The sequence below is a fragment of the Strix aluco genome, chromosome 3, assembly GCF_031877795.1.
Source record: "Strix aluco isolate bStrAlu1 chromosome 3, bStrAlu1.hap1, whole genome shotgun sequence".
Lineage (NCBI taxonomy): Eukaryota > Metazoa > Chordata > Aves > Strigiformes > Strigidae > Strix > Strix aluco.
Window position 1 is genome coordinate 14,931,723 of NC_133933.1, and position 242,365 is coordinate 15,174,087.

At 44.7% G+C, this 242,365-nt stretch overlaps 4 protein-coding genes across 21 annotated transcripts; 2 read left to right on the top strand and 2 right to left on the bottom strand.

Moving 5' to 3' along the window:
• Window positions 1-2,718: 2,718 nt before the first annotated feature.
• On the bottom strand, window positions 2,719-28,577 carry APMAP (adipocyte plasma membrane associated protein). Of its 6 annotated transcripts, none has more exons than XM_074817429.1 (10): window positions 28,450-28,577; window positions 23,754-23,870; window positions 20,298-20,413; window positions 18,409-18,501; window positions 16,309-16,425; window positions 14,862-15,036; window positions 14,284-14,418; window positions 13,719-13,911; window positions 6,428-6,682; window positions 2,719-3,509 (listed from the first exon to the last, which is right to left on the bottom strand). In XM_074817429.1, the coding sequence occupies exons 1-9, from the start codon at window positions 28,539-28,541 to the stop codon at window positions 6,473-6,475; spliced, it is 1,248 nt and encodes a 415-aa protein (XP_074673530.1). In that variant the 5' UTR covers window positions 28,542-28,577; the 3' UTR covers window positions 2,719-3,509; window positions 6,428-6,472. The 6 variants fall into 6 exon arrangements, 5 of the variants coding, with proteins under 5 accessions (XP_074673530.1, XP_074673531.1, XP_074673529.1 ...); XR_012622375.1 differs by lacking the exon at window positions 2,719-3,509 and adding an exon at window positions 7,314-7,491 and having other exon boundaries at window positions 6,542-6,682; XM_074817430.1 differs by lacking the exon at window positions 2,719-3,509 and having other exon boundaries at window positions 5,829-6,682; window positions 14,862-14,961.
• Window positions 28,578-31,086: 2,509 nt separating this feature from the next.
• ACSS1 (acyl-CoA synthetase short chain family member 1) lies at window positions 31,087-69,535 on the bottom strand. Of its 3 annotated transcripts, none has more exons than XM_074817426.1 (14): window positions 69,207-69,535; window positions 65,183-65,279; window positions 54,444-54,643; window positions 52,859-53,034; window positions 50,042-50,194; window positions 48,162-48,309; window positions 47,728-47,865; window positions 47,060-47,152; window positions 42,483-42,595; window positions 41,492-41,618; window positions 39,686-39,813; window positions 38,082-38,145; window positions 37,408-37,526; window positions 31,087-35,613 (listed from the first exon to the last, which is right to left on the bottom strand). In XM_074817426.1, the coding sequence occupies exons 1-14, from the start codon at window positions 69,499-69,501 to the stop codon at window positions 35,440-35,442; spliced, it is 2,025 nt and encodes a 674-aa protein (XP_074673527.1). In that variant the 5' UTR covers window positions 69,502-69,535; the 3' UTR covers window positions 31,087-35,439. The 3 variants fall into 3 exon arrangements, with proteins under 3 accessions (XP_074673527.1, XP_074673526.1, XP_074673528.1); XM_074817425.1 differs by having other exon boundaries at window positions 54,444-54,682; XM_074817427.1 differs by lacking the exon at window positions 47,060-47,152 and having other exon boundaries at window positions 54,444-54,682.
• A 7,769-nt stretch (window positions 69,536-77,304) lies between these two features.
• Window positions 77,305-208,718, top strand: TTBK1 (tau tubulin kinase 1). Of its 9 annotated transcripts, XM_074817435.1 has the most exons (17): window positions 77,819-77,847; window positions 89,725-89,826; window positions 94,417-94,575; window positions 104,524-104,671; window positions 120,040-120,113; window positions 123,532-123,672; window positions 124,900-125,004; window positions 142,553-142,618; window positions 144,163-144,255; window positions 150,927-151,052; window positions 162,542-162,696; window positions 163,634-163,853; window positions 167,470-167,645; window positions 170,342-170,900; window positions 197,665-199,259; window positions 200,365-200,821; window positions 208,430-208,718. In XM_074817435.1, the coding sequence occupies exons 2-16, from the start codon at window positions 89,824-89,826 to the stop codon at window positions 200,789-200,791; spliced, it is 4,047 nt and encodes a 1,348-aa protein (XP_074673536.1). In that variant the 5' UTR covers window positions 77,819-77,847; window positions 89,725-89,823; the 3' UTR covers window positions 200,792-200,821; window positions 208,430-208,718. The 9 variants fall into 9 exon arrangements, with proteins under 9 accessions (XP_074673537.1, XP_074673536.1, XP_074673534.1 ...); XM_074817433.1 differs by having other exon boundaries at window positions 200,365-208,718; XM_074817436.1 differs by lacking the exons at window positions 77,819-77,847; window positions 89,725-89,826 and adding an exon at window positions 77,305-77,429 and having other exon boundaries at window positions 200,365-208,718.
• Window positions 208,719-218,650: 9,932 nt separating this feature from the next.
• Window positions 218,651-237,459, top strand: SLC22A7 (solute carrier family 22 member 7). 3 transcript variants are annotated; one of them, XM_074817443.1, is made up of 10 exons: window positions 218,651-219,205; window positions 221,042-221,145; window positions 225,394-225,548; window positions 226,980-227,148; window positions 230,242-230,359; window positions 234,464-234,573; window positions 234,661-234,875; window positions 235,379-235,487; window positions 236,920-237,126; window positions 237,313-237,459. In XM_074817443.1, the coding sequence occupies exons 1-10, from the start codon at window positions 218,828-218,830 to the stop codon at window positions 237,374-237,376; spliced, it is 1,629 nt and encodes a 542-aa protein (XP_074673544.1). In that variant the 5' UTR covers window positions 218,651-218,827; the 3' UTR covers window positions 237,377-237,459. The 3 variants fall into 3 exon arrangements, with proteins under 3 accessions (XP_074673544.1, XP_074673545.1, XP_074673546.1); XM_074817444.1 differs by having other exon boundaries at window positions 225,478-225,548; XM_074817445.1 differs by lacking the exon at window positions 236,920-237,126.
• The last annotated feature ends 4,906 nt before the right edge of the window (window positions 237,460-242,365 follow it).

Consider the following 242,365-nt stretch of genomic DNA (forward strand, 5'->3'; position numbering starts at 1 on the left):
GTTGGAAGGAGATGGTTCATGGTGGATGGTGCATTGTGGGATTCTTTTGGATGTTATGTAGGGGGATATGTTGTAGGGGAGAACTTTGTAGAGTAGGGCTGATGGTTGGACTTGATGATCCCAAGGGTCTTTTCCAACCTGAATGATTCTTTGATTCTGTTGGATGGTGGTTGGTGTATTATGGGATGGTGGATGGCAGATAGTGGGATGGTGGATGGTGGATTGTAGATTGTGGATTGTGGCATGTTGGATGGTAGATGTTGGATTGTGGATGGTGTGAGAGACTGAAATGTCATATGACTGTCTCAAAACTTGCTTGTATCTGTGCAAACCTCAGGGACAAGCTGCTGTGGCCTGTGGATTGGTCTGGGGAGTGTCGCCCAGGGAAGTGGGAGTTTATTGAAGAACACACTCCCCCCATTCCTTTGCAGTTGCATTGTCAAACTCCTTAGATAAGACTCAAAAGGACCGATGTGTACTGACCTGGCCCCACCGTGTAGCCATTTGTGGCTCTATTGTGTATGCCAGACACCATGCATGCATTGCTAATGAATTGATGAGGCAAACGTTTCTGCCCAGAAGCAGGACAAAACCTGTGGGACCAGAGGAAAAAAAAAAACACTAAAGGTGGGCAGATATGCTAATCAGCGGATACGATGAACTTAAAAACGCAGCAGAAAGTTTTGCTCAGCGTGCATCTACCATCGAAGCTAGATCTGTGTGCACCCACGTCCAAAGAACTGAAGACTGAGGACCAACAGGACGCTGGTAGATCCATGGTGGTGACTATTCTTGCAGCCCTATCCTGCATCCTTGCTTTATTTCTGTCTTTTCCTTCCATTCTGTCCTATCATTACCCCTCTTCACTTTTTTAATAATAAAAACCTGTTTTGGGTATATGGCGTTTGACCTCATTTGTGTCTTAATCTCGCTCTTAGGATCACATTGAAACCTCCCCCGATATTGGATCAGGACAGATGGTGAATGGTGGATGATGGGAAGGTAGGATGGTAAGAAGGTGAATGGTTGATTGTGGGATGGTGGATGTGTGAATGGCCTCCACCCTCTGTGCAGAGCCTGGGCAGGGAGCGGGCAGCACGCCCTCAGGGAGGGATGGGGGTGCGTTTCTACATCCTGCATTCCCTGCTCACCTTTTAGTCCCCAGGAGGAAGGGCAGGAGCATCCCATCTTTCCCAACTCTCCACACTGCTCTAAGTCAATCCAACTCACTGGCAAGGGACAGCGAGGGGATGGGCCTATGCAGGGTTTGGAAATAACACCATGGCAGCTCCCCAGGGGAGCCCTCCTGTGTGGCACAGGGGCACTGTGCACCTCTGCACATGCACAGGTCTCTAAAGGGATAAGGTGCCAGAGCCACCCTGGAGCCAATGACAGTGATAGCTCTCTTCTGGGATATCAACAATTCCTTGTCAACTGTGTTTCCCAAAGAAAAGGGAACCAAGCCATGCCTGTTTCTGCCTTTGTGGCTTTACCAGTGCTTTCTGGCTCTGTCGTTGTAGGTGCTGATTTCCTGTTACTGGCTGAACCCCTGTGACTCCTGGGCTCCTACACTTGATGTCCACAATAAAAGGACATTTTCTCTCTTCTGACTGTGTGTGCCATATGATATTCTGGACTAGGTAGAACTTGTTTTGTGATGCATCCTAGTGGAGGAGTTTGGGATCATCCCTTGTCCCAGAATCCTTTTCAGCAGGCATCAGGGCTGAGTTCAGGTGCTTGAGGAGTCAAACCAAAGCACAGAATCTCACAGAACAGCTCTTATGTCAAATGAAATACCAATGGCCTGGTTAAGCAGCCCATCACCTGGCAGTTTGTGCCTTAGAATGATACTAAGTTGTGCCACCTACCACAGTTCACATTTGGTACTTTACAGACTTCAGTGGTCTTTACTTTTTTAAGGGAACTGCTGACTGACTCAACCTGTACCCAGTGAACTCTCTCTACAAACAGAGGCTGGACAGACAGGCTTTATTAATTCTGAAAAATTAAACTGAGAAGAACTGCACACTCTGTCCAAAGGCTTAACCTTTAGACAAACTCATTTAGGCTGACAGCTATTCAGCCACTTTCCAACAAACCACAGACAAGAACAACGAAAAAATTTCTATTGCCAGGAGTGGACACAGGCAGGGCAAGACATCAGCCTTTTATGGGCACAAATTCCTGCTTGCCTTTGATTAACCATTTCTAATTTTCTTGCACCTGCCCCTGAGATACTTATGCCTAGCCATTGTCTGACAGTTTGAACTAGACTGCTCAAAAGTCACACCAAAGCCACACTCTGTTAGATAGCTCTCATATTTGGCATCCTCTTTTCCCCTTCCTCAAGAAAATCAAGTTATTCGCATGACCTCTGGGTCTGTACTTGCTAGAGAGCTCAGAGAGAACTAAAAAAGACTCAAGAACTTTTTGGTGGGACCACAGGATCACCAATGTACTAAGTCTCCAACAGTGGCTATGAAGGAGTGAGGGGATGGAAGAGTAGAAAAACGATCAGAACTGAAAAACTCCCAAGAGACAACTCTTCATGAGACTTAACCCTCTTGAGCATCAACAGCACTACAACTTATTTTCTTTCCCTCTTCATAACTTCAGGCACAGCGTCTAAAAAGGCAATTAGTCACTGTCACGTCCCGCTCAGACGAGGGGGACAAGTGACTCAGATTCGCAAATCCCCAATGGAGCGGACAACAAGTCTCCAAGTCTAAACATTTATTAACTACTCACAATGTACTAATTGAACACAGGATAGTTGGCTAAGTATATAGCAAGTTGTGGCAAGCAATATAATATGCCTTGCATTTCTTAATAGGAAAGGGAAAAGAGGGAGATAGAGGGAATGGGGAAATACAGATCACCAGTCTGGGTTTCTGCGCTGATCCTGTCAAGGAGGGTTCCGGGAGGCACAGGAGACATCCGTCTTTTTCACTGGCATCCGTCTTCTTCGCTTCACTGCACTCTTTCTCCCCGGGCCACGCGCACCCCCCCCTTCTTGATTTATACCCACTTTCCTTGGGTCCATCCCCTAGGCCGACCCACATACCTACGTATCCCATGTACGGGGAGGGGTGAGGTGTTTCATGGGATGATGTAATTAGCATGATCATGTTAGCCCTCGTTAGCATATTGAGGGGTGTTAACTTTAATATGCATTTCGTGGATAATGAAGCAAAGGTCATTCACCGGACAGATGGCCCTTGAAGTTTTGGCCAGGTGCACCAGAGCAGAGCCGTCCTGTCTTCACAGGGCTCCCTTCTCCAGTCCCATCTTGTGTTATTCGGGCAGCCTTATCAGCTTCGACCTCTGCAGAATGCACCCTGTGACTCACAGTTTTGTCTTGCGATTGTTTGAGGCATTTCTTTGATCAGCCTCAACTTTTGCTTTCTCAGGCTGTTTTTCTTAGTTTCTCGCAGGCCTGGTTTCTCGTCTCTCACAGTCACACAAAAGCCGTCACATTTGGCATGCCAAAAGAGCTGAGGTCTACTTCACTACAAAAGACAGTACAAGTTATTCAGTTAGATACTTTGGCAAATGAATCACTAGAGGTAACAACAGGCAAAGCTTTGCTTGGCCCAAGGCTACCAAAGCATCAGCATGAAACAAGCCCCACAACAGTCTTGCTTTTGCCACCCCAATTTAAGATCCCATCAAGTTCAACTTTCCTATCCCACCAGGATGGGACAAATAGCTTCAAGGGCTGGCAGAGCAATGTTTTAAACAGTCTGCCCTGTGCTGGGTTTTCCCAGAAAGACATTACAAGCATGCCCCATTCTCAGCCCTTCTGAGTTTCCACAGCAACAAGTCTGCCTCTCTCTCTCCCAGGCAGGTCATACCACTCCAGCCTTTCAAACATCACAGTACAACTCCATCTCTGTCCACACACTATTAAGATAGGGCTCAGCTGGACCAAAAGTCAGAACCTGCAGCAACACATCTACTAGGCTTCTTTTGCCTCTTGCTGAGCTCCCTCCCAAATCCAATAACCACCAGGTCAAGCAAAAGAGCTTGAAGCCCCTGGCCTGTAAAGGAACAAGTCAGCCTGATCCAGCAACCATCAGCTACTTGCCACAGGACTGCTGCAGACTGGTAGTAACACAGAACAAGGTGACAGAAAAGAACCACTTTCATTTGCATCCCTCCATTATTAAAGGCAAGTGCAGAAGGCCAGTGAAGGCAGATGACATTTTTAACATCACCTTCCCCTTCTCCGGTGCTTTTCATTACATATTAAGCAAATCTTGATTATTTCCTTTTCAAAGGTGCAAAAATTGTTCAATACCATAAGTTTATGTTTGACTATCACCCAGTGGCAGAAAAAGAGAGAACAGCAGAGTCTTCAATCTCAAAGCACAAATCAATCCACTAAATCACACAGCTGAAGAACTAAAGGCATTCCTGCAGCAAGATGCAAAACATTGTAGTAGTTGACAAAAGCATTCTCTGGATTTACTGAGCAGAGTATCTGTTAATAGAGGAAGTAAACCATTTTCTCTGGAGATGCCAGAAAGCATTCATGAGCTACTACCACATTCCAAGATTTTCCACCAAAGCCTTCCTCATCCACTACTACTTGATTTTACAGGGGCCCTTTGAAGTGCTAAGGCTTGGACAATAGGCCCAAGCCAGAGTTCACCTATAGATGAATCCTGTATATTTTATAACTGATAACCATTGTGCTAACAGGTATTATACTAAGTTGTAACAAACCACCTAGTCTGATGTAAAAGGTGGAAGTGTTGAAGCCTGAGCAACAGGCCCTGAACCGAAACTGTTAACTCAGTATGTAATCCCTAATGAAATATGCATGGAGGATGTAGCTATCTTGAATGTATCTTTCCCTTCCTCTGTATGTGAATAGAACAACAGTCACACAGAGGCAGGTGTCTGTCTCCGAGGCCTGATGTGATGTAGCTATCTTGAATGTATCTTTCCCTCCCTTTGTATATGAATAGAATAACAGAGCCATGGAGGCAGGTGCCTGTCCTCGAGGCCTGATGTAAGACCTTGCGCATAATCTGATCAGATAAGCAGAGAAATTCCCTTAGTTTCTTCCTTGAGCCCTGGCCAGCCTCGGGGGGAACCTAATGTGAGATTTAAACCAGATATTTCCGCTTAAAACAAAGGTGCCAGCTATTCTGGCTTGCTGATTTTTGGGTATATAAGGCTGGACCCGCTCACAGTGACTTTGGAAGCCTCACCTACGGGTGGACGCACCACGTAGGATTTCCCACTTGCCGGGACAGGCTCCCAAATCCTCGCTGTAACCGGGGCTGCCCAGCGACTGCGGGTCTGGATGATGGTGACGTATGCAAGTGGTGATGGATCTTTCTTAATCGCTATTGTCTCTCTGAGGTGGTAATGATTTGATGCATGACCCTGTATTTTCCTATTTGTTTAAGTGCACTATTCTGTCTTTCCTTACTGTATGTTTTCTGATTATTCTGTTATATTATTTAGTTATCTCCAGTAAAATACGCCTGCTCTTTTCACTGTGGTGTCTGAGTTTAATTGATATCCCTTTAAGTCCACATCCATCTTCAGACACCAACCTTCCCCAAAATCCTTACTAGTTCTCCATAAAAAGCATGCTGAAAAGGAGTCCTGCAGCTGGCCCTCTTCCCTCCCATGTCTCTCAGGAATAGACACCTACATAACATACGCGAGACTTACAGGACTGGGTAAACATGGAGGACATTCTACAAGTGACCCTTTCTAAACCTGCTGGAACTAGTCTTTAATAACAGAAAATGTAACTTTTATTCATCAGCTGACTACAATGCTATAAAAAAACCACAGGAGTCCACAGATAATGATCAAATTTGATTCTGCATGTTGATTAACAGTTAATTGTAGTGTGTGATGTTGATTACACAGGCTGCAATTGAAGAAACTCAAATGGTATAACTAGATTTCTAGGCATGTTCTCGATGTTGCTGCCTCTACCACAGCACCATGGTACGACATTAGAACATGCATTGTAATCACTCCTAAAAACAGGGGGTTCTAAAACAGAAATAAACTCATGCAAGACATACTCTTCAATCTAAATCATACACAATTAAATTCCGTACATCATAAATCCTTCCAGTGTAAGAAAACATACAGTTGCTTTAAAGGTGACAGATGACGTCTGTTTAAGATGACTCCAAACATGGCTCGGCATGGAAAAGCAATGGATTTTCTTTAAGGAGCACAACTGTATGAAGATACCCCACCATACTGCTCAGGTATTAATAATCATGCAAGCCAACTCCAAAGCAAGAGCAGTCAAACCAAGGAAAAGGACAGGTACAGCAAGCTGTACATTTTCTTATGGCCACAGAACAGTGCTACTGCACGGTAACAGAATGTCTTTCACTTTTTGTCCTTGGTCACACACTGCCTCAAGCACATGCTTCCTTCATACCTCTGGAGTATTATAGAACAGTGGCACTTTATCATGGATGGACAGTTAAACATGCTGAAGATTAAGTCTGCAAAGAAACGGAGACCGGAAGGAGCCCAGGTAAAGATATCCATTGTGCTCATGTGCCTCACTAACATAAGCTACTATCACTCCATTGGGATCATGAAAGCTTCTTCTGTAGGATCCTGTCTCACTAAGTTCAACAACAAGGCTATATTTGGGCACAAACTTCGTCATGGTTTCCTGACTCAGCAACTAAAAGAAAAAGAAAAGAAAAAACAGAAAATTAACAACAAAAGATTTTGTTCTCCACAATTAGATCTCAGACACTTAGAGTCAAAAGACCATTCCACACTCTTTGGAAGGAGCAGCTAAGAACATAAGCACACATTTTGAGTAAATACCATTACACAGGCTTAATACATTAACATCTGAAAAGCCAACTTTAAAAAAAAAAAAAAAAAGACACCAGCAGCTCCAGCACTAGGCTGAAAGGATGTCCACTCATGAGACATCAGCTTGTTCTGGTGCAGCTGGGGCCAAGCAGCAGACCTCATGCTCTGCTCCCCATAGCATCAGCTTTTTAAGGCTCCTGCACTGCACCAGGAGAGACAACACATTTTACAGCAACAGCACAGAGTTTGTTTAGCTGAAATGGCACTTCCAGCTGAAACACTGCTTGTTGATTTTTTTTTTGGGGGGGGGGGAATGGAAGTATTTTTTTCAAGTCTTGTTTATTGTTTAAAAAGCACCATGCTGTTTATCAGATATCCCTTACAAAATACATTATTCTTGTTCAGCCTCATCCTAAAGGGGGCTGTGATGTAACAACAGACATACTGAATCAGAACAAAGTGTCACCTAGCAGCATACATAACACACACACATTGTCTTCCAGGATGACTAGTGTAGTCATTAGAACTGGTCAGACTTCCCAGATGCTCTCTGGACACCTGGCAATAAGTAGTTTAGGCACTTCGGTTACAAAGGTGAAGTCTTCACATATCCAAATGTCGATTCTGTGTTGCTGCATGGCTAGGGCAGAGATAGTCTCTTTTTCTTTCCTGAAATCAAGATGGAAGGCAACCTAAAAGACGTGTACCTGCTACTCACAGATGCAAATGTTAGTTTTACTACCTATGAATGTATCAGGACTGTTCTACCTGGGGACAACCACAACAGTTTTAACCATTGTGGTGGTTTAGCCCCTGCCGGGGTCTGAGACCACGTGGCCGCTACCCCTCCCCCACAAAGGGAGTGAAAATACAAAGCCCCAAGACTGAAATAAGGAAAGGTTTAATACAACAATGCAATAGCAACACAACCAACCACAACAATAACAATAACAGTAATAGTGATAGCAATGAACAGAGCAAAATAGCTACCAAATACAGCAGTTTGAAACACGATGTACAAAACCACGAGTGCACCGCGCTCCCGCGCCAGGAAAATGTGACCTGCCAGGATGTGACATCCGCATGGTATCTGAATAACCCGGCTAGAGCTCCCCCCGACTGCTGGGGAAACTCAACCCTATCCTGGTTAAACCAGGACATAATCCACCCCTTCATTCTACACCATGTGCGTCACATCCAGCTGCCATTTAGCAATTAGAATTGACAAAGAAAAATTAACAAAAGCACAGTATAACTCACGGTGTGTTTTCACCCACAATCAAGTCCCCTTGTGGCACGCATCGGACCTCTCCATCCTTCTGCATCACCCACTAGGTGCACCCAGGTCCTTGAGCAAAGACAATCCCGTGGATGGGTTTGCCTTTGCCTGGCGCAGGACTAACCCAGACCATTTTTCCCAGCAGGTCCCTCATGCGCACCACAGGGACTCTATCCCCGTCCACAACACGTGGAAGTTTTGACTGAGCCGGGCCAGCTCGATTGGCAGATCCTCTTGTGTTCACTAACCAAGTGGCCTTTGTCAGATGTGTGTCCCAGTGTTTGAAGGTTCCACCCCCCATTGCTCTCAATGTAGTTTTTAACAGTCCATTGTAGCGCTCGATCTTCCCGGAGGCTGGTGTGTGGTAGGGGATGTGGTAGACCCACTCGATGCCGTGTTCTTCTGCCCAGGCATGTATGAGGTTATTTTGGAAGTGAGTCCCGTTGTCCGACTCAATCCTCTCTGGGGTGCCGTGTCGCCACAGGACTCGCTCTTCAAGGCCCAGGATGGTGTTTCGGGCGGTGGCGTGGGACACTGGATAAGTTTCGAGCCATCCAGTGGTTGCTTCCACCATTGTGAGCACGTGGCGCTTGCCTCAGCGGGTCTGTGGCAGTGTGATGTAGTCGATCTGCCAGGCCTCTCCATATTTATATTTCATCCATCGATCTTCATTCCACTGGGGCTTCACCCGTTTGGCTTGTTTGATTGCAGCACACGTCTCACATCCGTGGATGATCTCTGTGATGGTGTCAATGGTGAGGTCCACCCCTCGATCTCGAGCCCACCTATATGTTGCATCTCTGCCTTGGTGGCCCGAGGTCTCCTGAGCCCACCGGGCTATGAACAGTTCACCTTTATGCTGCCAGTCCAAGTCCACCTGAGCCACCTCGATCTTAGCAGCCTGGTCCGCCTGCTGGTTATGCTGATGTTCATCAGTGGCTCGACTCTTGGGTATATGGGTGTCCACATGGCGCACCTTCACAACGAGGTTCTCCACTCGGGCTGCAATGTCCTGCCATACTTCAGCGGCCCAGATGGGTCTGCCCTTGCGTTGCCAGTTGTTCTGTTTCCATTGCTGCAACCACATCCACAGGGCACTTGCCATCACCCACGAGTCAGTGTAGATATAGAGCCTCGGCCACTTTTCTCGCTCAGCAATCTCCAAAGCCAATTGGGTGGCTTTCACCTCTGCGAACTGGCTCGATTCACCTTGTCCCTCAACAGCTTCAGTGGTTTCTCGTGTGGGATGCCACACTGCAGCCTTCCATCGTCGGTGTTTTCCCACAATGCGGCAAGACCCATCAGTGAACAGGGCATATTGTTTTTCTTCCTCTGGCAGCTCGTTATATGGTGGGGCCTCCTCAGCACGTTTCACCTCTTGTTCTGGTGACATCCCAGCATCCTTGCTCTCTGGCCAGTTCATGATCATTTCCACTAATCCTGGGGGGTCGCGGTTCCCTATTCGAGCCCGTTGTGTTATCAACGCAACCCATTTACTCCACGTGGCATCTGTTGCATGATGTGTGGAGGGAGCCTTTCCTTTGAACATCCATCCCAGCACCGGCAGTCGAGGTGCCAGGAGGAGCTGTGTCTCAGTGCCGACCACTTCTGAGGCAGCCCGAATTCCTTCATATGCTGCCAGTATCTCCTTCTCAGTCAGGGTATAGTTAGCTTCAGAGCCTTTGTATCCCCGGCTCCAAAAGCCTAGAGGTCGGCCTCGGGATTCCCCATCTGCTCTCTGCCAAAGGCTCCAGGAAGGGCCATTCTCCCCGGCTGCAGTGTAGAGCACGTTCTTAATCTCCTGCCCTGTCCGGACTGGCCCGAGAGCCACTGCCTGGGTAATCTCCTGCTTAATTTGTTCAAAGGCTTGTTGTTGCTCTGGGCCCCATTTAAAATCGTTCTTCTTGCGGGTTATGTGGTAGAGAGGGCTCACAATCAGGCTGTAGTTTGGGATGTGCATCCTCCAGAACCCCACAGCGCCCAGGAAAGACTGAGTCTCCTTTTTGGTGGTTGGTGGGGCCATGGCTGTTATCTTGTTTATCACCTCCACTGGGATGTGGCGATGCCCATCTTGCCATTTTATTCCTAGGAACTGAATCTCCCTTCCAGGCCCCTTAACTTTCTGTCACTTGATGGCAAAACCAGCCTTCAGGAGGATTTCAATTACCTTCTTTCCTTTCTCAAAGACTTCCTCAGCTGTGTCCCCCCATACAATGATATCATCAATGAACTGCAGGTGTTCTGGAGCCCCACCTTTCTCCAGTGCAGTATGGACCAGTCTATGGCAAATGGTGGAGCTGTGTTTCCACCCCTGGGGCAATCGATTCCAGGTGTACTGGATACCCCTCCAAGTGAACGCAAACTGCGGCCTGCACTCTGGTGCTATTGGAATGGAGAAAAATGCGTTAGCGATGTCAATCATGGCGTACCACTTGGCCGCCTTCGACTCCAGCTCATACTGGAGTGCATGTCTGGCACTGTAGCACTCATTGCTGGCGTAACTTCATTCAGGCCACGGTAGTCCACAGTCAGTCTCCATTCGCCATTAGGTTTTCTCACTGGCCATATAGGGCTGTTGAAAGGTGAGTGAGTCTTGCTGATCACCTTCTGGCTTTCTAGTCGACGGATCAGCTGATGGATGGGGACCAGGGAATCTCGGTTAGTACGGTACTGTCACCGGTGCACCGTCTTGGTAGCAATTGGCACTCGCTGCTCTTCAACCTTAAGCGACCCCACCACCGAGGGGTCCTCTGAGAGGCCGGGTAAGGTGGACAATTGCTCAACCTCCTCCAGGGCAGCTATACCAAAGGCCCACCGGTACCCTTTTGGGTCTTTAAGGTACCCTCTCCTGAGGTAGTCTATACCTAGGATGCACGGGGCATCTGGGCCAGTCACAATGGGGTGCTTATGCCAGTCCTTCCCAGTTAAGCTTACTTCAGCTTCTAATAGGGTCAGCTGTTGGGACCCCCCTGTCACTCCAGAGATGCAGATGGATTCAACCCCACTGTGGCTTGATGGCATCAAGGTGCACTGTGCGCCAGTGTCTACCAAGGCCTTATATTCTTGTGGTTCTGATGTGCCAGGCCATCGGATCCACACCTTCCAGTAAATCCGATTATCCCTTTCCTCCACCTGGCTGGAGGCAGGGCCCCTCTAATCCTGCTCACCATCACTCACTTGATCTAAGAGTGACTCCTGCAGGAATGACTTCCTGGTCCCCTCAAGAGGGTCAAGCATACTGTTGGCCATTCTATTCTGTTTGGGGGATTTCTGACTAGACACTGGAGCTGCATCTCTCTTGGAAGACTCCCCTTTCATGGTGGTCTTCCCTTTCAGTTGCTGTACTCGTGCAGCTAGGGCAGAAGTGGGCTGTCCATGCCACCTTCTCATGTTTTCCCCATTGTCGCGGAGGAAGAACCACAGGGTGCCCCGTGGTGTGTACCTTCTACTGCCCTTCTCTTGGGTGGGGAAACGCCTGCTTCTAATAGCTGAGACATCGGCCCGTGCAGGTGGAACATAGGACATGTCCTGTTCCACTTTCTGGAGCCTCTGAGACAGTTCCTCTACGGCTGAAACCCAGGCATGTTGGGAGGAAGGGAGACTTCCCTCATAGTGCCGGAGCTGCATAGTCACTTCATCCACTGTCTGATTGTCTCGCCACCAGGATGCTGCTGCTAATGCTTTGGAATGTCCCTCTGGTCCACTTTGCAGGAACTTCCGCCACATCAGCTGTGTACAAGGGACCTGATCTGGATCCAATGGTGACTGCTCATCATTCAGATCACCATAGATCATATCAAACACAGCCATTTCCCTGAGGTTTTGGATGCCTTTCTCCATGTCGGTCCACTTGCCTAACCGACATAGAGCATCATCCTTGTAGGGGTACCTCTCCCTCACAGCGAGCAGGAGTCGCTTCCAAAGGCTGAGGGTTTGAGCCTGTTTCCCTATTGCCTTGTCTATACCAGCCTGCTTGGCTAAAGGTCCCACCTGCTTGGCCTCTCTCCCCTCCAATTCCAAACCAGCAGCTCCACTATCCCAGCACCGGAGCAACCAGGTGCAAATTTGCTCGCCTGCAATGCGGCTGTAATCCTTCCGCATATCTCGCAACTCAGTGAGGGATAGAGATCGGATGATTACCTCCGGCTCTTTCTCCTGCTCTCGTGATGGGCCTGGTTCATTATCACCCTGTACATTGCGAGGGGATTTTTTGGTATATTTGGTTTTCCGTATCGGGGCACCTGATATTGGTACTGCTTGTCCCTTCGGCTCAGCTGCTGTGCTGGTGGAGGCGACCGGTACTGGCGCTGCCTGTCCCCCTGGCCCAGCTGCTGTACCAGCAGGCTCACTTTCAGACCCTGCAGCTCTTTCGCCCCCTTGAGGGCAGTGATCAGTGTTAAGGGCGATGCAGTAAGCATGGGCAAGCCCCCAGCACATCGCAGCGAGCTGCATCTCCCGGGGTTTGTCTGATTGGCCGCACACCTTTTCCAAACACTCCACCAGTTTATCAGGACTCTGCACTTGTTCGGGAGTAAAATCCCAGAATGTTGGGGGTGACCACTCACTCAGGTACTTGCCCATCTTCTCCCACATACCTAGCCATTTATAACTATCTGCCCCCGGGGTAGGTTTCCAGGTGGTGCTATTGTTGGAAAAGTACCGCATGGCCCAAAACAAGATCTGGCAGGCATTTAGAAAGCATTGTGCCGCAAACACACTGGCCTGGATGCTCCAGGGATAGCTGAAACTCTCAAAAACTGAGAGAATCTCTTCCCCTGGCTCACCCATAGAGGGGGTGAGACCCCAAACAAAAGACCAGGCAGCAAACAGGTATCGGTTCACCCCCACAAGCAGCGAAACGAGCCCATTATAAGCAGACAGTAACCAGTAGAGCAAAACAAGTCCCTTGATACATTTTCCACCGAGAACAAACACCAGCACTAGGAGCATAGAGTGGATATGAGGATTAATCCAGCCCCACCACGCAAGCAAATTGCCCAGCATTGCAAACATTTCTTATCAAACAATACAAGTAAAAACAGAAAAATTACACCTAACAGATTGCTCTAACACACTTCTCCTTTTGTCCTTATTTCAGTCTTCTCCAGCCTCACGTTGGAGCGCCAAAGTTGTGGTGGTTTAGCCCCTGCCGGGGTCTGAGACCACGCGGCCGCTGCCCCTCCCCCACAAAGGGAATGAAAATACAAAGCCCCAAGACTGAAATAAGGAAAGGTTTAATACAACAATGCAATAGCAACACAACAAACCACAACAATAACAATAACAGTAATAGTGATAGCAATGAACAGAGCAAAATAGCTACCAAATACAGCAGTTTGAAGCACAATGTACAAAACCACGAGTGCACCGCACTCCAGTGCCAGGAAAATGTGACCTGCCAGGATGTGACATCCGCATGGTATCTGAATAACCCGGCTAGAGCTCCCCCCCACTGCTGGGGAAACTTAACCCTATCCTGGTTAAACCAGGACAACCATGGCACTAAAAATTTTTTTAAATCTTCCTGTGAAGAGGAAGAAACAGAACAAATATTTATCACTTCCACTCCTACGCTAAAGGTGATTTTTAAAAAAAAAAAGTAATATTTGTTTTTTACCTTAAATATCATCCTTTTAATCCATGGTTTTTCAGACAAGAAATCCAACAAAGAAAATCCAGGATTGGGCCGGACAGCTGACATAGCTACCCAATATCCACCTGAGCTGCTTAACCTGATATTATCTGGAAGACCAGGCATATTCTCGACAAACATATCTGCTCCACCTTTCATCAGCCCAGACACGTAATACCTGAAAGTTATAGACAGTAGGATTAGGACATCTTAACTCAAGCAGTCTAAGTAGTAAATAAAAAGTCACAAAAGGAACTCACTTAAAAAAATAAAAAAAATTTTCTTTTTCCTTATTTTGGTACAAGGAAATACAGCACAGCCACATTCCTCTCCCCAGAAAAAGTCAGCTTACTCCATTATGTTCAAGGAGCCCATGATGGAAAGATTATGCAGTCCAGATGTTCACAGTGAAAGAAACAATTAAGTATTGAGGAAGGCCACCTTCTCTGCCACTGATAACTAGGTATGACTAGAGTGTAGAGTTTCTTCAACTCATTTATTTACACAATCTCTAAACAGAGAACAGTAATAACTTCAAAGTCATACCCACCTCCTGATTCTAGCCATCGTTGTCTCCTGCACCAGGACAAAGTCTTCTGCAGGAGAAAGCTGGACACCATTGGGAAACCTCAGCCCCACCATTAAGACTTTGACTTCTTTTGTTACCATGTCATATTCAAGCAGGCTAAAAAGAAAACATTATATATGGTTCTGAGTGAAGACAAATATTTATCCATCTTGGTTTCATTCTTCAGGCATTCTATCTTCTCTCACATGCATTTCACCTAACTTAAAAAGGCAGAATAGTCGGGAAGCATTTGTTTATGAACACAGGAGAAATACTAAGCCACTTCAGATTGGCAGCATTCATGAAGGATTTAGGCTGAACATAATGCTAATACCTTTCCTTTTAAAATAGATGTTCCATGCAATTCCTCTTGAAGGAAAAAAGAGGATTCTCACTTATTTCGCTGCAGGTCTCATTAGCAACATCCACACATTCTCTCACTCTCTCCTGGGCAGTGCAGTGTTTGCACAAGTGGTTTATAAAGAGAAAAAACTTGAAGACCACAGAAGTCCTATAGTTGAGCTTACAATAAGTTAATGCCTTGGGGAAGAGATACTTGCCGCCCATCATCTGTGGCTTCCATAATCAAGAATAAATAGTCTCGCCTTTGCCATTTGCTACTGGAGTCAGTGAAGTAAATTTTCCTCCCATCCCGAGTCACTGAAAGATCATTCAAAAATGACAACTTCTGACCTTCAATTAGTGTTTTGGTTGACACAAGCATTTTCGTTTCACCTGGTTACAAAAAGAAGGGGAGAAAAAAACCCAAAAGACACACAAGACAAGCTTCTGTCTTTCGTATGTCCTGCCTTGGAAATGAGCTAAATACTAACATGAAATTAGCAGGCAATTCACACTTTTTCCATTCATGCCTCTGTTAAGTAATAAGGTTTTAGGTTGTAATGGAACAACTCAACACTGAACATGAATGACCAGGAGAAAATACTCTTCAGAAAAACTGAAACAGTAGATGAGGTTCCCTACTGGTAGGTGCCAGACTTCTCATGTTTCTGAAGCTCATATGAAACTGAGTGCCTCAGGTCTCAACCCTGTAGAAGGATGCAGGCAAACCAATCACTACTCCCTCTTTCCCCATAAATCTGTAGGAACAAAGAGTAGTATTTTCTAAACATTAGAACATGAGCATGTTCACTAAACTGCTCTGCCACATATTACCATGCAAATTAAGGTCAAATCTCTAAAAATTAACCAAAATCTATTGACGTCATTTCTGGGCATGGGGTTTGGTTTGTTTGGTTGGTTTTGTCATGACTGAGTTAATATGGCAGCTGTCTGCCATCAAAAGGGGAGACCTTGATCATATCCTCCCAGAGCCACACAGTCTGAGCCCTTCAGTTACATCTCACCTAGCATTTGGCTAGCCTCCCTCTCCCCATCTGAAGCCAGTTTGGAGATGTAAACTGTCAGAAAATCAACCCCACATGAAAGCAACTATTGCTCTCTGACAGCACAGCTCCTAAAACTGAGATCTGGCCCAGGGACATACAAGGAAGGGCATGATGCAACAGTGCCTTTCTCAGCAGGAACAAGTCACTTGACCTTCAGCCACACCACAATACATCTTTCTTCACTTTCTATAGATTGAGGTAACAGGGAAGTTAAGAGCTCTTCACTACCACATAGTGAGATCAAAGCAGAAACAAAAGTACAGCAAACATGACAAAAAGTTTATGTAACAGCAATATTTTTTTTTTTCCTTTATGGAAACTAAAACTACTACACAGAGCTTTATTTATGGATCCTGAGGTAGCAATTTTGACAACCAAAAGCATATGTCACCAGAATATAAGCCACTGGTAACTCTGATCCAGACAGAAATAGAGAGGAAGTGATTGCTGCAAGAAAACAAATATCAAGTTTCATCCAGACAGCTTCAAATCACTTTACAAAGAAGGCAGGCATTGTTTTGCCTATGGTGTCTGGCAAAACTGCAAATTAAGCCCAGATTTATCAGTGGAAGAGAACTTCTGAGCAGAAAAGTCATACCTGTACCAGGATTTACTTCATAGAGTCCATAATAAGCATCTGCCACAAAAAGGGTGTTATTTGGCCCCACTCTGATGCCAAGTGGTCTTCCACACATTGGCTCATCCTCACGGGTTCCTTAGGAAACAATTTTAAAATGGTTTTCCAAATAGAAATAAATACAAGGCATTCAGGCTACCTATATAGGTCAGACTGTAGCTGAACAAAACTCTATGGCCAGCATCACACACATTCATCAAAGAAATGATTCTTACTTTCCTAGGTGTGAGTGAAACAGGTATCCCCATTTTTTCACCAGTCTAGAGATAATCATATAATTTGCCAGGCTGGTAGCTAGCTAACAGCTGCCCCAAGTACGGCTGAATATCAGAAAACTGGATTTAACTAAATGCTACTTCTCAGAAAGAATGAATTTTACTGGGAGGTTTTCTTTTCTTTTTAAAATAAATAAATAAAAATATACACACACATCTAGGAACTTTCTTTTTCTGGAAAGGTCCAATGAAACACGCAGTTTCTCAAGACACAGACACTGAAAACTTCTATATGTGGAGGCATATACAAATCTGAAAAATTTGTTTACTTGAGTCCTGAAGAACTAAGAACTTCAGAACATCTGTAGTTTGAAAGATTAGAAAGAGAAACTTCTGGAGAAGTTAGTCAGCTATAGCCTTTCCACTTCCCTCCCCAACTCAAGGAGGGCAAGACAGAAGTCTAGGCTCCCCACTAACTCTTTGGCCCCGAAGAAATAGGGCAGCATAATCTTTCCACCTCTCCCAAGCTGTACAAGTTCAATGCAAATGAGCAGTGGAAAGGTGATTCTTCACACCCATCCCAATCCACATTCATGCCTAAGCAGCAGATGGAAGTCCAGATTCCTCTCAGCTAGCAGCAAACTTCATTGGCTGTCAGCACCAAGGCTGTCCTCCTACCTGTTAGGCAGCCAAGAGTGCTTCCAAACCAGTCCAGAGCCTAATTGTGTGAACATCCATGTAAAATTACATAGGTAAAATGATGAACGTGTCAATGCAAGCTCCCATAAAGACCACAACAATTCCTGCCCATAAATTCTGTCTAACTGGCAACCAGCACAGGGCTACAGAACCTCTACATTGTTACCGCAAACAAAACCACCCACAATCCCAACAGACACTGGCCAGGCTTCTCAGACTGCCCAAGCAGTACTGAGATGGTAAACGTTAAGCTTCCCCATAGGAATGGTTCTGTTAATAAACAAGCCACTACCAGTTTTTTTCACTCAGTTCAGAAATCTCATTAAATGAAGAAAATAAGTGGTTCAGAAAGAAGTGTGGAATTCAACAAGAAATAACTGCAATCTAGTGGTGAGAAAACAGAAATATTATGACCAATGCTAAAGCAGGTGCAGCCAACACAACTCCCCACAGTACTTACAAATAGAGAAAGGGAAATTAGTACAACAAAATGCAAGGCAAAATTCTGTGGATGGGGAAGGTGATATTTATTTTCAAAAATCTCTAAATAAGTTGATCTTTCCCACTCACACAACTGAGTTCATTCACTCACACTTGTTTAGGAGTCCTCAGATTTTATGGGGTGGCCCTTCACCTCAGAATCTTGCTGACTTCAGCTTCCATAAATATTAGGCCAGGTTGCTGCCCATTTTTACCTTGTTCAGGAAACGTGCTTTTTCTAGATGGACTAACAGGAAAAGGAATGTTATTTGCGATGCACTTCAACCTCATCTTCCTCCCAGTGTTAAGATCTGCAGGATCTTCTACTGACAAGTCATCCATGCTGCAGCCTTATGAGAGCGCAGGCGTTGTAGCCATGACATAAAAAACCTGCATTCCTAAATTTTACTGCTGCGAACAGTGTCCTTTGTTACCGAGAGCACTCATTCCCATCCTTTTGGCCCTCTGTTCTGCTGTTCCTTCCAGTACTTATATACATATTTTCACTCATACTTCATTCATACGAATATATTACCATTTCTGTTACAAATCTCTACAGAGGAAGATAAGCACTTGCAAGAGCAATCCAGACAAAACACCAGTTTAATCAACACAAGCCCTGACCCAGACGTTTTCAGATACACTATGCTCAGGAGCTGTCACTCACCACAAGGACCATGGCCAATTCTGGCTATTGTTTGTATTTCCCCATCTTCAATTTTGATAATCTTCCCATCAGCTGTTCCAGTAAATAGCACATCTGCAAAAACAACTGGTGTGATTAGCTTGATCACAAAACTGTAGTAGCAAACTTCTTTCTGCATGATCCTTCTACTGGCATGAAGTAGCATTTGAGTTTAAGATAGTAACAGTCATCTTCAGTCATAGCAAAAGAATAAAGAGGTAAGGGGAAAGATGAAGGCAATAAGAGTATTTGGTTAGACTTCTTCCAACTCAAAAAGAAGAGGAAGGATTTAAGCCTTAGGAGTTATGAATATGGGACCCACATGTGGTCCAAATCCTTGGTTAAAGGTAGATGTAACAACTTAATGGCTAGCCATTGGATTGATCCCTCTGGGCAAGTTTCTACATCATCATAAAATGTGATCAGGCACTGCATCCATCTTACCACTCTTCAACAAGGGACTGACAAATTAAAACTTCTCATTCTGAGACGGTCCACGCAGGCTGCTGGACACCTGTCAATGCTCATATTGTATCAGTTCTGGAGAAGAATTACAAAAACTATAGCAATTGAACAACCACCCAAAGCATTGCCAAATTACTGTATGCATGCCAAGACATGTGACAGCATAAGACAGTTTCACTGAATACAAACAACACACAAACTTTTCCATACAACCAAATTAAAATGTAAGAACACTTGATTAGTAGGGCCCATTTCCTGGACTTTTCCATTTCCAATTTAACTTTAAGTTTTAAGTTTGCTAATTACACTTTTAAAAGTGAATAAGATGACTTCAACATTTATTCATACAAAACTTATTCCCAGTCAGGTTGATTATTTCACCCATAGGTCAGTTGTTTCTTGCAGGAAGGTTTCCTTAAAGAGTTTCCAATAAGATTGACAAAACTAGGGAACAGAAAAGAATCAGCGGCTTTGGGTAATCACTTTAGTACATTGTTAACAGAGATAGGTAGAAAAAGCATGATCTGAGGAAGGAATTTACAGTAGTTTCTTGCTGGGTAAAATAACTTTAAAAATATTTTACTAAGTTATTAGAAGATACAGCAGAAGAAAAATAAATTATATGCCTACTGAGCACCTCTTGTATTGAAGAAGGTTTCAGTAAGGGCCTTGCTTGCAGCTCCCACACCCTTTCCTTTTCACATTAAAACAGTCAAGGACTCATGTCAAGACTAGTTTCTAGCCTCACTCCTCTTTCAAAGACAAAGAAAACAACCCCTGCACAAAGCTGTTTTCCACATAAGTGGGTGTCATGCCATTACAAGTCTAGCCACCTCATTAAGAAACTGCTCAGTGGTGGCATGTGTTTGTGACCCGGGGAGAACACACATGCCATAAGAGAGAAGTATAGGATGACACCTGTAATGGATGCAAGAGCAGTAAAATGTAAATATGCTATTTATCAATTTGAGATTTTTTTTCTGCCATATAAACAAAAATTAACACCACAAAACTCAGGTCCCTTGGAGGCAATGAGCATTAAAAGAGTAAATAGTACCCTGTAAATATTAATTCCAGTTAAGAGCTAGCCAGATGAAAAATGGGCCCACTTCCTCCAAACATAAGTAGCCCCAACTACATTGCCGATGCTTCCAGTCCTGAAAGACAGATTTTTAACCTGGCAACAAGATTTATTTTATACTAGGGAAAGAGGAGAAAAGCAGTATATAGCAGTCAGGTTTTGCTGCATAACACAATTATTTTTTAAAAAACCTTCACATTCAAAATAAGTTCCAGAGTTTGTTATCTAAGAGCTTTATTTCTGAACAAACCTTTATCAGTGGAGCAATTTAAAGCATTAAACATTTAAAGACCCTTCTTTAAAAGCTTATTTTGTCAGTGCTTACCCCCAATATTGACAATGGACTCTGGTCCAACCAGCTCATTTTCCCATAACCGCTCAGCTTTTCGCAACTTGATATTGGGCTCTAGCACACCCGTCAGGAGGGGAGGTTCCTTCAAACTGCAAAACAGAACACAGGCCTCATGATCTGCACAAATCTGCAAACATTCTTGAGCAACATATTTGATCATTTTCTTCTAGTTTGCCAACTCCTGCAAACCTGACCTATACCTTACATACAGCATATTTCAAAAAAGAAAACACAGCTGACAAGCTGAAAAATCGACTCTGGTTCATCAAGGATCATCATTTTCTGGTTCTGACGACCAGAAAAGTTGCAGTTATGTGTTCCCAAGATGTATATGGAAATCCATACAGCTTCAAGTCCAACAACATGTTCCCAGTTCATCTATCTTACACAAAGGCAAAGGATTTCTGCATTGCCACAACACAAAAGAATAACTGCTTTTGTATTCAGCTGAATGAGTTATTTGTACCAGCATATTTTTTCCTAAGTAGATATATTCAAATTCCTAAGCAAAAAGGTTTTAAAACTTAAAAGCCTGACATTTTACAATACACAGAGATCTGACACTGTATAGCATTTTCATCAGGGAGAAAAAAATAATTTTTAATTACTGATTAGCATACAACTAGGGAAGCAAGTGTTCCCATAGTTTGAGCACTACACATGCTTTTGTACCGTATTGAAACATATATTCTCATTCGTGACTTGAATGCATTCCCATAGAGAAAGACCAACTCAGACATAAACTTAAAGGGTATTGAACTGATACCTAAAAATGACAAAATAAGGTCAAGTCTTGCAAGTTCTTATTCACATAAATAGTCAGGTTCAAGCCAGCCGCAGTTGTGGCTGACAAACTCGAGTATGTTCCAGTCTCTTAGGTTCTTAAAAACACACATAAGCCACCTCAGTCTTCATGAGTTAAGGATTTAAAGTAATTACTAAAAGCTGCATAAAAATGTAATTACTAAAAGCATCCCAGGGTGATAAGCTCATTACATGTTTATTCACAAGAGTATGCTAAAACTCCCCTAGGACAATTTTTGAGAGATTTTTTTTTTTTAATATAACTGCTTATGTGACCAGAAGCAAATGCCTTCCACCTGTAGAATCTTAAAAAGATGAGGTTTGACTTCAAAATTTGCCCAGGTTCACAGGATTCAGGACCTATTTGTCACCAAGCACACTGCAACTCTACTGCTCATATAGTAAAAATCATTACAATTTCTAGAGCTTCAGTGACTGGGGGAAAAAAGTCAACTGAAATTGCAAACGATAAAAGCCATGACAATGGAGGAAAACAGGTTCACAACACAAATAATTCAGGAGAGAAAAATACATACTTTTGTGGCAACTGAGGCACGGACTCCCGATGAAATCCAGAGAGAGAGTTTATTGTTACAACGGTACATACTTATGCTCTCCGATGCTCTTGGTAAAGCTCTTACTTCATAGTTAACAAATCAGCAATTAGACAGTTATCAACCTTTTCTCCTATCAGCCTAAGACCTCTCTAAAACGCCCTGTGCAGACCAATCACCCTCTCGTTCACGCGCTGTTCTCGGGCAGTAACTTCTCACAGTTCAGTACTTTTCCACAGCTTAGTGTTCCAGCTGTCGGTTGTTTTTCCCTGCCACCTTGGCATAGCTCAGCAGCCTCTTATCTTCTTCCAAGGCCTGTTTTCCATCAAAGCCTAGCTATTTCTCAGAGGCTGTGCAAGGCTGACAGGCCAATGCCTCCCACATACTTTTATCTGTCTAGTTACAGACAGCAAACTTCCCTTTAAGTGTGTATTACTGCAGTGGCAAAGCCACCTGAATTACTAGCTCCTGTCCACAAAAGATTTACAACACGGTTGTCTTCACAATGCTAACAAAAATTTGTTTTTCATCCCTTCTTCCAAGCATTAGAGAGTTTCAGATGAGGATAACAGGCTTCAGATAAGGAACTCATTTGCTGGGAACTTTAGACAGTTGTGTTTGCAAGCAGAAAATCCTCCCCGGGATCAATATTATCCAAGACAGGCTCATAAAGAAAGAACTTGAAATAAACCAGAGTTGCAGGAATTTCACATGGGGTTTCACAGACCATATCTGCTTTCTTCTCCCCTCTCTTATTCCTCATTATTCCCAGTGGCTTACAGGAATAACATCACTATCGGCAAACAAGATTTTGCATGTTCTTTCACTGAAGGGATTGATTCAGATAGCATCTACGTCCTTGAGCTTTTTCAAAACATTTCATAAACATCACACAGAATCATCCTATCTACTGTACAAGACTTCTGGCAGTGAAGCTAAGCAACTAATTAAGAATGTACAGCAATATAAGCCAGTGATTTAGGCAGAAAGAATAGCTCTCCCAGTCTTGTAAAAGGGAGTTAAAGACATGTGAGCATGCAGAATACTGTTACCCTGATTTAGACAAGGACTATATATAGGAAAAACATTATAGACATATCCTATTGGTTTTCAGAATTACTGTTTAACTGCAGTGTATTTCAGGCAATTGGGTCTTATTAAATGCAACCACAGTAGAAAGCATGATTTGCAATGAGGCAGCTTATGTCTAATAGCCTATTGGCAAGACTTGTAAGTACTACCCTACCACACTAACAATTTCTTTCAACTCTAGAGATAATTATAGTGTTGTTCCTTTTCATTAAGGAATTATCAAGTTGATCATAAATATTGATAAGACTGAGCATTTTCACTTACTTCAAAATGCCATGAGCACTAAAGAGCCTGACTCCACCCTATGCTAGCAGTCAAAGCATTTCACACACAACTGCTCCCAACACAGGTCACATTTTCTCACCTAGTTGATTCACTGTTACACTACACATTTGATACAGACCTCCATTCAGATGTTTATGAATCCAGACAGGGCAGAATTCACTTAGCTACACTGCTTTATGAGATCTGTATTTAAATATAACATCACCATATGGTTCCGCTGGTACAAAGCACCAAATCAACCCAATCAGGTTATCCATTTCAATTTCCATCCTCAGATAAACAGTCTCTCTTTGACAGAACTATAATAGCAGGGGTACAGCTTGCTCCTTAGTGAAAATGCAGTTCTTGTCTCGCAGTGGGCAAGAGTGCACAGAAGTAATCACAAGCTCCACTGACAGCTTGGACAGCAGAAAATCATTTTCTAGACTAATGATCAAAGAAAGTAATTCAGCTCCTTCAATGATCAGTAGTGACAACTGCACAAGTGGCTCAGAAACAGACTGGGTATGCAAAGCAAGCCATGACAATGGATAATACTGCAATCACTCCCCAATTTCTTAGTCCAGTTAGAACCACTTCACACAGCTGACTCTTGTTTGCTGAAAAAAAAAAAAAGAAAAACAAACAACGAACAGAACACATAGAGGAAGTTATGCTTGAGTAACACTTATTTCAAAACAAAGCAGCAATTTACCTTATAGGCTGTGGGTCTATAGGACAATCCAGTAGAACAGTTACTCCAAGCAGGGGCACAACTACAGACGCAGCCAAAGTCAAGAAGGTAACACGGAACACCTTGCTGCTGTAAGTACTGACAAAACCAGACAAGAAATAGGATGAACATCATAAGCTGGCTTAAGATACAATAGTCTAAAGATTCTTTAACAGCCTATTTTCTTCACAAAAGGAATCAGAAATACTTTTACCCAACCACCATCCTGAACAACCTTTAAGGTCCATGTTGAACTCATTAGGATAAGAGAAAGGGATATTTATCCAGTCTCAGCATACTGGCATCATATAAAGCAGAGTATTCTCATGTATGGGTTTCATGTATGCTACAAGTTACAGCTGACTGAAAAAAAACCCAAACAAACCACCCACCCAAGATTGGGGGTGGAGGTGATGTTGTTTGGTTGAGGCTTTTGTAATCTGATCTTCAGTTTTGGCAATGGTTTCCATCCCAGCGCAAATTTCGGATGAAAAGTTCAATTAAAACAACAAACATTAGAGGAAATTAAATGAATGCTTGCTTAACTTAGTCAACATTGGTTTGAAACTCAAGCTCCAGCACACAGAAGAAAATATCTTCTATTTACCCATCAAAACACACAACAAAAAAATAAAAACCGTTCTTCCACAGGAGAAAAACAGGTTTTGTTCCCAACAAGTTTAGAGGCATCAATCAGGCTTTTACAGAGGAAAGCACAGAGCTACGCTCAACAAATCCTAGCCTTGAACTGGAAAAGCAGCTCTCACAATTTTAGCTACTCTGAACCATTCACTGACACAGCCAGTCAGTCTCCTTGCAGTATCAATTAAATAAAGGCAAACGGTGCCTGACCGTTCTGCATTAACCCTTGGACCACTTCCACTGTTTTGTCCTTCATTAGCCAATCATCCAGACAGTAGAAAATATGAACTACTGCCCAGAGCACAAACATCACAACCGAGGAGCTAATGACATGTACTTGCAGTACTCGTATCAGCATCAAGGTAGCCTTTGGGATTATCAGCTGGAACAGCAAGGACAGAACTAGGTCTGGATTTGGCCACTGCTTGCATGTACAGAAGTTGGAATATTCTTAATCCATCACAGCTCCTTCCTGATGGCACAGCTGCTGCCAGCCCCTCTCTTCTGGCAGCAGACACAGGCGGTTAGGATGGAGACCTGCCCCAGTTTCCCCGGCTCTACATGGTACCCAACAGGCCATCACAAGCCACCATGCAAATCACCAGGCTGTGCCAAGCTGGCTGCTACAAGGATGCTGACAGCCTGACATGACAAGAGCTGCCGCTGCTGCTAGCCCAAAGCCACAGGCAGTTCAGCCTGCTCCAAGAAGTGTTTTTAGCACTGCTGCTGTTGGTCACTGAACTTTCTCCAGCCCCCCCAAGGCACTTGCCACTTGAGCCTACTTCCTTTCCACCAGCATGCTGTGGAAGCCATGTAAGAACTTTGTCCTAAAGAGACTGCTTGCTACAGCAACCCATACCCTGCCCTCAACAACAGGAAACAGCGCTGGCAAAAACTGGCTAAGCAGAACCAAGATATTCTTGTGGCATGCAACTTCCTTAGGAACACTGGGGGCTCCTGCCATCCTACAACCCCGCAGTTTGATTTGTGCATACTCAGGCCTCTTGGAACACCAGCAGAGGGAGTGCGTGATGCAAGACTCAGCGCCTGATTATTTCCACAATGGCAACTCCTCCCTATGCTAACATGAGAGAGAAGATAGGGCAGAGACTTTTATGCTTAAATACTCAGGTTTTGTGTTGCTGTGTATGCAGCCACCACTCTTGGAAGACCCAACTGCGCAAGACATCGCTGGATCCCAGGGTGGTGAACTCTCTCTCCCACCTCTTTTCCTTTCTTTCTCCCTTTCTCTCCTTTCTTTCCTTTTAATAACCTCAGGCACAAAGGGCAATTGCTTTGCTTTATTGCCAGAAAATTAACTCCTCAGGTGATTCAAATGTGTAATCAATAAATTGGTATTAAGTTTGACCATTTGGTGTCATTTCACCTTAATTCACCCCAAGGTATCAGCTAAAGAATCTCTCGTTAGTCCCCTCCTCTGTGGTCAGGGCACAACACATGCCCAAGTATTCCTGCTCTCAGCTATATTAAAAAATAGATTATATTTCTCACACTTAAGAGCACAGCATTCCCACCATGAACTTCAGCACTGTTACAGCACTAAGCCTGTTTCCACCTGAGCTGGACCAGGCTGGGAACCTGCTTTAAACAAGCTTTCTCACCTGCACTGACATCTTTGTACTTCCTAAGAGCCAGACTGACCTTGTAATTAATTAGAAGAATTCAAGACTTGCTGTCTAACAGTAGATGTCTCGAGGAAACAACAACCTCCCAGTCTGTTTCCCCTTGGATTTGGAATCGAGAGCGGGTGGTAGAGATACAAGGCAATCCCTAAATTTACACAAAGACTTCAGCTGTCAGACTTGTCTTTCCACTGTCCTTCAAAAGATGAAGGCTCAATACTATAAGATTAAGAGTACTGTCAGCAGACACCTCAGCATCTTTGTGACAGCTGAGAACAGATCACACAAAAAGAAGCAGATAAAGATGAATGGGAGCTCATCTGCCAAAGCCAACTTAATTAAAGCTCCTGAAAGCATTATTTAAGTAAAGGTCGTATTTCTGATCCTCATTCAAACTTGTAAGGAATTGACAATAAAAGAAAAAGGCAGGAAGAATGACATGACAAGCAAACACTCTTTAAGCCTTCAAACTGCAAGACCTCTTTTAGACATCACTGAAACCACAGGAATTTAAATAAACCCCAAAAACTAAAAAAAGAGAAAATTAAAAAGTCAGCTGCTCAGAATCCTTATAAAGGTAAACAAAACAAAACACACCTAATATAGAATACTGACAACTACAAGTTACTGACTGGCCACTGGAAAGAATCACTGAAGTAATGGTTCACCAACACTGATAAGCAAAACAGAAATCCTTAGCTAATCGTGTCTCTGATAATCCTACATGGACTCCAGCCACAAATCTCAATAATGCAACTTACCAGGACTCGCTCCACAATAACAGCAATTTAGCTGTCACTAAGAACTAAAAAGAGAAGACATTGCACCAGCTCCTGATGACAGTCGGTAGGCTGGCAAGACAATACTATGGGTCACTGTAGGCAGGAGTCCGGGCTGCCTCATCCTCTTGGCAGAGGAACTACTGGGGTGCCAGAGGAGAAACTCAGCAAGAGTTTCTGCCACACCTCCCAGCCATTAAAAGGGCAGCCTCCAGAATTTCTTCCACTGGTTTCACACTGGACAGTCTCATGAGAACAGCACCTGTGGATACTCTAGATCATTGCTGGAGCCCTAGAAATTCAACAGATTTAAGCAAAGTTAAGAGGCTGAAGCCAGGAAGGACAGTCTCTCAAACTAAGAGATGCTGATGCTGTCCTTCAAAAACAGGGGCTACGCATGCAAGCCACCATAGTCTTTCATTCTGATGACCCTGAAGGGTAGAGATAAGAATCTGCAAGGTACTCAAATCTGAAGAGACATAACCGATGGTGAACCAAAGTATTACGAGTCATCAAGTACTTTATTCAGTGGAAGGCAAAGCAAACACCACCACTTTCTTATTGCAGCTATTGCCTTTAGTTACAGTGAACTTTTTTATAAAATTCCTAAACAGAAAACTGTAAATGGAATCTTCTTTAACTTAGCCACAAACAAATGGACTGTTTGTAAGGTTATTCTATCTCAGGCACATATAGACTCATCTTTAAACTGCAAATTACTCTTTAAGCTATTGCCAAATATAAACAGACTAACCAGAGTTATATAGGACTTAATCACACCCATAATAAATCTGTGCAAGCCACAATGGGATAACTGTTATTTCTTGACTAGAAAAAGATAAATAGTACTTAAACAGAACCACTGGGGAAAACAAACAAGCAAACAAACAAACCAACAAAAAAACCCAGCCACAAATTACACCATCTTTGTTAAAAGCTCTTCCTGCATCTCGGCAGAAGCAGATGTGCAGGCCCTGCCTCAAAACCTCCTCCCTCTGTCAGTCACCTGAGCAAAATGAAGAGAAGCACCCCCTGCGGAGCCGGGGTGCTGGGAGGCCGGGGGTACCCACACGCTGACACGCACGGGTGCCCCAGCATCAGCCTGTGCCATCAACTAAGAGAGGGGAACCCAGGCCTCGCTCCCCATGTCCGCGGCAGCCTGCTCAGCCCCGGGGCAGTCAGCCAACCCCTCCCAGCCCCTCTCGCCCAGGACAGCCTCTCCCAGGGCGCTCTGGCCCAGGTCAGGGCCTCCCTCAGCCGGGTCAGGCTGGGCCGGTGGATCCCTCCCCTCCCAGCACACTTCCCAGCCACATTTCCCTCAGGCCGGGCCCGATCATCTCGCTACAGCCTCAGGTCAGGCCGGGCCCCACAACCCCCCAACCGGGCCCCACAACCCCCCAACCAGGACCCCCTCCCCCCGCCTCGGCTCCCCGGCCAGACCAGGCCCTCCCGTCGGGTCGAGCCGAATTCCCGCTCGCACGGGACAGGCCCGGGTCCTCAGCGCCCCCCCTCCCACCTCAGCCCGGCCCTCCTCTCCGCTCGGGCTAGGCCTGCCCCGCGGTCACGGCAGGCCTATCCTCCCTCCCCGCCACGGGGGATCGCGCCGGCTCCCACCTGCCCTCCTTGGCCTCCTGCGCTGAGCTGTCCTCGGTGATGACCTGCGGGCGGACCGGCCGGCGCTGCCGTAGACCCTCCGCCTCATTCATGCTGCCGCTCCCGCCGCCGCGTAGCAGCGGCCCCGGCCCCGCCCTCTCCACACCCCCCCAAGGAGCCACCCCGAGCCCCCGCCCCCATGGGCATCAAGTCCCGCCCCCGCTCTCTCCTCAGGCGGGAGCCGCCTCCCCGCCGTGAGGTTAAGGGCGCTCAGCTGCTTCGGCCGCCGGGAAGGATGTGCTAGGAGCTGTTCTGCCGCCACGGGGGTCTCAGCGAGCTCCACTGCTGCCTCCCGGGCTGCCTGGGGCTCTCCGGGGCAGGGCCAGTGCTGCAACCGTCCGTCCGACGGGCGCGACCTGGGCACGGCGCGCCCATGCCCGCAAGATGGCGCCAGGAAACCGCGAGGGAGGAAGAGGATGATTTTCCCCGGAGAGGCGGGGAAAATGATCTCCCGTGGGACGGGGAGGCCGCCGTGAAGGGCTCTGGGACGCGGAGGCAAATCCCTTGGTGGCTCCCGGAGCCGGCTATGGGGGTGTGAGCTGGCGGAGCTGCCTGTCTCCCTCAACAACTTGTGCGCCCAGGGGATAACTTAACCCAGATGCGAGTGGTGACACCGCCCCCGTCTTTGTCAGCCCGTGGGCTCCCAGAACATCACCTTTGCTCCTCTCTTGGTCTTTTGGGTAACACACTACTGAGATTTTTTTCTGGCTTCTTTGCCTTGCTCAGAAGCAACAGCATTACGTAGGCAGGACCCTGGCTGCTAGTGCCAAAATCAGACCCTCCGCCATGTCAACACTGAAAAATAAGAACATTCAGCAAGTGCAGCTCAACAGGCAAGGGCTGGAGCTGGGGGTTGCTCCAGCTGCGCAATGCCAAGGAATGGGAAAGGCTATTTGACATCATGCCAAATAACAAAACGTGTGGGTTTTCCACTGAGAGGTGCTGTGGCAAGGAAAGGAGGGCGGCAGCGGCACAGGGGGGCTTTTCTCTCTGTTCAGGTTGAATTCAGGCAACAAGCCCAGCAGCTGCATGAGAGCTTAGCAGCACTGTTCCCTAAAGACACCTGCTTTCCTGAACAACCATCTCACCTCTGGACCTTGTGAGTAGTGCTCCAAAACATCTCTTTCCAACTCTGCCATGAAGCTACTGTTGTTCCTGGAGGTGCAGAGGAGTAAAATGGCATCCCCAAGGTCCAGGAGGTAGAAAAAGAAATTTGAGTCTTCTGCGTGCCAGGTGCAGGATGAGCACTAAAAAGCACTGGGTTTCCACTCTCCCAGCTTTAACAGACCAAAATGCTAAAGTAAGCTTTGTCACTGCGGATGCAGGGAGTCCAGGCAGATACACACCAGCTAGAGAGGAATAGAAGCAAGAGTGAAAAAGCTGCTGTGTCAGATCATTAATTACCAATGTTTGTAGGCTGGTAATTTTGCATAGCCATGACCATTGCTACCCCAGAAGGTGGTTATGTCCTCAAATCCTTCTATCCATGACAAAGCAGGGCTAGACTCACTGCCATGAACAAGATGCTGTGTCTCTAGACTCAGCCAGAAGACAATTCCCTGTCCAGAATTGTCTGTTTTCAAGCTGAAGAAGAATCATCTGTTCCTGCTTAGTTTAAAAACAGAAACTTACCAGTTTCTGTGGCTTTAACTGGCCACAGAGACAGCCCCAGAATATAACTGTGTCAGGCTGGAGAACAGTCTCCATTTTAGCAATAAATTCTCAGTAAATAGATCAGAGCAGCTGCAGTAGCAAAAGATAAAGTGAGGAGATGGGCACCTGCCTTTCTGTCTAGCCCTTTCCATGACTTGTCAGACACACTTGCCTGAGGGTTGCAAGAGCTAGGAGTGGCATTGGAAGCTTTCCAGAAGCAGCTGCTGGAGGTAACAGAAGTGGCTAATGAGGAGGTTCAGTGTCTGTTCCTGCATTACAACTACAGTATTATCCATGTGGTACACAGAGGGCGAAACACAGTCTTCCTCACTTCATAATGGGCAAGGTGCCCTGCAGAGGATGTATTCCTGGCACTGACAAACAATCCATGGCACCTGGGAACAAACTTCTCATCTGCTCAGCTCTGGGACAGCTGTACACTTTCCACACAATGCTGTCTCTCATGTTGCCACACACATCTTGTTTTCACTCCTTTTCTACTTGTTGTGCACAAGACAAGATTAGTAGCTGAACCATCCACATTAACTAACAGTAATTAATTGTTCCTACTAATTGTTCTTGGTTAGCATCATGCATGAGTAACTGTAGAGCAGTGGGACCTTGGGATTTACACAAGATGTGCAGCTTACTGACATGCAAATGCTAGTTCTTCAACTTTTTGACTTGTTTTGAAGTGGCAGTTTTCTAGTGGTAATTCATGTCCTGTAAGCTACTGTTTAGAGAAAAGTAACAAAGCAAAACAGCAATTTGGACCACAAGATGACTCGTCCTGATTTCGAACTCCTTTGCCTTTGTTTGGTCTGTGCTGGTAGACTAAGATAATCAGGACAGGCAGAAACAGGTCCAAAGAACTGAAGAAGTCCCAGAACCTTTAGGGGATGGAGGGCCAGACACTTAGGATGCAAAGCCAGCCTATCACACAGAGAAAGTTATTTCCTTTAATGAAAATATGAATACAGAGATCATTGAAGAAACTGGTTTTAGTCAAGGACAATAAATGTATTTAAAGCATGATTATAAGAAAACAGAATGAAATTAAAGGCTTACCATTAGACTGTACAACACACACTTCATCTCTAGGAAGACAGAATTTCCCTTTCTAAAATTAAGAAAATCATGGTCTATGTCTGCAGTGGGGGAAAGGGCACCATGATTGGGTCTCACCGGCAAAAGCAAGTGGGGAAAAAAAAAGCAAGCACATTTGCCCTCTGCAAAAAAACTGCAACAGGTAGAATTGACTCTGGATCTCTTAATGAAGCTACAAAGGCAGTCTGGCAAATAACCCACACATTAGTCATGGACACACAAAGGTTTAGAAGAATTCAAAGGTTCTGCTTTTCTGAAGGAAGCAATTACCCCTGTTTGTCCCACGATCTCACTGTAAAGTATTCCATTTATCATCACCTCCTACACTGAGTAGTGAAGATCAGCTCTTGAGATTGGAGGCCCATGGTCTTTTGCAAGCTACTTCCTTCCCAGCATTTCAAGAACTGAGGACATCGGTGCCGGTTTTGCAGACTGAACCCCTTCCTGAACCACAAGCCTCGGGTGGGGTGAGACTACTGCCTGTGAAGCAGAAAGCACTGTCACCACACACCAGTGCTGATGTTCATGACATCCAGGGAATAACGAAAATGCAAAGCTCGACTCAGGCTTCCACTGAAGATGCAACCGCTGCAGTTAACAGAGATCATGGGGAAAAAGAAGAAAGGGAGACTTCTCTGTCTGGAAAATTTTATGTTTGGCAAAGCTTTCTATGAGAAGCCTACCCATTGAAGCACAATATTCTCCTTTTTCTAAGAAGTACCAGTTCCAAGGCCTGCCTAGTTGTTTCTGCCAGCCTCAGGGTGCTATTAGATGAACTGAGCACAGGGTTTAGCTCCAAGAGCTAATGCTGGTATACTTGCAGAAGTGCAGTTTTACCAGATGAGGTGGGGGCTGAGGCTGCCCAGCAGGAGCTGTGTCCAGTGCAGAAAACCACATGGGAAGCACAACAGCACCACGTGCTCTCTTTGAAAACCCTGTGGGGCCCTCTGAGCGGATGGACATCCCAGGGACCACGGCTCAGCTGTGGAAATGCACAAGGAAGAGAGCTGCCATTGTGGTACCAGATGGCAGGCATGTGGCACTCTAAGCTTGCATATGCTGGTGACGTCATTTTAGCAAAGGTGCTCATAAGGCTTCAGAAGTTCACAGTATGAGGTTTGTTTGTAATTACAGTGTGTCCACACCATGGCTGGCATGGCTGTGAATTTACTGGGGTGCTGCAGCTACCTGATTAGTCTGTAACCTCCCTGAAGCCGTGGTCCTAAGCCCATCCAAGTAGAGCCAACAGGGATACAGGTGAGGGAACACACCCTATCTCCCATTTTCCCTGAGCAGAGGAATTGTATGATGAATGTCTCGATGTACCAAAGTGCACTGCTCCTCACATAGCTAGTCTTCGTGAGACACTTCAGATGAATTACACCATGTGTCTGTGACCACTGGGTCACACCTTAGCATGGAAATTTCAGGTTAACAGGACAAGGAAATCCTATAACCATAATAGAGGAAATGCTTTCCTGACTAAAAAGAAAGTGTGTAATCTTGTTCAAAAGTAATTTTTCTTCCTCCACACTGTATTTCAGATTGTGTGGAGACAACTTGTTTAAACAAGGCAGTCTACTTTTCCTGTAAAAAGCATTAACTCCTGGCTCCTTCTCACTTGAAAATCACTTAAGGAAGTTTGGGGGGTTTTTTGCAATTACAATAAAGGATATATGTACTAGCTGTCTCCTAAAATATTAGCACCCTATGAACTCTATCTAATTTTCTGATCTTCAACTTCCCAAAGTCCATAGGGTGTCTACTTACCTTAAGCAAAAATGGATTGCAGTCAGAAAGGATGGAAATTTTAACAAAGCATGATATTCCCTAGAGTTGAATTTTCATTTTTCATAGAGATGAAATTTCATTTCATCAACATTTCCCATGATATTCCCTAATTCCCTACTACCCAGTCCCTAGAGACATTTAAAATATTTTTTTTAAAAAAAACAAAACAGCAAATACAGCTAGCATTTGAGAACAAATCATACTGCAAGCAGCCTGCTTCCCCATTTGGTACCAGAATCTCTGCTAGCCAAAAAACTCACCGCTCCTCTCCCAGTCCTACAGGATCATCTAGCCATTTCCTTCCTGACTTTCCTGCCTCCAGTTAGGTGGAGAGATTGTCTTTCCAGTGCACAGTCCCACTGGAAAAGGCAGTGCTGCTCCAGTTAAATTCATCAGTAAGTCACCCCTGTACAACTAGGGCAAAATTTGGCAATTCTGCCAATTACTCAGGGGTTTGACAGGCCAAAATATATAGCTCTGTGAAACTAAGCAGACTGTCATCTGAGAAAGACAGAGGGAGGACTGCAAGGCTTGATGGAGTGACCCCAGCTACAGCTGTGGAATGGTGGTTAGCAGTCACTCAGCTTAGGCAGGTTAAGATGGAGCAGCTCTACCCGAGCCCTTGTGGCACACACTCCCAGGATCAGCACTGTGCACGCCACTCTAGTTTATGCCTTGAGTCTTTGCACCCAGGTAGAGGGGAGGAGTCTTCTACCATGCTTTCCTGGCATGCTCTGTGGCCCCTCCAACCACTCTGAACACCTCAGTCAACTGAAACCAAATTTAGCAGTGGCAGAAGTCTCAAAGGCATTTGGCACCTACAGGCCTTTCCATGACCTTCAGTGGCATAGTAGAGGACAGGAGACCTAGTAGCAAATTCTTCTGAACAGCCCAAATACAAGGAGTATTTCAATCAAAATGTATTCATGATAAAGTAAGCCCACAAATAAAACACTGAATATATTAGTTGCAATTTTGAAAGCATATGAAAGAGAAAGGCTCTTGTTCCCTGATATTCTGAGGTTGCTGGTCTGGAATGCTATTGTCGCTTTCCAGAAGGCATCTAAGAGGCACTTCGTCCTTCTTTGTGGATTGTGCAATTTGCGGGTACCCACCTGGCACTTAACTCTTTGGAAAATCAGCACAGCAGCACACAGAAGGGGCAGACGTGGTAGGGCCCAACTTGAAACGATAAGTGTTAAGTCATAACTTCTGAAGGGAGAAACAACCTACCTCCAAACTGGGTGCCTGTCTTTGTTGGAGCAAACAAGATTACAGGCCATTTGGGAGTGGGCTAAAATAAGCACTCCTTGGTCAGAAGTCACACAGCCCGGCAAGTCATAACAAACCCTCCAGCACATCTGTCAGCTGCAGACCTCTTGAGCACTTCTGGATTTTGTTTCCCAATGCTTCTCTGACAGACAGCAAGCACACATCATCCCTTTTCATAGCAACTTCAAGAAACCAAGACACCTACACAAATCACCAACTGGCAACAAAAATCTACCAGTTGGAGACCACCACTCCTAATATGCAGAAGTGAACCACAATGGACAACATTGATCCAGTTGTCATCACCAGTGAGGAAGAGGACAGTTACGTTAAAAGCTCAGTTGGTGATCTCAGTCTCTCAAGGCAGAATAAAAGCCTGTGGGACCAGACCCCTCCTACACAACTGGCAATGCACTGAGGACATGTAAGAAGTCCATCAGTAGGCTCTATGGCTCAGTTTTGCAGCTGGAAGTGCCAGCACTGGGTTGCCTAGGTGGGACATGAAGGGACACAGGCTCACCATCTCTGGCAAGTCCCAGGACATACAGTGGAAGGAACAAATCCTTAGGAGGAAAGCCAAAGGAGGTATTAGAACAACTGGGTAAACACAAGAAAGAATTACCAGAGTAGCCATATCCTTCTCATTTCCCTAATAACACATGTGAAACATCTACTGGGTATTCTACCCAGCATTGCTGAAAAGGCACCACAGTTGCAGTGAAATACTCAGATATCCAAACCGAAGAAAAAATTGAAGTACCTTCCAGGGCTTCTTTTAAACCAGCAAAAGTATTGTATAAAAACATTTCCCTGTACAGTAACATTAAAATAAGAAAACATTAACATCTAAATCTCGCTTCAGCTAGTATTAAGTTTCATCATAGCTAATGAAAACCACCGACGGCTGCTCTACAACAGCCCTAAAAGCAATGAAAGGGAGCTCACTGACTGCAAAACTGCAGATTGCGCCTAGCTCTGTGCATCTCAAAATACATTGTCGAGTGGAAAATCTTGTCCCCCTAGAAGGGAACACAGTCTTTAAAAAAACACCAAGAGAGAATTATGTTGTCTGCCTGGTTATCTGAGACTTCCCACGTTTCCAGAGGAGAGAGATTCCAGAGCTGCCTGTTATAAGGAACTTTTCTCCTTGTACTTCTGGTAAGCATCCAGAATCTCCTTGACAACACTTGGATCATCAAGTGTGGTGACATCTCCCATGTTACTTGATTGTTCAGTGACTACTTTCCTCAGCAGCCTTCTCATGATCTTCCCTGATCGAGTTTTAGGAAGACGTTTTACCACCTGCAGAGAAGGGAAAGACACACCTATAATGGAACCTGGGTCCTGCTGGAAACCACAAGGAAATTTGGCTTAACTGTCCTAAGCCTGGTACACCATCTCATGGCCACAGCTTCTTTGAGGCTCCTGGAACATACTAGACCACTGAGCACACTAGTTTATGTCCAAGGGAAGGAGCATCACTAACATCAGTTCCTTGTGCTATAAATTTTATTCTTATTTAAGTGGACTTTGTTCCCCACTTACTCATTGTTCTGTATGTCCAGGCTGGGTGCTGCAGGACACACAGCTCTTTGGAGAATCAGGTCCTGAATAAGCTGTTAATTATTGAACTAGAAAGCTAGTTACACTCAAAAACCTAGGCACTGATGATGACACAGATCTCAACACATTACCAGAACAGACATATTCCCCTTTACAGGGAAGGAATATAAAGCGCACAATACTGCACGCCAGCTACAGGATCTCCTACTCAAGGGATAACTGCTATCTGCTGATGTTTCTCTTTGCCTGATCATATCTGTCAGCCTACACACCTTCCTTCATAACCAGAAGAAAAATGTCTTGGCTACGCTTTCTGCAAAGGACTTAGCAGCAGATTCAAAGGCTTTAGCATAAACTTGAGCCTGGTAAAGAGTTCTCAGGCCCTGAACAGAGATACTAGCAGGTCTCACATTTTGCTACATGATCAGGTCAGTAGGTTACAAAACTCCAAAGCATGCAAGGAAACAGTTGTCGGACTTCTCCGCAGGACTACCCCCAAACACAGGGAAACAGAGGTGTTTCTTTGCAAACCTGCAAGTTCTGGAAGCTGCTCTAATCCACTGAGGATGTCCTGGGCTGTTCCAAGTTGAATGAGCCACCCTTTCTCCCTGCTCCTCTAGTATTCTGTAACCTGTGTCTTGGTGTCCACCTTCCAAGCATGTGGCTAAACCAGAGCCCCTCAAAGAAGTGGTCTGGTCACTGCCTCCAAGCATGGATGCAGGTGGGTCTTGGGGGGCAGCTTTGTGCACTCTCCCCAAAGACACAAAGGGAGCTGCTGAAAAGCAAGGAGGCTTGAAACAGAGCCTGGAGTTCATCAGTGCTCCCAGGGTCAGGCTGAACAGCTGTCAGTTATGCAACAAACAGCCAGTGCTTTGAAATGTGGGGTTGATGCTAACTATCAATGCAAAATAGGTGGGCAGTGGAAAGTGTCACTCTGCCTCTCAGTGACACTGAAGATTGTGGTATTTCTCTATTTGGTGGGGTTTTATCTGATCCATTGCACAGGGTCATAGAGAGCAGTACTACATTGCTTCAGCAAGGGATTAGCTGAGGGCCAGAGCTGTGTGGAGCAGTAATGCTGCTACACGGTGACAGGGACATCAAGCACATTTTGAGGCACAGGGTGGGCCCAGGGTTCACCTCCGCGAGAGCTCTCACCAAGCATGGTGCTCTTAACACTCTCTGTGCATCCTATTTAGAGGGTTGTTCGGCACTTGGTCCAAATGGAGCAGCCTCAGGGTGGCTCTAAAACATGCTCTGTAACAGTCCCACCGAGAAGCTGTTCCGCAGGCTGGAACAGCTGTAATATCCCAGCCACCCTCTGGGTCACTGTTGATCCTCAGACATGGTGAAGGAGCACATGCAGACCACTGTACCTTCCCTCCCTGACCTAGGGATCCCTCCAGCTAGTTCTGTTTTTCTGTTTCTTTGTCCTGTCAGAAAGGGACAACAGTCAGCACTACAGGTAGAAAGGTGACACTTGCTCAGTGTGACCATTCCCACTCCTGGTACCAGTTACAGTCTCCCACTTACCAGAATGTGGTCAGGCACAGCATATTTTGCTATCTTGGAAGCCACTATGGTTTTGAGCTCTTCTTTGACACGGTCTATATGAGCTGTCTGCTCCTTTAGTACTATGAAAGCAAAGGCACCTGGAAGACAAATGTGCAGAAGCCACATAACTCATATTAGATCCTGGCTGGCAAGACCTGGGATGCTCATTCGAATGCCAAGGCAGGTTTCAAATCATTCCTATGCGCAATCTAGGGACTGCCAAGAAAACCGTTGATCCTGTTCACAAAAGGGAGTCAGACTCCAGCCTTCAAATAATGGCCCAGCCTTGTCTTGAAATCTATGGACCAGACTGATCTCAGTGACAACTCAACATAAATTACCAAAGTGTCATTGGGATCAAAACCTGACCAACGCAAATCAGCTATTCCCATTCTGTTCGAAGGACATGTCTGAGCACAATCCTTTTAAAGGAAGCTCTGCCACACAGAAAACAGTTGAGGGACTAATATCTGCATGCAGCTTAGGAACACACAGTTATTTTCATGGCTGTCTTTGCCTCTTGGGGCTACAACAGCAGTCAACGTAAGGATAACTGCCCTCCCATTCCCTCGGCACCTCCTAACATGCAGCCCAGGTTAGAAATTAACAAAAGTGTATGCAGGTGTCATGTCAGGACACTGCTTTTCACATACCTTCTCCTTTGATCTTGTGCGGATACCCAATCACAGCTGTCTCAGGCACCTCGGGGTGATCGGCCTTCACAAGAAATGAAACAAAAACACACAGAGCCTAACAACTGCTTCAAGCCCTGCAGAGTTTGTGCCAGTTGCTCTAGGAACAAAACACCTTGCCATATCTCACCCTCCCCTTGGTAGATCCTGCTGAAAGTGCAAGAGGAAAGCTGGATGCCACCTTCCTACCGCATGCTCGGCTGGTGGCCATGGCCATGTCTCTAGGAGTAGCATTTACACACTGAATTGGCCCTGCTTTTAAACACACAAATAAGTACTCTTACATACACTGCTAAGCCCAGCTGCACACCCAGGTGAATTTGCACCAGCTGGAAACCTCCTTTCTCTTTCTTTGTCTGTGCTCTCGTGTGTACATGGCTATGGTCCCCAGTGGTGACTGGCCATGACTAAATCACAAACAAAATCAGTCCTGCATTGCTCTGTGCCACAGGGAACTGTTGCCAGCAGAACAAAAGTGAAGCTGCCAACATCACAGTCCACATTAGACTGGCATTTATAAGTGCCCAAAGCAGACCAGAAGGCAGAAAGAATCAGGCTTCTTCATTTTCCCAGAAGAGGGGAAGGGTTGTTTTGCCAAATGCATATTTTTATTGTTATGCTACACAACAGTGGTTTATTCTGTCACACTTCAGAGTTTGATTTAACATTCTTCTGCAGTAAGACGACAATTTGGGTGTACAGACCGGAAGAAATCACATATCTGAATCCCACACCAAAGACTGGATTATGCTATCTTAAATTAGATTAAAATATGAAAGAAAACATCACAGAGCAATCTAAGCATATAAATATATTTGCATATACACATGCATACATAGAGTGGAAGAGGAACTGGATCCTATATCTACAATCAGAAATCCACACAGACAAAAGGAGTACTCACAGAGGAGAAAGTAGGATCCTGTATGCCATCCAAACACGGCTCAGGTTTATCAAATATTACATTTAAGTGCCATTTTCAGGCAAGGCCCAGTTATAGAAATATTCAGGTCAAGCTTTGAAGATAAATGCTCTGAGGAGGTTTTGTTTTCAATTCCCTGAGCTAGTATTATTTTCTCTCAAAATGACAGGCTAGCTGTGCAGCTGACATGAATCAAGGTTGCTTCATATTTAACACTGCTGAATTCTCAGGCATACTCAGCTCATTTGGATGATCAAGAACCACAGATTTGAAGGAGGGCTTAGGTGTTAGCACAAGGGAAGGAACAAACAGGAGAGACAATTCCTTACGGAGACTCGACTGGCATCCAAAATGGCAACTGCAACAGCACAATGTCACTGAGAGGAAACAGCTCTGACAGTTCAACTGCAGGGACTGCCCACAGTGTGACTCCTCTCTCACTTGCCCATTTGTTGTCTCCTTAATAAGGGATCTGTTTCCTTTTGCATATTTGCTATTCATTATGCATCAAGCTGTGTGTATGCAGGGGCAGGGGTTTGAAGGCAAGAGACCCTGTGCTTGTTTAAATTCATAAAACTTCTTTGAAAGGGCCGCCCTGACCCAAAGGTATGCCCTGTCAACCTTGGAACTGCTTGGAACTTACCATTGCATCTTCTATCTCTGCTGTCCCCAGTCTGTGTCCACTGATGTTAATGACATCATCCATGCGCCCCGTTATCTGGTAATAGCCTTTCTTGGTCCTGTAAGCACCATCCCCTGTGAAGTAGTAACCTACAGCAAAGACACGTGGGTGGTCAGCAGCAGGAAGTGTAGCAGCCTATTGCTTTGGGCTCTGATGCAGAACAGATGATGCTCTAGGACAGCAACTAGGGTAGGGTGGATCAGGCAGCTTGCAGGGCCTTATAAGCTTACAGCTGCGTGACCTGCCACACACCATTTCCCCCTTACCCCTGCCATCCCCAACCTTCATCTGCTGTGCCTGGGCTGTGCTGGCTCCTAGCAGGCACCTGAGCAGCATCAAGACAGTGGAGCTCAGATCTCTGCCAAGATGGGCAAAATAATTGCAGGCAATCAGCAGCAATCAGGGGCAGATGTCCCTGTAGTAAAACCAAGTTCAGCAACACAACACAGTGATGCTTTGTTGGATTTACAAAACCAAGGGGGCCTCTCTGATCTCCCTAGGCTTTACACACCTACAGCTGCACAGCAACTGTGTGCTCAGGCCTGGTCCATACAGCACTAAAATAAAACCACTTCAAATGCTATTTGCCATCATGCCATAGGCTATTGGTCAAATTCAGATCTGCTGCTAGCTACACCTCAGCGCTCACAGAAAACTACAACTGTTCAGCCGAAAGGGAGCAGTTCTACTACATTTTGTACATGGGAACACTGCCAATTTTTTTTAATCACTTACACTGGAACGAATGAAAAGCCATTTTCCCTCTTGACTAACAAGATTCAGATCCCAGATAACAGCCCCTCTCCAGAATGAGCATGGCAGAAACACTGTTATCAGATTGGCTGGAAAAAAAAAAACAACCCACGACAAGCATGGTGTTTGGAGGGTCTAAAACATTTGATGAAAGCTGAAAAAGACCCAGTGGTTCCAGAAAACTTCAGTGTCACTAAGATCACTGTTGGCTCTTGAAGTTGGCTCTTCATCAAAGCCATGTCCACATCTGAATTGTTCCTGTGGCACTTCTGAGCAGCAGCAGGCAGCTAGCACTGTGAAATCTGAAGGTGGTTCTTGCCAAGACACATTATTGGCCAATTTATGGACTTTCAGTCATGCCTCCTGCCCTTTCAAATCAATTAAATGACTATCAACTAAATATCAACAAGATTTCAGATGCAAATATGCAGTGAGTAATAAGGGACTATGGGCTCATACAATTTCTTCTACCAGTTTCCCGTTCTTATTTTTGAACCCGTTTTGTACAATTTGCAGGATTGTCTCTCTAATTTTTGTCTACCTTGTAGCTTACAAATCCTTTTCAGTGCCTTCACTCCCTGAGCGAAGACAGTGGTCTTGTCCAATGTCCTACAAAAAATGTTTCCCTGCCACTTCTAATTACTTGCCAGATACAACTTGATCGTATTTTAAAAAGGAAGGATGTAACAAAGCATGTGACAGCAGGGGTGAGATTCAGTGATGCAAGAGGTACTGTCCCATCAAATATGCCTATTTCCAAGTGAGACACAAATGGCCCCAAAGAAAAGGGTTTTGGACTTTAAAATTTGGGCATTAAAATGTTCTAGAAAATACATTCCCTTTTGACAGATAGAAAGGTCAACACTAAGGCCATTAGTGCATGCTTGTAACACGTGACACACAACCCCAAGTAACCAAAATCTTGCTGGTACAGAAATATCACGAAGTGCTGCTGAAAATATTCAGTGTGCTTATACTGCAGTGCAAACTGCCTTCCCTTGGCACTTTCCTTACCTGGGTAGGCTTTGAAATAGGCATCAACAAATCGCTGCTGATCTCCATAGATTGTTCTTGCCATGCCAGGCCATGGCTGGGCAATGCAGAGCGCACCGGACACATCGTTGCCCTCTACAACCTTTCCCTGCAGGTTTAAGCACAGGAAGGATGATCAGGTGAACAAAATAGAAACAGTAAGGGCTTCTGTGTCATTGATCACCAGTGGAGGGCCACAGGTGGAGAAAATGAGCCCATTCATGAAGCTACTGTCTGTATCTTGCCTTCCTCACCCCTTGAGGACAGCAGCACAGCAGAAAAGACTAAAAGCAAAGTGAGTCCTGTGATTCTCTGGAGGGAAATGCCATCAAAGATGACAGCAAAAATGTGCCAAGCAGCCAAAGGATGCCTGGGATGAGGCTAGCAGTGAAATGCCTGAACCCCTGCCTTCCACTTTTGTTAACTGGCACATTCCCTTACCAAACTGTACGCGAAGGAGATTACATGCTTTACTGTTTAACAGAGCACTGGAGCGCAGATGGGGATTGCTCCACACAGCTTTACTGGCCAGCACCAGTTTTCTCAGGGCCTCATGCCTTGCATTTCCCTTGGAAAACCCCACCAGTCCCATTGGCCGCTCCAGTCTTGCCATGACACTAGATGTTGCATGTTCTGCTCCAACTGTTCAGCTCCCTGGTTCTCAGGAGCTGTGTGACTTCTGACTTCTCATAAATCGAGGCAGCAGCTCTTAATCAGAAGCAGTGTAAGACCATAAAAGTGGTGCTGAAAGTGCAAACACTCCTCTAGAGATTTGCAGGCAGCTTGCAATGCCCAGTTGGCAATCTGTATGGACATTTGAGATACGCTCAATACATAAATTGCTCATCTATTCTACCATTTTAATGGAGGAAAAAACATCCTTCCAGATCCTGTTCCTCTGACATTAGAAAGGTGATTAAGGCAGAAACACACATCATCTTCTCTTCTGGGCACCAGAACAGCCTCAACTCACATTCTCATCCATCAGCATGGGCACAATCCCAAAGAAAGGTCTCATAGCCATAGCCGGAACGATCTCAGCTTTCTCCTCTGAAGGCCGTGGGGCAATGCAGATGCCACCAGTTTCTGGAAGAATAATGAAAAACAAAATATGTGGGGGGCCCATCCAATCCTGGACAAAAGCAAATGCCAGCTCTTCTTAGTTAAAGAAGAGAACAGCTAAGCTACCTTGAAAGAAAAAGCCAATGGGAAGGAATTATGCAACACCAAGCAGCACAGATATCTGAAAGCAGCACAGACCTGGTAAACCAAGAGCTCTTTGTGAATATAAGGAAGGCTTAAACATAGAAAAACCATCTGGCAAGCCAGGATGACACCACCAAGGCCTGTTCTCTCTACAAAGGACATTGCAGCGGGTAGAGAGTGCAGAGCTGCAGACAGGTGAGCTCGGATCAAGAGCTACTCCTACTCCCTGTTTGCATGGTGCCTCATTCGGTGCCGCCTGCAAAAATCACTGCTCACTGTGTACACCAGTGACAAACCAGACTGCGGCCAAGCAACCTCCTCAGGGGAAGAGCAGCTTGCCATGCCCCAGAGCATCAGGATCACTGGCATCCAGCTTAGCTCTTCAAAGGCTCAGAGGATGGCAGTATATGGTTCTAGAGCAGCTGGCTTTGCACCAGCAGCCACAGCATGTGTGTTCGACAGCCTTCCCACAGTCCTGTCTGTGGCAAATCAATCGGACACAGTGAAGACCCCATGGATTCAGCCCACATGCTCTGTTCCCTACACCTGGCCCTAAGTCAGTTCACAGATAAACCCACTCCTCCAGCTATCAACCACCAACCAACACAGGCAGGTCTAACACATGCTGACACCCTTGCAGGTCCTTCTCACACTAATAGGGCTGCCTGGTGGCGGGAGCAGTACTCACCAGCCCCACTTCCTAGCCCAGAAGTGATTTTACAGGAGAAGTATAAGCATGTCAGGGGATTTATCTCCTGGTGCTGTTTTTACAGCTGTCTAAGGTTAGCGTGAAAAGCACTTCAGGAGTCTGAATTACTATTATTACAAAACCCACCTCTTACAGGCAGGTTGAGCTTATCTTCTATTCAAAATCGAACCATTTAATCATCCCTTTTCATTCCTGCTGGGATGAACATTAAATCAGATTCCAAACTTAATCAGATCTTTTCTATTCTAAAATTAATTCAGAAACACAAGAGAAACAAAAACAAAGGAGAATTAGGCTTTTAAAAATACAGTCTATAAATAAAGGTATGTTCTGCCACTTTGAGAGTGAATTCCTCTACTGGCTTTGCTGAGGTTGTGAAAACTGAAACCAGGGGTTGGAAAGGCTGAATTTAACCTTGAATTTACATCCACCTGCCCTGACATAGCTATGAGGAAGGGTCTCTTTGCAGAACCTTAAGCTTCAGACCTGCAGAAAATAATTTCACATGTGGCTTACACATGAAATCATTTCAGATTTCATTGATGAGCATGCACCCACTTCACATGTTTCTGTTTATTTTGCAAGGGTCATCTTGAATTTTTTCAGAAAAAGAAAAAAGTATCCCAGACACCTGCTGTTCTCTGCACAAACAAAATCTGCATCAGAGCAGGGAACCTGATTAAACTGATGGTTGCTCTTCCCAAGCCAGTACTCATTCTGAATAGAGCACTGCAAGCTGTGTTTCAACATGGGTTTTGCCACATCCTACACATCCTGCAACCAGCTGCACATAATGCAGTAAAGTCACATTTCAGAGGGAGATGCCTGGTGGCAAGGATGCTTTAAAAATTATTTTCACGGTAAAGACCTATTTTAAACCGGTTTAAAAGTACTAATTTTAGCCACTGACAGATGACAGCTAGCAAGGCTTCTAGGCTCTACCCTGCCTTTATGAAGTCCAACTCTTTAGAGGCAGAGCTGGCAGAAGAAAAACCATGCTTCCATGTTACCTGTGCCCATGCTGTCACCTCAGTGCAAATCCACCCAGACTTTAAGCAAGGACAGCAGAGTCTGAGCAACGAGGGTGATGCATCGAAACAGGCTTCCCTCCGCCTAGGGTAAATCACTTCTGGCAGCAGGGTGGAGCATGTACTCTCTGCCACCATTGTCTTCACCACCACAGATAGATTGGCCTGACTACTTTGGGGGGAATCCATCTCAGAAGCACCAGCCCAGTCATCATGGCTGTAAGATGATGCCAAAACCAAAAGCTTCCAGGGCCTATTCAGAGATGTCTTTCAAAACCAGCTTTTGTTCACAGCTGTGTACAACAGCTGTACTTTTTTTAGAAAAGTAACAACAAAAGTAAAAATACCTAGTATCTCTTCTGCACTGTGAAGAGCTACACCTGAAACTCAAACACAGCTTTGATTCTATTACTGCCAATCACAGCACAGCACTACCTAACAGTAAGAGTCACAAGAATTTTTCATCTCTCTCATCTGCACATACCACACTACTCAAATTGCTTCTTGTAATTGCTATCTCACTCCTTTGCTCATGCAAAGACTTTCAAGTGTATTCTTAAATCACCATTTGCTAACCTTTATGCCTACCAGGCTTTATTAGCTGGCAACACGTTGCTACTTCAGAGAGCAACATACCGTAGAGGACACTGCATACTATAGACCATTAACAAGCTACATTGAAATTGTATATGAGAGGTGACACTGCAGGACCACATCCAGCATCAAACTGTTTTTATGATCTCTTTCCACACTGCCTTTACATTCAAATGGTGTATATAATGTTTCCAAGATTAATTTGGCTTCCTCTTTATTGGAAGTATCAACTGCGGAGAAAGACTGATTCTACTTTCTAACAAAATCAATTTCATGAATATTTATCATTATATTATGTTTTCAGGAGCTGGTAACTATTTACCTGCAAAACTATGCCTGGTTCAAAGTAAGATCAAGCACTCTGCACTTACAGACTGTCCAACCTGACAGTTGTTGCTCCAAAAACCCTGGAGAAATATAAGATTCAACCCTGTACTTCAGAGGAAATAGAAGCCACTGCATGCACCAGTTAATTGAAGATAAACAAACAAAAAATGTTAGAGCAAAAAAAAGATTCTTCTCAATTCTGCCACTGTACAATAATCAACTGCTTCTCCATGGTGTTTTATTTCAGAGCAGTGAGGAGGAAGGCATATAGCACCCAGTCAGTCAGCTTTCCCTCTGCTCAGCATGTGAGAACTCAGATGGTTTAAGAGATCAGTAGTTCAAGTAGATAGTATTTAACATGGCTGCTCTGAATTCTGAGGTTGTTTTATTTCAAATCTGAAAATAAAAAGAGTCTGCAAGTGTGGTCTGGATTAAATAGAACTTGGTTGTGTGCCAGAAACTAATTCATCACATTGAAATGGGCGACAGGGATCCTGAAGAGAGAGCCTGCTAGCAGGAATAAGGATAAAATCAGGAGCAGCTTGACTGAAAAGGGAATGAATATTCTGCCCAGTGGCAGCTGGAAATTTAAGAGTAGGGATGGCTTTTTTTCAGCAGAGGCAGAATGCCAGCAGCTGTGCTGCATCCTTTAAGTCCATGGCTCCATGACAAACTGTGGTTCACAACTTGAGAAGGACATATAGCAAGATACCTTTAGCAGCTCTGGAATGTGGGTGCCCAGAAGAGAGGACCAGGTGCTGAGGAAGGAGCCAGGAAGGAGCTGCAGAACCCCTTCAAGCACAGGGCCCCAGCAGGCAGCACAGCCCCAGCCACAGTGCAGCACTGTGGCCTCTCTCCGCCGCTGGCCAGGGAGGGCAGGAGGCAGGGACCAGCTCTGCTCCAACTGGATAGGGATTTGAGAGTCAGCTCTGTCCAGCAGGTTGTAAATGGAAAACAAGCCTTAACTGATGTACACAGCTGGGCCAAGCATGTTGTCAAAACAGAAGTGCACTCCTTTTTGAGGCATCAAAGGTCCAGGGCCAAAGCAACTACAGCATACTACTTCACTCCTGGGAGAAGCTGCTCCCAGGCAGCCCTGCTGGGTGATAGCCACTGTCCCCTACCCAGCCAATGCACAGCCAGCAAGCTCCACTCACTCCCTTCCAATCCGATGGAGCAGTTGCACTAGGTCCCTTTGGCTACACAGCTTAGTTTTCCATCCTCCTCTGACTGTTCCCAGGAAGGGAAACAAAGCACACTTGAGTACACATTGTGGCTATATGGTGCTATAAACACCTTTTCACAGTAAGACCATATCAAGGTCAGTACAGTTGGATAAATAACTGAAAATGAGGTTTCCAATTCAAGCTGCCTACTCCCAGTTTTGCCCAAAAATTCAATCTCTGCCTCCTGTTTGTAGAACCAAATGAGATTTTCTGGCATGCAAAATATCAAAGAACATTTAGAGGGGAAAAGAAAAAAACCAACATTGCTATTGCTTTCATATGCTGTTACGTTGCTATTATGTGCTGAAACTCCCCAGTGACTTTCAAAAGCTGATCCAAATGCCAGGAGGGTTTTTTTGACAGACTTGTTGGATCAAATTGAAATGTATTAATCTTTCTCTACCCACCAGCACCCTGTACATGGTCAGGGCCCCCCACACTCCCCGAGGACCCCTTTTACCTGTCTGCCACCATGTGTCCACAAGGGTGCAGCGCCCTTCTCCCACCACATGGTAGAACCATTGCCACGCTTCGTTGTTGATGGGCTCTCCCACTAGACCAAAATAAGACAGGAAGCAGCCTGAGGCTCAGGGAGTTGCAGGCAGTTCATTCTCCCTTTTGGTGCACAACATGCTGAATGCATGATCTTTAAGCAGAATGCTTACAGCATTTTTGCTGAGATGTGCAAAGGACTGCAAGGCACTCATTTAACTGAGGACTGACTTTTTCCAGAAAGACCAAAAGGCAAGCAACAAATATCACTGAAGGTAACTAATCAATGCAGGTAATGTATAAGAACCTCTAGAATCCTAAATAACACAGGAAAATGCTGCTTGGGTCATCTATGCCAGCAAAATTCAAAGTGATGTCATTTACCATTGGATAAATCTTTTTAGCAAAGAATGTGATCCTGCAAAATAAGCTAGGAAATGGGCAAGCACACTAAGGTTCGTTAGCCCCAACTTCAGTTTATTTCTCTTTCTGCTGAGAAAATATCTGAAAAGCCAGACAGGAAGCCTGCTTTATTATCTGTTTTTAACCACATCCCATCTGGTCAGCCAAGCTCCTCTGGTACCTTCATTTCACCAGCTAGAACCCCCTTGTCTTTTTCAGATGAATGGCCCTTACCTGATCCCAAGGTCTTCAAGGAAGATCTGTCGTATTTCTTCACCCACTCTTCTCCATAATTCAGCAGCAAGCGTATAGCTGTAGGTGCTCCATAAAACTGATTAATTTTCAACCTTTGTACCACTTCCCAGTAACGACCTGCAAAATCACAAACAGGCTTTTTATCTGTCTAGCACCAACATACCACTGCAAATGCTCACCAGGAGGGTTAACAGCCAAAGCTAAAGCTGTGACTACTGTGAGTACAGAGCAAAACCAATGGCAACTTTTTTTTTTTCACCCTGGATGCACAGATGTTCCTGAATGTCACAGACACATGTTCCAAAGAAATGGAGCTTACCACCCCTGAGCCCGCAGGTCACACTGGACAGATTTCTAAGTCTCTTTTGTCACGCTGCCATATCTAGCCAAACCTTTGCCCACCACTTCCTCACCTGGGTCAGGGTATACTGGAGTGCTTTCAAACAGGACAGAGGTGGCTCCATTGCAGAGTGGTCCATACACAACATAGCTATGTCCCGTGATCCAGCCAATGTCAGCCACACAGCCAAAGACATCGCCTTGCTGGTAGTCAAATACATACTGCAAAGATAAATGTAAGGCCAGCTGACTTTCTGTTCACAAGTGCAAAGAACTTAAAGATAAGGTGCTGGGCTGGACATCCAAGTGGGAGCAAGAGACCGCACAGGGCAAGTGGAGCCAGGCATGTAGGACACAGCAGGCACAGAGGCCAGCCCAAGGTGAGGAAGCAAATCAGAGGGACCAGTATCAGGGTTTCCAGGCTCCTGACTGCTTTTGCAACCATACAGGGAGCATGGCTGGACCAGGAGCTGCTCAGATTGGAGCAACAAAGCTACAATCAAAGCCCAGAGCCCCGGATACCTAAGGTTGCCTACTCCAGACAGTCCACGTGGGAGAGCTGACCCTGAACTGCAGTGAAGCTGCAGGCCTCAGAGGCTCAGACCCCTCACCAATATCTCTAGGTTTCCGTGAGAAAGCTGGAGAAACTGGTAAGTGCTCATGAGACATTTTCTGAGAAATGTTCTTAGCTGCTCAGCTTCTCTGTCAGTGTACTGCTTTCCAGATGCTACCCTCTCCCTGCTCATAAAATTCAAGATAAAAATCCTGGAGAAGTCATTATCTTGTCTTGGTTATGGAAAATGCTTCTCACTGTAAATCTAACTCCTCTACTGCATGGTGAAGCAGTCCTGACTCATAAGGCAGTCAGCTTTATGTTTTAAGTGAAAGCAAGTGGATCAGAACCAAAAAAAAAACCCCATTAGCATGTAACAAGAATGTTACACGTGAGTGTGCAAAGACCACAGAGGCCACACAGGTCAGCTGATCCCTCTACCTAGGAGAGCCAGCTCTCACCTTACTTTTGCAAGTGCCTTTCCCTCTCAGGCTCTGAAGTACCTCTAAAGGGACTGCAGCTGCATACAGTGCCTCCCTGCATGTCTGCACCAGGGTGCAGGATCTACCTTATGGACTAAGAAAGAAAGAGATGCCTTGGAGGTGATGCTGTCACTTAGAAAAGCTGACGTAACAAATACCTTCATGCAGAGAAATCTGACACTTGCACATTCAAATCTTCTAAAAATTCAACTATGTCAGCCTAAAGAAAGAAAACCTCTTCCTGAATTGTGTGTGATTACAGTGTGATACAACTAAAGCCAAAGAGAGATCTTTCACCACAGTCCTCTCCACATTTCACTGTTACCTTTTCATATGCAGAGCTCAGACGTGAAGCTTCAAGCAGCAGTGCCTTGACTTGGTTTTTTTTTTTCCATGAGAAAGAGGGTTAAAATATTTAGCCTAGATCACATAAAGAGCAGCGCAAAAGTGCTACCACAGATCATGAAAGTAATTTTTGATCTTCAGACAAGTGCTATGCAAAGAGGTTGTTTTAAGAGTCCAGACCCTCTCTGGAAAAAAGGCCAGCATCCCACTACAAAATACTACAGTAATATCCACATTACCAATGTCAGTAAGATATTTACTAGAATCAACTCAGCTGCATCACTTTCATGTCCACAAATTCTGGCCTGCAACACTAGCACATTTTAAATGCAAAAGCAGCAGCACTGCAGTTTCCTTCCTCTCATAACTCTAGGCTCTGGTTTGCATAATATTACATTCTGCAGGAACAAATCCTGAAGATTAATTACACGTTCTCATTTCTCAATTTGTTCACACCCAGTAAGCCAGTTGGGCAGCAAACACAGAATATAGCATCCCTCACCAGTTCAAGTCCCTCTCATTAGTACTGTTGGAAGGTAAATGAACCCTTTCCAGAGGATGCACCTGAAGTTACCTTGTGCGTGAGAGCAGCATACAGCAGGTATCCAGCCTGGGTGTGAACGATTCCTTTGGGTTTCCCAGTGCTGCCCGAGGTATACAGCATGAAAAGCATGTCTTCGCTGTCCATGATCTCTGGAGGGCATACAGAAGCTGCCTTGGCCATCTCCTAAGGAAAAAAAGGTGGTAATAACAGAAAGACTTTAGCTATATGGAGCCAACCAATATTCCATTTGTAAGCATGTCAGCAGTGTCCAGAGACACTATTGCTCTTGCCCCCTCACAAACGTCCATGGATAGGTTGTATGTGCTCACCTAGTGGAAAATGTTCCTGGGGATGCATAGCACCTGGGCTTTCCACTAATACCTCTGCTAGGCGCATAAGTCAAGGGGAATTGGCCAGAGAAAATAACATTTCAGGAAAAAAATGGTAGGTCATAGCTTACCTTTCAAGCCTTTGCAAGCTGCCAGTAGAAAACCGAAGTGTGACTGCAAACATGAACCACACTTGATAGCAGCAGCAAGGCTGACTGGATACTGTTTAGGACTTTCCTTTTCCCTTTAAAACTTTAACTACAGTTAAATTGTGCATTCATCTCCCTTCTCTGGCCCCAGTAGTGGATGACTGTCCTGTCCATTTAATCCCAAATTCTAATTGCTTCTACCTATGAGAAGGAGAGTGCTTTACTCTCCTGCCTCTATCACTCTCCTCGTACTCCACTGTTTGGCCAGGTGGGTGAGATCTGCTCCTCATCCCTACAGTCAGAACCACAGGAGGAAAGGATGCAATGTCCTACTAGGCCAGAGCAAACTTTTGCTCCAGCTTGTGTGCCCAGTCCAGGAGAGGAAGGGGAAATAATGTGCTTTGAAAGAGATGCTTGTGGTCACTGAACCTTGCAGCAGCAGAAGGCTTGTCTGCCCAGACTGTAGATTTTTCAGGACAAGGTTGAACATTTTTCTTATCCATGTACAAACTTGCAATAATCACTGTCTGTTCCAGATGCGCAACATATGGCTGTAAAAAAAAGCACAGCTGGCTTGCTTCTCTCAAGCTCTGTACTATCCTAGATGAATAATGATTCCTGCAAGGGTTATTAGGCGGCTCTTTGGAATTTCTAGGTACTGCCTTTTTAAAAGTATACACTGTAAACACGCTGTATTTACAAGTGAACACTACCAATGGCAGGTCCAGTTGTTTAAAAGTGTCTGACAAACAAGCTTAATAAAATATGAAGAGTTGATAGAGTCAGGTATAATTCTTATCCTCTGAGTTACAGCACTCCTGCTCATCTTGGGTACTTATTGTAACATTTCAGCACTGTCAATTCAGGCTGACTTGACAGTCTTAGAAACTGAGATGGAGTTCTCATATGCTCAATTATAACATGAACTTAAATTTTGCAACAATCCATTGCACGAGAGCTAGAAAGCACAACTGCCATAAAGATCAGTAATGACAGAGTTAACAGCACTAATGGTTTAATTCTTGTTATGTTTCAGACCCTACAACTGACAATGGGCTGACCTCAGCTCTTGGATCACCAAAGTGCCTCAGGCTGTTTGCAGACTAAGGAAAATCATCAGAATGTGCTTTGTGGAGTAAGAAGGAGTAACACAGTTTCGAACTAAAACCTGCCTTCTCTGTTTAATCTACCCTAGTAGTTGCTCCTATCTCATGTGACCAGCACAGGGACTCCTGAGTGACTATCTTGGCTGCAGTCAGGTGATTTCCAGGCATTATTACGATGAACAGTTTCTGTTGGCTGCTGCCAGCAAACTGATAAAACTACTTCTGCATCAGGCTGCAGTCCCCTGTATACCAGCTAAACACATTAAAACAACTGCTGTTTTCTTCCCCAGGAAGCACAGATTCTACATATTCCCAAGTCATCGCTGTCCTCCCATCATGGGGTAACCACAATACTGTCCCCTCCAGGAACTTGATTATTTCTGCATTGCCTTTCAACAATGTCCAGTTTGAGAGTGCATATGACAAACCATAACACAGTGTCTGAACGCAGTAAAACAACAACAGCAATTGTATCAGTGCACTCCAGGTCTCAGGAAACATTCCTTAAAGCTCAGCACTGTTTGCAAGACTACTAAAATGGCAGCATACTGCTTGCCCATGCTGAGATGAATCAGATATATATTGAACTGCTTCAACTCCCAATCCTAGCAGACTGTAAATGCAATCCATTTGAGGATGAAGATCAAGGCCGTAAGGGGCATCTCCTTTTCATCTGCAGAACTCAGGTCCAAAAGGTACAGATGGAGAGAAAGATCATCTAGCCAACTCTCAGACTTAAAAGGAGTTATCCAGAGTGCCAGTGGGCATCTGCAGAGCTAGGTGACTGCAGGGACATACAGATGCTCTCACTGCAACGCAGCTGTATCCAGTAGTCCACCAGAGTACTGGGGCAGCACAGGAAGAGCAGTACACACTGAAAACCTGTTCCAGCGGCAGCATAAAGGCCAGTCATCACTGGCAGGTCTGCTGCTACACTAGAGTGCCAAGCTGCAGTGCAGCACCTGCTTCACAGGCTTTTAGCTCAGCACACATATGCAAGAAAAATATGGAGACTTCCTGGTCTTCCCTGGCTCCTGATGCCCAGTGTAGTCTACAGTAGCAGATCAAAGACCAAAGCCAAATACCAGAGTGCATCATCTACACATTCAGTGAGACTCTCACACGTGTTCTGAACAAAGGTGTCTCTGTTAGCTGGTCCCTACATTTATTACTGCACCATATTTCTCTCCCCCAGCACAGTAAACATCACATACTTCAAGAAACATCAGGGAAAACAGGCAAGGTTTACCAACACCAACATACCTTCTCAAGGGGAATATCATGGTCACGCATCTGGACTTTGTTATCTGTCCTCTGAGCCACAAAGACATGTTTGATGCTTGGACAGTTTTTCACAGCTTCATCCACAGTTGTCTTCAGCTCTGTGATTCGGCCTCCCCTGACTCCCTGGTTGTAGGTGATAACTGCTTTGCATCCAGCTAAAAAGAGAACGAATTAGCAGACATACCAACCTGTCTTCCAGGCTAGTATATGCACACTACTCTCATTACTTTTGGGGATGATGTATAGGACATGTGTGACAAATACTCAGAACTTCTATCAATCAAAAACTGTCAGTGTTACTGACAAAAAACACTTTAAAACCTGATACCCACAGAGCTTAGTGGTAGCTAGAACCTCCATAGGTTATCTAGTCCATCTCCACCACCCCAAGGCAGGGTCCACTCCAGCTAAACCATTTCTGTCAGCTGTCAGTCCAATCTTCCTAAAACACCCCAATGGCAGCTATTCTACCCTCTCCCTACCAGTCCACCCCAGTGCCTATCATGAACGTGAGAAAGTCTTGCCCAATATCTAGCCTAAGTATCACTCACTGCAATTTAAATGTCTCCATTACTGCCTATCAAAGCTGACATGAATAACAGTTTCTTCCCAGTTACCTGTGTTATAGTGAATATTGCTGCTTTAGTCTAACAGCTCAGGCACTGAAACCAGTGCAAGACTTCCTACAACCTTAGTGAATAAGCACCTTTGCCCCTTTCTCATCCTCTCTCCGGGGTGACACGTACCTTGAGGGAAGACTTACCCATACCTTGAGAGAAAATCTCTTGGAAGCCACAGCACACAGCAGCACTCTGGCAGAGCACTTCAAGTTGTATCACACTACATTATTACAGAGATGTGGCTGCAGAGAAATGGCTCTTTAGCCCATCACCTCCACACAAATGGCCAAAAGTGAGTGATAACTAAAACATGTACCTGCTCTCTATAGATTAACTCCACTAAAACAGAAAAAAAAGCATGAAAATTGCTGTAAGACTTATTCCCTCACACTAGTCATAAAGGAACTGATGTGACTGCTAGGACATGAGCCACTTGCTATCTTGTTCTTCTGCTGGTATTTTTAGCATTACTTTTTACCTAATCACACTACAAGTGCTTTGGGCTACAAACAGCTCTGTTGAAACAACAGCTAACAGACTGAGGGCAGGCTGCCAACACTTCCAGTGCTATACATAAATCACAGTATCACAATCAAGACTGCAGAATTAGCACTGTGCAGGAGTATCAAAGGAACACTGCAATTATACTGTGCAAGAACAAATCGGGCCCCATTCCTAAACTCTGGGTTTCCCTCCAGCTTCACTGCTGCCTGGCAGCAACCCAGCACAGACTGAATGTTAAGCAATTTATAAAGTATTTTAAGGTCAGAGGATACTGCATCTACCACTAAGGAAAAGGCTCTTCACAGTACTTTCAAAAGGAGTGTGAACTGTCCTGCCAGCTGAGAATGAACGTTTTCTCTTTCTGCCAAGAAAACACAGAACTGGGATATGTCTTGGAGCGCTGTCCTGAGCGGTTTGTTCCCTGGTCTGCATCTACTTACAGTCCATGATCCTCCCAGCTAAGGACTCCGCGCTGAATCCAGCGAAGACCACAGTGTGAACAGCACCAATCCTGGCACAAGCCAGCATGGCTGCCACAGACAAGGGAGACACAGACATATAGATGGCCACTCTGTCCCCCTTCTGTATCCCATATTTCTTCAGGGTGTTGGCAAGACGGCAAGTCATATCCAGAAGTTCCCTGTGGCAGAGAAGCAACGTTGTCATGGGACCACGCAACCTGTTTTACATCGGGGAGCAAAAAAAGGATGAACTTGAACCAAGTGAGGTATCGCAATCACCTCTGTACCCTGTCATCTCAGCAGTATAGAACATGCCAGCTTTTGCATCTTAAAGAAGGGTAGCCTGGGGTGTGGTGAGAGCCAGGCTGCTCTTGCCATTGGGGAGAGAAAAGGGGGGCAGAGAGACACACTTGCTGCAGAAGGACAAGCGAGCAAGAGCTGCAGGTGCTGCCCAGAGCTGCTGGATTCTGGTGCGGATAGAGGAACCAGCAAGCCAGTGGCTGTCCTGCTGCCTCCAGAAGTCGGTGTCCATTTTAGCCATCCTTGATGGCTTTCTTTTACCTGTGAGGCTCAGTCAGAAGCTGCTGGGAACACATGTGCAATAAACACAAGATAAAATGGCAGTGTTGTCCAAAGACTCCCAACACTGGGAGGGAACTTCTGGAAGCACTTCACAACTAGTAGCTTCTCTTTAAATTGCAAGGATAAACAATGCATTTGCATGCATAAGAAAGAAAAGGAGAAGTCCTGAGACACTTGTGTGAGTGGCAGATTTTACATGACTCTCATCAAAGCTGGATCACCCACAGCCCAAATTCCTGTTGTCACTTCACCCTGCCATGCCGCAGAGCTCAACAGCCTCACAGAACAGAGACACTGCTCCGAGTAAAACCTCAGCCACTCTTGCATAGAAAAACTCGGGAACACCGAGAACAGGCACAAAGGCTCTTTTCACAGGGCTCGCTGCTGCGACATGCTGGTTTAATAGCAGAAACGTTTCTCAAAGGAACAGAAAAACAGTTTGTGGGCAAGGACCTGGATGTACACTTATTCTGATGCCTGCATGGGAGACAACATGGTTGCAGGCATGCCTGGGACCAAGATGCTGTCATGCACTGAATAGCTCTGCCTGCCTGCAGTGGAATACAGAAAACTGTGCCAGGTGAGGAGTGGTCTTACACCAAGGAATGAGGTGACCCTCACGAGGGGCAGTAAAGCACCCCTTACTGGTGTCTGTCATTAGCTCAGAAGAGAAGACTCACAGAGTCCACCAGAAATTAAACTTGTCCTCTGGGTTCAGGAACTTGCTATTGAGGCCCAGAGGAGAGGTTTCTTCTGCTCCTAGCACACTCATCTTCAACCTGTCACCTGTGAATCCTTGGGGGTCTGTCAGCTATGCCACCAGGGACTCCAGAAACTGTTAACATGCAAATGAAATTTGGGGGTCTGCATTCCATAGTAAGCTGTAACACATGAATCTACCAATGTAGCCTTATCTCCCAGAACTGGCCATAGCTGTGAAAAAACAAACAAACAAAACCAGTTTTCAGCTGGTGGCTAAGCTGCAAATAAAATGAAACACTGTTTCTGGTCCATCAAAAATTGTTTCTTTTTTTAAACCAATGCAAGTTGGAAATAGGCAAAGCCCAAGTGCTCCATTTTGGAAATGTCATAACAAAACCATAGGCTGAGAATAACTTGGCATCTTACTTCTTTAGGATAAAACTCCATCTGCACTGTGAGGGCAGTGAAGCAACACAGCTGTAGAGAAAGTATGAAGACATACAGGGATGGCTGACGGGATACCACTTCCCTGACACCTTTTGGAAGATAAGGAAAGTGAGCCTTGAATCCCAGCCACAGCACTTTTTGTTATTTATTTTAAGACTATTCCTGTAGCACAAAGTAAATAGACCACTCCCGAAGCACAGGAACTCAGAAAGGTGGCCAGGCATGCTCAGTGCCTGCTCTTTCATAGTTGGCAGGGGCTGCCACCACAGAGAGACCGCAACCCTGCAGAAAGCAAATACAGAGTGGCTTTACTTCAGACTGAATTTCCTCCTAATCCCTTACAGCTAGAGATCAGCCTAAACTCTAAAGCACAACATTCAATACCTCTTCCAAAGTGCTTCATGACCATGCACGTTCCTGCTATCTACATAAGTGCACAGTCTGTTAGATGTATTATTTTGCTTACTTTTACTAAGTTAATGAACTGAGCGACACCACGCATTACTGAATTCCCACCCAATATTTCTTTTTGTGCCTTGTCCTGAAATGCCACATTCTCTGGCCTAGAATTCATCTGACACCGAGAGAAAAATCTCAACGTGGATTAATATTAAAGAGCCAAAACAAAACTAAGCTGCTCAACTGCAGAGCACAGGAAATGAAACAAGGCCCAGAGAGGCAGCTGTGAGAAAGCAAAACAAATCCACTTATCTGCAATGGAAAACACCCAAGTGCTTTCAGAGCTTTCTCCTGAACAGAAATGTCAGAAGAGCTCTGGCTAGGCCACCCCTTCTAAGCAACTCCATGGTTTGCTTGCTTATTCAGGACTCAATGACTGTGATGGCAGAAGCTCTCATTGTTTTTTTATGATTAACCCCAATTTAACATTTGCTTAATAAGAGTGTGTGAGCAAGCTGATAGACAATAAAGACCAAGTCTTCAGCCCAGATCTATTTGCTTTGCCTTTTCCTTTGTGCCCTGAAAGAAGGCAGAGATAGGAAGGCCTTGGAGGTCCCCTGGCTGTGCAGCACATGGGGGAACAGACACAAAGACAAAGAGAAGATGAAGCCAAGAGCTCCAACAAAGAAATCCACAAATCCCTGAGCATCAGGTGTGTCTTCTGGCTCCTGTAGCTGCAACTCAGGCTTCCCCTCCAGTTCAAGAACGGGAGTTGGCAGAAATGCTGTGTCAGGAATCCTTCCTTTGGCTTCCTCACCCTTTCACACATGTTTTGCTATCTAACAGGTAGGCAATTAGTACATGCCAGCAGGTTACACATTTCCAGTACTTAACCTAAACACGTCTCAGGGTGGAACGAGCACCCTGCAGGGTCGCTGCTCCGCTGAACCGGGTGGGACAGACCTAACCGAACTGAATAGAGGGAAACCATGGCCATCACTCTCTCCACCTACTACTGCTGTCAAGCTTGGCATTGCAGTCCCTCCATCACACAAGGTTAGAAGAGCCAAAAGCAATTCTGGCCTCAAGCCCAGCACTGCTCCACCCTTGTTGCCACATTGCCCTATGTTGACAGTGAAGGACAGAAGGTGGCCAGAGGCTCAGAGCAGATGTGCACTGCTTCTGCAAACCACAAGAACAGGAAGAAAGGCAAAATCCCAAGGGATGCTCGCAGCGCTGCCGCCTGCCAGCACTCCAGAGGATTTCAGTGCAGTCACCCAAGCAGACGGTGCAGAGCAGGGCACTATGCTCAGCAGAGGCAGGCAGGACAACCAACGGAGATGGATGAAGCCACAAAGCACACAGACAGGCCCAGGGTGCCCGGCTCCCTGTGCGCAAGCTGGACAGACAACAGGAGGATTTCAGCAGAGCCACTGCAGAAGGAAATGTGCCGCAACGGAAGGAAGCACCCAGCCCCTCTGGACAGAGACAGCTGAGAAACTGCAAAGTCAGTTCATGGCGCAACAGTCTGCAGATCCTCTGCAAAAGCAGATCATAAGAGCTGAGAGCAAATAAGAGAGCAAACCAGGCAGCAGAACGCCACTCCAGTGATTAAAGTATCAGGGTGGAGCTGAAAAACAGGGAAGCAGAAACCAGTTGGACCCAGGAGGCGAGACTGTTTGCACAGGAGGAAGAGCAGTATATAGAGTACGTGCTTTTAAAACAAAGCAAGCCAGGGAGATGGTAGGCACATTAATGAACATAGGGAAGGTGAAAAATTATGACATATGAAGGAGATTCTGGACTTGATTTTGGAAAATGTTATCTTTCAACTGAAAATGCAGACAAGCCCAACCCATTCCTTTTACTGCAGGTGTGAGGGTAGATAGCTGCTGAACATGGATTTCACATGAATTTACCCATCCCAACCCCGCCTCCAAAACCAGAGGGAAGCATTGTCTTACTCCAGTGGCATATCTGCTCACGCTGCAGGTGACACACTGAGAGGCACACCATGCACAAGAGCTCTGCGGAGAGCCAGCTCTCCCCCTGTGCCAGCAGGAAATGTGAGCAGGGACAGGCTGAGTTGCACATAAATCCCCCCCTCCATGTTCACAATGACCACCCCATTGCAGAGCTGCTCTTGGGTTTGCTTTCCTGACCCGCAACCCACTGATTTTCGTCAGCTTTGGAGCAAGCCCTTCACACAGCTGTTTCATGTCACAACCTGCTGGAAAACCACATGCTTTCATGGACAGAGCAGTCTGCTCCTGTTGTTTCCCTGCAGCCCTGTAACACAGTACTGCTGTGGCAAGCAGCATGCCACAGGCTTTGTACTGAGTTTGCAAGGTCTCAGGAACACAGCTTGTGATGCTCGCTCTGTCCGAGCTCTTCTTGGCCTACCTGCAGCCTCGTTTTCACTTGGTTTAGCTGTAACAGCAATTTTGCTAACTGACCAGGTAACCATGGCTAATTTTTTTTTTATGCTTCTTTATCTTTTTATGCTACCATCATGGGTTTACAGCCCTAACATAATGAAGTAGTATTAAGAAATTACAGGCCTGCTATGGTAAAAGGCCTTGAGAAGCGGAGGCACAGCACGTGGCATGAAGGCGAACCAACAAGAGATGGAGCACAGGCTGGCACTGGTGGCCCCACACTGCAAACAACCAGTAAAAGAAATGTGGACCTGATGCTGGACAAAAGTGGTGTCAGTCATAACTAACAGGACATCTTTCTTTCTTTTTCTGTAATAATTAGATCTTACCTAATAAGATTAGCTTGCTAAGGGTTCAGTTATACTAAGAATAAACTCTTGGCTGTCTCTATGTAAGGTGTGCTTCCTTTTTGCCCATAAACAGGACTTTTGAGTGTTAACACTGTTCTCTTCTAAAGGGTGTTCATCACCCTTTATGCAGGTATCTCCTCGGCTATCACAGCATCACTTCTAAGCACAGGACCTTCAAGGCTGCCCCTCCACCAGAGCCAGCAGATCACTGTTCAGGCCAGTACTCTGTTTAATCTAACAGATGCAGCACTTCTCTCCCTATCTTTACATTTCTGTTCAGAAACTACCAGACCATATTTCTCCCAGATCATTCCCCAGATACAGTGGTGCCTCTGTTTCCAAAGCCTATCACTCAATGTCTGGAACAACGACTCCTGTAAAACCCATCACCAACACATGGAATTTCTCTCATGCATTTTAGGGATGCCTGGCAGAAACATTTTTCCAAGAAGACTGATGCTATCTTTCACCACAGCAAGACAGCCTGAAGCTTTCTAAACAAAGAAAGCCAGTTCTTTTTACATCAAAAAAAATAGCATTAAGATCTTCTTTGGGAAGCAGCCTTTAGCAACATGTTTCTAGACATTTTCCTAATATATTCAATGCTGTATATGGGCTTTGACAGTGCCTGTTTAGGAGGCTCAGCACAAGCCATGTTTTCTGCTGTCTCAGCACTACAGCTGGGTTGATTATTTCTGGCAGTGACCAGTTTATTTCCTGGAACCAGTTTGGATCAGGATGAAACTATTTGAAAATTCAGGTCAAATGCCCCAAACAGGTTAGTACAAAAAAAAAAAGAAAACCCAAACAAAAAAAACACCCCCAAAAAACCCAGATCTGCGCATCTCTCACCCCAACACCCTCGTATCTCACCTCCTAGCTGTTGCTCTACATGAATCACTGCGGAGCAGCAGAGTTCAAAGCCAGCCTCCATACCTTGCAATCCCAGCGCTGCAGGTGGGTACTGTTGTTTGAGAGTTGTTGTACTGAGTCCCCTGGGACACAGTAGGTCTTTACACCCATCTCTTCTTCCTGGGTCAACGTTCTGGCCACAAGGATAATGCACAAACCTATTCACACCCCACTGCAGCTTCTGTGGTAGTGCCTCAGTATAACCCTCCATTTCCCCTCACTTTTTGCTAAATAGAGAAAACATGTGTTTCCTTTTTTCACCAAAAGAAAACTCAACATTTTTTTCCACTTTAGTGAGAATAACTGAAAAATACGAAGCTCAACATGAGGATTTTTGGCTGTAGGTTCAATTGCTAAGGTGAGCACAATTGTCCAACCTTCCTGCAGACATCCTGAACTCAGGGCAAGGAAAACCCCCTGTGACCTTTTTCAGGTAAGAAAGTAAAAAGTCCCTGAGCTGCCTTGGATGGGGAAGGCCAAAAGCCTGGGTAAGATGTTCCCAGGAAACGAAAGAGGAGGGAGGCAGGGAGGAAAAGAGTTTGCTGTCAACGAGAAACACCTTCTGCATTGCACAGCCTGGTAAGTACCCACATGGCTTCCGGCTGCAGCTTTCACTGTGATCTCTAATACAAACTTCAACCATTTCAGCTTGGGCTGAGGAACCACCATCTGTTGGCTTGTTAAAGGCATAGATGTGATGCAGCTAATGAAGATGTCCAACCACTTCTCTCCCAGCTACCTAGGACCCTACGAAAAGCTACCCAAGGACCCTAACTTCTGACCCCTCAGCTTCTGCTTTCCTCTCCCTACTTTGTATTTTGCATTTTGAACATTCCGTCTGCCCTCAACATTTTCTGCACCAGAGTGAGCTCCCTCATAAATCAAAACCCTTCCATTGAGAAACAGCCTGCAACCCTTTGCAAAAACAGGTTAGCTAACGCATACTGCTGCCCACTTCTTCACACAGCTCCCTTTGGCAATATCCATAGGATTTCGCAGTACTAGGAAACACTGGCTCACAGATGGCTAAATTGTAGAGACTGTGGTAAACAAGGGAACACCAGAGAGAATAAATAACCCCCTGTAGGACCGGGGGAGGTCTGGCATAACTTTAGCTGCTGTCTTTAACATTCCCTGTTGCTGAGCTTACAGAGCCTGCAACTCAACAGCTCCAGCTACCAACTCCACCTGCTTATATAAGGCACTTGATAATATAGTGCCCTTTAAAACCCGGGCTCAGCAATGCATTGGGGAATTCCTCTGCAAGGTTTCAAAGTTCCTGGGCCCTGACAACATCTACAGAGCAGGACAAAACACTCCCAGCTGGATTGGACCCTTCTGCCAATAAATTCAGCTGGTTGATCACAGCAGCACACTCCTGTGGGTTAACTGCTACTTTGCCACTGCCCCACCAATGAGTTTATGGTGGTTTAGCCTCTGGAGAGCCAGACCTCTTGATCTGCCAGACCTCGCATGATCTGTCCACACTTTGCTGACTGCAGCTGCCAGATCCCAGGAGGGTTGCATGCCCTGTGCTCACAAAGCAGTAAAAAACCCAAGTCTCCTGCCTTCCCATTCAAAACTGGAGATAATTTGAAACTTAGCTGAATTTCTACTTGATAAAAATGAAAGCCAGAGTGGGGGAAAAGCACAAGAGAATACAGGGAACTTTTTTCCTGAAAGGCTGAGTTGCATCAGCTGGAGACAGGACAAAACTCAGCAGTGAAAAAGATCATCACAACTGAGCTCATAAGGTCAGCAACCATCATTCAAGCAAAACTTAAATGTCTCACCCATGGCTTTGTGTATCTTTGCCAATAAGGAGATCTTTGGATTCCTCTCCTAGCACATAGCAATTGAACTCAGCTGCATAAACACAACCCACCTTGCTGACAAGTGCGCATGGGGATGTTGGCTGACTTACAGCATGGCCCCACCAGCTCTTTGCCCCCTGCAAGCTAGGCAGTTAGTGGGGCAGCAGAGGCAAATGGAGGCTGTTATTTCTCCCAGGGATGAGCAAGCTGAGACAGCACTTTCCAATGTAGTTGTGTTTCTTGCCAATGCATGGCGGAAGCCCCACTGATAGAGGCTTTCCCCTTCCTCAGGGATGAGGAAGACTGTTCCAGCCCTCTTCCTGCACACCCACCTGCTTCCTTTGCCGGCTATGATAGGAATGTGGCCAGCGCTCAGCTGTTTTCTTGCCCCTAAAAAGCTCCCCAGAGGAGAAGGGAGAGCACCACACTAGCAACCACGTCTTTCCTTGTGCCACGCAGGGCTTACCTATAAGGAGAAGCAGCTCACAGCAGCAAGCTTTGCAAAATAGATAATGCAAAAAACTGGAGCCTTTTACTTCCCTGAATGTAAGCCCTGGACATGGCCTAGCTGAGATTCCAGGACCTTCCTCAAAGCTGGTCTGTAAGGAAGTGGCCAAATTAAAGTCTCTACCTTCCTAGCGCACAACTTTAAGGCTGCTGTCCCATTAACAGTGCATACAGATCCTAAGGAAAGGGGAACATCTCCTCTGCCACTGACACCAGATTTTGGCTCTTTCTGATACCCATCATCCCTCTCATTCCCTCTTTACATTGGGGCTGTCTTGCACTGAGGCCGACACGCAGAGACCACCTGCTACAGAAGGCTCTCGGAGGATTACTCAACCAGCATCACAGCTTCTGGGCCACCTCTTTTTTTCATACGCTTTCCCTCACAAAACTTCTACCTAAAACAAGGTGCTACTGCAAAAAGTTTTCAACTAAGCTCAGCTTCAAAGGGAGGCCAGTACCAACACACCTTGGAAAACCACGCTGCCCTATTTAAAACCTTTAAAAATGCATCCCAAAGATCACAGAAAAGGCAAAACTTTTGACTCCCTCCTTGTGTACACACCCATATAATATCACTGTTTTCAACAAAGCTTTTCCTGACAATGAGATAAGCAGAGAACTAAGTGACTTGTTTACCATGTTGTAGGACCAAAGTCTCTTGAGAAACTATGTCACTCGAATTCAGTCACATCTCACCAAGAGTATCACGCAGAAACAGGAACGCAGCTCTCAAATACAAGCAGAAGCTCGAAAGCCAACTTGTCTTTCACTTGCATGTTCTTCTTTCTGGTTGCTAGTTACCATGTCTTTGTAAGGCTGTACAAAGAGGGATTCAGTTTTCAGATGCGAGTTACCTGTCTTCAAGCCACAGCAGTCATAAATACACAGACTGAAGATATGCTTTCTTCCAAATACATTTTGGCATGGTCAAGAAAAAAACAGTTCTGTTGCTGTTCAGAAAGGCCTTCTCACATCTCCAGAGATCCTGAGAAGATGGTTTGACGGTCTGGAGCAGCTCAGCACATTTCAAGTAGCACAGTCTAAGGAGGAGGCTAGAGTTGCCTTGAATGAGGCTGTGCTATCTGTTGGACTGCTCACCTTTTCAGGTTAATCAGAGTACAATTCCCACCTCTGACCTACTCCCAGGTTTCATGCCTGGGGCATGAAGAGAGTGGTAAAAGTACATACACCACCCCAAACTTTGGGACAAACCTTTGATTCCATCTCATTTCTAGCACCAGAATGGCAAAAGCAAACCTCAAAGCATTTAGCCAAGTTACCCAGTTGGTTACAACACATTTATATCATAACATGCCTACATAGCCTGTCAAATAACAATACCAAGATTAAAACCAATCCACTTCTTCCACAGCTTTGTATCAGATAGTGTTTATTTCTGTTGCACGGAGCACTAACCACTCAAAGCTATTTGTACACCCACTCCTTCCTGCTGACCAGCTTCCTCACTCCAATGAATAATGTCTTCAGGAGCTTTAATAAATTCTGTAGGTAAACCAGGCCACCAGAACCTATTTAGACTCAAGGAGCTCCAGGAACCCCAACTATCAACAAGGTACAGAAAACATTTTGTAAAAGAGTCAGATGCTAGGCCTTCCTATGTCTCCTCTACTTTCTGATCCAGCAGATCAAACACATGGCTTCCTGAGATCCAGCAGATCAAACATCTGGCTCCCTAAAATATGCACTGAAGAATGCACAAGTCTGTGAAACCTTTAACTCTCACTAGAGAGACAGATGATGTAAAAGGCATCATTGCAGGCAGGCCCGTCTCCTAAATAAGGGCACATAGCAGGCAGAAGAGAAATGTACTTGATAATGGCCATGTTCTAACAAACCCTACAATCTATTGCAGGAATTACAAGTCAGCATCACTCAGAGCAGTCTCAAGGTTGCTCTAAACTGCACTGAGGATGGGGAAGAGGAACACAGGGAGCTTCAAATCCCCTCCAGCCAGGACTCGGTATCATGCTATTGACCATCAGCACAAGATGTTTGCACCAAGATATTTGCTGCTGTGCTGAAACCAAAAGCTGCTACAGAAATTTTCCCATGAAGATTTTTAATGAGCAAAAAGAAAACTGACAGGTGAGAACATAAGCCAGGGAGAAAAAAACAAGCCTTTCTCTTCTAAAAGCCCTCACTTAGAGAGAAGGGAATCTACAGGTAGGCCTGATTAACACCATAACCAGAAGATGATGCCAGATCTCAAACTGAAATTTTCAGTAGCTGTCACTAACTTACATCCACTGTACCTCTCACCCTGTAACATGTTTATTACACAGGTGTCTAAGATCAGGGAGCCCTCTCCATGAAGAACCCAAGGGAAGAATATCATTTCTTGGTGGGAACACACCTCTGTTTTTCAGGAGCTATTTCATCATGACACCACAACCTAGCCACAGTGCCGTGGCTGCGCATCCTATGTGCTCGAGTACCTTGGAAGAAAGTAGAGTTTCACAGAGGTCTGATTTCAGAGCAGCAGCTCTTCTCCCTGCCCCACCACATTTCCAGGCATCACAAAGCATCGTGAGAAGGTGCCATACCTGTACGTGACATGCACTGCAGTGCCGGGCTCATCTCTCTCCCAAATCAAAGCCACTCTGTTTGGAGACTTTTCAACATGTCGATCCAAGCAATTTACTGTAAGAAAACAGAGGTTTAAACAAAGCCTGATCATATGCAAGGTGCTCTGTAAACTTAGCTTGGTCAAGCGTAACAGAAAGATGAAACATGATTTGTTAGCTAGCTAGCCACACGCTCATGTATAACACTGGAAATTATAGCATTTGTAGCACTAGTAAAGCTGTCCTCTGCTATATCTGTAGCATGCAAGTACCACAAATACTATACTTAATTGGTACAGCTGCCTTAGAGATGGCATCCCCACAAGAGGCCTCAGCTGATTCAGCTCATCTTAGCTCCACTGGCTAAGCTTAAACCAGCCCAAATCTCTCTCCCCTGCTCCCAGTAGCACAATGACAAGACACTCTTTTGATGTTTTTGCTCCCCAGAGCAGCATTTCGCTACGTCAATCTGACAAGACTGTCTTCCCCAGCTTGCATTTTTAGCATTGCATCATTTGAATTTTCTAATTAAAGCTCATGTGAAACATTTTTATTCTCGGGTATAACAGAAGAGCTGAATCTTAGCTAACTGAAAATATCTAAAACTTTAGGATCTAGGGTAAACTCACAGAGTACAGACATCTATACATTACCAGATATCTGGGAAAAATTAACATGCCTCAAGCTATGTACTACACCTCCTAAAACTTAAAGGTATAAAATTACCTTCTGAAGGTGCATCTCTTCCCCCAACAACTTGAGGTGGACAAAACCTGAACAACTACGTGAGATGCTCAAGTGGACTTAGGGAAAGCACTCACCCTGAAGAAACTGTAAGAGAATCCACCCAAGAAACCTGACTGCATATTCAGTAGCAACTTGCCTGACGTTTAGAGATTAACCTTGTAAGTATTCATTCCAAGCCTAAACTACGCTTACCTTCCAAAGCCAGTTACTTTATTCCAACAGAAAACTATTAAAAAAGTCAGGCACACTGCTGTGTAACTCAGAGAAAACCCTTAAAAAAATTGCTGAGGTTCAGATCATATTTCTTGGAAACATTAATACTGGTGGGGAAGGATTTCCTTTTTCCAGATAAATTAAGTGCGACAACAGCTGCCTATTGCTGTCACAATTTGTGACGTTTCAGTAAACTGCAGCCCGCAAGTCAGCTTCTGCTGTTCGGTGATCACAGCTGATTTATACCACCACCGGAAGGTGGGAATGAGCCCCTAAAGGTGCAGAGAGAGAGAGAAATCCCTCAGAATTTGGCATATTTCATCAGAAGAACAACTGTCAGTCTCAAAAATACAAAGAACTGCTCTTCAGCTTCTTTAAGTCTCTTATTTTTTAATGTAAATTCCTGCAGCAATACTATAAAAATAAAGGAGATAAAGCCATTTCTTAGGACAAACACTCTAACGAGGAATGCTTTAAGCAGTTATACACTGGCTTTGTCTGCTGTCCGTCCATAGGTAATTGGATCTGCTGCGCCTTGGTCTGCGACCCTTAGCAACTCCCACCTCCAAGCTCACTGCAACAACACCCTCACACATTGCGTCACACTACAGCAAACTACATTAACAGGGATTCATCGCCCAAGCAGTGTTTCTTACTCATGAGCAGCCGTACTAGCCTTCAGAGGGAATTTCTGCTGCACCAAGCTCCAGCTGAGCCAGCTCAGTAAGAACTGGCAGGTGAACCAGGGCCAAATGCTATTATTTCCTTCCTGAGCTTAGGCTTACAAGAGCCTTTTGCTCATTTTACAATTTAGTGGCCTCCCCCTTACTACTATACCCTAATGGTTTCTCCACATATTTTCTTGTCTCCTCAACAGCACTTCAAAATGATTCATTTCAGTAAGACACACTCCTGAGAACTCAGTGCCCTGGTTGGAAGTGCAGTACTTGGTCAGCTTATTCTCCTGGCCAGGAGTAACTGTGCAATAAACCCAGAAGCACTGAAGCTCACAGGTCCCCCAAATCCTGCCACAAGGTCTCCCCAAGCAAAAAGCAGCAGATGATTCAGTTGCCTGGTGTCCAGCTGTATTGGGAGACAGGCACACAGGATGCTCTGGATCAGGGACCTGAACTGCTGCCACATTTCTGTAACCAGTGTCAAATCAAGAAATAAAGGGACAAAACCACAGCCTCCTAGCAGAAAACCAGCCACTCGGCTTCATCGTGCTTTAAAAGAAGAAAAACAGCAATATCAAAACTGTTTAATACTGTGCATCTATGTTTCAGAAGCCTACAAGGCATCCTGGCTTGTATCAGCAATAGCATGGCCAGCAGGGACAGGGAAGTGATCTTACCCCTGTACTCAGCACTGGTGAGGCCACACCTCGATTACTGGGTTCAGTTTTGGGCCCCTCACTACAAAAAGGACATTGAATGACTCGAGCGTGTCCAGAGAAGGGCAACGAAGCTGGTGAAGGGTCTGGAGGACATGTCGTTCAAGGAGCAGCTGAGGGAACTGGGGGGGTTTAGTCTGGAGAAGAGGAGGCTGAGGGGAGACCTCATCACCCTCTACAACTACCTGAAAGGAGGTTGCAGAGAGCTGGGGATGAGTCTCTTTAACCAAGTAATGAGTGATAGGACAAGAGGGAATGGCCTCAAGTTGAGCCAGGGAAGGTTTAGACTAGATATTAGGAAGTATTTCTTTACAGAACGGGTTGTTAGGCGTTGGAATGGGCTGCCCAGGGAGGTGGTGGAGTCCCCATCCCTGGATGTGTTGGTGTTCAAGAGACAGGTTGACATAGCACTTAAGGATATGGTATAGTTGGGAACTGTCAGTGCTAGGTTAACGGTTGGACTAGATGATCTCCAAGGTCCTTTCCAACCTAGGTGATTCTGTGGTTCTGTGATTTCTTTTTACACATGCAAAGAAAACAAAAGTGGCATTTAGTGCCTTTTGAAGAACTAGACACAACACATGATCTAAAATCAGGGCCAGCAACATCTGCATTTCAGACACCTGACCCAAGAGGGATCCAGAAGAAGGTGCCGATCCCACTCTACAGAGGAAATAAACAGATCCCTGAAAGTCTCTATGCTCAGCCAAGATCTTCCTTTCAACAGGAACCAATGAAAACAGAAGTCTGGCTTCCCTCTGCTTGCTGGGTGCTGGAAGCAGGACTGTACATATGCCTCCATCAACTTGGGATCCACTGCTGGGAATCATCCCCTGGGAGGAGACGCTCCCCTTGCGTTCTCTGGAAGACCTGAGGAGGGTTTGCTCTCTTGCTGTGAAAAATGGTGGCCAGGGATGTTACCTTCCCGCACTACTGAACGGTGATTCAAGCACTCTCCCAGGAACGGGAAACGAAAGTAAGAAACGTACATCCCTATTAAAAGAGTTCACCAGCGAGGTGCACCCTAGATGGGGCTGGGGCTTACTCCCAATGGATCATCCAGTTCCAGCAGGGCCACAGCACAGAAGAGCCTTTAAGGCAGATACGGCCAGGAAGAAACTCAGGAGGTAGTCAGGACTGTCACAGCAAATTCCACTCTTCGTGGAGAAGTTGGAGAAGGCGATCAAGCTCCTCGTTTAGGATCGAAAAGACGCTGCAGCTACTGGGATTCGCACCGTCCCCCACCTCTGGTCCACCTTTGCGCCGGCGCTGCAGAGCCCACCCCGGGACCAAGCAGTCCCCGGCGGCCGGGGCTGAGGGCGGCAAAGCCGAGCTCAGGGCACCCGGGCCGGCACGGCGCCGGGGGCTGCCCCACGCCGGACCTCGGGACTGCGGCGGGGCTCCCGCAGAGGGTTACCCCCGGCCTCGGATTTTCTCCCCGCTCTCCAGCCATTTCGGAACGCCCGGCAGATTTTCTCCGAGCGCCGCCCAACAGAAATCTTTGGGTTTTTCCCCCAAGGAGGGACGCTGGCGAAAACTACCCCGGCGGGAAGGCGCCCGGCCGGCCCGGAGGCAGACGCGGGAAGCAGCGGCGGGGCCGCCCTAAGGGCGGCGGGGCGCGGGGGCCGCGCGGGCCCGCGGACGCCTTACCCGAGACGTTGAGGCGGCCGCCGAGGAACCAGCGGGCGGCGCCGGCGGCCGGGCCGGCCTGGCAGGCGGTGTGGAAGGGGCTGTCCCAGCGCAGTGCCCACCGCGCCACCTCCGCCCAGAAACCGGCGGGGTCGCGGGCCGCCCGCTCCTGCCAGACCCCGTACCCGCCGGGCGGCAGCGCGGCAGGACCCCCCGCGTCGCTGCAGCGGCGCCGGGCGGCGAGCGGGACCCGTCCCGGCGGGAGTGGGCGGCTGAGGGCGCGCAGCACCCGCGCTCGGGCCACCGCCAGCGCCATGGGGCACAGCCCTACGCCGCCGTCGGGGCCCCGCCGCGCCCGGCCCTGCCGGCCCCGGCACCGCCCCCGGCCGCGGAACAGCCCCCGCCCGCCGGGAGAGACCGCCCTCAGGGAGGGGCTGCCCCCAGCGCGGCGGCTTCGGGAGCGGCCAGGGGTGCCCCGCACCCCTACGGACCCAGGAGCACCCCAAGAGACACCCCTGCACCCACAGGGCCCCGGGAGCGCCCCAAACCCAGAGAGACACGCCTGCACCCCCGGGAGCATCCCCCACCCAAGGACACCCCTGCACCCCCGGGAGCATCCACCACCCAGAGACACCCCTGCACCCACAGGGCCCCGGGAGCACCCTGCACCCAGGGACATGCCTGCACCCTCACAGCCTTGGGAACACCCGTAGCATTCACACGGGTACACTCCACCCAGAGATACACTTACCCAAATGCACCCCTGTGCCCACTCAGCCCTGGGAACAAGCCCACTGCACCACCAGTCACCCACAAAGATACACCCTGCGCTCACACCACCCTGGGAACACCACCTGCACAGTCATGCAGGCAGAGGTGCACCCCTGCACACACCCTCAGATCACCACAGATGTGTGTGCGCAGCCATGCACTTTAACACACATGGCAACACTCAGCGCACACACGCACTGTCCTGTCAACAACTGATGTCCCCCGCCACACGCCTGGACACCGGCCACAAAGTCAGCACATCAGTGGCACAGTCCTCAAACCACGTGCCCAGCCCTCATGCACAGACACTGCTTGTGTGTGTGGGTAGGTAGCAAATGCATTGTGCCCTTGCACACCGCCACGTGTCATACCCCTGTCCTCCCTTTCTCAGAATGGGGTAAGTCTCTCTATGTGGGTACACATCCACTTTTTGCTTGGCAGCCCTGCGAGCATTGTCACTACCACAACGTGGAAATCCTGGCTTTGGTATCACGACACTTCTTCCATCAGATTTAACCCTGACTTTATAGTGCAAACCCTTCTCAACAAGCAGCAAGATTTTACAGCAGGTAACACGACCTTCTTCCCTGTGCAGAGCAGGGACCTCTTTGCTGGCATGAAGAAACTAATTCTTTCAGGTGGTTTGGTCCAGCCTCTCAGCACTGAGTTTGAAAACTTATATTAGAGAGACAAGGTCTGGGCATCCTTAAGAAGTGCCAAACTACCTGAGCGCCAACTCAACTCATTCCCAGAGTTTGGGCAGACAAAGCACATTTCATGTTCACAATTAAAAACTTGAACCTACTCTTCATGCTAAGCTGAAGCTTGTTCTGGCAGCAATAGAGACAAGTAGTGTTTTTTATAAATTTTTCCTGTCCTTGAAATATCACCAGACAGATTTTATCAGGATTTGAATTTCTGACACTTCTGACATTCGCAGCTGTGTTTTATAGTTAACGTACAAGAATAAAAATACTCTTTAACTTCCTTGTAAATTTGGCATTACTGCACGGCTAATACAGTTCGGTATTTCTTCCTTGTATTTTGAATGTCCGTGTTTCTGTTCGCCCAAGTGGTGAGCTACAAACAGCCACACGTCTGCCACCTGGTGCCAGACAGGAGTATGGAGAGCTCTTGGGCTTTCACTTGGTTTGCTGAAGGATTGCTCAAAACTTTTCTATCAAAGAGTACTTGTATGCAAACCACACGCTTCTCCCCGGGATTTCACAGTAATACTTTTCACCAAACAAGCAAATGAGTTGTCAAAAATATTAAGCATGAATTTAAATTCTTTGGCCTGAAACCCTAGCTGCTTAATTTGCAGACCTTGAAATCTTCTGGGAATGGTCCCCTTCTCTGGTTTTCTTCCACATAAGGCTGATTTTCCTTTTCCACCACCAAATTTTATTTTTCTCATGCTTCACCAGACCACCCCCCACCGTCAAGTTTTGACTGTCTTTCTCCTCAAAGAAAGCCATGACTATCATCAATACAACCCAGATGTAGTTCAGTTTGGAGGCCACCCAATCACCCCATCCAGCTGGGCTGCTGGGCAGGACAAGCACAACCCCAAATCTCCTTTCTTGCCTCGGAGAGAGCTGAGGAGAGGGGAGATGAGCCCCTGTGATTTTGCGATGCCTACTTGTTCTAGCTGTGACTTTCTGTCAGTGAAGGCTGGCATCAGGCTGTTGACTTTTGAGAAGTGAGGGGTGTTACAGCAATTCTTATTATGAAGTACAGTGTTTGAGTATGCCAGGAAAGGCTGGTGCTGGATAAAAGATGGGTTATGGAATTGTCTCCTGCATTCACTGTGTCTCCATTTGGAAGACCCTTCTGGCATTATGGAGTCCAAACAGCGATGTTGGTGTTACCAGCTCTGTAGAAGTCTGGATACTGTGATCTGCAAAGCCACCTCTCTGTGGCAGCTCCCAAAGGCTTTTGGCTGCCAGGGCAGAAGAAGTCACTGTCTGCTGCAGTCAAGTCCTCTGACATGGCCTTTCAGTGCAGATAGGCAACCTCACTGCCCTGCAAGAGATTTTAGCAGCTAACAGACTCACCTGCTGAATCGCTGCAACCCTTGGCATATATTAAGGGTCTTCTGTGCCGATATCATGGCAGGCACCGATGAACCAAGCCAGTAGCGGTTTGAGCAGGGCGTGAGTTTGGCTGCACATATCTCTTGATCAGAGCTGTAGCAAATAAAAAAATCAAAAACAAAACCAGAAAACCCAGCCTCTCACATCTTTCTACTCCTATTCTTACTGCTACCAGCAGTTATTTATTGGCCTCATCTTTGATTCCTGCCAACATACACAAGACTTACTCAATGTGGTGTGCAAGGCCTAAAAGTGCCCGCATAAAGCTGAGCACAGGCAGAGGTGTTTGCAGGATGGGGCACAGGATTTTCATCCCTGCTGGGTTAAAGAGCACCAGGCATCCTAGCAAGCCTAGCTGACTTTTCCACATCCATCTCTGACCCCCTGGAGACAGTTTGAAGCCACAGCCTACAGCTGAACCTGTGCTGGTTAGAGCCAGGAGTCCACCAGGCAGGCTAATCCCAGTCACAGCCTCCACGCCACAGTAACTCTCCATGGGCTCATTTTGCATTTACTCCACAGACCACCTCTTGCTCTCTCTGGTGTGATAGCCTGGAGAGCACTAGTCCTGTGCCACTGGGGAGAGAGAGAGTATCAGGGGATTTCTGCTTGTGCCCCTCTCCCAGGCACAGCTACCCTATCGGCACACACACCCATGCCCTCTGACTGCTTTGCTTTGCCTTTCTATCTTTTCTGTCAAAGCAGGTGTCTGACATGAGTTATGTTTCCCAATTGCCCATCCCCCTATTTTTCCCTTAATGGCCTAAAAAGGAGAGTAAGAAGATGATGAAATCCATGACTGCCACTTGGTTACCACTGTTCTGCTCCTAACTGTACTTTCCAGTGGTCTTCCCACATGGCATGCACACAGATGATATTTGGCCGCACAGAGAAATACAGGGCCAGGCAAAAACATAATTATAGAGCCATGTACACACTGGTCTGTGTTAGAAATCTTCCCAAGACACAATTAACCCAGATTTTAATAAAATCTTTTGGTCATTTTCAGCTACATTTGGGCCTGCAGATGAAATTGGACATGTTCCGAGATGTCTGATCCAGTGAGTTTGTGGATCCATTCAGCTCCATCTGCAGAGAAGGAGGCTGAGGGAGGTTTAGAGAAGGGATAAAATAAAACTAAAATGCAGTTGTTCAGGTACCACTTTAACTCAGTGGAACAGATCAGCATAGACCTTGGGTCCAAAGCAACAGGAACTACGGCAGGTTTGAAGGCACAGAGTACTCGAGCTAACTGGGGATGTGAACCTTCGCCAGATCTGCTCACATCTAGCCACACTTGAAATAAAGGTCTAAACAGTGTGAAAAATAAAGATTTGCTGTATTTCCATTTATGAATGTGTAATAAATGTCCAGTAAGTGACAAGGGAGAAAAATAATACTTAGAAATGTCCAGATAACTAAAGTGCTTTTAGACAGATGCAAAGAGACTGAAAACTTCTCTATAGCATTCTCGCAAACCTTTAACTCATGAGATTGCACATATTTCCCTTAAAATGGCTGCAAAGTTTGCATTTGCTGTACACAGTACAAAAAACACTTAAAAGTGTTAAAAAAATCATAAACAAAAATGCCTTTCCCCCCCAAGAATATTTCAAGAGGTGTGATATAAAGTCATGATAAGGCTGTTGAAGACCCAGTGCCCAGCTGAGCACAGAAGTAGATGCAGCACATGGTGCCTGCCCAGGTGGAGCATGCAGCACAGGACCAAGGTGCAGAACCCAGCCCTGCACCAAGAAAGAGGAGAGCATGAACATCTCCCGTGTGAGGTCTGTCTGCGGTGCATGGCACAGGGCATGGCTGCCACATGCACAGTGGCACTGGAGGATGCAGGAGCACCCCACAGGGTGCCAGCACAAGGGCACCTGGTGCTCCTTCAGGCCATCTGTCTGGAGTCCATGGAGGGCATGTCATGTTTGGCATCAGGGAACCAATGCCTCAGTGGCACTGCTCAGCGCCAGTACCTAGCGCAGGGTCGCTTCCTTCACCTCTGGAGACTCCTTGGCAGCACTGGTACGGTATCACACTGGGGCAGTCAGTAGCAAAAGAGATCACTGCTTTTTCTGGGTATCCTTCCCTGCTAGCACCCATACTCTCCATTGCACTTGTCAGTAGCCTGGCCAGGCCATCAGTTGTCCCACCCTCAAGAGTTTCCTGCTCAAGGCTGAATTTCAAAGCAAAGGGATCCAGTGCTGTTGTTGATATTCATTAACACTGAACTTTCCTTACCATTTGGCTCCTCTCCTGCACCAGCACAGTCTGCACTGTTTTTGCTATGTGCTTTGTTCCAGAAAGACCTTGCTGATGAGGATATCCACCCTGAGGGGAGACTGAAGGCTTCAGCACCAAACTCTTCCATCCCCTCCAGCTTGGCACCAATGCTCTGGGCTCAGCATGTGGCAGAGATCCACTCATGGACAGACAGTTGCCCGATAGAAACAACTGAGGAAGTTAGGAAGCCACCAGCTCTCGCTTGACTTCTGCTTCAGCTCATTGGGTGGTATTGCCTTCTCCTTTCAATTAAGGTCAAAGAGACACAAGTTGCAACATAAATGTGATTGCATGAAGAACTGCTTTCCCGGGAGAGAGGAGGAGGGACCTAGAGAGGCTGTGGTCTCTCCATCCCTGGAGAATTTCCAAACTGGCCTGGACAAGTCCTTGTTCTAATTCTGAAGCTAGCCCTGCCAGCAAGGCAAGGCTGTCCCTAGTCAGGGCCCAGTATTGGAGTACCCAGACAAGGTGGATGCAGCATTGGTAGCCAGGTTCAACCAAGAGCTCAAGTCACCAGGCAAGTTTGTGGTGATGAGGCAGGTGTGAGGTCAAGCCAGATAGTCGATCTACAGACCAGGATCAGGTGCAGTGATGGTAGCTTGGCTCAGACACTGTCCAGTGATTCCTGGGCAGGCCCATACTGTCAAGACAGCTTCAAGCTCAAGCCAGGAAGTCCATCCACAGGTCAGGGTCCATGGACAGGTCCAGCTGTGGCTGAGTTGAAGATCAGCACAGGGACTGAAGACTAAGCTGAAATGGAGCCCATGGGCAGGGTGTGGGTAGAGCCCCTGGTGAGGCTGGTAAGGGCCATTTGGTCTTATTACTGCACTCTTCCAATCCAACTCTGCTGCTGGGTCTGTGCTTGATGCTTCACCAGCCCTCTGAAAAAGGGGTCTGAAGGGCACCAAGAAGCATGTGAAAGGGCCTTTGGAGGGGAAGACAGCTCCCCCACTTTATCTTTTTGTTTTGCTCGCTTCCCTTGAGCCCTCTAGAACCTAGCACCAGGAGCCAGTGCTTGGTGATATGAATGATGGGAACTTGACTTGCAGCACAGAGAGATCATGTGGCAACTGTCAATCATCTGTGAATCATAGACCTAGAGTGACAAGGGCCAGGGCGTGAGGATGCCACTGCCTGTGAAGGGTTGTGTTACACCCTGGGACCTGTTGGATGGGCTGCTGCAGGGCGGGAGAATCCCTGAAGTCTCTGCAGGATGCTTCCACTGAGCAAGCCCTTGATGCAGGAGGCACAGGGCCATTTCAGCTAGTGGAAGAACATCATGGGGGCCTGGTAGCCCTGTTCTCCCTAGTCTGAGTGGCTGGGGGTGGCCGCAGTTGTGGTGGATCTGCCTTTGAGCAGGCACGTCTGCAGGGATGTCAATCTTCATAACAGATCTCCCTCATTACCATGCTGGTCCCCAGGGACTGCCTTGGGAGGGGGAAGAGTCCTGGCTAGAAGATACGTCCTACAAGGGATTGGGGAGAACTGCAGACCTGTGGAAGCTGGTGTGATATCCCACATATGAGATCAGATGGGAACCTCCAGGTAGGGACTGACAACGGGTTGGGTCACTCTGGTGGGGACAGGGAGAAGACATGGGTGTGTCACAAGTCTGTGGAGAGGGCTTGGGAGTAGCGCCCCTTGCAGTGTGTTGCATGAACATCTGCAGAGCACAGGACAGTGCACATCCACAGTTCGGGACACAGGTACAAGGTACAGCTGGGGATACCAGGGATTTGCAGTGCACATCTGGGATGAAAGTGCACAACTGTGTGCACTGCACAGCACATCTGTAGGAGACGCATGCTTATCTGCGCTCCAAGTATAAGGTGAGGAGCAGTGAGCTGGAGCATGGAAAATGGCACGTCCCTGGAGCAGGGGCACAGCTGTGTACCTCGGGGTGGGGGAACAGATAACTGCCCGGGGACAGGCACACTGTTCAGCTGCGAGCAGGGAAAGGCTCACTTTTGTGAGCCATTTCTCTGTGTGGCACAGTTTTGGTAGCACTGGTGCTGCACCCAGCTGTGGGCTGTGGGGCCTGTTCCCGGCCCTGGCAGGGCAGGACCCAGAGCTGTGCAGATGGGGATGGTTCTGGTCCCAGTGGTGCAGTGTCCTGCCCAATGCTGGTGGTGCTGGTCCCGGTTCCAGCGTGGTGTCCAGCCCAGACTACGCTGGTGCTGGCACGGGCAGTGCAGTGTAGCGCACCAGTCCCTTGCTGGTGGTGGGTGCTAGAGCTGCTCCTGGCCCCAGAGCACTGGAGTAAAAAATCCCAGGCCAGCACTGCTGGGGCTGGCTCTACCGCCAGATTTGGGCAGTGCCAGCCCCACGCTGGTGACGCTGCCAGTCCCAGTGCAACGCAACGCCCAGCCCCAGGCAGATGCTCTGACTCTGCTCTCGGTTCCAGCAGTTCAGCGCCCAGCGCCACGCTGAAGGTGCTGGTGACAGTCCCAGGCCCGGTGGGACAGTCCTGGTGAGACAGTCCCGGGACCGCGGTGCTGGTCCCGGTCAAAGCGCAGCACCTGGCCCTCTGCACACAGTGCCAGTGCTGGTCCCAGTCCCCGGGCTGGGCAGTGCCCAGCCGCATTCTGGTGATGCCAGTGCCGGTCCCAGAAGCGCAGAGACGAGCCTTGCAGCAGCCCCGTCCTGGCAATGCCGTTATCGTGCCTGCGGTGCCGATGCCGTTCCCGACCCCACGCCGGTGCGGTGCCCAGCGTCCCGTGTCCTGGCGCGCTGAAGTGCCCAGTCCCGTGTGCCGGCAGCGCGGTGCCCGGTGGCAGTGCCCAGCCTCACACGGGGGCCGGTTGCCGGTGGCGGCGGGGCGGGCCCAGGGCGGGCCCGTCCGGGCGGGGGCGGCCCGCGGGTGATGTCAGGCTGATGCTGTCGGTGCGGCGCGCGGTGCATTGTGGGTGAATCCCGCCGCCCGCCGCGGCTCCGAGGGGGAGGATGCGCCCGGGGCCGGCCCGCCCCACAGCCGCAGCCGCAGCGCGCCGGGCCGGCGGCCCCGAGCTCGGCGAGCCGCACTGAGGGGCGCGGGGCATGCACTGCCCACGCCGGCCGCAGCGGGAGGCGCCGGCGGCGGCGGGGCCAGGTGAGCCGGGCCGGGCCGCGGCGGCCGTTGCGGTCATTGGTGTGGGAGGGGGCGTCCCGCGGGCGGCTGGGGAGGCGCGGGGTCGCGGGCCGGGCCGGGCCGGGCCGGGCCGGGCCGGGCCGCGCCGCGCCGGGGCTGCGCGCGGGGCACTCTGGGAGCTGTAGTTCGTCCCTCCGCCCGGCGCCGGCTGCGGAAGGGGAAGGGTCCCGCGCGGAGGACTCGGGGTCCCAGCATGCTCGCGGGGTTGGGCGAGCCCGAAGCGGAGCGACGGGCGGGCTTCGCCAATGAGAAGGCGGGCCGGGGTGGGGCGAACCATCTGCCGAGAGGGGCGGTGGGGGGAGGCGGCGGCGTGCCGGCAGCTGCAGTGCAGGGGCGGACGCGGCCACCTCCTCGACGGGGGGAGGCGGGGCGGCCCGAGGTGAGGGGCAGGGTGGGGGGAGGCCCGGGTCGGCGGCGGCAGCGGCAGCTCCCCGTCCCCGCCGCCTCCTGCCCGGGCCGGCTGTGGGCCGGCGGGTGCCAGGGCTCAGGGCGAGGCGCGGGGGTTGCCCGCCGGGGGAGGGGCGGGCGGTGGCCTCGCAGGGGCGCGGGCGACGGCCGCGTCGTGGGCGGCGTGAGCCGGGGTACCCCGTCCCCCGCGCCCCGAAAGGCTCCGCGGCGGAGGGAATGGCCCCGCCGGGTGGTGCCAGGTGGCTCCGCCGCCCGCCCGGCAGCCGGTGTCGTGGTGGGGGCTGAGGTGCGAAGGCAGCCGGTGGCCTTGTGTGGGCAGCCGGGCCGGGCCGGGCCCTGCGGGTACCTGTGGGGTGAACCTGCGGAGGGTGTCAGCTCTTTCCGCGAGGCCAGGCTGCCGCCCGAGGTGAGGGGACAAGCAACCTTCCAGGTGTCACTAGGTGCCTGGTTAACCGAATGCTGGAAAGCCAGTCCCGTCTGTGGGGGCTTTTGGGGAGGGAACATTTTCATTGTGTTATTTTGGGATAACTCTTTGGCGCTTGTGGTTGAGGCAGGAGGGTGATAGTTTCTCCTCGTTACCTTTCGTGGGGTGGGAGATTTTATTCCTGTGTGCGTTGCCATGTCTTCTGCAGCTTTTATCTTGAAGTCTTCTGCCATTGTGTCTTTTATTGCTCGTGGTGCCCAAGTTTGCATTGTGACTGTCGTCATTATGCTTTCCCTGTATACCAGGAGAGGAGGTATCCAGTAACCTGGGTCTGACCCACTGAGAACTTTCAAGATGATCACCATGACCTTGAAGTGCATCTTGTATTTAGTGAGGAACCAGTATGCTATATGAAGTGCTGGAGTGACAGTGCCGCTCCATTGGTGTTGCTGAACTACTTGCATGCCAAGTTCAAGACCCCCTGTATTTTTGGGGGGATGGGGATTTCAGTACCTGTCAGTATCATGTTTCTGAGCAGTTGAAACCAGCTGTATATTAAAATCTTTCTTCTATATTATTGAATTTACTTAGGCTTTCAAGCAGGAAGTATAGATAATTTGATAGAAGGAAAGGTTTCCTAATTTTACTGTTGCACATGAATTCCTTTCTATTCCTTGTCCTGTCACTGAAAAGGCTGCCTTTCAGCAAAAAACTCAGTGAGTAACAACAGAGATTTTCAGCCTGAGAATTTTTAACTTCATGTTGTTTGTGGGATAGAGTGTGCTAATGCGCCTTCAACACTAATGCTTATAGGTGCTGTGCCTATACAGGTTCTATGACTAAAGAACAGTGTGCATTAGTACTGTCTCACTAGTAGTTATTCACCACATTTCAGTGTATCAGCTTCTTTTGAGACTGTCTGTCAGTATAAGAAGGGCAGGTTAGGAATTATGTGTTAATGTTTTGGCTTTTTTTGCTTCTGTGTGCCAGTGATCATCCAGCTCGTAACAAGCATTCTCATGCTCATGTATGTAGGATCAGAAACTTTTGAGATGTGATGCTCACAAATGATGTATGTGGTGTCCGCTGCTGTTACTGTTGTGTTCTGTGTGCTTTTGCGTGCTTTATGGTAATCTCATTCCTTCGGGAATGGGCAAAGTTCCTCTTCTCTGACTGGCAAAGAAAAACACTGGAATTATCATTCCTTTGTAGGACAGCTTTATCAGGATCAGTCTTGGGGATACCTGCCTAACCTTTTTTTGTTGGAACAGTTGGCAAGAGGAAAGTCAGATCCCCATCAATGCTCTTGGTCCTCCAGAAGGGAGTGTCGCTGGTGTTAGGAAATCTATTTCACCAGCTCCCAGGGTTGATGCTCATGAAGTGGCGCTCGTGGCCCATGTGTGGATTTCCTTCCGCTTCCCTCTCCATCCCAACCCCAATGTTTGGTGGCGAAGGCAAGTGTATCTCTACACTGCAACAGGCAGCATGGAGCTCTCCTCTAATGGAAGCAGTTGGTACTTGACATTGTTTTCCAAAGCAGGAGTGCCCTGTCTGATCCAGGAAGAGCCGAATCCCTATTTCTTCTTTATTTTTAGTGCTGGAATCCCTTCATGCTGTTTTCTTGCCCTCTCTTACAGAAAGTTTCCCACATCACTTTATAGCTTATTAGGTAGCCCACTAGTCTGTTGTGGGTCTTGCTGTGGGCTCACCTCTTCAATTGTGTACTGTCGGTTTTCTGCCTGGGTCTTCTTTATGTATGTACCAATGTGCTGGGTGCAGATAAACTCTGCGGGAATGACCCCCCATCCTGGGAAGGTACTAGATTAGATTCATTTGCCAGGGCTCCATAATGACCTTCCAGTAACATTGTTTCACTTTGAAAACAGAGCAGAAGACAGAAAATAGGGCCTTATAGAGGAATATGTCTCTATAAAGTCCTCAAGGGCTTTGTAAACTGTTCCCTCATTTTTAAGAGTTTGTTGGCTTTGTTAGTATCTTCTCCTTTGAACATTGCAAGGCACAGCCCAATACTTGGTGGAGTGGTTTTGGAAGCATTTGCTAAAAGGATGTTTAAGCTCTGCTAGTTTACTGAATAAGACACACAATGGGCACAACTAGTGTTTCCCTCCCCTTCTTCCATCAAAAATAACCAGAAAGTGGGTATTCCTGTGAAACATCCTGAAATCCCCTTAAATGTCATTGTGGGACCCCATCCAATTGGAATAAATGCTAAGATTGCTTTGGGAGAGAGGAATAAAGAAGGCCATCTATGAGGCCTCCACCCCCTAGGGCAGAGGAGGAATGGGAGAATGTGTTGGATGTTTATTGAAGCGTTAGGAAGGAGTGGTTGAGGTGAGGGAGATGATGTGATTTTCACACTGTATGTCTGAACCTGAATTGTGAGTCCCTTGCCTGTAAGAGTCTCACCAGCTACAAACTGGACAATGGCAGTCCTCCATGTCATGCAGGACCAACTCTTGGTCTCTTGTTGAGATCCACGACAATTATCCCAGAAAATACGGGAAATAATCTAGTAATAGCAATGTGACTTGGAACTCAATGTATCAAGTGTTTTTTCACATGAACTTTTCTGTTTATTGGAAACCAGCAGATACATCAATATATTAGATTTGATGGAGGGAAAAGAACAAAATTGCCATAGTAGCTTTTTCTGTCAGAGTCGCAATCCCTTTTGGTCTTACCCAGTTCCACACTGTTTTCCATTAAGTCTTCTTCACTACTCAGCTGTTTACATGGGAAAGGGTCTTTTTTGTAGTTGAGAAGGAAGATGTTGACATTGTGATGGACTGTAGATGTAATCAAATAAGATGTGCTTGGAAACCCTTTCCTTTTGGTGTCAAACCATGTCATCTTTAATTTGCTGAACAATATGAAAGGAACAAACTGCAGATCGTGGGCAGACTCCAGCCGTATAGGCGCAACAAGGAGCAGAGAGAATGCTTGTGGGTGCAGATTTCCATTTCTCTGAAGAAATAGGGCAGCCTAGCCTTAAGAAAGAGATTTAAGTGGAAGTGGATGCTTCGCTGGCCCTGCAACAGTAAATGTTAGGAGGCTCACCATCAGCCCAGAGGCTATATGTGTAGAAAGCTTTGGTAGCCTACCAATCAGATATGAAGAGATTGCAAAAGGGATAAGGAGAAGTTGATGTCTAGTGAAAAGGTTTTGATTATAGGATTATAAACCCAACTGCTCAGGCCAAAACCCCGTATTGCTCCAGTCCTTTTTCTACCAGTGACCGAGAGATGATGCTTAAGGAAAGACTAAGAGGACACGTATGCCATGCTTGCCCTAGTTATACCCTTCTTGGTGTTGCAGTCTGCAGTTTTTTCAGTCTTTTTATTTGTTAGCCTGAATCATTTTGTATGTACACAAGGTGTGACATTGCACTTATAACAGCGCTCTGTTCTGAAACCTAGCAATGCATTCCCGTGTATCTTCCTCTCTTTTAGCCAGTCATTAGTTTTAGAGAAACTTGAGTTTTGTCTTGAGACATCTTAATTTTTAAGGCCTTTGGTCTGATACCACACTGGAAGGTTTTGGCTATCCAGAGACATTGTTATTAGAGAGCTGGCCCTATTTGTGTGCTTGTTGAGGCTTCCTAAAAGCACCTAGCCTTTCCTAATAGGTCTATCAATCATGACTTCTTCCCCCTGCCTGCCAGTTAGTTTTATTTTTCATTTTCAGTTTTCTGAACATGTCTGGTGCAGAAGTAAGACTGTGATTTTCCAGATCCTCTGCAGAGCTCTTTAAAACAGACACAACCAAAAATCCTTGGCATTTCTTATCTTTTCTCTATTCAGTCTTTCTACTTCTTGTCTGTCTGTCATCCAGCAGACTGACTGGCTGGCCTCTGGTCAGGTATGTGTGGAAAACACATAGTTTTTATCTGTAGAAATTTGCTTCATCTCTTTAAAATCATAAAGAAACAAATATTTAACTTGGAAGAATTTGTGCTGTTTTCTTCTTTTGCACACATTTTCTGGTTTTAGAAGATTTTTTGTTTGTACAATAAGTCAGGATTAAAATCAAGCCATTTAAAGGACCAAGCAGAAGTTGCACTGGCCAAAGACTTTTTTTTAAAGGTGATATATTTCTGTTCTTACTCAACAAAGTTGAGTTACTGTTCAGTTATAAAGTTACTATTTAAAGTTTCATGCTGGTGACATGTCCTAATCCCCATGAGGAAACTGAAGTTCCCCATTGCTGCCTGTTTCCTAAAGGCACAGCCCATCTGTTCTCCCAAAGCAAATCACCATTCCTGCTTTATTCTGGTCCGGTGGAGTAGTTTTACTACTAGATTTTTTCTATTCTGGGTTGATACAATTCATTTATCTATCTCCTTTGAGTCTTTTTTTTTTTTCTTTAGTATGTAGTACTATTCCTGGCCTTTTTCTGTGTGCCTTGTTCCCTGGAGCACTGGGTGGGGGGGGAGAGGGTCTGTTCTGAATTTCTGCTCATTTTTTCCCTACCCTTCATCAGAAGTTACAGAACTTGGGATTTCATCCAGACTATCATTCTTGGGCTTTATACCACTGAAAGTCATACAGATCATGCTTGCCAGCTTCTCCCTGGGGTGATACAGAAATGGCTGTTCTGGATTAGACCACCCAGTGTCTTACCTGTGACCATGACCAATGCTAAATGCTCAGGGGCAAGCTGGAGTTTGGAGATGGTGGGCAGTGCCATTTTCCTGGAGTGCTCTCTCAGCACTCAGTCACTTTCAGTTCAGTGATTTTTTTTGGTCAGAGATTTTTGTCATCATATTCAGTTGTCCTCCACTGGCTGGTGGGGTTTTTTTGCTTCTGTTTTTTTTTAGATTTTTTTTCTATGAATTTGTCCAGTTCTTTGGACTCAGTGTAAATCCTAACCTCCACTGTGTCTTGCAACAGGACCTTACACAACTCCTCTGTGCTTTGCATTTATTTCAAACATGCCACCTGTGAGAGTTGCCTGCTGCTGTTTCCTTAACAGATTGGAAAAAGTGGTGAACAGTTATTTTTTGTTCGGCTTCTCCATGCGGAACTTGGTTGTATAGGCCTCAATCATACTGCACTTCAGCTTGTTCTGCATAAGAATCTGCCTCCCAGCACCTGGTGTGCCACTCTTGCACCTGACTGTCAGGTCGCCGAGCTGTTCTTTCACCTCACAAATTCCGGGGTCTGCCTGTCAGCTCTCTGAGTTGACTCTGCAGCCTTCCTTTTCCTCTGCCTAGTGGGTGGGTATTCCTGGTGCAAGAGGATGGGATACCACCATCCAGTGAGGAGACAGGATCATTGCTAGCCACAAGGTTTTTTCCCCTCCTTGGTAGGAGCGCAGTCTGAAGGTAGGAACATATCTGAAGTTCTTCTCTTCCCCTTCCCCAAACCCGGATTTGTGCAGTTCATCCATGCCTACCGTGGGAAAGCAATACATTGCTTCTGAGGACCATGAGGTGCGTGTACATCTGTTCAGAGGTAGGTAGCTGTACATGCTACACTTGAAGCAAACTGTAGCCATCTCACCATTCTGCTGTGCTGCTGCCTCCTACTCAGCGTCCAGACTTTTTAGAGGTAGTGGAGAGCAGTCAGTGGGTAGGTAGTCTGTTGTTTCTCTCTTCTTTTAGCATAACTTTTATTTCACTTCTACGGGTAGGGACTAGGGACTTCATAGTCTTCTTGACATATAGCTTAAATTCTTGATACGTGTTCTGCTCACTCGAGGGAATGGTGTAGCTGTCTTTTACCTTCATATAGTCATCAGTGCAATGTTCATTTTGAGTGGACACTCCATTAAATTATGTGGTTTGTTTCCCTCATTTCAAGAAGAAGAGAAAGTTGTTTGTTGCTTGCTTGCTGAAGTACCTCAGTCAGAGAACAGAAGTCACCTTTGTGGTGATATTGTGTTAGGAGACTTAGAGCTTTGTGGTTTAATTACATCTTGAATTATTTAAACAGAATCTAGATGCATTAGACTCTTAAATTTACTAGTTTAGGGGTTATGCAAGTAAGTTATTGAAACTAACTGGTTTCTTTAAACTTTGCTTTCCTTGAAAATAAAAAGTTGGCCTCAGGCAGAGTTACTCCACTGCTTTTAGGCAGAAGTGGCTGAATCCTGTGATCTCATGGAAGGCCGAGGGCTTCCTACTGTGGAAACAAACACAGAGTGCAGCTTGACTGAAGCTGAAATGGATCTGAGGTACCGCTCCTTCATTGTGCTGGCACTTGCATTTGACTGACTCTACAATGAACCAGTTCAAGGAGCTCTAAGCCAAGGAAATAATCTTATTTATTAGGAAGAGGAATAGTTTTTCTGATGGTACAAGTCACTGAACTGACCCATGGTGAAATCCTGTGCAGGAGTTCAGAGCTGGCAGGAGAGAGGGCAACTATTTCTCTTCATTGCAGGTAGGTTTTTAGGTTGGCTAACCAGGAACTTGAAGCTGTGGATCCAGGATCAGCGTCTGTCTGTAAGCTTTGGAGGAGGGAATGTAGGTAATGTGATGTAACAATGCTTCTGTTGAATCTCACCTTTCATTTGTTAGCACCTAAAATGTGATTTTTTTTTTTGTTTTTTTGTCATTTTTTTTGGTTTTAATAAAATCTGAAATAGCTAAAGCATGTCTTTTTAAAGGTTCCAAACCTTGATCAGAAAAGAGCAAGAGGTGCCCAGCCTTGATCTGAAAAGAGCAAGAAATCTAGAATCCACCATCTCCCTTGTTCTCCTGTCCTTAAGGAAAACTCCCATGAAAAACTCATTTGCAGTTGTCAGGCTTTGGCTTCTAGCCGAAGATGAGCTAGAATGGAAGAACCCTTCAGTTTCTTACATTTTCATTATAGGGAGGTACTTGTGCACTACATTCATTTGCTTTTCAGTGTGTCTTTTGGATAAGATACATGTATTTTAAAGAGTTTAGTTTTCAGGTGGCTGGAAGGCATCTTTCAGTCTTTTTTCAGCTCCAGCTTTTTCAGTGACTATGAGGCATGGATGCTGGCCCTTTACCGGACTCTCTCCCCAGTTCTAGGCAAGAACAGAATCGCCTCCCTTTTTTTTGGCTTCTTTGTGTAGCAATGCTGTGCTCTGTATGCATGAGTTATTCATAGATGTCTGAGCATGAGTTTGTTTGTATTAAGAAGCGTTTTGTGGAAGATGCACACTTTCTTTCTGCTGTTCTCCATGTCTAGAAAGAATCAGGAGCGGTTGCTTATGAAGCAGAGATGAGGCTTAATGGGCTTTGTCCATTGAGCTAATAGGAAAAAAAAAAAGAAAATGTGAAAGGTGCAAAGGGCAGGTAGTCAAGTATTTTCTCACTCTTGCGACAGTTGATGTGATGGAAATGGCAGGAGGCATTTGGGTTCTAGGACTCAGGGCTACCTGGTCACATAGGTCTCTGCAGCCTATTTTCAAGTTTGATGGCAACTTGAAACTGGTATTTTTAGTGTGGTTGTTGCTGCTTTTGCGCAATAAATTTTCTTTAACTTTGCTACCTGTGTTTCTGATTGTGATGAAATGATACATATTTTTTTTCTCCCTTCCAAACATCCTAGGCTGGACTTGAACCAGTAATTGTTCTATCTATGGAGTATTATTTAAAGCGTTTGCTGGTAGCCAGCTTACTCTGGCAAGTTGAGCACAGAATGCACAATTACTTATTTCAGGTTGAGATCAGTTTGAAAAATTGTTACGAGCGTTCGCCAGCTCACATACAAAATTTAGGTTTCCATTACTTTATTACACCTATGAATAGAATTAAAATTATTTTTACATTCAAATATGACATAAGGTTTATGATGCCTTTTTATAGAAACACATTCTGACCATCTGTGTTCTCTAATAGGAAATTCTCAGGATCCAGTTACCTGGCACAGCACTGGCAAATTAAGGATCAAAGTACAAATATGGTTTATTACAATGAATCTGCCCTGAATATCACATTTTGAAGATTTTTTTTTTTCCTAATAATGATATTCAAGGGATTTTTCTGTCAAGCCCAACAAGCTTGTGTAAGATCTGATAGCAGAATGAAAAGACCCATGCCTAAGTCATAGAACTGCTTAACTCAACAGATAGGAAAACTTATGGATGGGAAATGATTATTTGCATGGGCTGGGAGAATGCAAGCAGATACTGACAGTTGTGGACTAGATGGCATTGTTGACACATGTGGAAATGGCTTATGTAGAAGCAGTCCAAACCAGGTTGTAAAACTCATCCATAATCTTAGTAACACCATTTCTCGTTGGAAACTGACTCAAACAGCAGTGCAGAAAGAAATTAAACAGGCTGTGCTTGCATATACAAGAGTCTTCATATATCTTTCTAGGATGTTCAGGCATAGAGAGATACAGGTGCAGGCCACAGCCATTATCCGCCTTGATGTTAATGTTTTCTTTGTTAATATTATCTTTAGATATTAACTACAAAGCAAACAAATTCCTCTAGAACTGTAGATCCTTCAAATAACAATGAAATTTGAGCTTCCAATCTAAACTCAAGTTTTACACCTCTGGGGAGTTTTGTCTTTGAGAAAAAAAGCTCAGGGAACCATTGAATATGGTTGAGAATGCACTGGGATTTCCCAAGGGTGGAAGAAAAAGTGGGTCAGCCATGAGGATATCACCTTCGGGCAAGTCACCAACTGTCTGCAAACTAAAAAATGGTGAGGCTGCAGATCAGAGAATGACACTGTAGATCTGCAGGGGGCAGAGGAAGGTTGAACATGTTCCCCTGAGCATACTCTAACCAGTGGGGAGAGTTCGTTACAAAAATGGGAAAAATGGTTACAAAAGGGCTGTATAGAGATGATTTGAGTGACTAACAGTTGGCATGATAAAACATTTTTGTCAGTCCCAGGAAATCTCTTCTGTGTAATTACAAACAGAATCTCTACTGTGATCAGCGGTGGGCTTGAGGACTGCAAAAATTTGTCTTAGTCTCATTTAGTCTGATATAACGTATCAGTGCAGCAAGTGGCAGTTGCCCCATTCATGCTAATTTTTATTCAATTTCAGAAAGCGCTTGGCAACATGAAGTCCATGTGGCAAATCTATAAATATGTGGTTTTTTTACCTGCAAAATACCCCATCTTGCAGAATTTGAATCAAAATACCAAATCTCTAATCAGGACCTTACTGTTACGTTCCTAACCTCTGAATATTTTTTGACAAGTTTATTTAATCCTTGATAAATATGGTTACTGCATCTATCATAAAATTATTTGAATGGGTAAGATGAGCCCTGTTTTCCCTGGCATGGAGGTTTAAAATTATTGATCTCAGGCTGTGTGCCCTGTATGTAACCTATTATATTAGGTTATTAAAAGACCATTGAGCAACATATGTTATCAGTTTGCTGTATGGTTGAGTTGGTTATTCAAGGTAAAATACTGTTCTCCAAGAATAAGGATTTGAGGAAGATACTGTTGATGATAATTATGAAAAGCAACTTGGAGTGGCCATGTATTGAAGGAAGATGAGTAACAGGCTCCCCACAAAAGCACTCTGCAGGGAGAAAGGAAAGGACTTGCCTAAGAGGGACACTTCACATTACCTAAAGATCAATTAAACAAACTGGTCCAGGATTGGGTGATGAAAACATACCTCTGTGTGGTGTTTCTGGTGGTGTCATGTGTAGATTGAGTCTGATACCATAAGTATAATCTCTGTTTAGTTCTTGCTTTTATTCAGATATATTTGTTTTGGCTACCAGCAGGCTTCTCAAGCTTTACAAGTAGTGATCTATATTGACTTTGCAGGTAGATACACTTAAGCTGCAGTTAAATGTTTGTTGTAAGCAGACCATAATGTTTGCCTGTTAAATTAGTAGAGGTTAAGCTGGTTATGCTATTAGAGGGATTTCCTGGTGTTAGATTTAATTTTCTGCTTGGATCAGAAATTGGAGCAACTCTGTCAGAGAGATTGGTGGAAGGTAATAGACTTTCCTCTCAAACTCTCCTGCTCCCTAGTTTTTAGCTTTGCTGCTGAGATGTAGTTGGAGAGGATTAGAATTGCATAAACTGCCAGTAGTGCAGGCGTGCTTATCTGGTGTGTGTTCCTAATGATTTGTTGTCATAATTAACTGTGCTGATTCTCCCTGTAGATAGGTGGTTTTGGCACAGAAATCACTGGTGCGTCTGACTGCTCTGTAATGTATGTGAGTACAGTCTCTGGCAGTATGAAATTATGTGTTTGGGGGTTTTGTTTGTTTTGCTTAGGTCGTATGGTGTTACTTGTAAGTCACTGTGCAGGCAATAATACATTCAGTTGGCTGTGCAACCAGGTAGCCATAATAATGCTGTCAAGGTGCATCTGTTATCGTATTAATATATTTATGTATGTTCTGTTCAGTGTAGCCTCATGTTAGCAGAGAATCCAGACCTGTCTGTCTTGATTGCAGCTTTTTTTGGGGGTGTTTTTTGTTTTGTTTTTTTCCCCAGTCATAGCTACATCACTCCTTAACGGTCATAAACCTTTCAGAGGTGAAAAACAGTCCCAGTATCTTGCAACCTCACCTTCAGATGTTTTGTTTTTTACAGAAATGAAATGCTGTGCATAGCAAATCCAGAATTTCTAAGGCTGATGCCATTGCATGCCTATGAGAAGAGTATGTCACAGAGGAGACTTTAAGCTGCAGCTGCTAGGAGTTGAGCCTACTCTCTAAGCAGGGTTTGCCACAGCAGGGGCAGGCGATGAAGGAAGATATGTGTCTTCAAGGAACTATTCAGAACCTTTCGAGCTCCTGCTGTCAGACCTACCCTAACAGCATATGACTTGTTTTTAATTGCTGTTTCAAGTTCAGCAGGAGGTATGATGTATTTCAGGACTGAGGGGCTGTTAGTCCAGTGCACTGTGTTTTTTTAATCAACTTGTTTCCTATACTGTCATATGCATTTCTACCTTAATAACAGAATGCTAGTGCATGGTACAACTTATACAAAGATTTAAGTGGGTTTTTGGTAGTTTTGATGTGAGGGATTTCTTTTTTATAATTGGTATTGTGTGTTGGAAGCAGGTGATATCTGTAAAACAGTGGGGTGCTCAGTGCTGCCTTTAACTGAGCCCCAGTTTTGCTACATGGTTGCACTTGGAAACTCCACTGGTTTTCTTTCTTACTTCCAAGCAGTCTCAATCCTACTTGTTATATTCTCCTCTTATTCCCCACCGCATCTGTTTCATTTTGGCTTAATGGACAGGGAGATTGATCTGATTTCTAGACTGCGGTTTGCTGGGCTTACTTCTTTTGTTTTTGCAGATGTCCAGCTTTGTCTCACCTAAAAAGCTGTACTTTGCAACAGCTCTCTAAAACACTGTTGGAATCTGCTCTTAAAGTGAATCCCGTGTTCATGGTGGGGAATTTGATCAAGTAAAGAGGGTCATGGGTACTCCAGTCTAAATAAACTTCACTTGTTCTAATTGTTCTAATTTGTAGGCTTCCAGAGGTGAGGATGTGCCCTGAAATAAAGTGGGATATTGCAATTCCTCCACAGTGAGATTAAGACACTTAAGATTATCCAGGACCTTTAGTAAGATGGTGAGAGACAGACCTCCATAGCTTTGTTCTGCTGTTTAATAACCACCCTGTGTCTGAGTTTTCAACCTGATGTTTGTTTGAGTTTGGCTGTATTTTGAGCACTGCTACCACAGTATATTGAGACCGAGGTAAGCTAACGTAGGAAAGATCTCAACATATATGTTAGGAATTTCCACAGGGAGTGCTCCATATTTACAAGTTTAATTTTAAGAGTGCTATGATCCTGTAAAATTAGGAAATAATTTTTCTAGTAAAGCTGTTTAAAATGTTGCTTGCATGAAAGAGGATATTGTAAGATAAGTAAATGAGTGGTGTATATGAGACTTTTTGATTGTTTCTTTATTTTTTGGTCTCTGGCCTCCTTGAAGGGATAAAGGAGACATATTATATACACACTACTACTTCATCTGAAAGTAACTGATAAAAACGCAAGTCTGGCCGTACTGAGTCATACATATCACAGGTCCATTTAGGCCAGTCTATCTAGGGTAGGGAATAAGAGTAGGGAAAACATGTAAAATGACTCTGCAGAATGCTCTTGCCACCTGCAGTGATTTGTGAATTGAAGGCTTCCTAAGCTAAAGATGGAATATTTGTATGTAACTGTTTAATGGATTTTTTTATTATTCTTTTCAGTGAATTTGTCAAGTCACTTTTTGAATTTATGTAAGCTTTTAGCATTTGCAGTGAAGATTTCTTCAGTTTAACAACTTCTATGAAGTTACTTTTGCTTGGTCTAGTTTGTCTCCTGATGAGCGCTGGTGTGAATGAGGCAGATGTGTTTGATGTAAGACTCTGCCACACTTTGCAACATCAGGCCTCACACTGGAATTCTTGCAGACTTTCCCCCTAAGTTACTGTTGCCTATCCCAGTCATGCTTCTCTGCTGGTTCTTGATTTTTATGTCAGCTAAATAATTGCTGCTATAGTGCATCAGATTTTTGTAAGCTGCCTTAAAAATAAGGAGACAATTTACTCACGAGTGCTATTGACTGGAATTGTCTTGATGCCAGACAGAAGGAACAGCTAGCAGAGCAGCGTGTCAGAATATGTAGTGGGGCTTATTAGCCTGCTTAAGCATGGGTTTGGGGTTTGTTTTTTTTTTTTAAAGGCCAAGGCTAAACTTATAAAACTATAAAGATTCTCCAGTATGGGCTGGAAGACAGCAGTATGCAAGAGCTGATTTCACACTTCTTCATGCTGAGTTTGACTAAGAGATGGGATTTGGTCCAGTTGTTGTCACTTTCTTTCTCACAGCTGCTTTCATTTCTGCTTCACTTGCTATTTCTAGGAAGCCAGTTTTGCAGTATCTTAGGATTGCTCAGCTCTCTTGCCTGTCTTCATGGGAGAGGGGTACAATCATTTCTTGACATCCTGTACATTTCCTGCAGGAAAAGACAGTCTGAAAGTTCTTGTCAGTCACTATCTTCAAAATTATATATCTTTACATTCTACGGTCTATACATTTTAAAGCTAAAAGTGATACAGATATGTCAAAGTTCATATGCTTGGTCACCCTTTGAATCAGGAACAGCTTTACTGGAGTTCAAGAGAGATATAATCCTTCCATCTCTCCTCCAGATCCCCTTAACACCACTTAACATTTAACGTGCAGAAATGATGCTCTCTGCTGTGTGTTGGGGAAGAGATGGTAGTGCCTTACCTCTCCCACACTGACCATTCTTTACCACCTCCCTTTTGTAGCTACATTAGCAAATTCAGCTCTAGCAGAGGGCTGGCTGCAGGCTTTGATGCTAGTCAAACAATATTTACACTATATTTTATTGATGTAGAAGGAATTACAATAATGCACAAGTTAAAAGCATCATTTAAATGTGCTTATGTTTTTCTGCACAAAGGTAATTTCATCACTTCTTTTGTCCTTTTCTTTGTGACACTTCTGGACATCTAGGTTAACGTGTTACATCTTGCCATGGGTGTAGGCAATGCTTCAGTGTTACTCTGGTAAACCCTTGGTCCATAGTCCTGAGCATGTTTCTGCAGTATTAGTACTGCTTCAGGAACAAATTTTGGTATGTTAACACTGCTTTGTGCTGCTACTGTGATCTAAAACAGCTTGAAATTTGTCTTGGTCTGTAATTAAATTGGCTTTTGGTTTGGCTGCATCACTCTGGCTATACGGTTCTGTAATTCCATATTGCCAAATGGCTGCTATTCATGGTAGTGCCCAGGAGGATTTTGTTCTGATTCAAAGCCAGTGAAGATTTATGTGACTCCTTTAAATAACAAACATGTTATCTCTGTACACATGTATTATAACATGGATAAAGGAAAGTGGAATAGTGCCCCAGGGAAAGCAGTTCTACCTTGCCTGGCTTTGAGTACTCATTGACTTTCATGCTTTGTCTCTCCTCTAAAATTATTCCTTGGGATTACTTTTCACCAGTAGTCACCAGACTGAAATCTTATTATGCATTTTCATCGCTAATGCATACATCATGTACCATACTTTTTAGGTGTTTTGCTTCAAAGTGAAAAACAGCTCATGGCTGACTTTCTCTGGAAAAATCCTAAACTCCTTTCTATCTGTTTTTGTTGCTACTACCACCCCATGTCCTGGATCTCTAGCTGCCTTTGTATCCCCTGCAATCCAGAGTCTGTATTGAGCTGTACTTGTCTTCATGAAGTGATGCCAAGAGACCTTCAAGAGTAGAGAGGGGATACCTGCCTCTGTACCTGTGTGTTAATGTTGGTTTTTTTATATTTTTGTAATGTTGAGTGTTTGGGACAGTCTGAAATTAAATTACTTTTATTTAAATAACAAAAGAAAAGCCAGCCTTAGAAAAGATTTTTACGGGGATTCTCTCTCCTGTGCAGCCTGTGGTGATGTGCAGGGAGGCTGGGTGCGCAGCATATGGAGAGCTCACTGGTAGCTTAGGGGTGGTCAGTTCAGATGTTCTGGTGAGCATAAAGGAGCATGGGAATGGCATTCGACTTGCTCATTAGGAAGAAGAAGCACAAATGTTGTGCTGCCAAACATAGCATGTACTTTCTTACTGGAGAGCTTTCCAGTTTCTTGCTTCAGTACCTTGGTGACTGAAAGGGCTACTACCCCGTACAGGTGCAGGACTCTTTCTATGAGAATTTGGAGCATTTTGCAGCACCTTTCTTCTGAATTTCTTTAATATTCAGTTTCTTCTTATTTCTCTTCTATCATTTTGATTGTACTTTAGCAGATGTTGGATTGTATGAATATTTCTCAGCAGCCCTCTTACTGCATTAGTCTACCACTCCTGTTTTCCATGTAGTTATCTTCTACAGCTAGAATGAAATGTTTTATGAAGATCTTTTGAGGAGATCTCTTTGAGATCCTTTGTTCATGTTTTGTTTGATCATCCTCTATGTCTTGCACTTTTGACATACTTCTGTCTGTTCCTTCCTTGTGCACACTACATGCTGGTCACTTCTTGTCCTTCCTTCTCAGTCCTCTTATTGCTAGGGAATGAGCTCTTTTCTCTACTTGAGCTCATAATTCACTAGTGACTTTGTTCCTTTTTTTGGGCCTGAAGAAGTGTGATGGTTGAATGACCAGCTCTAGTCTTTTTTTCTAATTTGGTATTTATGTTGTTAATATTACTATTAGTAATGCTACAGTAACACTCATTTTTAGAAAGGAAAATATTTCATATTTTGGGGGAAGGACGATAGAACTGCCAAGAAAGCTAAATAAAAGATCCATGCTTAATAAAAGATCTGGCCTACTACTAAAGCCAGCAAAATATCTTACAGGAAGAGACAAAATGCATTAGGAAGATCTTTTATTAGTCCTGTTACAATTCATTTTCTTCCAGGAAAGGGGAGTTAATGTGTATCTGAAAGTTATTTTTGTAGAAGAATTATACCTAAAAAGCCTCTAAATAAAATTAATTTCAGCATAGGCTATCTGGAGCTCCCTATAAAAGCAGGAAAAAGGGACATGAGGTAGAACGCAAACACTAGGAACAAGATATCTCTCTGTATTTTAATTTGATCATTTTTAGCACTGTGTGTATGCAATGAGGAGGGATAATTTATACATTGCTGAAGCCCTTTCTAACCATCCCCATCTTCTTTGCTTGGCTGTTCATCACAGTGATAGTGTCTGTAATCCTGGCTCTGTAAAGGCCCTTCTACCCTGTTCAGATGCTTTTAGGCTTATTGAATGCAATACCTGGCAAACCTTTCTGATTTGTGTTGGATGTCGTCCAATGAAAACCATAAAAACTGCCTATGTAGCAACTGCTCTGTTAAAGCAAGACCTTTTTGCCTGGTAACAATAACAGCTCTTGCAGCTTTTGGCATTAGATTCTCTTTGTCTTGTTGGCTGTCAGGCCCAAGAGCACTAGATTCCTGCATGGTATAGCCGGTAATTGTCACCCTTTTAGTTTGTGCTGCTGACTTGAAGCATGGTTGCATCTGCCATGTTTATGCATGGAGTGAGCTCAGATGTTCGCAAGGTGAGTTTGCCTTATTTCCTAAGAGACTGGTTCTGATTTAGTCATAACGAAAACCTGTGGAAATGTAACATATACTTCGGCCGTAACCTGTACTAATTTGGTCATTCCTTCCCCCTGCCCCTTTTTTCCCCAGATAAATGGCTCATTTAAATTGGGAGCTACTAAAATACTCTCTGGCTGGCAAATGCAGTGCCTAGCAGCAGTCATCAAGGACGAACCAAACATGAGTGGAGGAGGGGAACAGGTCGACATTCTTCCGGCCAATTATGTGGTCAAAGATCGCTGGAAAGTGGTGAGTAGCTTCGGCTTTGTGATTCCTTTGGTGGCCGAAACAGATCTCCTCCTCCTGTAGTAGTATAGAATCTTGTCTAGTTAATCCCAGGCTTTGTCAAGCAAGTGAAGTGATATGGTTTGACATGTTAGTAAGATACTTCAGGAAGATGGTTAATATTGCTCTAGTGTTTTTTAGACTGTCTGGTATTTTTAGAAAGCTAAACCTGCCAAGGATTTTTAGGTAGCACTGAACTGTTGCAGCAGGCTGAGTCATCTTTTAGTAAGAAACTTAGATTTCAAGTTACTGTGGCAAAGAATACTACAGACGTGCCTGTAAATAAATTGAATTACAATAAAATAATTTAAAAGCAAATGTTTAAGGTTGGAATGTCAGCTACCTCGAAAGTCAGAAATTCCATAATTAGCTTGGTGGTACGACTTCTGTGTAAATTTATTAGGATACTTCTTAAAATTACATCATCACATGTTAAGAGTTTTAGTTCTTCGTGGGACAACTGTCTCATCTGTTGTGCAAGCTGGATGGAGTACACTGAATTAGTAGCCATTTCATCTTTTATGTATTCATTGTGTGGCTGCAGATCGCGCTACCCATTTAAATTTATGGCATGAGTTTGCCATTTAAACTCAGCTCTTTGTGTTTCTTATTGCTGTAGCATCTGTGTCAGATATATATATCAATATTTGGTTTTATTATTCATGCTTTTACCAGGTGTTACGAGAACTATTAGCTTGCTTTTACAGACAGGGTTTCAAATTTAGTTATATCTTGATTTTTATTATTTTTTACAGACTACTTAATATTTATGACCAAAGCACGACTCTGGTAGACATTGTGGGCATCTAGGCATGCTCATCACTTCTATAGATTGGACCTGGCTGTCTTGCCTTAGGCAGCCAGCAGATGAGCATGTGATCAATGATGGCTTGTGAGTGGAGACTTCAGCAGCTTGACCACAATCAGGCAAGAATGCTGTGGTAGAGACATGGGGAGAATCTCATCCTCTAGACGTGTTTCATTGCCACCAGATTTGTTCAGAGGGTGCAGTTCCTCTTATGTTATAAGGCTTTCTCTTTAGTCATAAAGTGAGGTCTCTCTGGTGGTGGGGAAAGTACCATTATATTATCACCTCAGTTAAAGAAACTAGAATATAACACATGAAAGGATCATCTACCTTTATACTTCCTGAAATTCTGTATGTGTTTTCTGAGAGTTTTTGTTTTCTGGCTTTAAAAGCTTTGTTTTTAAAAAGCTGAAAAAAAAAATTTAAATCCCATGTGTGCCACTGTGTCCATTTTTAACTTGGTTTACCAGCAGTGTCTGAATCATTAAACTCACAGCAGGTGTTGCTAGTTTGAACTACAGGTGATTTGTAGTAGTAGCACTGTCATTTCTCTGTGCTAACTAGCTCTGGTACAGCTGCCCTGTGGGTTCTGCAGTGGGCTGTGAAGAACAGAGGACTAAAGAGACTCAGGACTCTGAACTCACTTCAGTTTCAGGCTGTGGATAGGTTGTTTTCAACAGCCTACTTCAGACAACATACTACCCTTTCATTAGGCTTGCCTCATGCTTCTATCTCTTTGTTGCCCTGGACAGTTACACCTTGCTGTGTTCTTGTTACTCCCCCATTGCCTGCCTCTCTTCATCCTAGCACTTTGCTCATGCTTTCTCCACAGCCTTCACTTTTCTGTCTGGCCTATCCTCGAACAGCCTATTTATATTTAAGCAATTCAAACTGCTCTTCATTCTCCATGTTTCCTGAGAGCAGATGGAGAATCTCAATTTTCTTTGTGATTAGATACCAAAATGGAGGGAACCCCTATGCCCCTCCCAGAGCTTTCTGGCACAGCTGAAGGAAAGTCTTGCTGTGTTCTTGCAGCTCTGGGCTGGAGCATATATACTTGTTTTGGCAGGATGATACATTTGCAGGTTAACCGATGTATAGGACTTGAAACATGCTCTGTTCTTATAGACCTCTCAGAAAATACTGCTTGCAGCTTTTATCTGACCTCCCTGCACAAATAGAAATTTCCTCAGAACCTACAATTTGGTCACATCGGTGTGTGTTTTTTGCAAAGCTGAATTTAGAGGCTCTCCTGATACTAAGCCATTGCTTCAGGTGCATGGTTGCAAATACTCATTCTTCTCCATTCTCCTTTACCCTAGCTAGCTTTGGCTTGTATCATTCCTACTGTTACCAAACTCTGAGTTTCTGCTTCATAGTCAGGAATGCTAAAGCTTCTGTAAATGATGGGAGTATTTTTTAACACAGTCTAAACAAAGTAACTTTGTTCTTGGAAACTCTTAAGAGTTCTTAAAAGCACCAAAATCTCCAAATAAAGCCTGAAATATGCTCAGTTATGCTCATAGGGGAACATTTCAAACTAATTTTAAATTTGGTAGAGGCACTAAATGTGGGATTCAGTGACTTCGTTGTTGCATGAAACTGTGACTAGGGACTGCTAGAAGCTCTGCCCACTAACTTTGCCTTAGAAAATATAGAAATGCGTAGCTATATTGTCAACAACAACTACCTCTAACTAGCGGAATAGCCTTTTATGTTTTATAATGTTGGCTCACAGTAGTCTTCACTACTGCATTGAGATATTACCCCACTTGAAGGCCCTGAAAAATTACATGACTTGCTAAAGGGTGTAAATAGCAATGAGAAATTCTATTTCTCTGAGTAGAACTGAGAATTTGGCCTTGTGCTAGCTAAGTTGTGTGTTGTGGCCCTTCACTGAACAGTCATTTCTGTCCCCCCCCCCAAGAAGCGCATATCTTTTAGGCAGGCCTTCTGTGCTGTCCCCTTGCTGTGCTTGATGTTAGTGTGGGACCAGTCAGAACTGCAAGCTGTATGGGGCTCAAACTAATCTGGAAAAAATATAAAATACCTCTGTTGACCCAAGGAAATGGATAGCATAGGATCAACTGACAAATGAAAAAGGGAGTGTACCTTAAAGTCAGCATACAGCTGTAGCATCAGTAGTAGCATTTTTTTCTTTATCATAGACCTTTCTGAATCTAACTCATAGCATGCAAGTCAGACAGCCCAAGCTTTGCTGTGGGTGATGGATCCTTCTCAAGCAGATGTGTGGCATATTTATGTGATGCTGGGCTTCAGCTGCCAGTAGGTTTTTTGTGTAATTTATCCTCCCATTGTGACTGTCTCTGACTGGGCATCTGCTTGAACCTTGTAGTTCTTTAGTGCTGGCATACTTCCAGTATTGAGACAATTTCTAATTTTAGATCATTGTAATGTATTCCTTGAATTCCTTTCCTCCTCCCCTCCTATATGCTGGCTGACAAAGTTTTGACAAATGAAGATGTTAGTTCTCTGCAGTTAGGCTGTTGGTAGTTTGTTTTCCTGTTGCTCCAAGTCAGTAAAGTTTGGCTGTCTGACAGCAATGATATTTTTGTTGTTATTTTTGGAGAAAGGCATGGACAGGGACTGCTTATGCTTTTTATCAAAACTTTTGGACTCGAAGAAGTATTCTTTTGAGTCATCATTCTTTACTTGCAGATATTTTTGATGCTTTGACTGGATGAAATTTGTACAGTACTGGAACCATGTGACTTTTGCTCAGACCCCAGAGGGTGACTTGATTCACATGTGCTCTGAATGATGCGAACTGCGTTGTTCAGGGGAGGGAATAAAGTCAAACTTGTACTTGTTTTGAACTAGGTATAGCTGTTAAGGCTGAATGGATGTATCTTTTTATTTCACCTAAACCCTTTGTGTTGGGAATTCACAACTGAGACTTATTAGTAAGACAGAGTTGGCAGCTCCTGCACTGAGCTTTGAATACAAGTGGTGACTCTTGGACACACGTATGCTCTTTGGTCGGGTGCAATCTAAGCTTTGGTTTCTTCCAGGTTTCTGAGGTTCTTGAACTGAAGTTTTGGTTACACTTGTCCTTCTCCTGTTTATTTTGGAAAGCTTGCCAGAAGCCCCACAAACTTTTGTGGAATCTTTACCTTGTCTTGGTCGCAAAGGCCGTTTATGTTTCCAAGAAGGAACTTGGGACAAGGATGATGCTTTGTCAGTCTTGGGGCCTGTTTTGCTCTCACTCTGTGCAGAATTGCTTTAAGTGGGCTTTGACAGGTCTTCAGGTGATTTAGAATGTATCTTGTTGACTTTACAGAATTTACAGAATCATCTAGGTTGGAAAGGACCTTGAAGATCATCTAGTCCAACTGTTAACCTAGCACTGACAGTTCCCAACTATACCATATCCTTAAGTGCTATGTCAACCTGTCTCTTGAACACCAACACATCCAGGGATGGGGACTCCACCACCTCCCTGGGCAGCCCATTCCAACACCTAACAACCTGTTCTGTAAAGAAATACTTCCTAATATCTAGTCTAAACCTTCCCTGGCTCAACTTGAGGCCATTCCCTCTTGTCCTATCACTCATTACTTGGTTAAAGAGACTCATCCCCAGCTCTCTGCAACCTCCTTTCAGGTAGTTGTAGAGGGCGATGAGGTCTCCCCTCAGCCTCCTCTTCTCCAGACTAAACCCCCCCAGTTCCCTCAGCCGCTCCTCGTACAACATGTCCTCCAGACCCTTCACCAGCTTCGTTGCCCTTCTCTGGACACGCTCGAGTCATTCAATGTCCTTTTTGTAGTGAGGGGCCCAAAACTGAACCCAGTAATCGAGGTGTGGCCTCACCAGTGCCAAGTACAGGGGTAAGATCACTTCCCTGTCCCTGCTGGCCACGCTATTGCTGATACAAGCCAGGATGCCATTGGCCTTCTTGGCCACCTGGGCACACTGCTGGCTCCTGTTCAGCCAGCTGTTAATCAACACCCCCAGGTCCCTTTCTGACTTCTACTAGATTGACTTCTCAGTTCATGCCTGTTTTATATAAGTTAGTTTTCCCTTGCGATCAGGATAACTCCAGTCCTCCTAAGCAAGTTGAGTGGACTCTGAGAGTTTGGTGAATGTAAGTCCACTCTTCCTCACCTGTTGTTAAGTCAGATGAGGCCTCCTAGCCATTTCTGGATAAAGTAGCCAATTGAGTTAGGCTGCAGGAGTTGCAGGCTTGACTATACAGGTGTTCCTAAAAGGTGGTCACAGTAGTCACCCTTCGACCTTGTCAACATTTAAAGCCTGTGTTTTGCTGATTAGGGATACCAATTAAACTCAGACACCAGATTGAAAAGAGCAGGCGTATTTTACTAGAAATAACTAAATAATGTAACAGAATAATACAGAAAGCATACAGTAAGAAAAGACAGAATAGTGCACTTAAAGCAAACAGGAAAATGCAGGGTAATGCGTCAAATCATTACTACCAGAGAGAGAGAATAGTGATTAAGAAACATACATCACCACTTGCATACATTACCATCATCCAGATCCGCAGATGCTGGGGAGCCCCAGTTACAGCGAGGATTTGGAGAGCCTTTCCCAGCAAGTGGGAAATCCTACACGGTGCGTCCACCCGTAGGTGAGACACCCAAAGTCGCTGTAAGCGGGTCCAGTCTTGTATACCCAAAAATCAGCAAGCCAGAATAGCTGGCACCTTTGTTTTAACCGGAAATATCTGGTTTCGATCTCACATTAGATTCGCCCAGAGCCTGGCCAGGGCTCAAGGGAGAAGCTAAGGGAGTTTCTCTGCTTATCTAATTGGATTATGTGCAAGGTCTCACATCAGGCCACAGTGCCAGACAACTGTCTCCATGACCCTGTTATTTTATCCACACAGAAAGAAAGATAAATATGCATTCAAGATAGCTACATCTTTCATATGTATTTCACTAATGATTACATACTGAGTTAGCAGCTTCAGCTCAGGGCCTGTTGTTCATGCTTCAATACACATCAAAATAAGTGGTTTGTTATAACTTAGTATAATACCTATTAGGACAATGGTTATCAGTTATAAAATATACAGGATTCATCTATAGGTCAACTCTGGCTTGAGCCAGTTGTCCAAGCCTTAGCACTTCAGCCTGTGGGTCAGCTTTGACCCTGCCTGAGTTCACCATAGGTTGCTGGCTCTCAGTTTGGTTCTTCACTCTGGATTCAGAGCACATGTTCTTGTTCCTGACCTTGGCACCAATCCTGAGACTCAACCACTAGTGCCTTAGTCCTGGAGCATTTTCCTGGGAAGGTCTAGTCTTTATATTATACCCTTGAAAGGCAGACTTTGTTTAGAGCACCAGTGTCTTATACACTTACTGAATAAAAGATGAAATTTGCAATTGAAGTATATTTGGGGGAGGGGGGTGTTCCCTTGATTTTTTTTGAACTGTCCCTCTGTGAGTACTGATTTCTGCTTAGTGGGAGGGTTTGGGGTTTTTTTTAATAGATTCTGGAGGATTGTGCTGCAAAACTCTTTTCAGGGTAAATCCGAAATATTTCAGGATATTTAAAGGAGTCTTCAAAGGGAGCCATCTGTGTCCTGTGTAACTTCTGATACATTCAGGGGGGCTTTTGGGTGTGACTTCCCCCATCAGGACATGGCTGTTTTGTGTCGGTAGTCCTGAGGGACAGTCCAGTTTGGGGAATTCCTGGAACCCCCTAGTTGGAGACTACCACACTGAGGGATCAAGTAGAGTGGCTTTTCAGTAACACTTTACTCCAAGGGCCTCATGTGTCATGAAACCTCTTAGAATATGGAAGAAGCACTGCAAGGAGCTGTATGGTTGTGTGGCCATTAGTGGGATGCTGAAAGAACTGAAATCATGTCTGAGGTGCGGCTTACGTAGTTTTAGCTGTCTGTGTGCAAGTCCAGATACTTGTGTTTGATTGGATGAATTGTTCACTTGGCTTCACAGGCTGTAATGGAAACCTGGACACCCAGCTCACTTACAGGCTTGTGCATTTAGGTAGAATGAATCCTGCTGGTGTTGTCAGCCTGTATCCCAGTCTTAACAGTAAATGGACTGGTGGAAGGTAGGAAACAGGATGAGAAGAGAGTATTCCCAGAGCAGTGAGGCTTAGCAGACTGGTGATTCATGAGTTACCACTTAGGTGATTCTTGTTAGATGTTCCCTTCTCTTTTTTGACTTTGTGTTTAATGGTTTCATTATTTGTTTATTTTCTTGAGTGGTGTATGCCCGTCTCTCCTTTGTGTCCAGCAGAAGGCTGTGCTGAGTTCTTCCACAGTCAACTTTCACAGAGTACCCAAGCAATGAAGAAATGCCTGTGTAAGTAAGCCCCTGACCTCAGCCAAGACCTTGAGTTGCAAGATAACAACTTGCTCTGCAACGAAGAGAAGGAAACGGCTGCTGATGGCCTCTGGATGTTACTGAAAAATCGAGGATGGTAGTGCTGCTAATGATGAATAGGACCATCTGGTGTGCTGGAAAAGTATGCCAGAGAGTAATTTTCATAAGAGGGTGAGAAAGGATGTGAGGAAGCAGAGGCAGCTTGAGGGCTCTTGGACAGTGAGTGCATCCATGGGCTGGAATGTGTATATAAAATCAGTTTTCTGATTCAGCAGAAGCTCTGATCTTGATCTCATGTCATCTCGCATTTGTTGGTCTGTAGACTTATATGGGTCCTCTAATTTGGCTGTTTTCCCAGGTAAGCAGTCTCAATACCTGTACCTTTCTTCCTGAACCTGCTTCTCTGATGCACACGTTCTTTAGCTTTTCTTGAGGTAGCAGTCCTAGTCTGTCCTTAGTTTTTCCAGACTCCTGATTATTCTCTTCATTCTGAAATGAACCACTCCTAACTCAATGAAAGCCTCTAGCAGCAAGTTGATCAATATTCAACATTGTACACAACTAGACCTCCCTACAGATCCTTATAGTGCTGCTATCCTAATCATATTACTGTGGTTTTCCATTTACATTGTAGTAGCTTTGCATTTTATCAGCTGTGTTGGATGTGAGAACTGTCCCTGTTAAGGCCAGTGAATGGAAAAGGATTGCTGTATGCATCTGTGCTAGCTCAGCAATATTTCTCCCCAGATCTAACTCTTGAATTTGCAACCCAGCAAGATGTTTGGGTAGCCTATGTTTCTTCTCCATCCCATTTATATTGTGTTATATTTATTGCTGTTGACTTTTGCTTGTTATGTAATCCAATTTCCCACTGAGACTTTTTAATCTTCCTCAAAGTCTTTCCAGATCCCGACTAAACTTTTTGCCTTCTGCGGCTTTTTACTGTCCCTTTCTGTTTCCTTTCTGTGTCATTAATACATCAAACAACAGAAGGGCTTGTGGTCAGACAACAGCAGGTCTTGTGTACCGAAACCTGAAGTATTAGTTGGCATGTTGTTGCCATACTGAACGTAACATTGTTTTGATAGAAAGATTTTAATAGCCAGCTCACTTAGTGTGAATTTCCAAGTAGAAGTAGGGATGCACTGTAATAATTTATGAATATGTGATGACCTAGTTATTGGGCTGTTTACCGTATGAATATGCCTGCTTAGCCCAGTGGAAGATTGTGAGGAAAAATAACAAGTAGAAGAAGAATGGCTCCGGACAGCAGCTCTCAAAGGGTTATCAAGAAATAGCTTCATGCAGAGCTATTTTTCTTGACCTTGGAGCCAGGAAAACAAATAGTTTGGGTCGCCGTAAGAAGAAAAAAATCCTGCTCTTGAGAGGCAGGGCCCTTTGTTCAGCAAACTGGACAGATGCACAGGACAGGCCTTCTGTGGTGCAGAAGACATCTAAACCTCATTAAACATTGTGTAAGATAGATGTTTGATGATCTGCCTGATCTAAATTTCTTTTTCTCTTCAAGTGTTATTGCTGCCATTGGAAAGAAGTAGTGCTCAGGGCTTCCTGAGCCAGTTGTGAACAGAGAGAGCACAAAATGCTGAAGGGAAGGGCTGCAGCTAGGTTCAATGAACAAGTCCTAAGCAGATCAAAGGAGCCCTGATCTAGCTCTGCTGTAAAGCTGAATTTGTTCCTGGGCATCATAGTATGCTTTAAATATATCTAAGAGAAACAAATATAAAAGAACTTTCCTGGCATAGACATTGACACTTGCAACACGTTAGGAGTCTGTCTTATACATGCATATGTATAACTATATGTGCATATGCTGTCAAGTCTCAGCAGAAGGAGAATCAAGGAATCACCTTCCAGGAAAGGCAGAGGATTCCAGCTTGCTCTCTGAGTGGGTGGCTACTCTAGAAGAGGCAGATGATTTATCAGATGGTAGGTGCATATCAAATATGCTGAAACTTAGACACCTTTAGCTTTGAGTTTATGTCATTTGAATTGAATTGAGTTTATGTCAATTGATTTCCAAGTAGTAATATCCTTCAGTCTTTAATTTTGCTCAGAGACATGAAAAGCATCATTTGGTGTGGTTTAAAATTAAAGACAAAAAAAAAAAAAAAAGAGAGAGAATGAGAAAAACAATGGAGCTGTATTTGTGGCTTGTATGTAACTGTTTTGAGGTAATGCAGTTTGCAGTTCTCTGAAATGTGACACTGAAGTAACCTCACTAGCAGAATGGGTCAACAATCTCGTAAAATATTCTAGTGGATGTTTTGTTCTGTATTTAAAATCCTGTGAATGAGATGTAAACTTTATTTAATGTTTCTTGAAAGTATTAGTTCCAACTACTCTGGTTGTGTTTTACTGCAGAGATGTATTTATTAAGAGGGAATGACAGTTTTTATATACCATGGTCTGGATAGTGGTTCTACTATCTCCTTGAAGGGTCTTTCCTTGAATTTTGCAAGAACATTATTGATGTAGTAGGCATTATCAGTTGCTTTTAAATGTATCACATGACATCATTTGCTAGGCTCGTTCTTTGTTGTTACAGCAAAGAATTTATATGTAGCACAGTCAAGTGGGCAGCTGGACTTTTGCCTAGCTGTGCAGTGAAGGGATTCAGGCACAGCACAGATTGGGAGCTGAGTTTGTTCTCCCTGTGCAGTAAAGAAGCTAGTGCCTGGCTCTGTGAGAGCAAATTTGATGTTGCCTCTCTTGTACATTGTACCAAATCTCTTTGTACTTTTCTAGTTGAAGAAGATTGGTGGTGGTGGCTTTGGGGAGATCTATGAAGCAATGGATCTGTTGACCCGTGAGAATGTGGCCTTGAAGGTGGAATCAGCCCAGCAGCCCAAGCAAGTTCTCAAGATGGAAGTGGCTGTCCTGAAAAAGCTGCAGGGTAAGGCAGAAAGCTCTTTGGAAGAGCTTTTTGGTCACTGTGCATGTAAACAATTAGAATCCGAAGTTGAAAATGTTTTTTATCATTTTCACTTCAGCTTCTATCTGTATGTGGTGTTACATTAAGCCATTCAGCTCAGAAAATTACTACATTCTGCCAAGTGTCCTACTCAAGTGAGTTCCATCTACAGGGACTATTTTTTTTCACCAGGCTATAAGAACAATGAGGAGACTTAAACTGAACTATTGGTACACTGGTCTGTGCAGTCTAGTGATTAGATAATAAGGAATAGAGCAAGCAATGTCTGACTAATAAATGAGGTTAGCTCATTGCCTTACAGAGGACTGGAACAATGTTTGTGACTATAGTGCTGTGAGCATGAAGGAGTCTCCAGGTAAAATGTAGATGAGTGCAAAAAGTGGATAACGTGCAGTATAGGGAAACTGGCAGTTAGTAATTAGTTAATGTATCCAACTGTCCTGAAGGCAAAGTGTGAAGTGATTTTAGGTCTTTTAGTTTTGGGAGTTGTGGTTTTGAATTACGTTAATTTGAATGATATGCCTATTCTTAATTTTCCTTAACACAGTTTTATATTGTTTTGGATGGAAGTCAGACCTGGGACCATTGATTTCTATAGTAGAACATGGCAAAGCTTGTAAGCAGGTTTCAAACTGACTGGGAACCAGCAAAATGGGAGCCTCCCTTGATTCATGTCCAACCCTGCTTCCACTTAGAAAATTACACTGAAGGGTATTGTCTTATGTCAGGATGCTGTTTTCTGTTTGCTCAGATGAAACTATAGATAAGGCTAAAAGTTAAAACTTCCTGTGCTGATCTTTAAAGTCTTTAAAGTCACAGTCATTCTCAGGAGTAAATAGGGTGAAAGAAGCCAGCCAGTATCCCAAAGACTTTTGCAATGCTCATGAGGTACAGTTTAACACCAAAGGGTGCAAGGGAGCAGTCTTGCTACAGTTGTTCTTGACTGAAGGAACAGTGAGGGTTCTTCTACTGAAAACTGGTTGCTAGGGGAGGATGTGAACAAGGAATGTCCAAATCTGCCTTTGAGGCAGTGAGTAATATCCTTATCACCAGGGCTCATGCTTCAGAGATAGCGTTGTGGCCCTGTGTCCGTGTCTGTACCTCTGCCCTTGCACAAAATCTCCAGAGATATGGTTGAATTAGAGGGTGAGACCATTGCAGGTCTTGTGAAACAGGGGTTACCCAATGTTTGTGACAGATTGCCTCTAGGTAAAAGTCAGTGAATTATTTTTGAAGGTCACGTAGTTTCCCACAGTTCAGCTCTTCTAAGAGGAGGACTGATAAGACCTTTTTCCAATAGACTGTATTGTAATAGATGGAGTTGAGCTGTGCCAAGAGAATCAAAACAAAGGAGAAATCAGCTCAGGTCATTAGAAGGAAGCTTGCTGTTGATCTGTGAAAAGCCTAGATACACAGAGCTTCCAGAGAACAGTAAAGCAGGTGGCTGAGGTCTGAAAGCAATGTAGTGAGGGCAAGCAAGGCAGAGATTTAGATTTTTGTATTTGGTTGTACACTTGGAACTGTTCTGAATTAAGTGAGGGTGTGACTGTGTAGAACAGTAGATTATTAGAATACCAATAGATGATGCTATCATGCTGGCTAGCATCAATATGTGTTATATCCAGGGCAGGGAATGCTTGAAAAGCATGACCTGGAGTCACTAAATCAGAACTAGCATTAGAAAATGTGCAATCATTTTGCTTTGCCATCCTTGTTTATTTCTGGAAAATGGTTGAGAATACCAATGCTTGAAAAAACAGCCACAGGTGTACACAGCATGATCCTGGTAACTGGGGAAAGGGATCGGTGGTGTGTGGAACTAGGAAAGTTCCTTTGCAAAGCAGTTAGCAAATATTAAGAGACAGAAAAGACAGAAGCAGCAGAACTGGCTATTAATCAGCTATCCTGCATTTAAGAATGACAAATTACTTGAGCCATATTTTTAAAATCAAGCTGTTCTGTGAAGAGTTTAGCTTTTTTGGTTCAAGGTTAATTCCCAAATGCCTTACTGAAAGAAATTATAAAGTTAAACAAGGTTGGGAGAGTTGGGAATCATGTGTTGTGTATGTTTTGACTGTGAGCTGTTGCAAAGAGGTGAGAAACACTTCAGAAAGGGAGATGCTGACTTCATCCAAACAGTTGGTGGATGGAGGAAGTTGGTGGTATTACCATAGGTAGTCAGTTCATGGTTTTCCAGGTGAAAAGCAAGTGTTGTCTAAAATTCCTTTGTACTTTTCTGGTAGAATTAAACACTGCAGTACCTCGTAAATAGTACAGCTTTATTGTTTTCTATCTAAGTATCACACCAACATTAAAGGACCAATGAGCTGCTGCTCTTTTCAGACCTTGTGATCAGGGTCTTGCAAGTTGCTAGAGCTTCAGACTTGGGGATGGAGAAGGCTGGCCATTAGCCCATACTGCAGACTTACTTCAGGACCTGATTTGTGTGCAGCCCGACCTCTCAGTGCAGTAGCTCCTGATCAGTTTGGACTGCAGGCTGTTGCCAACAATCAGACTTGCTGGGACACTTTCTGGAATAGCCACATAAGGCACACAGCTGCAGGTCCCTCACAATGTCCTTTCTGCACTGGCAGTCCACATAGAACAACTGGGGAACTAGTCAGTTGATGACTCTTCTAGATAGTCTCTATACCTTCTAATAAACACTCTGTAGTTTTCTGTGAGGGTGGTCACTTTTTTTTACTGTGAGTGTGGTCAAACACTGGCATGGGTGCCCAGGGAGGTTGTAGAGTCTCCATCCTTGGAGATACTCAAAACCCAACTGGATGTGGCCCTGGACACACTGCTCTAGCTGTCTCTCCTTGGACAGTGAGGTGGACTAGATGGTCTCAAGAGGTCCCTTCCAACGTAAATGATTCTGTAATACTTGTGCTTGGCTGTGTGAGATCACTGCCACTTCAGTATCTCTCAACTGCCCTGTAGAGTTCATTCTGTTCTGCTCTTACTTGATTTGATTTTTCTAGCTGTGTAGTGCTCTTTCTTTATCTGTTTAGATATTAATGTCTTTGCCAAGGTCAAAGTTCTTTCTGACTCGTATTGTTATTTGCAAGGATTGTAGAACATCTTCTGACCAACCTTCCAAATCTTTATACTGTCTTGGGGCTGGGGAGCACCAGCAATGGTGCCTTTTTAGGCTTTGGGTGAAACATGATTGAGAAGTCAGCTTCTCAAGCAGATGATGAGCTGAAGCTCTCAGTTGTCCTGTTGTTGCACATTTACCCAGAATCTTTCCAGCAAAATTTCTGTCTTTTTCTTGTCTTCCATGAACAATTTTAGTGAAAATCAAAACCTCTCAATCCCACAGAGTTCCTGTAGAGTATTTCCTTGTTCAGGCTAGGCTTGCAGGGCTCAGGACATTCTGTCTGGTGCTTATCCATCTGGCCAATTCCAATCAGAGCACCACAAGATAACTTTTTTTTTTTCATCTTTGTCAAGCACTGTTACATTGTCCTGTTGCTCCCCTCTTCTGACAGGGCCTTGGCACTGTCAAACCAAAGCCATTTTCTCAGTGTGTGTTGGTAAGTTTGCTTAAGGAACAGGGAAATTGCATTCTCCTTTTGGTACCATTAGGAATGTTGACCTCAAGTATCACAATGTGTATTACTGTCCTTGCTGCTCAAGAGGCCTGCACCCTCCACAGTGCCTGATTTTACCTGTATTATCATTGCAGCACGAGCAGGTGGGATCCTCCATGATTCCAGGCCTCTTCCATGAGGAGTCACCATTTGAAAACAAGTCATTCTTTCCAAATTCTTACAATGTGGTAGCATTCAGGCAACCATACGTTGTTGTAGAACCAGAGGCCACTACAAACTACAACCTTGGACCTCTCTTACTTGAGATCACACCATGTGTTTATCCACTGTCAGCTGTAGGTAAAGTCCTCTGCTGTTTATCAACACCAGCCTGAGCAACTCTTTTGGCCTGACTGCAGGAGTTGTTCACCATTTCTGTCAGGCTTGACTATCTCTGGCTTATTTGTCCATTCCATGGATGAAGGAGTAAGCAGGTCTAAGTTTACCTGGAGGATCAGAAAATTTTCCTTCCTTGAAGAAGGCTGCTGTGCAGTTCCCAGCTACTGAGTGTCATGGTGAGTCCAAGGAGCCACATCAGAGAGTAGACTTTTGCAGTAATAGATTCTTATATACATATTTATCTCTAAATTGTGCAATAAGTAACAAGCAATATGGAAATTATATGAAAAATTCATGGTGTAAAGCAATAAGAAATGTGTGTATGTAGTTGGCAAGTATAGGGATAATAAAGTAATAGTATGAAAAAAGATAATAAGAAAAATTATTTTATAGACAGCTAATAGAGAATTACCCTACCAGGGAAAAAAATCTTACCTATAACAAATTCAGAAACTGTTTCAGGGATAGTTTGGCACATCTGCACAGGAAACTTCTGCATGGATACAGCTTCTCTGTCAGAATACTACTTTAGTGCCAAGCCCTCATTTTATTACCTTAATCACTACTGTAAAATTATCTTTAAGTGAGGTAATTGTATATGGTTGTACCATTTGCACATAATTTTAACCTGTTGGCCTTTTCTACTTTGCAGTCAAACACTTTGAAACCAACCCTAAGCCGCACTGGCAAAATACTCCTTGCGGATATAACTTGTCTCCAGCAGAGAAGGTTGCTGGTTTAGTTGTATTTGCATATGTTTTGCTGTGTAGACAAGTCTTTTGATCATGGTACATTAAAAAGCAAATAGAAATAAAATCTATATGGCTAAATGAATTAGCACCTTGCTTATCCAGAGGGCAAGAAGGGCCTTTGCTGGATTTTCTCTGTTTTACCCTCTTAAGCTATGTCTACATTAGAGAGCAGTATAGTACCAGCAGATCAGTGGATAGAAGCAGTTGCTCAGGCCTATACATCTCCAGCATATATGGCTTGGGGATTTTACACTATAAACAGCATGTGTTTTGAGGATTTTGCTTTGTGTGAGTTTTAATCTGGTTCCCCTGTCTGAGGGACGAGTTGTTGGTTTGGACTGTCTCATTTTTGGGGACTATTTGGTGCGCATCTGGAATGGAGCTTCTGGGTCTGTTTGCTCAGAAAAGTTTACATGACTGAAAGCTGCTCTGTGAACAACACATGGTAGTTGTGATGATTTAAGGCAGTAGAAGGGCTTGCTATAAAACCTCATTGCTGTTATAAACCAGGACTCAGAGACTCTTGTTCTTTGGAATCATGGGGAGAAAAAATGGGATGGTTTCCTGTCATTGAATACATGAAAGGAAGAGTCCAGTCACTTCTAAAAGAGCAGGTGTTTTTCCATGTCTTCAATGCTTTTCTAACTCTTTGGAATACAGACAGACAGAAACCTGCCTGATCTCTCTGTGACTTTTCTTCCCACCCTGGATTTGCTGTGAAGCAACATCAGGTGGCAAAGGAGCATCTGTGGAATACCACCTGGACTCTGTTTTTCATCTCTGAGGTCTTTGAGGTTAATCAAAACACAATGGCTCTGTTAGAACAACTCTTGCACAGCCTTTGAGGTGCTTGGCTTGGGTTGTCTCAGTGTCAGTCTGCCTTTCCAACAGAAGCCTTAATTGCAGAAATAGTAAAGCAGTATCCCTGATTAAATCCAGTGGATTATTTTCTCTAGCTTTCAGGTTGCTGTAGAGAGGGGTGTGGAAACCATCTTTACGTGCCAAACCAGGCACTGTGTCTGTTCTAGATGCTCAGCTGGGGCTGTGTGAGGCCCAGCAGCAGATGCTTTGAATTCAAAAGTATTCTTCCTGTCCTCACCCACTTCTTGATAGGTCTCTCTGGGAGCAAGCACTGTGAGAGTTTGTGAGATAGGATGGTGCAAAAGGATCTCTCATGAGGCTTGCACTTCAGATGCCTTCACAGGGTCCCCAAAATATGCACGTGGCCACAGCATTCGGCTTCCTTTGCTGGTATTCTCCTTGGAACAGCCTAACAGTCAGATTGTTAATTAAAATGGCCAGATTATTCTGGTGCTGAGCACTGTTTTCTTTCCATCTGTGGTGGCAGTTTTGCCCTGGTATGAGGCTATGAGTCCCGGTGTCCTTGCCTTTGACCTCACTTGGCAGCCAGGTATTCCTAACCTCTCTTCAGCATGTCATTTTCTTTGTAAATGCCTTCTTTTCAGTGTAACCAATCTCATTGCGTAGGACTCTCATTAATTTTATTCTGCAGTGCAGAGATCTTCTGCATATTGAGTAGTTGTGCAAGATGCAGTCTGGCCACAGGCACTGTAGTTTCTGAGTACCTGATTTTATTACAGCAGATAGTGAAGCAGATCTGTGTTGCTTGTTCCCCATTTACTGCCAGGGCTTGGACAGGTAAGGGTTTCCTAACAAAATAAGGGAAGAAAAGGGATCTTGCTTGGTTTTTCTCATTTGCCAGTCTTTTCTTTTTGCATATGTGAGGTTTTTCATGTTAAAGTGGTGCCTTAACTCTCTGTGATTCAGTTTGTTACTTTTGTAGACGTTTTATATGTTTCTGCAGTATTTTGCTAGGTTGATGTAACCAAACTATCAGTAAAGGCTGGAAAGCAGGGTAAATGACCCTTGGCAGGTTTTTGGGCTATCACAGGGTGGCAGATTCAGACAGTTGATTGCATTTTTCCATATGGAAGAGTCCTACGGGTGTTTGAATGAACTGGCGTTTGGGCCACATGTTTTCTGTGTCAACCATGGTGTCATGGGATGGGGGAAGGACATGGGATGGATGAAAGAGGATTTAAAACACACTTTTTTTGAGGCTGTGTTGAATTCTTGCTCCTTTGCTATTTTGCCTTGCCCTGTGTGGGATTTATTATCAGTTGCTCATCTTAAAAGTTTTTAGTGGTCTTGGGAAACAAGTAGAGGAAATTATGCCATGCAAGGTCAGGCAGTTTTACCTTTTGCTGTTTGATTAGAAAATGATGACCAGCCTTTTGTTTTTATGTCCATTAGTTCATTCATCTCTTACAGAAACACTAGCAAGGTTAACTCAGTTGATTAAATCCTAGTTGATTACTACTGGATAATGTAGTTATTTAAGCCTTACTTCCAGCATAGAATTTGTTTCCTTTCATATTCAAAACTCCTTGTCTCCAGCTGAGTTGACAAGTCCCTGAAGTCAGCTGGTTTGTCTCTGGCCAGAGAAGAAACTTGCTAACTGCAAAGGAAAGAAACCTGTATGCTAGTCAGCTTTGCCAAGCTACAGACACCATTTCCAAGTAAAGTTAGAAGATGATGAAAATAACTCTCATTTCATTTTATAGTCCTGATGGATCCTCCATTTCTTTAGATTATTTGTACAGAAGTGAATTCAGTATCCCCACAATACAAAATCCGTGGTAAGCTGATAAACCTGATACTGATGTTGACAGGTGAATAGAAAACAGCATAGCTGTAAAATGTGTGTTATATCTACAGTGTAGAGCATGAGGAATAGCTGCAGCTTTCTAAATGCCAGTGAGAGCAATTGTATAGCTGGATGTCCACAACTGTGCATATAATGGAGACCCTGGCAGTGCTGAGTGCTCAGGCAAGTTATGTCACCGAGTGCTTGGGCTTTTCCTATGCAGTTGTCTTTAGGGTTGACCTGCTGGATGGCTAGATGGTTATTTTTGGCCAGCAGTATACCATTGGTTTTGATACTTCAAGTACTACCTGAATAAAAAGAAACTTGACTGATGATTCTGAATTTAAGCCCAGTTTGTGATTACAGAGGGCAGAGGTCACTGCTGATGCAAGATGCAGGCCTTAAATAAAAATTAGTGTTTGACACTGATAGATCAGAGGGTAATTTAGGCTGGCAGGGGCCACCTCTGGAGGTCTCTAGTATAACCTCCCACTCCCAAGCAGAAGGGAATAGATCAGGTTGCTCTGGGCCTTTCCCAGTTAAATCTTGAATGATCTCCAAAGATGGAGATCCCACAGCCTCTCTGGGCCCCTGTTCCAGGGTTTGACCACCCTCGTGGTGAAAAAGAAATGGCACCTAATGGGGATTTCCCCTGTTGCAGCTCATGTCCAATGCCTTTCTGTGGGCCTCTGAGAAAAGTCAGACGCCATCATCTTGGCACTCTTCTGTTAGGTGGCTCCGAACAGCAGTTGGATTCCCCTCTGCTGCCTTCCTAAGGTTGAATAAACCCAGTTCTGACACTTTCTTTGAGTGTCACGTTCTTTTCCTGCAACCATCCTGGTGGTCACTGCTGGACTTGTGCTGTTATGTCAGTGGGGACTTGTACTGCAGAGGAAATGCAAGAATTGGTAAAATAACAGTTATAAGAGTAACAATAATTGTCATGAGATTTATGATAATCTATGCAGTAGAAGTTTCTTCAGTGTTTTGGGTGGACTGTTAGCAATGAGAGACCTCATCTATGGAGATGAATCACAAAATAATTTTGGCATAAATTTAAAAGATTAAATTCTTGAACTCCTTTGGGAAGAAAAGTGGTTACTTTTTTTCTGCAGGTGAAAATGCAGGAAACATGTAGTCTTTTACTAAAAAAAAAAAAAGGTACTTCCAATTGCAACAATAATGTCACGGGGGTTTTTTTAGTATTTATTTGATTAGCTTCATTGCTGTATTGAAAATACATTAGGAATATTTAAGAACTTAAACAAGTAGAAGATTGGAAGGAATATTGGTTTCCAGCAGTTTGAAATTGATTCGTGTGGAAAAATACATTCAAAAAAGGATCCTAATTTAATTTTTTAAGTGCTAATGAAAGTTTTTCATGTAATACAAGTTTTTAATTATTACCATAGGTTTTTAATCATATCTCTACAAGGTGATGAATACTTGAAGTTATTTTTATACATGAGGACATGGTTATCGACTGTCATTTTTAAGTTCCTTCAGAACAAGGATGAAGACCATTTCAGTAACTGAAATATTTGTATTTCTTACCCAGTATTATATGGGAGATTATTATGTTCATTTTAGTTTAAAGGCAGCAGTAGAAAGAATATTTTTCTGTGGGTGAACATTAAAACATTGCTTTAACTAAATGCTTGGAAAAAATGAATGCATGTGCAACAAAGTAAAACACATATTCTCCGAACCTTTTCTCAGGTCAGCGTTCATGAACATCAGGCTGACTTATTCTGCCAACCTATGTTAGTTAACAGGCCAAAATTCTTTATAATCTCTTGCTCTGTTCTTTACTTTGTTGGAAGATAACTGCTTTGTTTTAGTAATAAACAAATACAGATATAGGACTTATTTTCTGAAGTATGAGCTTGTGATCTTCCGTAATATCAGAGTGGCTGTTCAGGGGAACAGTCTAGCAAAGGAGCAAGTATGATCTGGCAGTTAGTGCGGTAAAATGCTTTTGAGGCTCCCCATAGTAAGTATACCTTGAAAAAACTTTTTTTCCTTTTCTTACCCTTCTGGGTTAAAATATGCTTTGCTGATCTCTGTGCTATGATCTTCATGCTTGAGGAGGCCATGTGTGAGGAAGGAGAGATAGTTCCTTCTGCCTTAAAGGAAAGTATGACAGTCTCATCATCCTGGCTGCACAAGAGGTTAACAACATGATTGTTCTTGTGGGCTTCATAATTCTGATCAGCCTCAGGACTGATCTTCAGGAATCCCAAAGTCACACCTGACTGTCAGCCTCCATCTGCTACTTCAGCATGGCATGGACTCCTCCAAGAGAGCAAACAGTTGTAACCTTGTGCCTCCTTTAGTTGAAAAATGAGTAAAAGCCTTGGAAACCCAGAGGGGTTGATGCTGCAAGCATTTATCCCATCTATATGATGAGCAGGCTGTACATATACCAACTCTAAATGTGGCCTGCTTTCTCTACACTCTGTTATATTCCTTTTGTTTCATGCAGGAATTGGCACAGTCTTCCCTCCCCCCCTTTCTTCTTCTTTTCCTGGTGTTGCTTGTTGCAGAGTAGTGCATGGAAGAGCTGTTCCAGGGAGAGCCTAAATTCCCAAGACCAACAGGTCAGGTAGGAGCCCAGTTTAGGCTGGAAAGGAGGATTCAGTATAAAATCAAGTCAGTCTGGGGATGTGGGTCGTCAAGAACTGTCATTCAGTTCATCATTTTCAAAAATTTTAGTAAGTAGAAACATGCTATCAGCCTTAACGTACCTACAAATCTCAAAGACAATAAATTAAAAATTTAAATGCTTTTTTTTCCGTAAAATTTTGTGTTCCAGAAAACAGTAATGTTATAGAGGAAATGGATTTAAAAAAAAAAAAGTCTCAGGATTATACTCAAAATCAGAAGACGCAGTACAAAATTAGCAGGGATGTGTCTTAAGTCACAATCAAGCGTACTGGACACGACCACTCCTGTTTTGCTGAAATGATTGATTTAGGTGGCCAGGTTCCCCCTGTCAGAGGATTGGTTTTTAGTGTTCTTGTCTGTAGTTTTACAACAATAAAAAGCACATGGTGTCCTGCCTATCAGTGCTTTGCAATTATTTAAAAGAATAAAAGCAAGTAAAAATTGGAGTAATTGACCCTTTTTAACACATAGTAACTCTTATTGCCAGTAGAAACAGTCATTGTTTTGGCTGTTGCCTCAATATCCATCTCCTGGTGCTCTGAAAGGCAAAACAAAGCAAAGTGGGACTCACAGTGTGTCTGTAAGCAAGCCAGGCTGGTCTGTGTGAGTCTGTATGGACTTAAAGGAGTCAGGTCTGGAACAAGTGTGGATCTGTGCTGGCCTGTCCATCCTGTCTGAGACCTGTGTATATTGCCAGTTTGCTGAAGCACACAGGTATCATAAGCTCCTAAAAAACCCCTAAGTGGTTCTTTCTGAGGTTATCCAGATATGTTGACTTTGTAGCCACAAATCTGGCTTTGAGGCTGCCTTCACATCAGCAGGCAGCATAGCAATCCATACTGGGACCCATGACAAGAAGACATGTAGGACAGTTGAGGCTTGCTGGCAGTCCCTTCTTGGTAATGCTCAGGCCAGGACATGTGCTACAGCCAGACAGTGCCTCGGGGAGTTCCATCAGAAAACCAAAAACTTTTATGTAAAAATATGAGCCCTGGTCCTCATGGGGGACTGCAACCACCCTGTTGGAGTGAACAACACAGTGGACAATCTGTTGGAGGGACAACACGGCAGTGCATAAGCAATCCAGGGGGTTCCTGGAATGCCTTGATGATAACTTCCTTCTCCAAGTGATAGAGGAGCCAACGAGGAGAAGTGCTATGCTGGACCTTGTTCTCACCAACAAGGAGGGGCTGGTGGGGAGTGTGAAGCTCAAGGGCAGCCTTGGCTGCAGTGACCATGAAATGGTGGAGTTCAAGATCCTTAGGGCAGCGAGGAGGGCGCACAGCAAGCTCTCTACCCTGGATTCAGGAGAGCAGACTTTGGGCTCTTCAGGGATCTGCTTGGCAGAGTAACACGAGATAAAGCCCTGGAGGTAAGAAGAGCCCAAGATAGCTGGTTAATATTCAAGAATCACCTCCTCTAAGCTCAGGAGCAATGTATCCTGACAGAGCAAGTCACATAAGAATGCCAGGAGGCCTGCATGGATGAACAAGGAGCTCCTGGACAAGCTCAAGCATAAAAAGGAAGCCTACAGAGGGTGGAAGCAAGGACAGGTAGCCTGGGAGGAATACAGAGAAACTGTCTGTGTAGCCAGGGATCAGGTTAGGAAGGCCAAAGCCCTGATAGAATGAAATCTGCCAGGGACATCAAGGGCAACAAGAAAAGCCTCTATAAGTACATTGGTGATAAAAGGAAGACCAGAGACAATGTGGGCCCTCTCCAGAAGGAAACGGGAGACTTGGTTACCTGGGTGGAGAAGGTTGAGGTATTCAATGACTTTTTTACCTCAGTCTTCACTGTCAAGTGCTCCAGCCACACCGTCCAAGATGCAGAAGGCAAAGGCAGGGACTGGGAGAATGAAGAACCGCTGACTATAGAAGATCCGGTTTGAGACCATCTGAGGAACCTGAGCGTGCACAAGTCCATGGGACCTGATGAGATGCATCCGTGGGACCTGAGGGAGCTGGCAGATTGAGTGTCTAAGCCACTATCCATCATATTTCAGAAGTCATGGTAGTCCAGCTAAGTTCCCACTGACTGGAAGAGGGGAAACATAACCCGCATTTTGAAAGAGGGAAATAAAGAGGACCCATGGAACAACATGCCAGTCAGTCTCACCTCTGTGTCCAGCAAGATCATGGAGCAGATCCTCTTGGAAACTCTGCTAGGGCACATGGAAAATAAGGAGGTGATTGTTGACAGCCAGCATGGCTTCACTAAGGACAAATCATGACTGATGAATTTGGTGGCCTTCTACAGTGGGGTTACAGCATTGGTGGATAAGGGACAGTTGACGTCATCTACCTGGACTTGTGCAAAGCATTTGACACTGTCCCACATGACATCCTTGTCTCTAAATTGGAGAGACATGGATTTGACAGATGGACCACTCAGTGGATAAGGAATTGGCTGGATGGTCACACTCAAAGAGTTGTGCTCAACAGCTCGATGTCCAAGTGGAGGGCGGTGACGAGTGGCATTCCTCAGGGGTCGGTGTTGGAACCGGCGCTGTTTAACATCTTTGTTGGTGACATGGACAGTGGGATTGTGCGCACCCTCAGTAAGTTTCCTGATGACACCAAGCTGTGTGGAGTGATTGACATGCTGGAGGGAAGGGATCCATCCAGGGGGACCTCAACAGGCTTGAGAGGTGAGCCCGTGCAAACCTCACGAAGTTCAACAAGGTCAAGTGCAAGGTCCTGCACATGGGTCGAGGCAATCCCAAGCGCAAATGCAGGCTGGGTGAGGAGTGGATTGAGAACAGCCCTGCAGGGAAGGACTTGGGAGTAGTAGTGGATGGAAAATTCATTATGAGCCAGCAATGTGCGCTCATAGCCCAGAAAGCCAACTGTATCCTGGAATGCATCAAGAGAAGTGTGGCCAGCAGGTTGAGGGAGGTGATTCTCCCCCTCTACTCCTCTCTCATGAGTCTCCACCTGCGGTACTATGTTCACCTCTGGGGCCCCCAGTTTAAGAAGGACATAGACATGTTGGAGCAAGTCCAGAGGAGGCAACAAAGATGACTGGGGAGCCAGAGCACCTTCCTCAGCCTTCCACAGGTGGAGAAAGTTGGGGTTGTTCAGTCTGGAGAAGAGAAGGCTCCGGGGACACTTTATAGCAGCCTTCCAGTACTTAAAGGGGGCCTACAGGAAAGATGGGGAGGGACTCTTTATCAGGAAGTGTGGGGATAGGACAAGGGGTAACGGTTTTAAACTGACAGAGGGTAGATTTAGATTAGATGTAAGGAAGAAATTCTTTACTGGGAGGGAGTTGAGGCACTGGAACAGGCTGCCCAGAGAAGCTGTGGCTGCCCCCTCCCTGGAAGTGTTCAAGGCCAGGTTGGACGGGGCTTTGAGCAACCTGGTCTAGTGGAAGGTGTTCCTGCCCATGGCAGGGAGTTTGGAACTAGATAATCTTTAAGGTCCCTCCTGTCTAAAATCATTCTATGATTCTGTGAAAATCATCACTGAATTTGCAAGGAATGTGCAGATAGTAGGAAACAAGTGGCACCCACAGGTGGGTACTCATGGGCACACACAGGACATGGGATTCGTATGTGAGAAAAAGGATTAATGAAGAGTGTGCAGGCTGCCATGATGCATACTGAAGAGAGTAATTTCCTGATCTCTGAATACTTTTTCCTGAAATATGGTGGCTTGTGACATTCCTTGATGGTTTGAGCATGGTCTTGCACACTCAGTCCTGAAACCGGGCAATGTGCTTAAGTCTGTGCCAGAGACGTAAAGGATCTGCAGCCACATAACCGTCATGCTTATCTATCCAGATATAGGTGGATACTAGGGTGGGTTGGTTGGTTGGTTTGTTTGTTTAAAGCCTGTTCTTCCAAAGGAGTAAGGGGTAAACATGGCCTCTGTCCCTCCAGTTCTGGCTGCCAGCAGCTGTTATTTCCTTGTGGTAGGAGAGAGAGAGTGGGGGTGTTTTGCTGGGGGATGCTGCTGGGTCCTGAAGGGCAGGCTCTTGATGCTTTTACTGAGAGCCTGGGATGGAGCTCCATATTCCACAGCTGTATGTATTGCTCTGGTTAAAGCTCTGGTTCTTCAGTGAGAAAACTGCTTCTTTGTCTCCTGCTGCCCTCCAGGTCCCTGTTCTATCACATCTTTCTGTCCTTACGGTTTTTGATGCCCCAGGCCTATGCTACACACAATGGGAGGAATAGCAGCGTCCTGAGGGTGTTACAGGCAGTGCAATTACTGATTAATGTGTATGTTCATGTTCTTCCTTTTTTTATTTTAAAACTGGGAAGTATCAAATTATAAACTTTGGTTTAAAAACTAATTAAAATCACCATTGCTCAAGTGCTACAAAGAAATATAGGGCAAAGCTGTGCAATGATACTCACCCTCTTCCCTGCTTAGAAACCCCACCAGGAACCAAATGTTCACCATTATCAGTAGTCTGCTATTAGAGGAATGCATGCATCATACTTCCCCTTCTGCTAATTCAGAGAGCACATCATCACAAATCCATTATAGGTCAGGATCTGAAATCACAGCCTCTTCTCCCTCTGCAATTTTTTATTTTTTTTAAGGTAGGTCCTGCCTGGTGCCATGTGATGAAATGTAGACATTGCAGCAGCACTTTTAGTATCACAGAGAATGAACCTAGAGGACTAGCTGAGTGTTGTGGGGTGGCTGGTTAGTTTGATTTTGTGTGAATAGATGTAGTTTGTACTTCTAACACCATGCCAGGATTTGACGTGAAATTGCCTAGGTTTATTTCCTTTTATTATGAAACTGCTTTAACATTTCAATGGAATTTTTCTGTAAGCATCTTTCTTTTCCAGATGTTTCTGACTATTAAAATCAGTGTTTGCCCATGTTGAAGTAGCATTGGTTTAGCTGTTTCAGGGTAAGCAATGCTAATAGGCAAGTGTAGTAGCAGTGTGTAAAAGTCAGCATTTACTGTGTAAAATTGATGTGATGAGCTTAAGCGTGCTGCCAGTGAACCCGTGAAACTGATCGTGGGTGTGGTGGTGTTGCATGCACATGGTGGTGGTATAAACTGCAGTTTTTCACACTCTCACTTGTGTCCTGTGTCAGTTCGAGGATTCAAGGATCCCTGGACACTGATTTCCACTCATGGTTATTTCACAGGCAGTTTTCTTGTTGAATGTCAGTACTCTCCTGAGCTACGAGACTGGCAAGTAGAAACAAAATCAGTCTGTTCTGCCAAGCTCCCTGCCTAATGCCACTTACAGTTACAAGTCCTTGATCAGAAACCATTATTCTAAAGATTGAGATCACAGGGTTTTTGTGTTCCATTCTGTACGTTTCTGTTTCTTTTCAGGGAAGGATCATGTTTGCAGATTTATTGGCTGTGGAAGGAATGAAAAATTTAATTACGTGGTCATGCAGCTTCAGGTGAGTTCTGTGCTTCCCCTCTCCCTCCTGTCCCATGGAGATGGCAACACAGGGAAGGATTTACAGTGAGAGAATAAGGCCAAGCACTGGTGTAAAGACTTTGTTATACATAGAAAGTGGGTGGAATGGAAGACAGTGAGAAGGGGTGGTGTTGCTGCGATATCCCTTGGGATAGCTCCAGTTGTCAAGATGTGCTAAGATATTTCATAGCTCTGCTTTTCTGTTTAAGATGGCTCTCTGTCAATTTTCTGGGGAAAGCATTCATTTCAGAACACTCGCAGGAGCTACCCACAGTATCATGCAGCAGTGGCAGCTGTTTGAAATATCTCCTGCTGAGCTCTGTGATGCAGCATTCAAAATATGTGTCTTGTATCAGAGCTCAGAGTGCGGTGGGAGCCAGTGGTGTCCCACCAGCAGCACAGTCTTCTGCATGAAAGGGAGTGGTCTCTGGCTCCCCTGTCTCTCCCAAGCTCAGCAGTAGCTTAGCTTCTGCTGTGAAAGTGTTTTATCCTGTTTGAACACTGCTGATATTAAGTCAATACTTGGGTAGCTAGCACATGGTGACTGTACTGCTAGACAGCCAGCTACTCCTATCAGAGTTAGCCAGCCACAATAACCACAGGACCTCTGCATGGTTCAGCATGAAACTTCACCAAGAAGACATATATATTTAGATCTTCAGAGCCCAAGTATGGTGGTACTGTCATGAAAACAGCTTTCTCTTTCACAAAAGCAGCTTTCTTTTACAGCAGTCAGAGGAGAAAGAGTTGGAGGGGAACAAGTAGGAAGAGATGGCCAAGTCAAAAACACATGAAAGAAAGATGTTTAAAGAGAGAGAGATTGTCCCTGGCTCGAGGGGAATACTTTCAAACTCAAGGTGCCTCTTTCTGACACAGTTGCCTTGGAAGCTGGCTTGTTTCAGCACCTGACATAAGAGTTGACAGGGAACTTGTTCCATCTCTCATTCAGCTTGTATGATCAGGGCTTTGCTGTGCAAAGCACTATATGATTATACAATACAAGCCTACCCTTTCCCTGAAGAGCTTACAGCCCATGTCATGTTTCTTTATGTGTAATTTGGGTGATAGAACATGCTGAAGGAAAGTGAGGTTGAAGCACTAAGTAATGAGAAGTAAGCTGTTGCATAAACAGTAAGGTTATTTTTAATTAGTGAATGGTGAATGAAGTAAAATAGACACCAGCAGACCCCAGTACTTCTTTACAACCAGTAAATTCCTGGTGCTTGGTTTTGCCTTTTACACACCGTTGGCATCCCAACTGCTGTTACGGATAGAAAAAACCTTTTGCTCTCTAACCATCCCTGGGTATTGCTGCTACTGCAGTGTGAGTGTGACTGATTCTTGAAAGGGCTAATCTGGAGCTCATGAAACAACAAGGCTTCTAACCCCCCAATCCTGTCCTTAACAAGCCTGATGAAGAAGGCTATACCTTGGAAAAAAACTTCTCTAGACAGAATCTCTTACTTTCTAGCCTGTTCTTGATTCGTAGAGTAGGCAGAGCTAAAAATAATTTAATTATTTGCAAATGAAGACTTTGATACTTAAAGCATTAACTAGTTTTGTATTATCACTCTTCAATCTAAAATACTTCAAGATCTGAGACATGGTTTATTGTGTGTCTCTCTGACTGTTGTGTACTGCAATTCTCCCTTTCTCTTCAGTCACTGGGACTGAGGCTGCCACCGTAAGCTTTGCAACTCAATTGCATCTATTGTTTCTTAGCCAGTCTGATGGTGTTTATTTGGAAAATAATGCTCATTTTCTGCCTTTTCCTGGGAGCAGTATTAGATATTCACATGCCTTGGATTGTTTCTGGAAAGCTGGTGTCTGAGACCGTCTCCCAAACCAGCTGGGGAAAATTATGGCACATTTCAGTGTGCAGCTCTGAAAAAATCTGCCTTTCCCTGTTACCATTGGATAAGAGAGTTGGTGTCCAAGGAACCACTTTACAGTGGAAAGAGAGATCTACTGTCAATTCAGTAACTCGGATCTTTCAGGATAGCAATGACAAATCCGTGCTGCCTCTAGTAAACTGTCACAGAAATTAAAAAAAGATAAGCACTAGAGAAGTAGCTTAGTCTTATTGTGTTCATGCTAAGGAGCAAACCTGGGATGGTTGCTGTGGCTTGGCTGTATCTATATTAGCTGACCTGTGTGAAGTGTGGTTGTTCAAGGGACCAGAGCCCTGAAGTGAAATGTGGGTCAAACCAATTTGAGACGCTAGTCATATGCTAAAGAGCCGGTTGCTGTTGGCCTCTTAATGTCTGTAAATAACTTGAGAACTGGAAGTGGGTGGATGAATAGATGGCATTTCACTGGTTTGGAGAGCAATTTGTGTTTTCATATAAAATGTTTGGAATCTTTTATATATCTTTTGTTGTGAATTTTGTTTGAATACATCTGGACTTGTATTATAAGCATGTATGTCTTTGCAGAGGCAGAATCAAGAGATTCTATACTATAGTGATAATCAGCATGTCCCTATAACTTTTGTTCTTAATGCATGTTCTCTGAAACGGTGGACTCTGATTCCTAATGGTTTTGATCAGCTGATAAACACGTTAGTTCTGTGGATTAGAAGGGTACTCTGTCATCAAACATACTCATTTTAACACCATCTTTCTCTTTACAAATCTAAAGAGGTATAGACAAAACCAAGACGACAGACATCAAAGAACACTGTGATTCTTCTGGTGTTTAGTCTGTCCTCTTTTTTTTTTTTTTTTTTGCTAAGTTGTCTTTATTTTCAGGCACAGCTGGTAGACTTCTTTTTCCCCAGAAATTTAATTAACTGGAGGTAAATTACCATTTTTTTTAATATAAATTTTTTACATCAGTGGGAAAATCATCCTCTCCTGATTCTGGGTACTATTCTCTTGATAGACTTCTTTCCCCATTGTGGCATTGCCACAACAGTGCTGACTTGAACTTGAGCCAGACAGTTGTGTGCTATGGAGTTTCTGATGAAACTGCTTCTATAAGCTGTAATAGATAGCAGCTTCATGACCTGCTTATCATATTTGTACTGCTTTAATCTTTAGATGGCTCAGAGAACAGACAAAGGTTGTTCTTAAATCAGCTTCTATGTAGTCTGGGTTTAACAGTAAGGAGATGCTGGGCTCATACAGTCTGAGGCACTGCTGTCCATGCCATGCCTATTTCCCAAATAATACATGAGATGGCTTCCTAAGATAACAGTCTGATATCCTCTTATGAGCAAATACATAATTTAAAAGTTAAAATGAAGTATTGGAAGATCATATACAAGAAATAAAGCAGACATAAGGTGAGCACCTGTCTGATTAGCATTTCTGCCTTTTTGGGGATGCATGTTAGATTGCAGCTATGAAATGCTACGGTTTAGTATGATGGTTTAAGTGTTTTATTGATTGTTTCAGGGCCGAAATCTTGCAGATCTCAGGAGGAGTCAGCCTCGAGGGACTTTCACACTGAGCACAACGCTGCGATTAGGCAAACAGATTCTGGAATCAATAGAAGCCATTCACTCTGTGGGATTCCTGCATCGTGACATCAAGCCTGTATGTTGTTTTGGAAATTTTCCTTTTGATTTTATGTCTGTCTGTTCTGCTGGAGTCAATAAAGACAGTCTGAATATGGGCAGATCTCAGTGGAGACATTTAGGCCTCCTTGCACACTCCCACTGTCTGACACATTGGCTATTTTCTATAAGTACAGAATAGTAATATAGTATTGTTATTCCTTTAAGCGCATAGTTTTTATCAGCAGAGGCTGCTCCATGGTGGGTCATGGGCTGTCAGTCATACCTGTACCAGTCAAAATCACATGATGAAGCAATCTAATTTTGAACAATGAAAAAAGATGTCTTGCTCTATGACCCATCACTTGAATAAATGCTATTTCATGTATTTGACTTAGCTAAATAATCTTCTTAATCTTTTCTGAGCAATTGCCAAAAAAAATGGAGCACATTTCACTGTCAGAAACACAGTCACAGTGTTGGTCATTTACACAGCTGAGACATAATAATTCCAAGCCTCACTGTAGGAGCCAGTGTTTTTCCTGCAGCTCTTCACTACTTGACCTGAGCACTTGTTGCTACACCAGCCCTGAGACCATCTTTCTTCCAGCAAAATCATTTGCTGCTTTTAAAAGAAACTGGTTTTGGCTGATCAGATTCAGTGAAAATCGGTCACTAATGTGACTGATCCCAAATCCTTTAGAAGCCATCCATTGTGGTAAAGGATATAACTTTAAGATGGGGGTTAAAAATTTGCTGTTGCATTTGCTTATTGTCAATTTATTTACTAAGAACCAAACACAGTGGTTTTTAGATGTCAGAATGTTCAGATGAATTTAGGTAATGCAATACAGTGGATGGAGATTCTGGAAGTTAGGGCAGAATAATGCATGCTAGCAGCTGAACCACGAACAGAAGCATTTGTCTACAGTAACTCTAGCCTGTTATGTAAGTGATGGAGCTCTCACTGCAGAGCTAGTGGTGTTAAATGTAGCTCTCGTGGCAGCTGAAATTTAGCTAAGCTAATGGGAATTTTAGTTATTTTGAGACTCCACAGCCACTTATCTGCAAAGTGAACTTCTTAACATGGCAGTGATTCTCTAATCATGATATTTAAGATGCATCTTAAAATTCTTCTCTTTGACTTATGTTTCCACCAGAGGCATGTGAGGCTATCTGACAAAGTTTTGTTAACAAATGGCCACTCTTACCCAAGTTGCTGGTAAAAAAAATTTATTTTTTTTTCTTTATTTCTTTCTTTGTCTAGTCCAATTTTGCCATGGGCCGCTTACCTTCAACATACAGGAAGTGCTACATGTTAGACTTTGGTCTGGCCCGTCAGTATACCAACACCACTGGTGAAGTCCGGCCAGTAAGTAAATTTTAAGTATTTTTTTCCACTCCTGCAACTGCTTAGGCATGGAAAGGTTTTGTGATTTTGTTTGTTCTGTGCTTATTATGCTTGGTCATTATATTGGACTGCATTTTCTGCAAGGTGAGAAGCAGCAGGTGACTTCAACTGAGTTGGGAATCTAAGAAGGGATGTTTGCTTTTGTCTTACAAGGTGTGTGGCTTTTTTTTTAATTTTTATTTTCCTTTAAGATAATCATGTTTTCCACGGGCTTGGAATACTTACTGAGTACATTATAGCCAAACAAAGAGGGTGAGCCCAGTGCAGGCCATGTAAATTCTTTAGTCCCAGAGGACCCATCTAGTTCAGTTCTCTGTGGTCTGGTAAACCATGTTGCTGCATTCTTAAAGCTTTTTATGAATAAAATGCTAGAAGTTAGAGGCTGACCTGATCTCTGAGGCTGAGCTTACTGTGAACTGCAACCTGTAATGCTGTTCTCACCTTGCTTGGCTTTGGTTTTGTGTATATTGCCCTGCCTGGATTTCTTTGCAGGACTATTTCAGCGTGCCTGCTTGGAGGGGAGGTAAGGGCAGGGGTCATAACTTGTGCCATGTGACATGTATTATCTTCAGTCCTTTTACCAGCACTGTGTTATCTGGGGTCACTCATAAGAATGTGTTAAGCTTCAGATGCTCTAGGTATCAGTCAGAGCATTCATAGATTTATTTTGGAACACAGCACAAGCAGGGAGGGCTCAGACAATGTCTCTGTTTATCATCCTAGATTTATATCTTTTGGTCTGGAAATCTTTTCCATCTGCAAGATAATTGTTGTTCTGGAAAATATTGACAATGTGAGAGCTAAATTTGGAGACTCTGTAGTGCAGGATATGGTTGGGAGTGGGACAAAAGCAAAGATCAGTGAGCAGATTTTGTGTTTTTAGCAGATGAACACAACTGGGGATTTTTCTTCTGTTTTTTAATAAGTCTTTTCCGTTGGACATAGCAAACCTTTTCTTTTTAGCTGTAGATGGGAGCAGCTCCAAAGGCTGTGCCTGCCTCTTAGTCTTAAAAAGACACACACTATGTACTACTGGTCTTCCTTGTCAGTGCTGTTTAGTTTGGGGATAACCCTTCTCCATATTGCCCTTTTCAAAATGCAGCCCCACTCCTTTCCTCTTTCTGCAATCAGAATTCAAGCCCATTATGGATTGAAACTGGCATTTGGTTTTCTGCAAAATTTCTTCATTGCCTTAGTGAAGCAACTGTGGTTTATATCTGTATTTCAGGTCCCACTGTTTGAACACTGTTCTTTCTTTATAATTAAAGAAACTAATTTTTCCAGATGTCTCTTCTTTTGGATCCTCTCTTTTCTTCCTTTCTCCCACTACTTTAAAATTACTTCTTTATTTTGCTGCATCCTTAGAGAATACTCCCAGGCCCTGTTTTTGGAAACAGCACTACATCCAGCCTTGACGTTTTTCAGAGCAGAAGACTCCTCAGCGGTGTTTCAAAAGCTGTGTCCTGCTTGGATTGGTATGGGTGAGGTGGGGCTTTGTTAGGATGCAAGAGTCTGAGAAGGTCGGTCTTAATTGTGGTCATTCTGGTGGTTGATTGCTTGCTTGCCACAGATGAATCTCACAGAACAACTAACAACACATAATCTTTTCCTGGAAAAAGACGTGGAGATCCCCAGAGGAGTGGGAGTATGCTCTTCGGAAAGTGGTAAAAAGTCTCGGTTTGTCTGGGATGTGGGAAGGTCATATGGGGTAAAATCTCATATACCTAATGTACCTATTCTCTTATGCCACATGTCAGGTGGTGAGGCTTTTTGACAAAAATGATACAATAAAAAATACATAATATTTACTTCAATCCCTTTTAATGTTATGTTATAGTCACCAGGATGTTCACTCATTTTGTGTCCCTGCTGCCTGATAGCACTGTTGAGTCCCACTTAGCAGACTGAGACGTTTGACCCGAGAAGCATGGTGTGATTGCTGTCCAAATAAAGCATTAAGGCTTAGTAAGGAGATGGGGGTGAAGGGTGGTATGAAGACAAGTGAAAGGAGATTTTTTTTCTGTTTGTTTTTTGGGGTTTTTTTATAGAATCATAGAATGATTTTAGTCAGGAGGGACCTTAAAGATCATCTAGTTCCAAACCCCCTGCCATGGGCAGGAACACCTTCCACTAGACCAGGTTGCTCAAAGCCCCGTCCAACCTGGCCTTGAACACTTCCAGGGAGGGGGCAGCCACAGCTTCTCTGGGCAGCCTGTTCCAGTGCCTCAACTCCCTCCCAGTAAAGAATTTCTTCCTTACATCTAATCTAAATCTACCCTCTGTCAGTTTAAAACCGTTACCCCTTGTCCTATCCCCACACTTCCTGATAAAGAGTCCCTCCCCATCTTTCCTGTAGGCCCCCTTTAAGTACTGGAAGGCTGCTATAAAGTGTCCCCGGAGCCTTCTCTTCTCCAGACTGAACAACCCCAACTTTCTCCACCTGTGGAAGGCTGAGGAAGGTGCTCTGGCTCCCCAGTCATCTTTGTTGCCTCCTCTGGACTTGCTCCAACATGTCTATGTCCTTCTTAAACTGGGGGCCCCAGAGGTGAACATAGTACCGCAGGTGGAGACTCATGAGAGAGGAGTAGAGGGGGAGAATCACCTCCCTCAACCTGCTGGCCACACTTCTCTTGATGCATTCCAGGATACAGTTGGCTTTCTGGGCTATGAGCGCACATTGCTGGCTCATAATGAATTTTCCATCCACTACTACTCCCAAGTCCTTCCCTGCAGGGCTGTTCTCAATCCACTCCTCACCCAGCCTGCATTTGCGCTTGGGATTGCCTCGACCCATGTGCAGGACCTTGCACTTGACCTTGTTGAACTTCGTGAGGTTTGCACGGGCTCACCTCTCAAGCCTGTTGAGGTCCCCCTGGATGGATCCCTTCCCTCCAGCATGTCAATCACTCCACACAGCTTGGTGTCATCAGGAAACTTACTGAGGGTGCGCACAATCCCACTGTCCATGTCACCAACAAAGATGTTAAACAGCGCCGGTTCCAACACCGACCCCTGAGGAATGCCACTCGTCACCGCCCTCCACTTGGACATCGAGCTGTTGAGCACAACTCTTTGAGTGTGACCATCCAGCCAATTCCTTATCCACTGAGTGGTCCATCTGTCAAATCCATGTCTCTCCAATTTAGAGACAAGGATGTCATGTGGGACAGTGTCAAATGCTTTGCACAAGTCCAGGTAGATGACGTCAACTGTCCCTTATCCACCAATGCTGTAACCCCACTGTAGAAGGCCACCAAATTCATCAGTCATGATTTGTCCTTAGTGAAGCCATGCTGGCTGTCAACAATCACCTCCTTATTTTCCATGTGCCCTAGCAGAGTTTCCAAGAGGATCTGCTCCATGATCTTGCTGGACACAGAGGTGAGACTGACTGGCATGTTGTTCCATGGGTCCTCTTTATTTCCCTCTTTCAAAATGCGGGTTATGTTTCCCCTCTTCCAGTCAGTGGGAACTTAGCTGGACTACCATGACTTCTGAAATATGATGGATAGTGACTTAGACACTCAATCTGCCAGTTCCCTCAGGACTCTCTGATGCATCTCATCAAGTTCAGTTAAGACTTTATCTTTTATTTCATCAAAGACATTATTTCAAGCTAGTAAGGTAGATTCTTTCTCCATTGTCTTTCATTTCCTTTATCCATGAAGAATACAATTCTCAGATTTACAACATGTTCATCCTGAGCCTACTTTTTTTTTGCAAATTGGTTCTGAGGTACAATACACAAGATAGGCATGAGAAGGAGCTCACTTCCTCTTTTTCAGGAAGCATGACTGAACTTTGCTTTCAGTTGTATTCATTTATTAACAGATTTCTGCTCACATAGGTCCTGTGCAGTTTCCTACAGTTTCAGAAGCATTGTCATATTTTATGAATAATATCCTTAAAATTATTTGCTGTTTTCACATCCTCTGAAATTCATAACCTCAATCTTGCTTGTCAGCTTTTCAGAAAGACTGAATGACTTACTAGTGATACAGATAATGTTCCTGGCCTTTAGGATGTGTGGTTTTGGTTTGGTTTTTTTTAACTTACCTTTGTCTTCTTATTTTTGATCACTTTCCTATTTTGAAAACACCTTTGATTTTGAAAAAGGGAAAAGCCAGTTATTTTGTGGAGTAAAGTCCTCTAGAAAGCTGTGTTGGTACTGATTTTAAATATTTTTTTTTTATGTGGAATTACTGATGCCAAACTGTATGAATTTTTTTTATATGAAAAGGCAAGGAGCTCCTTAGTAGGCAGATAGCATAGGCTGTCACTAAAAAGGTCACATTCTGATTTTCTAGAGATTGATTAAAACTTTGAGGTGGGATCATTTCTACTCTCCGTGATCTTCACTGAGCATTAGTTCCTCCATCCTCAGCTGTTACCACTGTGGCTTTCCAGACCCTCTTTCAAGGGCTACCACAGTAGCTTTTACTTAGGGAGTTGTTACTCTGCTAAGCTTCTGATGAATATTATGTGTTTGGTTTGTATGTTTTTACAGATGATAGCTACTGGACAGTTCAACTTTATTGCTTGGCATTTGTAAAGTTATGGGCTACTTGGCTTAACTAAATCCAAATTTATTCTGAATCTGAATTTATTCTGTGCTTCTAGGAGAACAAAACTGATTACCTCATGTGGGATGCTAATATTAGCACAAATGCTACTCTTCGGAGAAGAGCTGTTGTCACACAGATTTGCTTTCGTGGAAAAAGTCTCACCCCTCTACCACTTGCCCCTTGCCAGATGTTGTAAAAATCTCCTGGAAAACAGTCTGTAGGAGCTCACATTGCACTATAAAGACTATAAAGATGGTTGAAGCCAGAAGGTGTGTAAGGAAGCATTCGCAAGAATTTTTCTCTGAGAGTTGTAGAAGTCAGTCTTTGATAGTTACTCCTTTGGACAGGTAGAGCACATGTGCATCAGTCACGTAGCCATTTTGTGTCTGTTGAGTGTTGAAAACTGCTTAGGGCCTGGCTGAAGGCTGTTACTTTGGCTATCAGATGCATTTCTGGCATTTGGATCAGAGTAAACATCCTGGCTAGCAGGAGGGACTCTGGCTATTATGATAAACAGGACAGACTGCTAGTGCAAAAAAATACAATCTTTCCAGAAGATTTGGTTTCACTTGTGAGGACAGGGAAATGAAGGGAAAGACAGGCAGCTTGACAAAACTGCTAGGGGAGATGCTGAGTTCTTCACTGCTCCTCCCTGCCCCTCCAAGTCCCATTCTCTCCTGTTTGAAAGGTGGCAAATAGTGGTTAAGATCTGTGATCTGTATTCAGCAGGATATGTTTGACCTGGGACTTCCCATTTCTCAAGAGAGCACTGTCAGTGATAATTCACAAAGTATTCCTGTCCATTACCCTTAGTAATATCTTTTGGTGCTCAATACTTACATATTTACTGAAACAGAGAGTGGAAAAACTACTTAGTCACAGTAAACAGGGCCATCTCCAGGGCTGTGAGACTCCTGAGGTCTCCTTTCTAAGGAATATGTCTTAATTTTGTGCAAAGCTGTAAAGCCCCAATGAGAGAGATCACAACACGCCTGCTCCCATTCTACCTGTGGCTTAAATACATGATGCTTGTGGTACTCTGCTGTCAGGTGAGAATGTAGGAACCCCTGTAGGAGAGGAGGTTATTGAACCTGAGACTTCCAAACTTTGGGTGAGTGATCTAATGCTGGAGAGAAGAAACTGTGCTCCTGTTCAGTGTTGACCTTTTTTTTGTGACTCCGAACCTTCATTTCTTGTTCTGTTCAATGCTCACCAGAAAACTCCTGGATTGCCTCACCCTGCTATATTGCCTCTCCAGGCAAACAGAAGAGTTACTCAAGCCCTCTATGAGTACCAGGGCTTGCAATTGCAAGGCTTCCTTCAGTTGTCTAAAGAGCCTTAATCTGTTTCTTCTTCTTGATCAGGCAGTCAGTAGCAGGTGCTTACCATTATGTTACTGCTGATCACTTACCCATCAGTAGTGACTGTCTCATCACCTCATTCAAGGAGAGCTTCATACATTCAAGCTGCTCCTGTGCAAACCCAATCCCTTGCTTTCCCAGCTCTTCTTTCCTTTCATTGCAGCACTCAAGCCATGCAAGCTGTCCCACCACATCTTTGTAAAGCCAGTGAGATCATAGTTTTGCAATGGCACATAGACCACTAACAACTCCTGTTCATTTCACATGTGTAGGTGTTTGTGGACAGGCATTTGAGGTGGGCTACCAGTTGTGTTGCTTTCCCAGGGAATGCATGAGAGCTTCTGTCATCCTCTCCTGGGGCACCTCCTCACACCCTCCATTTTTCCATTTCTTTTCAGGTTATGGTAATCCTCTCTCACTGTACCTGCTTTAAGCCCTCCTCACTAGCTTAGCAAGCCTAGATGCAAAGCCTTCTCAATGATGCTCTTGTCACTCTGTCACATGGGTCCCTTCTTTCACCAACAGTTCTTTTTCCTTAAAGAGTGACCCATGGTCATAGAAGCCAATTCTTTGATAGCTAGGTGTTGACTTGCAGGATGCATCCATTTCTATCTAAGTTCTTCCTACTTACTGGCAGGATTTAGGAGGGCAGCACCCAGGCCCCCATGCCCCCAGATCTGGACTCACTCAGTATACTCAAAGTCACCTCTTGAAAAACAGGTGCTTTTGAATGAACAGCAGGGGTTAATAGTCAGAGGGCCTCACAAACCTTGGCAGTCTGTCCTTATCATCCCATATCCAGGCCCCCAACAAGCCACAAAGCTCTGGAGACATCAAGTCGGGCCAGTAGATTGGGCTTTCATTTCCTGCAGGAAGGAGTCTTCAGTGACCATCACTCACCTTTGCTTCTTGATATGGACATTTGGTTCAGGCTCGGCTGGCTCTCCTGACAGGTCTTGTTCCTTGTCACTAGTTCCCAGGTTACTAAAGCCATTTTGCAACTGCAGATGTACATGTGGAGCAGGAGCCTCTCTTGTGCTGCTAGTTTCCTTCCTCTTGGGAGTCTCCATCTGTTGCTCCTTTGAGCATAACTGCTCAAAGTTTTGTCAGTTTTTCCTTGCATTTCAGGGTTCATGATTTTCACTTTCAGAGGCTCTGTGAAGATTCTGTTGATATCTTGTTCACCCTCCCTGATGCTACACAGTCTGCTCACCTCCTTTCCCACCTCACCACAGCTCCTTCACCTGGCAACTCTGCACCTCAGCCAGAGTACTTCTCTTACACATGAGGCCACTGCAGAGGCACCAGGTGCTCTCTGCAGCCAAATGTGGATGACCACGTCCTTTGTTTGGGGCTTTTTCTGGGTTGAGGTGTCCAATGTGCTAAAAATAGTTGCATCAGCCATGCTGGGCACCAGGCCCTGTGGCCCATCACCACCATCATTGTACCTCAGTCATGCCCACACTGTGCTGAGCAGTTTCTGGGCCCCTGCACAGCCTTGTTTTGCTAACTGCTCTCACAACTGCTACAGCTCTGTTAGTTTGTCTGTTTACTGTGCTACATATAAATACCATAGAGGAAAAAATTAAATCAAAACTTTCATGCTTTTCATGCCAAAGTTTTTGTTAAACATAGAGAATCTCACAGTTAAACTTTGGTCTAAAGGAAATCAGGTTCTGAAGTTGGCTTATCCCAAAACTTTTTTGTTTCATGACATGACCAATAATGTAACAGGAGAGGGGAAGCTGAAAACACAACTTTGACCAGGTTGTATCATAAAGCTCTTGTTGTGTGCAGGTCTTTAAGAGTTTGTTGCCTCTTTAAAGGACAACAGTAATTGCCACCACTCAAATGAGAGAGAAACATCGTCCCTTGCAGTGTAATTTCCTGAAGTGTGGACTTTCTCAGGGGTTGATGTTTTTGAAAATTCAGATGTACTATATGGACTAGGTTATCCTTGTCTATATGCACAAATGCTGCAGGGAACACTGTTGGTGATATGCTACTTTCTGTTACAAAAGCTGTGTAGACTTTTCCTAATTACATCCCAGCTAGCCACATTTCTGCTGATTTTGTTCTTTAGGAGAGTTTCAAGTATTCATTCTGGTGTATGGCATCTGAACCAACATTATACCTTCTAAAAATTAGTATTGTACATGCCAGATAAACAGAATGCAAGGGGACTGCATCTGCCCAGCTACATGTACCCTACCTGTAGGATATCCAGAAGCACCTTCTTTAGGACTGGAGTTGAGTTACTAGGTGAGATGCATCGAGCCAGTGATGCAATTGTTATGGTCCATATGGAATAGGATGATGAAAGCTACAAAACCTTTTTTAGTGCCTTTATACAAATCTAGATGAGGTAACAGTTGATGCATAAGATACCACCCATCCAGTTTCAAAGAAAGTCTTGCAGATCTAAACAATATTCAGAAGACAGTAATGACAAACTCAAATGAAGAGGGATCGAAAAGATTGTGATTATAACCCAAGGAAGAAAATGAATAAAAGGAATTTTATAAAAGTATGTAAAATATTATGAAGTCTTGAGAAGCAAACGAGAGCGCCTCTGTTCTCTTTGGTTACATAGGAACAAGGTATTCAGTGAGATGGGTCATAAATTTAAACCAGTAAAGGGATGCAATTTAAACCAGTAAAGGGATGCACAGGTAGTCAGCGTGCATCGGGAAGAGTAATACAGTACATGCATGCAGGTCTGAGACCAGTCTAAATAGCAGCGATGGGACTGAGTGTGCTGTGGTAAGGCATAGAAAATAGTGGGGGGACTCTATAAACTGGCAGGTGAAATTCTGTGTAGATAAAAGGTGATGCTCATTGTGTGTGTTTGGGGAGGTGGGGGGAGAACAGTTCTAATTTCACGTATATGATTGTGATGTATGAGCTGACAGGTATCACTGATAAGTGAGACCATGATGTTATGGAATAGCTTTGTGAAAACACAGGTTTGATACTCAACAGCTTTCAAGAAGGTGCTCAAACATTAGAAGTCATCGGGAAAGCAATACAGGACAAATCAGAGATCACTGTTGTGACCCTTGATGAGATGGGGGAGGCTTTTCAGAGTTCTCATAGTATACCTGAGAGAAAACTTTAGACTGATCTGAGGTGGACTGAGTATCTATTGGCCTTGTTGTTGCAAAGAGCCTGTGTTGGTCACAGTGTGATGGGTATAGGCCATCTCTGCCATGTACTATTAAAAGAGCTTGCTATAGGGAGAGCTTTTTTAGAGATTTAACTATTATTTCCTCTGTATGCAACCTTCTGCCATGGTTCAGATAGAGACATGAGCACTTTTATTCACTCTGATATCCTGGTTGTACAACCCACCTTTGCCATGCAGCAGCATAAACAGTCAGTGTTGATGCACATCTTAGGACAGCAGAACTAAGCAGCGGGGGAATTAATTGAAAAGTTGTTTTTTTACATTTGTGGAAGTATCTTCTATAGAAGGCGCACAAGTCAAAATTTTCATCTTGCATTATTTTTTACAGCAGAGCTAGAGTAGCAGAACATGTTTGATATGGAGAACTAAGGCTGAGAAGAAAATTTGAACTCAGAGGGGAAAATAGATGTAAACGTTCTTATACAGATAATGTGATGAACAACATATGGTTGTATAGTGGAGGTGTTCTGTGTCCTGAAGGTCTTCTGTGCTAATGTAGTTCAGGTTTTGGACAATAACTCTTTGGTCTTTACTGGTCTTTGTTCAGGTCTGCTAGTTACATCACTAATGTGCAGTACAGAAAGCATTATACTTTTCCTCTGTCAGTGACACCCAGCCTTCAGAAACATATTCCCACAAATATTAATTGAAAGTCATCAAGGGTTTAGCAGCTTGGTCTTAATTATTTATTTGAAAATAGAGAGGCTATGTTTTTCCTAGAGTCTCTCTCCTATTGCAGGATCTGATGCTGGGCTGTTATGCTCAGCAAGCATTTTTTTAGCTTAGTCAGCTGCAGCCCATTGATTACATCTCAATCTCCTCGTGGCTCAGACTGCACTGCAGTAGTTTGCAGTGCCTTGCTGAAGATACTGTATATGTGCAAGGGTGGCTCTGTGAGTCAGTGGGCAGAAAGATGTTGTAGGCAGAACAGTGCATAGCCTGTTTAGACGAGCATGATGAGGGCTGCAGAAATGTGTCAGCTAATTGGGGAAAAGATATTTATTTTCCAAATGTCTAAATGTCTGGTGCTAAAAATAAACTTCGCTGCAGTGAACAAGGTATTAGAAGAGGAGAGTATGGTATGTTTTTCTAGTAAGTAGTTTTCCCCCCAGTGGAAAATGAGCTATAAAATGACACAAAGGATATTAACTCCTACATTCTAGGACCCCAAATATTCAAACATAGAAGCCCAGTAGCTTTCATACTTACTTTGTACTTGAAACATATGTGAAGCTGTAATTTTATGTAGGCCATTAGCACTTTGCAGTAGAATAAACAGATTTGTGGAACTGTAGTATTCAAGAGTACTGCATTAGCTTAGGAAGGGATATAATTTTTTTATTGAACTTTGTATTGTAAAAAGGTGATCAGAGAAAAGGCTGAAAGCACAGCATAGTCACATGGTTCACACAGAGATGGGGAAAAGGGAAAAAAATTGATCTATGTCTTTGAAAATATTGCACATTTCATGTGTTATAGAAATGCCATTTCTGTGCGAATGGATTAGTTACAAAACACATCATCGTTAAAATTATGTAAAGGTTCTCGTTGTTACTTTCCTTGTTGGAGTAGCAAATTTGGTCTTGATAAGGGAGTTCATGTTCTGCTTTAAAACATTACAACTACAGAAAGCCAGTGCAGTTGAAATTAAATGTCTGAAAAGCAGACCAGCTGATGAATTTGAAAATCTGTTAGCAAGCAGGGACTCTTGATTCTTGTTATTACTAGCCTTTTCTCTGCTTTCCCCTCCTGGAAGCCCTGGTTCAGTGAGGGTGACCTCAGATCATCTGTATCAGGTTGTTGGTGGTTTTATTTTTTGTAGCAGCTCTCTGGTTAGAGTTCTTGTGCTATGGGGGTATGGGAAAAGGAAGGACAGCTCAGGCTCAAATCGCATATATGCCTGCAGGGAACTGAGATCCCATTTTCCATTTTCAAGAGCCTTTACTGCCAAGCTGTGGGGCGGGATATGGTACGTCTGAATGTGTCATTCCTTCTGGTTGATGCTGTTCCACTTTGAAGCTCTGATTATTCTTCCACTGGACTACAGACAGAGGAACAGAAAACTATTACTGTGTCCAGTGGTAAGGGAACAGGGGCTTCATTCCATGGGCAAATGAATGTTGAGTTGGATTGCAGGTCAAGTTTCCCCTCTACCAGGTAAGTGCATTTGCTGCCAGGTTACAGAGTGCCTGTCATACACTTTCTCTCTTGGTAATAAATATCCAATTATTCTGTGCAAAAGGGATCCTTTCCAACATGGATGTTCTTAGACTTGCATCTCAAAGCACCCTGTAGTTTAGCGGTGAGGGTGTGCTCTGGAAGGAGGGAGGTGTGGTTTTCATGTCTGTCCAAGACATGGAGAGATTTAAACTTTAGCTCTGCTGCATCTCAGTGATTGCCACGACTGTCTTTTGTCTTCTTCCTTTTGGCAGAAAGGGCCATCTTCTTCATCTGACTCCAGGGAAAAAAAAAAAAAAAAAAAAAAAGCTGTAAATCCCAAATAAGATGCATCTAACACTCTACAGTGCACTTCAGAACAGTTCCAGTTCAGTGGTTCCCCTGCTCTGTGTTACAGTACATGAAAAGCTTATCTTTCTTACTTGGCACTCCCCATGATTTCCTTGGGGATACTCTGTTCTACTTGTTCCCTTATAGGACCATGCATGTGAGAAACAAGTGCAGCTCTGAGGCCAAAATTCTCTTGTTAAAAATCGAATGATAATTGAATAACAGGATTATAGCTGGAATAAGTTTTTTATTAAAAAATGCTCATTTTTAGCCCTGTTTCTAATGTGAGAAAGGCATCCTCATCTCCAGCACAAGTTCTGGCGCAGGAATTGCATGATGGTTGGTGCATGCTATTCAGAAAGACAAAACTATTACCTTGTTTTTTTCTGATGTTAAAATCCACTGAAAATTTTGAATTCTCCTAAAGTAAAGAAGGAAATATGACATTTTAACTCATCTCCTTCAGGTCTTTCGCTTTAGAAAGAATAGTAGGAGACTATTAAGTAACTTTGTCAAAACTAAATTCCATGCAAAATCTATAGAATTCTTGGAACTTGCACGTTTTTAGGGAAGAGGAATACTGAGACTCAAATAAGAAACTCCATTGGGTTGACTGCTTTTGATTAGTTGACTTCTGTTGGAATAAGTATCTCTTGGCTGAGGTCTTTCCTCAGTTTACTGAATTGAGTTTTAAGGTTATATAATACATTATGATATTAGGTCTTGCCTCTGACCAGGATGGCCCTTATGTTTCCATACTGTACAATTCACATCTTAAGATACAGTGACTGCTCACATGGTCTAAAAGCAGCACTGACTTTCATTCTGCTCTCTTTCAAACCACCATGCTGCATTCCACCACGAACAGTGGAGACCCCCTGTTTCTAGGTGGAACACTGCAGCAATCGTCGGGGAAGATGCCTGAAGCTGGGGGCTGTGAAGCCTGTAAAGTTGGCAAGGCAGTGGTTCTATGGAGATTGCTGGTGAGAAAGCAAGGTGGTGGTTGCAGAAAAAGCCAAATATCTTGGGTGGGTACCCATGACAATTCAAATGGGGAAGGGAACATCTCTGTTCATTTTCAGAAACTTATGCGCTAACGTTAGAAATTGCTCTGGGTGAAAAGGGGAAGAGGTGAGAAAGAGCCAATCCCCTTGCTAGTCATTAGATCAGTTTGATTGGGGCAGGAAGAGATAATTGTAGGAAGGAAAATCACGGTAGAACCCTACAACTGACCTGTGGTTAGGCTGTATGCATCTCTGCTCTCAACTTTGTTTTTTATACTATTAGGTGTGATATGTGAGCAGGGGGAAGTTAGTCTCTAGAGGGACCCCTCTCACCACTTTACAGAGCACTCACAAACCACACAGGCTCACTCAACACTGTGTCTAAATGAAACTAAATATGGCATGGACCAACGGCCCTGGGAAGGATGCTGGGAGATGGCAACAGCTGAACAAGAGACCCAGGTTTCTGGAGGGTTACAATATTGAATTGTTTTTTAATTCATTTCTGTTTTTTTCTCATTTTGTTGTTTTTTATCATGTTTTTCTTTGGGTTTCTCTCTGTTTTACAGTTCTTTTGGGCTCTTCTTTTGAGGCTGTGTTTGATGCGTTGGCTTCCCATCCGCTGCTCGTAACCATCTCTGCTATGAGTTGTGAGTGAGCCATCACCATGCTTCTGGGTTTTCATTTTGTTTTGTGCTTTTGTTATATATGGAAGTCCGAATTACACCTGGTTTTCTTTTTTCCCTCATGATATGTTTGTTTTTCAGCAGGATTGTGACAGCTACCTAAATGTGATGCAGAGGCCTAGAACACTTGGGATTCTGCCTGATGGGCTGGCAGACATTTGGGTGGTGCCAGAGACTTGTCACTTCTGTGGTTTCAGAGGCAAGGGGAGGGGAGTTACCTTATATTTTTAGCTCCAGCTTCCTCTTCATTTCTGACTCCCCATTGGGATAAAACATGCTGTTGTCATTAATGATTCCACAAAGTGCTGCTGTTTAAATTAGCAAGTCAAAACACATATAAGAGGTGCAAAATTCATCTCCGCAGAAGAGGTGAGGATGCATATCCCTCCACCTCCCCCATGTGCCTAACTGATGGAAGCAGGAGATTCCTAAAAGTCACAGAGATACTTCCTTTTAGTTTAGTTAAAGCTTCCTTTCACTTTTCCTTCTTATCACAACTTTTCCAACAAGTCATTTCAATCCAAGATATATCTCCAAGTGCTTCCCATGATCTGTGGCATTTCCTCTCTACCCTTACCACCTTTTCTTCAATCTGTGCTAACTTTCTTTTCATTTTCTTACTGCTGGAAATCCTTTTCCTGTTGCCAGGAGAGGTGGGTTAATGATCCTAGATGACAGCAGGGCTGCCAGGGCCAAAGCTGGTGGATTTCATGAGGTGTTTGCACAGGCTTCCAGAAAGTTGGGGAGGAACCAGTGGTTGTGTTCCCTGAGAGTACCACAGGCATAAGAAATGGCAGGAGGAAAGTACTGGCATCCAAATATGTTTTTAGGAAGGAAGCTGGAAACAGAGACATTCAAAATATCAATCCAGAGACCAGTGAGGCAAGAGGAAAAATTTTAATCTCTATGTATGAACATGGTGTAAGGAGCAGGGATTCAGATTAATGAGGAAGTATGAGCACTCCTGAAATAAAGGAAGCATATGCAGGAAAGACAGACTTCATGTGAATCATAAGGGAGGCACTGTTGACACTTGTACAAATGATATGAATGTTTGAAGTGGAGAATGATGAAAAGCTGATGGGTGCGAAAGAGCACAGTTTGGAACAATGCATCCACTTCGTACAGGGTTTTGTTATCTAATTCTGTCTTTATGAGGTAGTGTACGTTGCTAATATATCGAAAGGAACACAGAGTATAATTTTTGCTCTGTGGTAGTGATCTAACACATTCTCCCAAGCTAAAACTCATTTTAAACCAAGCTTCTAACGCAATGCAATCTACTTCATATCTCTCTCATCTCCCTGACAGCTCTGTGTAATAAGTTGCTTTAGCTTTGTGCTAGACACAATCTAAACGCAGGAAGAACTATACTTTACCCTGAGTAACATTTTTGATAGTAAAACTGATGTGGAAAAATTAAAAAGTCAGTCATGTATGGTTTAAAATTGTATTCCAGCTTGCTAGCTTATTACCTTCTTATCATTTTGGGGGATTCAGATTAGTTGGGTTATATGTGATTCCATAGTCTGAAGTTCCTAACTCTTACAATTACAGTTCTGTGTCAAACCTGGACCAGTCTGGACAGCAAGGATGCTTTATTCAGGCTCTTTTCCACTGCTGGGCAATGCAGTGGTGGGTTGAAGTTTATTAACTGGAAGAAAGTGTGTAAAGAAATCATCTGGAAAATTAATGTTGATGAATTCAGAAGAAAAGTCAGTAACAGTTAGGTATACAGCATGTGCTACAATAAACGCTCAAGCAGGAGCTGTTTGTTTGAATGAAGAACAAGGTATCTCCGTAGCCATGGAAATATTTGATTGCAGTGATTAGTGACACTGTCAAAAGGCATGACTAATTGCCTTGTGACTGGCAGGGCAGCCAAATATGGTTAAAAGAGGTGAAACCTTTATGAGAAAAAGATGCTGTTAACACAGTTAGAATCTGCCTATTTTGTTCAAAGGTCTAAACATCCTGTCAAAACAATTGCAAAGTTTTGCTCAGTTGCAGTGCTATCCCTTTGCTGAGGTATCACATGAGAGAGGACTGGAGAGAGACCCCTTTGGGTTCAGCAGCAGGACTGGCTTGGTGAACTGTTTCGTGTCAGCTGTGGGACAAATGCACAGTTAAAAGATGGCTGGGCTTTTGGCTGGCTTCTGAAAGAGGAGGGGAATACATTTGCAAACTGCCTAGAGTTGATTTCAGAATAGATCTAATTAAAGACTGCAAAGATAGCCTGTCTGCCAGAAATAGTAAGTATTGATCTAAAAAGATTTTCAGGGACATTGACAACCGTACTGAAACCAGCGCATGTGGTACTTGGTTTAGTACATACACAGTTGATAACTGAAGACACTGAAGTAGGAAAAGAACATCAAAGGCAAACTCCCATGGACTGAAAACATTGAACAGTATTCGTTCTGAAAACATTACAGGTTACGCACTAGAATTTTTCACAATATGCTTTTACTTTATGGCTCATGAAAAGTATCCAAACACACTAGCTTCCACTCATAATGGAAAAGAGGAATGTTCTTTTGCTTTTGAATATGCAGGGGATGTTTTACAGTGATGGCTGATTCTACCAGATGTATTCCAGTGGCCAGTATTCTGCTTTTCAGGAACTCACATCAGTGAATTCACTGGAATTCTGAAAAACATTTTGCAGTCATTTGTCAGTGAGAATCCTAAATGTATGCTCCAGGAGGAATGAGGTATATGATCATGAATATAATATCTTGACTATTACCTGCTGCTAAATAAGTAGCTTATAGCTCAGGCTGGTGTACTGCAAGATTAAATGCTGCATTAAGTGCATGGGATATGCAAACGGGTCCTCCTTGTGGAGTATTTGATTAACATAAAAGAGATGTAAGATAGACTTGTAGCTTTTTTTGCTTGGAGTCACTATAACTTAAGAGCTGCATTATATAACATTCAGGTGTGTGTTAGTGGCACAGTGTTGGTGAACTTGTTTAAAAAACATTTGAAGTTTTATTCTTTCTGAGAGTATTGAGTCAGAGCAACGTCTCTGTACCCAAAAGGAAGCAACTGAACTGTACATATTTAAACTGACAGAAGGGTGCCCTAGAATAAAAGTCGAGTTTTGGGCTTAGTTCTTAAAGCATAGGCACAGCTGAAAGAACAAACATGAATTAACTGACCTAAGTGGGACAGGTTACCCAATTAGAGTTCTTATTAATGTGCTCAAGTTTCTGCAAGAGTAGGACCTTAATTATGAGTATGTTTAGTTCCTTGCTCCAGCTTAGTCTTATGATGGAAGATGTCTGGGCCTGAACCTGGTTTTGCCACATGAATTTTGAAAGCACTGCTGTTAGCTCTGGTGCTTCTAGCTAAGCCGAAAGGATTTGGTGGATGTCACTATTTAAATGCAATTTTTTCAGAACAATGACATCTTCAGTAAGTGAACTCACATGGTCTAATGTTCTTGTGGAGGCCGCAGTGGAAAGAGTTGGAAGTGTTGCTCATCCCCCAGAACAGAAAAAGCCTCCAGCTCAGAGGAACAGTCACAGGAGGACTGCCTTCTTTCCAAGGCCACAATATCAAGCCTTCGCTTCCTGAGGATGTGAAGAACCAGAGAACCAGAAAAATAGAAAATAAAGATGCATGGTTTAGGACATACTGGGAAGAATCTGGAAAAAAAAAAAAAAAAACCCAAGACAGAACTCTGAAAGTCAGAGGTTCTTAATTTGGTTAAGTCTTGCAGAAGATGTTGACAAGCAGTGTCAGCAAACACGTATGGTCATCTGCTCTATGTCAGAGTAGGGGATCCCTGTTCTTGTCCTGACCAGGCTGCCCTCAGGCTTTGCTTAGCTCATGTGATTCATGACTCAGTTTTGCACTTGTGCTTCTTTACTAGCTTTTCCCTTGACCTAGAGTTTAAAAAGGAAAATATGATCTTGGATAATGTTCTCAGCTCTATGCCTAGACTGTTACTATTCTAACCTATCATCACTGTAACCACCTTGCCATCTCTGTAAAATAAGCTTTCTAGAAATGCAGAATTGGAGAACACTGTCTGTTTAGCTGGCTGCTAGAGCAGATGAAGGCATTAAGAACTTTGTATCCCTTGGGTACATACGGAATAACAGTATAGGTGAGAAGTTCTCAGGAGTTACCTGCACAGCTGATTTAGTAATCTGCTCTGTCTCTGAGATTTTCTGTTGTCTCCCTTCAGCCTCGCAACGTTGCTGGTTTTCGAGGAACGGTCCGCTATGCTTCAGTGAATGCACACAAAAACCGAGTGAGTATTTTTGGCTTATAAGGTGTTAACAGCAAGGTTATTTCTCCTTAGAAACCTGTTCTCAGGAGCAGAGGAGTAAGGTGTGAGTTCTGTTTTGTCACCTACAGAAGTTAGTATATCAGATGAATTCTATTAGGTGGTCAAGGCTCTTAACTGTAAAATCAAAATTCTTATTCATTTACTGGATCCTCTCTAGTTGGCAGCCTTAATAACTGTAATTATTGCATTATCAGGCACTTTTTAAGGGAAAAAAAACCCAACCCACACTAAATTGGAAATCAGGTTAAGTGCCAGGCTGCTTGCTGCTAGTTTTGAGCAGAACTTGCTGTGAATTACCAAGTGCCAGGTCCCCAGATCCATTCTCCACTTAGAATTTTTAATATTAACATCATGCCATCAGGTGAAGAGCCACCTAGTGAAATTGAGGTTTATTTTTCCCTGGAAAGAGACATTATTTACATAGTGTCTGTCCTGTTTCATTCTAAATGCTTCTAGAAGTCCCATCCAACATTATTCTCAAAACACTCATTTTGTTATTTCAGTAATGTTCCTGTGTAGACAGTAAACCTAAGTCATCTGGTTCTACTGCTAAGTGCTTGCCAGATGGAAACTATTGTCCCTCCTGTATTACCTCCAGGTTTCTGGCCTTATTTGGGATGAGTCTCTAGGATGACCTGTGACATATGAAGAAGTATCAAAGGTTTTTTTAGGAAAATAAGTTATTGTCTGCAGAATGTGAAAAGTGTGATGTGGCGAGGGCAGTTGAGTGCCATCATGAATTCATTCTATTTCCTGGGAGACACTGAGAAACCTGAGGTATAATTTTTGGAAGAGCTGAAGAGTGCCAGCTGTAGCTGGCATCAGCTGAAGGTATATTTAGACACAAAAATCGCTGTATAATGCATGCTATTCTGAGAAATTATGTTCTAGACATTGGATGTTGAGCAGCAAAAACAACTTCATGTGCTTTGACAATTTCAGCCTCAATCCCTATGTTTCAATTTCTGATTTGCTAGGCCAGGAGGAGAGCGGTGTGTGGAAATGTTATAAATCTGTAAATCGTTGTGGTGCTTAGTGATGAATGTTTTGCAAAAGCCCTTGAGGAAATGCTGTCTTGTGAAAAGAGTTTGAAAAACATTTAGCTTAAAAATAATAATAAAAAATACTTTCTACACACAGTTTGTTTTTTTTACTTAATCTAGATTATTCCACATCCCATTAAAAACTATTCCACTCCTGTATACTCAGTAAGGGAGGATCCTATGGAAAACTTGTGCTTTGTTGTATAGATAAAAAACTCTTTCCTAATATATTCACAAAAATGAAAACAAATCAGGTTATTCAGGTGACTGTATTGACATTGCCAAGTTTAATAAATGCTTGATTTTGCATCTTTAGTCTCTAATCTGGCTTCTGAATCATTGAATGGGAAGTATGACTTCTCTTCCTGCTTTTTAAAATGAGGTAGCTCATCTGTAGAGCACACCTGGACTACTGAGCAGCATGGAACTTTGCTCCTCAGTCTTCATCTCTCTTTTCTCCAGGAGATGGGTAGACATGATGATCTCTGGTCCCTCTTTTACATGTTGGTGGAGTTTGCAGTTGGTCAACTTCCATGGCGAAAGATCAAAGATAAGGTAGGAAACCTAGTGTCTGCTTAAGATAGGGTAGTACATTTTTATTATTATGACTCTTACTATTCCTCCTGCAGCTTAGTGCAGCTTTTTGCTAATGTAAAGCCAGAGGTTGCTTTTCATCAGATCTTGCTGCAAGATGCTAACCTTGTTTTGTGTGTTCTGACACACAGTGTGGAACTTGCCTTATTTGGAGTAGCTTGACATTTTCTTATGCATGTTGTTAATCATATTTGATCAAGCGACTTTGACTTTTTTCTTGCAAAGCAAACAACAAAATTGGAAAGTCTGACCTGTCCTTTTGACAAATAAACAGAGCCTTTAGAAAGGTGGGGCGGGGGTAATGCTTTGCAATGCCAAACAAGCCAAATGGGAATTGCACCTGGAAAGTTAAACAGAATAAAGGTAACTGTGTTGTCTTGGAAATAACTTGTGCTAGAGAGTAAAATCCCTGGAAAGAAACAGGTCACCTGTTGTCCTGGTTTAACCAGGATAGGGTTAAGTTTCCCCAGCAGTGGGGGGGAGCTCTAGCCGGGTTATTCAGATACCATGCGGATATCACATCCTAGCAGGTCACATTTTCCTGGCGCGGGAGCGCGGTGCACTCGTGGTTTTGTACATCGTGCTTCCCACTGCTGTATTTGGTAGCTATTTTGCTCTGTTCATTGCTATCACTATTACTGTTATTGTTATTGTTGTGGTTTGTTGTGTTGCTATTGCATTGTTGTATTAAACCTTTCCTTATTTCAGTCTTGGGGCTTTGTATTTCACTCCCTTTGTGGGGGAGGGGCAGCGGCCGCGTGGTCTCAGACCCCGGCAGGGGCTAAACCATCACAACTTTGGCGCTCAACGTGGGGCTGGAGAAGACTGAAATAAGGACAAAAGGAGAAGTGTGTTAGAGCAATCTGTTAGGTGTAATTTTTCTGTTTTACTTGTATTGTTTGATAAGAAATGTTTGCAATGCTGGGCAATTTGCTTGCGTGGTGGGGCTGGATTAATCCTCATATCCACTCTATGCTCCTAGTGCTGGTGTTTGTTCTCGGTGGAAAATGTATCAAGGGACTTGTTTTGCTCTACTGGTTACTGTCTGCTTATAATGGGCTCGTTTCGCTGCTTGTGGGGGTGCACCGCTACCTGTTTGCTGCCTGGGCTTTTGTTTGGGGTCTCACCCCCTCTATGGGTGAGCCAGGGGAAGAGATTCTCTCAGTTTTTGAGAGTTGCAGCTATCCCTGGAGCATCCAGGCCAGTGTGTTCGTGGCACAATGCTTTCTAAATGTCTGCCAGATCTTGTTTTGGGCCATGCGGTACTTTTCCAACAATAGCACCACCCGGAAACCTGCCCCGGGGGCAGATAGTTATAAATGGCAAGGTGTGTGGGAGAAGATGGGCAAGTGCCTGAGTCAGTGGTCACCCCCAATGCTTTGGGATCTCACTGTCGAACAAGTGCAGAGTCCTGATACACTGGTGGAGTGTTTGGAAAAGGTGTGCTGCCAATCTGACAAATCCCGGGAGACACAAATCCTTGCCATGTGCTGGGGGCTTGCCCATGCTTACCGTGTCATCTTTAACACTGTTCACTGCCCCCAAGGGGGCGAAAGAGCTGCAGGGTCTGAAAGTGAGCCTGCTGGTACAGCAGCTGGGCCAGGGGGACAGGCAGTGCCAGTACCGGTCGCCTCCACCAGCACAGCAGCTGAGCCGAAGGGACAAGCAGTACCAGTATCAGTTGCCCCGATACGGAAAACCAAATATACCAAAAAATCCCCTCGCAATGTACAGGGTGATAATGAACCAGGCCCATCACGAGAGCAGGAGGAAGAGCTGGAGATAATCATCCGATCTCTATCCCTCAGTGAGTTGCGAGATATGCGGAAGGATTACAGCCGCATTGCAGGCGAGCAAATCTGCACCTGGTTGCTCCGGTGCTGGGATAGTGGAGCTGCTGGTTTGGAATTGGAGGGGAGAGAGGCCAAGCAGGTGGGACATTTAGCCAAGCAGGCTGGTATTGACAAGGCAATAGGGAAACAGGCTCAAACCCTCAGCCTTTGGAGGCGACTCCTGCTCGCTGTGAGGGAGAGGTACCCCTACAAGGATGATTCTCTATGTCGGTTAGGCAAGTGGACCGACATGGAGAAAGGCATCCAAAACCTCAGGGAAATGGCTGTGTTTGACATGATCTATGGTGATCTGAATGATGAGCAGTCACCATTGGATCCAGATCAGGTCCCTTGTACACAGCTGATGTGGCGGAAGTTCCTGCAAAGTGGACCAGAGGGACATTCCAAAGCATTAGCAGCAGCATCCTGGTGGCGAGACAATCAGACAGTGGATGAAGTGACTATGCAGCTCCGGCACTATGAGGGAAGTCTCCCTTCCTCCCAACATGCCTGGGTTTCAGCTGTAGAGGAACTGTCTCAGAGGCTCCAGAAAATGGAACAGGACATGTCCTATGTTCCGCCTGCATGGGCTGATGTCTCAGCTATTAGAAGCAGGCGTTTCCCCACCCAAGAGAAGGGCAGTGCAAGACACACACCACGGGGCACCCTGTGGTTCTTCCTCCGCGACAATGGGGAGAACATGGGAAGGTGGCATGGACAGCCCACTTCTGCCCTAGCTGCACGAGTACAGCAGCTGAAAGGGAAGACCACCATGAAAGGGGAGTCTTCCAAGAGAGATGCAGCTCCAGTGTCTAGTCAGAAATCCCCCAAACAGAATAGAATGGCCAACAGTATGCTTGACCCTCTTGAGGGGACCAGGAAATCATTCCTGCAGGAGTCACTCTTAGATCAAGTGAGTGATGGTGAGCAGGATTAGAGGGGCCCTGCCTCCAGCCAGGTGGAGGAAAGGGATAATCGGATTTACTGGAAGGTGTGGATCCGATGGCCTGGCACATCAGAACCACAAGAATATAAGGCCTTGGTAGACACTGGCGCACAGTGCACCTTGATGCCATCAAGCCACAGTGGGGTTGAATCCATCTGCATCTCTGGAGTGACAGGGGGGTCCCAACAGCTGACCCTATTAGAAGCTGAAGTAAGCTTAACTGGGAAGGACTGGCGTAAGCACCCCATTGTGACTGGCCCAGATGCCCCGTGCATCCTAGGTATAGACTACCTCAGGAGAGGGTACCTTAAAGACCCAAAAGGGTACCGGTGGGCCTTTGGTATAGCTGCCCTGGAGGAGGTTGAGCAATTGTCCACCTTACCCGGCCTCTCAGAGGACCCCTCGGTGGTGGGGTCGCTTAAGGTTGAAGAGCAGCGAGTGCCAATTGCTACCAAGACGGTGCACCGGTGACAGTACCGTACTAACCGAGATTCCCTGGTCCCCATCCATCAGCTGATCCGTCGACTAGAAAGCCAGAAGGTGATCAGCAAGACTCACTCACCTTTCAACAGCCCTATATGGCCAGTGAGAAAACCTAATGGCGAATGGAGACTGACTGTGGACTACCGTGGCTTGAATGAAGTTACGCCAGCAATGAGTGCTGCAGTGCCAGACATGCTAGAGCTCCAGTATGAGCTGGAGTCGAAGGCAGCCAAGTGGTACGCCACGATTGACATCGCTAACGCGTTTTTCTCCATTCCAATAGCACCAGAGTGCAGGCCACAGTTTGCATTCACTTGGAGGGGTATCCAGTACACCTGGAATCGATTGCCCCAGGGGTGGAAACACAGCTCCACCATTTGCCATAGACTGGTCCATACTGCACTGGAGAAAGGTGGGGCTCCAGAACACCTGCAGTTCATTGATGATGTCATTGTATGGGGGGACACAGCTGAGGAAGTCTTTGAGAAAGGAAAGAAGGTAATTGAAATCCTCCTGAAGGCTGGTTTTGCCATCAAGTGACAGAAAGTTAAGGGGCCTGGAAGGGAGATTCAGTTCCTAGGAATAAAATGGCAAGATGGGCATCGCCACATCCCAGTGGAGGTGATAAACAAGATAACAGCCATGGCCCCACCAACCACCAAAAAGGAGACTCAGTCTTTCCTGGGCGCTGTGGGGTTCTGGAGGATGCACATCCCAAACTACAGCCTGATTGTGAGCCCTCTCTACCACATAACCCGCAAGAAGAACGATTTTAAATGGGGCCCAGAGCAACAACAAGCCTTTGAACAAATTAAGCAGGAGATTACCCAGGCAGTGGCTCTCGGGCCAGTCCGGACAGGGCAGGAGATTAAGAACGTGCTCTACACTGCAGCCGGGGAGAATGGCCCTTCCTGGAGCCTTTGGCAGAGAGCAGATGGGGAATCCCGAGGCCGACCTCTAGGCTTTTGGAGCCGGGGATACAAAGGCTCTGAAGCTAACTATACCCTGACTGAGAAGGAGATACTGGCAGCATATGAAGGAATTCGGGCTGCCTCAGAAGTGGTCGGCACTGAGACACAGCTCCTCCTGGCACCTCGACTGCCGGTGCTGGGATGGATGTTCAAAGGAAAGGCTCCCTCCACACATCATGCAACAGATGCCACGTGGAGTAAATGGGTTGCGTTGATAACACAACGGGCTCGAATAGGGAACCGCGACCCCCCAGGATTAGTGGAAATGATCATGAACTGGCCAGAGAGCAAGGATGCTGGGATGTCACCAGAACAAGAGGTGAAACGTGCTGAGGAGGCCCCACCATATAACGAGCTGCCAGAGGAAGAAAAACAATATGCCCTGTTCACTGATGGGTCTTGCCGCATTGTGGGAAAACACCGACGATGGAAGGCTGCAGTGTGGCATCCCACACGAGAAACCACTGAAGCTGTTGAGGGACAAGGTGAATCGAGCCAGTTCGCAGAGGTGAAAGCCACCCAATTGGCTTTGGAGATTGCTGAGCGAGAAAAGTGGCCGAGGCTCTATATCTACACTGACTCGTGGGTGATGGCAAGTGCCCTGTGGATGTGGTTGCAGCAATGGAAACAGAACAACTGGCAACGCAAGGGCAGACCCATCTGGGCCGCTGAAGTATGGCAGGACATTGCAGCCCGAGTGGAGAACCTCGTTGTGAAGGTGCGCCATGTGGACGCCCATATACCCAAGAGTCGAGCCACTGATGAACATCAGCATAACCAGCAGGCAGACCAGGCTGCTAAGATCGAGGTGGCTCAGGTGGACTTGGACTGGCAGCGTAAAGGTGAACTGTTCATAGCCCGGTGGGCCCACGAGACCTCGGGCCACCAAGGCAGAGATGCAACATACAGGTGGGCTCGAGATCGAGGGGTGGACCTCACCATTGACACCATCACAGAGATCATCCACGGATGTGAGACGTGTGCGGCAATCAAACAAGCCAAACGGGTGAAGCCCCAGCGGAATGAAGATCAATGGATGAAATATAAATATGGAGAAGCCTGGCAGATCGACTACATCACACTGCCACAGACCCGCCGAGGCAAGTGCCACGTGCTCACAATGGTGGAAGCAACCACTGGGTGGCTCGAAACTTATCCAGTGTCCCACGCCACCGCCCGAAACACCATCCTGGGCCTTGAAGAGCGAGTCCTGTGGCGACACGGCACCCCAGAGAGGATTGAGTCGGACAACGGGACTCACTTACGAAATAACCTCATAGATGCCTGGGCAGAAGAACACGGCATCGAGTGGATCTACCACATCCCCTACCACGCACCAGCCTCCGGGAAGATCGAGCGCTACAATGGACTGTTAAAAACTACATTGAGAGCAATGGGGGGTGGAACCTTCAAACACTGGGACACACATCTGACAAAGGCCACTTGGTTAGTGAACACAAGAGGATCTGCCAATCGAGCTGGCCCGGCTCAGTCAAAACTTCCACGTGTTGTGGACGGGGATAGAGTCCCTGTGGTGCACATGAGGGACCTGCTGGGAAAAATGGTCAGGGTTAGTCCTGCGCCGGGCAAAGGCAAACCCATCCACGGGATTGTTTTTGCTCAAGGACCTGGGTGCACCTGGTGGGTGATGCAGAAGGATGGAGAGGTCCGATGCGTGCCACAAGGGGACTTGATTGTGGGTGAAAACACACCGTGAGTTATACTGTGCTTTTGTTAATTTTTCTTTGTCAATGCTAATTGCTAAGTGGCAGCTGGATGTGACGCACATGGTATAGAATAAAGGGGTGGATTATGTCCTGGTTTAACCAGGATAGGGTTAAGTTTCCCCAGCAGTCGGGGGGAGCTCTAGCCGGGTTATTCAGATACCATGCGGACGTCACATCCTGGCAGGTCACATTTTCCTGGCGCGGGAGCTCGGTGCACTCGTGGTTTTGTACATCGTGCTTCCCACTGCTGTATTTGGTAGCTATTTTGCTCTGTTCATTGCTATCACTATTACTGTTATTGTTATTGTTGTTGTTGGTTGTGTTGCTATTGCATTGTTGTATTAAACCTTTCCTTATTTCAGTCTTGGGGCTTTGTATTTCACTCCCTTTGTGGGGGAGGGGCAGCGGCCGCGTGGTCTCAGACCCCGGCAGGGGCTAAACCATCACACCTGTACAGAAGGCTCTGCTAAAAGAACAGCTTCTGCTGACTCAGAATTTCCCTTTGACCTTTGCCTACAGTGGTCAACCTTGCTTTGCTAGGGACACTAAACAGAAGAAGTGCATAGACACAGTGCTGGGTCTAAGAAGAGACTGTGTTCCAGGAATGAGAAGACTGTATCAATATGAAGCAATAGAAGAGATTCTTGAATCTGAGATATTTTCTTTTTTACAGGAGCAGGTTGGCATGATAAAAGAAAAGTATGAACACCGAATGCTGCTAAAGCACATGCCTTCAGAGTTCCACCTTTTTCTGGATCATATTGCAAGCCTAGACTACTTCACCAAGCCAGACTATCAGGTAAGAGCCTTTCTTTGTTACCAGTCTGATGCATGGCACTCTGAATAGCCATTTGGGTTTTCTAACATTTCCATGCACGTGTTCATATCTGCCTGAGGAATACCTGTCCTAGGATCAGGAGAAAAAGGTTGTACTGTACAGTTCTTAAACATCTCTAAAGGTTTTTCTTCTCCTTCCACCACCCTGTCCAAAATAATCTTGTATTCCAGACCAGAAAGCTCTTCCCGAGCAAGAGAGTACTTTTGGCTTTCATTAAAACACAGAAGTTTTGAGATATTCCAAATGTGACAGAATTTTAGCACAGCTTCCCAAAGTGCAAAGAGCCTATGCCAACAGCTCAACAGTGCACACCAACCCCTTTGTTTTCTTGCAGACTCACATGGGCTTTAGCAATAGCGATAATATTCATCTTAACTTTTTTTTCTCCCATTCATTGTTTGCTATCAGCATATATGTGATCAGTTACAGTATACTGTATACAGCATACAATATAACTAAGGCAACTTGTTTCTGTGTCCCTTTTTTATCACAGTGGTTTTCTCTGTACATTAAAGCCAGAGTGATGAAAACAACATTTTATTAGCAGATTTTTGCAGTCTTATATGAGTGCCTGCTCCTGTTGATAGTGCATCAAATGAGTGGGAAAATGGTAGGAGGGTGTTCCAGCAAACTCTCTCTTTTGTATTTTAGCCATGTACATGTTGCAGCATAGCAACCACAACTTTTTAAAAAAGAAAAAAGAAAAAAAAGCCAAATACTTTCTGGATAGTACAGTGGAAAAATAATATTTGCCACTAAGACAGAGGGCTATAGAGAGATGGAGGTGGACTGAGGAGATGCTGAGGGAGCTGGATTTGTTTAGCCTGGAAAAGTCAAAGAGGGGATCTGATTGAAGTCTTCTGCTGCTTCAAGGATGATTGTGGGGAGAATCGAGGCAGACTTTTCTCAGAGGCAGCAAGGGAAATTGTGACTAAATCTGGGGGGGAAAAATCATAATGAGGGTTATCAAGTACGGAACAGGTAACGAGAAGCTGTGGAATTTGCATCCTTGGGGGATTTCCAAAAGTCAACTGGATGACGAACCTGATCTGACTTTGCAATTGGTTTGAGCAGATGGCTGGATTAGAAATCTCCGAAGCTCCTTTTGAACCTACATCCTCCTATATTCTATTCCCATCCTTGAGGTAGAAATGGAAGGAGATGTTTCCAGACAATTTTAGTGCAGTTAAAATCACAAACAGCTCTTTCACAGTAGGGGATTTGTCTGAAGCTGTAAATTGCCTCTTTGCCTTCAGTTTCTTGCAGGTGCAGCTCTGGGAAGAAGCCTCCAAAAGGGAACTCCCCACAAAAGTCTGGCACTTCCAGCTTGGCACCAAACACTGATTCTTCTAGCTTGATTTGGAGGCCTATTCCAGAGAGCAAATTCTCTAAACATCTCAGCCCCAGAGATGTCTTTATACTGATTTATCTGGATTTATTACCGTGAAAGATTAAAAAGTATATCAGGTGGCACTCTAATTTGTTACTAGTACCCAGACCCTCAGGAAAATTAAGGAAATTGGAGAAGTATGTCTACTAATATATGGTTTACTTAAAAATTGGAATGACAAGATTAGAAATGAGGAAACAGAATAAAACATATATGAATATAATTTGAAGTAACAGTTCACCATTTCCCTCTTAGCTCTTTAATATATTTCAGTTTAAGATGTATGCTAATCACCAGGTGAAGATTATGACTCTGAATGCTGTCCTTTAGCTGGACAGGTTTGGTGTTTCATATAGCTACCCAGCTCTAGTTGATCTCCAAGTTCTCCTCTTTATGATGAAAGGGCAGCTTCACTGGGCTTGAAAAAAGGTTTGTATGGCCTAGTAGCATGTCTCCAACAGTGTTGGCTGTGGGAAGGTTATAAAAGAATGAGCATTCAGTCACATTTCCCCAGAAGACTCTCAAAGCTCAAGGATCAAGGATCCTCAAGGCTCAAGAATCTCCTAAACCAAAAATATCTCTGTATTTCATAGCCTTAATGAATCTGTCTTCCATGAACTTGTCCAGTCTCCTCCTGAATTTGTGTAGACCATTAGCATCCACCAGGCTTAAGTGCTTGCTGTGAGAAGAACTACTTTCTTCTGTTTTTTCTAAACTTGCCACCTGCCAGCCTTATTTAATGCCCCCTACATCTCAGAGATAACTATGAGCACTGATCCCTAGCCCCTCTCCCACTTCCCAGCCACACAGAATTTTACAGGCCTCCATGGTATTGCTCTTCAGTTACTCTTTTGCCCAGACTGAAGGATCCTGGTCTACTTACTTGCTTTTTGCCCAGAAAGAAACCTTTCCACACCTTTGGTTTGTGTCCTCCTCTGAACCTTGTCTAATTGTATCTTTGTGAGGTGTGGACTTGCCAGCATTGCATGTTCAAGATGTATATAGCCCATGAAGTGATAAACGGCAGTTATGATGTTCTATACCATTCCTAATAGTCTATCTGTTTCATCTAGTGGCAATGCATTTTTGATTGCTCCCATGTCTGTATACCAAGTAAAGCTTTGGCTTCTTTTGCAGTAGCATGAAGTTTTGGTAAAATCCTACCTCTCCCACCTCCATTTTGAAGTGGGGAATGATGCATAAAGTCCGCATGTGAGCATTCAATAATAAGATCATTCTGACTGCTCCCTCCTCCCTCACTGTCTGAATTCTGATGTATTATCTCTCTAACTTCTCCTGATGTATGTCTTCTGGCTTTGCAGGATGCTGGATATCATAGGATGCTTTTGGCTTTAGAAAGAGGCCAGACATGAATGTAAGAAGAGCCATACTGGGTCAGCCCCTCCTTTCTTGCTCCTTTGTTAATGGGCACAGACAACAGGGGTCTGGCCACTGCTGCTGTCCTCCTTGCTCTGAGTGGTGCATGCCCTGAAGTTTGCAATCTTTTTCTTCAGCTCTGCCACCATCAGCATCTGGGATTGTCCATCTAAGCAGATATGCTAGTGTGAAGGATGGGAAAGGGAGAGGGGTGAAAGACACCTATAGCCCCCACAACCATTGTGCAGCACACCTTAACTGTTGCATGAAGGAAAAAGCAACTGCAGCTGCTATCTTCAGACTTGTTTTATCACTGTCACAGGAAGAAAGTTTTAGGGGTAGAAGGTAATGCAGATATTTCATCTCAATGACCCCATGACTTCCCCCTCCTGCATCCTTCCTTCTCTGTATTGTTGTTTAAAAAAAAGCACAAACAAACAACCACCCCAAAAAAACAATGAAACAAAAAAAAAACCCCGGTCCTCTTCCACCAACACAGAACCATATTTCTCTTTCCATCCACCCCCTAGCCTGACTTAAGGCTTTTTCTGTCTTTGTGTGAATTCTCTCCTCTATGTCTCCTAGTTTTGCAATTCTCCTACTCGCACTCTTGCCACTATGTGATTGTTTTTTTCTTTTTTGGACTTGTTAGCCACCATGATTCTCTCTCATTTGCCTCAATTAAGTAATCACACTACTGTATTTTCCCCTACCAGCTCAGACTGGGAAGGTCATAATCCTCCTTGACACATGAAAATAACATTGCTAACACTCAGGACTACAGCTGATGCTCTGCAGCATCCAAGTAGTCACCTGCCTTGGGGGGGAAAAGGGGATCACTCCATTATGTGTCTGCATCAGGTTCACTTTTACTTAGCCAGTGATCTTAACTGAGCCCGGAAGCTGATGGGATGGTAAGCCTGTTCTTCCTGGACCTACTCCCCATGGCAGTGAAGGTTGCCAAGATCATACTTGCTCACAGAGTGTGGCTCTAGATCCATAGGAAGTGTCTAGTTCTTAACATCTGTGGCCAAAGGCCACACCATCAAAAAGTGTTTGTCAGTAGTCATCTGCCTTCTCTTGCCATTATAGATCCTCCTAAGCACACTTCATGCTGAGTGCTGATTTTAGCATAGTTCTGGGCCCCTGAGATCATGTCAGAATAGAGGGATACCAGGCTGTAACTGAAAACTAAGTGTGACTGGAGACCACTAATCTTATGGATAGACAACACAAGCTTTGCCTAGGCATAGTTGAAAAAAATGGTGGTAAAATAAAACAGAGTTGAGCTGTCACATGATGGATCTGACTTACACCTTGTGGTTTTGTACTTCTTGGGCTCATGGCCTCTGACATCAGGCCTGTCCCTTTAATGGATCATTATCAGTATTGGTTCATGGTTAGGATCGAACTTTTAGCACTTTTACAGCAGGAGGATATGGGCATTAGAGCAACATTTTTGGGTTTTCTGATTCATTTGACAGCAAGAGAGACATGTCTTTTCCCTGGTATAGTGAAGATAGGATGTGAGAAAGGTGCATGAAAATCTTTTCTACTACAGTTGCATGCTGTGTCTAACTAGTAGAGGAATAGTTTCAGGTATCGTTGGGGAGGTGGCTGGCTTTTGTCCCCAAAGATCCATGTTTTTGCAATGAGTATTAGAAAAGGAATGGTGACCTTTGGTCCTGGAAGGTTATAGAAACTGGGGCACCTTTGCCTGAGAGACCATCAGATTCTCTCAGCTGGTGGATTGTGAATTGCATTTCACCCAAGAAAAAGTGATCACATCACCTGTGATTGTATAAGAGAATGGCTGTCTTTTACACATCCAGAGCAGATGTGGGAAGGTAAGAGCTTTATGCATGGACCTCTTCCTTTCAGATCCCGTCAATACCAGATATTGTCAGAGCAATTGGGAAAGACTCCCTGTGGGCAACCAGTGCCACTTTGAGCTCCTCATGCTGACCAAATTATTGGAAGTCTTCCATCATAGGTTTAGTGTTTTCTCCTCAGGCATCCCTTTAGGGCTCACAAACATGTATGAGGAGCATTTCTTTGTCAGAACGGGACCCCTGCCACTTAAGAGGTGTGCCTAATATTTATTTTTCAATACTGTGTTGGGGATTACAGTGCAGATTAGAAACTTGAGCAAGAGCAACTTGCCACGCCTGAAGTTTGTGCTGAAAGATTCCATCTTCCTAGATCAGCCCCAAAGAATTCAATGCTGGAGCATCTGGACAGTCCATAACTGGTTTGGGACCTTTTTCACCTGATATTTCAGGACTGACTGTGATTTATTTCCTGAACCTTGGCCAGGAGAGGACATCTGACAAGATGTATCATGACAGTTTAATGGGTAATTTCTGCACAATTGGCTGCTTCTCTCTTTCTATGAGGTGTCAGCCCAAAACCTGGTATGCTACTACAAAGCGTGTAATTAAGCTTTATGTCCTCATGGACATTAACATCTTTAATAGAGAGACATGTTGAGCCTCTTCTTTATCCCACCAGTGGTTTTGATACTCAAAGAGTTGGAATTGCACATTGTCTTGTGGAAGTTGATGTGCTCTGATGTGACGTGGTCTGAAGCTGGCACATGTGTGACAAACCATGCCCTCACTAGCCTGCATCTACTGAGTCATGAATCCTTGTCCAGTGCTAGGGTGGGAAGGATACCTCAAGGGTTCCCTAGTTCCCATTGCTGTGCCACAGTTTGGTTTATCCAATGTATTTTCTTTACTATTTATCCCTTCTGTTGTTAAATCTGGCCCAATAGGAAGCTCAGGAGGCGGGACAGCCTTAAAGGGGCAAAACTGATCCAGTCCATGCTCTGCCCCTGTTTCAAGAACATTCTCTTGTGACTGATAACCTTCCAAGGGAAAATTCTGTATTTCTTCTCACTGGGGTGCTAAGGATCTCTGCTTACCCTGTAGGTGGGGAAGAGGATCTGATCTACCTCTGTAGCCATTGTCTCCCTTCTCTTTCTGGACCCTGGAGAGGTGGAGTGACTGCTGTACAGTGCAACTAGTCTGAATGAAATATCCTGCCTTGTGCCTTTCCTGTTACCTCCCAGGGTTTCAGAATGGCCAACGTTTCCTTTGTATATGAAGAATTCCCAATGAGACCTATCCAAACTGTGGGTCTCCCACCACCACTTCTGTATGACTTGAAAGCTCTTTCCAAGTAAGTCCAACTACAGGCACTGTGATAACAGGTTGTTTCATAGGTCCTTGTCTGCATGTGGTGTAGAGCTGTTGGGGATACTGGAGATTAGTCCTGTCTGGTAGCTTCATCATTTGAGCCTAATTTTTAGGTTACAATTAGGTGTACATAACTTTTTTTACTTCGTGCATGGGTGACAGACATATGCATTATACTCAACCAGTAGAGAGAAATTGGAATATCTTTCTGAATCAAGGAAGTCTTATGAGGTGTTGCTACTTGGTCATCTACTACCTTTTCCTATGTTCCCTCATCACGGAGCTCAGCCTTCCCCGAAGTCTCTTCATCTAGCCTCAAACCCCATCAAATGACTACTCATAAAATTTTTGAAAAAAACTGTAATATTCATGTATGTACATGCTTCATAATCACTTCCCTTGGTTTTGTGGTCTGTCCAGATGTCAAAAGGCTAGGTCTGTTACTGCCAAGAAAATATGGCAAGTCAGCCTCTATCAACCCTTAGGTCCATGGTATATAAAGAAAAAAATTCTTAATGGAGTGGTGTATACAGGCATAGCTATTGTACGCGTTACTGCTGAAGAGGGATGCTGGGCTCTTCATGAAATAACTACTTTTGAAAAACATGTCCAAGTACATGAAAGATTAGAAGGGAACCGAGAAGAGCCAGCATGGATTTATGCAGGACAGAACATACCTGACCAACCTGACCAGCCTTCTGTGAGGAGGGTGACTACTTCTATGGATGCAGAGAGGGCAGTGAATGTTCCCTGCCTTGACTTTACACAGTCTCTCGTAACGTCTTCATAGCCAGATTGGAAAGAGATGGTTTGAATAAGTGGACCACAAGGTTGCTGGCAAATTGTCTGGATTGCTGGGTGTCAGAGGTTTGTGATCAGCAATGCGAAGTTCAGTTGGTGGCTAGCCACTAGTGGTATCTCTCAGGGAACAGTACTGTAGCTAATAGTGTTCAGTGTCTTCATTAAAGACCTGGATGATGGGACAGGGGGACAGAGCACCCTCTCAGCCAGTTCACAGAAGATACCAATTTGGGAGAAGCAGCTGATGCACTGAAGGGTAGTACTAATATCAGAGAGACCTTGATGGGCTTACAGGAACCTGAAGAGGTTCAGAAAAGGCAAGTACAAAGTCTTGCACTTGAGATGGAATAAGTATGTGGAACAGTACAGGCTGGGGATCAGCTAACTGGCTGGGGACACCTCTGTGTCTTAGTGGTGATCATGAAACAGTAGCGCGTCCTTGTGACAAAGAAGCTAGCTGCATGTTGGACTGTATTAGGAAGAGCATAGCCAGCAGTGTAAGGGAAGTACTTGTTAGGCACTTATTAAATCACATCAGAAAAGCTGTGTCCAGTACAAGAAAGAAACTGGGGTGAGCCTAGTGGAAGGCCACCAAGATGACTGGGAGCTAGAGCACATGCCATAAGGGGAGAGGCTGAGAGAAGTGGGTTTCTTTGACCTTAAGAAGGGAAAGATCAAAGGGGTTCCTGATTTTGCCTTCTACCTATAAGGAAGACTGAGCTAGACTCTTCTGAGGTGCACAGTGAGGATGTGATGCAATTGACACAATCCACAACAAAGGAAATTTCAATTAGCTATACAGGAAAAAGTTATCAGCAGGAGGATGTCAAACAATAGTTGAATCTTCATCCTTGGAGATAGACCATAACTTGACAGGGCTGAGCAAATTGAGCAAGCTGATCTGAGTTTGAAACTGCATCTGACTTGAAGGTAAGTCCTGCTTTGAGTAGGGGGTGGACTAGATGATTGCCTGAGTTCCCATGCAACTTAAAGATCTTTTGAGTTCCAGCCCTCTGCATCTGTAGCACCTCCTGCTAAGACTCTTGCTGTGCTCCTTATCAGACGCCCTTTGTAAATGAAGGATCTCTCGTCATCTTCCTCCTGTCTCTGCCAAGTTAGCTGTTCTTGGGCCCAGCAGAAAGAAACTCAGTATGGAAGACTTGCAGTGACTGTGAAAACTCTTCTGGTCCCTAATAATATTGTGTCTGCAGGCAGAGGATCCCTAGACAGGATCCAGTAACTCTTTACATGAGTTCTGGGAGCAGTAGTTGTTGTTGGAACTGTTTTGTGCAGTTTCCCGCTCCACTTTCCTACTTGTAAAGCTTTGACCTTTCATCAGAAATATAAACGGTTCAGAGAAAGCTGAGAAGGCTCAGTAAGACCATGGAATAGCATGAGAATAATGGCAGCTGAGGACACTAGCATCCTTCAGCCTGTGAAAAAAGACCCTATGGGGAATACAGTAGAGGTCTGTAAAATCACGAATGGCCTGCAAAGTCAAACGCAAGTGTTACAGAAGTTATATCAGAAAGTAACAAAAGTTGTTCTGACTGAGTGGGTCCTTGATGGCATGAAGGAATGCTAAGAATAAGACAGCTGAACTTCTAATTTTAGCATGTGGTTTCTTACTCTGGACTGCTTCAGTATCAAAGGAATGGAAGGTGACAGAAGCAGTACCAATTTTTAAATGGCTTCAGAAGATACCAATCCCTGACACTGACATGTACATCACAAAGAATCAGAAACTGTGATAAAGACTGGGATTAATGGACAGATGGGTGAGGATGATCTAATGAGCAGAAGTCAGTATGGCTTTTATAAGGGCATCTGTCTACAAATGTATGGAGTTCTTGGAAGGAGTCTTTGAGGATGTGGGGATATTAATTTCTAAAAGGCATTTGACAGTAATCCCTGCCAAAGTAACAGTCAGAAAGCAAATATAATCCTAAGAATATTTAGAGTAGTATTAGAGGGTAAACAGAAAATATCCTTATACTGTCGCGGATGAAAGTATTGACACGGTAATATTTAGTAAGAAATCTAGGTTTTATTAATAACTAACAGCAATTTGTTATTATAAAATAATTCAGAAATACTAAAAGAAAGAAAAGCGACTTATTCAGATTCTAAAATGACAAGATTCACACTAACTTACTTAACGGTATCTATATATACATATATACACATGCATGCACATAACAAAATGGACAAACATACAGAAACAAAGGTGTTTGGATTCAGTAGAATGAACACAGAACAGACATACACACACAGAAACAAGGGTACGTACCCACACACACACACACACACACACGCAGAGTAAATAGAAGCTAGCTCAAAGAAAATTTCCCTCTCGAGTTTAGAGCAAATACTCCCAATGCCTTGGCATTCCTCAACGGGCGATAATTGAGACTCGAGCGGGGGACTTCGCCCTGGCCTTCCGTCTGGAGCAGACGACACCTTAAGGGTTTGGTACCTGAGAGGCGTCCCAGCTCAGGGGAGATGCTGGTCACAGGCCCACTGCGATCCAGGAGAGCTCAAAGGGTCTCCCTGGTGGTCGCCATTTATAGGGTCCAAGATAATTGACTTTTGTCAAATGCCTTCTGGTGCCTTCCAGCAGTTACACAAGAATTTGATTAATGTGCGACTCTGTTATTGTTCCCATTTGACCACATCCCAGGCACAGGTGTGCCAGGCCCTTAGGAGTTGATGGGCCATTTTAACCATTTCCGAGCAATCGGGAGGAGCAGGAGCCAGGCTCGTTAACATTGTCAGTCCTTATCTCCACAGACTGGTGTATAGCTCGGAGGATGTGGGTGGAATCGCACCTAGCACCAAGCAGCCCAACAAAGAGGGGGGGGGGGGGGGTAAGGATTGCACCACCACATATACTACCATGTAAATTTGTGTGAAGCATACTCTTAAATACTGTGTGTAGTTCCATTCCTGCATCTCAATAAGGATATCTTGAAATTAGAGAAGTTGTAGGGAACAGTAACAAGGAGGTTAGAGATAGTCTTTCTGTATCTGGAAGTGAATCTAATTAGACTAGTACAGTACACTCTGAAAAAGATGACTGACACGTACATGACATCTTCAAAATCAAAGGCGGAATGGCAAGAAGTGAATGGAGTATGATTGTTTTCTGTTGCTTCTGATATGAAAATGAGGAACTGCCAAATGAAATTAGCAGGTGGCAGGTTTGAATGAGCAAAGAAGATAGTTCACATAATTGATACGTTCTTTGCCATAAGATAGGTGTAGTCCAAAAGTTTATGTATTCAATAAGTGACTAGGCAAATTCATGAGAAAGCATCCAAGGTTACTAAATACCAGAAATGCATTTACTAAAAGCAAGACTGTGACCCTTTAGTTACTCACATCAGTTCTGAGTAAGAAATTACCTGCCAACAGCAGCAGCCCAACTCCCATTTCCATCAGTGGTGAAAGGGGGCATCATGACATGAGGCTAACAAGCAGAAACAAAATCTGTCACAACAGTAAAATCCTTTTCAAATCAAAGAAGCTGTTACTGCCGCCATGTCACAACCACTCTGTGGAGAGGTGTTTCTTGGTCTGACCAACAGTCCACTCTGGGAATTCCTTTAATCAAACATAATGCTACCGCAGGACTGGAGCACCTAATTCTAGTATTCTAGGTCACAAAAAGGAGGAAAAAGATGGCTCAACTGAGAGCTGCAAATAGGCATTTTACTGAAGTTTGGGAGGTAGTAGGAAATGACAGGGTTTCCTGGCCTTCTGATCATGCTGATAAACAGAACTGGAGTGTAAATGCAAACAAATAGGGGGTTTGTTCATGGTAATTTTTATTCATAACTTAGTGCTAATTCTATGCCATAAGCCAAATGTATTTCTCACCATATTCTCTCTCTGTATAGACTTTAGACTGAATCCTCTCAGTTCTGCATTATTTAGCTAAATAATTTTATTAGAAATGCAGGACCTCACGTATGGCTGTGTTGGCCTATAGCACCCAGTTTCCCTTTGACAGCAGAACATCAGATTCCCCTGGGTAACACACTGATGCCTGAAGCACTGTTGCCAGTAGTTTCATTCTCTCCTAAAGAATACCTGTTCTTAAAAAGCACCAAACATAAACCATGTCAGCATAAGCATTTGTATCTGCCATCTTACAAAGAAAATTGTATCATCCCTTTTACAGTTTTAATTTTTTCTGCAGCCAAATGTGGCAGGCCACATTGTGCATAAGCTTATCATAGGGCTCCTGACCAAGCTGTATTTGAGCTGCAACAAGTCTACATCCTAGGACTGTGTTTTCCTGTTGTGTTTATGTCTTCTGACAGCCTGTGAACTCTACATATTAAATGTACTATTCTGCATATATCTAATTTACAGGAAAGCTGAGCTGAAGTTAAGGCTTTAGAGTTAGAGTAACAAGGCAACTGCATGATTTCATCACATCAGTGTCAAAATTTTGCATGCACTTCTTTTGTAGATTTAAAGACATTTCCGTTACCAAGCCAAAACGAGCCTGAGAAACAACTGACATAATTTTATTACATTTGGTTTCATTTCTTGGTATCTTTCATAGGCGAGATGGAGATTATAAGATGCACTTGGTCCTCATGCCCATACTTCAGATTTTTTCTGGGAGCCACCTCAGCTACTTAACATAAATTGTTTTTGTAAATTTATTCCAGCTAATCATGTCCGTTTTCGAGAACAGCATGAAAGAAAGAGGCATCACTGAAAATGAAGCTTTTGACTGGGAGAAGGCTGGTACAGATATCTTGTTGTCCACTAGCACCTCTACTCCACCACAGCAAAACACCAGGCAAACAGCAGCCATGTTTGGGTGAGTATTGCAGTTGCACCAGTCAGAGTACGGACATTCTCAATAACAAGCTCAGTAACAAGTTCATTTTTGAAAGATTTCAAGGTCATTATGATCCTGGGAAGTTGGAGCTGCATGGCAGCCACCACTTGATTTGACTTTATATATATTAACATATATCTAAGGTGGTGGAATCCAGTTTCAGACCCTTGCTGTCCTGAAGACACATTTTCTACGAGGGTTGGAGTCACATTAAGGGATGTCTGGAGACCTTTGGCCAGGATTGATGGAGCCCATATGCTTGTGTATTTTGCATATTATATGGCACATGGCTGGAGCTTCTGTGAGAGCGCCTACTGTGCGGCCCTTGTTGCCTTCCTGTGGGCTGGGTTTGTGATTGGTAGTGAGCTGAACATAGCAGAGTGCATGCACTGCTCGCAACTTGAACACCGCTTCTTGACCTTTACAAGGTGTTTCATGTGCTGGTGCAAAAGTACACAGAGCTTGGTGCTCAGAGATGGAAATGAGTCCAAACGAAAGTTGATAAGGCTTAGTTCACTGGTTTGTTTTGGTGCTTTTGAGGAAGCTGACGTTAAGGGATAACAATAATCCTTAGTAATATTATAGAAGATAAAAGCTGTAAGATCTATTAAGCTTCATTTCCTCATGCAATGAGGGGAAGTTTCTTCTAAGCCAAATATTGTGTAATGGACACAAACAACATTTATCAAGGGTCCCAAGATGCTTTCACTGATCCATCCCACTGTCTTTGTGACTGTATGTTGGGCAGAATCCTGCTGTTCTGTTTCAGGTTGTTATATCTGGCATAATGTTGAACTGCCTGTTTTTTCAACCTGGTAATACCCTAAAAACTGCTAAGGAATGTCTGTGGGGCAATGTGATACAGCTCCTCCTTTAAGTACTAATAACTGTACCTTTCTTCTTGTCTCTTGCATAGGGTGGTTAATGTCACTCCGGTACCTGGGGACTTGCTTCGTGAGAACACTGAGGATGTCCTACAGGGTGAACATCTGAGTGATCAAGAGAATGCTCCTCCCATCCTGTCAGGCCGGCCAACGGAAGGTCTTGGTCAGACTCCAAACACTGCTTTCAATGAGGCTGAAGTTTGGGAAGAGACAGATGTGAATCGCAACAAACTCAGGATCAGCATCAGCAAAGTAAAGAACATTTTTTTATCTCCTGTGGCTGTTGGATTTAGGGCAATGGATTCATAGACTGCTAGAAGCTGCCTGGATCCACTGATGTAGCATCCTACAGTGCCCAAAAAGCACTGGAATTTCCCTGTGGAAATGGGAAATTACAAACAATTTTTTCACAGAGTAAAAGCCATTGAGATTAAATTGGATCTTTATGCAAATTACATCTTAGGAGCCGATAATGCTAGAGTGAATCTTTTGTACAATATTTATATCATTATCTAGGATCTTGATACTTCAAGCAATGGGATTCTAGTCCTTTCATAGCTGATGCAATATCAGAAATGTCCCAGGTTTGGAAATTATAAACCAACATTTTATTGTGTCCTAACCTCTTGGGTAAATAAATTTCATCAGAGATGTCCTCATAAGCTGTATTTTTCTACATCATGAATCATAACTGATTTTTTCTTTTCTGACTTTCTAACTTTCTAAGTGTAGAAGAATCTATAAAGGGCAATGATGGTTTCACCCCTGTGAAGAGTGAGAGAAACTATCAAGATTCTCGTATTTCTGAATTCCAAGATCATATTAAACTTTTTGGCTTGCATAAAGTTTATACTTCAGCTGGTTTTCCTCATAATCCCTAAGCTGTTTCTTAGTCCTTTCTTGTAAATGTTACCTAATTTCTTGGAGGCATCCCCATTGAATGATGATTCCATAGTAAACGTTAAGCATGAGAATCTACCAGTTAGTTTATTTATTAGATCAACTTATGTATTATAAGCAAATCAGTATTTGTTGTGTTGATCTCAATTGTTATTTAAAAATTGGAATGTCGCATGACATCGGATACATACAGAATCTATTAGCAGAGAAACCTTCATAAAACAGACTTAAAATACTATCAGGGCATATCGGATTCACTTCACAAACCTGCCTTTAATGGACATTTGTGGACTAGCATGTTAAATCTGCCAGTCTTCTGGGTCTGACCAGGATTCATTTCAGTCTCTACTGGCACAAAGTTAGTCCTTTTTAGCCCTGTAGATATATCCACTCTTCTTAGTCTTATTAGAAAACATTATTCATGGCCAAGAAATAATCTCATCTAACTTGCTTAAAATTCTCCAATGCAAATAATTTGGATCAAGTTATCTGTATGTAACATGACCAGCAGCATTCTCTAATACTGAGAATTATAAACCAAGTTCAAATCACTTCTTCATCTCTCACTGGTAAACTGTGTGTATTCACAGAAGTTCTCATCTGAAGGCACATGAAATAAGAAAAGCCTGGTAGGGTGGGACAGTTCTGTTTCCACAACATACAAAAAAGAGTATTACAGTAAAATCCTGGTAACTCTTACATATTTTTCTGTTCGTTTGAACCACCAGGTGCCATGATACTCTTCAGCCAGACTGAGATGTGCACAAGGGAGTCCTAAATGTATTTTCTGCGTGCTAGTTGTACATCATGTCTTAGGTACCCAGCACTGTCATTCACATGCCCTGTCATAACAGCGGCTAGAGGCAGGAGAGGTTTCTACAAGATCCACAGCATAACCAGGTGACTCTCGTGCCGAGGGATATGCTATTTCTTATCAGTTTACCAGCAAAGGAGCTTAGGGAGTTAGTCAGCATGCCAGTGAGCACTTCAGTTCTGACAAGGTCTGTAGCTACGCAGCAGTCTATGATATAGGGCCCAGGGCACCATGCTCTCCAAAGCTAAAGAAGTCTGTCCTTTCTGTGAGGGTTGTTATCTTTAGTCTAACTCTTGCCTGCCCTTTCGCTCTGCTAGGCTTACTATCTTTAGTCTCACTGTTCTCTGAGAGAGAATCAGTTTTTATTTAAGTCACAGTCACCACATGGAGAAAAAAAGGAGGCTGCAGATTTGATATGTAAGGGAACAGCTTCACCTCTGCTTGTATCCTGTGTATCTTTCAGAACCACAAGGGCAGTTGGTGTGTAAAACACCCTTCTGCTATTCACAGCTTCACCATCCTTCATCTTCCAGTCTTATAGCACTAGAAGTAACTCTGGCTCTCCCTGTTTTGCTCTTTGTATTTAGGTGATGAGTAAATCTTGCCATGTTTTGTCTCCCCAGTACCTCTCTAAGGTATCTTAATTTCTCTGTTGACACAGTTCAGATCTTCTGTCCCACTTTTCCCATTTCTGTGCTAAGGACAGTTTCCTTGCTTACTGTCACTGACCTTTCTAAATCCTCCTTCTGGTTCTCCTTCCTCCACTGGATCAAAGTTCTCATTCTGTGTTTTTTCAGAAGCCTCTTCCTCCTCTCCCACACCCTCCCCTAATTCTCTGCTCTTGGATTTTACCAAGTTGCCTGTCACCCTACAGTTATATCAGCACTTTGCTCCTTTCACAAACACATTTGACCTTCCTTTGTCACTAACCTTCTCCTGGTCTGAATGGATTACAGATTAAATCATTGTAATCTATTCTGCTTTTCCTGTAATGCCTGAAAGTTCTCCTCCACTCTCACTAGCTGCAGAGGCTCCTTAGTTATGCATTCCAAAGCCAGCCTGGATGGTTTAGATCTGCTAATTTACAGACACTGGCTGACTTGCCATATATACTGTACATGCACAAAGGCAACTGTCTTGATCAGCAGCATTTTACTGAGAAGCCTGCTTACATTCAGCGCCTCTGGTGTTAACAGAGGGCAAGTGAATGTAGGGCATGCTGTAGAGAAGGGTAAACACTCTCCATACTAGGAACCTGCACTGGCATCTCAATGCATATCCCACACAATGCACATCCCTACACACTGCAGCTGATGTTGCATGGCTGGCTGGCAGCACAACAGGGTTGAATGCAAATTCTAGACTGCTGTTGTAGCCCTTGGACCATTCTGCCTCTATGCTTTTGCCTAAGCAGGTCTTCTCTTCCAAGGGGAAGCAGCACAGTGGAAGGTAGAAGGCAGCTGTCACCTACTTTTGCTCCTTTGTCTGCTGCTAAATTTAAAAAAAAAAATCAAATTCACTAAGGCTGTATGAAAACAGAAAATATGTACTAGCAGAGTATGAACACTCAATGCTCAATAGCACCCATGAGCATGTTCAGGTCCTTGTGTCACCTTGGGTCTGTGGAAAGCTCTTACAGATGTGTTTGAGTATATGTCCTGGAGGACTTTGTTTAGAGGACCAAGATTTAAAAACCAAAAACCCCCCCAAAAAGCCCCAAACCACCCTGGGAATTAGGAGATGGCTTAGTCATATCAAGTTCATCAGAAGTAAAAGTATGTACATTGCAATATAATGCATGGATCCTGCATACATGAATATTGACAAACAAGGGCTCTTAGACATATTGGATGAGCAATTAGGATTTGTGTATGCAGTAGATAACTCCTGTGGATCAATTATTCAGGGTAACTGAAATGCAAAGACCACCTTGTAAACATGTTTAAATAGTTGAATTGATTTAAAATCCGTACCTTGTTTTAACACTAGATTGCCAGGGCATATGGTCCCTTGCATTCCTTCAAACATTGCTTGCGTAGATTGTGAAAATGCAGCTGAAAATGTATCCCTGAAGAAATCACAGAGCAACAGTGAAGGATGGGAAATCAATGTCTTTGGTCAGATTTTGAGGTTCTTTGTGTTTACCCCCTACAGACTCAGTGCATGGTGGAAGAGGAGCAGAGAAATGGTGTCTGCCCCAGTTCCCCTGTCCGAGTGCCTCCGGAGTCGCCTACTGCACAAGTACGCTCCCTAAGATACCGCCGTGTGAACAGCCCTGAGTCAGAACGCCTCTCCACTGCTGATGGCAAAGCAGATCTACATGAAAGAAGGTTTGCTCACCCTCTGTAGCGTCCTACTGCTTTTAGCAGTGTCTTGAGGATTGATGTTGAGAACAACCTAATCAGTAGGCACTGGATGTTCATTATTGGGTGGAGGTGTTCATGGGCTTTATGATCTTTCTGATGAGACACTCGTGTCTGTTAATAAGGAGAGTTATTGGAAGCGATTCTCATCCTGTTCCTGGATGGGAAGAACTCCACAGATGGAAGGAGGGACTTTTGTCAGAGGGAAGGCAAAGCATCAGATCAGAGATAATGTGAACAGTCACAAAGCTTTTGGCTGGCCTGAGGTGGAAGGGAAGAATGGATCTTGTTAGGATACATACAGGGATGCATGTATTCTGGGAGCTACCTGGCAGATCCCAATCTGGTGGGTTTCATTATTTCATTATTTCTCATTAATAGTAATAATAGTATTAATTTTTCAGCATATGGCATTGCACTTGTTTGCATGTAAAAAGTACACATTACACCCTGATTTTGAGGGTAACAGGAATACCTTCTCTCAGATCCACAGGAAGGAAATAAACAAAAAAACCAAGAATAATAAAAATAATGGAAAGAAGCTTTTTAAAGTATTGTGTGCTGGACAACACATGTGTTGCAAGACATAAGCCCTTAGTGCTGGTAACCCCCTTCACATCCTTTGTTACTTTGTCTTCCTCTTCCCATTGAAAGTCAGGGCACAGACTATGGTTGCAGGACGTGCTGGTGAAATGGCCCCTCTAAAAGAGGTAGGGGAGAGACAGGCCTTCTTCTCAGAGAAAATCTGACAGACTTCAGCCAAGAGGAACAGCCACAAGGAGACGACGGTAGCTGGAAATGAAGGAGGATCAAAAAGAATTCGAGAGATGATGAACCCCTAGCACTACCCCCAGTTTGTTAGGTACTGATTCATTCTGGGTGACTGGGGGAAGCTGTAATGCTTCTCTGTAATTCAAGAAAGATTGTTTGTGTTGCTATTAATAATTTAGGGTTTGAATGACAAATCTTGTGTCTTGCTACCTCTTCTTTTTCTTGCTCAGAAGAAAGGTTCTTTAAAATAGGAAGGGAAAAAAGCCATTTATAAGAGTCAGCAACACTCATCCTGTATATTCACTGAATGCTTTTAACTCCTTCCTTTATTTCTCCCACTCTTCCTTGTCCACTCAACATCATGCTGTCTTAATATAGAACATGTGTATTATCCAAAATGCATCCCTTTCTCCTGTCTTCCTCCCTCAGCTCCTGATTTAAAAATCAAGATCTTTTTTCATCTTCCAAGTAGTCTGCACCAAGTCTGGTGCAAATACAGTCCCACTCTGTCACACAGTCTTCTCTTTACTCTGTTTTTGTCTTTTCACAACACAGACCTGACTTCCAGGACTGGGAAATTCTTCTGACTTTCTGGAGTAAATTCTTCCACTCCAGGAGTCTCTCCTCTGCTGGAGGATGGATGAAGACATTGGCTAAATCTAAAGTTTCTTTTATTTTTTTAGCAACAGCTCTTTATAAAATCCAGTTCTTCTTCACACACATAGGCCATTTTCCATTCTTTCTTTGCATACTTAGTGTTGCCTATTCACAGCAATATATTTTTAAGACTAGCAATTACAGCCTTGCTTCTTTCAGATCCATTAGATGTCTTTTGCTAAGATCTTTGGTTTTGCCCACAATTTTCTCTTCATCAACCTTTGGTTCACCTCCTCTGATTCCCCTTTCTTCATCAGAAATTTTTCAATTTTTCTTGTAATTCTTCTGTCTCAGCTCTGGCTTTCCACTGTGTTAGAGACCCAGTTTTGCTTAGCAACCTTCGCCCGATGGTCAGTCACTTCTTTGTTTGCCCTCATGCTTTCTCACACACAGAAGGCTTTTCCCAGAAGAGTCTGCAAGGCTCCTATATAGTCCTGGTTGAAATCCTTTTGTAAAACACTGCAGCTGTGTCTTTTTCTGGGCAGCAAACACTCTGGTTTTGTCTAGCAAGCTGCCAGCCTCTGTGATAGACGAGAAGTAAAGCAAGCAACAGGAGCAGGCCAAATGGCAAGCACTGTGGAGCAGAAAGACAGAAGTGCCACTGGCTTTTCCAGCTGAGATGCTGGCAGGACCATTGGGGCACAGAGAGCTGCCAGGGCCTCTTTGAAAGGTGTTTCTGCATGGCTGCAGAAGCTGCTGCTATTTAGACTGTGAGCCACTGAACATTATACTACCCTTTGTAACAGGATACTTCCCATATTTCCTTCCTGCTCCTCCAAAGTATTTTGGGGTTATCTATGCCCAGTGGGATCAAAGATTCTTGCTGTCTTCTAAGAACTCATGTGGCCGCCTTAGAGATCTCATTACCACCATAGAGATAGCACAGTGAAGCTGAAGAGGTTATAGAAGCCCAGCAGAGACACTGCTAAGTCAGACAGTAGGTTTAGGGGTGGTTTGGGGTGGTTTTTTTTCACAAACCAATAGAACTTACTAAAGGGGAAAGAGTATATTGGCAGTGTTGGGGGAAACAAGGAAGAGAGATGCTGAATTGTCTGTCATACTGAAGGGGGAACATATTTATGCCATTGCAGGTTCTAAAGAAATATTTTTGCTTAAGCCTGTCTTTCTGAAGAAATGAGTGAGAAGGACTATACAGATTTTCTCTCAACTCTTATAATCCCTAACTTTAACCACAAACCTGATGTATTTTTAATGGCTTCATGTTCTGTCTTTAGATCTCGAATGGATTTACCTGGCTCTCCATCACGGCTTGTGTGCTCCTCCCAGCCAGCCCAGATGCTGTCCATTGATACTGGCCAGGCTGACCGGCAGGCAAGTGGTAGGATGGATGTGTCTGCGTCGGTGGAACATGAAGCCCTCAGCAATGCTTTCCGCTCAGTACCACTTGCAGAGGAGGAGGACTTTGATAGCAAGGAGTGGGTTATCATTGATAAGGAGACGGAGCTGAAGGACTTTCACCCAGGCGCTGAGCCAAGCACCTCTGGAACCACAGATGAGGAGCCTGAGGAACTAAGACCTATTGAAGAGGGTGAGGAGAGAAGGCGCTTGGGGGCAGATGCTGCGGTCAGGCCGAAGACGCATGATGGGCGAAGTCGGGGTATGCAGCCTGTGACTGAGGAGGACAGTTCCCACAGACATGAAGGACCTTCTCAAACAGTATCTGACAGTAAACATGAACAGCAGACAGGAAGTCTGGCCCACTCCCCCCTACATTCAGCACCAGCTATCCGACAAAGGAGACGAGAATCTGAACCTACTGGTCCTCAGAGACAGGTAAGATCCCTGGGTCTGTATCTTGTTGCCTAGCATAGCATCATCTTAGGAAACCTCAGCTGTGCTGGAGAAGTCTGTGTTTCCAAGCAGGGATGCTCTTGTGAAACTCTTTCTGACAGTGCTTGTAAATGTTGTGAACACCTTAGAAGTGCTCCGTATAGCTAGTAAAGTTGTCCCCTACTAAGGACACACTGTTAGCAAGATCTTTCCGCTGTTTTGGCACAGAGACAAGAGGAGAGCACAGTTGTGGTCGTGGGTATCTTTAATCAGTTCTCTTATTGCTCTCCCATGGTGTTGTTAGTAACCGCTTAGTTGTATGGAGGTGTCACTAGCAAATCTCCTCCACGTACTTTTTCAGCAGCAACAGCGGTATATGGCAAGAGAATGCCCTCTAATGTAATCACACATCAGCACTGGGCAGGCCTGCAGCAATGCAAATCATAAAAGAACTCCCTGAAATTAAACTTTCTTCTAAATACCTAAAAAAACCCTCAGGGTAACCAACACACACATCCTGTCAACCTTACTTCAGTGACTGGCATTGTTGGTACCAGGTATTTACTTGCAGAAATGTTCTTTGGCTACTGTGTTTTTTCCAGATAGTTGTAGAGGGCTTTTTTCTTTTGGTTTTGCTTTTTTCTGTGGTCCTCTGAAGATATAAAGAAGTTCAGTTTTTAGTGGGAGGTAATTTATTAGATCACCTGGAAAAACATGATATACTGCTAGGCTCAGAATTCCTCTGTCATATCTAATCTTCATTTTTCAGACATTCAGAAGAAGACTGTCCCAGAGCGTTCACTGTAAGAGACAATAAAATTATTCTCCCGAGGGCTTTTTGTATTTGTATGTTAATGAAGATCTCTCATGCGCATGGGATCCATAAGTGCAGCAAAGAGCAGAGGAGTCTCAGGTCATGCACACAGTGATGCCCTCCTAAGGCAGGCATTCATGCAGTCTGCTTGTTCCCCTCTGGAAGATGGTAACTCCACCTCCCATTCCCTCTTGAGTTTTTTCTGTAAGGGAGTGTTCACTGGACTGGAGCATGTTAAAAGAACATTCTTCCATTCAGGCCTTGCCTGGATTGTTCTCTTCTCTGGATCCTGGAGATGTACAAGGAAAAAAGGACTGTTAGTTTTGGCAGCAAAACATGAATGATGGTACAAGAAACTACATTAAAAAAAACAAACCAAATCTGTGCCCACCAGGCAAGGTGTTCCTTGCTAAGGTGTATGAGGCTGCAGCATTTACAGGAAAGATAGGAATACTGACAGCAGACACTAGTGGGGCTGTCCTGCTGAGCATGGAATAGTAGCAGTACATGCTTCTCATGGAGATTGCATTCAGTTGCAAGGTTTCTAGGTGGAGGTGTTTGCTGTATAAAGCCAATATGTTGAATGCCCCAGATATCTAGAGACTGTATAGGCAAGATTGACAGAGTTGAAAGGATCTGTGTCTGAATGTGCTGTCTGTATGCTTATTAGGCTGGTCAGTGCAAGATGTACAAGGTCTGCAAGATGTGATGATATATGGCAAGAGCCATCTGGAAAGAACCATCTGTAAGAACCAACAGGGACACTTCACTGACATATTTAGCGTAGCTAAAGAAGGCTGGAGGTGCCTTCTTGGCCATAGCACATAATACTGCTGTGTGAAGTGACTGGGGGAGTTGAGTATGATGCAGTATGAAGGATGCTTATCACTGCAGAGTGATACTTAAAAAGCAGGCAAAAATGGTAAATCAACGGGATTGTGGGTGGTCACTGCTAATATATTAGACAGACTTGGTTCTCCAGCAGGCTGCGCATTTTTTTGCTCCAATGTTCTGAAATACCCTCTAGTTACTCCTGGGCCTAGCTTTGTACATAGAGACCAACACTGGACTTTTTTGTCAGGCAGGGATTTAGTTGTGCTTCCTTTGATGTCTGGATCCTTCAGTTGCCTCTATATACACAGCTTTGCAGTGACATTCATAGTTTTCCATTTGCTGTCACAAAAACATCTGCTAACTCTCAAAGGAAAAGTTACTTTGTGCCTAAAGGAAAGCAGAAACCTGTTCTCCTTAGGTACAGCAGAGATAGAGGGACAGTTGGTTGGGACGCTAATAAGAAGTTGACCAAGGACTTAACTAATGAAAATACTGAAGGCCTCACTAGCAATGACAGATGAAACCCAAGCCTGAGCTACAGGAAACCTCTGGGCTTGACTGAAACTGTGATTAGATAGTGTGTGTGTGTGAGTAAATCTTCCTTATCTTTGAATATAAACTGGGCCTTTAAGATAGGTAAAAGTGTCACTAAATGCAGAACTAGCATGATAGGTCATAGGCCTTGTTGTATCGATTTGGGACCTCGTTCTGGTCTCCCAAAAACTGCTGATCATCCATTGGTGTCAGTAGAGCACTAACTGAGAGCAAATGGGTAATCCCTGCTCGATGCTTTCTTCTGTTCCTCCATTCTTTGGCTCCAATATATAAGCCATTACTTGTTACTGGCAAAAAGACTGTAACCTCTGGATTGTCACAGAATCACAGCATGGTTGAGGTTGGAAGGGACCTCTGGAGATCATCTAGTCCCGCCCCCTGCTCCAGGATGGATCAGCTAGAGCAGGTTGCTCAGGACGGTGTCCAATCAGAATATCCCTGAGCATGAAGACTCCACAACCTCTTATGGGCAACCTGTTCCAGTGTTCAACCACCCTTATGGTAAAAAAACTTGTTCTTAATTTAAAATGGAATTTCCTGTATTTCAGTTTCTGCCCATTTCTTCTTGTCCTTTCACTGGGCACCACTAAGAAGAGTCTGGATCCATTTTCTTTTTCCCATCAGGTATTTGTAAATGTTGATAAGAACCCCATAAGCCTTCTTTTCTCCAGACTAAACAGTCCCAGCTCTCTCAGCCTTTCCTAAAATGAGAGATTCTCCAGTCCCTTCATCATCTTTGTGACCCTTCACTGGACTATCTCCAGTATATCTATGTCTCTGTTGTACTGGGCAGCCCAGAACTGGAACATGGCACTCCAGGTGTGGCTGAGTAGAGGGGAAGGACTACTTCCCTCAACCTGCTGGCAACACTCCTCCTAATGCAGCCCAGGATTCTGTTGGCCCTTTTTACCACAAAGGCACCTTGCTGGCTTGTGTTCACCTTGAGGTCCTGATGAACACCAGGACCTCCAGGTTTCTGTCAGACTGCTTTCCAGACAGTTGGCCCTCAGCGTGTACTGTTCCTGCCCAGGTGCAGGACTTTGCACTTCCCTTTGTTGAACTTCATGAAATTCCTTTTTGTCCATTTCACCAGCCTATCCAGGCACCTCTGAATATCAGCACAACCCTTCAGTGTGTCAGCCACTCCTCCCAGTTTTGTATCATCTGTGAACCTGCTGAGGACATGCTCTGTCCCATCATCCAGGTCATTTAAGGAAGTTATTAAACAGTAGTGGCCCCAGTATCAACCCCTGGCTACACCACTACTGACTGTCCTCCAGCTGGACTTTGTTTCCCTAAGCACAATGCTCTGAGCCCAGCAGCTCGGCCAGTTTTCAGTCCAACTCACCATCTACTTATCTAGCCTATATTTCATCATTTTGTCTATGAGGATGTTATGGGAGACAGAGTCAAAAACCTTACTAAAGTCAAGGTAAACAACCTCCTACCCCATCATCTGATCACAGAAAGCTATCAGGTACATCAGGCTTGATTTCCCCTTCATATATCCATGCTGACTGCTCTCCTTCATAGGTTTGGAAATGGCTTCCAGGAGGATTTTCTCCATGCCCTTTCCAGGCTTACCAGCCTGTAGTTCCCCAAGTTATCCTCGTTTAGAGCTCAGATGTTTGTTTGAATGTATGAACCTGTTGGAAGAAAGATACCGTAGTGCAAGTGTGAGGGATGGTGGTGTCCTCGTGAAGCTGTGTGGGTGTAAGAAGGAGCACACTATGAGCAGATGCTGCTGTGGGGAAAGTCAAGTAGAGAGAAGGCTCTGAATAGCCTGGGGGAATTTCTGACCCAAATATTCTCACATATTAGATATCTCCCAGTTTCAGCTGACAAGAAGACAGCTGCAGTGCAGCATAGACCTCATGCGAAGCTGTGGTATAGAGGGAAAAGAGGTTGTGGTGGTTTAGCCCCTGCCGGGGTCTGAGACCACGCAGCCGCTGCCCCTCCCCCACAAAGGGAGTGAAATACAAAGCCCCAAGACTGAAATAAGGAAAGGTTTAATGCAATAATGCAATAGCAACACAACCAACAACAACAATAACAATAACAGTAATAGTGATAGCAATTAACAGAGCAAAATAGCTACCAAATACAGCAGTTTGAAGCACGATGTACAAAACCACTAGTGCACCGAGCTCCCGCGCCAGGAAAATGTGACCTGCCAGCATGTGACAGTCGGCATGGTATCTGAATAACCCGGCTAGAGCTCCCCCCCACTGCTGGGGAAACTTAACCCTATCCTGGTTAAACCGGGACAGAGGTCTGTCATGAAACTATGTCCTGTTCAAGCCCTTCTGTCTGTGCACCACTCAGTGCAGCACTGAGCACCCAGCAAGCTGTTTTAACAGAGCTCTTAGGGTTTACTTTAGTGTATGCATTTCAGGAATATACTAATAAATCTGCTTATTTTTATTCACTAATGTGCAGCTAAAGCTATAAAAATGAGTGGAAAAAAAGATTGAATCTGCACTTCTGTTTACATATTAATCCTGACATAGGATTGCTGTTACTGTTGGAAATCATTTATATCCACACCTAGCAATATAATTTAAAAACCTGTCAAGTTCTTAAATATGCTGAGTAAATTCACTGACACTTGACAGAGATAGCAATTTACTGCTGCCTTCTGCATTGGAAAGAAATACAAATGTTTATACATTTATGAGTTTTAGCAATTACTTCTGACTGTAAGTCTGTGCTCATAGGTATTTCCTGACTCTGAATCTCCCTTGTTGCTAGTGTAATTGGCATTGTACAAAATTTTTTGAGACTTGCCTGCCTAAAACATGCCTGTCCAAATGATATTGCATTTAAAAAATAAAAGAAAAGTGAAGCAATAGTGGGAGATCATATTAACTCATCCTTACCCATTCTTGGATATATTCTGCAGAGTTCAGAGAGCATTTTGCTTACACTGTGTCTTACAGTCCCATCTCCCAGAGCCAAGAGTTCATCTTTTAGAAAAGGTCCCAATGTGAAGAGGCGCTGGTGTATTTCCTCACCAATTTAACTGTGTAGTTAGAATCACTCTTAAAAAAAATCTCCCTTGGTGCTATATTAGGCCTCTTTTCTCCCCTAGCCAGCTTTCCACAGCCAGGAGAGTACCAGAAATGGACTTATTTAAACTTGTCCATGTCTTGACCCTGAGAGAGCTGCAGCGATGGAGCTTATGAGCCCTTCTCAGCCATACCCCACCACTGGTGTCTTTGCTGAGAGATCATGCAAGGATGCTCAACATGAAGACCTGTGCTGGTAATACTGTGGCTTAGACAGGAGGCAGTCAGAAGCACATTGCATAGCCCGCCTGGGCCAGCTTCACCTGGGACTCCAACTTTACCTATAGTCACTGGGTTTCTTCTGTAAAAGTTGTGCTGAGACCCTCACTGAGCCAAGAAAATATTCTCTGTTCTGGTGCTGAGCCCACGGGTGTCTATATGCTCCTGAATTTCATCGTTGCCTCATCTGAGGGATGCTGTAGTTGTGACATTGCCTTTGGGAGCAGCACAGCTGGTCAGGGGACAACCACTTCAGTGACCCCAGATGCTGTTCTTCAATTGATTTGAGTGGGTGATGATTATTCCTCAGAAAGGAGACACAGAAGAGGACTGCCTCACAGCAAGGACAGGGCTCTAGCATTTTGGGTGATCTGTACTCTGGTTCATGTGGTGCAGAGCCCTGGGTTGCCCCAGGTCTGTTATCTGGAGGAACTCTGATTTGCACTGAGGACTGAAAGCTGAGCAGGGCTTTCTCTGGGTTATATTTTGGGCCTGGTAGCCTCTGTGGCCCCAGACCCTGGAGAAGTGATGAGGGAAATCCTTGTCACTCCTAGAGTGCTTATAGACAGCAGAAGTAGAGGGCAGAAACTACAACTTCACTGAGTCTGAGGCAGAAAGAAGAAAAGCTGGGCTGAAATAATCAAGCAACAGGTGGAAGCAAAACACAGCAGGCTCTCGGGTTTATAACCCTGGGCAGAAGAGGTAGGCTGGGGGAAGAAGGCAGCAGGAAAAATGAGATATGAAAAGGTTCTCTGTGTCTTGGTTTCCTTTCCCATCTACAGCATCATCTGTGGGCTGCTCTGAGGGCACCTGAGGGACTATTTCTCAGTGGTGAGAAATGGGCATTTGCAGAAGAGGGCAGACTCTCATTGCCCCTCACTCCATGTAATTCCCATTGAGCTGCGCTTGGTGTCTGTTGTAGATAGATGATGCGATTCTTTGACACTCAGCTCCTCTGGTTTCCCTCCACATGAGAGGAGCTTGCCAGCTGATGGAGAAGGATGTATGTAGAGTTGGCCTCTGTCCTTTATGCTCTTTAGATTCAGGGTCCCTGTCCATCCATGTGTTAGGAGTAAAGGATCAGCAGAAGGGTGATAGTATAAGAGAAGTAGTGCTCACGTATGCTCTATATATAGAGAGGTCATAACAATCAAAACCTTAAGGTCAGTATAAATTCCTAATTACATTTTATATCTTTAAAATATTTTGAGCTCTATCAACATCACATTTTTCTGGGACTTCACATGAGGGGTGTCGTAGTGCTCCTGTCCAAACAGAGCAGAATAGGCCTGATGGAAGGTGGTCCACCTGATTGCTGCCAAGGGCAAAGCGATAAAAGGGGGCAGCACCTCTAGCACTGACTGTGTAATTTAAGCATTAGAGCATCAATGAAGAAAAGTGGCGTGTCTGTAATCTTAGCTTCAGCCAGGAGTCATCAATACCTAAGTGCACTTGCTGGTGGGGTGTTACTATTTGCCCCTTCATGGCCTGGGCAAGGTCCTTGTCCTGTGCTGTGAAGGAGGTCCATCTGGGTAGCTGAAGTGATCCTTTCTGATCTGAGAAGCCTTTACCATGTTGGGATGATATATACATTGGAAATCATACAATATGCTGAGTCCAAACATGGAACAAAAAGTAATAAGAATTCCAGTATACTTAGTTGTGCAGCTTACAAACAGTACACCCAGGACTGAATTTTTACACCATCTATGCAAAGAAAAGATGGTTGTCTTTATGAGAAATTAGAGCTGCTGTCTAGAATTTGTCTCTCTCAAATATTCTCTATGACAGCATTATTATTATTATTATCTGAGAATCTGATCTATGCAGTGGCATGCAGTACATTTAGGACTGTGAATAATTGCTTTTCACTTTTAATGCCCACCACAAGCCGAGTAGTTCTCAGACACTTATGAAGATAAGATATCTGCCTCAAAACACTACAAAGATATTGAAGGTGACAGGAAAGAGATGAGACTGGATGAAGTTCAGCTCTTTTTCTCATATCATTTGCAAGGGCAACATCTCTAGTAAGGTAAGGAGAGCAGTGTTGGCTTAAGAAAATACAATATTGCCTTTTCACATTTCCCAATTGTATTTTGAACATGCAGAAACTTCCTGAAAAGAAACGCAGCACAAGGAAGGGAATGGATTTGAAAGGAAAAATGTAATTCCAGGACAAATGGTCTGGTTTTGGAAATTGAGGTTGCTGACTCCTGTGAAAGCACATAGCAAAAGTAGAAAGGGGAAGAAGGGTTTAGCATTTTCAGGGTGAAGAATCTGAAGTCATTCCTGTAATGCCTCTGTCTTCCATTCAGCGCGTAAAGGGAAGGTAGGGAGTGCAATCTCATCCTGGCACAGGCTGTCCTCTGTGAGTATACTTTCCTCCCTCTCCTGGCCATCCCGAGATTACAGAAGCAGGAAAGGAACCTAAGAGTGCATCTTCTCCTCATGTTCTCCCATGGCTCTGTGTTTTGAATTTCTCACTGAAAGGAGAGTTATACCCTGCCTGCCTTCCCAGCTGCTGCCTGTCCTCTGCTTACCAAAACTGGAAGCATTAACACTCCCCCTGCAGGTACTCAATACAAAAGTGTATCGGGAGGCCAGCAGTGTGGAAAAAGGGAAGTCCACTAACAGTCCCCAAAGTTGTCTTTGCAAATCCCTGGAGCAAGTTTAATTGAAAGAGCCCCTGAGAATCCCTCACTTTTAAATACATATAATCATTTTAGCACCAGATGTTTCACCTTTTCTCATACACATGGTTTCCAAGTGTGTTCAGAGTTTGACTATTACTTATATGCAAGATGTAGGAGTAGCCTAATGATATGTCAAGATGAGTGATGCCAGAGGAACAGAGAGGTGAGGCATGTGGCCTGAAGAGCCAGAGGAGGGGACTGACGTAGCAGAGCCTGACACTGCTGGTGTCACTCATGTCCGCGTGTGGCTGGGGAGAGCATGGCAGGCCCCCTGTAATGGCAGGCTCCTGTGGTGCCTGTAGGATCCCCGGGAATTTATAGACACAGAGCAGTAAGTAAGCCCCACATAGAGCAAAAGCATTTTTCATCTGCCAGCGAAGATGTCTGCAGCATGCGCATCACAAACCAGGGGCGAGTCAAGTCTTTGCCTGACACCTTTTCCTCCACTCTTCTTGGTCTTTTTCAGTTGGAGGAGGACAGGCCTTCTCAGCACTCCCTCCCGAGGTACAGCCCCCTGAGAAGACTGGCGTCCTCCGTTTTCTCCTCCTCAACCCTGGAGACAGAACACTACCCTCACGTTGGTGGCACTTTCATACAGCGCAGCCGTTCAGCGGAGAGCAGTCCCGTGCGCATGCCCCACCGCAGGCACATGCCCCTCACGGCAGGAAACCACAGACTCATGCCTTCCGTCCTCCGCATTTCCAGGTCCCAGCTCCAGCAGGTGTGGGCCCGCTTCACACACAAAACATAGCCTGTTCAGGGAAGCAGCAGCCTCCATAATGCAATAATAGATCCCACCTGCCCACAATATGTCACCACTTAATGCAATATTGATTCCCAGACAACACTGGCCTAAGGTACTGTAACTTTCAAAGCCCCTGCAACCAGACCCCACAGAGACTGAAAACATCTGCCTTTCTAAACCTCCCAGCAACCTCGGCGAGGGGCGGCAGCATGGCCGAAGATGAGAACGCAAATGGTGAACGTGTGATGTGTGAAAGAGGTGGATGCCAGGGCTCATCTCAGAGACTCGCTCACGTGTCCTGCAGCCTTGGGGTAGGAAGTGCAGGGCTGCCTCACTGAACACACACAATCAAGCCACAAACATTGTCAAATTATGACTGGGATGGAGAGACCGTGGAGGTATCAGCAAGTGTTACCTTCCCCAGGCAGATTGGTTCAAACATCTTTGTTGGTATCTTACACTGGGCCAGATCTATAGGCGGTTTTACTCCATCTAGATACAGGCAGACTCCCACTGGAAGCTCACCTGAGGCAGGACCTCAGGATTTGTCCCTCTTGTGGAGTTACGATCATGTATCTCTTTGTTGCTTTGGCTTTGGAAATCCTCTTGCTTTTGTTGCGGTTTGGTTTCCATACAGTGACCACATATTTCTGTCTCTCTAGCTTTGCCTCTGTTACATGACAGTGAACCTGTTTGTCTGCTCTCCACTCCTAAGCTGCTTCAGATCAACCTGCCTTCCCCCAGAGGCGCTGACTGTCAAGAGTTGGATAGCAAGGATTTTCTTACTGATCCAGCTGTATATTATGCTGTTTCTAAATCCCAGGAATTTAGACTCCTGCAGCTTTTCAGTGGCAGAGCAGCCTTGCTTCTTGGCCTTGCTTGGAAATGCCTGTGATAACAGATCTCACTTGAGAAATAAACTGGCCTCAGCACTTGGTATACAGAGCCCCTGGAGCCCTTTTCTAAAACTGACTTGAATCTCAAAGGAAAAGGGAGATCAAAGTTAATTTAAATTGTCATAAGTATCCTTATTTCCCAGGTTTGCAGGGATATATTGCCCTTTTCAGTATAGCTGCAGTGTAAAACATCAGGTTTTGTGAAGGCCTGTAGTTAAGTGAATGTAGTAACTGTCTTCTATTGAAATGAGCCTTTTGTCTGCTCTTCTGGGAGAAGAGGCAGTATGGATGTTAAGGTTAAAGAAGAAGGGGTCATTGCTGGTGCTCGGGGCTTTAGGAAAGTGCGAGTCCAAAGTAAAATACTCTGTAGAAAGTGTATAAGCACAGGATACAGACAAAACATATATAAAGCTCAGGCAGATGTGAAAATGGCATGGGATAAGTACAGGTGTTGGAAGAAAGTTGTGACAAGGAGGTATTACTGCATAGGTAGGGTGTTTCTAGTGGAGTTACAATGAATGCTTCCTTCCAAATACTGATTTCTGTAGGTATATATGCCCTGCCTGAAGCTCCCTTAATATCAGATCTGCCTTTCTATAAGCAACCCCAGACAGTGCAGCGCCAGACAAGGGAGGTGGTGCTTTCTGAAGCTCACAGGACCTGGCCTCGTGGGTCTGCATGCTGCAGGACACGCTCAGGCAGGCTGGGCATGCGCTGCCTCCTGCCTGCCCACAGAGCATCCCGGTGGGTGCAGGCATGGAGATGGAGGGGGCAGCACACCCTCCTTGAGAAGATTGAGCGTAGGCATGACCAGTCTCTTCCCACAGTCATTCTTGAATCAGTGACATCAATTTCTTGGTTTGCCCCAGGAACATGAGTGAACAGGACACTTTACTGCCCAGCCAAAATTTTTATCTGCAATTTGTTGATCAGTTTTATTTTTAAAAAAGACACTGGGCATTGGACTGAATTAACCAGTAGCCTAATCCTATTTGGCAGTTCTTCTCTTGTCAAGCAGAGAAACCAGAAAGAGCAAGGCTTTGCTTTTCTCAAAGCATGACATGAGAAGGGATGATTTGCTTAAGTAGACTCTGCTCTGATGTTATTTTTTCCATGTTCAGTAGAGACTTTAATAGAAAAGCAGATTCCAGAGAAAATGGAATTTGTGAAAGAAGGAGATTTAAAATCAGTAGCTCTTAATAATTTTTAGTTCATAGTCTCCAAGACACTGATGTTCATTTTTTAATGTCAGTTTTAGGAAGTAAAATTTCTATTGTTCTATTTTTCAAATACAAACAGGATAACTGGGTATTTATAAACTCTAACCTGCCTGTTTCAGACAAGAACAATGACTAGCTGATAAGTAGCTCCATACATAAAATGTAAAGGACAGTAATCTATCTAATGCTACTCATCATGGTTATATATAGAACTGTTCTTGCAAAGTAAACTTGATACTTGATTCTTTTAAGTTCAATTCTGATTGATAACAATGGTTGTTTTATATAGACCTCAGTAAGACTTCCTTCTAGATAAAATTATTAATACATTGAAAACCAACTAACCAAACAAAATGTTTGTATGTTGGTATCTCTTTACAAGTGGGGATGTTTCTCATTAGGACTCCTGATCTCCTGCCCTTAGCTTAGCACTATTCCATTCCTTTAGTGGCTGTCAAGAAGGAAAAAAGAAACCACTAAGGAGAAAGTTTGCAGTGACAGGAAGATGGGTAGCTTGATAAAATAATACTGGCAGGGCAGCTCTGCAGTGAGATCTGGATTGCTTGATAAGATGCTCACATTCAAACTAATTATTGCATTCAGCCAGGGACAAGGTCATGTTTCTAGTATGAAGAATATAGGTCACATGCACAGAGTGAGAGAAACTGTGCCCTGGGAGGTGGTGTCTCCCAAAATGAGATGAGAGTTAGCAGAAATAATTAGCTGCATGTAAGTTCTCATTATGCTGCTATAGCAAAAAAAAAAAAAAAATCTGCTTTGATGTATCAGCAGGAAAATGAAGGTGTAAGCAGAGGGGAGATCTTTTGTACTGGTGAGATCTCTACCAGACATCATATCCAAGTCTTGTATGGATTTTTTTTAAAAGATTTTCAAAACCTAAAAAAAGAGAAGTGATACAAGAATTGTTCGATTCTGTAAAACCTACCTCATAGAATGAGCTTGAAAAAATGCAGTCTGTCATTAAAGACAAAACTAAAAAGTGACATGATTGCTGTTAGGAGTACTTGCCTGAAGGGAGCAAGATGGGTTTTTATTCTGCCAGGCAAAGATATGGGTCTAGGTGCTGGAAGATAAAGTAACAAAGGTCAAACTAGAAGTAAGATGCTCATTTTAAAGACATAGGTGGGTGGTAAACCACTGAAATACATTATTAAAAGACACTGAATTCTTTGCTGTTCAGATTCTGTAAAGTGGGATATTGATTTCTAACCTAATTCTGTTAAACCATCAAATTTGTGCTCTATACCAGAATAATTGGATGTGTTGCTGTTGGCTAGGTTTTATGGGAAGTTTTATTTCATGATCAATATGGCCTTTACAATTTAATTCTGAACAAATTAATTGGTGCTAATGGCTGGAATCCTGATGTTACAATAGTATGCAAAGAGTATTAAAAATAATCAATTTGCAGATTTTTTTAACATCTTCATCTAATGTTGTAATAATTACTATGGAATCCACATATTGTTGAGGAACAGTTGGCAAATTAAAGAAATGTGAAAATAGCTTTCTTTTTATATATATATGGAAATGTAATAAATTAAAATTAGTTACAGTACAATTCTAAAAAAACCTCTGTAGATTACATTTATATTGCATTTATTTATTGTGTTTCATTTATAATGACTGCAATTATAAATGTAAATATGTCCAAAATCATTTATCAAAAAAAAAAACAACTAGAAAGCTCAAAGGAAGTGGCAAGCAACCATTTCCCATGGAAGGCTGAGCTTTCATGGTCAAGTTAGGGGAACAGAAGTGTTGGTTCTCTAACAGGTACCCTTCTACCCCCACCCCATCCCATCCAGCCCTTTCCCCTGTGCCAGTGCTGGTGTTCATGTGGCTGCATGGACCTGCACTGGGAGAAGGAAAGTTGTTTTCAGCTTTGGGTCATTTCCTGCTTTGTTTCACTGTCCATTTGCACAACTGACAGCACTGGCAAGCCAGGGTCAGCAGGCCAAAAAACAGCTAGTGGAGGGCTGTTGACACAAAAAGTGATCATGGGGCTATGGGCTGAAAAGTTAGCTGCCCTAGTTATTTTTCCTGTTATGTTTGATAAGTTTCCTTAAATTCTTCAGCTGGGGTAAATAAGTGTAAATCAATACTAGTGAAATAAAATTCCCTTTTAGCATCAGAATCTTAGGCAAATTGTGTTCATCAGAACAGTCCAAGAACAGGGTTTGTGTCCTAAAAGAGATGTTCTTGGTTTTACTTCCTATTGTACATAGCACTTGTTCTCAGAGTCCAAAATAAGGATTGAAACGAGCATTTCCCAGTCCTTTATGATAACAGACATCATTAGCATCAGAAGAACAGGTGTAGCTGTTGCTAGGTTCTCATGCTCTACTTCAGTGAGCAAATGCACATCAATTGTATATACATACAAAAGCCATCTTTTTATATCTTGGTCTCTTGGCTCCTTTCACTTTCTTTCTATGCTGAATGGGAGATGCTTCCAATTTATCACTTTCTCCCCAGCCTCCTTCCCACAAGAAGGAGCTAATGAGATGTGATTTCTATGAAAACATTACTGTAAAAGCTTGGGTTAAGCTAGCGTGAATTGGGTAAATGTAGTTATGCCAGCACGCATTCACTCTCAGTGGAGAACGTTTTGGTGGGAGGGGGTTGGCTGAAAATAAGCTACACTGACAAAGGTGCAATTTTGCAGATGCCAGTGCAATCAACATGATATACCCATGTTGACAAAGTCCCTGGTGTGAAACTGACTTTGTCTGCCATTCCCATACTTTTTTGCCAGTTTTGAGGGGCAGGTAAGTGGAAGAATTAAGTTGCATCTCCTCTTTCACTGTTTAAAGTCTCTTTTGTTACAGTGATGACAGAATGTAAAACAGAAATGCCCTGTAAGACAGCCTTATGGGTGATATAATCCCATCCCTGTGCTACCTCTTTGTGATGAAAAGTATCTCTTGCTCTTCCATTCCTTCTCTTTGTTGTGAGTCTGAACCTGAATATTGTGGGAGTCAAGGCTGCTGCAAGGCTGCTGCTCTGAAAGGGACAAACTGGTTCAAAAATTATATTTGTTGTATTATGTCTTTGTGATTCCTGGAGACTTCCAACCTGGACTGATGCTTTCCTTTCCACATGACAGATGTTGACTCCAAGACCTTTGCTTCAGCTCTTTTCCTGTAGTTCATGTGGTGATACTTTAAGGGTCCCCAAGGACAGAGGCAGATCAGCCCACCTCTCAAATCTGTGTCCACATGACTGACTCTTCCAGATGAGTGTTTAGGAAGCTGCTCTAGATGCCTTTCAGTTACTAGGTACTCAGCTGAGGGTGAGAGTTTGAGCGTACCTTCTCCCTTCCAGTGCTGGGAGGCACCAGGCACCACCTGAACTGTGAAAGTTATTGGCAGTTGTCACCTCCCCAGCCCAGGATGAAGAAGCTATACTTGGACAGTTGGCCTCCAGACTGGATTGAGATAAGGCAAATGACTCCAGGACTGGCTGACATTCTCCTCTGGGATCTGGTCCATTGCTCCATAAGCAGAGATATTGCTGCTCAGCTGCCACCCAACTAGCTTATGTTTAAATGTGAATCTGGATGCAAGAACAACAGCAGTCAGCTGTAGCCCTGAGCTTTTAATAGGCTTCACATACAATGTGACAAGGATGGAGAACTCACTCCTTGAGAAGCTCTCTTAGATATAGTTGCCTCTTTGTTCCCCTTTGCCTATCCCATCTCTTCCCCATATGACAAAACTGGTTTTACTCCACTCTGGTTGCCGGTGCATGTCCCACTTCACATATTCACCTGCCCCCGTGGTTTACCTTCATTGCCATTCATGGTATTTCATCCCTCACATCCTTATTGCATCCCTGGGTACCTGCACTACCTCCTGCCTTTGCCGTTCCCTAGAATATGCGAGGCTTGCCTCGTGCACCAGTTTCCTACACATTGCATATCTCATGTTGCACCATACAATCCCTGTAGCACTTTGATCAGCATCTTGCCTTCCGTCCCTTTGATTTCTGTGGAGGAAACAGTGAAAAAAGGCACATTTCAGCACTTGGAGCATTCTCGGCTCTACATGGAGCCTATGTGATCATGTTGTTTAAAGGCAGTTTGATTTCAAAGATAGATGATAATGGAAGATACCCTTCATTTTCAGGACAGTTTCACGAGTTTCAAATCCTGGAATCCTTAGGACTTAGCAAACTCCCCAAAATTATTGTGTACGTGAGCAGCTAAATTTAGAGAGCTAGCAATGCTTTAAGACACAGCCACCATCTGTGATTGCAAACCATGTAAACAGCTGGTTAAACACCACTTCTATTGTTGTGAGCTTGTCTCTAAGTTTCATTTAAATTGGTGCCTGGTCTCTGTGAGTGAGAATATGTCTCAACTCTAGTTGCAAATAGTACAAGCTCTTCCAACTGGATGTTTTCTGGGCTGGCAAAAGTGACTCTTCCCCATTCTCTAGCTGGGGAGTTGTGGGGAGGGCAGGGGGGAATCCAAATAAAAATAGAAATAAGTAGGGTATTTCAAACAGCCAGGACAGGGCAATTTTAAGTGCAGCAGAGCTGACACTTTCCTCATTAATTCTAAACTTTTAACTCACTGGTGTTTCCTCTCGTTGCCTGTCTTACCTGGAGTTATCGCAGAGTAGTGGATTTTTAACTTGAGGTTTGGTGTTCTTCACTTTGGCACATATAATGACAGTTCTTCCTTTATCTAGCCTATGCCACGGGCATTAGGCCATCGAAGTATCTTGTTGTTTTAAACAAGCTCTGTGTTTCTTCTGTGATCCCATTTGGCAGCTAGCACTCCCCAGCTGCTTCTGCGGCAGTCAAACCCGGGTGTTACATGAGAAGGCAGCATGCCTTTAAGAACCAGTCAACAATCTTTCTTCCTTTTTGAGGTGAAAAAAAATCAATTTTTGATTTTTTTTTTTTTTTTTGCATATAGGACTTCTGGAAAGAGACCTATTGTTTCAAACTGTTTAGCGATAATAAGCAAAGATGTCTTCAGCAGCTACCCTAGCCTGCTCACAAGGCAGAGAAGTTGAGTGACACTTCAGTAGTTGGGCTGTGTTTCTTTTCCAAAGGTGACTGTAAAGCCAGTTAACGTACACCTTTTCTAACTCCTCCAGGCTGTGAGCACTTCAGAATGAGAAACAAAACAAATGTTGTTTGGGACGTTTCTCTGCTCCGGGCTTCAAACATTTCATCCAAAGGGGGGTTCCCTTTGGAGTGTTTAACTACCTCATTTGTCTTTTGTTTCAGTACTATCACCAGGCTTTGGTACCATCTTTTATCACTGGCTACACTGCCCCAAAGTGTACAGCCTCTTCTGAGAGACTTGATAATTTGCTTTGTAGTACAAGCCTCCTGCAGCCAGATGGGAAACCAGAGCAAACACCTCAATTTAGCCTTTCCAGAGTTTGTTCAGAAATAATACTAATAGTCACAGTACTTGTACTTTCCTATGGCCTCTTAACCCAAAAGATCCCCAAGTGCTTTATTTTTCCTGTGAGTCACTTCCCTGCTGTTTGACATGCAGGACCGCTGGAGGAAGTCAGCAGCAAATAAAGCCTTTTCAGAACATGTCATGATGAAGCCAGACATGAAAGTTTGATTGCACAGAGAGAATTTCAGGAGGTAGGATATTATTTCATGATCTGCAAATTGTCAGGACAGAGAGTGGGACCAATATACCAAATATAATAAATATCACAGAGGCATTTCTTTGACTGCAAATCACCAGGTACTTCACTTGCTCTCTCATGTAAAAATGCACTATTTGAATCTGGTGCTGTGATCCTATGTAAATATATTAAGGCAAGAAAATATAACCATTGCTAGTTTAGTCCTGTGTTGTAAAACAGCTCAACAATAGGATGCACTGTGAGACTGAAAATCAGACAGCATGGAAAGATGTGTTCAGTCCTTTTTCTGTTTTCTGATGTCCTTCCCTCTCACGCCTCCATCAATTAATCTTCCATGATGTGTATATGTGGAACTTTTAAGTGCTTGGCAGTGGTACAAGATTATTCTTGAAAATATAAAGAGATTCTTCTACTGCTCATCTGGAGGGATTGGTGACAGATACCCACCATGCTTGTCCAGTGGGTCTAGCATCACTTCCTTAGGCTATGTGGAGTCTCTGTGATATCCAGTCACCTTTGTATTACAGCCACATAATATTGCATCAATGACCTAATTTATTTTTATTGTAAACTGCTGGGTTAGATGAATGACATGTTTTATTAATGGTTGTCAGTGGAGATTTATTCACGCCACTTTCAGAACTTTATCTGGAGCTGAGACCGTTTTGCAACTTTCACATTGAATAAGAAAGGGATCTATTCAGAAGAGAAACTTTTATTTTTCCTTTTCAGTTTTACCTTTGGTGATAAATGGGAAAGAACTATTTGGAGATAACTATTGTATATTTGTCTAGCTCTGCTTGGCAGTAACAGATGGGCTTCAAGAGGCTAGCTGAATAAAATTGCATTTCCTAGCGGACAAGGTCAGAAGCCTTGAAATCATGGATGATTTTCAAATTCCTGTTAGTGTTTATAGTGAATAAATTGCCCCAGATATTTCTCAGCTGGAGAATATGGGGTGCCTTTCTTCTTGACCTGCTTCCCCTGTAGTTGCCAGCCCTCCCCAGAGTGACTGGAGGAGATGACAGTTTCTGGAGAGGATGACCAAAGTAAGCCAGATGTGCTTTCCTGATTTCACTCTTATCCCCAGGGTGGTGTTGGGATGCTTTTTGCTGGCGCTTCCATTTCTGATTGTGTGTATGTTTATATGTGTTCATGACCCACACATGGAGTGTGAATGGCCACGCATGGTCATGCCTGACAGAAGCATTTCTATGCCAGTAATGGGCCACTTTGCACACATTCAAGTGCTCAAAAGGCTGTTGCAAAGAATCCATCTCATTCAGTTACAAAAAGTATTCTCATGGTGTCTGGTTCAGATGGCACACCTGGCCTCCTTTGCATGTTGCAGATCTGATTTTGGCAACCTGGCCTAGCCCAGTTTTCTTAATTCAGTGTCTTGTAGTATACATATCCCTCCATTCGTCATTAGCTGGTGGCAGAGTATTCTGGCGATAGGAACAGTGCTGCCACTTGGGACATAATTTATTAGTATGCAAACACCTATTTTGGGTAATGTTAAAACATTAAATAAAATGTGTAAAGGCGGAACTACCTTTCTTTTTGTTGCATTTTTATACCATGTGTTTTGTGTTTGGGTTTCTATAACACACCTGCATTTGCAGTTCCATGGGACAGCACAAAGATTAATTTCTGGGAAATGTTTCTAAGTATTATTTGATGTATTGCAATTCCTTTGTATTACATCTGCCATTGAAAAAATGATGTTACAATGAATGTACGTTTTAAACAAGCTGCTAACCATGTAACATGGGGATTGAAAGCAATCCCCATTTTACATTCACTTGCATGTATTTTAGTGTTTGAAAAGAAAATTGCTTTATGTTTGGAGGTTTTATTTTTTCATATGCAAAGTGTTTCAAGTTGGTTACCTCATCTAGTGCACTTGCCTCATAAGAATTCCCAGGGCTTCCTCCAACAACTCCAACAAGTTTCTCAGTTTAATTATGAGTGCAAATAATTGATCTGGCAACATGAAACACAGCAATGGCAAATTTCTTCTGAACAAGTCAGATAAGGAGGATTTCCATGGGACTCTTGCCCCTTCAGCTTGGTCCTTCCAAAAAAAAAAAAAGCCAGATCAGGTTCTTATTCAGCACTGCTGACTTCTGGTTATTTTTATGACTAAGGAAGATGTTTAGCTTTCAGAATCTCTTTCTTCTTCTTTCTTGCTGCTATTAAGTTGCCTTTACAATTAGGGACTAGAACAATTTTTGGATTATCATTTCCTTCCACTTTGCTCGTCATTTCCTGAGTCTCTTACGAGTGATAAAAATGAGGTGATCCCCGTGTCTGCTCAGACAGGGAGCTCTGCATTGACTCTTGCTGGAGACACTGATTGCAGAGGTGGGAAGCTAAGTGGCAGGCATACCATCTTTACAGAGCTATTGCTTCCGTCCAAGACGCTAGGAAAACTGGCACAAACCTAACAACATATGAAAGCACAAATAGGGAGGAGCAGAGCACTTATCCAGCATAGGACTGCACCATCCTATTCACCTTGGTAAAAAAAAAACAAAGAGAAGGTCTGTGGAGCATTTGCTGGTAAGATGCTGGAAAGGAAAACATCTCTCTGACACTTATGGTGCTGATTCTTGGAATGTGTTGATCCTGCAAGCAAGCGTGGTAGCTCTAAGACCCCTGCTACTTTTACCTCATCTGATGCCGGTTTGAAGAAAGAGCTGCTTCAGAAACTCAGATTCTAGTTTTTTTCCACTCACTGTTGTCAGTCCTGCCAGATGTCCCAGTCCTTAACAAGCTTAGTCTATGGTGGCAGAGGATAATGTCACTTCCAGGATATGCTAAGGTCCTGATAGTATCCAAATCAAAGCTGTTACAGGGAAGACTGGACTACGGCTCATGCTGTCTGTGTGCCATCTGCATCTCTCAGGACTAAGGCCGCTTCCCATTCCCAATGGAACAATTAACGTCATGTTGGGAACTTGATTTCTGCTTCTTGGACTTTCCAGCTCCCATGAAGAATCTCAGGGACCAGCATATCCTTCCTTTGCATTACCTTGTGTCACCTGTTAGACTTCTGTTGCTGCTAAGCAGGAGAGAGTCCAAACCATATTTAACCAACTGCTACTCAAGTAGGAGGTAAATGTGGGTTTCTGTAGTCATTTCTACTGAGAGGAGACAAAAACTGTAGGTAACCTGTTGTGCTTCCTGGTTTGCTTGAGAAACTTCATCTGCTGGGATTTGAGTTTGCTTGAAGCAGTGGATCTCAGCAAAGTCCCCTTCAAGCAGGGCTCCAGCATTAGGAGGCACAGCAGAAGGGCTTCCTCAAGTTGCCAAAAGTCCTCATCGATTGCTAGGGCCAGAGGGTTTGAAGAAGCTGTGGAAGTTTGTCTCAGGGGGAGGGCAGCAGGGAGACGAAGGGAAAGCAGCCTGCTGTAGCTTTAAAGGCAGTACTGAGTAGGGATCCATTTGGAAGGACGTAGTTGACTAAAGGGATCTGAAGCTTGTTTTCCTTGAGTCTTTTTATTCTTCCTGTATCTAATCCCTTTAGAACCTAAGGTCAACCCCTTTTTGTACTGCAATAACACTGTAATATATGCTTGCACTAATTCTTCTGGCACACTGAGCATGCAAGACCAATTTAAAGCTTTTTTCAGAAGAAAAACACTGTATTATTGTGTATATAGAAATACTGAGAGAGAATTTGAATTCTATCTCCTGTATAAAAGCATGCATTGATTACCTGTATGTAGACCATGCTGTAAATGCTGCAGAGTACTGTAAAATCCTACACTTGAAACCACAATGAACAGGCAATGTCATAAAAAACAAACAAAACAGAAGCTGTGCAATGGATTTTGTGCCTTTTTTAAATCCATGTATGTTAATCCAGACAATCGGAAAAAAAAAAAAAAAAAAAGAGAGAAAAAAAGCTTGTATACTACCAAAACCTTATTAAAGAATCAAAGGCAGCACCTTGGTGATGGCTGGGTTTTTTGTTTGCTTTCTTGCTTTATTTTTGTACTTCCTTTGCTTTCCAGCTCTGGGAAGGTGTCCCCTGCTCTTCCTTGGGTACGTGGGAGCACCAGGAGATAAAGGAGCGCTGGTAGAAGAGTGAGAGTTTAACTATCATTTACATATGTGATCACTGAACACTTGCAGTTAGGACAGATCTGGGAATAGAAGCAAAGTTCTGTGACTGTTGGAGATGCATTTCATGTACTTTGGAAAGGCCGCACTGTGAGTGCAATTTACATAAATTTAGGCTAGTACCAATTTCACTGACATGAACCCAGTCATATCACAGCAGCAGGATACAACTAGCCCCCACTTATGTAAGTTTTTAGAGCTCTGCCTTGATGGTTACCAGTATCCAAACTGGCTAAACTTAACCTAGTACAACTCAACACCTGTGAACACAGGAGAAACAGTTTATCATAATTCTCTTGGTTTCTCACATTGGGCATCTTCCCCTGGCTGGCAGCACGGTGTGCCTAGGGTGGGTGGATGGTTGTCTCCCATCACACATTTGACAAGGTGTTTAAGCACATCTGGTAAACTTCCAGCCCCTCCACCCCACAGAGATAGATGCAAAATTGTGGCTGTCCTGCAAGTAATGTACTCCTGCCTAGGCTGCTCAGTGGATCTGACCATGCTTGCCTTTCATCGTAACTCCTCTTTGAAAGCAGTCTCTGCTGTAGAGCAGCACGTGGTTCAGCTGCAGTTGCTGTTGGTCTGTCTGGGATCAGGTTGGAAGAGAAACACAGCAACAGACCCTGTCTGCTTTGGTGTAAAGTGCACAGTTACAAATTCAGTGGTTTTCTGAAAGTGGGAAGAGGGAAACTGCAGGCAGTAGGTGCATGCAAAGGCTCTGGTACCTGTGGAAAGAGTGGTGGAAACTTTCCCTCTTGCAGGAGGAGCATAAGACCCCAACTCCTCAAAGTCAGAGAGCAGTTTGTGCAGGCAGGTGGTATATGGGAGGAAGAGCTAGGGTTAGGCTGTGGTCTCTGACTTACAGGGTTGTACAGTGTATGAGTCCTTTTTCTCTCCTGGGAATTGTTGGGAGGGTCAGGATTCTTCTGAGTCTGCCTCTAACTGGGTCCAAAGCCCATCCGCTCCATGATGAATGCCTCAAAGAGTTGTTTGCCTCTGTAAGGCTGTTGGTATGTGTTAGATGTGTACATCTGTCAAATATTGCAGAAGGATGCACTGATGCCGTAGTGGTAATGATGGTCTGGAAACGTGGTTTAGAGCAGGGTCTGAAACAGAACAGTAAATAGAAGAGATGCAGCATTTTCTGAGTTTATGTTAGGCAAATATTGTGATGTTTTCCTGTACCTGGTGGGTTTTTTTGTCGTGGGTTTTTTTTCACAAATTATTTCATTTAAAATGTTTAAAACCAAGAGGTGGGAGAAAAAAAAATCCCAAATTCTACAGTCTAAGGGAAAACTGATTAGGGTCACACAGGAAACTGTTCCCTTTCCCCCATGTTGATGCAGAGCTGCTCAGGAGAGCAGTCTTTTCTGGTGGACACTGGGCTCGCTCTGTGCCATGCCATAGACTGCTCTGCTGCGGAGGCGTAGGCACAGGCAAGCTATAGGGTCTCTTCTCTATGCCCTCATGAGTCATGAGATCACCAGAAAGCCACACAGGCAGAGCAGGTACTGTCATCACTTTTCATTGCTGTAGGAACCTGGGCAGAGTGTGCATGACTTCGCATGGGGCAGGACATATATGAACACGTTAATGAGCTGGATGCCAGTACTGCCCCTGAACACACCAGTGTGAGTCTGCTCCGTGCTGCTGTCTGGGAAGAACATGCCTGGCTACGTTCCTGATTACAAGGGGACCTGGGAACTTCTAATGCAGGGTTGTAAACTTGCTGTAGTAAAGCGGAGACTGCATCTTCGCTGAGTTTTGCAGTATTTGCAGCATCACTGAGACATAGGAACTTTACTGCTGCCCCTGTTTGGTGATATAAGTAGTCTCTGAGGATGTCTCAGTGCCGATGATCCTGCTAATTTGAACCCCCACCAGTTTAGAGTAAAGACAGCCCCCCAGACTCCACTTAGCTGTTCGTGAGTACAGGAGCAGAGATGGACTTGAAGGGTCTGGTTTCTGCCTCTGCTAAATATGAGCAGGTAGATCTTTTTCTTTCCTGACTCTCCTTCCTCTCTATATTCTAACTATGGCCTCTGCAAAGCAGGGATATTTATTGCCTTCCAAATACATATTGTTACACAAAGCAGTTACTAGCCAAATTGAATTTAAATGCAGTCAAGTTTTATGGAGAGATAGAGTGTTAAAGAGGTGAAATGCACAGACTGTGTGGGGAACACATGCTCAGACACATATACTGCCATACTCATTCCTGGGCAATTGACTGACAAGTCAAAAGAGAGTCAGGAATGAAGATCTGAGCCCAAGCAGGTGGGAAAAATGGTTCACTGTCCAAGGACAGGCAATGTGTCTTCTGAGAAAGTGAGGAACACAGGCAGAGATCAGAGCTTGCTGGACGTAAAGGAAGTCCTTTTGACTCAGATTTGCCAGCTCCAGTGTAGCTCTGCTCACTCACAGTCTTGATAGCTTTTTTTCTATGGGATGGCTGCCTCAGCTCATGGCATAGGTCCTGCTCCTAGTGGAGTGAGCCTAGCAGAGAGCTGCTGAGATGATTAAAAACTAGAAATGTATGACATGAGGAGAGGCTGAGAGAGCTGGGTTTGTTCCACCTTAAAAAGAGAAGCATTGGGGTGGGATCTTGTTTCTTCCTTGAACTACCTGATGAAAAGATGATGCCAGACTCTTCTCAGAGGTGCACAGTGAAAGGAAGAGATGTGATGGACACAAGCTGCGTGAAAGGAAAATTGGATAGAGGAATTAGATACAAAGAAAAACTTTCTCACCATGAAGAGCCTGAAACACTAGGACAGGATCCCAAACAGGTTGTGGTATCTCCATCCCTGGAGATACTCAAAACTCAGCTGGAAAGGGCCCAGAGCAGCCAGCTCTAACTAAGTTGGTCCTGCTTTTAGGGGTGGTTGGAGCAGAGACCACCAGAGATTCCTTGCACCTTTGTTATTCTGCAATTTTAAGACACAGTCTAAGCCTCTCCACTCCTGCTGACATCTTCCCACAGTTCCTCCCCATTGATACAGCAGAGCAGAAAAATTATTCTCCAGCCTTTGGGGAATAGTCCTAGAGCAGCTGAGTGTGCTGTAGTACAAAAGACATATGATGACTGTCAAGAGAGGACACAAGCTTCTCTAGTGAGGGGTTCAAACTGGGAACACCTTGTTCAGCCAGGTGTCTGCTTGCAGCTAGCTGCTGATCACGTTAACTCAACAGTGTCTCAGACTTTGATGCCCTAGGACAGTCTTCCTTGTTAACAGCTTCAGGTGATGATAGTAATGAAGATAAGAAAATATGTGTTAAAATAATATTTGACCCAAGAGACATTTCAACTAAGTTTCTTTTAGTTGGGTTTGTAAGTAATGTCTGTTCTCCATTTTTTTTTTTGGCATATTTATGCTCTTTGGATTTTCTCCATGGTGCATTTACAGTGGCAAAACAACCACAGTCTCAGGTTGCTTTAAGGAATGCATTCTGGCAATTTTGGGGTACTGCGTGCAAGACGTTAAGCAGTCCAAGTCTCACAAAGGTAGACAGAAGCCAGGAAATCACTGTTGTGCTTAGGGTGCAGTGTGCATGCAGGAAAATACGTGGGGAAAATGGAATGACAGACAGAAAGGCTAAATACCATAAGGAATTTGTACAGTCAGAGATGGAAGTACATGGAGGTAAGAAAGGTATCCACAGCACGACTCAGTGACAGCAAAGGGAAACCAGAGCAGAAGGAAAGAACTGTTATTTTTATTACAGCAACATCATGCTGTCCAGCTTCATGTCATGCCTTATTGCTTAGTGCAATCTCATCTCAGAAAAACTTGCAAGGGAAAGAGCTGTTGAGGAAAGAGGGGTTGCTGGAGACAGGGCTGCTGGAGGGACAGACTGCAGGGCACAGACACCATAACTCTGGCCTTTATAGGATGTGCACTGCAGGACTGGATTCAGTTCTTCTTGACCAGAAAGCATATGAAATGACATAAGCTCCCAATAGCTGAGAGGAGATTTGAAGGTTTACATATACAAAGAGAAACCAGTGGTCCTCCAACTGTACCATCAGCTACAGCATCAAGAAAATGGGGTGGAGTAGCAGGTAAAGCCTTGTTGGGGATTGGGTACTCTTTCCAGTGGGAGGCTCAGCACAAGGCAAGGTGTTGGTCAGGGTTTCTTTACCAGTCCCACTGGGGAAGTACGTCTGTTTGATCAGGACTGCAGGGATAGCACTGCAGGTGTATTTCTTAGGAAAACCAAATCCAGCCAACAGGCAGAATCCAACCTTAAGCTGCTGAATGGACTAATTTCCAAGAAATGCCTGAGGGAGGAAGCCAAGTGGGTAATTTCCTTTGCAAAGGGTGGTAAGTCCCTCTACCGTCCAAGTTCCACATCTGTCATCCTGATACAAAAGGTAGAATGGGTCAGTGAAAGCCCAAATCAGGTTAATACAGGGCCAGGCTTCAGCTTTAATGAAAGAAAAGCAGCTTTGGACTCCAGACACATTGCCAAAACCAGCCTGTGTTTTAATTTATAAGATATGAAAGGAAATATTAAATGGATAGCAATTATCACCATGCATAACAGCTTGGTGCTGCCCACCAATCTATTTGAAATGTCCCTGTTATACATGAGCATAAAGATCCTACATTTTTCAGGCATACTAATAGGGCAGTTGCTCTGCACAGAATAACATCAAGATTTTCAGCGCAATTTGAAATTGTGTCATTGGACTCAAAAGCTATTAAGGCTTTTTTCACCCGTAGAGACAAAAAGGCCAGTTCCCATAGCCAGGTGAATGTGCAAGCTGTTGGCAGCTCTGTAGCCCACATAGTTAAATGGGTGCTTGTTTAGTCGTGCATCCTAAACATCCGCTGACACTGTCAAATGCTGCTTAAAAACGGAGTGTTTGGAGCCCTTCTGGTCATGACTAGGACTTTTCAAAGGTAACATGTGATGCATTATTGACTGGTTGAGTTTATGGAGAGGCTTTCTTTTTCCAGCCCTCTTAATAGAAGGATGACCTAAATGTTTTTTTTAAAAATCCATTTTGCAGAGTGGTGCTGTTGTGGCTTTCATTTATAACCAATTGTTAATTAGGCCAAACTTTGATGGGGATTTCCTATTTATTTTGCCCTTTTTTGCTTGTTTGGTCAAGTGTGTGCATGTGAGTGTGAGCTGCTGCTTTTCTGTTAGTATTATTTGCCATCATGTCACAGCCTACTCCTGGCATCTTACAGGCAGTCTCTCTGCCACAGACTGCTGCTCAACAAGCTGCCTCCACCAACTGTCCTGTCCTCCCATTGCTTTCAATGGTTGGACACCCCAGAGTCTCATAATGATATCATAATATGTCAGCTTTCATGATGTACTTGATGTACTTTAGTGAAAACAGAAGCCTGTAGACGACAGAATTAGGAGTTGCTGGAGGGACATGGGAGCAGAAGGGAGGGACAAATAGCACAGCGGGGGAACACAGGAGCCCTACAAGGGTCATTGCCCCAGGGACAATGGTAGATGGTACTGGAAAGTGATCAGGAAATTTATCTATCCCAGAGGGGCCCCTTGAGTTCACTGTGGCCTGGGCATAAAAGGGCGTTGCTCAATGGTTCCAGTAAGGAAAGAGTGAATATGTAAATATATCAATACTGAAATATAGAAATGCTAGAGGAGATTGGGAAACATGAAAAAATCCTGAGGAATTACTTGTAAACAGCTCTTTTAGATCCAGGTTAAAGACTGCTGACAAAGGAAATCCTTTGGCACATTCTTTTTCCTTCATTGATAAGTATCTGTGAATGTCTCCTTTCTAAGGTTTGTTTGAATCGAATGATGGAGTGATCGCTGCTCAGGCACTATTTTGGAAGCGGGATGGACTAGGTGCTTTTCACTGATGCTTCCCGCTGCTGATGTCTTCTGTGTCAATGTTATGTTTGAATACTAACCCTTTTCTTTTGTCACATCTATCTTCTTGCAGGCATATATGCTGAAGTCATTTGAAATGAATGGTCTACCCAAGGCAGTGCCTTTAAGTTTGCCTTATCAAGACTTCAGAAAAGATGTGTCAGACTACTGGGAAAAGCCTAAGGTATCCCAGCGGATAAAGAAAGTTGATTTCTCAAATATTGTCTTGACTGCTCCTTGCAAACCTCTGGAACCTTATCTGGAAATGAATGGAAAAGAGGAGGAGGAAGAAGATGAGGAAGAAGATGAAGAGGAGGAAGATGAGGAGGAGGAGGCAGAAGAGGAAGGGGATGAGATTGACATGCACAGTGGTTCCAGCAGCGACCTGAGTCAAAAAAGCACAGAGCGCAGCCAGGAGTGTGCACCATCCACGCTGCTGGCTGATGACCAGAAGGGATCCAAGGGTCGAGCGTCCACTGCTGATGGGGACCTGGAGCTGGAGGAAGGCTCAAAAACACTAGTGCTGTTTTCACCAGGTGATCTGAAAAAGTCTCCGGTGACTGCAGACTTGGCTCCAGAAGTTGATCTGGGCACTCTTGCTGCACTGACACCCCAGAGTGAGAGGCCACAGCCTATGGGTAGCCAACTGGATGTATCCGAGCCAGGGACCCTGTCCTCAGTCCTTAAATCTGAACCAAAGCCTCCCATGGCTGTGGCTACAGCTTCCTCCCCCTTTACCAAAGTTGAGCGCACATTTGTTCATATTGCTGAAAAGACCCACTTAAATGTCATGTCTTCTAGTGGCCAGCTGATGAGGCATGAGGAATACTGCCCTCCAGGCCAGTTTGAGGAAGTCATTATTGAAGAAGAGCAGGAGGACAACCTGGTGCTGGTAGAGAATGGAAGCATACATTCAGGGCTAGAAGGGGCAGAGACAGAGAGCTGCGCACTCTCAGCTAATCACATTGAAACCACCTCAGAGACAGTGGGGGAACAGCTGGCCCTTCCCAATGGTGTAGCAAAGCCTCCTGAGGACAAGCCGGAGCTCTCCAACAAAGTGGCGCTCTCGCTGGATTTGGAAGAGCCAGGCAAGATGGTTCCAAGGGAGCCTGACCTTGAGAAGACAGCATCGGTGGCAGAACACCTTAAGCGAGCAGAGACCCTCCTCAACACACCACAGCAGGGCCCCAGGAGACCTCTGGGCTCCAGGTATAGAAGTCGGATACCCATTCTGTTCTCTGAAGAGGACACCGGCTCAGACCTTTCAACTTCACTCTCGGCCAAAGAGAGGCTTTATAAGAGGGCAAAGCAACCTGACTTGGCTCGCCTAGTGATGGAGAAGAGGCAAAACCGCCTCCTTCGGCTGACCTCAGGGGCCTCCTCCTCAGCATCCTCCAGTGATGAGAGGCGGCGAGCCTCAGAAACCCTGTCAGCCACTGGTTCTGAGGAGGACACCCACGACTCTGATGACTCCATCCCAAGGAAGGCAGGGAAGGAGAAGGCTACCCTCCTGGGGAAAGAAGAGAGACCCATAAGCACAAAGAGCAGAATTCCTCGGCCCATCACACCAGTGAAAACACTGCTAGAGGTGGCAAAGTCTGAGAGCTCCATGGCCGTCACAATGGCAGTGCTATGTAGCTCCCCGCAGGATGCGGCTGTTGCCTACAGGTAAGACTGGAACGGTGAGCAATGCAAAATGTTGGACTTGTTAAGAGGCGCAGCCAGGGCTTTGCTTACCTCCCACTGCTTTACCCTTCGCTTGGCTTGAATGCCTGGTCCATCCCTGTTTCCTACAGTCATTTCAGCTCACTGGTGTGTGAAATTCCCACTTCTCTGTCTTCTTTGACTCAGTCTGGCCAAAGGGCCAAGCCCCTCTTGACTTGCCCTGACTTTAAGGCCTTCTTCCCTTCCATGAGCTCTTTCATTTGGTCTGATCCTGCTAATAGCAGATTCCTCTGGTGCTGAGCTCTCAGTTTTACAGCATGCTTGGCACAGCCGTCACTCTGCAGGGAGACCTGGCCTGGCTATTGTGATTAGAGCTGCAAGGGCTGCGAGGTTGCCAGTTGTAATTGCCTCAGAAGATGGCCAGCCTGCGAAGAGCTGGAGAGAGGGAGGTGCCCATTCATGGGCTTTGGAGTGACCTGCAACAGTGTGGGCCACCTCCATGTGGTCTGAATTCCCTACACAGAGGGCTGCCTTGACTTTTTTGGAGGTACCTGGCTTTCTATCAGATAAGCACAGAGATGTATGTGGAGGTGGACCTTCTGAATTCACCAGTGTTTGGCTTTTCTGCCTGACCTTAGGGCTGGAGGTCCAGCCCAGGAGCAGAGCTGCTGCTTTGGTGCTGCTATTTTGGAGATGTGGGGTGAAAGGAGGGGCTCCCTGTGGGTTGGTTTATCTTCCAGCAGAGTTACTGTCAGAGGCCAACTGGTGCAATCCAGCTCATACCCGCGTTCCCAGATTGTATCTCCTGCCTGGAAGGTTGCTGCATCCATACTGCATGTTAAGAAGAGTCCCAGATATGTGCTATCAGCCAAACCATGCCTACACATTGTCCCTGAGGGTTCTGGAGGATCAGGGCAAACACTTACTACTTAACAGCATCAAGAGTTACAGGATGGCTGGTGTTCAAACCGGTGCCCCATCTTGTTCACAGCATCCTGGTGCTAGAGGCTCCTTGTAGTTGTCCAGCAACATTCATGCCAAACCTGCCAGGATCCCAGAGCCCCTTGCAGAAATTCCCCTTCATCCTCCCTCTTCTCTTCCCCTACAGGCTTCAGGCACAGAGACCAGCTGGAAGTGTCCCAAATGAGTGCCGAACAACGCAGATACAAAGTCGGCTTCCTCCTTCACCGAACTCCACTTCTTTTCCTCCACGAAGCAGCTCACGGAGGTCCAGCTGTGCATCCCCTTGGAGCCCTGTCCTTCCTTCAAGAAACCCCAGTGCTTCCCCCAGAAGCCAGCTGCCACCTCGGAGGGAAAGTCCTTCTCCCTGCCGACAGCATAAGCCAGGGACTGCTCTTCAGCGAGTTCCTCCTTCCGCCCGACCTCAGCCCCCAGCTCAGGCCCTGGGGCCGACAGGAGATTCCCTGCCCTCTCCTGGTGTGGCCAAAAAACGACAAAGAGGAAAAACCCAGACTCAGAGTCCAGCAACCAAAGGAAAGCAGGTGTCCCTGGAAAGTAAGGCAGCTGCCAGATAATGATCTTCTTCTGCCAACCCAACAGACTGGGTAACTTCTGCATATAGTATACACTTGAGATGCTGCAGCACAGCCTTTCATGCTGGACCCACGAGTGTATAGCAGTAGCTGTACTTCAATGCTTCACTCACTCTCACCCCACACTGTCGTGATCAGCTCCCACAGGCCTGAGAGCCTCTGAGCCACGGAGCCTTCTTCAAGGGAGACATCCAGCCCACAGCTCACGCTTGCTAACGCACAGCACCAAGCAGTGACCCAGGCAGCCTGCCTAGTGCCTGACCCTCCTCCCTCCCCAGGCATTCCCCTCTCTCTGTTAGCAATACCAGTCGCCAACACTGACCCTGGCTTTGGAAAGAGGAGCAGAGGTGACAAGAGCAAGGCCTGCTGGAGAGGAAGGCTCCTGTCCTGCAGGCAGCTCCCTCCTCTCTCCTTGGTGGGAAAACACCAGCCATGGCCACCACTATCTACCTGAGTGTTGGCTCGCCTCCTGCCACCTGTGTTAGCAAGGGATTGTCACCAGCTTAGTAAAGAGGGATGGGTCCGTCCTTGTGTGCTGAGATAAGAGCAGGGGCAGGGTGAAGGGGTCTCTTCTCTCCTTTCCAGAGATGCCTCTGCAGGTGGTAATGGGAGGCAGGCAGGTCTTGCTGGATGCTCCAGTATGTCCCACAGAGGGAAGCCATCTGGCATTGCTGCTCAGTGACACTGCTGCTGTTGCAGCAGATGCCTGTGTGGTGGGTATTTAGATGGAAGTAGGGATGTATTTCTGGGAAATCAAGAGTGTTTGCTAATTGATGTAGAAGGGAGCACACTGCAGCCGCTTCTGTCTCAAATACCAAACTGTGATCTGTGGAGACCACATCTCCCAGCATGGGTGATTCCTCAGCCTGAGTGCAGTTGGTGCCACAGACCCATAGTCCACCAAACACAGCTCCATCCTGAAGATGTGAATAGTCACTGGATGCCTTTAGCTTGGGTGCCCCTTGCACCTAAATTCCTTGTGCTTTATTGTCACGCTCTTGGTGTTTGTGAATTTTGGCACTGTGGTTGAAAGTTCCCCTCCATGGCAGGGTGAGAAATTATTATCCTGTAGTATACTCAAAAGCTGCTGCTTTGCAAGGAGAGGTTTGCTGGCATGCCATGGGTACCTTGTGCATTTCTGTCTGAGAGTATAGTGGGTTGAGTTGTGGAGGTCAGGTTTATGTCTTTCTCAGTGCTCAGCTCTTCCACATGTTGTGTGAGAACTAACAATGTGAATGTAAAAGCAAGGGCTGTGCTCTTCAAGTAATGTTATCAGAGCAGAAGCTTAGCACTCAGAACTGAATCAACCAACTTTTTAGCCCCCAGACTAATTAGGAAGGTTTGAAAATGAAAGCCGGTAGGACTGATATCTGTCTGAGCTTGATGAGATCTTGAAGTAGTCACAAAATTTTCCCCACACCTCACAGGGGGAAACATTCCAGACCCAAATACTTTGGGCTTCACACCACTGTCATGCTTTGTATGAGGGAGAACAAAAATACAGCTGCTCTGTACACCCATTCCTGCAGCTGCAACTAGCTGCAAATATTTACTATTTGCAGACAACAAAACTTGATAGAGGAATCTGGACAGTAATAACCTTGATTCATTTGAACATAGACACAAACAGTCACACTGATGGACATCGAGTCCAAGGTATCCTGAAGCTGTTCACATCTATATGACCTGTTCTGGAGAGGAGCACAAGAGCTGTGACAGGGTGGCTGGGAGAACAGGCTACTCTGTAGAGATCTGAACAGGGAAATGTCTGGAAATAGCTGACAGGAATTACCTCTTCATATGACAGTCTTGGTGTTGCCAATGCTAAGAATTTATTTCATCTAGCTCAAAGTGTTAGCTGTTTTCCATTGATGTTCACCCTGGTAGAGTAAGAAGCACAGCTTCTTGTCTAAAAACACGCCCTCATCTTTGCAGAGAAGCACTGGAGACTCCAAGGTCAGGTTGTGGTTTGATGGACTAAGCTGATGTTGCCACCGAAAGCAGTGTTCCCTCCAACTTCCAGCTGCTTCGCTGCACTATTCCACCCCCTTAACACTGGGGCAACTATTTGGTGAAGTGGCTGGAAATGCTGATCCAGCATGACACTAAGCTCTCTGGTTTGCTGGTTTGGTTTTCATCTGGTTCAGTTCATCAATCTGGGTCAGCATTTGGTCACACAACAGAAATGCGGGAAGGAGAGGACAGAGAGTATGACCACTTCTGGTGGCATTATAACTACATGTGAGTTTGAAGTGTGGGTCAAGCTACAACCTAAATATGCCCTGCATGTTCAGAAACCTGTGGTGTGTGGTGATGTCAACGTGCTGGAGGGAAGGGATGACGTTCAGAGAGACCTTGACAGGTTTCTTTACTGTGAGGGTGGTGAGGCACTGGAACAGGTTTCCCAGAGAAGCTGTGGCTGCCCCCTCCGTGGAAATGTTCAAGGCCGGGTTGGACGGGGCTTTGAGCAGCCTGGTCTAGTGGAAGGTGTCCCTGCCTATGGCAGGAGGTTTGGAACTAGGTGATCTCTGAGGTCCCTCCCAACCCAAACCATTCTATGATTCTATGAAACTAGAAAACAGAATAAAGCCAAACATAGATTCTTTCCAGAAATATAAATCATAATGGCACTCCTATTAATTTGTTGGAGGACTATTCATTTTAGAGTGCTCAGATGGTAAGACTTTGTCGTGAAGCCTTTACCAGATGCTTCATCCAGGTCTTAGATGCACATGCCAAAGATGACATTGAAAAAGCTTGGAAAGAGGGCTACAGGACTATTAACAGGGTCAGCAAACCTGCCTTATCATGGGAGGCCCATAAAGCACAATCAATGTATTTGTTCAAGAGAAGGTTTAAAGGAGTGTTTTCCATGGCCCAGCTATACCCCTGTCAGGGAAGGAAGCTCCAGGGCAGAGGTTTTCCTTCTGGCACATGAAAGCAAGGAAGATGGAGTAGCCAAGAATGGCAGATGAAATAATCAGACAGGCTTCACAACTACCCAGTGAAATCTTTCACAGGAATTTGGGGACTTTTTCTTATTAAAAGGTTTTCTGAGAAACCTAGCTGTCTTCTAAGAGGTTTTCCTACCATGACCCAACCACAAGTAGCAGGCAGGATGCTGGTGACACTAAGGTATCATCTCTCTTTGTGGTGCAGTAGATTCCTGGTCCTGCCAGAGACATGCCAAAGCTGTCACGTGTTGGAGAGCCACCAGACATGTCCTGCAGGTTTCAGAAAGCCAGTGAAAGATTTCCAGCACAGAAAATAACAGCCATTCTCAGTGTTGTCTGACAGGGCTGGGCTGAGGGTGCAGCTGGGTCCATGGAGATCTGGGACTGGCATGAGTGCTACCAGCCTTCTTGCCCCAGCACAGCCCTGCTTTCCAGCTGTCCCTGGCACGGAGGGGAGCAGGAGAGTGCATCAACAGCATTGTGCTCCCCTAGTTGTTTTGGGTGAGAGTGGGCTGCGCCATGAGATGCAATGGCAGTGAAAGTTGGCTGCCTGCAGCAATGTTTTCTCCCCAGAGACCCTGTGCAGGAGCTGCTGGACACTGTCACTGAAAGTTTTCTAAGGGTTGTTCCTGCAAGGTTTAACTGTCCCCATATCCCACAGGTTTGGGTCTCCGGATCTGCTCCTCTTCCCAGTGGCAAGTGATGCTGTGATCTTGGCTGGATATCACATTGCCTTTTTCATGCCTTCACTGAAGTTATTTTTACAGGAGCTTTGGTGCTGGGCTCTTCCAGTCAAGTGGCTATCAAGAATTTGCTAACAAGAGATGGTCCCTAGAGCCGCGTTTTGCTGGCAGAGCCAGTCACAGGGCACAGACTGGCCCAGGCATGCTCGTAAGCCACGTGCTGCAGGAGGTGATGGCTTGAGCCCTCTTTCAGGTGTCAGCAGAGGGACTCAGGAAAGCCCCTGCCATGCAGGAGCTCTTGATCTCCTCCCTGGCTCTGATTTTCAAGGTTCTTCCCTTCAACTGCTCAATAGCAAGTGTCACTCCAGGGTACTCCTGTCACTGGGGTGCTCAGCACACCCTGGTTGCAGAAGTTCCCATTCCTCTTGTGTGCCTTTCTGGAAGGTTTTTCTGGCAGGCAGGTGGACCAGCAGTGATGCTTTCTGCTAGCGTTACTGTGAAAGCAGCCCTGCAAAAGGGTCAACAACTCCTCTGGGTCCTCTCATCCTCTCTTCTTCCTCCACACCTGGAAGGATGCCTGCCACAGTTGGAGCAAACACAGGAGATCACATCTGGGGGCATGAGCGGATGAAGCCTGTGATGTTAGGGAGAACTTAGGTGGTTGAGGGATGCCAGACGATCCAGTCTGGCATCGCAGGACATGGTGGACTGTCACATCCCAGAAAGGTGGGAGAGGCAAGACCCTGCTGTTCTCTGCCATGAAACATGGTGTGCAAGCTGTCAAGCCTCAAGGACACACAGGGCTGCTCAAACACTGCTGTTGTGTGCGCCTGCATCCTTGCTTCACTGCAAAGAAGAGTAGATCAACAAGATCAAGCTGACCAGAGCAGAGGAAATGGCTAGGAAGAATAAAGAAAACTGTTTGGGGTCAGGGGAGGAGAAGCAGGCTTCCCAGCACTTTTCCATGTTTGCAGAAATTTCTGGGAACAGCCTGACACTACATGGTTCCCCGCTGGTACTTTTGCTGCAGGGTCTATCCTGGCCAGCTGCAGATGGTTGTGCCTGTGTGTGTTTTGAGGGGACTCCTGGGACAGGCTGCCACCATCTCTGCATCCATGCATATATGTGCATGGGTGGTAGGAACAGATAGGACTTGTTCAGGGAGCATTGTGCGGTGCTCTGTGTGTTGGGAGCATAAGTGTCTTTGGGACTGCCTGGTATCATAAGATACAGCAAACAGTCTGCTGAGAGTCTTCGCTTTGCTGGAGTCTGCAAAGGTCCCACGTGCTTTCTTATCTGCCAGCTGAGAACATGGCATGCTGGCTGGTAAAAATGAGTCAAAGGCTGCTGTATGTCCAGGAGATGCTTGCAAAGAAACAGGGATACAGGGGCGGATGTGCCAAGTGGCAAATCTGAAAGACAGTTCTCAGCGCTAAGCCAGCATGATGAGCAGAGGGAGCAAAAGAACCGATGGCACCAGTCAGACTAATGCTGTGGAGGAGCCTGAACACATAGATGGAGCTGCTTAACTGATTCATCTGATTGGCAGCACAAACACTTCCGCTTGTCTTAGTGCAAAAGGTGTTTCAAGTAGCAGACATCTCTGAGGCAGTTGTGCTTGGAATTTGTGAGAGGCAGGAGACTTTGCTTGCCCTTTCTAAGTAAATAATATTATAATATATATATTATTATAACAATATAATATAAGTAGTGCCCATTATATATAGTGGCTAAAGGTTGAAAAGGCTCCTGCTACCTTCAGAGAAGTGCCCTGATGCTATGTGACTATGTGACCTATGTGTGCAGGACTGACTGCTGTGTGCAGAGGATGTGGATGGAGAAACAGAGTACCACTCTACCAAAGTGCATGTGAGCTGTGAGGCTCCACTTGCTGGAGCATGAACCAGGGGCAAAACACCCCAGCTTGGCTGGTTGGCAGCCATTATGCTTGCCATCAGAGTTGTAATAGCTGTGGATGAATCAGGGTCTGGAGAGCCCCTGCTCACATGGCTGCCCTTGACTAACACAAGCATGGTTTGTTTGCTAGTGAAACTCTTCAATCCAAAGCAAGTTATGTTGGGGCAAGAAAATCTTTGATGTTTCTCCTTTCAAACACAGAGGTGTTTTCTGAGCATAGATCCTCTGTAAGAAGATGGCTAAGTATCTATTGATAGCCTGACCAGCTCCAGTAGCAACTCGATGGTCCCTTAGCACACTTCTTTCTTCTCTGTATAGTTTACTGACCCATGGCATGATCCTACCACTATTCCATGTGCACAGACACTGATGCCCACCTAAGGCCTTGCCCCACACATCAGTCAACTGCAGTTAAATTAATCCTGTGAACACAGTAAAAGTCCCATTGTGGACATAATAGGTTTGGTATCAAATGAGTTCCTCCTGACTTACCTGAAACATGCCTGTGCTCCAGCAGTGCTAGGCTGGTTTCACAAAGCACATGGAGACTACCTTGGAGTTTGCAACCACCTTTGGTTCCATCTGTTTGCCAGCTGCTCTGACAGACGCACACAGGGAGAGAGCTTGGGCTCCTGTTCAGGCCCTTTCTTCTTGCGATGTGTGCCTGTACCACTGATACTGCGTGGGTGCCCATGGGCTCCCGAGGTCCTCTGCAGAACCCTGAGTGGTTGTTTTGCTCTTCCTCAGCCTGTTGCTCTGCTCCAAGGGGCTGGGACCATGCTGATAGTAAAAGCACAGCCAGCTGACATTAAGTCAGGTTGGCAGCACCTCCATGAGCTTGGTTGGTATCTTTGTGAGGCCAGAGAATAGTCCTGGTTGCAGGCTGTGGTGAGCTGTGTACAGCCAGAATCCCCTGAAATGACAGTGATTTGTACGCCATAGATCTCCTGTCCCCTCATTCCTAATATACCTCCCCTAGCGGATCTTGTCTTCAAACTCCTGACTCCCTGCAGGTCAGTCCCTCTCTGGCTGATGGCCTGAAGCCCTCCTGGATTTCTGAAAAGCCTGAGGTAGATTTGGCCAGCAACCTACACAGCAAGCTCTGCACTGTGCAGGCTGATGCTCCAGGTTATAAGGAGGAACATTATCCCTTTTATTTCTGGAGCTGCAAATCACAGAATCAGAATCACAGAATCATTCAGGTTGGAAAAGACCCTTGGGATCATCGAGTCCAACCATCAGCCCTACTCTACAGAGTTCTCCCCTACACCATATCCCCCAGCATCTCATCTAAATGACCCTTAAAGACATCCAGGGACGGTGACCACCTCCCTGGGCAGCCTATTCCACATTCCAAATGTCTGGAAAGCAGATTTAAAGTACACACTGATGCCCTCAGTGCTAAAAGGAGGAAGGGAGCTACCACAGCAAATCCAGAGATGGGTTCCTGGTAGGGACCACGGTGGGAACTCCTGCTTTCAGCTCCTAAACCAGAGGGGGCTGCAGGGGTGAGACCTCTGCTTTGGCGAAGGTACTGCTGGGCTGGTATCAGCATGGGGCTTGGCAGTAGCTGCTCTGCCTCTGGCTTGCCTCTGCCCTAAGTGCAAGGAGGTCTGATACAGAGGCAAGGGCTGACGTTTACTCAGCACTTGGGTAAATTTGGCTGCTGGGGTGCAAGGCAGTAGCTCTCAGACCATCGCCTGCAGATGGTGTGATGAGGTCTGCAGGACATGGGGGTTTAGACAAGGAGTCCAGGCGTAACAGTGTGTGTGAAAAACAGTGTCAGCAACGCTGCTGTGCTATGGGACCTGGGCTGCTTCTTCTCTAGACAGGAATTGGAGCTGGAAATGCGGATAAATTTGTATATCTCCTTTTAACACGATAGCATGTGACTCTACACTCAGACATTGTATCTGGCGCACCGACGTCGTTTTCCTTCACCTCTGGCAGTTTGACGAAGTCTTTTGGCCTGGAGACAGGACTTCTGCTCCTTGGTACTGCCTGCCTGGAAATGCAACTGGGTCCCAAGGCTAAATCTCTCTACATATCTTCTTTGCATTTTTTAGGAAAGCAGCTGGAGAATGTTTACACACTTCAAACAGAATGTACAACACCGACCGAGGAATCACAATCCGGTTCAACTGCATGGCAAATTTCTTGGCCATAAAATCTGGCATGCACACAGAGGCCCTGTCTGTGTACAGATCCACCTGGCATTTGTCATAACTTCAGATCACGTCTTAAAAAAAATAAATGATGATGCCACTTCTTGTTCATATCAAACACAGTTGTCATTAGATTTGTTATTAAGAGGGGATTCTTGATCATGCCATTAAAAGCCTGTCTACCTTTTCATTGGTGTCTTCTCCCATTTATTGGTGTTGCCACAGGTGTGCCACCTGAATTGCTAGCAAGGGATCTTGGCTACAATTGTGCTTGAGTTTTATTCCAGCTGCATGGCAGCTGTGGCCCCCGTTCCTTCTCTGAAACCTGCAGATCTGTGCCCCAGGTTGCCATAAAATCTTCCCACAATGTACATTTTTTCCTACATCATGACAACTCACTTGGCTGCAGCCAACCCCAAAACACATGCTGGCAAGGACCAGGAGAATTCCCTTGTTTCAATATGAGTATCAGTGATTCAGCTCCTGCCTTGTGCATGTAAACAGGTATGCAAAAGCTCAAAGCTGTCTGATTTGCTGGTAGCCTTTCCCTGTGCCACAGCCGTAATGCTGGCTCTCTCCTCTTCTGTGGCTTGTGATTCATGCAAGCAGGTGAGGTCAGAGGAACATGGAAGAATGCACCAGAGCAGGGCTGTTGGTGTTCATGCAAGCATTTCTGCACCATAGATGTGTTCCTTCACCATTAATTTTGTTCACAACCATACTGCAGGCAGCAGGCTCAGCTATCCACTTCCAAAGCAGGATCTGTCAGACAGCAAAGCCTGCTTTTTTAACAAAAACCCTGATGCTCTTAGTGTAGAAGCCTAGATGCCACAGTTGAGTAACATTTGTGCAGTTGTTTGCAGGACCAATGCGTGGCTGGTCCATGCAGTCCAGCTGGGACCTGCCCTAGGGGATCTTCACTGAACTCCAGAGCTGGCTAGGGACAATGTTTTACACGACTGGACTCTTGCTCTTCTGCTTTATATGGTCTTCCCAATTTGAGCACTACTGGGATCATTACAGTATTTCACTGGCCCCATCTGTACTCTGTGCTGAGACCAGCCAGCTGGGGCTGCAGTTGGGGCTGCACATTAATATGCTGGAAGTGGAGCAGAAGCAAACCAGTAACTTGGCATGTTTTGACTTAATACTCTCTGATGGTCTGACATTTAAACTGAGGACAGCTCCTACAATAGTCATGTCACCGTGTGCAAGTTGCCTAGTGGCTATTGTGTGCAGATGACATCCAGGTATGTGTAGTACTGTTTCTTACTTAGGTTTGGGAAAGGGTGGTGGAAGAGGGAACAGGGCAGCTATGAAGGACCATTTTCATCAACTGGTAAATTCATACCCCTTCACCACCTTCACTTGAGCAACCTCACTGAGCACTCTGCAGGCAGGATTAGATACAGCTTACAAGCAGAGAGACGTCCTTTGTAGCCTGACACAGGTAGTACAGGGCTCAAACACGTTACTTGGCTAAACATAAACTTACGGCCACCTTGCAGGCACACAGCAGATGTCTGCTGGCAAGTGGGTGTCACCTACGTGGCTTCATGAAAAAGGCTTATTCTCTTGTTGCTCAGTTGCCATCTCCATTTCTCTGCTGCTTTCTTTGAGGGTTTTGTCTGTGAGTCCCTGTGCTGCACGATGTGACCATCTCAACAATTTTACTTTTGCTTGTGTTTTTAGTTTTCCTCTCTGGCATTGCTTTAGCTCACAGATTCTCTCATAACAGTCTTTCCCACAACCTAGAGATATTCTCATTAAGCTTGAACCAGGGTTTGGCATCAAACATGGTCCTTAGCTTCCAGAAGCCTGAACCCTGGGCTGCAGGTTTTGAGTTGAACTAGCAAAATTAAGAGCTAAGACACCAGTAAACACAAAGGCATTTATGCATCCTGTCCCCACTGAATGGGATGTGAACCTAGCTTGACACTACAGCCATCTTTTCAGTTTCCTTTGAGCCACCTTGTGTCTGTTTCAGCTCATCTTGTGTATAGCTATGCCCATATTTCTATTCATGTGGCCCTGTTAATGTGATCAACACTAGCATATTTCACATGTAGCTTCAATGGACTGGATTTCTCTGCTCAGCTGTGTAAAGTTCCCTTTCTTGTCTTACCAAAGGACATGCATTTACAGCTAACCAGACCAGAGTTTCAGAGGGATGGAAATCAGGGGATGGCAGACAGTACAAGGGAGGACACATCCTGTCAATGTCCAAATAATGACCATGTGGCCATTATCCAAGGATTTGAGAAGAGGAAGTAATAGTAAGAAAGATGAACTCTTGGGAGTTTCACAAATCCTGCTGGTAAGGTAGGACCCCAATATTCTTGAATGTAACAGCTGGTAGCTGTGATAGCGTGGAGGTGATCATTTCCCGCAGGAAGAGGCATTGCTATTTCACGTGTTAGACTTAGACCAGTTGTAGTGATTCTGTCCAGAGCATTTTACATTTCAGACTATATGTCAAAAGACAGATTTTAATTCTGAGCACTCGCTGTATTGGTGAGTTTGATGGGATTCAGAGCTGAAGAAGATGAACATGGAATCACTTTTAGTAGAGGAACAAAAACTATCAGGAGTTCATATTTGGAGGGAAGAGAGAAATCACCCCAGAAAGAGTTCCCTAGATGATCATATTTGAACATGACGCAAAGCACTTGAGTGCTTTGAAGTGGATCTTTTGGTGCCTTTTCTCCCAGATGAGCATGCCAACATGAAAAGGACTTTGCACCTCTAGAACAATATCATTGCACCTCAAAAAGAAATTAAAAGAAGGAAACTGAGAGGTGCTAGATAAGGAAGCATAACAATTAAGGGGTTTATAAATAGCTTTCCATCCAGCTCACTGTGTGGTGAGGTCTTTCTTTTCATGCTCGCTCTCACCAGTGTTTTCAAAGGGCTTCCTGGCTTGCAGCCAGCTATCTACAGTACCCCCAAGTCCCATGAAAATGTCTGTTTAAGTCTCCTCTTGGATCCAGGAGCATGGCTGGTGTCTGCTCACTGATCTCTGGTGATGCTTCAGGCTCCATCTGACAGGGGCTCTCCCTCCCTGCCCACACACCAGCACAGATCAGCCCCAGGCAGGCTCAGCTCTTCTTATGAATGATGCTCCCAGGAAACTCTCTCCCCATAGAGTCCCACTTGGCCATCCCCAAGGCATAAGGAGTGAGCATGAGGCTGACAGCAAGTGTCTTGGCAGTTGCACCATGATTCCCATTTCATTAACACGTATCATAAAAGACACAGTAAATGCAATTCAATTAATAACGCAGATTTACTCACTGCTACAAAAAGTGAGCAAAGCAAGGCCATCAGCCACTGATACGGATCACAAGGATCAAGTGATAAAGAAATAAAGCAAGCAGAGTCAAAAGAAGAATTGGATTTTGCAGAGAACAAATATTCAGCTCCATGAATAAATAAAAAATAGCAACAAAAGAAAAGGCCCAGGCAGGAATAAGTGTGGCCACTAGCCAGTGACCGTGGTTAGGTATTAAAAATTATCTAAATATGGCTCAGATCACTGGTTAAGATAGTGTTTGTGAGGCATTAATGCTCCCAGGCAGCAGCAGGAGGAGATGGGGAGGACACGAAATTCAAATTCACTTTGTCCTAATTTCATGACTGTGGTTGGGACTGAAATACCTATTTGAAACATTTGAGTATGTGGTAACAACTACCATCATCACGGTCTAACATACCAAATGAGTGCTTTGTCTGAAATTTCAGATGATAAAAAACCTAGAGGGTAAGTATATCATTTGTGCCAGTCAATGTGACTTTCTGGAAGCTGGCAAAGTAACCCATGATAATCCAATTAAGGAGCAATGAGGAGCAGCAAAAAGCTTAGTCTCCTTTGGGTGCACCAGTCTCACAGCAGAAAACCATCAGCTCCTCTCAGCTTTAAAGAGCTGTGAAAAATTGGTGAGAGTGAAGAAAAGAATAAAAAAGAAGTGCTCCCTCGGAAACATGTTCCTATGATGACAGATTTTATTCTTTCTCCTATAGCCAAAAGAAAACACTGTTGACTTTAGTGCATAATCTAAATCCATAGAAAGAAACACTAGGATCTAAGAAGCTCCTTAAAGTCAGTGTCAGAAACAGGCAGACAAAAATTAAAGCTGAGCAGCATTAACTGGGAAATTGAGAAATATTTCAGAACTGCATGGACTGGCTGCCAGCAAAAGGGGTTGCCTGAGGGGCTTCATCACCCATCCCTGGATGGTGAAATGAGAGGTCCTCTGGAAGGTGTGTTTGTCAGCTGCAAGGTGCCGGGTGCAGTATTGGCTGAGACACTCTGCCTTTGTCAAGTGAGGAGGCAAGTGGAGAAAGAAACTAAAACAGGCTGCTCTTACTGGAACAGTTTCAGGAAATATGAAGACAGGTTTGTAGGAGGAGGTGATATCTTTTCTTGGACCATCTGATATAGCTGGAAAAAACAAAGAGGCTTTTGGGCACAGAGATCTTTCTTCTGCAGACCTGATGCAGCCACCTTGAGATATTTCAAGACAAGAAAAGCCCCAGTGCAAACAAGGCAAGCCACAGAAGTGCCTCAGTGCTGTAGGGGAAGCCTGCACTGCAAAGAAATGCAGCTTCTGCTTGTTAGTCCTGGCCTTGCCTTCATCTACCCTCTAATGACGGCCTCTCAAAGTGGGGCTCTGGAGTCAGCTAGACCCAAGGACCACTGATGTGAGAAAGACTCCTTCAAGCCTGTAGCTTCAAGGAAGCTGCTAAAATGTGTCTGGTTGCAGAAAGTACCTAGAGACCAACAGACACTTACAGCATCCACACAAGTTTCATCACTTACAAAACAGCTCAAAGACAAAGAAAATAATGCAATTGAATCCAGCTGTTTAAATTCACTAATTCATATTTAAAACACAATGAGGTAAAGACTCAGATTTAAAATAACAGGCTAAACTAGTCCAAAACCTTTTGGTATAATGTTCATAGGCTCATAGAATAATTAAGGCTGGAAGAGACCTTGGGAGATCTCTAGTCTAAGCCCCTGCTCAGAGCAGGGTCAGTGCTGGGGTCTCACCAGTTGCTCAGTAGACTGCAGGGAGGCTGCACCCCTCCAAGGCTGGGGTGGAGATGCAGAGCACAACAGTGGCTAAGGACTTCATCCTACATTGAAAGCAAACCAACCAAGCCACCCAGTCAGGGCCTGTCACACAGCTGCCCATGGGGGATGCTGGCTGAAATGGAGCCATCACTGCAGACCCAGACGTGGCATCACCATGAGTGCTGTAAATGCATGGACTGACAAGGCCGAGGCAGGTTTGTCTCTGCTGTCAAGAGGCCACCAAGATCTAATTTCAGCCACAAATGGCCAAAAAAAAGGCCCAGCTGCATGAGGTGCAGACCAAAACTCCCCTCGGGTAAGGGTGATTATAGGAAGGAGTCCAGAAAGAGCTGCTGTTGGTGAGCACGTCTGTGACGGATATGCTGGGCATGGTACAGGCAGCTCACAATCTTCCCTGCTCAGCCACCACCTCTGCAACCCCAGTGACTGCTTAACGAGACATCTTGGGAGCTGGAGGACACCAAGCTGGTGAGGGCAGGAAGAACATTTTGGAACAGCCAACATTGGCAAGGAAGGGCCACATGGTGGCTTGCACCGAAGAGCTCCCCACAGCCACATTCCCTGACTCTCTCTCAATGCCACATGCAGGACAAATGGACAGGCAGATCAACAAGGGGTGCAAAGTTTTAATGCTGGCTCAGAAAATGCGGTGAAAAAAGAAATGAATTAAGGATATATATATATGCCTATATAAAAACATGAACTGCATGTCAGTAATTACATACATGACATTACATGCCATTACCCTCAGCAACTACATACTTGACAATACAACCTGTCTGCAGGCATATAAAATTACCTAAAAATAAAATCATGTTGGAATTTTAACCCAAAGCATAGATGTAAATTGAAAGCTGTTAATAAGCATCCAATCTGGGACAATGCATCTAATAGAAGTCACAAAAACTGCATCCTCAGGCAAGGAATAGGTTGGAGGCAAGAAGACCATCTGGAAAGTAATACTAGATAAATACCTTGTTCCTACACCTTTTCCCAGGCTTCTTGCTAGTGTTGGAGATGGAGTACTGGGTGAGTTTCTCATGGATTCAAGGGGTCAAAGCCAGAGTCAGTCCCTGCATTGCTGAAACTGCAAAGTGCAGAGGATCCCTACTAAAACACAGGGCAGAAAAATCAAAACTGAAGTTTTGGTTACCCAAGATAGGAGCTAGGGGAAGCTTAGCTTTCAATGAGAAAGTTGGTGGAAGGAAGGTAATTAGGGGAGAAAGGTGATCAGTGCAAGAAGGCAAAGCAGTTCCAGTGCTGGAGGTCTGGTGTTGTATGGTGAAGGCAGCTCCCCTGGACACTCCACAGCTTTTCATTACTCCTTTTGGGGAGGAACCCATTGGGAATGGCCTGGGAGGGGGAGGGAGGGTAGGACAGAGCTGTGGAGCTGCTGGGACACGATGACCACACAGCCATGTGGGCAGAGAAACACTGGCAGAGCGAGTGTTAGATCTCACTTCAACCACTCAGTAATTACCTACAAATTACTGTCTGCATCCAGTCTCCCTGTCTCCCCCTTCACTGGAAGAAAGTTTGTGACTGTGTGTACTTCCACTCCCACACCTTTATTGTCTGCACAGGCTTTCCAGCCAGTGCTAAAGCCTGCTCCCAGCTCCCCAGGCAGCACTGCATGAATTTTGGTGTAAAACCCTGGCCCTTCAATTCAGATAGCGTGTCAGGGTCTCAAAGGCACCTGCCACCCATGCACCTTCTCCTTGTGGCCCAGGACCTCCTTTAAGCTCAGACCTGGATCTCACATCCCTGTCTGAGCTGCCTTAGATGTGTCCCTGTGTCCTGCCCTGGCTGCTGCATGGACCTTGGACCTGCCTTGTAGCCTTGTCTCCTATCCCATCTGCTCCAGACTGGGCTTCCTGGGAGGGACCCTGGTCCCAGTTCACCCTCTCGCTGTGTCTGGGGCTGTTGATGGACCCTGTCCCCTCTTTGGCTCTACTGGCCATGTTGAGATCCCATGGGAGTGTGCCCGGTTGGGGAGGGCATGGCCAGCGCTGGAGACCCTCCATCTCCTGGCTCATCCCCTCCTTGTGCTGCTCTCTGAGTCAGTGGGTGTGTGTCTTGAACTCCCCAGCAATGTTTTACTTCACACAGCATTATCCTCTGCAACTGACAGTGATTTAATCAATGGTATCTCACCCCAGAAAATATTTGATCCTGCCTGGACTTCCCATTCCTGCTGTATCTTTCTTTCCCTGGCTGAAGGAGTAGTTTGGGTTTGCCCTACCCTCAGTAAAATGCAGCCTAGTAACTTGGGCTAAATCTCTGCCCTGCTACAGTTTTTCAACAGCACTGGTGAGAGGAAAATGTAAAGAAAATAGTTCCATAAGATGATCATAGGAAGGGGCATAAGACAGGTCTGCAGGGTCTGGCTAGGGAGCAGACAGGATGCGAGTGCTGGCTGTGGACCCATGATCACATGTGGCAGAAGATGTGGAAGTGATTCACGCTGTTTCACATTAAAGCAGGATTAATGCTTTTATTTCTGATAGGTAACAAAAAGCTTTGACAAGAACCAGTTTACTTACAAAATAGTTGTCATTTGTTTGTGTAGCAGAGTAAAATGGCTGTGCACAAAACAGCTGCAAGTAATGGAAAGTATAGGAGTCTTGTTAATGTGGCACCAAGTCAGAATGGCATAAAGTCACTTTCTTCTAACACCAAAGATCTTCAGGAGCCCCAGGACCTCTTTGTTGGCTGCTCCTCTGCTTTTTCCAGCTGAGCTACAAAATCTGGTGCACTCTTGTCCTGCCAAGAGCATTTGGACACACCGTTGCAGTATGGTGCACCTTAGATTGATACTGCAGGCATCCTCATCTGACTTTGGCTAACTTTGTAGGACCTCACTGTCCAAACTGCCTTTGCAAATAATAGAAAAAATGGAGAGTCCCTTTGTGTGGCACATCTTCCTGCAGACATCCCGGCCTGCAATGAGCTGCAGTTAGATGGGGATACCTCTGCCCTCTGTGAGCAAGGTTAGTCTAGCTCATTGGCTCTGATGGACACATATTTTCATGGCAGTCAGGTATAACTTGGAGGGGAGGAAGGATTTCAGAAGCTGCAGCTTTCCCATAGGAGAAAAATAAACACCAACTTGCAACAACCGATCAGCTACTCTGCAGTGGTTGAGATACCCATGGGGTGGCTCTAATTGCTAAAGGAGCATATCAGCTCCCTCTCTACTTTCACCATCCAGCCCATTACAGCTCCACACAAGGTGTTATGAAATTACTGCTGGAAACAGAAAAGCCAGCATGTTAGTGACTGACTCATTTAATAATCTTCCCTCTCGATGAGTAGTTGGCATCCCAACAAGGAGAAGAAAGAAAGATTGAAGAAGAAAAATGTACACATGTGAAGTAAAAAATAAACTCTTCTTTGCAACTTTATACGTGAAAGCAGCAGTAGAGGAGTCTGTCCACTCGCACTGCTGCCAGGCAAGTCCAAGCTGTTTGAGTCAGGTCCTGGGTCTAATTAACGAAGTGGTAGGGCATAGTCAGTCACAGCATTTGTGCACATGGTGGTCATTAACTAAATCTGGTGACTGGTTAAATGAACACATTTAGGTTAGAGAAATACAGCAATCGACTGATGCACATTCTAAGCAATTGCAGCAAGAACAGCAGAGCCCCAGGAGTTGCAGAGCAATGACCCATAACCTCATTTCTGATGGGGAGGCCAGAGCTGCTTTGGAGTTGAAATATGCAACAGCATATCAATGAGAGTTTCTGTTCCTTGCTCTTAGAAGACCAGTGATGAAGAAAAGAAATTTGTCCCTTAGTTCAAATTCAGCTTAAACTGTAACCCTGGAGGCACAGGGCTGTCAGATGTCCCCGCTTCACTCCTGTATGCTTCCTTCATACTCGTCCCAACATGAGCACTGAAATGGTTCATAGCAAAGACTGGGGCAGTGTATTAGTTGAAACATGGACGACCAGGAATGCTGCTGAAAAGAGCAATTTTTCTGCTCCCTGCCACCCTGGGATCAAAGCTTTTGCCCAGCAGCTGTGTGTTACAGAACTGCGTATTACACACCTTTGATGACCAGCCACCTTTAAGCCTCTCAGATGAACCATCCATTCTTGTTCTGCAGTGGCTTCGGCTCAATAAAGAGCTCATTTTCTTGGTTAAGAGCATAAGAAGAGTGGAAATTCACATTAAAGACCCAGCTCTTCCAGAAAACCGCTCCCTGAATCAGGCAGTGGAAGAACCATGGTGCAAGGCCCATGCAGTGGTGGCAGCAGTACCTGTGGCCCTGTCAGGGGCTGCACACTCACTCCTTTAGCTGTCACATCAGTCCCCAGGACACATCAGCATGTGGCTGTGACCTTGCAGGAGTATGTCATGGCCCCTCACATGGCAAGCACAGCCTCTCTGCATGCCAGCATTTGCAGCTCTCATCACCTCCTTGCATGTGTCCTGTGAAAGTGCTTTCCCAGGTGGAGAAAGGGACTTTGTGGGAAACATTTTCACTTTTTCCATCATTTGGAGGACACTGGTGATCAGGTAGCCCTCAACCTGCAGCCCATCCTTTCTTCCCAGAGTGCTCACCTCTCTGCATCCATCTAGAGACTCATTGCTCTCCTCTTCTCTTCTGGGCACCCTCTCACCCTCTCCATACTCCCTGCTCCCAGATCATGACTTGAAACAAGCTGTACTAAAAAACACTGATGCACAGCAACCAGGCTTTGGTGCCCCTGGGCATCCCTACGCAGTGGGTCACCTCTGCTTCCCTGGCGGCCTGTTTTATGATCCAACTGGGCTGACTGGTGATCAGCTCACAGTAAACAGAGTTTGTTGCTGTGCCTGAAATGCTGCATGGTACCCCCATACTAGAAATGACAGTGCTTTCGTGGCACTCTTCCCACAGCCTCCTTTCCTAATGTGGATCTCCCTCTCAAAAACCGCAACAGGAGAAAAGAACTCTAAAAAGGGAAGGTGCCTTGTGCTGAGTCCACTTGAAATGGATGTGTTATGTGCACACAGGATAATTTCTTTGGCGCTGCCCCAGATGGAGAGTTTCACTGTGACTTTTGACAACATTTCAGCAAGGTCTCAAAGTCCAACAAAGTGGCTGTATGAAAAGCTATGGGAAGTGGAGCTCCAAGGACAGAGACCGCTTTTCAAGCTCATATTGCTGCTCCTTGGTATTCAGGTGCTCTGAATGAGCAAACTCCATAGAAAAGATGAAATTTGAAGATCTCTTGCTGGAAATTGGTGGCTTTGGCAGATTCCAGATTTTTATTTTGTTTATCCTCTGTCTCCCAAGAATCAACCTTCCCATGCATTTCCTGCTGCACAATTTTCTTGCTGCTACCCCCTCTCATCACTGTGCAATTCCACACCAAGAGGCATTTGTGAACCTCACCATGGAGGAAGTTCTGCTCATCAGCATCCCCCAGGAGCCCGATGGCACTTACAGCTCCTGTGAGATGTTCTCACAGCCTCAGTTTCACCTGCTGCTCAATTCCTCTCTGCAACCAGAAAACAACTCCATCATCCAGCACTGCCAGCACGGATGGGTCTATGATCACTCGCAGTTCACCTCCACCATCTCCACCCAGGTAATGCCTGGCCTGTGATCTAGCCAAAAATTAAATTAGCTCAGTGTTTTGGGGAGCAGATGGAGAAGTGTTTGCTGGCTGCACAGAGTCAGAGGGGAATCTTTACATTCTAACCAGTGGAAATTACTTGTTTAGAGAAGATTTCCTAGGATGGGGAAGCTCTCTGAACCTCTGACTTAGAAGCGAACATTTTTTTAAATTATTATTATTACTATTATTATTACAAGCATCTTGCTTAGATTGATAGAAGCCAACATTTCTCGTTATAAGCATCTTAATTTCGCCAGGTGACACAGATTGAAAGAGGGGGATGGGGGGAAGACACACATATAAGATTTTCTCTGTTTAGACCACATGGTATTTGCACAGCATTACACCCTGTCAGGATTTTATATGAGCCCATGACTTGCTTTCTCAATTTTCCAAACAATTCACAACTTCTACTCCCTTGACCACCCCTCCTCACTGATCTCTGGCTTCCCCCTCTTCTCCCCAAAATCATGCTGTGTCTCTTCTCTTACCACCAGTGTCTCTTGCTTTCAAGCCAAATGTGCTCTCCAAGGGCCTCCTGCTGAGACACAGCATGCTGGCCACCCATAACCTTGAGCTTGCCCAAGGTCCCTGCCCATCAAACATTAACCAACTGCCTTCTGAAATACTTTGCTAAGGCTAACAGGGATACCTCTGGGCTAACAGGTGGCCCAAAGCACAGGAGTCTTAGAAAGGGAAAAATTTGGTCAGACAAAAGGGGCATGGTTGGGTTTGAAATTACAGCAGCTGACTCTCTCAGTGAGAGCAGGGTCAAGTCTTAACCTAGAGCTGGTGTCTCTTCCTCACCACCCAATCAACCCTGGTTTTGGCAGGCACAGAGATGAGAGTCAGATGTGCACCAGGTCTGTACCTGATTTCTGCACTGTTTCAGGAAGAAATGTGTAAAGCACTCTTGAGGGAAGAGGCAGGGGAGGTGCTTTGCAGCACGGATGCTGAGCATGGAACCTCATGATGCTGCACCCATGGGACATGTTCAAGGGGCCAGGGCTTTCTCTGGAGTCATCTGTTCTTGCAGAAAGAAAGGCTGCTCAAGGTCTGGCTGGCCTTGTCAGAGAGGCTGCAAGGCTGGGTTGATGATTAAATTAAGTTTTGCCAAGTCTGCACATATAGAAAATTAACTCTGCAGCTTGGGCACAGCATTCTGTAATGATTAACAACATTTGCACCTCCAAGAAAGTAAAATGATGCTCATTAACTTAGGAACAATGTCTAGACCAATTTATCAGTAAGAAATCAGTAAGTTAGCATCAGGAGCAAGTATTTTGTCTGACTCCCCCTCTGCTCTCCTCCTTCCCTGCACAGAAAACTTCGAAGGAAACTAGTCAGGGCAACAGTAACTGGATGTCAACACAACATTCCCTAATGAAGGTGGAGGCACATCTTAAGTTCACCACAGTGCAGCACCCTGCAAACACCCATCTCACCAGGGCAATCCCAGGAGCATGACTGAAGGAACCCGAACAGGTTGAGAGCAGCTTGGTATCACAGGGGTCAGGAAATGAAAAAGGTGATCTCACCCTGGAAAGCTTTCTGATGCCCAACAAGTGTCCACAGAGAGGCTGTCACAGTGGGGAGAGATAAGTGGGAGGCCTCTGAATTTTGTAAGATGCAGGTTTACATTTTTTCAGGACTCCAGCACTGTTCTATGTGCAGTTTAGTGCAGGATTCTACCCCTCAATCAGATTCAGCTGATACAAATTGCAAGACACGATGGCTGACCATCAGAGGGAAGGGTTGTGAAAAGGCAACTTGGGCACTAAGTGTCATTTTGGCCTTGTGTTTCAGTGGGACCTCGTGTGTGAGCAGCGCGGACTGAACCAGGCAACTGCAACCTTCTTCTTCATTGGCGTTACAGTGGGGGCTGTGATATTTGGATACCTTTCAGACAGGTTTGATGCCTTTCAGGCTGTTGCTCCAGGGCTTCAGTTTCATGATGAGTACTTCACAAATCTGTGACCTGCAAAAGGCAATCAGAGGGGCAGAGAAAGGAGAAAGCACAATCATAAAGGGAGAATCCAGCTTCTCACTTGAAAATTGGATTAAAGTGATACTGGGAAGCAATGCAGGGGCTAAATACTCCTTGGAACAGCCAGTTAGCAGCCCACCAGAGAAGCAGCTCTGGCCTTGGTTAGGAGGAAGATGCACTGCAGCAATGACTACAACACTGTGGTCAGCATTGCTGCAGGAACAGCAAAAACTGAAAAAAATCCAGTGTCTGTGAGACTAGTTTCAGAAAGGATAACTGTCTGAAAAAGGAGAAAGTTGACTAAAACAAAAACAAACCAAGAAACTAAAAGATTTAACTCCTTACAAGTTATATGGAAATTGGTTAAGGACACCCAAGTGAGGGGCTCAGCGCAAATGCATGCCATAGCTGGAAAAAAAAAAGTAACCAGAAAGCAAAAACTGACCGTGTCATTACTAGAAAAGCAGGGTAAGGGAGATTAGTAGAAGCAGGGAGACATTACTCAAGGAAGAGCTGAGGCAATGAGGAAAACAGGAACAAATCTGCTCTCTCTGGTTAAATGTTAGAAAGTGATAATGTAAACCTGAATAATATCGGAGTAATAACCTAGAAAGGGCATCAATTAAGAAATTAAATATTTTTGCAAACAGCAGAACCAGGAAACCTACGGGAGAATAAGTAGCGCAGGCATGCAATCAAGATGTGCACTGTGTGCTATTCATTATTTAATGTCTGAGTTTCCTGCACAGGAAACTGCTTCCTGATTTCCTTCCTCTGAGACCAAACGAGCATTAGTGTACAGCAGGGTACAAAATCACTGCATAGCAGAGGGAAACCACCTTCACAGTATGAAGCACCCAGAGACTTAGTGCTGAAGATGGGGATTTTTACATCCGTATCTTTGCATAGGAGTATATCAGTATACTTTTACAAAGACCCAAGACACCTGGCTGCTCTTCAAGCTGTGTCTTTTAGCTTTGATCTAAAATGGTTTTATAGCACAGTTGGAGGGACAGAAATTCAGAATCATGAAAAGGAGCAGGACAAAATAAGGCAGAAGAGAAGGTCTCTGCTAGAGCAAAACAAAAAAGAATTTGTTTTTCAAATGGATTGTGAGAGGGAAGAGTCAGTAGAAGATCAAGGTGTAAAAGGAGCATCTGGAAATGAAAAGGCTGTAGTGTGAGACATAAATGAGTTTGTGCTCACAGTGGGAGAACCTGCAGGTGTTGGAGCTGGAGCTTTGAAATAAGCTGATAGAAGGCATAGAGAAATACACCAGGTGAATGCCAGCAGCCTGCCAGGAGCAGGAGTGGTCATCCTAGAGCCCTACAGGACCTTTGGGATGAAAAATCTGAAACACTGTTGGCTTTGTGTGACCACCACAGCAGAGGGCTGGGAAGGTACTGTGTATCAAATCAGTTTTAAACTGGTTTCCAAAAAAGATCTCAGGAACTACATTCCAGGCAGCCTGACATCTATCTGTACCAGGCAAATTAGTAGAAACTCTTCTGAAAGATTGAGTCAGTAGCCGCATGGGTAAAGATGACATACTGGTGAAGAATCAGCAGGGTTTTTGCAAAAGATTCATGCCTTACAAACATACTGGATTTCTTTGAATGCACTAACAGGCATGTGAACAGGGAGATACCATCTACATGGATTTCAAGAAGTTTCCTTACCAAAGGTTCCTAAAGAAACTAAGCTGCCCTAGGATAAGAAGGAAGGTCTCTGCATGACTAAATAATTGATTAAAAGCCAGGAAGGAAGAGGGAGATGTAAGTATTCAGTTGTGACAATGGAGGGAGACCTGTGGGGACCTGTGCTTGGATTTGTGTACTTTTCAGCACATTTATAAATTATCTGGAAAAGGAGCAAGTGGGGAGGTGATGCTGAGTGACCAGGCTAGTAGAGATGAGATCTGAGTGTGAAGAACTGCAGAAGGAGCTTAAAGAGCTCTGTGACTGGATGAGAGCATCAGAAGACAAAATTTCAGGGTAGGTTAATCTAAAATAAAGAGACAAACAATTCTAACTTCTCATTTAAAATTGAGGCCTCTGAGCTGACCATAGCTACTCAGGAGCAAGACTCTGGGATTATGACAGACAGCTCTAACATCAGTAACGTCCACTCAGCAATGTGTAGTGGCTGGGTAAGTGAGTAAAAAATTAAGAATCATTACGAAAGCAATATAAAATTAAAGAGAATATCACTGCAGTGACATGTAAATGCATGGTGGCCCCACATCTTGAATATTGTGTGCAGTTTTGATTTCCCTTCACCCTCCTTCCTCATCTCAAAGGGATACAGAAGAAATGAAGGAGAAGAGGTCCCACTTCTTTGTGCTAACAGTAATGCAGAGATTTCATCTCTAGTGCTCCAGGGTGAAAACCATCTGGTCCTGGCATTCTGCTACAGTTCAGGTTTTGTTCTAAGCCTCTGCAGATATCTGGATTTGAGAACATCTCTACTGACAAATTTTACCCTGGTAAACCCTCAAACAACCTTCACTGTGAACATATATATGCCAAAAAATTTAAATATATATATATATATTTTGTTTCTGTTATCGTCTGCTCTTTTCCAAACACTCCTTTTGTACCTTGTCCTTGTACTGAATTGGCTGCATGATGCTTTGGCAGACTTCCAGATTGGGTGTTTATGAAAACAGCTTTTTTATTAATTTTTATACTTGTGCAGTTTGCTACTTTTATTTTATTTTCTACATTTAATCTTTCAGGGGTTGTGCTTTCCTACCTCTCCCCTTGAAGACAATTTTAACAGCATTATTTCTAGCAGCCTCCCTGTAGCCTGCAGTTCAATCCTGCCAGCTTGCCTCTGGTTTCCCTAGCAGGTGGCATGCATTTGCTGAGAGAGACTAGTAATGGGTCCATAAATAGCTGCCTTGTGCCCTGCAGGAAATCTTATGGTTTTATATCCTTCTTACTGTATTGTCAAGAAAAATTTCACTTAAAAAAAATGTATCTTCTTTCTTAGGCAGTTACCCTACTGGAAACTGGATCCAGCCCTCGTGTTTCTAGGTGTTTGCTGCTCCAACCCAGGGACATTACGATCACTTTTGCGAACTGGCTCTGCTTAAATTTCAAAGCAGATCCAGCAAACTGCCTGGGCTCAAGCCACAAGTTGTTTTTTCTCCAAGTAGATTCATTAACTAGCTGCTGCATTAAGTCATTTATGATCATTTTTAGGAATGTTATTGTGGCATTATGTCCAAGCACATCACTTTTTCCCCTGGCGCAATTGTGCTTGCCACCATCCTTCTCAGGTGGCCACTAAGAGAGCCCTAATGCCAGAATCAGACCTATAGACTAAACATTACCTGTTGACAGGCTTCATTTACTGCTCCAGCTTGAACCTAACCTTTCATCACACGCAGTGCTGATGTTCATGAGAAGTCTGATGCCTTGTGCTCCATTTTGATTTTCATAGGTTGTGTAGAAATAGACACATATTTCTCTGCGTGTGTGTGTGTATATGTATACATGCGCATTTGTATGTATTTAATTATCTGTATTTCTCCACACTCTCCACACAGGACTCTGCATGAGGGGTAAAATGGTCCTACAACTTCCAAAACCCTTGGGGAATGACCTCCTAGCAGATTTCTCATAGACCTCTTAAGACATCAGGGCTATTTGCACATGTGGGCTGAAAAGTGGATTCCTTTTATTTTCCTTTGGGATCCTTGTTTTTCTTCCAAGAATCAGGGTGAAAGTGTCATGGTTCTCTCTCCTCCTCAGCAGTGGCAGTGGCTAGTCCCAAGTGAGCCATGGGAGACGGACATGCTGAGCCAGGCATGGGACAGTCATTGGAGGGAGCAGGGTGTGCCAGCAGCATGGAATTTCAAGCAGACATCACTGCTTTTGTTGATGGTGTTGAACAGAGGAGCCCGCTATATTTTGATCAGTGCTGCTCTTTCCATTGGAGTGCCTCAGGCCTGATGCTCACAGGGCAGGCTGGCCCTCTGAATGGGATTGCACCACTGTGGCACCGGCTATATCCAGAGCCATTTCCTCCTCTCTGGGGTCTTGCATCTTGCGCTCTTGGCAGAGCAGGCAATATTTTCATTTTCCTTCTCAAGTCTCTGCTTGCCCCATTTCACCCCTACTCCTGGGACAGGTTTCCAGCTGCTGTAACCCTGTGCTTGTGGCAGGTTTGGACGGAAAGCCATGCTCCTGGTATCGCTTGTGTTCTCTGTCATATTTGGGATGCTGAGTGCTGCCTCCATCTCCTACAGCATGCTGGCCATCACGCGGACCCTCACCGGGGTGGCCCTGAGTGGCATCTCCCTTATTATATTGCCATTCGGTAAGTATGTGGGCGTTTGTGGGTGCCTGCTTGTACAGGGGCACTTCTGACAGGCAGTGGGTGGGTATGTACTTGTCTACCAGACAGGGCAGAGCTAGTAGGAACGAGAGTTTGGAAATCATTATGTGTACAATTTCACTACAGGCAGCCAAAAGAACACCTCTTTTGGAAGGATCCAAGAATTAAAATTTTCTGTTAGTCTAATTAATGCTTTAACAGTCTACTCAAAATACAAACAAGTACTTCTGTTGCAACATTAACACTTGCAATCCATGCTACCCAATTCCTGTTAAAGATCATCAGTAGTACAGTAAGAGCCACAGACCAAAGTGTCTGCCCCTTTCCTCTGATACTGAGTTCTCACCCTTCAAACACCCTGTTAAGACAATTCATCAGTGTTGCCATGTCCTCAGCAGGAGGAGGATGGTGTGCCATCCATAGGGTGTTTCTACCTCCCCAGTCTTGAGTTTGCTCACAATTTTCATAAGTTCCCAATTTGTATTTTTAGAAAGAGTGGGGGCAAAGAACCACCAAAAAAAAAAATCACGCAGAGCTAGGCAAAGCTGAAGCTGAAAAATTTAGGTAATTATAATAAAAACGAGCTCCAACTTCAGGGCACCCAACAAAGCACTGGATGATTATAGATACAGTTGGGACATACTAGGCAAGACTCATTGTACCCAAGAGCAAGTTACAGGTGCAGCAAAAATTTCCAGGATTTTTGCAGACACAGCCAAAATCAAGCTAAAATAGCTTCAATACTGGAAAAGTCCACAGAAGACCTGACAAATCCCAAGGCCTGCTATGTATTTTTATTGTTATATATGTTGATGCCTGCAAGGCAAAGTAGAGCTTGGGAGGGACATTTCTGATTGTTAGAGGCTGTAGCAAGATGTCCAGATCTTTGGAGGAAAATTGGCTTTTAGTTCACACACACAAACAAGGAGACCACCATCTGTTCTGACTTTACATGTGCATTAGTATATACTTTGGGTAGATTCCACATGAACAACAATTCATCTTAATATATTTCTTTCATCTGGAATAATGAATGGGCAGAGAAATGGGAAACTGTGCAGGCAAGAAAAAGGGAAAAAGGGAAAAAAATTATCTGTTTAATGAAGAAGACCGGTTAAATGCTATTGAATGGAATTTTTAAAAAGTATCACTTAAGATGTTTTTAGCACTGTTTCTTACTATATGTCCAGTATTTCTTCTTTTAAGACTTTATTTTAGTGGCTTACAACTTTTCAAGAGGTTAAGCATTGTGGATGAATGTTTTAAATGTGCCAGATGTCAGCCACACAGTGGAACTCTCCTGGAGGAGACAACCAGGGACACTACCTCACTTTGACCTTGTTAAAAAGCCCTGCAGAGCCCTCCCTGGAGAAGTCCCGTGTGTCCCAGCTGAACGCTGCCTCCTTCTTGCAGGAATGGAGTGGGTGGACATACAGCACCGCACCTTCTCTGGGATCCTGACTAGCATTTTCTGGAGCATCGGGAACATGCTGCTGGCCATGGTAGCGTACTTGGTGCGGGAATGGCACTGGTTATTAGTAGCTGTAACAGGACCTTGTCTTCTGAGCATTGTCTGCCTGTGGTGAGTGCAGTGACCTGCAGCCAGATGGCTGGTGGGGATGGGAGTGGGCTGTGATTTGCCTCCTTCTGGTCTGTCAGCATGGCAAATGTTGCAACACTGATCCTAGGACTGGCTCCAGCATCCCAAAGAGGAGCAGGACTTGTCTGTGTCCTGCACTCGGATTGCCCAGTCGTGGCATCTCTTAAAAACTGGAGTGGCCTGGGTTTCATATCTCCTCACCTTCAACAAGGCCAGGAGTCAAGGTTGCACCACAGCTTTGGGGACAAGGAGGATGCAGGACTGGGGCTGAGGCCAGGCATTTGGGGGACAGGTTGCAGCGCAGATGAGAAGGATTTGATGCTGCAAGCACTGTCAGACATGGCTCAGAGCAAGCAAAGAGATCCCAATAGAGGGAGGCAGGGCCAGGCTAGATCCCTGGCTTTAATCCCTGGTAGACTCAAGATAAATAATTTATCTATCCGCTGTCCCCACCTCATTGGGGAGGATACCTCTGGTACCAATTTTTCCATATAAGCCAATGACATCTGCAGGCTAGGTCAGGTGCATTTATATCTGCACTTCCTATGGCCTTTATCAGCTGTGTAACCAACCTCATTGGTCAAACACATCTGCTTTCTGCGGACTATTTCCTTCCTGTAGCCTTATTTAAGAAATACCTGACATCTCTTAAGCCTTAAAATGAGAGTTGGTTCATTTAATCAAAGAAACTAATTTTCCTTCTTTTTTTCATGTAGTAACACCAACTAGAATACAGGGTCAATTCACTGATACTGTGACTGTAATGTGAAGTGTATTGGATCCACTTATTCGATGATCCGAAACAGTCCTTTGAATAAGCAGGTCCATTTCCTGGCTGGACAGAAGTCCTGTGTTGAAATAAGCAAGCAGGTATTCCTACAACTGCCACACTGAAAACATTCAGAAATGGGTTCTGTGTCACCTTCACCTTAGAGTGGTTGTGTAGTTCCTCTTGGACACTGGTGTAATGCTGGACCACACTGCAGAAATCACAGATGTGTCTCTCAGGATGATGGGGATCTCTAGCTGGAAACCATGCAGAATAAACTCTGATTGTTAGAAACATGGGCCCCAAAATTATATGCATAATCGCTGAGCAGAAAGAATGATATCCAAATGCTGAAGTGCCTTTCAGCTGCCATTAAAGAGGCTTCTAGAGACTGTGGTTTGCTTGCTCACTATGTCTGTCCATCAGCATGAAGCAGTAGATTAAATAGCTGCACAGATCTAGCAGAAAAATCTCAAATACTACTTATGAAAAATGGGATATAAACTGATGCTGTTGTTAATCAATGGCTCAACAAAGATGTATTGTTTCACTGGTGATGAGGGTTTTCTGGCAGAGTAACATCTGTTATTTCACTGATCAAGTCTAACACAACTAAAGTATGTGTTCTGCTGACTTTTTTAGTTTGAGTTGTTTTGCTCTTTCTCTAGGACAACCAGCCATAAAAATTTGACTCCTGGGAAGTGCTGAAATTCACAGATACATTTGGACCCACCCTTTCCATGATAGCTGATTTTTTTTTTTCTTGTGTGTTAATGCCTTTTATGGAGATTAGTTCTCCAACAAATTATACAGTAGTCTGATCAAAATTCAAGAACCCAAGAGGTCAGTGATTGTTGGATAATTAAAAGTCCCTGAATTATGGAATCAAAATCTAATTTAGCACACTCTGTAGATATTGTTGACACAATGTCAGAACTCAGTTGAGACATTAAACAATGAAGAGACATAATATTATACTCTGGAGATGGTGGCAATGACTGCAAAATGCCATCTTTCACTCTTTTTATTTCCCAAGGTGCATTGGGTTATAAGTTTATGGGAAGGAGTTGAAAACTTTCCAGAAGACCAGTTCTGCAAATGTTTTTGCTCTACGCATCCTTTTCAGCTTGAATAATGACAGCAGTTGTTCATTAGTTTTTTTGTAACCTGATTTAGGGCACATTAATCACCAACAGCTTACAGGGAACTGGTCTCAGACCGCTCCAGTGGGAGACTCCAGTGAGAGATTTCTGACAACTGTGTGACCTCAGTAGACCTCATACCCACATACTTCTTCAAGGTTGTAAGTCTTCCCACTAACTGCACAGGATGCTCACCTAGAAGTCTACATGAGAACAGCAGATTCTGTTTTCTGTTTCTCTCAGGGGACAGATTTGGGTAGCAGGAAGTAGGTGTTGGCTGCTCTAGCAGAATGTAGCCACTGTGGGATATTTCCAATATCTTCTGGACCCTGACCACTACGTGGACCAACAAAACACCATGTACTATCTAGGCCATGATGGGCTGCACTGTGGCCTGGGAAGCTCCAGGCCAAACAGGGTGATGTACCCATGAATTGCAACCAGATACAAGATAAGAGAGAAGTCCAAGAAGAGGGAGTTGCAGATGCTAGTTTATGACAAGTGCTGGATCTTTTGCTGGAACAGACAGAAAAATAAGAGTCACAGGACTCCCACTATACACAGGTCTGCTAAGCAGACCTCTCAGAGTTGCTAATTAGCTCTACAGCAGTACAGCATTCCTTGTCGCTCAATGACTAGCATGGATACTTCACTGGGGGCCGCAGCTGCAATGACTTTGACCCCAGTTGACTGTCTTGTGCAGCAGTCTTTGATTATTGTGAAAAACACATAATTTTAACAATTAACAAAGTAAATATAGAGCCCACTAAATCCTTTCTACATAGTAATTTTTTATATCCTACATTTTCAAATTTTAAAGAATCCCAAAAAGCATGAATCTGTAAATATAAGCTCTCTGGGGACAATTGTAATTGATGAGAGGTTGAAACTTCAACCAGCTCAGAAAATTTAAGCTTTGATCAAAGATCACGATTAAAATTTTGGCTAGACATACTTCAATTAGCAGACTGTACTCCTTTAAGGGTAGAACAGCATGTATATGTAACAAGGTTGTCCTGTTACTCTTACACACCAAAGTTGCTATTTTAGCTGAGGTTGAAGCTTCATAGAGAAGACCCCCCCCCTCTTTTTGGCTAGGGCCATGTATGTGGGGTGGAAAACATGGAGCTCCAACAGGAACACTGTCTTCTGTCCTCACACCAGGTGGGTCCCAGAGTCTGCCCGGTGGCTCATAGCCAATGGCAAAGTGAAACAAGCTCAGAGGCATCTGCTTCAATGTGCAAGAATGAACGGAAGGAAAGACTTCACTGTCTCAGCAGAGGTGAGAAACTGAAGATCTAGACACATGCTCTTCCTCTCCCATTTTCTATCTCTCTGTTTTACTCTATTTGATACCTGAAGCAATGCTCAGCCTGCAGTGTGATCTGTGGGGCACTGTGGTCCACAAGATGCCATGCTCCATTTTACTCTAAAAGCAGCTACATCCACTCCTAAAAATAAAGCAGCAGCTCAGCTCCCATAAAACCAGATATCCCCTTCAACAGGTGGAGTGTCTTTCCATTAGTTATTGCCATGACAAGAAGCCTCAATGCACTGGACACTGGACTAAGTATGCAGCGAGACAGAAGCACAGCCTGAAAAAATAAGACAAAAGCATCATTCCCAAAACAGAGAGGAGACTGTGCAGGTGCATGAGCAATTTGTACAGCTTAGCGCTTGCCTTCTTGGTTGCCACTGTATTTGCCAAGTGTTGGTACAGTGCCAGCAGAAAGCAGACACACATTAATACCATTTAATTAACATATTTTTTCTCATATTGCACTTGAGACACTGCATGTAGTGTTATCCAAAAACACAAAACCTAATCCACCTTAGGCTGCATTTAGTGTACATGTGAAACTGGAAGATTGTCAGCCATAGTGCCCCAGTGATGAATGTAGGTGTAAAGAACATTCAGCACAATCAACTTTTCCCCTGGCTAAAGCTCTGCTCTCACAAGTCAGTCATGGCTCTGCCAGCAGTTTTAAAGGAACGTGGCAAGGGTGAGGTGTTGGGCAAAGTAGGCATGCACCCACTGCTTTGAATCCATTTTTGCTTGACCCCAGAGGTGTAAAGGATAGGGCGAAGATGCTCAGCTAGATGACTGAATAAATAAAGGGGAAGAAGAACCCTCAAAAGTAGCCACCTATCCTCAACTCCAAAGCTGAAGGTAGGAGACTGATCTGGAGATCTTCATCTTGTGCTGATCTTAAAAATGTATTTTTGCAGTCACTCACAAAAGTCAAGACCTTTTTCCATTATGTTTTTTAAAGACACACTGTTGGGTCCAGGGGACAGTGATAAGCTCAAGTGATGCCCCAGTTCTAAGCAGGACTCAAAGGTCAGGCAGAAGCTGGTCTCTCCCTTTGGAGAAACACCAGAGCACAGTCAGGGTTGACAACATTTCACAGCCAGGCTTGGATGGCTGCACATCTGTCACCTCTGGCTAATTTGGTCCACATGATTTGTCTTGACCTTCTCAAGAGCAGCAAAGCTCAGCTGTGAAATCCAGTGGGTACAGAAGTCTGTGGCTCATTAAACATTGATCTCTTCTTTAGTGTCCACTGGTTTTCCTCTTACCAAAAGAGGAAAATAGGAAACCCTTGGCACCAGCACATGAGCCTTGTGCTTTGCTGTCACAGTCCATCTGCATCTCCGTGTGCACCCAATGCTCCTGAATCAACACCACTTTCTTATCCTGGCCAGCATGGCATTTTTTAAAAGCAGTTTCTTCACATCTGTTGAAGAGGTGATTAGCCCTTTTGATTTATGACAGAAAAGTGGTGTTTAATCATGTGAGGAAGTTTACAGGTTGTGGCAGACAGGAGTGGAGTGTGACTCTTCCTTGCTTTTAATCAAGTCAGTAGTTCTGACTAAATATCTAAAAATAACAAGTTATAACCTGTTTCATTCATCCCTGGCTGACGACTTCATATTTCAGAGTGCAGTGTTTCACGAGGAAGGGCATGAGCTTGCACCCTCATATCATTCTTAGGGTTAGGACATGTAGCTAAGGCTTCCCCCCTATCACAGCCTTGCACCAAGTCACACCATTCTGTGACCACTGGCCCACAACCAAGAAAAGCTTGCAGTTGTGACACCTTGCTGGATTCATGAGGTTTGTAAGGATATACTTGTTTTTTCTTGTCAATATCCAAGCATGGACTTGCCTGATTCGAGTTTGCTTATTAACTTGACCATGCACCAGTGTGTTTTGATGACTTACTAAGGTAACAACTGATTTTCCTTAGTTTCAGAAGACTTTGATTTTGAAAGACATATAATCTCCAGATAATTGCACAGCACATTACTGACATACTCTCAGGTTTAATAGCATTGTCTTTCAGAACTGATTAAGGAACTTCTCAGTATTAAATTCTTTTTTCAGTATGAAAAGCTTTGCCACTCATCCAAAACCTGCAAAGAATAGTATGCAATTAGAAATAAAATCTTAGCTCTTCCCTAATGAAATGTGATGTTACTTATAGCTATCCTCTTCCCTTTCCTAACACTTTCTTTCATTTTATACAATTCTTTTAACCAGAGAGCTCTCTGAGCTGGCATTTCTCTTTTATTAGATATTTCTGCAAGCCCTCCGCCCCCATAATTGAATGGTCTTAATTGTAGGTGATGCTGTAGGCCTGCAGATTCCCTCATTCTCTCACCCTCCTCCCTCCCCAGCCTTCACTGAATGATGTGCATTTTAAGCTTCTTGGGGCTTTCGCTGTGCTGGCTCTCCCAGTTGTCCTTCCACATCCCAAGAAATCTGAGTAACAATACATACTGAAAGATGTTTTCCATGTTGATGTCTTTTGTTACCCATTTTAATAGCAAATCCTGCAACTTAGAGAGAGGACAGACTGCCATCAGGGTAACTTAAATCTCATATTTAAATTCTCAGCACTGTAGAAGTAGTCGCTTATCAGCGCTATGATTCATCTCATGCATTTGGATGAAAAGACTTATTATTTGTCTGTGAAAAAGGTAAAAATAATTTTTAAAAGGTAAAAGTTTAAAAAATATATAACTTACTTGCCACACTGCAGCACTAATAAAAGTTACCAGATCCAGAGATGGGTGTTCAGAAATAAAAGAAAAATGTGGGCTCAACAAACCACTAGATAATGTGGGAAAGGATCATCAAGAAGCTAAACAGACAGACACCATGTCTGGTTCCGAAAGTCCCTTGAATGGCTGGAGGAAGTGACATTTGTAGGGGAATATCTCTACATGCTTGCCCGGCTCTTCTGTAGGCTCCACTGCAGGATGCAGTCAGAGACAAGGCACTGGAGAAGATGATCCTCTGGTTCAAGATGCTGCAGGCCCTCTTTATTCATCCAAGTTTTAGGTTCCCTGTGCAGCTCTGTGGCTGGGATTAAGCGTTTATGTAAAAGCTTTGGCCAAGGCTTTGCTTTCTCTGGAGCAGATATTGATTTGAGAGTACATGTAACTAGTTAACCAGACTCTCTCCTCAAGGTTTCCTGTGATTCATAACCTAATCAATTTTTACTGTCCTACCCTGCATTTGCTGATGATTTTGGGACATGATGAAGCAAGGCTGTCCTGAGAGGAATTCACCTCTCCCATCATCACTGTCTGCAGTCTCCTTTACAGTCTGCAGTCTAACAAAGAGCCGAAGGAGGCTAGCACACAGTTCTGACCAAATGTACTTGTTTGCTCTAGGATAAAATGACTCCATCACTTCCACTGGAGATCTCCATTAACTACACACTGAGCCTATGGCAACTAGCTTAGGTATAGCTGCCTGCATTGCAGACCTGTAGCTGTGTGAATCTCTTGCATCAGCCAGTGAGTAGAACTTACCAACTCTCCTGATACTTTCCCCTAATTCAATTTCTGAAAGACTGTGAATAAGCAGTCTCTTCTTCCTTACATGCAGAACTTCTCAGTGCCTGACTTTTTTATATATTCTGTATTTATATAAACAGATATATAAATAGTCACACTCTATATAAATGCACTCATGAGAATAAAGCATGGAACTCACTGTTAGCTCCTGCCTGATACCTGACACAACACCAGGCAACTATGCAGGGAAGAGTCTGGAACTGGCCAACGCTGACTTTGCTAACACCATGATCTGCCATTTTTCTGCAACCCTTTCTGCCACATGGGGTGTATAGGTAAGAGGGGAGAAGGGGCCATGGGAAGAAAGAGGTCTAAAATGGTAGGCAATCTATAAAGTTGTAGGAAGACACACCACTGATAATATACGCCCAGAGAATTTTTCTGCAATGGGAATGTATGGAAAATGTGAGGTGGAGCTGGAGCTGGGAAGGGCACAGGCCCCAGCCTGTCTAGGGTTTAATGTCTGGATCCTAAATGTACAGAAGCTGAGCTATTTCCTTCTTTCCACCTCTCCCAGGCTCTCAGAAGGATGTCAACAAACAAAAAGCCAGGACAGAGTTACTCCTACATCAGCTTGTTCAGGACACCAGTCCTGCGGAAGATCTCTCTGTGTTCTGGGGCTGTGTGGTAAGTAGCGTCACTTCACACAGGGGATTTGTCCTGCAGTTCCCCAGCTAGACTTCCCTAATCCCCATCTCCACACATTCCTTGCAGGTTTGGTGTTGCCTTCTCTTATTATGGCATGAGCATGAACCTAACTGGCTTTGGGCTTAACATGTATCTCTCCCAGTTTGTCTTTGGCATCATTGAGATTCCAGCCAAGATGATCATGTATGTGCTGGTGAATCGAGTTGGACGACGACAGAGTCAGGCATGGGCACTCATCCTGACTGGACTATCCATAGGAGCCAACGTCATCATTCCCAAGAGTGAGACACTCTTCTGCAATATGCAATACTTGCTAAAGGGGAGGTTTCCATTTTGTGCAGTGTTAGAGAAGGAGAACCATAGATTTTGCCCATAGGCAATTCTGTATGGAGATATCATCCTTCTACAATAGCAACTGTGAGACAAGTTTGATAATGTGGGCTAGCCCTAATATCTGGTAGCATCTGGTAGATGGTCTCCAGTCACTGTGAAGTGGCTAGTAAGGATCCAGTGATGGTGAGGTGAAGTGCCTATCTTTATTATAGACATTATCCAATTGGAAATGTTGAGACCTGTCCTTTCACCAGTTCAGCTCCCACTTGGGCTAATAGTTACCACACTTACTGATCCAGACTTTGGAGGCAGTAGCTCCAGGGTTATGAAGCTCTGTGGTTTATCTGTAGGAGCACTGAACCTTCTTCCTTCTTGTACCTGAGGCCACAAGAACTTCTTCCTAGAGGATGCTCTTTGACCATTGTCATAAATGTCTTTTCTTTCATCCTAGCCTTCACCTCCTTGCGCCCTGTAGTAGCCATTATGGGCAAAGGTTTCTCAGAAGCTGCATTCACTACCGTCTTCTTGTACACCTCTGAGCTCTACCCCACCATACTGAGGTAAGAGATGCCACCTGCCTGAGTGCACAACCAGAGCCTCAGTGGGATGTCACCCTCAGGTCTTCGACATCAGCACAGCAGGATGTGCTGTTGGCTAAAGTGCAGGACTGATGCCTTGTCTCTAGAAGTAGTAGGTTCTAGGGATTAAACATACTCACAAAGGGGCAGAAAGCTACCCTTTTTTTACCTGGGTTATGTGTGGTTAGGTTATGTTGATAGGGAGATGTATTGAAAGGTCAAGAGTGTTCTCTGTGAGAAGAACTCCATAAGACATCTGTGCTTAGTAAAGTCTTAGTCCCCTGTGATAATCTGCCAATAACTGTTCAAAGACCCTAAGAATAATAATTTGAAATATCAAGTTTTATAAGGGACACGTATTACCACATTTGACAGTCTTCTGGACATCAGATGATATTAAAGCAGAGATTAACTAGCCTTTCAGGAGGAAAAACAGAGCTTATTTGAAATATCTGGATAATGGTGACATAAAACCAGATTTAGCATCACCATAATTTGGGATATAGCTGAGACTGGTGGAGGGAATCACCTCACAACAGGGTTTCTGTCAAAGTCTGAAAAATCCCTCATGGATTACAGCAGGCCTTATGGATTACTTGACCTCTGTCCCTCCCTGCCCAGAGTACTCTCCTCTGCCATTTAGTCCTTTAACTTTCACTGGTCTCTTGCATGTGGGGAATGATGCATATTTAAACCAAAGTGGGCACACTGATCTGCTACTTTTCTTCTCAGACTGGTTTGTATTTTTATGTGCTCAAAGACATTGACAAAGACAAAAATGTTTTTTCCTTCTGCAGTACTTACTCTGCATATGCACAAGTAGGTCCTGGGATCCTTGTTGTCAGTGTGAAATGCCACCCATCTCCTGAAAATTAGTAAGCGGAATAGGTCCCAGGTCTTATTTTTGGTCTCCCCTCCAAACTCTCCTGGGCTTATAGCTACAGCAGGACCAAAGGTTCTCACAGGTATCTCTAGTTCATGCCCCCTGCCTAGAAGTACCTGGGAGACAGAGGGACTTAGGTTTGCTCTCAGAAAATCAGAGGACTTACTAGGGGATGAGTAGAAAATGCACTCAGGGTTTTAGACTTTTAAAGTGGAAACAACTTTAGAGCAGATATTTTTAGTGTGGAACTGCAGCTTCTTTCTCATAATAGACATAAATTTATTTCTCACAGCAGCTACAGTTGCTCTCTGGGAAATACTGTCATTGTAGGAAGACACAAAGAAAGAAAAAAAAGCAACCTAGAGAAAACCTGGTAGGGGAAAAACCTGGGGGGGAAAATAGCCTCAGCACTTATAAAAAAAAGGGGGGGAGAGGCAGAGGGTCTGCACTTTTTCCCAAGGTCTGATATGAAAGAAGTACCCATCTCTTTCTCACGGTGGTCTGCACCACCGCGGTTCCCTACCTTTCCAGGCAGAATGGGATGGGGTACACCTCCTTTGTCGCACGCCTCGGCGGGGCTTTGGCCCCACTTGTGTTTCTGCTGGATGAGGTGTGGAGGTCTCTGCCCGAGGTGACGTACTGTGGTGTAGCAGTGTGCTGCGGCTCAGTGGCCTTTCTGCTCCCGGAGACGCTCAACATGCGCCTGCCTGAGGGCATCGAGGACATCGAGAAGGCACAGTGAGTCAGCTCCATCCTGCCTTGCACATGGAGTCTGCTGAGAGAGGCGAGGGACATCCCTCTCTGCCACCTATAATTCCCCATCTGTGGGTGGCAGCAGATGAAGGGACAGCCCAGTGGGGATTGGGGTTGTCAGGCTTCCTGCTCCTCTGCCCACCAGCCCAAATGCACCTTCTTTTCTTCCAGAGTGAAAGGACCTCCACAAATCAGTGCTCGCAAGGGTGTGCCACTACAGTCTCTGCTGAAGTGAGGGACTCCATGGGACAGCCACTATGTAGGACTGCAAAACTGAGTCATGCTCTGATCTGTCAATAAAAGACCCTTTGCTGTTCACCTAGTCTCTCTCTGGAGGGAAGTGGGGCTGAGGATACTGGAGGAAGGAGGCAGATCATAAAAGCAACTGGAGGGAACTAACCCACTCTGTAATGTGGCCAGGAGCAAGAATCCAGAGGTCTAACAGGGTCCTTGTTGGACTAGCATCACCTTTCAGATCACTGCACAGACATCCAGAAACTACCATCCATTGGTTTACATACCACAAGAAACACAATGCATCAATAAAAAATACCGAGTGTGAGTCGTACAAAACCAAATAATCTCAAATAAATATAACTGTATGGTGGATAAACCATAAATTGTAGCTACAGATACTTCTTGAATTTGGAAATGGTCTGGGCATTTTTCACACTGAGGCTCAAAGCCAGCAAAAAGCACATGCAGGAATCTCACTGAGAATGGGACAACTACAAGCATTTGCCCCACACACACAAAGAAGAAAAAAAGCTTTTGCAGATTATTTAAATCTAGTGTGCATGCAATAAGTACTCCTTAAGCTAAAAAAAACAAAAACAAAAACAAAAAAAACCTTGCTACAGGAACCTTTGCACAGAATGTTGGGTAATTCATTACTGGACTTCATTCTGCTAACATGCTGATCTTAAATTTACAGAATGCCTTTGCCTCTTGCACTTACTTCTGCAAACAACAGAGATGAGCCACCAAATTACCTATACATTTGGAGTCTTGACAAACAGCACCTTCCTAAACTGGGAAGAGGGAACAGCCTCAGCATTTGAGTCACAGGCTCAGCATGGTTCCCTGGGCTGTGAGGTGTTTTAACCTAGCCACGAACAGCCCTGTGAGGATAACACAAACTGAGGATGCATCTGACAGCGGGTGGAGAGGCCCGTCCAATCCCAGGTCAGAGAGCGCCTCCTAGTAGAAATAAGATGCCTGGCAAAATTTTATACATTATCTTTTTGCTTTAAGGCAGCAGAAGGAAAGCAAACTCCCCAGAACCGCCCTAAGGCTGAGACAATTTTGGGTATTATTTCTGTCATAAAGATTGGGTCAAATAACCTGCCAAATCCCTGGGAAAAATAGCATCTCCTGTGCTATCAGCAGCAGACCACAACAAATAATCAGCTAGCCGCAACACACTAACAGTAAAAATAGAGCATAATATACCTTCAAAAGTGCCATATGCAGAGCACTTGTTTGGGGCACCTTTTCAGGACTTCCCCCTACCTACAGGAAATATGTGGTGGTGCACAATACCCCAAGGTATTTGTGCCATGCGGCAGCATGCAAACTGTGCCAAAGAGCAGAAGTCTCTGGATTTGGACAAGCCTGGTATCTCTCACTAGTTCACATTCAGTAATTGCAGGAGTTTCCACATCTTCTCTGTATGCCTGCAAGTATACTTGTAAATTATACATATATTATACTTGTATTGCCGTCATCAGTTTCTGGCCTGGGAACAGTACAGCCTCACTTATTTTGGCCATCCTGCTAGCTGCCATCTAAGAGTTGGAAAGGACATTTTTCCTTTGCTGGCAGAGGAGCCTGAGCAGGTTAATGCTGCAGCACTTCCTCCAGAGCCATCCAGGACAGGGGGCAAGACAAGCTGTGAAATTCACTTTGCCACAACCCAGCAAGTGCCAGTCAAGGAAAACTTTCAATGAAGAAGGTAAAATTTCACTCCAGAGCAAGAGAAACATGAGATTTAATATTCTGACTTCCTCCCCATCTCTTTAGTCTTGTCAAAAGGACAGCAGATGGGATCCCAAATTAATGGGGTCGAGGGTTGACAATTCCCATTCCAACTCTGTCCATGCAGTAGCGTACTCACAGGGTCTTCCTCACAGACCAAGGTGTGCACTAAAAAATTACCATGGCTCACTTATACATGGCAGGGTTAAGACTATTGCTTTAAAACCCTTTTGTTTTTCTTGGAAAGGTATTTTAAGCTCTGATTGCTCCTGGTTTATATTCGGTAAAAAAATTTTAGCTTCAAAAAGACTAAATTCAATATCCCAAGTTTCATCCCAGTAACAAATAGACCACACAATTTTGCTGGGCTTGTGGCAGGGTTTTGCCGGGGGGGAGGGGTCTACAGTGGCGGTCCCCTGTGAGAAGCTTCTTGAAGCTCCCCAGTCGGACTCCTCTGGCCAAGGCCGAGGCAATTAGCAACAGTGGCTGCATCTCTGTGATAATGTATTTAAGAGGAGGAGTTGGAGTTGGGAGGAGGAGTTGTGAGTAGGACACCTATGCAAACACCGAGGTCAGCGGAAGAGAGGAGGAAGGGAGGGAGGTGCACCGGAGCAGAGACCCCCCTCAGTCCGTGGTGAGAGAGCAGGCTGTGCCCCTGCTGCCCATGGAGGTCACTGGTGGAGCAGATGCCGACCTGCAGCTCCTGGAGGACCCCATGCTGGAGCAGGCGGCTGTGCGCAAAGGAGTCCGGGACTCTGTGGGAAGAAGCACCCGCTTTTGTAGTTCAGCACTGGAAGGATTGCAACATACAGGAGGGACCCACGCTGGAGCAGCTCAGGAAGGACTGCAGCCCATGTGAAGGACTCACGTCAGAGAAAGTTCATGGAGGACTGTCTCCTGTGAGAGGGACACCACGCTGTAGCAGGGGAAGAGTGCGAGGAGTCCTCCCCCTGAGGAGGAAGGAGCAGCGGGACTGACCGCACCCCCATTCCCTGCTCCACTTAGGGGGAGGAGGTAGAGAAATCAGGAGCAAAGCCAAGCCCGGGAGGAAGTGTTTTCAAGATGTGGCAATGCTTCTCACTGTCCTACTCTCTCTGTTAAGTGTTGTTGTTGTTAGTGTTTGAATTAAATTGATGCTCTTTTTCTTCCCCTAACAAATCTGTCTTTTGTCCATGACCTTAATGGGTGAATCATCCCTCCCTGTCCTTATCTCAATTCCCCAGCCTTCTGCTTTATTTTCTCCTTCCATTCCTGAGGGGGAAGAGGACAGTGAGCAGCTGTGTGGTGCTCAGTTGCCCTCTGAGCTCAAACCACAACAACAGCATCCCATTTTAACAAACTCCACTTCGACATTCTGTCAAAGTTGGTAAAAAATAATCTGACAGTTCTTTTTCATATGAATGTTATTACCATTCATTTGTCTATAGTTAAGTGTTCTGTATTTTCCTTAGACTATTAATAAAATCGGTGTTTTATTATACCAGCTTAAAACCACTAATGGTTGTTCCTGTCCACAATTCTTTCAAGGTGGAAAGCATTTCATTAAAAACATTTTGGAAAAGCATTTCATTAAAAACGTTTTTAACAATTTAGCATGAGAAAATTATATAGCAGCCATTATTTAAATTAATTTTTTCTGTCCATGAACCACATAACACCTTGTGCTGTCAAAGAAGAAAAGGCAGCAACATCAGTGCGCAGGTCATGACCAATCTACCACACATCTAAGTTTTCTGCAGCAAAATGCTCTTGATTTGTTGGAGATGTATCACGATATGTAGCAACTGTCATGGTTTAACCCCAGGCATCAACTAAGAACCATGCAGTCGCTCACTCACTTCTCCCTACTCCCAGTGGGATGGGGAGGAGATGCAGAAAGAAAGTAAAACTCATAGGTTGAGATAAGAACAGTTTAATAACTAAAATAAAATATAATAATAATAAAATATTATAATAATAATTGTAATGAAAAAGAATATAACAAAAAGAGAGAGAAATAAAACCCAAGAAAAGACAAGTGATGCACAATGCAATTGCTCACCACGCGCTGACAGATGCCCAAGCAGCAATCCGCCCTCCCAGCCAACTTCCCCCAGTTTATAGACTGAGCATGATGTTGTATGATATGGAATATTCCACTGGCCAGTTCAGGTCTGTTGCTCTGGCTGTGCTCCCTCCCAGCTTCTCGTGCACCTGCACACTAGCAGGACACGGGACGTTGAGAAGTCCTTGATTTCTTAGTAACAACTAAAAACATCAGTGTATTATCAACATTCTTCTCATACCAAATCCCATATTGAATCCAAAACACAGCACTATTCAAGCTCCTAAGAAAAAAGAAATCAGCTCTATCCCAGCCAAAACCAGGACAGCAACCAACAGGAGTATGCAATGGTGATGTCATTCCTCATACAGTGTCTATAGGAAAAAATGGACATTAACCAACTCAAGAACTCAGAGTTTTCCTTAATGATAGGCTTGTTAAGACAAACCTTATTGGAGGGGGATGGGAATCTGATTCCCAGGTTCTGAATTTGTGAGATAAGATGTCTTTGGTCTGCTGCAGACTTGTTTACAAGGAGAACAAAAGTGATGGTTACAAACAAGACCTTTTCACAAACAGAAAAACCAAAATAGGTAACAATGCCCAAGAAGATAAGAATGCATCTTTAGAAAAACTAAAAGATATCAAGAAAAATGTGGTTTGAAGAGTCAACTAGGTTAAGAAGAGGAGAATCCAGTGTTGCATGGCTCAGAGCACTGTGTCACCCCTGGACATGGACCCTCCAATGGAGATCTGAGGGAGCAGAGCGAAGGAGACAACCTCTCGCTTTCCTCACTTGGTGCCCTCCTTCAGCAGCAGTTTATCACTGGTCTATCAACATCCTTCTTGAACTGGACACAGTACCTGGATGCAGTCTGATGAGCACTGAGCTGGGGGCAACACCCCCTTCCCTCCACCTCCCGTCCATGCCCCTGTTTGTAGGGGCTCAGGGCTTTCCCACCGCACCCCGAGGGCCTGCTTCACACAGCCCCTCCAGCTCCAGCCTCTCACTGCTGACTCTCCCCTTCATCCTGAATTTCATGGGGTTCCTGTAGTTCCCAGTCTGGGTCCTGCTGGATGGTTGCCTACTGTCCGCACGCTGGCTGACCTCCACAGGCCTCAGACGTCCGTGCTTGTGCTGTGATGACAGCAGCCCGCACGGGTGTGCAAGGCTGCGTGGGGTCCCTGGCCAGGGCCAGGCCA

Excerpts from the sequence above, each read along its gene's own strand:
- APMAP (XM_074817429.1), bottom strand. The coding sequence starts at position 28,541 with ATGAATGAGGCGGAGGGTCTACGGCAGCGCCGGCCGGTCCGCCCGCAG. Across the intron at positions 18,502-20,297 it reads GTCCATTGTCAATATTGGGG|ATGTGCTATTTACTGGAACA; the intron begins GTAAGCACTGAC and ends TTGTTTTTGCAG. Across the intron at positions 14,419-14,861 it reads GAAGCCACAGATGATGGGCG|CCTGCTTGAATATGACATGG; the intron begins GCAAGTATCTCT and ends TTTTCTTTTTAG.
- TTBK1 (XM_074817433.1), top strand. Across the intron at positions 94,576-104,523 it reads TCAAAGATCGCTGGAAAGTG|TTGAAGAAGATTGGTGGTGG; the intron begins GTGAGTAGCTTC and ends GTACTTTTCTAG. Across the intron at positions 163,854-167,469 it reads TCAGGATCAGCATCAGCAAA|ACTCAGTGCATGGTGGAAGA; the intron begins GTAAAGAACATT and ends TACCCCCTACAG.
- SLC22A7 (XM_074817443.1), top strand. The coding sequence starts at position 218,828 with ATGAAATTTGAAGATCTCTTGCTGGAAATTGGTGGCTTTGGCAGATTC. Across the intron at positions 227,149-230,241 it reads CTGAGCATTGTCTGCCTGTG|GTGGGTCCCAGAGTCTGCCC; the intron begins GTGAGTGCAGTG and ends TCCTCACACCAG. Across the intron at positions 234,574-234,660 it reads CTGTGTTCTGGGGCTGTGTG|GTTTGGTGTTGCCTTCTCTT; the intron begins GTAAGTAGCGTC and ends CATTCCTTGCAG.
- ACSS1 (XM_074817425.1), bottom strand. The coding sequence starts at position 69,501 with ATGGCGCTGGCGGTGGCCCGAGCGCGGGTGCTGCGCGCCCTCAGCCGC. Across the intron at positions 47,153-47,727 it reads CTTGAAGACCTTGGGATCAG|TGGGAGAGCCCATCAACAAC; the intron begins GTAAGGGCCATT and ends ATTTTGGTCTAG. Across the intron at positions 39,814-41,491 it reads CTATTTCAAAGCCTACCCAG|GTTACTACTTCACAGGGGAT; the intron begins GTAAGGAAAGTG and ends TCTTTGCTGTAG.